General features: G+C 39.0%; 5 protein-coding genes across 32 annotated transcripts; 2 read left to right on the forward strand and 3 right to left on the reverse strand.

Moving 5' to 3' along the window:
* The first annotated feature begins 22971 nt into the window (after positions 1 to 22971).
* zgc:113279 (uncharacterized protein LOC553749 homolog) lies at positions 22972 to 38558 on the forward strand. Of its 2 annotated transcripts, none has more exons than XM_067507867.1 (12): positions 22972 to 23095; positions 23208 to 23379; positions 24345 to 24466; positions 25145 to 25169; positions 26531 to 26577; positions 26718 to 26865; positions 27002 to 27299; positions 28459 to 28564; positions 28827 to 28973; positions 33339 to 33399; positions 34135 to 34289; positions 35635 to 38558. In XM_067507867.1, the coding sequence occupies exons 2-12, from the start codon at positions 23220 to 23222 to the stop codon at positions 35665 to 35667; spliced, it is 1302 nt and encodes a 433-aa protein (XP_067363968.1). In that variant the 5' UTR covers positions 22972 to 23095; positions 23208 to 23219; the 3' UTR covers positions 35668 to 38558. The 2 variants fall into 2 exon arrangements, with proteins under 2 accessions (XP_067363968.1, XP_067363969.1); XM_067507868.1 differs by having other exon boundaries at positions 27008 to 27299.
* A 13638-nt stretch (positions 38559 to 52196) lies between these two features.
* Positions 52197 to 56759, reverse strand: atf5b (activating transcription factor 5b). Of its 2 annotated transcripts, XM_067508018.1 has the most exons (4): positions 56533 to 56759; positions 55623 to 55838; positions 54073 to 55267; positions 52197 to 53438 (listed from the first exon to the last, which is right to left on the reverse strand). In XM_067508018.1, the coding sequence occupies exons 2-4, from the start codon at positions 55762 to 55764 to the stop codon at positions 53252 to 53254; spliced, it is 1524 nt and encodes a 507-aa protein (XP_067364119.1). In that variant the 5' UTR covers positions 55765 to 55838; positions 56533 to 56759; the 3' UTR covers positions 52197 to 53251. The 2 variants fall into 2 exon arrangements, with proteins under 2 accessions (XP_067364119.1, XP_067364120.1); XM_067508019.1 differs by lacking the exons at positions 55623 to 55838; positions 56533 to 56759 and adding an exon at positions 55476 to 55575.
* A 19140-nt stretch (positions 56760 to 75899) lies between these two features.
* On the forward strand, positions 75900 to 104221 carry LOC137128412 (alpha-2-macroglobulin). Of its 3 annotated transcripts, none has more exons than XM_067506374.1 (36): positions 75900 to 76132; positions 78243 to 78423; positions 79744 to 79900; positions 82150 to 82202; positions 82965 to 82985; positions 83457 to 83625; positions 83724 to 83808; positions 83982 to 84102; positions 84184 to 84298; positions 84383 to 84492; positions 85854 to 86009; positions 86295 to 86531; positions 86635 to 86698; positions 87535 to 87680; positions 87896 to 88045; positions 88246 to 88470; positions 88803 to 88890; positions 88978 to 89101; positions 90598 to 90823; positions 90994 to 91120; positions 92129 to 92250; positions 93164 to 93215; positions 93363 to 93446; positions 93585 to 93761; positions 94701 to 94782; positions 98558 to 98714; positions 99288 to 99362; positions 99729 to 99894; positions 100112 to 100308; positions 100391 to 100606; positions 101027 to 101145; positions 101321 to 101411; positions 101516 to 101584; positions 101660 to 101765; positions 101899 to 101940; positions 103544 to 104221. In XM_067506374.1, exons 1-36 carry the CDS (start codon positions 76050 to 76052, stop codon positions 103564 to 103566), a joined length of 4416 nt encoding a protein of 1471 aa, XP_067362475.1. In that variant the 5' UTR covers positions 75900 to 76049; the 3' UTR covers positions 103567 to 104221. The 3 variants fall into 3 exon arrangements, with proteins under 3 accessions (XP_067362475.1, XP_067362476.1, XP_067362474.1); XM_067506375.1 differs by having other exon boundaries at positions 88981 to 89101; XM_067506373.1 differs by lacking the exon at positions 88978 to 89101 and adding an exon at positions 89145 to 89286 and having other exon boundaries at positions 75901 to 76132.
* phldb1b (pleckstrin homology-like domain, family B, member 1b) lies at positions 103944 to 199269 on the reverse strand. Of its 24 annotated transcripts, XM_067506346.1 has the most exons (27): positions 174409 to 174584; positions 173348 to 173446; positions 170098 to 170221; positions 168731 to 168901; positions 153671 to 153796; positions 146380 to 147887; positions 131961 to 132266; positions 130925 to 131068; positions 130435 to 130605; positions 129150 to 129278; positions 127383 to 127538; positions 125596 to 125706; positions 125418 to 125507; positions 124888 to 125022; positions 119759 to 119920; positions 119405 to 119545; positions 118216 to 118332; positions 117965 to 118067; positions 117486 to 117530; positions 116054 to 116384; positions 112840 to 112930; positions 112098 to 112244; positions 111533 to 111752; positions 108941 to 109026; positions 108776 to 108805; positions 107544 to 107705; positions 103944 to 105862 (listed from the first exon to the last, which is right to left on the reverse strand). In XM_067506346.1, the coding sequence occupies exons 1-26, from the start codon at positions 174442 to 174444 to the stop codon at positions 107565 to 107567; spliced, it is 4920 nt and encodes a 1639-aa protein (XP_067362447.1). In that variant the 5' UTR covers positions 174445 to 174584; the 3' UTR covers positions 103944 to 105862; positions 107544 to 107564. The 24 variants fall into 24 exon arrangements, with proteins under 24 accessions (XP_067362447.1, XP_067362448.1, XP_067362455.1 ...); XM_067506347.1 differs by lacking the exon at positions 174409 to 174584 and adding an exon at positions 199055 to 199269 and having other exon boundaries at positions 103944 to 107705; XM_067506354.1 differs by lacking the exon at positions 174409 to 174584 and adding an exon at positions 191795 to 191991 and having other exon boundaries at positions 103944 to 107705.
* Positions 199270 to 201871: 2602 nt separating this feature from the next.
* Positions 201872 to 213385, reverse strand: LOC137128952 (coatomer subunit delta). Its single transcript, XM_067507675.1, has 10 exons — positions 213206 to 213385; positions 211872 to 212135; positions 210133 to 210312; positions 209762 to 209967; positions 209483 to 209644; positions 209039 to 209204; positions 207666 to 207813; positions 207246 to 207354; positions 204790 to 204994; positions 201872 to 203482 (listed from the first exon to the last, which is right to left on the reverse strand). Exons 1-10 carry the CDS (start codon positions 213206 to 213208, stop codon positions 203393 to 203395), a joined length of 1533 nt encoding a protein of 510 aa, XP_067363776.1. The 5' UTR covers positions 213209 to 213385; the 3' UTR covers positions 201872 to 203392.
* Between the last annotated feature and the right edge of the window lie 5021 nt (positions 213386 to 218406).

The following is a 218406-nucleotide window of genomic DNA, read 5'->3' on the forward strand; positions in this document are numbered from 1 at the left end:
TGCCGAAAAACTGGTCCATGCATTTGTTACCTCTAGGTTGGACTACTGTAATTCCCTACTTTCAGGATGCCCCAGTAATTCCCTAAAGAGCCTGCAATTAATCCAAAATGCTGCAGCAAGAGTGCTGACTGGAACTAGCAAGAGAGATCATATTTCACCTTCACTAGCTTCTCTCCATTGGCTTCCCATTAAATGTAGAATAGAATTTAAAACCCTGCTTCTTACATATAAAGCTCTGAATGGTCAGGCTCCATCATATTTAGAAGACCTCATAGCACCATATCATCCCAGTAGACCACTTCGCTCTCAGAATGCAGGCCTACTTGTGGTTCCCAGAATTTCCAAAAGTAGAATGGGAGGTAGAGCCTTTAGCTATCAAGCTCCTCTCCTGTGGAACCAGCTCCCAGTTCAGATTCGGGAAGCAGACACCCTCTCTACTTTTAAGTCTAGGCTTAAAACCTTCCTTTTTAATAAAGCATATAGTTAGTTATAGTTATGCTGCCATAGGCTTAGACTGCTGGGGGACCCACCCCCCAATGCACTGAGCTCCTTTCCTCCTCTTGACCATCTCTCCTCTCCTCTCATCCCGCAATTGTCACCACTGTATGTCATTAACTCTGTGTGTTCTCTCCCGTAGTTGTCTTTGTCCTCCTCTGTCCCCCTCTCTCTGTCCCTTTCTGCAGGTGTCCCCCGGCTTTGAAGCTGTGTGTCTTCCAGCGTGAAGCTACTGATCCTACCAATCTGCCAGATGTTTTGTTGTTGCTTTTGTTGCTCTGTTCTTTTCTCTCTCCCCTTTCCACTCACCCCAACCGGTCGAGGCAGATGGCCGTCCACCCTGAGCCTGGTTCTGCTGGAGGTTTCTTCCGTTAAAGGGAGTTTTTCCTCTCCACTGTTGCCTATGGCTTGCTCCAGGGGGAATTGTTGGGTTCTCTTTATATATCTTTATAATCTTGACTTTATTCTGTAAAGTGCCCTGAGATGACTTTGTTGTGAATTGGCGCTATATAAATAAAGTTGAATTGAATTGAATTGAATAGAACGATCTGCCCGGTTAAATGGATCCCCTGGACGCGAACCACCTACGCTACTGGGTGCTCTACTGGGCCAGCATGACCAGCTGATGCGGCGGATCAAGGAAGTGTTGGATCAGAATACCCAGCAGCTCTCCCAGGTGACTGAAACACTTGTGCTCTTTGCTCTAACGTTACCATCTCTGGTTCCTCTCCCAAGCCTCCTCCACTGCCGCAGCCACCCGCTACCCCTGCGGTCTGCGAATCGTATGTGCCCACCCCGAGCCCTTCTTTGGCGACTTGGTTAAGTGTCTGGCTTCCTCCTCCAGTGCCATCTGGACTTCGCCCAGCAACCCCACACATATGCCTAAGGTCGCCTATGTTATAGGGCTTAGAGAATGAGCTCTCGAGTGGGCGGTGGCAAAATTAGGTAACTCTCCCACAAGCCCACAAGCTTCTCTCTGTCCCCAGGGGTTTCGAAGCGTGGCGGATTTCTCTGTGTTTCGAGTGCTCACTACGGAGGCCGCTTGGACAACGCTGCCCTGCAGGCAGTTTTTCGCTACAGTCTGTCCGACCCAGTGAAGGATGAGCTGGCACGTAGGGATTCCCCCGATTCCCTGGACGAGGTATTTAATCTAGCCAGCCGTCTGGATCCGTTGTTAGACGGATCGGTGGTCACAGAAATAACACATAAGATGGCGTTGTTAGTTTCTGTTAACCATCAAGAAAATTCATAATTTTTCCTTATGCATTCTCCTGACATCCCCATGGTTCTTGGTTACTCCTGGCTCAAGAAACACAACCCCCACATTGACTGGTCCTCCCATAAAGTAATCGGCTGGGGAAACTCCTGTCACAACTCTTGTCTACTCTCACCCCCGTTTCACGGTCGCCACCCTCCTCCCTAGAACACCTCTGGAGTACACCTCCTACACTACGGACTTATCTCTCATTCCCCCCACCTATCATGACCTTGACCCAGGCTTCAACAAGGAGCAAGCCATGTCACTCCCCCCCCCCGCCCTTTCGACTGTGCCAGTCTCTTATCAACAGTGTTCTGCGGGACTTCATCAACATGTGTGTTTTTGTTTATCTGACTGATATATTGAATTTCTCATGAAATCTCCATGAGCACCAACAGCATGTATGGCAGGTGTTGCAGAGGCTATTAGAGAACAAACTCTTTGTCAAGGCTGAGAAGTGCGAGTTCCATGTCACGGAGTGACATGGGCTTTGCCAACTTCTACCGCCGCTTCATTAGGAACTACAGCACAGTTGCCGCCCTCTTAACCAAACTAACATCCCCTGTCTACCCGTTTCACTGGACCCAGAAGGCCGAGAGCGCCTTCAACCGCCTTAAAGATCTGTTCACCTCCCCACCCGTCATGACTCAGCCTGACACCTCTCGTCAGTTTGTTGTTAAGGTGGACAACTCAGAAGTCAGCGTGGGTGCGGTCCTCTCAATCTGAAGCTGCGGCCCTGCGCCTTCCTCTCACGCCAATTATCTCCCGCAGAGAGGAACTATTCTGTAGGTGTAGCTGGCACTGGAGGAGTGGCGCCATTGGTTAGAGGGCGCGCCGCAACTGTTTATTATCTGGACCGATCATAAGAACCTTGCTTACCTAAGGACTGCCAAACGTCTCAACTCCCGCAAACAATTCCCCCTGAAGCAAGCCATAAGAAACAGTGGACAGGAAAAAACTCCCTTTAACGGAATAAACCTCCACCCTAGCAGTGCCTTTTTGTGAGTGTCAGTGTCACGGAGTTGTCCAGGCTAGTTTAGGACACGTTGAAAGATAACAGCGTTTTAGCCCTAGCACAGCAAAGGGCTCAGAAGAGCTTAGATCTCTTTTTCCTAAATGGCCACGATTGTTGTGTCGTGCTCTGAAAGCAGATACACAGTTTGCCTTATGTTTCTTGACGGGGTGGGGTGAGTGGAAAGTTAAGAGAGAAAAGAACAGAGCAACAAAAAGCAACAACAAAACATCGGGCAGGTTGGTAGGACCAGTAGCTGCACGCTGAAAGACACACAGCTTCAAAGCCGGGGACACCTACAGAAAGGGACAGAGAGAGGGGGACAAAGAAGGACAAAGACAACTAAGGGAGAAAACACCCAGAGTTAATAACATACAGTGGTGACAATTGTGGGGTGAGAGGAGATGAGAGAGGGTCAAGAGGAGGAAAGAAGCTCAGTGCATCGGGGGGTGGGGGTGGGTCCCCCATCAGTCTTAGTCTATAGCAGCATAACTATAACTAACTATAAGCTTTATTAAAGAGGAAGGTTTTAGGCCTAGACCTAAAAGTAGAGAGGGTGTCTGCTTCCCAAATCTGAACTGGGAGCTGGTTCCACAAGAGAGGAGGTTGATATCTTAAGGCTCTTTCTCCTATTCTACTTTTGGAAATTCTGGGAACCACAAGTAGACCTGCATCAAAATGGTCTACTGGGATGATATGGTGCTATGAGGTCTTGTATATATGATGGACCCTGACCATTCAGAGCTTTATATGTAAGAAGCAGGGTTTTAAATTCTATTCCAAACTTAATTTGAAGCCGATAGAGAGAAGCTAGTGAAGGTGAAATATGATCTCTCTTGCTAGTTCCAGTCAGCTCTCTTGCTGCAGCATTTTGGATTAATTGCAGGCTCTTTAGGGAGTTACTGGGGCATCCTGAAAGTAGGGAATTACAGTAGTCCAACCTAGAAGTAACAAATGCATGGAGCAGTTTTTCGGCATCACTTTGAGACAAGATGTTCCAGAGATTTGTTTTATATGTGAGGTAAAGAACAAATCCTGGTCAAAAATAACTCCAAGGTTCCTTGCAGTAGTACTGGAGGCCAGACTTATGCCATCTAGAGTAACAATATGGTTGGTCATCATATTTCTGAGATTTTTGGGCGCAAATACTATGACTTCAGTTTTGTCTGAGTTTGGAAGTAAAGAATTATGGGACATCCAGGTCTTTATCTCTTGTAGGCTTGAAGCTTGATTACCTGATTTTTTCATCTGGTTCCATAGATAAATATAGCTGGGTATCATCAGCATAGCAGTGGAAATTTATGGAGTGTTTTCTAATTATGTTGCCTACTTTTTACTTTATGTATGTCTCATACATAAAGTAAAAAGTATTGGTCCTAACACAGATCCTTGTGGAACTCCATAACTAACCTTTGGGTGCATGGATGATTCATCAGTAACATGAACAAATTGAAATCTATCAGATAGAAGATGAAGATTTAAACCAACCTAGTGCAGTTTGTTTAATCCCAATTTCCTGTTCCAGCCTCGTTGTGATCAATGGTATCAAATGCAGGACTAAGATCTAACACAAAAAGTCTAGAGATGATCCCATTATCTGAGGCCAAGAGAAGATCGAGAAGAGAAGGGTAGAGCTTCCTTGAGCAGACTAGTTGGAGTAGGGTCTAGCAGACAGGTTGTTGGTTTAGATGAGGTAATAACTGAAGTTAGCTCAGAGAGATCTATGGGTAAAAAGCAGTCAAACAGGGATTGGGGCCTTGGTGATGATTCTAGCAATGTTGTACATGAAGATTTATCTGTAATATTTGGGGGGAGGATCTGGTTAATTCTTTCTCTAATAGCTACAATTTTATTCCTAAAGAAAGTCATTAAGTCATTGCTGCTCAGAGTTAAGGGAAAACTAGGCTCAACAGAACTATGGCTCTTAGTCAGCCTGGCTACAGTGCTGAACAGAAACCGGGGGTTGTTCTTGTTTTCTTCTATTAATGATGAATAATATGCTGTTCTGGCATCACAGAGCTTTTTTGTACATTTTTAAACTATTTCTCTAGGCTAAATGAGATTCTTCTAAATTTCTGGAACGCCACTTCCTTTCTAACTTTCGTGTTGCCTGTTTTAAGTTGCATGTTCGTGAACTATACCATGGAGACCACCTCTTCTGGTTTACTGACTTCTTTTTCAGAGGGGCAACACTATCGACTATTGAACCTAGTTAGGCTGCAGAATTGTCAACAAGATAATCTACTTGTGCAGGAGTAGCATTAAGGTGGCTACTTTGTATTAACATATGCTGAAGCAAATGATGAAAGAATTATTTCTTTAAATTTGTTGACAGGTTTTTCACTTGAGCATCTGCTATAGTGGAATTATACCCTAACTGCTGTATAGTCCATTATTGTAAATTTAAATATTATTAGAAAATGGTCAGACAGAAGAGAGTTGTGAGGAAATATTGTTAAATTATCCGTTTCAATTTCATACGTAAGGACAAGGTCTAATGTGTGACTAAAACATTTTGGGAAAAACTATTAAATCTAAAAATGAATTAAACGCAGTGCTCAGGCAGATACTGTCAGCATCTACATGAATGTTAAAGTCACTCGCTATAATGACTTTATCTGTACTAAGCACTAAATTAGATAGAAAATCAGAAAATTCAATCAAAAACTAGGGACTGGAGGACGGTACACGATAACAAATAATGGTGTTTTTTGAGTTTTCCAGTTTGGGTGTGAAAGACTAAGAGTAAGGCTCTCAAATATGTTATTTCTATGTTTAGGTCTAGGGTTTATTGATAAGCTGAGGGGAAGATTGCTGCTACACCTTCAGCTCGGCCAGTGCTTCTAGGAACATGATATTTAGTATGACTTGGGGGGTTGATTCATTGAGACTGACACATTCTTCCTCCTGCAACCAAGTTTCAGTAAGACAAAATAAATCGAATTGATGATCGCTTATTAAGTCATTTACTACATGGGTGCTGGGGGCCCTCACCTGGGAGATTGAGAGAACTGTGCCCACAGCCCAGCAGCAAGAGCCCGATCCTGGCACTGGACCCTCTGGTCTCCTATTTGGCCCATCTCAGGTCCGCTCCCAGGTTCTCCAGTGGGCCCAGCTTTCCACCCGGGGAAGACCGCTCCATAAACTTCCTCCGGAGACACTTGTCCCTTCTCAAAGACACCCGAGAATTTGTGGCAGCCTGTGCCATCTGCGCCCGGGGAGCTGCGCCGTAGGCTGTGGATAGAGACACGGGCAGCCCTGCTCCGAACTACACTCAGAAAAAGAGGCTAGCCGACCATCGGAGAACCCCGGCCCCCACCTACGAACCAGGTCAGACTGTTTACCTTTCTTCCCAAAATATTCCTCTGCAGAGAATGAGCCCCCCAATATATCAGCCCCTTTCCTATTTAAAAGATAATTAACCCGTCTGCAGTAAGACTTAAACTCCCCAGGAATATGAAGGTACATCCTGTTTTCCACGTGTCCCATTTAAAACCAGTCTCTTCCAGTCCTCTGTGCCCTCCAGCCAACCCCCCACCTCCTGCTCGGCTCATTGACAACCATCCCGCTACACAATGTGTGAAAAGGATAAATGAATGTAAGTCATTACTCCACCAGCTTTTAACTCCCCAGATCTAAGCTCTCCCCAGGTCGCACAAAAGGCCCAACTGGAGTGGAGGCTCAACATTCATGCACAGGTGAATGTTGGATGTTATGGATGTTATGTTAAATGTTCATACATTTTTATAAATCAATTCACGTTCAACTCAAAAACACACAGCACCTTCTTATGAACAGAGTAAATTAGGTTAAAGACCATAGAAGACGACGGGATTTAATACAAGACCAAGTACAGCTCAAGATAAGGTAAGGGGAAAGGGGAAAGTTTGGGGGCTGACTCCCCTTAGCAACATCTAGTGTCTGTAGAGAACTGTGTGACATTGTATTTAGACCTTCAAACATTTGTAAGAATTGTAGATAGTTCACAAAACAAAGAATTTTAACCCAGGAGACGAGTTTGAGTCCTGTGACACAACTGATTTATTAACCCTAACATCTTTCCTTTAGTGCATCACCTAACTTTGACCAAACTGCTATGTGTGCAGAGTTAAACTTTTGTGTTTTAGAATGTTTAGAGCAAAAGAGAGTGTAAAACTGTTTTGGCTCCTTGGTAAGCAAAGGTATCCAATTATTTTGTTAGCGTTAGCATAGTCTATGTTGTACTAGTCAGTGTTGCTTATGTATCTTGGATAATAACTTCCTAAACCTTCTAGCATGTGGAGCATGTACCTACTGGTCCATAGCTATCCTACAGATAATGGCTTATTGAATGGCCATATAATGTCCAAGCTGAGAAGTATAGGAGCAACTGTGGCGCAGGAAGGTAGAGCGGTCGTCCACCAACCTCGCAGTTATTGCTTCAATCCCCAGCTCCTCCAGTCACATGTTGAAGTGTCCTTGACCAAGACACTGAACCCCAACTTAGCTGCTTCTGGTGAGTGTTGGCCAGCTGCATAGGAGCTCCCCCATCAGTGTGTGCAAATGAGTTAATAAGAAGCAATGCAAAGCACTTTGAGTACCAATAGGTAGAAAAGTCTAAGTAGTGTTTTTTCTTTTAGACCACAATTTAAGAGATAAATACATGTAACAAACAAATGCTTCCACGTATAAGATAATATTATATGTAATAACACACCCATCCTAATAAGCTGCCACACTTCATGCCATAGGTCTCATTTGTTTGTGGCAATTGTGTTAATTCCATTCTATTCTGTCTGGAAAAGACACAAGTGCTAACACAAAATGCCAAAAGGTGACAAAATCACCTATAGAAGTACAGCAGATTGTACCATTGTAACTTACTATTTAATGTGTATCCGTTGTGTATCAAATAGACTATTATCATCTAGTGAAATCTTTTTCAGGCAGGTGCAAGTTAAAAAAAATCTGTGTTTAGATCAGCTGTCTTTGTGATATGGTAGGCAGTTGTTTACAGTCATTTCATTGTGGGTAACTTCCTCTTTTTGAGATTTTAAAGTGGGGTTGAAAGAAAGCAACAAGATGTTACTGCTTCTCATTTCTCATTTCTTTCTCATTTTTATAATTCATTTAAAAAAATATTACTAAGATGCCACTTTAGGAACAAGAAGATCCATCAGAATAATATGATCTGTTGAAAATTCTTTAAACTACATAAACTCACAACCAAATGCAGTTAACGTGTGATATAGCAGATGGTTAATCTTTCAGTTGAAGTAGACCCAGGTAATGGCCCAAGGTCAAATGTCTCTGGCTGGGATCAAAGTTTGTCAATCAATTCCAGATAAGCAGGTTGTAATTATGCAGCTGGAACATCCTTCAGGATCGTTACCCATTTAAAGCCCACTTCCACTCAAAAATTTGTTTGTAATGAGTTCTTAATTATTTTTTCCTTTCTCAAGTCTTGTTTGACGTGGTCCACGTAATAATGTGCATTCATTTGAAGAGGTTGTGAAAGAGGAAGAGTTTTTATCTGCTGAATTGGGTTGGGAAAAATTGGGTTTTCCAGTGAAGCATGAGACACTTTAAATCCAGAGGATTTTTTTTTAGCTATTTGAACTTTTTGCGAGAAAACCTACCAATTCTTTGAATCATTATAAATTATACCTAAGGATTAAAATCAGTTGGATTTGCTTTTCTGCGTCTATTAAGAAACCAAAGGCACAACAGAAAAGCTGTAACAAACTGAGGGTTAAATTCAGTCATTGGTTAATGTTGAGTCTGAAACTGGCTTGGGTCGGTCTACATAGCTGCACAGGAGGGAAACACCTGCATGTTCTTCAAGGTTCATTAACCAGCAACGCACAAAAACCACAAGTAGAAACTCTTACAGTAGTCAGACTTGACATGTCTGTATGTTTTGGTGCCTGATAAAACTATAGGCTCTAAGTAATTTGCTGCTTTTAAAAATTATTATCATTATTATTATTTTATTTTATTTGCATTTGAAAGATTTTTTAACTGTTTTCAACTTTTTCTAGTTGTGTATTTGGTCAAATCATGTAAATTTTCCTTTAAATTTCTAGTCAGTGAGGATAACAACACCCATTGCCAATGCATTTGATGATGTAAGGCTGTTAAATCTTACAGGTTTGTCTGGGCTCTTTTAGATTCCTGGAAATGAAAACTGGCTAAACTGAGACTATACCCCTTTACCAAATCCTCAACTCTGCTCAATACCTGCTGCCCTGAGCATGAGGCTATGTTGCTACAGTGAAAGATGCAGAGAAAATTAGCTGCAACTTACATGTTCACATGTGTCAGTTTCATGGCAGTTCCAACAAGTTCATTAGTCCACGTGTGCGACTAACAGTTTTGTTGCTGCTGGATTTTGAATGTGTGCAGTGAGTGATGCAAAGTGTGGTTCAGTGAAGATAGCTGACGCAAAGAGGTTTTCATACGAGTAGAGAACTTTGGCACAATGGTGATACAATAAGTGCAGCGTGAATGTACTTCATCAGTGTGTCAGACTAATTAACCTTGAAGAGTGTGTGTGTGTGTGTGTGTGTGTGCAAAGAGGGGTGGGTGGTGAAGGTGGTACCAAGAGAAGAAGGGGTTGGAAAGAGACTGAAACTGAAGAGACTGAAACGTAAAGCGGAAAAAGTGAGCGAAACAGAGACAAATTAAGCCATCTCTGCATGAAACAAACAGTTCATTGTGACTCTCGTTTGTCAGTTTAGCCTATAGGGTGGGTTTCAGCACTGATTGTATCTGTGCTACTTTTGGTACACTTAAAGGGCCCGGGCTGCTATCTCCTATCATAATCTAAGCCAGACAAAACAAAGACAGTGCCTGCAAGACACTAAGGATTGTCAGCACAGCTAATCCAAATTAACCTGAGTTGAGGTGTGTCAACTTTTGAAGCTTGAATTCAAATTTGCCACAATGTTACTGTACAGTTTTCCACTACAGGCTGATGTTCTATTAGCAATTATGTAATGACCACAATAAAAAAAAAACGAGGCAGCGCTGCAAGCACTAAACACGTCACGTCATATAGCAGTCAAAGACAAAGTGCCTCAAGCCTTTTGGAAAAGGACACTGCAGTACACATACATTCCTCTAGAGGGCACAAGAGCTAACCCACTGTCATGTCACGTGTTTTTCTAAGAAAAGGCTTTACAACATTAGAAGTAATGTTCATACAGGTACAGATGATTATAGATAAGCTCGTTTAGGAACTGCCTAACTTTTATGGCAATGTCCCAAAACCTACATGCATTCACTTCTTTCTTTAAACTCTGATTCCTGTCAGGGTTGAAGGACTTATAAGCCATGGTAAACTATACACATGCCTAAAGTTGTGGTGGGTAAATATAAGTAAAGGAAGGTACAGTGCATTGCAAAAGTATTTATAACCCTTGAAATTTTCCAAATTTTGTCACTTTACAACCACAAATGTAAATTTATTGTATTGGCATTTTTTGTGACAGACAAACATAAAATGGTACATAATTATGAAGTAAAATGAAAAGTCATCCCAGTCTCAAGTCGAGACAGGAACTGGACCAATGGGAACTGGAACTGCAATGGCGGCACCCCACCTCGGCGCCGGAGCAGGACCAGAAGAGGCATGATCATGATTGCCATACGCTGCGTCAACTTGGCCCCCCCTGGACCGCAGACTCTATCGACCCACTCTGGAAGCTGAATCGAAGTTGCATCGTCGACCTTGGCAAACCCCTTCGGAACGCTTGCGGAGTGGCAGAGAATTGTGCTGCATTATACAGACAGCTATATTTCTGATTCCTTTTTTATAATTGATACCAAGCTGAACAGACCTCTTTGTATAAAGGAGTTCAGTACAGCTAAGTTGCTTTTATCCAAAGCAACTTACAAGTAAGTAGCAGACACAAGGGAAAACTTTGGTGCTCAACGTGACACTTTGACATCTAATCAGGAGCACCAGGAGTCAAAACACTACCCTGATTTATGGATTTCTACCAAAATTTATGGACGACTACCATTCCAACTCAGCTAAGGCTACCCCACTGAATGCTGATGTACTTTTGCTAAATGAACAACTGAAGCACTTACATGACTTTGTTAAGTCATCAACCGCCTGCACTGCTGCCTCAGTATTTAGAATTCTTGCAACTTTTTTGTGTAACTAAGAAATAAATTGCTTAAAGTAAAAAATTCTATTTAGATCAGGTGTGTTCAGTCAATCAGAAGCTGGAGGACACCATCTTAGGTGAGGATGGACAGTGGGAAGAAGAAGTGAATTGGTGTCATCCAGCTTCAGATTTACGGAACACACCTGATCTAGAACACATTGGAAATTTCCCCGCTGTGGGATGAATTACTTGTAACAGACACCTCGAGTGTAATCACTAAAGAAGCTTCCAAATCCAGGATGTCTTTAAGGGTTTTAGTTTCTTGCAAGAGATAAACGAACCAACAGAGTCTCAAGTCTACATCCAATGCAGTTCTAAAGTCTTAACATGTCTAACATGAATTTATATCCTCCTGTTGCTGGGCAGAATACTCTTTACCCCCCCAGGCTGCTCCCTCCAGCTTTCTACATTTAGAGTAACTTTTACAAGATATAACAACTCGGTGCAAGCTGGAGATGACTCCATGTGGGCACTCAACCATATAGCTGACCTAGTTTTACTCTACAAGCACTCCTCAGAACAAAACATATATATATATATATATATATATATATATATATATATAAACACAACACTTTCCATGAGTACAACTAAACTAACCATAAGCATTAAAAGTATACATCACAAAAGGTTTATCTTATCTTATATTGTATATAAAATAAGAAATTACACCTCTTCATTTAGTTATGGAGTTACACTATCATTATTAATACAGATTTTTGTCTGCTTTTAAGTTAACCTCAAAAACCCGTGTAAACAGAGCAGTAACCTGTCAAATTTCAAACATACATTGTAACAGTATAAATCTAATTAAAACATGTAAATCCACGTAGACACTAACTTATCAATCCTCTACTATGTATTTACTCATACTACATATTTTAATGGACCAGAATCTCCAATCTTTACTGCTACTATTGTGGAGTTTATACTAAATGTTGGCACTGAGCCTCCGGTCGGGTTTGTGCAGTAAAAACCTTCTGTTTATGTCAAGTTTATTTAAACATAATGGCTGTATGATTAGTGTTAACAAAGAAGCTTTGGCTTTATATATACAAAGCTCAATACTGTTTAGAACTTATGGCTGCTGCCAGAAAGCAACAGCCACGAGCGAAATCGGATTGTGGAACTGCTCACACTGCAGACAGCAGACCTGTTTGTCTGTCTCTAAAACCAGGACTACTCAGATGCAGTTTGGCCAGTTTCTAAAATCATTTATGCATGACCTGACCTGGACTGGACTTTACATAGTGTTGAGCTGACATTATGTTATGTTGCTTACAATGTGTTTAACTACAGACCAGAATAGCTCCCAGACAGCGCAGAGAAAGTAATGTTAGCCTTAGCCATATGCTACATCCCACAATAATCTGTAAAAACAAAGCACATAGTCCTTTTGCAAGATTTTGTAACATTCTGCAGGTGTCTCTGTTGCACCCTGGTGGTGTATGGGGCATAAGTGTTCTCTCTTCTGCCTGTCATTTTCGAAAGTTTGCTCCTGTGCTAGCCTGCTAATGCCCAAGCTAGCTGCTTAGCTAAGTTGGTTAGTGTTAGAATTAGCTTAGCCTTAGCTTTGCTACCTTGCACAGTTAGCTCCCATAAGGTGTGGGTTGCTTAAATGCGTATGCTTCCGATTCTTGTACTTCTTAGCCAGTGTCTTTGGTATTCTCCCAAGAGTCCTTAGTAGTCATCTCAACAACATAGTATAGGTGATTCTGACATCCACATAGTACCTGTCTCATGGTTCAGACACTGAGGCTGAGAAAAGGGGTTGTGAGGCTGTAGAACATTTGCAGTTAAAGATACCCCAAACCAAGATTTTCAGAAATGCCAGGAGGCATTATTTTCATATAGTTTCACAACAGTTACTTTCTAAATCATAAATAAATACAGTCATACCTCCAAACAACCCTGAAGGAAGGATTTTGTGTGGTGAGACACAGAGGTGAAACTGAATGTATGGAATGTTTGCAATTCTGAGCACTGAGATTATTGATTCAACTCCAGTTCAATTCAACTTTGTTTATATAGTGTCAACTCAAAACAAACTCATCTCAAGGTACTTTACAGAATAAAGTCAAGACTTTTAAAGATGTATAGAGAAAACCAAACAAATCCCCCTTAAGCAAGCCCTAGGCAACAGTGGAGAGGAAAAACTCCCTTTATTGAAAGAAATCTCCAGCAGAACCAGTTTTAGGGTGAGAGGAGGAGAAAGAGAAGGTAAAAGACAACTACAGGAGAAAACACACAGATATATGATGGAGCTTTACTGTTTAGAGCTTTATAGATAAGAAAAATTCTGTTCTAGAGTTGATGGGAAGCCAATGGAGAGAAGCTAGTGAAGGTGAAATTTGATCTCTCTTGCTAATTCCAATCAGAATTGCTGCAAGCATTTTGAATTAATTGCGGGCTTTTTAGGGAGTTGCTGGGGCATCCTGAAGATAGGGAATTGCAGTAGTCCAACCTAGAGCTTGAGAATGGATGCTCTTAATTTTTGCCAATGTTCCATAGGTTGAAGAAGGCTGTTCTAGAGATTTGTTTTATATGTGAATTAAAGGACAAATCCTGGTCAAAAATAACTCCAAGGTTCCTTGCAGTAGTACTGGAGGCCAGACTTATGCCATCTAGTGTAACAACATGGTTGGAGATCATATTTCTGAGATTTTTAGGCGCAAATACTAGGGCTTCAGTTTTGTCTGAGTTTAGAAGTAAAAATTGTAGGTCATCCAGGCCTTTATGTCTTGTAGGCATGCTTGAAGCTTGATTAACTGTTTTTTTTATTTGGTTCCATAGATAGATATAGCTGGGTAATGGAAATTTATTAATTTCCATTATCCATGTTTTCTAATATTACCTAAAGGAGAAATATATAAAGTAAAAAGTAACTGTTCCTAACACAGAGCCCTGTGGAACTTCATAGTTAACCTTCATATGTATAGAGGATTCATCATTAACATGAACAAATTGAAATCTATCAGATAGATTTAAGCCAACGTAGTGCAGTTCCTTTGTGATGTAGCTCTGAATGGTCAGGCTCCATCATATAGAGAAGACCTCATAGCCCCATATCATCCCAGTAGACCATTTCGATGCAGGCCTACTTGTGGTTCCCAGAATTTCCAAAGGTAGAATGGGAAGCAGAGCCTTTAGCTATCAAGCTCCTCTCCTGTTGAACCAGCTCCCAGTTCAGATTCGGGAAGCAGACACCCTCTCTACTTTTAAGTCTAGGCTTAAAACCTCCCTCTTTGATAAAGCTTATACTTATACTTATATTTATAGTACTTACTTAACAGCTTATACTTATAGTATGCTGCTATAGGCTTAGACTGCTGGGGGACCCAGCCCCTGATACACTGAGCTCCTTTCCTCCACTTGTTCCTCTCTCCTCTCCTCTCATCCCACAATTGTCACCACTGTATGACATTAACTCTGTGTGTTTTCTCCCGTAGTTGTCTGTCTCCTTCTCCGTCCCCCTGTCTCTGTCCCTTTCTGCAGGTGTCCCCGGGCTTTGAAACTGTATGCAGCTACTGGTCCTACCAACCTGCCCGATGTTTTGTTTTGTTGCTCTTTTTCTTTTCTCTCTTCACTTTCCACTCACCCCAACCGGTCAAGGCAGATGGCCCACTCTGAGCCTGGTTCTGCTGGAGGGTCCTTCGGTTAAAGGGAGTTTTTCCTCTCCACTGTTGCTCAAGGGGGAATTGTTGGGTTCTCTCTATACATCTTTATAGTCTTGACTTTATTCTGTAAAGTGCCCTGAGATGACTTTGTTGTGAATTGGCGCTATATAAATAAAGTTGAAATGAAAATGAAAAAAGTTCCCTACCCAAGCTGCCAGATGGTTTGCGTTCTCACCGCTACTTTCCAGCCTACATTGAGTTCATCCTACTATATACGATTTAGACCAGGATATGTTTACTGACCTGACTCCGCCTGCCCCCCTGGTTTTGGCACCATTGATTCTCCCTGTTGTAGACCACACGAATGATGTTAAGGATTATGAGAACTGTTATCTGCCCATTAAGAGTTAAGATTATCATGGATCCTCGTAACCGTAATCGTTGGAGTGTTAAAATAAAGCTCAGCTATCTCTATTGCTAGAAGTAGCTGCAGAAAGACAATAGCTGTGTAAAGTGCCTTGAGATGACTTTGTTGTGTATTGGCACTATATAAATAAAGTTGAATTGGAGTTGAATTGAATTGCTGCTCAGAGTTAAGGAAATACTAGGCTCAACAGAACTATGGCTCTTAGTCATCCTGGCTAAAGTGTTGAAACATGTAAAAATCTAGTTGCCTTGCTTAGGTATTTCTTTTTGGTTCACAATTTGCATTTACAGTTTGAATTATTATGGGTGAAACTAAATTACAGTTATTTTTTATTTCTAAGTTTATTACTATATATTTTCTTCTAATTTGAACAGCATTTTTCATTTACTTCATTGCTTTTATTTTTGTACTTTAAATAATCTGTGAAGCATGTTCTTGTTATTTTTACTTCTGTATAGAATTTAGTAGAAGTGGTACTTCTACTTGTAGTACAGTATGTTTTTATATTTTAAGTATGTGAGCTTTTGCCTGAGTTTGTGTACTCATTCCTCCTCTGCACATTTATAAGAATTAGAGCAAGTCGTAGTTAAATAGAATGGAAACTGAACAATATGGTTTCTTTGTGTGTTACTTATGTAACTTTCAATCCACAGACCTCTTAGAGTCCTGACAAGGGTGTGTGTCTGTGTGTACCAGGCTCAAGCTCTGCTTGGTTTTGACCTGTGTGTACATGCCAACCCTTTAAAGAATTGAAACACGCCTTAACCTGCAGAGCAAACAAAATCTGTTCTCTTTCACCTTTCACTTACTGAATCACTCTCACTCTCTCTTATTCTGTCCTGCACACACAATACTCATTCATGTGCATGTCATGAGTGTTAGGCCATATTGTGGACGGACACTGCTGGTTTTTCCCCTAGCTCAGACTTGAGTTCAGAAGGTCTGAAAGAAACACTTGGGGGAAGAATGCTGCAATGTGCTTGCACAGTTGCTCTTGTTAAATAAATCACCAACACAAAAATATCCAGTAGTTAGTGTATTTATGAAAAGCATTCTCTTGTTCTCATAATGTTAGTAATCCTGAGTTTATAAGAGGTGGTATGCGACTAAGTACACTGTAAATACGGTTAAGCACAGTTTTTAGGTACTTGTACTTCGCAGAAGTGTTTCCAGCATATGTTGTTTTTACTTTTAATCCAGAAAAATATGGAGAAAATGTCAATTTTATTTATACTTATTTATACTTTTTAGTAGTCATCTTTCAGTACAGTAGCATGGTTAAAAGCAGCTCCACAATTATCATCTACTGATTTTGTCTCACATGTACAAAGTCTCTATTGTAACTTAAACTTTGACTTTTTTCCACCGATTAAAATTTGCTGAATAAATCTGGACAACTCTTGTTCATTTATGTTACACAGCTAATTCTTTGTTTCTTAGTGGAGTGCTTTTTGACTTGAAGTAATGTTTAGAGCAAGTGCTTAGTACTTCAATGTGAGCAATGAATTTAAATTAGACCTTTTACTTTATTTTTGCACTCAACTACTTGCTTTAACCCACGTTTTTTAGAAAGCAGCAAATGTTTCTGCCACTTGTTAAATAGGAAAGCGTGTAGGAAAATATTTAGTGGGTACACTTCTAAATTCCAATGTGATCCTGTACAACAGCTCTTCTAGAGCTTTATAATTCACAAGCTTAAAAAAGATCTGATCCTCCTTAAACTGATGTGGTAATTCAATATTAGGGTTTTTTTTTAGTAAGATTTTAGCAAGTGGTTCTGTTGTGCTGAAAGTCTTAATCAAAATGAAACATGATTATTTTTGAATAAGTAAAGTTTATGGTAATATTTTTGTTTTGTATTTAATTCAATTATTAGGTGTAGGCGAGATCAGACAGTGTTGTAACACTTGGTTAGTTGTCCAATTGTCCACTGTCAGTTTGACCAATCAGAAAAGGGCTGATAAAATAATTTTTTATAGCAGTTCCAATTCCATTTTGAGCTGAGAGTTATATATACAATATAAAGTATTACAGTGTACTGCAGTTCTATATGTGGTCAAGAGAGGATTGTGGAGAATTTCTATTTCTTCATTATATCTAACCCCTTATCCTGTTTAGGGTCACTGTGGGCTGGAGCCTATCCCTACTGTCTTAGGGCGAGAGCCAGGGTCCACCCTGAACAAGTCTCCAGTCTATCTGAGGGCCAACACAGAGAGATATACACAGACAGACAATCATTATGTTCACACCTACACGCAATTTAAAGTCACCAATTAGCCCAACATGCATGTTTTTGGACTGAGGAAGGAAACTTGAGTACCTGGTGGAGCCCACACAAGCAAAAGGTCATAGCTGGATCGAATTGATTCTGTGAGGCATTAACATCAACCACTCCACCACAGTCCTTCCCTTAGGAGAATTTAGTATTTCAAAATCACTTAAAGTACTGTATTGAAGCTTGTTGCATATTTAGAACAAATGTCTGGTTTTAGAAGCAGCACATATACTGTACCACTGGACTGTGAAAGACCGCCTAATCTGACACTAAATCTATGCACAGTAATTATATACTGTAAGTTCAGAAGACAAACACATGAAAGTAGCCTATGGCTGATACCACATAAAGTCAGAATGGTAAATGGTCTGCACTTATATAGCACTTTTCTAAGATGGAGTTCAGTGTCTTGCTCAAGGACCCTTCAAAGTGTGACTGGAGGATCCGGGGATTGAACCTTGGCTTGGAGATTGGTGGACAACCACCCTATCTTCCTGCACCACAGTTGCCCCTAGAAGCACTAACAGAGGTACAGGTGCACAGATAGTTAGTCTTTGATACTGGGATATTAGATTTTACATGTTAAGAATTTCATTTACATTTAATCTCCACACACAGAAAACTTTAGATTTTGTTCCCTCCGAGGGAGCTTGGGTCCCTTTTTAGAGTGGGTCCCAGGTTCCACTGCATTTTAATTGCTGAAGCAGGCCAACTACAAATCAATCGACCATCACTAACCTTAGCTATCATATGTTTTATGAAAAGTTAATTATCTACATATTTAGCCATTGGCCAACAAAGGTCAACACAGTTGCAACTAGCATTAATGGCTTTATTTGTCAGAAGGTCCACATGTTGTCCTCTTTTAATACACATAAAAGTGAAAAAAAAAGCATGTGTGGGATAGTTGAATGGTTATTTGCTGATTCCTTTTATATTGTAGAATAAAATGTGAAAATTTCTTGACCTTGAGAACTTATTTCAGGCATTAATGCAAAATACTATTTAAAAAACCTATAGCCTCTCTGTATTTTTTAAATGGAGTATTTAGTTTGCACTGCAGTATTGTTGCTTTTTGTTTAAATAAAGGCTTCAATTCAATTCAACTTTATTTTTTTATATAGCACCAGTTGCAACAGGATCAGAATACTTTCTCTAATTCTGGTCTTTGGTTTGATGCTGTAAGTATGTAGTTGAGGTCACAGGTTGAGGATCAGCATCAGACAACACCTGTACTCCTTGAACTATTTTGCAATCTTTCAGAACTAGCAAAAAATATATAAACACTTTGCCCACTAAAAAACTCATAACGTACAAGCCTTTTGTAATTAAAAGAAAATATCTTTAATCCTGCAAGACATCCCTCAGGACAGCACCCATATTAAGGAAGTTATGGAACTTCCCTTTTTGTTTTCTAAGCAGGGGCACTGGTAACTGTGCCAGGTGCTTATACAGTTTATCTTGGTTAAACATCAGCTTCCCTTAGAACTGCCCTAGCTAAGTTATCACTCACATGCATGGGACAGAAAGACAAGTTGTCCTCACAATGCACGGACTTGTCTTGCAATGTTGTTAATAAAGAGAAAATTTTAACTGTGGGTTTGAAACTGAATTTTTTTATGATGCTTCAGCCTTTTATCATGTATTAAGTAGATGATTCATTCACAGGTCAGACAAGGTCAAGGGAGGTGGTCCACATCTTTGAAATTAAAAGTGAGTAAATGAAAAGTATCTGTTTTTGTGATTTTGTAAGAATGAGTCATATTTCAATAGTGGCTGATTTATTATCAGATTAGTGGGTGTGAGAGGTCTGGGCATGCACTTAATTTAGTGTAGTACTAAAGGCAATGTTTTATATATATATATATATATATATATATACTAAAAATACACTAAATACACTATTAAATACACTAATAAACTAAAAAACTTTTTATGCACAAGGAAGTCTTATAAAGGGTTTTCCCCAAAGGTTCTGCACATTCTTGCCCTTTGAACATCACTGTCTTTGCCATGTTAATTTATAATAAAACTTTAATGGTTCAAATATTTAAAGATTGGGTAGTGTGTAACAGCTTTAGCAATTAATATCTTAGTAATGAAAAATGAAAAACATCATGTGTTGTTTGTGATAAATCAATCCCTGTGTGTGTTAAGATTTAATCCAGTAAATACGAGGAAGTAGTCCTGTGGTATGTAGTATTTCTCAGGTGCAGTGAAACACCAGCTACACAGAAACTTGTTTAGTGAATACACCCTGACACAAGTGAGGGCTTGTACAGTTTCCAGAGCAGGATAGTAAACTGTGACTTAATACTGCACACACACACAGAAACACATTATGTTCGTATATCAAGACAAAATTTTGTATACGCTGTTCATTTTTACCACTGAAGCAAGTTTGTTTGACTAATATCAGACAAATGTCATAATTTTCCTTTCATTGTGTGAGTATGCAGAGGCAAAACCACTGTATAAACCATTGTTTTTGACTATGTCAACTAATGGGCACACATCTGAAACAGCTCTTTGTAGTATTTACAATGTGAAAACTGAGCAATTCAAGTGAAATGAACAAAGAAAAGAATTTCAACATAGTACACATGGGTCTCAGAAACTCTCAGAAACTCTCCAATACAAGGTGGAAAAAGGCATGAGGTGTTTCATTATTATACACTACTGCTACCCAGTGGTTATCCTTGATTACTGCAACTCAAGCTACCAAAGACATTGTAGGAGTATTTATTTAACACTACGTGGCGCCAGAGGACTACACTCACTGTTTGCCACACTTCTGAAAAACTGGAACATCATTGGAAGGAGATAAAAAAAATAAAGATGTTTATGATGTTCATCAAACGTTCATTCAAAAGTTATAAAAAGCAAATTAATTAAAAAGAAATAAAAAGCAAAGGTCAAACCTCAAAAATAAAGAACCTCTTGTTATTTATCATTTTTAGTATAAATTTTTATCTTTAGTTGCTTTTCACAGATGTACATTTAACTAATAAATGAATTAATGTATTAATTAATATTAATATTATTAAACATTAGAGGACATAAAATCGTTAAAATCAGCTCTATCCTTACCATCCAAATCAAGTAACCAGCATCTTTTTTAGCTTTATTTATGTAAATACTAGAAACTGTGGTGTTGCTTATTTCTTATCTTTAAAAGTTTGTTGAACAAATCTGAATTAGACTTGTACATTCATGTTATCATTACATTCATCACTGTTTACATGTCATGTACTTTGTCCTTTTTAAAGCACATAACTTACATTAAGTAAAGAATTTGAAGAAATATTTATGTTTTGCAATACTTTTCAAGGTTTCTACCACTAAAATGAAAAGGACTGAATGGATAATCAAAATAACAAAAAACAAGCATAGATGATTCAAAAGATTCTTTGAAGAAGACATGGTACTTTTTTGGTACTGGTACTTTTTGCCTTTAATACAACAGTTGGCCAACTGTCTGCAAGATGCAGAAGTCGAAGTAATGCAGTAGCAACAATACCTCCACATAAGTGGTCTGCTGGACACCATGGAGATGCATGCATACATTGATGTGTCTCAGCTGTCCACTTATGACCAAATTATCTAAGCGGCATTTAAAAAACAAGTTTAAAAAAGCTCTCTACGAATAACTAAAAGCAACATTAGGTATATCAATATATTAGTAACAACACTTTGAAAGAAATGTTTGTGTATGAAGGCTGCTAACACTGTGCTGATCACTTTTTAAGCAAATGCATTTTACTTGTAATGACATACTTTTAGGATGTGACATTTTTATTCTTACTTAAATTAACCATATGAACACTAAATACATAAGTTGCCATGTGGTCTCATTTAGGCATTGGGAATTGAAATGGTAAACTCAGTGCCAGCTGTATCTACATTTAATAATCTCAGAATTTGGAAATGATGTGTTGCTAAGATTGTGATCTACTTCCACTTGTAAAAAGACCAGACCACTCTTTCTGGGGCTGCTTGGTGATTCCAAAAGAGTTCTTGTATTGGTAATCTAGTTTTGTTGTTTATTTACCAGAATGAGTATGGGTAAAAGAAGACTATTTATATGTATTTTATAAGCTTCAATGTGCATGGTTTGCAAACATGTAATTGCCATCTGGAATGGCTCACAAAACATTGGTGGCGGGCCAGCTCTGGGCCAGCTTTATAAGAATGTAGATATAAGAGGCACATTTATAGACAACAAGGGGGTGGAGGGGTCTTTAAAGACTGATTTAAGATTAGTATCAGAGTGGAAAATATGCCTGTGGGACTGGACATAATTTTCAAATTTCTTTTCTAAACAGAAAAATATTGTATATTGCAGATTGGACACTCACTTTGGGCAACATTTTAAAATCTTTCTACTGCATTTTGAGTCCAGATTTATTTATACTGTATTAGCACATTGTTTTTGGTACAGCTCATCTTGATTACAACTACAAAATTGAGTTAAATAGGTATGTTGAAAATGTATTCCATGTAATAAAGTGTTCTTGTCTGTTGGTTTCCTTTAGTCATCTGTTACCAAATTGGCATTTTCCTTATCAGTATACCCGAAACTTGACTCGGATTCAAATGAGGAGTATAAGATTAATAAATTATAATGCTCTACTGTTAGCTTGAAAGTTGAGCCCTTAGCCAAAAAGAATTAGATTTTATGTATGACATGTAGTTCAAAGACATGACTGTTAACTGGTGACTCTAAATTGCCTGTAGGTTTGAATGTGAGTGTGAAAGCTTGAATGTATGTGTATGTCTCTTTGTGTTGGCCCAAAGATAAACTGGAGACCTGTCCAGGGTGGACGCTGCCTCTGAAGCAATAACCAAATAGCTACCTATCAGTTTTTTTCTTAAGACTTCTGAAATCTATCAGGAGAGTTTTGGAAGTACTTGTTTTGAGTTTGGTTTAGATGAAAAAATAACTGTGGACACAGTGCTTGTGAAATTTCTTACTAATCAGTAATCTACTCTTTGCCTTACCTGTTTTCACTTGGTTGGAAACTTGACCGAGGTGATAACAAAAAGAGAGTAGGTATCAGGTGTTATCCACTACTTTTGCTTTAAAAAAAAAAAAAAAAAAAAAAAAAGCAAAAAAAAGGTTAGTAGAATTCAGTTGAGCTGTTCTATGTGGAGGAAAAGCACATTGAGAATAAGGATCCAATTTTTTGGGGAGGGGGCTGTGGTGGGGCTGCTGCTGGCCAGATGCACCCAGACCAAAATCCACCGGAGATGAAAACAATTTTTGTGTATTAGAAGTAGCTGTTGTTGTTAGAGTAAATGGTAAATGGTCTGCATTTATACAGCGCTTTTCTACCTATTGGCACTCAAAGCGATTTACACTGCTTCTTATTCACCCATTCACACTCACAATCACACACTGATGCCAACACTCACCGGGAGCAGTTTGGGTTCAGTGTCCTGCTGAAGGACACTTCGACATCTGACTGGAGGAGCAGGGGATCGAACCAACAACTGCCAGATGGATGGACGACCACTCTACCTTCCTGCGCCACAGTAAAATTTAGAAACTGTGTATTTGCATTTATGAAACACTTATTAATTATTAATTATTCATATCATATATTATATCTTAGAAGCATCGCTTTTAATTTGAGTGTAACACCTTTTAAATTATCTTGCAAATGGTACCCACCAACTTGACACTTGCTTCCTGTTTGGCGATGATTGTGCGCGCACCTGAGCAGTGGGCGTGGTCTCCACTTCCACGTCTTCACTCTGCGTGGATCCTGGAGCAGGTGGGTGAGTTACGGAGCAGCAGCTTAGCCGTTCGCCGGGTCAAGCTTCAGCCAAATACACGAACTGCTGCGGCAACAGTATTTTACTTTAAACTTTTAATATTGGTGTTCAATATGTTAATATTAACATCTGGTACAACTTTATCGCCCATAGTTAATCTAAACATTTTTCCGCCTTCTGTCTTTTCAGACGTTGTAAAAGATGAGAGGAAGATACAAAAGAAAGGAAACGAAAGAAAGAAGCGCTGCAACAGCAGACATCTTCCCTGGGTCATCTCCCCCTCGACCGGGGGAAACCGCGGCGGGTTTGGCTGAGCAAGAGATAAAACTGCCTGTTCCCGTTTTGGGCGGCGGAAAAAAAGGTAGAAGGTTTTGTTGTTGAAACTGTTGTTGTTGCTTTACAAGTGTAGGGTAACGTTAGTGTTGTAGTGTGTTTTGGCTTGAGTAAAATATATAACCTTTTAACTTGTTTTTTGTACAAACATACCTCGTTAAGTTTACTTAGTTACTGTGATTTTAGTAATTAAACGTTTGGCGCAACGTACGCTCACCCTTGGTTAGCTAATGTTAAGCTAATTCATCCTAAACATATGCAGTTTGAAATTGTACGTAATTGCTATATTGACATTAACACTTTTATTCAATTTTTGTAAAGTACAACAAAACCTCATAAGACCTCTCAAAAACATTTACAGCATTGTTGTTAGTTATAACAACAGTCGGCTGTGAAACCTTAAGATATCATCATTAAGATGCAATAAGCAGGGCTGATGTAACATTTACTTTTTGTTCACTGTACTTATACTATCAAACTCCTAACTGACCGTGTATGAAAAATGCCCAAGTAAAGCAGCTGTCTGTAAAAAAAAAAAAGGGATTGTAGTTAATATTAATGCATAAAACACCAGAAACACCAGCAAAGTATAAGTACTTCAAATCTAATTACAAGCACTTTACTTTTCACTTATGATCAAACTTTGTGATTATCAGGCCTTTGCCTTTAATGTCATAACTTATTGATGTCCATTTACAGCTATCCAAAGAACTTTCTCTACAGATGATCAACATGGAACTGTTTTTGTGTAACCATGTTTATTTACACCTCAAGTAGATTCCAAAACGACAGAGCAGTTTGTCAGATTAATTAAATCTTTCGAACAGCAAATAACCGTTCCTGTTCCCTTACTCAACAAGACCTGATCCAACAGGCATTGGCCACTGGGAGCAAAACTTTGCATCATGAAACATGAAAAACAGATTATTCAGTCTCATGTAATTTGACTGTGTGATAAGGGATCGTCATGTTTTTTTTTTTCCCCCTTTCCAGGTATGAGATGCTCTCTTTATGGTGGTGAGAAGGTCTACCTCGGTGTACGTGTGAAAATGCCTGTAAGGGATTTACTGAAAAATATCCGCCAAGCCAAAGGCTGTGAGCCTCACAGTTTTCAGGTAATACAATTTGTAGTTTTATTTAAAAAATAAAAGGTGATAATAGTAAAGATATTTACCATGCTGAAACCTTCAATCAAACCGCATATAACAACATATAGTGAAATAAGATTAGTAGAAACAAATTCCTGATATACACCACTTAGACGTCATGGTGAGTACTGAATATTTCTACTGAGTATTGAATGAGTTGAGGCAAATTAAACATAAATAATTGCAGTGTTACTGATTCATTTTAAGGCATATTTCTATATCCTTATTTATTTTTCTCTGTTTTTGATAAATTATGGAACATTTCTGACAAAATTCCACCAAACTGTAGAATGACCCACAGTAATGAATAAGACAGTAGCATAATTTCGAGTACTTTTTTATGATTAAATGTATTCTGATACTTACAGTGTAAACCATGTTCTCCACTTGATCATTTTATTGATGCTGTCTCTTGTAAAAAAAGTAAGAATAAACACATAAATGGGACACAGATAACACTTTATGTTATCTGGCTATCAGCAAACAAGTTTTTTTGGTTACTTGCTTACTACTTGCTTTAGACATGAGTCTGTCCTGCCTAGTTATACTTTTATTTTTGTGTTTAAAATGCATATAGAAAATAGTTTACACTGATGCAACTGATATTTTGTTTTCTTTACACACCACACTGATATGTGAATTCAGGATGGATGCAGCAAATCATCTAAAGGTCAGTAAAACTGAGATCATTGGCAGTTTGGTTTTGTGTAGATTTTGTTTCCCCAATAGGCAAATGTCCTGTGAGATGATGAAATGATTGGTTTAGCAGGGTTCCAGAGTGATTGGCCACATTTATTTATTAGTAGCAGTAGTAGTATTTTTTTTTTTCAAAGATACTGAAGAGTATCTTTGAAAATAAAAGTAGAGTAGATAAAAAAATGTATTCTGTTGACACAGAGAATAGTAATAGCAATAACACCTATGTATGCTACTTGGGTCCCAAAACATGAGTAGATACATTCCAGCAATTACTGTCAAGGGAAAAAAAATGAATCATAGCTCAGTGGAAAAACATGCTAATTGAAAATAGTAACCCATCAAATAAGTGAGCATAAAGTACTGGAGCCCTAAGGTGTGTCTGAAATTATTTTTAACATAACATAGCATATGTATGGGTGTAACTATAAAGACATTTGTGTCAAATAAGCTTATGCCGGATAAGATGTGTCTAAATATTGTTGCACAAATAGATACAATGAACAATATCCAATATAAAACAGCTTAAAATTTCCATCAATGATTTGTGATATTACAACATTGCTTGTATAAGAGTGTGCCGTTATACTGGTGGTAAATGGCCACTTACTGGCTGCTACTGGTTAAATCAGAATATTGCTTAGAGTAAGAGATTTAAGTCAAACTCATGTTTTGTCTGAGGTATTTCTTACTTACTTAACATTTCTTACAATGTCTCTGTGCATGTGGAGCCCTCCCAAGTTTAAAGTGCTCCTGTACACACAATAGGGTGACGATGGATAAACCTATGTACCTGTTGCATACTATTCTAGATTTTTCTGGCATGACATTTGACTCATATACCTGGTGCAGAAGAGCACTACTGGGAAAACACTTAAAACGCTTTTGTTGATTGTGTTTCCAATGTTGTAATACTATCTTTTTAAATACATCAACAGACTTTATGCACAAATTATTTAAAGGCATGACAATTAAGGACTGTATTTCTTAGACGCCAGTAATTTAGCTCCTGTTCTCATTTTTTAGCAACAAGAAAGCACGATTGATCCCACATAATGTTAATTCTCTCTGGTTAGTTCATTTAAAATAATTAGCAAATAATGCAGATCCTTTCTTTTATGGTTCATTGTAAAACCCTAATGGTTCCATAGGAATCTGACCCTGTTGTTACTGGACTATCTGGATGACTTGAAGGCAACAGTGCTAGTGCAAATGTTAGCTTGAAGCCCTGCATTAAGCAACAAAATCTATGGGACACCAGCCTGCACTATGCCAGCTAAAGTAGTTTGAGGGCAAACATATTCTCAGGCTTAAACTTGAATTTTTCTTTCACAGGAGATAAGAAACGAGTCAAAACTCGCAGAGCATCCCATACTAACAAGGTGAGTGTTGAAAAACACAGACCTTAGTTCTTCCCAGAATCTTTCTTGTGCTTTACATAAGAGAATGCTATAAATCATATTTTAGTTTTCAAGACCACTTCACATAAACGCTTCATTCCTCTGTTTGATTTGGCTTTCAGAGAAAATGCCCTGCAAAAAGCCTGGAGGAGCTAGCAATCATTGTTGAGGTGCTGGAGGAGGATCTTAGGACCTGCAATACCTACTGCTTCCCTTCCCAAACACTGTCCTCCTCTAGTCCTCTTGTGTCTCCTAAGTGGTCTCTATCAGGTAATTTTCAGGGACAAAATCAATTTATATAAAGCAACTTTGTGTACTGACTCTTTAAAAAATGACCTTGATGAATTCTGTATGTGGACAGCAACTGCTTTCACTACTCCTCACATGTCGTACCTTTTTCACTAAGGTGCAGGGTACTACAGTGACAAGTCTGATGAAATGATCCCCAGCCCCCAGTCCTACATGACAAGCTCACCAGGCACTTTAGAGTCTCCTCCTAGCATCATGCACAACAGCCTTCAGCGCTCCACCTTTTCAGACATAGGAAGAAAGGGTGGAAGAGTGGAGGAGTGGTTTGATCCTCAGAACTACAACTGGAACGTGAACAGCTCTGCTTTTTTTTGGACTCAGCTGCAGAAAGAAGAGGACCGGCTAAGGGGCATCTCTGATGCAGAACTGCTGGACACAGATGAACTCAGTAGAACGTAAGTAAAGGACAGCCAGAAAAAACGAAGCTCCTTATAACAGCATGGAATCCCTGAATTTAATAAATTCAACTTTATTCAACTTTAAATACACAGTGGAAAGCAAATTATTCATGTGGTGTTTTTTGTTAGTTTCAGTATTCATCAAACCAGAAATGTATGTCGGATTTAAAAGGATGAAACATTACTCCTTGTAAATACAGTATCTTTAAACCAGTCAATCCCTTCTATCACTTTCCTTCTTTTTTTAGCGTTTTGTCATCCAAAGCACTCTTATAAAAAGCTGATTAAACCACAGTTACACATATACATGGCAGAGAAATTGGCACTCCCTAGTAGAAATCTACTTTGCAAAATTAAGTTCCTCTTATTCCCCACCCTGATTCAAAAAAAAAAAAAAAAAAAACAGGTTTCTTGTTTACATGACAGTTAAGAAATTGTCTTACTGGTGAAAGCCATCTTTAAATGGGTCACGCAAGTGCGTGTAAATCACTTTAGTAACAACTACTAGTAAAGCTTGCATGTATCTACTACTGTACCAAACTGTTTACAGTTGAGTTACATTATGACAAACTGTGCATACTGTCTTGTGTCAGAGTGAAAATGTGCATTTCCCTTCACCCTATGTGTAGTTTTGTTTATTTCTTATGTAATATGTAATTCTTTATATGATTTGTGCTTTAACATCATACATATTTCTTCAAAATTAAGACATGTGTGTTCAGTGTCTCAGGTCAGTTGTTAAAAGACATAATCAGTTCTAATACTAGACTTGAAGTAGTGTTATGAAAATTGTCTGATTTAGGTCCATCAGCATGTAGAGCTCCCTCAAGCCCTCAGGCTTCTCACAGTTCAGTCCTACTCGCTGTTTACTTAAAGAAACATCCATATCTACACCTACAAACCAGTTCAAACTTAAAACGCTTCATCGGGTCTAAGGAGAGGTGAAACCTTTTCCAAAACTAAAAGCAAGTCTAGTTGCTAGTGAACAGCATTTTTTAGGAACTCAAGTTTTCAGAACTATGTGCCCTATCACTACAAGGGACTTAAAGTTAGAAACACTCACTCCTCTGAGAGCATTTTAAAAATCTATTGGCTCTAACGTTTCTAGTAGCACTTGTGCATGTAACTATACATCGGAATGTGTTCTTCTCTCCAGACCTCTACATAACGTGGCATGTGTTGGGAAGAGGGCACTGGGCTATGCCATCGCTAAAAGGATGGCTGCACTCAACAGTCTGGACCTGAAAGATGCTGATGGGATGGTACAGTACAAAAATATTAAAATTTTATATTTCTTGTATTTTGTTTTTGCATTTTTGTAAACAATGTCTGTCTTTATGTTCTCTGTCATTACTACCACTAAACTACAGTAGAGGTTAAATATTTATTACTGTTACTTACAGTTACAGTTATTAGTGCCTGACCCACATAGACAATATATAAAAACATATTCTTTATGAAAGTGTGCATCAAATGTATTCTTCACATCATTGGAGTTTAATCTTAATGTTTTTCTTTTCCCAGACAGCCCTCCTCCATGCGGCAAAGCACAACCACCACCTTATGGTGGCAGATTTGATTAATTTGGGGGCGAACGTCAATGAGAAAAACAATTCAGGAAAGTCTTGTCTCCACCTCAGCGCTGAGAAAGGCTACTTCAGAGTACTGGAGGTCAGAGTTGTTTTCCCTCTACCTGACTTACTTGACTTATTACATTGCATCCAGAAAGTATTCCCAGTTTTTTTTTCACATTTTATGTCTAAAAAGGATCAAATTCATTATTTTTCTCAAAATTCTACAAACAATACCCCAAAATGAAAAATGAAAGAAGTTTGTTTGAAATCTTTTGCGAATTTATTAACAACGTAAAACAGAAAAAATCACATGTACATAAGTATTCGTGGCCTTTGCCATGACACTCAAAACTGAGTTCTGGTTCATCCTGTTTCCCCTGATCATCCTTGGGACGTTTTTACAACTTGATTGGAATCCACCTGTAGGAAATTCAGTTGATTAGACACGCTTTGAAAAAGCATAAGCCTGTCTATATATAAGGTCCCACAGTCAACAGTGCATGTTGCCATAAAAGTCCAAGGAATTGACTGTAAATGCCCAGACGAAAAGCACGCCTCAGTAAAAGGCACGTGACGGCCAACCTGAAGGTCTCTCAGACAATGATAAACAAAATTCTCTAGTCTGATGTGATAGAGATTGAACTATTTGGGCTGGATGACATTGTCATGTCTGGGGGAAACCAGGCCCCGCTCACCACCTGGCCAATACCATCCCTACAGTAAAGCGTGGTGGCAGCATGCTGTGGGGATGTTTTTCATGTCTTTCAGAAACTGGTAGACTAGTCAGGATCGAGGGAAAGATTAATACAGTAATGTACAGAGACATCTTTGGACGTCAGACTGAGGTGAAGGTTCATCTTTCAACAGGACAAAGACCCTATGCACTCAGCCATGATAACAAAGAGGTGGCTCCCGAACAACTCTGTGAATTTCCTTTAGTGGCTCCGCCACAGCCCAGACTTAAAACCGGTTGAACCTCTCTGGAGAGATCTGAAAATGGCTATGCACTGATGCTCCCCATCCCACCTGATGGATCTTGAGACATACTACTAAGAATAATGAGAGCCCAAAAATATAAGTGCCAAGTTTGTAACATCATACTCAAAAAGACTTGTGATTGGTGCTAAAGGTGCTTCAACAAAGTATTAAGTAACGGCGGTGAATACATGTGATTTGGGAGTTTTTTTATTTTTATTAAATTTGCAACGATTTCAAACGAACTTCCTTCATGTTGTCATTCTGGGGTATTGTTTGTAGAAGTTTGAGGAAAATAATGAATTCAATCCATTTTTAAATAAGGCTGTAACATAACAATATGTGGAGGAAGTTGAGCACTGGGAATACTTAATGCATTGTATGTCACAATTGTAAGATGAAATGTCAGAGTTGGATGAACCATAAACACATGATGAGCCTCATTAATGAGTCCTAGAATTTTTTTTAAATGACACTAACAGACCACAGATTACTTGTAAAAGGTTAGAAAATTACACTTTAGATTTTAGAAAGAATAACTACCAGGAGATATATGTAAAAACACGTGACCTGTCATTTTGCCAGGAGAATCATTTCATGTGGACAAACTTGTTTACTTGCTTTTCTCTTTTCCTCATTACATACATGTTTTCTTTGAGCTTGTAGTTCACAAGCATTACTCATCTATCACATAATTTTTGTTTTAACTGTTACATATTATAGGCTGTTTACATGCACTTAGTTAAAAAAAAATGTACTCATAAAAATCAGCTTTCTCTGGTAATCAGGAAATGGAGTTTACATGTACTTAAAAACGGATTTCTAGTAACCATATTTATTTGTCCGACACGTTAAACTTATTTTCGAATTATGCCTTAGGGGTTTTAACTAAGGTGAGAGAGGATAAGAGAAGAGAGGGGCACAGCTGATATTAAGTGCAAAATGTAAGAATACAAAAGAAATCTGTGATGGAAAACTACTTATTTACACCTGGGGAAATTGGGTTTCCTTAATTTCCTTTTATAAATTTGGAAACCAGCTTTCCTGTGATGGTTAAAAATCAGCTTTCTTGAGAAAGCCTACCACAACCTGGTTACTTAGGTGCATATAAAGTATGCTTCTGAGCACTGAGCTCATATTGTAAATGTGTACAAAAGCAGAGCAATTTAGGTAACACTTTATTAGGCTTCAAAGCACATTTTTACTTGTATACTATAATTCAGATCTATACAGCAAATGTGGGATTTCCTACATAATACAACATCTGAACAGTTATTGTATTATGGGTTACGGGTTGTCCTTCTTCTATTGGCTGAGTTGGTAGAATGAACCCCTACTGGCCATAGGGTCAGAGGTTTGCACCCAGCTCTCCCGACCACAAGTTAAAGTGTCCTTATGCAAGACACTGAACCCACAACTGCTCGCCCCACAGCCATGCAATGCTTGTCCCAAGCCCAGTATATTTAGGGAAGGTTGCGTCAGGAGGGCGTCCGGCTTTAAAATCAACCATAAATCAACATATAGACTAATGAGCCGCTGTGGCGACCCTTAACTTACGGGATAAGCAGAAAGACTAAGAAATCATATATCCTTCCATTAACAAAAACAAAATAATAACATAAACCCTTTCCACAAATTTCCTTCGCTCATTGCTGCATTTAAAAGCAGTATTTTATTAGGCTGTACATTAGAGCTTGCAGGGATAGTGGTGTTAACAAAAGAGAGGAAACAAGTTCAGTTTATATAATATATTTGTCAGTAAGCATTTATGAAGAAAAGGCTATTCTCTCCATAGTGTAAATGTTTTCAGAGCTGCTGTACTTAAGTGCATTTTACAGGTCTACCTACAAGTGACAAGTGAGGCAGGACAGGGCTGACAAAACCGACATAATCGATTTTTATCAAACATTTATGGTCTCTTTAAACTGGTAGAGAATTGTCCTTAAGTTTGTGTTGCAAGTCTGTGCAGTGGGCAGCACGGTGTTTTTTCAGACACAATGGCAAAAGGATTATAGAGGTTTTCTGCACTTGCACATAAAACTTTGGGGTATTTATTTCTTATGCAACACCTTTGTTTGGTAAATTACATGTAAGAGTCAAGTAAAACAAAGTGAATAATGATAAGTTAGGAAATAAATTCTCCTGTATGTCTCACTGGGGCAATATTTCTGTACATCCTGCCAGTTATGAAAGACAATGTTTATCTGTCCTATTTTCATAAATGTACTCCAACAAACTGGAACTTACCATGGGTAGTCTGATATATCAGATTCAAACCTAAACATCCAATGAATATATTCTACTCTCACTTATGTGTGGACTTTAACAGCACGCAATTATATTGGCAGATCTAATGATCTAATGCATCTAGTTTCAGGTCGTGCACTGACACACCTGCAGAGCAAAGATCTGCTCCACGCAGGAGCATGTGATAAATCTGCTTTAGTTTTGTTCATACAAAGTCCTTCCTGCAGGAAGACTGTTTGTTTGATTTCTCTGATTTATATTTGTTTTTTATTTGTTTATATGATTTATATTTGTGTTTGCTAATGCCGCTCCCTCTCTTCATTTGCTCACTATGTCACCCTACCGCTTCTCTCGCTCTCTCGGAGCTGGGGAGGAGGGGACAATTAAATAGTGCATTAAGGGACAGCAACAGACAAATCATTTAGCATTTAGGAAGTCAACAACATCTCTCTCTGCAATGGCGGTTTAAAAAAAAGGAAGTGGAAAGGACAAGCAGCAAAATTTGAGCACAACATTAACAAGAACGGAAGATCCCTTCGAACCCATTAGACATTAAAAAGAAGCGGATTGGTAATGAGGGTAACATCACTGGATATAAAAATATTTGTTAACGTGTCATGTAAGCAAGGCGGGAGGTCTCGTTGTCATGGTGGTCCAGCAAGCTTGTACCACCAAGCTTGTTTCCTCCCATTGGTGACTGTAAATTGCCCGTAGGTGTTGATGTGAGTGTCTGTGGTTTTCTATCTTTTTATTTCTGTCTGTGTTGGCCTTGAGAGAGACTGGTGACCTGTCCAGGTTGTACCAACCTCTCACCCAATGAAGGCTGTTATAGAAAAGTCGTTGGCCCTGTCCAGCCTCTCCCAGGTGGCTATCCTCAGCTTCTCAATGGGTGTTACACTGCTATCAGTCTTCATTTCTTAAGATCTTATAGTGCATTAGTTAGGCTGCTTTAAGTGGTGGGACTGTATATGAAAAATAGTTTTGCCTGAGGTAGTGTTTGGAAGCACAGATCGTTCTGCTTAAATAATTTTCCGATAAGCTTGTATGGTTTCCTCTTCCCCTGAGTTTCCATGGGTTAACTTTGGTCAAGCAAACCTTCCCACTGCCAGGTTTCATTTTTCTGTGCAGGAACTGATCTGTACTCTTTTATCACAACAAAAGCAATGTTGGATCATAGGAACTGATTGGCTAATAAATGACTGAACTTCTGTTTTTAACCAATATCTGTGTTTTCTTAAAGGTTTTAAAAAATGCAATGATGGATGGTATTTACGTTGATGTTGAAGTCACCGATAACTCTGGTATGTACTAGAACTTTTCAGATATCAAAATAAAATGTTATAATTATTTTAAGCTATATAACTCTTTCCAAAATGAAGAAAAATAAAACAATAAAAACACATATTAAAAAATCACAAAAGATTAAACTGGGTAAGGCTAATGACAGTAGTTACTTATAAGTGCAATAATTGCAATAATTAAAATTGAGGAGAAGTGGAAAATTGGTCATCTGTTTAAAATGTAAATAATAATAGAATGCAAAATTTGAAAACTATATTTGAAGCTCTGACAACTAAGGAGCTTAATTGGCAACAGTACCATGATTAGGTATTTTAAAAAAGCATCCAGAGGGTTTTTTTGGAGAATTTGGCCCTGTCAGAGATTTTCTGTAAAATTTCAAAGCATATGGAGATTTTATCCACTACAGTTTATCATTAAAATTTTCCAACAAGACACTGCAACACAGTGGACAATGAACAGAAATTAAGTTGTAAGGTCATCTTCAGTCTCTCAGGGTAGCACTGCAAGAAAACAGATGTGATTGCGTAATGGCATTACTGCAATGGCTTAAGAACACCTCTTAAATCATTGGTATATAAACAGTCGCTTCATACACAAATTAATGTCTTTTTCAGAAAAGATCTTGATAAAACGCATTCAGTATATGTATTACAGCATTTAGGTTCATAGTATACATTTGTTGCATTATGAAGTAAACGTTTCTACTTTCAGCCAAATGTCTTGTATGTTCTCAGGAATGAGTGTCCTCCAGTGTGCTTCACTGGCTCTGAAGGCCACAGTACGTGAACTGGAAAGCGGTAAATCCCGCAATCTTGGAGCACTCAAACAAGAGCAGATGATGGAGACCCTTGAGTGTCTACTGCAGATGGGCAGCTACCTTCATACCATGGTATGTCCCTCATAATTGCTGAGAGTTTTGTCTTTTTGTCATGTTGCAATACACTGTAATGAAAATTTGATGTGGATTTTGTTACTGCATTAGAATTACATTTTAAATTCCGTTTTGTGAAAAGAATATTAAATATGTTGAGACTATGCGTTCATTTGTTGGAAAGCAGCACTTCTGTTGTTTTGCTGCTTGCTTGAGGTCCACTAACAGTTGTATCCAGGTTAGATTCAAACAGATTAAACAATGCTGAAGACAGCAGGGACAGTTGTCTCTTATTAGAAGTTGTTGACAGGCAGTGCTTGACAAACATACTGTATATAATGGACAAGTAATGAGTCTATGGGAACGTGATAAAGAGTATGTACTGATACCAATCAAAAAACCTGTAGGTCGGGTAACTCCCTGTTCCCTTGTTATGTTTCATTTGTAGAGTATATGTGAACATGTTAATTATGCTGGTATGCATTGGAAGTCTAATACATATAATTAGATTTGTGGTAGCAACAGTTGCCAAGCACTGCATTTTGAAGGTAAGTTCATTACCAGACCGGTAAAGCTGCACATCTGGTCTATTTTTAGATGTACTTGCTGTGTTAGTAATTACCCTTAGAAAATGAAATGTGCCTCTTCCTGAAAAACTGGAACTCTAGAATGAAAAGTCTTGACAACGGACACAATGACAGTAGACCAGTAAACAGCAAATAAAAACCTCTGGCTTCAGGTCAACATTTGTCCAACACATTTCATGACTACTACCTTTGAAACTTTCTCCAAAGATAAGTCCCATATGCCAGGGCTTATTAACCAAGGGTCCACAGCCGCTGAGTGGTCTGTATCGTATGTGATTTGATTATATAGTTTTATTGTGTTAATCAAATTTTTTTGTTATTTCTTTAAAACACATTTTTAAGTATTTTATTTGTGAATAATCACATTCATCTAAATGTGTAAAACCAGAAAAGCCATGGTGACTATCAAAATTAAATAATTTAGTCGACCCTTGGTAGTCTGTCTCTTACCCCGCAAGAGTGGTTCCCAAGTTACTTCTTGTGGTGATCACAACCTGAAGACACCACTGTGGTTTTGTGACTTAAAATGTGTCAAAACATGTCTGTCAATGCATTCCAATTGTAGAATGAATAGAAATGTCAGTTTGTAGTGTCAGTACTTGTCCAAAGGTCACATGAAAGATATAAATTAGTCATTAGGAGAAAAACTTGCTACTAGTATTACTACTATTTCAGTATCAACATTTACATAAGCAGCATGTGAATATCCATATACTTGACAAATAACCTTTTTAATTAAATTTTTTGGTTTCTTCTTTTTTTCCTTTATCTTTCAGGGGCACCGGGGTATGCAACCTCTATTCTGCTAAACTCTTGGCACACTGGCCCAACAGGGCATCTTGAACCCCGACAGTAATGTTCTGAGTTTGTTCAGGTTTGACTTTGTCATAGAGAGACCATCATTTTAGTGTTTTTATCTCTCTCAGGATGATTCAGACCTGTTATGTAAAGCATCTTATGTTTTGTGTGGGGTAAAATGCCTGATTTGCTGTCAGGTATATATTGCAATCAGCACAAAAGCATTAGGTGAACATTAGCTGGTTTCTGTGAAACTTCCATCGTTTGTTACATTGGAGTAACAAATAGTCCTCAGTTGTGTGTGTGGGGATCCAGATATACAATCCTATGAATATACGTTAGAAATATAATAAACTGTTGCTGTTTCCTGCCCGTTCAAATGGACTAATATTATTATAGAATCCCAGTCCCTTAATAAGTGTTTTTAGTTTGTTTTTGTACTATTTAGGAAGCAGTGTTACAGTTCAGGTACTAGTAGTACTTGCTTTGTATACAGTCTTACAAAAGACCTTATTGCCATTGGCTTGGTTGTATCAGCTTGGAGTTAGAAAGTCAAGTAAGAATCAGTAACCACAAGTATCCAAAATTCCACATGAAAAATCTGTTATTTTCACTCAAGAAAACTTAAAAAATAAAAAAGAGGTCTCACTCTGTTTTGAGAGTTTTTAGGGCTATATAAATTGTGTGTATGGGAAACACTGCACAAGTTCTGAAGTAACTTACATAAAAAGTTACTTAAATTAACTTGGAGCCATTGTTAACCTGCTTTATGTATATACTCTATGTCTCACCCTCAGACCTTAGTGAAAGTGTCAGAAGTCAGATTCTTATTCTAAGCAAAGAGGGACGTTCTTAGTGTCGAACCATCCAAAGCCTCATTAGGCACCAAATGTTACTACACACCATCAGAAGAAAATGTCAACTTTAGAAACACAGAATTTGTTAAATTGTTTATTTTATTTTTAAAATAAAGAGCACATAGCAGTTATCCCTGGTGTTTGCTACATTCTTGTATGTTGCTTTGAATAAAAGTGTCTACTTAATTATAATTGTAAAGATACTACAGTCAGCAGCAGTGCTATTACATCTTTTCTTCAGTAGCAGTGATCTTAGAGGACTAGTTATCTCTCAAAGCCAATTGCGTGCGTTTGGCTTAGTTTCCCTCTTTTGAGAAGCAATTTAGACAATACTCAGAATAAAACATATTGATGCATAGCTCCAATGACAAGTTGGCCACTATTATACTTGGTGTTATAGGCATATTACTTCTGTTCACCTGTTACTTATATACTATGAGTAACATGAAGTTGATTTAACTGAACGAGCCTGTAATCAATTGATCGAACCCATCTGATTGTCAAAAGAAGGCATATTGCAATGTTTCATACGAAAAGGTTGTGCCAGAAATTTGCATACATTTTATTACTGACTGACAAAAGTCCCTAATGTTACTAATATGAGTTTTACATGAAAATAACAGATTTTTTTTATGTGGACCCCACCTGATGTAACGGATATTCTATTTACCATCTGAGCACTATTCGATCCCTTTGAGTATCAGTAATTTGTGGCCAGATATATTTATAGCAATAATTTTAATATAATGAATATACTAATGGACTTCTCAAGACATTTTAGTAAGTATTGTCTGGTGATGAGGAGTAAAATCAGTTTGCGTTTTCATGACCTTTTTACCTTTAACACACAGTACAGATGGGTCAATGTAGATGTGGACAGATGGTCCTTGTACTGAACACAGATATAAACTGTTATTGAACTTATCTAACTTGCTAAAGCAGCAAAACATGTTTTAACTTTTTCTTCTTCCACATGTAGGGAGTTGTAACACTTGATCAGTTTTCACCTCAGATCAGTTTTAAATGATCTTTGCAAGGCTACTTTTTTTTTTTTTACCTCCCCCCTCCTGTAGTTTATTTGCCAACACTGGAACCCATTTTTTTCCCTTGTTGTATTAGGTGATTTTCAAGTATACGGTTAAAGGGACTTATTTTTGTCAGAGAACAAAGCAAAATCAGAAAATGGTCTTGCAAAACGACAGCACTGTGAATCTTTTAAAAGTTTGTCTTAGCAAGGGGAAATGTTTTTTTAGGATATTTAGGATTTACTTACTTGTAAAATAAAGCATGATGGTGTTGTGTGAAAACATTAAAGCTACAATCTGTAACCTTTAGTAATCAATCTAATGCTAGTAGAAGATGGGTTAGGTTTTATTTACAGATTAAAGAAAGACAGTAATTAACTAAAGTAATCCACCAAAATGTAATCATGTACTATCTTTCATTGATTGTTTATTTACACCTGTATAGTATGTAATGTTATATTTTATCTTATAATCTAAGGTCAACAGGAATGTTTTTTTTTCTAAGAGTATGATTGAAATATGAGTGGGGAATAACTATAGAAATGTCATAAGGAGTCATTGTCTTGGTCAGTTTTTGCACTTTATTGATGTCATCAGTTTTACCTTCAGCTTGTTTTTGTATTATATTATCAACAGCATGATGTGTCAGACTGATGTTAATCTTTCAACCAGCAGTTTTACAAAAAATTATTAAAACAACATATTGACATGTTTAATCAAACAAACAAAAATTAACTTGTTTTTTATTCGTGATTGTTTAATTTCAAACATGTATGGGTTATCTCGCTAAACACAATATAAGATAATGTGTATCACCTGAATTGCTTGAGACCACTTTTAATTTGCTTTTAAGAAGATAAATTAAAATAGTGAGTGGAGTAGTTGTTCAGCAGTTTTTCGTATTTTTGGAATATGTAAGGATCCATATTGGTGGTGGTATTGGTTGTCATTATCAGAATTCATGCATCTGTAACAATGTGAGCATTTTACTCTTAAAAAAAAAAAGAATAAAGTTATTTGATCCAATAAGGTTCTCTTTCTACATACTATTATTCCAGAACATAAAGGTTGCCACAGCTGAGAGCTGTGAGACCCCCCACAACAAACACCCTCCTCCTCCTTTGTAGCCAGCTGTGTTGTTATCATATGGTAAATGGTAAATGTTCTGCACTTATACAGCACTTTTCTACCTATTGGCACTCAAAGCGCTTTACACTGCTTCTTATTCACCCATTCACACACACATTCATACACCGATGGGGGAGCTGCTATGCAGCTGGCCAACACTCACCGGGAGCAACTAAGTTGGGGTTCAGTGTCTTGCTCAAGGACACATCGACATGTGAGCGGAGGAGCCGGGGATCGAACCAATAACTGTGAGATTGGTGGACGACCGCTCTACCTTCCTGCACCACAGTCGCCCCATCATACAACTTTAAATGTCTGACTATTTTGCTGAAATATCCCAAACTTTACCAACTCCCCTCAAGCTGTCAGCCTCTTAAGTATTAGACTTGTCAGGGCTTGCTGGGCGGGTCTGCCTGGATATCAGCTGTGGCAGCTTCGTGCCAGACTTCTATGGTAAACAACTTTTACCTGGGAAAACGGTTTTCTTAAACCCATTTTCGCAACATAACATGACTTACTGTCAAAATATTTCAAGCTTAGTCACCATTTTACACAGAAAAACCTCATGAGTAGCGTTTCTCTAACAAGTTTCTGGGAAGCTTGGAGATTCGGCTTAACTAACAACATTGCATCCACAAATATTAGAGAACAAGTTCAAATTTAACAAGAGGCTTTTAGTTCTTTAATATACTTTATTCTGTGCTGTAAACACAATACTGGGGATTAAGAATTATAGTTTATTTTAAGAATATAATCTATTCAATTCTATTCAACTTTATTTATATAGCACCAATTCACAACAAAGTCATCTCAGGGCACTTTACAGAATAAAGTCAAGATTATAAAGATGTAAAAAGAGAACCCAACAATTCCCCCTGGAGTAAACCATAGGCAAAGCTGGAGAGGAAAAACTCCCTTTAACGGAAGAAACCTCCAGCAGAACCAGGCTCAGGGTGGACGGCCATCTGCCTCGACCGGTTGGGGTGAGTGGAAAGGGGAGAGAGAAAAGAACAGAGCAACAAAACATCGGGCAGGTTGGTAGGACCAGTAGCTGCACGCTGGAAAACACACAGCTTCAAAGCCGGGGACACCTGCAGAAAGGGACAGAGAAGGACAAAGACAACTACGGAAGAGAATACACAGAGTTAATCACATACAGTGGTGACAATTGCGGGGTGAAAGGAGAGGAGAGAGGGTCAAGAGGAGGAAAGGAGCTCAGTGCATCGGGGGGTGGGTCCCCTAGCAGTCTAAGCCTATGGCAGCATAACTATGACTAACTATATGCTTTATTAAAGAGGAAGGTTTTAAGCCTAGACTTAAAAGTAGAGAGGTTGTAGAGATTTGTTTTATATGTGAATTAAATGACAAATCCTGATCAAAAAAACCTCCAAGGTTCCTTGCAGTAGTACTGGAGGCCAGACTTATTCCATCTAGAGTAACAATATGGTTGGACATCATATTTCTGAGCTTTTTGGACCCAAATACTATGACTTCAGTTTTGTCTGAGTTTAGAAGTAAAATAATTGTGGGACATCCAGGCCTTTATGTCATGTAGGCTTGAAGTTTTATTAACTGATTTTTTTCATCTGGTTCCATAGATAGATATAGCTGGGTATCATCAGCATAGCAGTGGAAATTTATGGAGTGTTTTCTAATTATGTTGCCTAAAGGAGACATATATATAAAGTAAAAAGTATTGGTCCTAACACAGAGCCTTGTGGAACTCCATAGCTAACCTTTGTGTGCATAGAGGATTCATCATTAACATGAACAAATTGAAATCTATCAGATAGATAAGATTTAAACCAACCTAGTGCAGTTCCTTTAATCCCAATTTCATGTTCCAGTCTCTGTAATAAAATGTTATGATCAATGGTATCAAATGCAGCACTAAGATCTAACAGAACAAGTATAGAGATGAGTCCATTATCTGAGGCCATGAGAAGATCGTTGGTGACTTTTACCAGTGCTGTTTCTGTACTATGATGAACTCTGAATCCTGACTGAAATTCTACATACAAATTATTCTTATAAAGGTGGTCACATAATTGTTTTGCAACTACTTTTTAAATTATTTTAGAAATAAAGGGGAGATTGGATATTTGTCTGTAATTGGCTAAGACACCTGGGTGCAGACAGGGTTTTTTAAGTAGTGGTTTAATTACAGCTGCCTTATAGGTCTGTGATACATAACCTGTTTCTAAAGATAGATTGATGATATCTAATACGAACGTATCTATTAAGGGTAAAGCTTCCTTGAGCAGCTTAGTTGGAATAGGGTCTAGCAGACAGGTTGTTGGTTTAGATGAGGTAATAATTGAAGTTAGCTCAGAGAGATCTATGGGTAAAAAGCAGTCTAACAGGGATTGGGGCCTTATTGATGATTCTAGCACTGTTGTACATGAAGATCTATTTGTAATATTTTGGGGGAGGATCTGCTGAGTTCTTTCTCTAATAGCTACAATTTTATTCATAAAAAAAGTCATGAAGTCATTGCTGCTCAGAGTTAAGGGAAAACTAGGCTCAACAGAACTATGGCTCTTAGTCAGCCTGGCTACAGTGCTGAACAGAAACCGGGGGTTGTTCTTCTTTTCTTCTATTAACGATGAATAATATGCTGTTCTGGCATCACAGAGAGCTTTTTTGTACATTTTTAAATTGTTTTTCCAGGCTAAATGAGATTCTTCTAAATTTCTGGAACGCCACTTCCTTTCTAACTTTCGTGTTGCCTGTTTTAAGTTGCATGTTCGTGAACTATACCATGGAGACCACCTCTTCTGGTTTACTGACTTCTTTTTTAGAGGGGCAACACTATCGACTATTGTACGTAGTGAGGCTGCAGAATTGTCAACAAGATAATCAACTTGTGGAGGAGTAACATTAAGGAGACTACTTTCCATTGTATTAACATATGGTGAAGCAAATAATGAAAGAATAATTTCTTTAAATTTGTTGACATCTTTTTCACTTAAGCATCTGCTATAGTGGAATTATACCCTAACTGCTGTATAGTCCATTATTGTAAATTTAAATGTTGTTAGAAAATGGTCAGACAGAAGAGAGTTGAGCGGAAATATTAAATTATCCATTTCAATTCCATACGTAAGGACAAGGTCTAACGTGTGACTAAAACAGTGAGTGGGTTTATTTACATTTTGGGAAAAACCAATTGAATCTAATAATGAATTAAACGCAGTGCTCAGGCAGATACTGTCAGCATCTACATGAATGTTAAAATGACCCACTATAATGACTTTATCTGTACTAAGCACTAAATCAGATAGAAAATCAGAAAATTCAATCAAAAACTCTGAATAAGGGACTGGAGGACGGTACACGATAACAAATAATAGTGGTTTCTGAGTTTTCCAGTTTGGGTGTGAAAGGCTAAGAGTAAGAATCTCAAATGAGTTATAACTATGTTTAGGTCTGGGGTTTATTGGTAAGTCGAGTGGAAGATTGCTGCTACTCCTCCACCTCGGCCTGTGCTTCTAGGAACATGATGATTAATATGACTTTGGGGGGTTGACTCATTTAGACTGACATATTCTTCCTGCTGCAACCAAGTTTCAGTGAGACAAAATAAATCAAATTAATGAAAACGGGCATCATTAACTCCCACGTGAATAATGATATTACTGTATTTACATTTATCTTTAGCCAGGAGTTTCAAATATGATTCATAGTCGCCCGCTCTGGCCCCAGGAAGACAATCTATAACATTTCGAATTTCATCTGCAGAAGAAATAGTATAAAACATAAAAGGGATAAATATTTGTTTTAATATATTTTGAATAAGTTTTGTTCCATTGGAGGGTTTGACGCTGCATATTCACTAATAGCAATCAGTGAAAGTCAAAACAAGTGTATGGCAGCAACCTGAAGTGATTTAAGTCAAATGTTTGTGGCTATGCAAGTGAAACACACTTGACCAGTTCTTTCATTAAAGAACTGGTATTATGCCACTGGTATTTTAAACTACTTAATTTAAAGTATCTTGATAAATACTTTTTGGTTCAGTTCCTCTTGTGTGTATTTGCAGTTGTGCATTCTTCAGTGTCGAAAAAGTAAACCCTTGTAATAATTGTAAAACGAGACTGTAAGAGGTTTTCTGCTCAAAGTTTTTTGATGAGTGAAGTTAAAGCCAGGACATAAAGTGTACTGTCAATGCAAGATTCTATTAGGCAGAGCATCCATGAAATGAAATACACCTCCAAAGGTGGTTAACAATGACCAAGTTAAGATTGTGTATGACTTCCAGATACAGACCGACAAACTGGTAATGGCCAAACAACCAGACATAGTAATGGTGGACACACAGAGGAAGTAGGCTGTGGTGATAGAAGCTGCCGCAAACTGGGAGAGTGCTACTAGTGTGTTAATAGCAATACAAACTTACTGTACTATGGGGAATACTTTTTCATTTAACTTTTTATAATAACTTTTCATATAACTTTTTAGTTGTACTTTCTGTTGCACTTAATTAGAGCAAATTCATAATTTCTGAGCTTGTGTCTCCACTGTGGTTTTGTGACTTAAATTAATTCACGTGTCAAAACGTGTCTTTCAATGCATTCCAATAGTAGAATGAATAGAAATGTCAGCTTGTAGTGTCAGTGCTCGTCCAAAGGTCACATGAAGGGTATAAAGTAGTATTACTACTATTTCAGTATCAACATTCTTGCCAGATTATATTGTTTTACATAAGCAGCATGTTAAGTGAATATCCATATACTTGACAAATAACCTTTTTTGGTTTCTTCTTTTTTTCCTTTATCTTTCAGGGGCACCGGGGTATGCAACCTCTATTCTGCTAAACTCTTGGCACACTGGCCCAACAGGGCATCTTGAACCCCGACAGTAATGTTCTGAGTTTGTTCAGGTTTGACTTTGTCATAGAGAGACCATCATTTTAGTGTTTTTATCTCTCTCAGGATGATTCAGACCTGTTATGTAAAGCATCTTATGTTTTGTGTGGGGTAAAATGCCTGATTTGCTGTCAGGTATATATTGCAATCAGCACAAAAGCATTAGGTGAACATTAGCTGGTTTCTGTGAAACTTCCATTGTTTGTTACATTGGAGTAACAAATAGTCCTCAGTTGTGTGTGTGGGGATCCAGATATACAATCCTATGAATATACGTTAGAAATATAATAAACTGTTGCTGTTTCCTGCCCGTTCAAATGGACTAATATTATTATAGAATCCCAGTCCCTTAATAAGTGTTTTTAGTTTGTTTTTGTACTATTTAGGAAGCAGTGTTACAGTTCAGGTACTAGTAGTACTTGCTTTGTATACAGTCTTACAAAAGACCTTATTGCCATTGGCTTTGTTGTATCAGCTTGGAGTTAGAAAGTCAAGTATGAATCAGTAACCACAAGTATCCAAAATTCCACATGAAAAATCTGTTATTTTCACTCAAGAAAAATAAAAAAATAAAAAAGAGGTCTCACTCTGTTTTGACAGTGTTTTGGGCTACAGTCCACTTTGGATTTTACAGATTGATCCCTCTCAATGTGTATATATACAGTACAGTCTTTGGCACCAACAGTGATGTTCAAACCTGCTTCTCGACTAATGTGCAGAGAATAAACCCACTGACAAACATTTAATTTGTCCTGACATGAATTAAAATCATGGATATGACCCCATTGGCTGATCTGAACTGCTGTTTCACAATGTAGGGAGCAAATAAGTAGTCTACAGGCATGGTAGAGTGAGGGGAAGTAGTCCTCTAAATATACTCCAAATATACTTTATACACTATATATAAATTGTGTGTATGGGAAACACTGCACAAGTTCTGAAGTAACTTACATAAAAAGTTACTTAAATTAACTTGGAGCCATTGTTAACCTGCTTTATGTATATACTCTATATGTCTCACCCTCAGACCTTAGTGAAAGTGTCAGAAGTCAGATTCTTATTCTAAGCAAAGAGGGACGTTCTTAGTGTCGAACCATCCAAAGCCTCATTAGGCACCAAATGTTACTACACACCATCAGAAGAAAATGTCAACTTTAGAAACACAGAATTTGTTAAATTGTTTATTTTATTTTTAAAATAAAGAGCACATAGCAGTTATCCCTGGTGTTTGCTACATTCTTGTATGTTGCTTTGAATAAAAGTGTCTACTTAATTATAATTGTAAAGATACTACAGTCAGCAGCAGTGCTATTACATCTTTCCTTCAGTAGCAGTGATCTTAGAGGACTAGTTATCTCTCAAAGCCAATTGCGTGCGTTTGGCTTAGTTTCCCTCTTTTGAGAAGCAATTAAGACAATACTCAGAATAAAACATATTGATGCATAGCTCCAATGACAAGTTGGCCACTATTATACTTGGTGTTATAGGCATATTACTTGTGTTCACCTGTTACTTATATACTATGAGTAACATGAAGTTGATTTAGTTGAACGAGCCTGTAATCAATTGATCAAACCCATCTGATTGTCAAAAGAAGGCATATTGCAATGTTTCATACAAAAAGTTTGTGCCAGAAATTTGTTGAGTTTTATGTGGACCCCACCTGCTGTAACGAATATTCTATTTACCACCTGAGCACTATATGATCCCTTTGAGTATCAGTAATTTGTAGCCAAATATATTTAGAGCAATAATTTTAATATACTGAATATTTTAATGGACTTCTCAAGACATTTTAGTAAGTATTGTCTGGTGATGAGGAGTAAAATCAGTTTGCGTTGTCATGACCTTTTTACCTTTAACACACAGTACAGATGGGTCAGTGTAGATGTGGACAGATGGTCCTTGTACTGAACACAGATATAAACTGTTATTGAACTTATCTAACTTGCTAAAGCAGCAAAACATGTTTTAACTTTTTCTTCTTCCACATGTAGGAAGCTGTAACACTTGATCAGTTTTCACCTCAGATCAGTTTTAAATGATCTTTGCGAGGCTACTTTTTTTTTTTTACCTCCCCCCTCCTGTAGTTTATTTGCCAACACTGGAACCCATTTTTTTCCCTTGTTGTGTTAAGTGATTATCAAGTATCACAAAGTGCTCTAGCAAAACGACAGCACTGTGAATCTTTTAAAAGTTTGTCTTAGCAAGGGGAAATGTTTTTTTAGGATATTTAGGATTTACTTACTTGTAAAATAAAGCATGATGGTGTTGTGTGAAAACATTAAAGCTACAATCTGTAACCTTTAGTAATCAATCTAATGCTAGTAGAAGATGGGTTAGGTTTTATTTACAGATTAAAGAAAGACAGTAATTAACTAAAGTAATCCACCAAAATGTAATCATGTACTATCTTTCATTGATTGTTTATTTACACCTGTATAGTATGTAATATTATATCTTATCTTATAATCTAAGGTCAACAGGAATGTTTTTTTTTCTAAGAGTATGATTGAAATATGAGTGGGGAATAACTATAGAAATGTCATAAGGAGTCATTGTCTTGGTCAGTTTTTGCACTTTATTGATGTCATCAGTTTTACCTTCAGCTTGTTTTTGTATTATATTATCAACAGCATGATGTGTCAGACTGATGTTAATCTTTCAACCAGCAGTTTTACAAAAAATTATTAAAACAACATATTGACATGTTTAATCAAACAAACAAAAATTAACTTGGTTTTTATTCGTGATTGTTTAATTTCAAACATGTATGGGTTATCTCGCTAAACACAATATAAGATAATGTGTATCACCTGAATTGCTTGAGACCACTTTTAATTTGCTTTTAAGAAGATAAATTAAAATAGTGAGTGGAGTAGTTGTTCAGCAGTTTTTCGTATTTTTGGAATATGTAAGGATCCATATTGGTGGTGGTATTGGTTGTCATTATCAGAATTCATGCATCTGTAACAATGTGAGCATTTTAGTCTTAAAAAAAAAAAAGAATAAAGTTATTTGATCCAATAAGGTTCTCTTTCTACATACTATTATTCCAGAACATAAAGGTTGCCACAGCTGAGAGCTGTGAGACCCCCCACAACAAACACCCTCCTCCTCCTTTGTAGCCAGCTGTGTTGTTATCATATGGTAAATGGTAAATGTTCTGCACTTATACAGCACTTTTCTACCTATTGGCACTCAAAGCACTTTACACTGCTTCTTATTCCCCCATTCACACTCACACACACTCTCACACCGATGGGGGAGCTGATATGCAGCTGGCCAACACTCACCGGGAGCAACTAAGTTGGGGTTAAGTGTCTTGTTCAAGGACACATCGACATGTGAGCGGAGGAGCCGGGGATCGAACCAATAACTGTGAGATTGGTGGACGACCGCTCTACCTTCCTGCACCACAGTCGCCCCATCATACAACTTTAAATGTCTGACTATTTTGCTGAAATATCCCAAACTTTACCAACTCCCCTCAAGCTGTCAGCCTCTTAAGTATTAGACTTGTCAGGGCTTGCTGGGCGGGTCTGCCTGGATGTCAGCTGTGGCAGCTTCGTGCCAGACTTCTATGGTAAACAACTTTTACCTGGGAAAACGGTTTTCTTAAACCCATTTTCGCAACATAACATGACTTACTGTCAAAATATATCAAGCTTAGTCACCATTTTACACAGAAAAACCTCATGAGTAGCGTTTCTCTAACAAGTTTCTGGGAAGCTTGGAGATTCTTAAAACAACCCCCGGCTTAACTAACAACATTGCATCCACAAATATTAGAGAACAAGTTCAAATTTAACAAGAGGCTTTTAGTTCTTTAATTCCCTCTTATTTATTCTGTGCTGTAAACACAATACTGGTGATTAAGAATTATAGTTTATTTTAAGAATATAATCTACTCAGAGGAACTAGGCTGTGGTGATAGAAACTGGGAGAGTGGCTTGAGCAGATTCCAGGAATAACATCTGAGACCTCTGTCCAGAAGAGTGCAGTCCTATAGGAACAGCTATGACGCTGTACAGGACCCTCAAGCTCCCAGGCCTCTGGCATAGAGGACCAAACTTGAAGTAAATTGTATAGTTAATTTGTTTTTGCTGTTTGGGTTTAAGAGCAAAGATGATAATACCATAATATAAATTAACTATTCAGTTATGTGTCAGAAAAGACTTAAAACTATGAATCTACTTTAATGTTGCCTAACAAATCCAGCACTTACTGAATAAAGAGAGAGGATGAGGGCTGCTATTTCAACTGATGAGACCACATTTAAACTCTTTGGACAGAACTCCAACCTTTATTTGTGGTGAACACTGCTCATCACCTGCTATTACTGCCTCTTTAGTGAAGCATGGTGGAGGCAGCATCATGTTGTGGTGGTTCTTTTGATTTATTCGTGCAGCTTAACATACAGGAAATGACAATTATTGTGTAATAAAAAATTAGAGTAATGTGAGATAGGAGCAGCACTACGCTGTTTTTAGGGTAACAAATGTATTGTTAAGAACATTGGATGAATTTGGCAAAGAATGGTTGTCTTACTGTTCAATGACAAACAGTGTGAATTCCTTCTACATATATATGTTTGTATTAGCTTTTTGTTTGAAGAGATTATGGGTTATTATGACAAATTACGGTACTGTAGATAATTTGTAATTTTAACCTCTAAAATCTGTTTTGTTGCTTCAAAATAAAAGTTAGAGGAAAACAAAGCAATGTTTGTGATCAGCTTTCTAATTTCTAGTATTAGAAAATTTGAAAATCATGGTGCCCTGAGGATGAATTCTGCTCCCCCAACCTTTAATCTGTTTATGTATAAAATATCTAGACAACTGTGGCTCTTGAACCCGTCACCTCTTCCAGGCTGATGTTACTGATGCTGATTTATTGCCACATCACTTCAAACACGTTGAACCTCTCTGATAACCCGTGTGGTTTTTCAGGAAGCAAAACATGAGGGCAACTTTATACTGATTCACTTGTATGAGGTGATGCCAGCTGGAACATATGAAGAGTTCCCTGCAAGACGCTCGTACAGACACAGACATTATTACAGATTATATTTGTTTTTTAATTCTTTTAAAGTTCTGTAGTGAACATCATAAGTGCCCTTTGGTGAAGATGTACTTTTTAGTAAGATTTGAATGGAGTGATTTCACTTGTAATGCAGTATTTGTATTTGGGTATTTACTATTTTTTACAAAGGATGTGAATACTCCTAGCACTGCTGTTCTATTTTTTATCTTCATCCATCTGTTCTCATCATCCTTTCAGCTGCTGGGACACTTTGACTTTCCTCTATGGGACCAGTGCGCTTTTAGAGTGCACTTGTTATGCACAACGTCCGCAAACAACATCAAATCCACATGGAACATTGTCAATCAACTATTAATCAGAAACAAGAAAAAACCTTTCTTTTCACTTGAATGAATTTATCAGAGATTTTCAGGTAGAATTTTTAGAATGACAGTGCCCCTGTAAGGTACAGGTTGAGCCACCACAATTAGATGAAGAACGAGATATTATTAAAGAAATTTGAAATAAAAACATTTCAGATGATCATGATCAGTAGTTTATTAGTTCAATGGCTAAAAGTATCTAATTATATGGTAGAACCTCTCATTCATATCCTTGGGAGATCCAGAATATTCCTAATGATCCTATAAAGGCCACAGTTATACCTTTATTATATGTCGGTTATCCTGGTAATCGTACAAATTATTGTCTTGTGTCTACTTTATCTTGTTTCTCAAAAATATGGGAAAAATAAATAAGAATCCTTAAGCATTCAAATGAAAGAAAAAAATTTAAGAGCACCATTATGGATATCAAAAAGGATATTCTATGCATATGGCTGCTTTACAACTTGTTCATAAAATACAGTTGAATTTAATGATCCTTCAGCTCAGTTGGTCCCAGCTATATGTCGAAGTGTCTCTGGGCAAGACACTGAACCCCCAACAGCCCTCTCCCATCCCTGGCTATGCGGTGCCGGTCCAAGCCCGGTAGAAATTGGGGAGGGTCGCGTCAGGAAGAGCATCCGGCATAAAAACTGTGCCAAATCAACATGCGGACAACAGTCCACTGTTGCGACCCTGATCTCACTGGATAAGCCGAAAGGACAAAAAATAAATAAATTAAACTTAAAAAGTCCAATTTCGTAATATTGACAGAAAAGGGCAGCAAGTATAGTAATCATGCTAAGGTATGATGGATGGTGAGCAGATTACCATGTGTTTTTACACTCATTTCTGAGGAAAACTAACTGATAAAATATTACATAGGAAAAACATATTGGCTTTGTTTACATTATAAAATCATCAGGAATCCTCAGCAAACTAGGTAGTAGTTATGATTTTATGATCCTTACTTGACTTATGGTAATATTATTTAAAAAACACACCCCTCTAATTTCTGTAATAAGCATGGAGTGCAAAAGAGATTTATAAGTTAAGAGATTTTTACAAACTCCAAAATCTTTCTGCTCCACTTTTTAGAAGCTTAATATTCTCTCAGTATAAAATATAAAATATTTTCATATATATAAACACACATATATGAAAATATATGTACATGTACTTCCATGTCCATATCACAGGCTCTCCTATCTTCTTTTATGGTTGTTTTATACGTAATCCAGTATTTTCTATCAGACATTGTGGTGGACAGATATGGAAAATATTGCCAAAAGCTCATTATCCTTAGAGAGAAACTGTCAATACATTTGGTTTAGGATATAGTTTGTTTCTTATACTATTAAAATTGTTGTTGTTGTTTTTTTGGGGGGGGGGATTATAATTGATAATGAATTGTAGGTTTTTGTTTGATGTGTTGTTTTGATTAAAGTGATGAAAGTTTGTGTTGTGTGCATGTTTAAAGCCATCAGCTTCTACTGCAGGCTGCTACTATGTGCAACAAAATTAAACATACACATCCTCACACTTAACAGTCAATTCACATCACAGTGGAATATTACACATGGCATTTTTAAAGGCAGTCGTCCACAGAGCACAGGGTCAGTTGTTCGATCCCCGGTCCCGGCTATACGTCGAAGTGTCTCTGGGAAAGACACTGTACCCCTAACAGCCCATTCTTATCCCCAGCTGTGCAGTGCCGTGAAAAAAAAAAACAGCTGCCAGGCTCCACTGTCTTATTCTAAGCTTAGGACGACACCTGGTGGCAATGAAGCTGAAGGGACAGTATTTTACTGGAATCTTCTACGTGAAACAAGGCATAAATTAACTTCCCTGAAGACATTATTTTTAAAGCTTGTGAGTAGTAGTTGTTAGTAGTTAATTTGTCATCATTTGTGTATCTTGTTTATACATTTGTATTGCACATTAAAATATATCACATACGTTTAATAAACCTATCATTTCCATATAAATAATAAAATTCATATAGTTTATGCGATGTTTATGTGATTATAATGTAACGGCAAATCCATCATTTATAGTTAATATGCTGGCATATACCTTACGTCTAGTATAAATATATACTCTATAGTCGTTTATCCTTTTTTTTTAGCGTCTAGCTCATATAGCTTTATGTCATTTACAGACCTGTGTAAGTTACAAAAAATAAATGAATTACAACATATTATCTGAAATATTTCAGTGTTATAGTGAAAAATTTTCAAACCAGATAAATCACAGGGCACCCCCGGTCCCGGCTGTATGTCGAAGTGTCTCTGGGCAAGACACTGAACCCCTAACAGCCCATTCCCATCCCCAGCTGGGCAGTGCCGGTCCAAGCCCGGTAGAAATTGGGGTGGTTTTCGTCAGGAAGGGCATCCGGCATAAAAACTGTGCCAAATCAACATGCGGACAATGATCCGCTGAGGTAACCCTGAACTCACGGGATAAGCCGAAAGGGAAAAAAAATAAATAAATAAAAATAAAAATAACCAACAGAGCATTTCAGTTGCTTTTTAAGTTGTATCAAATAAATAGAAAGGAGACTCTACAGATTTAGTGGCATTCTCTATCAACCCACTACTTTTTCATTCTGATAGTTCACTTGCATCTCTCCTCCTGCTGCAAGTATTGTGTGATATTGCCTCATGCACTTGAAAGGCCTACGACTGCTAGGAGAGATACAAGGAGATTTCACTCTCACACACACACACACACATTCACAAGCTGGAAGATGAGATAGGCAACTTATTTTGTCTGTTGACTGCCGGAGCTTGATACAGCTCCACTCACCCCCAAGGATCAATCATCGTGCAGAACAGAGTGTTTAAATGTTGTCTGAAAAAACAATGAATGGTGGCCCCCATTGTTTTGCTATTTTGACAAGCTGACGCTATATCTAGCTCCTGAATCTAAAAGGACAGCAGCTTGTATTGAAACGGAACAGTCAGCTATCAATCAAAGCAAGACCTTGATGTGCTGCCAACCAGTGGTGAATCTTGGGAAATAAGTGGTGGACTGCATTGCAGCCCTGGAACAAACAGTTAAAGGGTAAGGCAGAGAGATGAGGGGAGGGGTGGTGGGTTTATTCTGCATCTTTAGCTCCTAATCCTACTGTTTTTTTATTCAGTGTGAGCGCTGTTCTTGGTGCAGGTCATGGAATTTGTGAGGTGCTTTAATGGCAGCAGAATGAACACATAAAAAACAGCATGCTGTGAAAAACAGTCCACAGGCAGAGATGAATGATACTACATAATTTCTTTTTATTTGGCTGTAATTTACCTGATGTAGAATTTCCTGACAAAGACATTGATTATGAAAAGGAACCTGAATTTCAGATACATCAAATTGATTAATTGAAAACAAAATTCTCATTAAGTCGTACCATTACCCAACAATTTATTGTTGCGTCAACAGGTGATTGTTTGATCGCAAAATACAGCTGAGAGAAGAGAAAGCAAAGAAGCCGGTGAATGTTTCCGTTTCTCCAAGCGGAAAAGCAAAACCTGAGCATGAATCACGGATGGCGAGAATTCGAGAGCAAAGTCGCCAGCTGATGAGAAGAAGAAAGTAAACTCAGTTAAACTGACGCGGTGATCTTGAAGCCATGCAGTTAACAGAATATTGCCTTCAAATAACACTCGCACATGCTTTTCCAAAATCAAACATGCATTGGGTATTTCAGTGGGGTAAAGAAGTGTAAATACTCAACATTTTAGCAATACAGATTCCTAAATGTTTCTGATGATGAATATTTGTGGAGCATTTTACACAAGTTTTCCAGCAATCCCTTTATTCAGTAGATTGTTTAAGCAAATGATAAATGAACATTATTAAGTGAAAATAAAATAGAAAATATATATTTAATAGTTATGCGTCTGCCTCGATGCTGCCAATGTGTGTCACAAAAACCACAGGAAATTTTAATCACTACTAATTCGAAGAGCATTTTGTAAACGATAAAATCGTTGCAAGCGTAAAACTCAGTCATCATCACAAGGCTGTGAGTGCAGTTCAGATCACAGTGGTCACGGACAAGTTCAGCATCTCCTTTAGAAGCCACCTCACTAAGGCTTGTTATAGTGTAGTCACCCATTTGGAAACGTCCTTTCTGTCGAAAGCTGTTTTTTTTGGCCATCCTCTAGGAACAAATTTTTTTATATGTGTGTTTTTTTTGTTAGAAAAGAACTACCAAAATCATGCAACTATCATTTCATTTTTGTGAGACAAAAACCAGTGGATTCCCCTCTTGGTGCTGGTTGGGAGGTTTGAAGGTGAGGTCAGCGTGGGAGTTTTAGGCACTGCCATCCTGTTTGAGCCGCTGACTGCGAGCCTTGTAGACCTCGATCAGCAAATCTTTGACGTACTGGATTTCTCGCTCCACAGACTCTGCTTTGTCACGAAGCTCCCGGTTTTGCCCCTCGAGGCCATGTAGCTCCTCTTCCAGAGAGTCCAGCTCCGCCCTCTTACGCAGCCTATACCTGCAACAAGAACGATTGCGTTTCATTGGTTTCGCAGGTTTTCAAGTGAAAGTGACCTTTGAGCTGTTTAGAGTGGATTAACACCCCACAGTTCAGACATCCTTCCTTTAAGACATTGATTTGGTGTTTATTTTACCTACTTCAGTGTTTATGAATGTTATATTTTTACCATAAAAACATTTTTTGTGCTTGTTATTTTACACAGAGGTGAGTTAACAAACCAGAAATGGTGGTTAGGTGGGGCTGGATTTGGCTATGAGTGAGGGACTTTCCACTCCTCTTCCACACTCTGCATGACATTTTAAGCACTTGGGTGGCTGGGTTTTGTAACACTCCAGTCATGTTAAAGTGTCCAAAACAAATTTTTAGTGTAATTTAATCGATTAATAGATAAGCTTAAATAAATAAATAAATAAATAAATAAATATCATCAATATTTATCCCACAACATTAGAAAATAGCCTTGCCTACCAATGCTTGTGAATGTTCAAATGTGTTTTATTGAACATAACTGTCCTGACAGGCTAAAAATGACAGTACCAACAAAAAACATATATATTGTTTATTGAGTTTTAAGAGAAAAAGAAGAAAAAGCAAGATGATAAAAATCAAAAAGAATGAATCAATGTTTTACCTGTGAGCAGCTGTTTTGTTCTGGTCTCTCTTCTTCTGCTTCCTCTCTCCACTGCTGCTTTCCAGAGACACGGCACTCATCACCAGAGATGGTTTCATAGAGCAGGGCTCATCCTTTAGCCTGTGGGTGGGGCGGTGGATGGGGGTGCCCATCAGCGGCCCCTCGCCCTCACCTCTGGACAGACATTCGTAGCTTTGGTCTGCAAGGCATTCTGGATAGAGGTAGTGGCCATGTTGGGGCTCTACAGCCTGTGCTTGTGATGGCTGATCTAGGTCACCTATAAAGCTATGGTAAGGCTCTGTGCTGGCCATGGATTGATGGAAGTAGCCATCACCGGCCACCATTGTCTCTTGGGGAATACTTCCAGAAAGTCCTCCATCTTTGTTGCAGTGTAAGACATCAAGCCCTGTGCTGTCGTAACTTACATTGACCTTTACATTGTGCATCAACTGTCCCTCTCGCTTATGGTGGCTATCATATGAGCCCCCAAGACAAAAACCTCGAGCAATCTCTTCGCTACAAAACATTCCTTCAGAAAAACAATAACTGTCCTCTTCCTTCAACGATAAAGCACATTCTCTCACCTTCTTAACACTACCAAGGCTGTTCTTACTCACTGTCTTCAGTGTGGAGTAGTGGTTCACAGACAACTCTGTGCTTCCTGAGTAACTTCCCCTGGAGCCCCATGTATCAAGTCCAACTTCCTCCCCAACTTTCACAGCTTCACTGATGATTCTTCGCCCGTTATTGTGGTGGTAGCGGTGATGGTAGCTGTAAGGAGCGGGTCGAGCAATTTTGGTTCTTCCGATAGGACCACCACAGAAGCTGGCCAGGTCCAGTTCCCCTGTTGCCAAGGTAACAACCACAGGGCTGGTTTCTGATTGGCTGGTCCCATATGAGCCATAGGGTAACTGATAATAAGACTGGGAGCCCATGGCTTGGGCACCCTTGTCACATTTTGAGGATTTGTCCAACTTGTTTGTTGTAGATGTGGAGGTGGACTCAGAGCGGAAGTAGTCCTCCAGCTGAGCCAGCTCCTCCTGCAATAGAGAGGTCATGACCTCCAGATCTGAGGGCACCTTGACATCTTGTTCTAGTGGCGAGGGTGGAAGTGATGAGCTTGGGGAAGACTCGGTCGTCGACACAAATGAAGACAAATCAACTTTTTCCGTCATCCAATCTGAGTGACCATCACCTATAAAAGTTAAAAATAATAACCATATAAAACACGGTAAGTAAAACAATCCATTGTTTCATTCAGGCGCTTGTTTAGAGTAACTGAAATAAAAAGTACAAGTTCAGAAAAAAATCTTTAATCACTCATGGTGTAGAGGATAAACGTTAAAAAAATCTTAAGTTAAAATCAAGCAATACATCCAAAAAAATCCAAGTGAACAACTAACCGATCATCTGAAAATGATTGAACAGCATCGTCTGCATTCGATAAATATCCACTTAGCTGTACTCACTGTACGACATTAGCCCCGTGCTGCACTGCGGCTCCAACCTCGGGATGTGGAAAAATAAAAAAGCGTCTTGGCAAAACTCACCAATTAAGTGCTGCTTCTCCGCTGGCTCCACCCCTGTCCCGGGCCGTGATTGGCTGTGGCTGCTAGCCTGTCGGAGAAGGGGAGCGCCAAGCTCGCCTGTGGAAATGGGAGGAATTTTGCTGCGAAGGATCGATGCCGCCATTATGTCGTCTGCTTCGATCAAATTTTTCAAAAGCACAAATTGTGCACTGAATGGATAAAAGAGCAGTGAAAGACCTGTGGAAGGATATTAAGAAAATATACGCATGTCACATTTATTCATTCTTTATGCCCTTATTTATGCCCCAAAATGCTCAATTTTGAATTACAAAATTTGATATTTACTCAAAATAAATTGATAAACTACTCAAAAGATTAGAAAACTTAAATATTAAATATTGGAAAATTAAAACAACAAAATTACTTTGTTTTTAAGATTTACTGAGTTCAAATTAACCCCATTCACCTGTCACCTCATGTAGTGAAGGAATTATTAAATGACGTCAGAACAGTTCATTTTCAAGCAATAATGTGAACCAACTTTAAAAAAAACAATAAGCTATGCTAAAATAATAATTTACAAATACATAATAAAAACTTTTAAGTCACTTAAAAACTTTTACACACAAAGTTATTTTACACTATGTACGTGATATAAACCTTTTAAAAACGTTTTAAAAACCTTATAAAAAAGCAGAAAACAAAGTTCAACATTTTTTCACATGAAAAATCAACTTTGATATGGCCCCTTTAAAGTAGCAATATTGTCTCAGAAAGCCATGTAAATTACAGAAATTAATACCTGAAGTCGCAAACACAATATATCGGCTAAATTGGTTCTTAAACAGTGTCTGAGCTGTTTTGTTAGCTAAAAAAAACAAATGATACTGCGATTTCCTCGGATCCCGAAGCTGGAAAACAGTTTACTTACCCCATAGTTTCTGAATATTCTTGTAAAGTGCGTTGCAGGAGCAAAGCACACGAAGCTTTACGACGAGCAGGAGGACGGTCACAGTTTACAAAGCCATGTTTTTCCCTTTTGGAAGTGACGGACTCTTCATGAAGGGCTTTTTCGACGAACAGAATAGCAGACAGAAAGTTTTTAAATCCGCTACTTCTGCAACTCCTAAAACGCCAGGACCGGATCACAGCAGACCAAATTAATCCGCAGTTTACAGAGTTCACCCGGCCGTTACGTCATCAGTGTGGGGACTTTCCCATTATTTAGAGAGCAGGGCGTGTGTGTGTGTGTCTGCTAAATACACTCCTCCTAACGGGTCCTGTCGCAGAGTGTTTTATCTGCTTTATTTAATTTTGCTTTATCTTTGTGTTGCTTTTTAATAAGAACCCTCTCGGAAAAAAATCATAGAAAAACTATCTCTCCTACTTGAAAAAACAATCTTAAAAGTCTACAAAGTCCCTCTTTGTGTCATACACTAATATATCCGAGAACAAAGCAGCATGTTAAACACGATATGAAAAGCATAAACACATCTGTAAACAAAAACCGGGCTGTGCTCAGCTTTTACGGTACAGTCGGCACTACTTCTCGGTGAGCCCTAGCGTAAGGACACCGTGTTGCAGTTCGAAGGTGTAACTTTAGTTGCAGCCCTGTTGCATCAGATCCGCAGGGGATTCGCTGAGCGTTGTAACAATGTGGCCACACCATTGGCTTGTCTGCGGGAACTTTTCTATTTCTATTGGCCTACTATCGCTCTCACACTGATTGCTAATCATTACACATTAGCACCGACCAGGGATTGGAGAAAAGTGTGTTATAACCAGTGATAGCGTGGCGAAAAAGCAAACTCGGCTTCCAGGTGGGAATATAATCAGTCAAATATACGCTTGAAATTAATTATACTTGCATATGTAACTATTTTCTGCATGGTGTAGTACAACATCACTTCCATTGGCTTGTACCATCTACTTGTGAATCTTTGTGTGTAAGTTTACCAGAAATAAACTAATTTCATACTGGTTGAACCCACCAAAAGTAATAGGTGGGGGGGGGGTAATTATCTTAATACAAATGTAAATTAAGAACTTCTGGTGGCAAAGTGCATTTTAAACAAAGTATTAAGAAGAGATGTTGTATATACACATTTCTTCATCAGATGCGTATGTAAAAAATGAACCGTACATTACATTTTAAGACTGGCTTCATGGTTGCCTGTGGGTAAATACCCTATCTCCACTCACCCACACCATAGGAGCATATTTTTACACAACATACAGTAACATTCATGTGGACCTTGGACATTTTGAATCCATGTGTGAGCACTGAGCAGATCACAGTGAATATACAAAGTCTTCACAAACACACATTTTATTTAAATGTGCAGCTCTTAAAAGTGTAGTATCCAAACAGTTACAGATTTAACTCACATTCTTTGGCTTTAAATGTACATCAACTGATATTTGCAGTCAGTGATTAGTATTTATTCAGATTATTAGACAGTAGCTTCAACAGAGAACTCATTCTAAAGACTCTGAGGCCACGAGAGCATCTCAGCATCACATAAAAAGTCTTGGTTTTATTTTGTCTGCTTTTGTGTAGAGTAGATCCTTTTTAGCCTATAATTGCAAGTATTATGTCTTGGAATCAAATCTTCGACGTTACCGTAGAAGCTGGGTGTCACCCACAGCAGCATTTCTGTACAAACAATGATGTTAGTTGCTGAACTATAAAGTCTATAAATCTAATAATTATAATAAATAAGAATTTATAACAACATAATGTAATCGTAACTGGTCATTATTATATTGGCTACACTGTAACTCCCACTGTGGGTGTCCAGAGCTAGAGTATAAACAGACAAGAAATGACAATATAGTGAAAACACAGTTACGATGCTATTTCAAATAAAGCTACATGCTAAATGTTTCCTAATTTCCATTCATGTCCACAATTACATCACATAGTGAACTCACTCAACAAAAATTAAAGTAGGTTGTCCATCCTTGCTCTTACGACTATTAAATAAGAATTGATTTGCAATGCTAATCATTAACCCAGTTTACATATTCAAAAACAAAGTGAAAACTGATATCAATCACTTAATTTGATCAGCACTTTATCACACAAAAACACTGCCTCAAAAACACTGTAGTAAACCAAGTCAGATGTAAGCAAATTAATATACGACATTTACATGTAGAAGAGCATGACCTGACATTCTAAAAACAAAAGTACTATTACAGTACACAAAAACTAAAAGAAAGACCAATGATACCAAATTTAAAGTGCAGCACAAAATGCTGATAATAAATCATGAGCTTCAAAAGGTCCTTGTAACAGGAAGAAAAAAATCTTAATGCTAAAACATAATAGTCCACATACAAGAAGACTCAATATGAGCAAACACACTGGAGGACACAGTAAAAAGACCTTTACACAAGTTGTGTCAGGACAACAGCCATGTAACCCAATCTAATCCAGCTGGACCTTGATTTTAGCCTTATTCTTTTAGGTCTGAGGGTGAAGCTTAAGGCCCTCGTACCCTACATATGATTTATAGATTTTCCAGCAAGACAAAGATCATGATTAATATAGACTGTCACACACATTGATCATACAAATAAACTGAAGACATATTTGCTTCAGTTCACACAGCGCCCCTTTCCTTTAGTCCTGCTTGAATAAATGAACCTACTCTAATAATCAGCTACAGGCTGAAACACTATGTCTCAATCAGGATTATTTCAGTTAAAATAATTTTACAAACAATGATAAACTCTCATCATTTATAACATTTTCTAAGTCAATTTGCAGACTTATTCATATTTCACCTGAAGCTGCCTTGTTTATAATTTTCTTGCTGCACGGAGCAACTGCTCCTCCATCCTGCAAGTAGACAGGTAGCAACTCTGCACTTTCTAAAGTCTTATGTGTTAATCTAAAGTGAACTACTTTGGGTGCAAAATTTGGAATTTATATACAGGAATTCACTGTGTGATCATTAGAGATGTTGCAGAATGGTGATTGCGCTATGAATTGATATATAACGAGACTTAAAATGATCACAGATTTGAGTCCCTTGGGCTGAAGTATTATCCTTTAAATTCAATTTGTAAAATAATGTTCACAACCTTGTCATGCTCACACTCTCACCTGGAAAAAAAAAAAAAAAATTCTGTAACCAAAAGAATACGAAGCAGGCCTGAGTGCTGGGAGCCTGAAACAAATGACTGCTTGAGGCCAGCTCGGCCTTGGCCTTATTAAAACCACACAATGTCACATTTTGATGATGTAGTCAAGTCTGCAGACAGTGGCAAAGATGCTGGTGGCAACAATTTCAAGCAATTGAAATGTGTGTGTGTGTGTGTGTGTGTGTGTAGAATTTGGGTTATAATGCATCTGTAAGCACTGCCTCATGCCTGAAATCCATCTGTTTTATAGCCCAGCAGATAAGAACAGTTTGTGTGTAATGTATTTATCATCTCACTCACCAGGCTTTCACTGTGTGGATTTTATACCTGACCTCCAGGCCAATATGATGGGCTGCCTCATGACAGGTAGGATGTATGGAGGTCAACAGACTGGCTGACACACAGCTGGGGTCCCGTTGCCCTCATTAGTAAAACCAGAAAAGCTCTGCCTGGTTCTTTGGCTTGAGCTCCTCCGCCAACCCCTACCTCCCCCAGAAACCAAGAGCTGATTGAAGCTGCCAGGTCTTCCTGTTGCTATAGTAATAGGCAACACTGGCTCACCCCTCTGGAAAACATGTTTTTGGCACCCATGTTGCTGTGGGTTTTTACGGCCTCCCCCTCAGAGTTCTTACTCCCCCATTGTTTACACAGCTCGTCTTCCTGTTTTTGCAGACAGGGCAATTTTTACTATGCATGATGCACCTCTTTAGTCGCACATGAATTTGTAATCATCCTGGGTCGCGGAGATCAGGAAGAGTTGGGGTTGAAATGAGCAATGCCCCTGCAAGAATATTATATTTAATCTGCTCTATACTCTCTAGCTAATCACTCATGAAGATCAATTACTGGATGCATTGACATCATACCAGTGTTTTTATTATAATTGTGACATGAAAACTTGAGATTCAAGATCAGACAAAATGAATAATTGCATACATTGAAACATACATTAACACGATCACTACAAAATACAATTACTATTTTTTTGTCAAATTGTTTTTAAATTGTTTTATTGTTTTTGAAGATTAAAAGAAAAAAATTATATTTGCCTTTGAAAATAATAAAAATTTCAGTGACCTTGGCTCCCGAATACCATATTCTGTTTGATATGAACCTCCTACTGTATATATTTACACTAGAGCCTACAGATTTCAGCGCTGTGTGCAATAGTGAATCTACAATGAAGTCCTTAACTTGCAGCTGTTTTCTGTATTGCGGCGAAACGATTGCCTGCTTTTTGTGCAGTATTGCCCTCCATCTGTCCGTTTGTACTGTACAACCATACAGGAGCCCTCTCCAGCAGAGCATCGTGGGATGGGAAGAGCCTCCTTCAAAGACGCAAGCGGCCGTGCACTTCTCTACTATGGCACATTGGTATCAGTTACACCATAATTTCATCACCAGCAGCTCCCTGTGAATCCTGCTTACATTAACTTTTTACAGGGATTGGCAACACAGAGGCAGAGATGCATGGCAGTGCTGGCACTTGAGCCCATTTAGACTCAGCCTGCCTATTCAATAGTTGGACCCAACATATTGTTATTTGTTGATGAAGTGTTGTATTTGTATGAACAAATGGTCTGAATTGTGGAGAATCCCTGTGGTTACAGTGGGATTACGTTGAGAGAAAAGGCAAGGAGGGATTAAAAAAACAAGAGGATGTGGAGACTTCAAAGTGGCAAAGTGTGCAAGGCTGTGTTTGAATGATCGCTGGCATATTGTTTTGATAAGTGTTCCCTGAGGAGAACATGTGAAGCAGCATGTCACTTTCTCCTCTCATCTCTGCAACAGGGAGCCGGGCACCGAAGGAGTGTCAGAAAAACCAGCTGCAATTACTGCGTTCAGACAATAATACTGCAGAGCTGAGCGCTCACACAGCAGCCCAAACACACAGACACACAGACACACACACACACACAGAGAGAGAGAAAGAGGGGGACAAATTATACAAATGCATATGAATTAATTAGTTTTAAACATAAAGATAAATTAACATGTTACACCCAAAGATGGTGATAATAATACTGATGCTCAGGGAGCGAGGGAGAATGTCAAATGTAGACAATTTAATTCAATTCCCAAAATACACACATCTGCTTTCATCACTGTTCACTGACATATTTTCAGTTTCTGTAGGAGGCTGTTAGGAGACAAAGCACAAAGTCAGTACACTGAATGTTTCCATATTTGTTTATTCAAAGACTTTAATTCATGTTACATGAAAACACATAAAGTAATGAACCCATTAGTTTGGCTGAAACAATTATTATTTGAGCTCTTATTAAATCTGTTTGTTGTGACATTTGGACTTATTCCATGTGTGGATTCAAACACAGACAAAAAAGGCTGGTGCCTCTACACATACATGAAAATAGAGAAAATGGAGGAAATAACATCCACCCATTTATAAACAGTAAAATTAAACAATCTTGCTGCATGTTTTTTTCCCCTATATGAAGCTGCACATAATTAAATATATATTTTTTTTACATTTTGCTTCTGATCTAATTAATGTAAAGGAAATTTCTTCACAAGAGATTTAAATATTCATTCAGAATAACTAGAGAAAGTGGTCCTGACCCATTAAAGCTAAACTTCACCTATCGTTAGTTTGCCCAATTTGCCGCAGTGGTCAGGAGCCCACACAAAGGGTCAGTGCCCCACGGGGAGTCATGGCAAAAGACACCATATCACTTTACTCATCCCAAAGGGAATTTTGTGCCAACATGCTCAGTTTGTGGAGTACACATAAAATCGTAACAGTAATAATAAAAATACAGTAAAATAGTCATTATTATGATAACTACCCAGTGTTTACTGGTAGTAGAGCGGGAGAGAAAATAAATAAAGGAAATGCTGCATGTGTTGTGAGTGTTGTTTTTCAGAATCTGCCTTTTTTTTTTTCGAATTACTGCATAGTTTTATTTCTTCAGATATCAAAAAAGTGTTCAAATGACATATTATTGAAGGGTTACAATGAAGTAAAGTCCAGTCATGTATCTGATGTCATTAGGGGAGTGAAAATAATCAGTCTTCCACAAGAAATGACAAAAGAGGACGAAAAATCAATAAAATCCACAAAACAAATTACAGCACATTTAAACATTTGAACTGGGCTTCGTGTGAATATGATTACTGAGAATGGGGGCATAAAATGGTATGGGATTTTTTTTCCTAAAAAAAAAAAAAAACTAAAATAAAAAACAAAGGGTGAAAGCTTAGCACCTCCACACTGGTCACAGGTCTTTGTTCTGTGTCAACTCCCTCCCCCTCTACCTGCATTTCTTGTCTATAGCTATGATGTCAAAACCAAGACAAAGTGCCTAGAAAATATAAAAGTGTATAAAAAAGGAAAAGTAGGTTCTGGCACGAGAGCAACACACAGTGTGCTTTATGCTATATATTAAATTACCATAAACTGATGTGAACAAATGAGGTTTATTGAGCGAGACAGGCTATCCACCAGTGTCTGTGAGCTTAGAAAAAGTAGGTGTGATGGACAAATAACATTACTTCAATACACGGCTCCTCCTTCATGGTAGGAATACTAATCATTATAAAGCCAGGTATTTATTAAATGTGGGATTTTTTTCACAAATCTCCACAGTTTTTGAGCAAGATCACATATACACCAAAGCTAAGCAGATGAGTTTACATCCAGAGAAAACCACATTACTAGATTACTGTTGTTTTTCTCAGGGTGTTCCACCGCAGCCTCTCATAACAATGTTGTGGTTGAGGGAGAGTGTACCAAGCCATCCCAGCTATTTCAAGTCATTGTGGTCTCATTACAGCAGACTGTTGGTAATCCTCTTCCTTTGATCTGGGAGCTGAGGGGAGCTGTGTTTTACTATAGTTCAAACAATGTTTCCCCTGTTTCCTCAGCACCTCCACTAGCAGCCCTGTGGTAGTCTGATGGTGAGAAACGGAGACTTGGGGGGGGGGGGGGGGGGGGGGGGGGGGGGGGGGGGGGGGGGGGGGGGGGTTAGTTGAGGATTGGAGGAGTGTGAGTCAATTTGAAGTTAACCACAAGATTTGCTCTACTGGGGTAAACCACAATGGGGTCAGGTTGGGATGCTTTACATACAAGTTTGTTGGAAATTTTTCAACCAAAGGACCTTTTTAGTTCCCCTACCCATGTTTCCATCACAAAACCAGGGCTTAAATTTAGTTCCTGACTATAATTCTGCCCCCCTAAAAAGACCTTGTCCAGGGATTAGTACTTTCTGAAGGTCCAGGAACTATCTGGGTAGGATCTGTGGTAGTGCACATCACTGATTGATCATATACTACACTGTGGTATCTAATCAATGTCCTGTATGGCCGTAATGCCACACAAGGCATTTGTTCGTAAAAACGTGACTGACTTTTGATATTTCAGTAAACATACCTGCTTGGTCCTGCTGTGGAAATACACATCACAGTTACTCTAGGGAAGGTTCCTAAACTTTGGGTCCTAGGAATGAATGATACCAGGAACCTTTTAATGGAAAGGGGAAATTGAATTTATCAATCAATATGAAATGTACTGTTTGTTTACTTTTCAAAGGAATGTGTATGACTCTTATTTGTAGAACCACATCTACACCCTTATTATCATTATTATTATTATTATCACTGCTGAGCATATTGCAGCTTTAAAATGTAAGGATGATTTTTGTTTTTAAAGGAATTCCTTAGATTTGAATTTTCACCCTTAAGCTTGCCCACTGAAAACTAACTGGAGCCACAGTAATGTTGCCTTCCCTCTTCTTTATGAGACAAAACAAATACGTGAAAAATAAAATCCCCATTTCAATATTATGCAGATAATTTATCCAGAAACAGATCACATGTTAATACTTGTAAACTTGGGCTTTCGGGTGGAGCTGTGGAGCTTTTGGATGGAATAACCTAAATACATACTAATTTTTATGAAACACCACATTTTACATCATTTTCTCAGAAAACATACAAATGACAACAAAATATTGGAAAGCATTTGCACCAATAAAGGCCATAGCATTTAAATAAACTAAAGTAAAAGTAGAAAAGGATTAAAAACACACATTGTTCATATTTTCCACTTAATGTTTTGCATGATCTTTAAAGGTGCTGGTAAGTGGTCGACCAGTCGTTTTATACGTTGTTCACAGACTCTCACAGTCTCAAACCAACTTTCGCTGCTTATTTGACAGAGATGTGCAAACAAAGATCTCGGACACCAGAAAGCTGTTCTCCACTTTCAAATCACTCATCTACCCACCTTCACCTCCGCCATCTACCTCTCTCACTGATGACGACTTTACCGACTTCTTTACCAACAAGGTGGCAGCCATCAGCTCACAGTTCTCTCCTCCAGTTCTCTAACTTCTTCCAACACTGCATTGCTCTCATCATTTGCAATTCTGACTGAGTATGACGTATCCACCCTCCTCTTCTCTAACCATCCAACCACCTTCTCTCTGGATCCAATCCTTTCCACTCTTCTTCAAGCAGCTGCTCCCGCTCTAATGCCAGCTATTACAGAAGTCATCAACGATTCTCTCAAAACAGGGACTTTTCCAACCTCTTTCAAGCAGGCCCAGATTACCCCAGCGCTCAAGAAGCCTTCTCTTGATCCCTTTGTAGCGGAGAACTACCGACCTGTCTCCCTCCTTCCTTTTCTAGCCAAGACAATGGAACGAGCAGTCTTTAACCAACTCTCAGACTTCCTTTCCAAGAACAACTTCCACGATGTCAACCAGTCTGGCTTCAAGAGGGGTCACTCCACAGAAACGGCACTCCTGACTGTGGAATATCTTCGAGCCGCAAAAGCCACAGGTCAGTCGTCTTTCTTAATTCTACTTGATCTATCATCATCCTTTGACACTGTGGAACCATCAGATCCTTTTGTCCATGCTCTCTGACTTAGGCATCTCTGGATCAGCCCTAGACTGGCTTCCTTCTTACCTATCGGGACGAACCTTCAAGGTATCATGGCGGGGGCATCTTTCTCACTCTCATAGCCTCTCTACGGGTGTGCCGCAGGGCTCAGTTCTTGGTCCTCTTCTTTTTTCTATCTATACTGCATCCCTAGGTGCCATCATTCACTCACATGGTCTTTCCTATCACTGCTACGCTGATGACACACAGCTCTTCCTGTCCTTTCCACCAGACGTCTCATCACGCATCTCTGCCTGTCTCTCAGACATCTCAGCCTGAATGAATGAGAGACATCTTCAACTCAATCTCTCCAAGACCAAAGTCCTTGTCTTCACAACAAGACCTTCGACACAACACAACATCAACATTGGATCTACAGTGATTGTCCCCACTAAATCGGCCAAAAATCTGGGGGTGGTCATTGACGACCAACTGAGCTTTAAGGACCACATCTCCTCATTCTCTAGGGCTTGCAGATTTGCTCTCTACGACATCAGGAAGATCAGACCCTACATCACGGAATATACAACCCAGCTCATTGTACAGGCGCTGGTCATATCTCGTCTCAATTACTGCAACGCTTTGTTGATGGGGTTACAGATATCCACAATCAAACCCTTGCAGATGATCCAAAAAAAAAGACCCATGTCACACCACTCTTTAGGTCTCTACACTGGCTTCTTGTAGCTGCTCGCATCAGGTTCAAAGCTCTGTGTCTTGCTCATGGGGGGGTTAACTCGACAGCTCCCGCTTACCTCAACTCACTCTTTCAAGTCTACAATCCTTCCCGCCCGCTGCGTTCTGCCAACGAATGACATCTGGTGGTCCCAGCACCGCACAGAAGACACCAAGCAAAACTTTTTAGCGCAATGATCCTACAATGGTGGAACGAGCTACCAAACTCTGCACGCTCAGCAGACTCTCTCCCAATATTCAAAAAACTGCTTAAAACAGAACTATTCAACATCTTCCTATGCACTTAAATTTCTTAAAAAAAAAAAAATTCCTTTCTGCTCTTTCTCGTACTTGCATCTCGTAAACTGTGAACACTTTTCTGATAGGACTTTGCTTTTATGTTTTCTCCTTGACTTAGATTTTTGCTGCCTTGTACCTCACTTGTAAGTCGCTTTGGATAAAAGCTAAATGACTAAATGTAAATGTAAATGTAAATCTCTCAGAAATCACCTCTCAGTTATTTTAAGTGTGACCACCATCACACACACATTAAGTATCACCATCAACTACAGATGTGCATCAAAATCCACCTTCAATCTAACAAAGATCATCATCCATCACTGAACTTCCCAGACCCAGATTTCAGCAGTAGATTAAGTTTAGCTGATTAAACACCTATAGCTTAACCACACAGCAGTTTCTCATTTAGTAAGATACATTTAGTGTCTCTGGTTTAACGGGGGGATACAGCAGTAGAAACCTTATTAATTGTGTGTAAATATATGTCTTATAGAAAATACGTTATGCAGTACAATGATGAGTTTAGTACAGATGATTCAATTGGAACAAAGTAGAAGCTAAAACAATTAAGTCATCAAAAACTAAATGGAATGACTGTATCTGACTGGGAGTTTTCTTTAAATCCTAAGTCATACCGAAGCTCAAAGGCTCTGTCTGAGTCTCTAGTCCACCCATGTGTGAACAAACTCAGAAAAAAAAGCCAGCTCTCTGCCATGTCCACCACCCAGAGCTCAACATATCCCTGCTCACGCTCTGCAGGTATACACAGAGACAAACACACACAGCATGGGCTTAGTTATAGCAGTATGGGAATTAGGGAGTCTGATATGGCCTCACGGATAAAAATTCTCAGGGACTGTACTCATCTGTGGCTCTTGTAGCTACTGCTGCTGTGGGCTCCAGTTTGTCCCTGATCTTGGTATCTTTGGTCGAAATGTGGATTCCAATAAAGGCTTGTTAAACAACAGATTTTATTTTCTGACTCAAGAGGGCCTCGCTTGGCCCAGAGGCGAAAGCTGCTCCTTTGAACATTTAAATCCCCATGCAGCATCTGACTTCCCTTTGTTATTCAGTGGTGGATGTTCCTCCACTGTTTTTTACCCAGTGTGCTGTCGCTGTGGAAAGGCTCCAGTGGAATGAGTAGAGGGAGCTTTTAGCTCAGAAAGATTATCTTGTTGAGATCATTAAGCCCCAGTTAATTGAACTGTTATATGAAATCTTTGTAGGAGCACAGGGTGAACATATTTTTTTGATAAAGAATTCATCAGCCACAGCTAGGCAGCCTGATTTAATGAGCTCCTCCCTGGGTTGGAGATGAGAGACATGGAACAAATGGTCTGCTCTCAGCCCGAATGTCTGCTGCCCTCTCCTGCCTACTGCTGTGAACACACATCAAATACCTCACAGCAGAAGCCCATGCACGGTTTTAGTATCAAATAACATGGTGTTTCTTAGTCCATGTGCATTTAATTACAAATAAAATGTAAAAACCACAGATATAATATGATACGATAGAAACAGGCATGGCAACATGTTTGTAAAATTCACTACTGGTATATGAAACATCCAAAGTGGGCACGCTGTGCACCAAATTCACACTGCACGATGTTTGGGCGAATTTATTAACTGCAGACTTATTACGGAATTTGTATAATAACCAAATACAGAATCTCAATCCAGCACAGAGCTGCTCCGCAAATGATTCTTTTCAGCTACTGGAGGGGGGGGTTCTCATGTCAGGGGGACATAGGTAACTAGGGAGTCATTCAGCATTCGAGTTTAAAAAATGTGCATTCATGTTTCATCCAAAAATACCACATTTTCTACATGTTTTCCATTTATGCAGCTTCCTGCCAGCGTACTGCCAACTCCACAGTTCATCATCAGCCCTTTGCAGTCACTGTAATATTCCCAGCCAGTTCTAGGCCAAACATGCCGGACACTGTCCGATGCAAACCGTGTCAAGTTCGATAGTCTCCAGCAGTTCTCCAGAACAAATGTGTACAGTATATACAGTAGTGCCTGCAAAATATACCTTGACAATCAAATGATGCAGGCAGATATGTTTCCATTCCGTTGAGTTGAAATGCTAAATATTTCATACAAGAGCGTTTAATCGCCCCAATTAAATTCTATTTCAATGCTTTGGCAGTTCGAGGAGACATACTGGAATAGGTGAGTATGCAATGAATAAATCTATTTGTGGCTGAAGTTAATGAATTTTAACTATGGACAAGACATATTAATATGAGTGTTTTGCAGCAATTTAAGTAAAGGCAGAGGATGCATGTTGTGAAAAGTTTTGTCATGTAAAATCCCCCCAAATTTAAAAAAACAAAAAATAGAGAAGTAAAAATAAAGTCATATCAATAAGCTGAAGTTAAAGACTGATTGATGTTTTCATTTAAGGAGCTGCTTTGTTAAAACCTGCTACTAAAACCTTAACCTGAAATCTACTCTGATGATTGTGTTAATCGAACTCATTCAAACCCATTTCAGTACAAAAGCCACAACAGCAGCAATACAATTACCCCAGAACAATTTTTACTGACCAGCCTGAATTATCTAAATTGTTATAGTTTAAACACTCCAGGGCTGCTGTGCAGCACAGCAGCCCTGGACAAGAAACGTGTGGGACACAGTCAGACACTGGAAGTTTCTCTAATATCTGTTCCATTTAGTCCTTTTATTTGATTTCTTTTATGAGCAGCAGAGATCAAAGGCAGGAGGAGACAAAAGATAAAACGAGATAAAAGACAAGCTGGAGAGAAGACAAACTGTCACCATGTCACCTTCAGTAGTGGCAAATAGGTTCCACAATGCAGCTTAAATGAATGAAAATCTTGCCCTATATGTAATATTAAGTAAGTACAGTCACTTTAAAAGTGCTGTAACCTCTGCACACTTCACTGTGATGGAAATCAAACTTAAAATTGAATAAATCTGACTCTCTTTAAACTTTGCATAGCCGAACAATGCCATTGGTACTGCCACATATTTTTTAGCTCAGTCAGATGAGCATGACGCTGCCCTTCCAATGGTTTTCACTCTAGGGAAGATTTCAACCAGGTGATAATCAGAGCCTGGTGTTTACCAGATGCAGTTGTTCCCAATCAGGTAAATTTTGGGTCATGTGAAAACATAATCCTTGTCCTCATGTTGTCAAAGTCCTGTAAATGTGTCCCCCATCCAACCATGACCGTGTCACTGAGATTGTCGTCCTTCGGCCAGTTTCTCTTGTTTCTGCAGGAGCTTGTTGTTTAAAGCTTGTTGGGTTCTTGGTCACCTACCTGAAGACCCTTCTTGTCCAGTTTGGCGAGACTAAACCTGCCCTGATGCATTCCTCAGAAATGTTCATCACCAGGGGTCTATACAACACGACTTGCTTTATGTCCTAACATGGTAAATGGTCTGCACTTATATAGCGTTTCTCTACCTATTGCCACTCAAAGGGCTTTACACTGCATCTTATTCACCCATTCGCACTCACAATCATACACACACTCATACACCGATGGGGGAGCTGCTATGCAGACGGCCAACACTTACCTAAGCTGTGGTTCATTGTCTTGCTCAAGGATGCTTTGATATGTTACCAGACAGGCCATGGATCTAACCAACAACTGTGAGATTGGTGAATGACCGCTCTACCTTCCTGCACCACTGTCCCCTATACATGCAGTGTAAGTATACACAGATTTGTATGAGATCCATGATGATGAGAGCCATAATTCACTCACTTCCTAGATTTCTAAAAATCTGTGTGTTTGATATTAAAGTTTATTGTGTAAAGATCTTTTTTCCATTACAACTTAAATTTATAAGCCAGTATCATGGGCAATTAGTGAAAGGAAAACCTCCAGAAGTGACCGTAGCTCTTTCTTTGAATGATAAGTTTACTTGTAAAAGCCAGAACACACCTTGTTTGCCTTGTGGGAAATGCTCATCTGCTTATTTGTTCATACAGTAATGAGTAGAACCTTTAATATCCTGAGAGGAACTCACCTCATGTTTGCCCTCTCCTGCTATCCCACAGGATGAGTCACACTCAGGTACACAACGACTTGTGCCAGATTCCTCTAGCTGTGTGTATAAAGCATTCACCTCCTTCTGGCTAGTGGTTAATTCTTCTTGTTGTCAACAGGATAGAAATACTTTCCTAATGCTGTGGATGAGGGTGTCACAAAAAATAGCACTCATCTTGTTGACAGTTGTATAATGTCCTCTGTGGCTCAAAGAGACATTTGACAAAAGTCTAATGTTAGTCTAATATTGAAACATATTAAGCAAGTCACACAACAATGACAACAAATTTGAACCATGGCTGTCGTTTCAGTTATAGTTATAATGTAGGTATTAATGTAACTGTTGCGTTTAAAGGAGAGTTTATTACTGTTGGCCTCAAAATTAAAATAGGTCAAGGGACACAAACTTTCAATCTAGCTTATAAAGTGTAAATTATAGTCAATGATCATGTTAAAGGATTTATTCAGCAGTTCAACATCCTCTATTCAAACTCCTTCAGTAATATTGTAACAGGGTCATTATGTTGAGAATAATAAATCATTAATATAATAATATCATGTAATCAGCAAATAATTTCCAGGTAATAGCTTAATAAAAGTAAGGGAACTATTTCGTTAATAGGAGACCAAAATCACATTGGTAATAGCTCTTCTTTCATGTGTTGTTTTAGAGTTGCTCCTGTGGCACGTCTCATCTTGCCTGTCAATTAAAATTCCATGATACACTCTTTATTGTAAAATATATTATCTTTATATTGTTAACAGGGCTCGAACTTAACCAGTTTGAGTGGATCAGCAGTGGCGAGTAACACTGTCACTCGCACTAGCCGCTTAGGTCGGTTGAATTATATATATAAATATATATCTTTTAATTATAGTCTCAAACGTCCTTTGAAATAAAGGCAGTGTGCCACTACAACACAACAACTCCCATGAGCACTATCTGTATATGGTGGTTGGTTCATAGTAAAACCTACTGCCTTGTCCTTCCATGCTAGTGACGAAGACATGACATCCCAAGAAACCAGGTTATAGCTTTTTATATTATTTTTATTATATTTTATTCTATCTCTGTGTACATACTTCAAATTTGTTGTGTGTAGCACATTTGCATTTTAACTTTATATTTTAGATCATGTGTTTGCACCTGACAACAAAACAAATTCCTAGTACTGTTAAGTGTTCTTAACTGTCTATGGCTGTAAGGGTTTTTGGTAATAGGACCCAGAAGCACAGACACAAAGGGAAGGTTTGAGAAGGTTTATTGAAAATAATGGAAATAGATGATTGGTAAACCGAAGGCTGGGGAGTCCGATTACAGGATGCAATTTACTGAGCGATAGAGGAGGGGAGATCGAGCACTGAGAACAAGAGATACAGGTGATTAAAATATATTTCTTTGGGGGCAAAATGCAGATAATCAAAAAACGGGCTTACTTGTAGCCGGAGACAGCAGGCTGGATAGAACAAGGATAGTTTTTGAACATAAGGTGCAGGTGGAGGAACAGGTGATTGAGTAGGGAAAGCAGAAACAAGCAAAGCAGAGCAGGGCAAATTCCAAATCAGAAGTCCTCAGACAGTGTCTAGACAGGGAGTTTGAGGTGGTTGAAAAAGGCCGCTGGGGCGCCTGGCCTCAGTGCAAGCAGAAACAAACTCTTTAACATCTTTGTTGAGAGATGGCCACCCGAATCTCTGTTGAACCACAAACTTGGTGCGAATTACTCCAGGGTGAGTGGGAGGAGTGACACCACTGTAAGACCCTGGACACTGGCAATAAACAGTTTTCTGATTGTTATTGTGATTCTGCAAACAAGAAGTCCCTGTGGAGAACATGGTGAGGATGTGATCTGGAGGAGATATGGTGCCACATGAAAGACGTAAACAAACCCGGAGACAGGTCTGTAGCAATAATTACATTATCAATTTTATGTAAATGAACATGACTTCAATAGTTTTTGCTGACCCCACTTATATAGTGCTTTTCTGCTTATTGGCACTCAAAGCACTGTACACTGCTTCTAATCAGATGATTAATGGGCTACTGGAACAAATCACTCATGGACTAGACAAGAGAACCTGGAATCTCAAAGTGATGCCAAAAAGCTAGTCCATGCATCTATTAATTCTAGGTTGGACTACTGTGATTCCCTACTTTCAGGATGCCCCATTAACTCCCTAAAAAGCCTACAATCAATCCAAAATGGCGCAGCAAGAGTGGTGACTGGAATTAGCAAGAGAGATCATATTTCACCTTGACTAGCTTCTCTCCAATAGCTTCCCATAAAATCTAGAATATGATCAAAAACTCTGCTTCTTACATATAAAGCTCTAAAGGATCAAGCTCCATCATATCTAAAAGACCTTAGTACCATATCATGCCATCAGACCACTTCAATCTCAGAATGCAGGCCTACTTGTGGTTCACTGAATTTCCATTGGTAGAATGGGAGGCAGAGCCTTTCGCTATCAAGCTCCTCTCCTGTGGAACCAGCTCAAAGTTCAGATTCAGGAAGCAGACATCCTCTCTGTTTTTAAGTCTAGGCTTAAAACCTTTCTCTTTGATAAAGCTTATAGGTAGTTATAGTCATGCTACCACAGGCTTAGACTGCTGGGGGACCTGCCCCCTGAGGCTCTGAGCTCCTTTCCTTCTCTTGTCCCTGTGTCCTCTCCTCTCACCCCACATTTGTCACCACTGTATGACATTAACTTTGTATCTTCTTTCTCCTATAGGAACAATAAACATCCAGGGAAAACAGCTAGGTACCCAGCACTTGTAGATGAAGACAGATGAAGCTTCTCCTACAGCTTAACCAACTACACATCACAAATAAGACGAATGAATACCTGGAAGAACAATTGACTGTGCTACCAACAACAGACCTCATCAACCACACCCATTCCACTAGTGGGGACAGCAGCTGAGAAAGAGAGTAATTGATAAACTGGCAGCAGTCAACACTTAAGAACAAATACCAACAATTGGTGGAAAAAAAACATCAAGCAGTTTCTAAGCAGTATCTATCATAAAGAAACTAAGGCTCACAGTGCTGGTAAGTAAGCTGCAGAGATACAGTACCAAAGGGGAAATATGGTAAATGCCCTGTTCTCCAAAGAACCATCCAAGGTGTACTGGCAGTACACAGCAAAAACACAGCAAGAACAGAGAAACTGACAACAGAAAGCAAACATTAAGGTCACTGTGGCACAGGAGGTAGAGCGGTCATCCACCAATCTGCCAGTTGTTGGTTTGATCCCTGCTCCTCCAGTCACATGTTAAAGTGTCCTTGAGCAAGACACTGAACCCCAACTTAGTTGCTCCCAGTGAGTGTTAGCTCCCAGCTGCATAGCATGTGGGGGGTGAACGGGTGAATGAGAAGCAGTGTTAAGTGCTTTGAGTACCAGTAGGTAGAAAAGCGTTATATAAGTGCAGAACATTTACCATTTACCATTACAGGAAGGGCATATTGGAGGAAAAAGAAACCCATAACACTAGAGCCCAGTGGCTGAGAGCAGATCACAGGCATCTCCCAGAACTACCACTGTAACAGTAGCAATAAATACAGCAAATCAAAATCATTAAGACATGATCCATACTTACTGGCTAAAAAACCAATAGTAGCATGAACAAAGCAGCACTACTAACTACAGACCAATAACAGGCCTTTCCACAACACGGAAGGTCTTAGTAGGCATTAGGGATGCCTAGCTACAGGTTTATATTAATCAGTACATATTCTCAGAAGGGCATTGGAAACAACACCAGAGGCTCAAAGCACCATTTGCTGAGAGGTCAGCAGATCAAGATCCAGAAAGAATCCCCTAAGTACATTCTTGACCACAGGAAAGCCTTCAATTCAATGCCACACACAAACATAAGTAAGTTTTGTAGACCACTAAACCGTTGACAGAACTTGAGCTAAAAATAACAGGAGCCATAACACAGAAAATACACTATACAGCTGATTTGAGTCTACAGAACAGGGCTGTGTATAAAGTCTCACACTCACAGGGGTCATAGAGCCCAACGATGCAGCAACAATAAGCCTTAGGGGGAGTGAAAATATTATGCAATGGAGCAGTTGTCTACCAATCCCACAGTTGTTGGTTCGATTCCCCCACTCCTCTGGTCGTGTCAAAGTGTCCTGAACCCCAACTCAGTTGCTCCAGGTGAGTGTAATTGTGAAGCAGTTTAAAGAGCTTTGAGTACCAACAGGTAGAAAAGGGCTATATAAGTGCAGAACATTTACCATTTACTTATATACCTCACAGTAATCAAGTGACTAAGATACAGAACACATTCCTACAGAGAGACAAAGGGGGAACAGGACTTGTGACTTAGCCTCTAAGGTTCCCCCATGAGCAAATGTGGTTAGGCTCCCTGCAAGGTAACCCAAATGCATAAGAAGCAAAAATAAATTAAAGTAAAAACTAATCGTGCTGGTAAGAGGTGCCCTTTTAAGTTTTTATTGCCCCTGCCCTCAGAGAGTCTGAGTCCACCACTGGACCCCTAACCGTGATTTTATACTGTTTCTCTGATCTGCAGAAAACACAGAGAAGGATGTTAAACAGTAACCTCTCTGGTAAAAAGTGTTTCACTTAAGAGGATACATAGCCACCGTGTTTGTTAGGCTGCAAAGACACATGCACAATATTTTGGTGTGTGTCTTTGCACTCCACAGGGTATCTGAGTGTATCTGCCCAATTTTAGGGACTAAAAGTCAGAAATGTTCAGCCTCTGTTTCATTCAACCGTTCAGACCTGCAGCTGTGCTTAAAGTCAATATAAACAATTCACCTAAAGTTCCACATTACATTTTCCCAAATGTAATAATTGAGGCCTAAGCATGAAATGATTTCGATCTGCATATAAAAAGGGTTGTAATTGTGAAAAGTGATGACACAAGCATCATTATGGCTTCTCTAATGATCACAGGGGGCCTCACTGGGACACAGGGATTTTTCTTTCTTAGGGGACATTTTTTCCTCTCAGCTGTCATCCTCCGGCCTGTTGATGCTCAGCAGTGCCCAAAAACTAAGTGGCTGAATGGCTCTTGTATTTTCACCTTTAGACCCCCTTATTTTTGTCACCCTGCACTCAGATTCTTTGGAAACAGGAGTGTTGCTGCTGGCAGCAGGCAGGACAGCGTGATTCAACTTTTGGGAAGTGAAACGCTTTGGGGAATAGGGAGGAGGCTGCAAAGGTCCAACGAACTTAGAGGGGAGTGACTGAAGGGGGAGTGGGTGGCGTTGGTTTCGGAGGTATAAACAGCAAACCACCGCCACCGGTTCGGATCGCAACGGGGGAAACGCGTCCTAATTTTGGGGTGCAGTTCGGCTGGTTAGTGTTGTCCCGCTACTTGCAGAACTTTCCTTCAGGACTATCTTCTGCAGACATGGCACCTGTCCTCCAAATATGCGCCGTCATGGTCGCATCTGCGCTACTCCACGCTGCGATATCGGCCCATCTCAATGACACGTAAGTCAAAAGTTTCTGATGGAACTGCTGCGTTTGGGTTTGTGCGTCACGCCGTCAGACGCCAAGTGCACGCGTTCGCTTGCACACGGTTAAATTATTTCTTTAAAAAAAAAAAGTTGTACAGTATGTGCATTTGTGGTGTGTTGTAGTACACAAACACCGACATCCAGCATTGTCCCACTGGGGAGAGCCAGAAAGTTTAGTGGTTGGCCTGAGGACAGTATTATGCAATCAGCAGACAACCAGTCTGCGTGTGTGTTTGTGTGTACATGCGTGCACCTCCATCTGTTACCATTTAACACCCTCTGATTACCAATCATCTTATATCGACTAAGATCATCTGGAAGACTGAAACGATTCCAGATGATGGATAAGCTTTGTTTAGTCAATCTGCTCAATCATCCAAAGTGGTTACCACATATTTGAAAAGACAAAGTGATGCAGTTTTAGACTAGTTTCTTATCAAAGTATTGATTGTGTATGCACACAGAAACTTCAGTCCCCAGGTATTGATTTCAAACTCTGTTTTTTTTTTTTTTTTGCAATCCTTTGTGTTATTTGAACTGCGCTCACCATGACTCAAATGCCTTTCATAGTTTAGTGTCTGTGTCAAATGGCTTTTCATCATCACGCAACCATCTCCAGCTAACAAGTCATCAATATTCTCAGCAGCACCACCCAAAACTCAATTAAATGTGTCCTTTATTTCTCATTGGCAGCCACAGGCCTCTGTGTGCCAGCCAGCCTGAAACGAGTATTTGAATAAAGTCGCTGTTTAGGATGTCCTTCAGTGCACGAAGCAACTTGTTGGTTTAAATGACCCCACATTCCAATTACTGATTTGCATGTGTTTTACAGTGGTGGAAGAAGTACTCTGAATATTACTGCATTTTTTTTTAATATAAAAAAATACCTGTGCTTCAACTGATTTTTGACAAATCCATTAGATTAATGTTCAATGTTGTATTAGATATGGGGTCAGCTTGAACAAAATTGAACGGGGGGCCATGATCAACAAAGTGCCACCACACACAATGCATCATAGTTTGTCCTTATGCTGACCCGTGTCCACCACAACACTAAAACCAGCAGGTTGTTTGAATTTGCCTATTTATCACGGAGAGGGAATTGTTTAGTTTCAGTTACTGTTGAGCCCTAGGAATGGCAAACCCGTAAAATGGACATGTGGACAATAGTTGGCATATCTTAGGAATTGTTGTTTTATGATATTGGAGCTTGTTTTTTCCTTTGTATTTCTGCACAAGGTGAAGAAATTGTAGTGAAAAGGGATCACAAAACAATGCAGGTTTGGAAAAGATTTCTGAAGCAGGATAAACAGCAGAGCGCAAACCGTTTTTACAGAGTATCACATGGCCATACAAAGATTGAGAAACAAACATTTCTTACCATATTAAAGATAACGTTTGCAAAGAAGCAAGTGCATAGCAGCTTCATTTTTAATAGACAAGATGCCAGTTTCTGCCAGACATGGTGTTTTAAAAGCTGTAGAAATGGATAAGTCTGATTCAACAAAATCAAAGGATAGAAACGGCAGTGGCTTTCGGCTTGTCCCTTCAGGGGTTGCCACAGTGGTACATGTTCCACACATCGATTTGGCATGAGTTTTTACAATGGATGCCCTTTCTGGCTCAGGAGTGGCACCAAGTTTGCCCTTCATGGCTGGGCAAGGCCACCATGACTTGCATGCGCAGTCATTTATTGCATTTTGGAACAATGGATCATTTAGAACCATAACAAAATGTTTGCCATACAGTATGTGGAATTCAAGCTGAATGTACATCTTGGAGTTCAAATTAAAATCTCTCCATTGATATTAAATGGATATATTGATAAACCTGAGCCGCGCAACTAACCTGCTATGGAGCAGTTCACCTTCAGAGAATCAGATCAAACCTGCCAAGTAAACAGCCAAACTTGACCGTTGAGCTCATTGGAAAAATTGAGTCATCATTCCTTATACTATCAGGACACAATGCGTTGTACTTATAGCCTCAGTCTTTTTAATAGCTCTTAGCTTTCTTGTTATATCTTTTTAAGTTCAGTAAAGTTGAACTCACTTTGTCTTGTCATGTGCTTCATCTACCTGCAGTATTTACTTAGTGACTGTGAGCTCCCGCGTGACAGCAGGCAAACAGGAGACCCTGTGTGCCCAGATCCACGGCCCCACGGAGCCAGTCTCTCTGACTGTCTCCCTCGACGTGAACTCCGGCAAGACAGTTATCCTGGAGGAGGCCGTCAACCAGGACTTTTACCGCTGCTTATTCTTCCAGGTCTGAGTACATGCAGTATAAATCAATACTTTTTGTGTTACAGTATTTGCTTCTTCTTTCCCACTGTCAGCAACAGAGCTGAACTCAGTTTGTAATGTGTTGTAGTATTTAAAAGTATCCTAGGTGCAGTGCATTCCTTTCCTTGTCCTATTAGCCTCCATTAAACTAATGGCACAATCCCTGCTGTCATTATGTACCTAATTATCCTACCGGGGGCCATGACTAAGGCTGTCAACACCCCTGGTGCTCTGTAAATGTCTGCTCTGGTTTCTGTCACACCTGTGCTCATTGTTACGCAACTTGCAGCCCTTGCTTAATATTAAAGTGAAGTGGGCCCCCGACCCCAATCAGCCACTGTGACACCAGAGCTTAGTTTCACTTCATTCCCCAATCTTGGTCCCTGCTGCAGGACTGGTCTGGAATTTTTCTATCAGCAACTAAACAAAGGCTGCTTTATGCCCAAGGCGACTTATGTATCTGCTTTCCTTCTGAAAACACCTTCTGCCCCTTTCTCCTAACACACACTTACTAAACACCACCCTAACAAACTTTTAGAAAAGTTCCAGTTTCTGTTATGTAATGGCAGCAAGTGGAACATATGTTATACAATATGTTATACAAGCGTGACCCATGAGAGACCCATAATGACTCAGAATGAGGACATAATGTCAGTTCTAGTCTCTCTGGAATTTCTTATCAGACAAATGTTAACACATCACATGGACATAAAAACCAATCCCTTCTAGACCAGTACAGCTCACAATGTTTCACAGCTAACAAACTCTAAACAAACAAGCTTTAGGATTTGGCTTTGTATTTAGGGCAACTTCACCAATTTTTCAACGTGCTTTATATGCCTTAAGTTAAGGTGTAAATGTACATTAGTTCCTTTTAACCTTCCCTATATTAAACTATTTCTCTGCTTCTAGCTGAAAAACTCCAGATGACATCAGTTTCTCAACATTAGGAGTTCAGATTATATCATCTGGGGGAGCTCTGGAAAAGCAGGTTGACTATGATTACCAACGCCATAGTATGAGCAACAAGATGACATAATCTAAATTGAGGGTTCCTCCAAGTGATGTCATCTGGAGGCATTTTTCAGCTAGAAGCAGAGAGAGATTTTAATATAGGGATGGACAGTGGACGTTTAAGGGCATTTATGTACATTTACTCCCAAAACTAGAACCAAAAAAAGCAAGTTCAAAATCAGTGAAAGTGTCCTTTAACTGTGTCCTTTTAATTATGGTTCTACATGAAACAAATTTGAAAGTGGTTCCTTCCTGAGCCCTGCCTGACTAATGGTTTCTGGTATTGCAGCCTCCTACAGTGCTCAGCAGAACTGTGGCAACCATTATTGTCACTGTTCGGGGTGAGAGAGACTCGATGAACAAGAAGACCAAAATTGTCATTGAGCCTCCTGCTTTCATCCATATCATCCACACCGATAAACCCATCTACAAACCTGGACAGACTGGTAGGTAGCTCCAAACATATTCCACCAGTAAGATGTTAGAGGATCCTGCTGTGAAGTAAATGGAATAGATACTCTGCTGCAGTTATACTGTGAATCTTCCCCACACACTGCACTACTTACGATTCAGCTGCACTTGCACAATTTTGGACTACTTATGATATCTGCATAATGCTGAACCACCACTTTAAAAAAAAAAAAGGAATTATGTAAATATTCAGGTTCAGAAGAATAGTGATTCCTTAAGAGTTATTGGCAGAGGTGGTTCGGAATCCACATAATTTTCATTAAAAAGCATTTCAAAGTGTCTTATGTACACTGAGCAATCAGTATAATCTTAAATTAAAGGACTTCAGTTATTACGATTGGTATTTCCTAAAGAGTTGCATATCGCTGGGCATCTATCAAACCAAGTTTAAAATTGGTCAAAATGGGCGCCAGGAAACAGTCTTTGTTTTAATTCTTTATAAGTTAAGTATCACAATACAGGGGTCATATTGCAACAGCCATTTAAAAATATAATATTTCATATCATATCCAAGTTAAAAGTTTACTGTTTTTATGTGATCAGAGAAACAGAATATCAGAATCTGTCCATTTATAAGGGATTTAAATCTCCCAAAATGAACTGCTGTCTGCAACATTTTGCACTTTAAACTGGTAATTGAGTTAATTTTTTGGTGATACTGCATCGATTCCCCAAAACATAAAATCACAATACTCAAGTGTATTGCTATTTTTTTCACACCATTTTTCACACCGTTTCAGTATATATAGAGGGGGTTTGAGAGATACAAGTCAGAAGACCCCAACATCCATGTGTTCTTCTCAATGCCGGCAGGTATTAAACGGAGATGGTTCATCACGCTGAGTTCTGTCTAAAATTCTTCCAAGATCTAAAAACACTTAACTAAGGAAGAGGGTAAATTTCTATCACAAGACTAAAACCAGAGTCCTGATAATCCTGATGACATCATCAAACTAATTCCTTGTGAGGAGCGAAGTCATTTTTGTGTGTACAAGAACTTCTATGTAAAGTTAAAATGTTCACTGCAGATAATTTTTCTACATGAAAATTGACATAGTTAGCTCTACGCTACCTTGTAAAACTAGTTAAATTTGTTTACATTTGCAGGATTGTAAGTCTGAGTAAAATAAATAATGTCACGGTGATGTCATTAGGGTGTCTATGCTTGGTCTTAGACATAACAGATTTTAAACGGGAAACCTACAGTACAGATTGTAGACAAAGTTTCAAGGATGTAGACATGATGAACCTGGTTATTGAGTTGCATCATGGGAAATGTTGTTTTGGAACAAGCCCCAACTGGCCTTCGGTGCATCAGTTTTTGAATGACAAATTTTGTGGAAGTCACTAAAGTGTCTCAACACATTGTTTCTAATGAACAAAACTCAGTTGTTGAAAACCTCTTGGAAAAAAGTTTTTCTGCATCGTTGTACTTACTACTACTCTCCTTTCGGCTTATCCCGTGGGTTCGGGGTCGCCACAGCGGATCATTGTCCGCATGTTGATTTGGCACAGTTTTTACGCCGGATGCCCTTCCTGACGCAACCCTCCCCAATTTCTACCGGGCTTGGACCGGCACTGCATTGCTGGGGAATATTACGGCCTTTAAAAAAAACAGCATAGCATTTTTGTCAAAATGGAAACGTTGAAATTTAACCTTGAACCTTCAAAAATGAAGTCAAACTTTTGTGGAAAGTAGTAATAAGGAAATTACGTCTCTTTAAGCACATAAAGACAGTTTGCAGTCTTAAGTAAAATTTCAATAATTTCACTATCAAGGCATTTTGTAGAAGCAAATGCGGCAAAACTTTTGTTAGAATTCTTTTCCGAAGTATGACTTGAGTCTTGAAATATTTTTCAGAATTTCCACTTTACAGTACAAGTTCACTTGGCATTTTATGAAATCATAGGGACTAAAACTATTAGTTTGATTTACTCTGAAAATTTTGGTTTTAATCTTACATTTCAGCCTTGGCAATATTTAAAAAAATATATTTTTTATTTTGATTTTTTTATTTATGTGGCCCTTACATTACACTGTATACTATTACCAAAAACTATGTACCCTTTATTTTTGTGTGTCAAATACAAATGCAGAAAGAGGCTTGTTGATTTTTATTTATTTATTTATTTATTTTTTAACTTCCCCCTTGGCTTGGCTATAAAATTAATTTTCTGTAAAGAAATTAATCATAGGCTAATAGTTTTTGTCTTTTCTTTCAAGTCCAGTTCCGAATCGTCTCTATGGATGACAATTTCATTCCTGTAAATCAGGAGGTATGTTTCCTTTATCATCTAAACCAAACCATGTTATAACGTGTGTGTGTGTGTGTGTGTGTGTGTGTGTGTGTGTGGTGATGCTGAACTCTGTGGTGTGGTGCGCTTCTACTAAGCAGTTGGTAAATCTCAAGCACAAGTCTATTTCGGTTCAGGAGAGTGGGAGGTGAAAGGAGGGCTGTTTGTTGATTTTGAAGACAGCGTGGGTGTGAAGCGCTGTGTGGAGTAGTGTGATAAACAGGCTGTCAGAGTTCATTTGGCACACACTGCTTTTGACCCAAACATCTGAATCAATATGGGCTCAAGGCCTTTTCCATTTGTGAAAAGAACCTGAAAACATGACTGTGTGCAGTGAACGTGAAATCCACTCGAATACATCACACGATTGAAGGCAGCTTGCTAGAAAGCGGTAAATTTCCTCAGTTATAAAGACAGCTTCAAATGTGATAACTCAAATCTAAACCTTCTTCCACACTTTGGCTGTGTTACTTATAATAGAGCTGCACCTTGTTCAGCCTGTCATCCAAGCTATGATTTTTAAGTTATTTAAACCAAAATGTATTATTTTTGTATTGTTTTTAAGAAAATCTAAATTTTTTGTAAACTAGTTCTAGCTAAAAATCACTAATACTCTACACTTGTACAGTCTGTCCTCTAACATCAGCTTTACAGATGTATTTTACCTGCACTTTGTTTATCCTGTGCAAATTAGTAGTTAACTAAAGAGCTTTAACATAAATATTTTGTGTCTTTCCTTTTCAGTACAATGTGATAGAGCTCCAGGTAAGAAATGGTTTGCATTGGAAATTGACTGAGATACAGTTGACACCAACTGGTGACTTTTTATAAAAAACAATTTTGACATATTTTAGCCTTTGATTAGGGTTAGAATTCAGGGGCTGCAATCAAACCAGGAATGTTGTAGGAATGCAATCTGTAATGCAAAAACTGTCTGAGTGAAACATTAAATAGTGAGCATGCAGAGAAATATTTCTTGAAGCCATTCAGAGACTTATTGGTCACTTAACAAAGTGCCCTATGAATGAGTCCTTAGCAGTTAGCGTGGTTTCACCTGTGGTTCCCTTGTCCCGGGCTGGGGAAATAACTTTTTGGTTAAATACCTTGTAATCAGTAAATACCCAACTTGCACTTTTTGAAAGTTTTTAACTTTCATTTCTGCCAAAAGGATGTGAAGCGATAACATCACAATGCACATCATCAGTGATATAAAGCACCTTTCTCTACTGTATGTAGGATCCCAGTTTCAATCGCATTGCCCAGTGGTTGGATAAGTCCACTGGTAGTGGCATCCTTGATTTTTCCCACACAATAATTCCTGAGGCAGCACAGGGATTGTATAGAATCACTGCAACAACAGAAAAAGGAGAGCAAATCTCCCATAGCTTTGACATCAAAGAGTACGGTCAGTTGTAAGACATCATTACATTTAGCAAAATCATAAGCTTGAAGTGTGAAAAGTTTCAATTGTAAGATTTTGGTTTATCTTTCCTTTTGCTTTAGTTTTGCCGAAATATGAGGTAAAGGTTCACCTCCCCAGAGTGATCACCATCCTGGACAAAGAGGCTACAGTAAAGATTTGTGGAAAGTGAGTGGTAACTTTGGCACAAGAGGATCATTAACATGTGGCAGTGTACAAACCAATTCTCAATTATTTTTATTTATTTATTGCCAGTGCTGATTGTTGGCAGAAGGTTGTTTGAGCTGTTACTCCTTAACATTAATTCTAACACCTCTGTATCTTTATGCTCTTCTTTGCAGATACACCTATGGAAAACCAGTTGCTGGTTCATTAAAGGCAGTGTTTTGTAGAAAACTCCTCAGATTTTACTGGTATGCAACACCTCAAGACACGGACATCTGCAAGACTTACAAACTGACTGTGAGTGTTTTTTTTAATATATTTTTAAGATTATATTGTTTTTAATGTTATTTTTAATTAACCCTTATAATCATCTTGTAGACTGATAAAAGTGGATGTGCTACACAAATCGTGAACTTGGCAGAGTTTTTCCACATCAAGGGCATGTACCACGACAGTTTAGAAGTGAATGCTGAAATAGAGGAGTTTGGCACAGGTACGTTAACCAAATCTCCGACATTGTTTATTGAGTGGCTAAGCATACTTCCTAATGAGCTGTAATTTGTTTCCTACCATCCAGGGGTCATTCTTCAAGGTAGTGGGAAGGTCAGCTTCACTAGTACCATTAGAACGGTCACCTTTGAGGATACACCTGAAACATACAAGCCTGGCATCCCGTTTGAAGGAAAGGTAACTTCTGGGAGCTATAGCCTGCTGTGACTACATCACGATGATGTGTTTTGTTTTTTTTTCTTTTTAATTGGATGAAGCTTGGTGCAGACAATGACCCCTTACTGTACATTTATTGAACTTGACCACATCTACAAAAAGGTAACCAGAAATTCAATAAGTTCCCATGAAAGACCCCAGAGGTTTAATGACTTAAATGGCCATCCTACGTTATAATTGTAATTGTACATGGGAACTATCAATATGTGGTTGACTTCTAACAGCCCTGATCACATTCATAGCCAAGAGAGGACCCCTGCAAAATGGAATCTAATAAAACCTAGGTCTTTGGTAACAAGTATTCACCCCCTTAGTTACTACTGTGGGCGACTGTGGCGCAGGAAGGTAGAGTGGTTGTCCACCAATCTCACAGTTGTTGGTTCAATCCCCGGCTCCTCCTCCGGTCACAAGTCGAAGTGCCCTTGAGCAAGACACTGTATCCCAACTTAGTTGCTCCCGGTGAGTGTTGGCCAGCTGCATAGCAGCTCCCCCATCGGTGTATGAGTGTGTGTAAGTGTGAAAGGGTGAATAAGAAGCAGTGTAAAGCGCTTTGAGTGCAAATAGGTAGAAAAGTGCTATATAAGTGAAGACCATTTACCATTTACATCCAGAACGGTCTGGGAATGGTTACAAGGCTAATTCTAAAGCTGTGGGTCTCCACAGAGAGAGACACTAACTACAATGGAGGACACATAAAACGGTAGTAAACCTTCCTAAAACTGGCCAACCTTCTAAAACTAGTCCAGTAGCAAAGTGACAACTTGACAAAACAGCCAAGGTACTGCAGCCTCTCTCACCTCAATAAAGGTCACTTTCATGACTCCACTGATGGAAAAACATGGGTTAGAAATGCCATCATGGTAGAGATGACAGGAGAAAAAAACTGCTAACCCTAACATTAAGAGTCATCTGAATTTTGCCACAATACATTTGGATGGTCCACAGACCTTTTAGGAGAATCTACTACTGATTCCAAGAATTTCTCAAAAATCACCACAAAGCCACATGTGGTGGTGTGGGGGGAGTCTTGCTCTGTCAGGTCCAAGGCAACTTGCCACAATTGATGGAAGCAGGAATTCTGCTTTCTGACAGATAACATCAGGTCATCTGTTATTTGAAGCTCAGTTGCCCCTGGGTTGTGCAGCAAAACAATGATACAAAACCTCAAGTTGAGCTCAGAACGGTTCTGAAGAATTCAAATAAAAGCTTTGGAGTGGCCTAGTCAAAGCTTTTTAGCCCACTGGTAATGGTGGTGAATGGCAGAATTTTTGGTATAGTGCGAAATGGTGATTATTGTTCATCTCTAAACTGTCTTGTTGCAGGTCAAAGTGACTGGTCCAAACAGCGAGGCTGTTGCCAACGAGGCAGTTTACCTGTTCGCCGATAACTCACAAGATGTGGTGCTCACTACAGACACAAAAGGCATGGCTTCATTTTCTCTGGACACCTCGCTATGGAAGGACCATCTGACTCTGAAGGCCAGTTTCTGCTCCTGTGGTTATTTGTTTTCTATACCTGTTAATTTCAGTGGAGTCAGTTAAGTTGCAGTAACAGCCAGTTCACTAATAATAACAGGTAATAATCCTTTTGGACATCTACCATCTTAAGCCTGATTAAAGAAACATTTATAATATCTATCATGTTAAAAGTGCTCCACACAGGTCTACATTCTATTTAGGGGCCTGGTTTAAAGTTTGCTCATGGTTTGGCTTTGGGAGCTCTGTGTGAAATTGAGGTTTGACTTGACACTGTTTTGTCAACAGGCGAGTTCTAAAAATACGACCGTTGATGAACTATATGTGCCTAATATCCGTAGACCAGAGTACAGGAGCGCCTATTTCCAAGTCTCAGCCTTTTACTCCAAGAGCAGTAGTTTCCTGAAGCTCATGCATGTCAGTGAAATGATCTCCTGTGACAAAGATGCAACTGTGCGTGCTCGGTACATCATCCAGGGGAAGGAGCTAAAAGAGGGACAGGAAGTCCTGGACTTCTCTTATCTGGTCTGTGTCATAAGTATTTTAACACATTTGGTATCATACAGGGGGCCTCATGTAAAAATCACACATTAATACCTTTTGTGTGCCCGTCTTTTCTTTTTTGTAGGTGATGTCCAGAGGAAGAATTGTGCAGCACGGCCAACTCCCAGTGGCTGTTAAAGCAGATACTGGTACAAAGTAATGTTTTAGGAACCCCTACATTACGGAAGCCCATTAAAACGTCAAACTATAAAATCTCAGCTGCTGTGCAGCTGAGTATTCTTTCTGTATCCAAAGCCTCTTATCTCTTATAGCCCTAAAATAGATCCTAATGTATGTATTGTAATATCATTAGGATAAAAACCTGAAGGGCTGGAAAGAGTGTGGCAGAGCAGGGAGAGGAAGGGAAGTGCAGAGTGGAGTGGACTAATTTTGAGTCTTAATCTGGTGTTGGCTTGTTTTTTTTTGTTTGTTTTTTTGAGTTGAGGTATTGTATGAGATGTAATTTTTGAGTCGATTTGTTGTTTTGATAAGTTATTTGTTGGGTATTTGTGTTGTTTGGGGGACTGGGGTTGGTTGGGAGGAATGTTTCCTGTGTTTTATTGTGGTACGAATCAGCATGGTAATCGAAAAGTTCAAGCAGGTCTACATCATTAGGCCCTCTCAACAGCAGCAGGCTGGGCACTACCAAGTTGAGGGAGGATTGGTAGTATCCACCCAAATGCATAAAATTATTATATTATTAGGGATGTAGGTCCACCCTACAGTGAGCCAGAGTGGTGTGAATATGGTTTGGTTCTCCGGCTTTCTCCTGTGCCACTTTTTTGGCCCAGATAAAAACAACAAACTTTGTTGGCTTAAAGTTCACCTAACACGATAAGAAGTAAAGAATGGTATTTAAAGCTAAAATATAAGAAGTAAAGAATGTTATTTAAAGCTAAAATATTAGAAATAAAAGAACATGATTTTACACGGAATTGTGACAATCTTTTACGTGAAAGACTTCTTTGTCTGTTTCATTCCTCAGTCAACAAAGGAGAGTTGTCAATTCCTCTCCACCAGGTGACAGACCTTGCACCCTTTGCCCAGGTGGTCATTTACACTGTGATGCCCACTGGAGAGGCTGTGGCTGACAGCCAGGACTTCCCTATTCAACGCTGCCTCAACAACAAGGTACCTCCAGAGAGAGATATTCTCTCTCTCTCTCTCTCTCTCTCTCTCTCCATATATATATATATATATATATATATATATATATATATATATATATATATATATATATATATATATATATATATATATATATATATATATGGATAGATAGATAGATACAAATAAAAATAAAGACAAATGTCCAATGATTCTCCAGCTTGCTGTCTCCTGTGCAGGTGTTTCTGAAGTTCTCGTCTCTTCAGAAACTTCCAGCAGAGAAGACCAGTTTGAGTCTCCAGGCTCACCCAGGCTCCCTGTGCTCTGTCAGGGCCATTGACCAGAGCATCCTCCTGCTGAAGCCAGAGCAGGAAGTCACTGTTGATTATGTACGGCACCAGTCCTCAGTTATTTTGAAGCATGTTAAATCTGCATGTGTCATCATCTTAACACTATGTTCAGGCTTCAACCTCAGATAGAAAAAGTGGAAATAGTTGTTCTTTATGTACAAAATATAGTTAGTGATAATTAATACATATTATTTTGACCATTTCATTATTTGGCTTGTGTACATGGGTGTTTTGTGCAGGTGTACAACCAGCTGCCATTACAGAAGCTGTCAGGATACACTTCTGATGTTGAAGACTTTGAGCCATATCCTTGCAGGCCTGTCAGAGAGACAGAGGCTGTGCTGGCAGAAGAAGCAACAGAAGAGCCAGAACAGATTGCCAATGTGACTTCAGCTGGTCGAGCTGCTCGCTCACTTTACTTTGTACCACCCGAACAGAAGAATGATGTCTACAGCATATTTAAAGTAGAAAACTGGTCATTTTGAGTAGCTGTTAAAAAAATTACTAGTTAAAATAAATCTATATTGTATATCTGCATCTGCCTTTATTACTGCCTCTGTTTCTTTTCTCTTCCCATTCTATTTCTACCTGTCAATCCTCCGTCTTATCTTATTACATTCAGTAAATCTCTATTCCATATTTTTCTACATCTATTTTTCAACTTTTCTAAAAAGTGTTCACTTGAGTATTGATAAAGCATTGTGTCATGTTTCATTCTGTGTTCAACAGTACAGATCAAATCCTGAATAACCCATGACTTTATAATATTTCGTTGGTTTCTTCTGTCTCCTTCCAGGATATTGGGATAAAAATTGTGACCAACTCAGATGTGAAAAAACCATACAACTGCGAACACTTCATGTTTCACCCATTGACAGGTTTTGGTATGTCTTAAACATTTGTTGACTTCACTGTCCATTGACACTCACCCCAGAATAAGAAACAGCCTTTATACTGTTAACCTGATTTAGTAGACTTTCCAGAGTATGATGCAAGTCTCCCGGACCGTCCTGTTGGTGATCGAGATGGAAAGACCAAGAAGACTATTAGAACATACTTCCCTGAGACCTGGATCTGGGAGCTGGTTTCTGTTGGGTAAGTTTGTGTAATTAAATCTGTTTTATTCATGTGTTCATAGATGAACTAGACTCTCCTGTTCCCATGGCCTTCAACATGATGCCACAGAGTTCAGGTGTGCTGAAAGGTAAAGAGGACGAGAAGAAGGAGACCATCAGAACATTCTTCCCTGAGACCTGGATCTGGGACCTAGTTACAGTGGGGTAATAATAATATTGTATCCTAAAAAAGATCAGATCTTTATATGATGTTCTTATGCATAGAGTAACCAAAAAGTTTGCTCACTGTGGTTCTGCCACAGTGAGCAAACTGTTCACGTAGGGCTTTGTTCATGTAGGGCCCCTTAACCTCCAAATCTAGAACCCTGAACCTGGGATTCAGCTTGATCATGCTCTGACTGAATGAACCATGTCTACTACACAGTCCCTCCAGGAATGTTGGAAAACCGTAATTTCAACCAATCCAACGTTGCAACCAAAGAAACGTTGCAAAATGTGGCAATTGCGCCACAACAAAAACAAAAGTCTTTTTGAAATTATTTTGAACACTGTAAAATGTAAGTAAATAAAAAATGATGTGCAGATAATTTAAAAGCAACATTTAATTGGAAATAGTATCAGGAAAAATGTGTGTTTTTTTTTTGGTGGTCAACAACTCAGGGCTTCCTTTGTCATTTTTATCATCTCACAACTCACCTGATGAAAGGTCTGGGCTGCAGGCAGGCCAGTTTAGCACAGAGGCACTTTACTGCTGAGCTGTGCTGTTATAATACCAGCAGAATATGGTTTGTGTTGTTGAAATAAGCAGCACGTCTGAAAAACACATCATTTAAAACCTGTACATATGGTGTAACAACAATGGAGCCTTTACAGATGTGCACTTTGCCATTGTTGTGTGCAGTAATGAACTCCCACAGCATCACAGATGCTGGATTTTGAACCATGGCCTGATCGTTCAGATGGTCCCTCTCCTCTTTAGCACAGAGAAAACAGCATCCATGCTTTCCAAAAGAATTTCAAATTTTAACTTTGCTTCAGTCCCTTAAAATTGGCTCTGTAAAAGTGTATCTGGATCTTGTTTATATATGGTTGTTTTCTTTGGTAGAGTTTTAACTTACATCTGTGGATGCAGCAACAAACTTAATTGAAACATAAAAATTGAGGCATAAAAATCTATAAATTTTTTTCAGGTTTTAAATGGTTTGGTAACCATTACATTCTCTTTAATTACACTTTACATTGCCTCACCTGCTTTGGAAACAACGTTTCACATATTGATCAGGAATAGACACATTACAATGATATTTAGTAATTGGCCTCTACAGGTTGGTGCTTCCCATTTGTTCACTGTCTGAAGCCAAAAACATGAGTAAGTTGATCAAACATTAAATCCACTGTCACAGGACATTTGTCCGCTTTCATCCACTGTTTTTTTTACATACATTACACAACTTTAAGGGGAATACTATGTTATTTGAACGTCTTAATTTGACTCTTGCTTATATGATTGTACAGAGACAGTGGGTCAGTGGTAGTGGAGAAGACTGTCCCTGACACCATCACGAAGTGGGCAGCTGGAGCTTTCTGCGTTTCCTCTCTGGGCTTTGGCGTGTCGCCTAACACTGGACTGACTGCCTTCCAGCCTTTCTTCGTCAGTCTCACCTTGCCCTACTCTGTGATCCGAGGGGAGGTCTTTACACTCAAAGCCACTGTCTTCAACTATCTCTCCAAATGCATTATGGTATTTTTTGTATATATCTCTATCTCTATCTGCACTGTATTATGAAATAGTATGATTTGTCAGATCGTCTAGATGAGATACCATTTTATATATACCTGGTCACAAAAGCACCACATATTTGAAATGTTTTTATATTTGAGGCTGAGGAGGCTTTGTTTTCTGTCCCCCAGGTGAATGTAACACTGGCTGAATCCGAGCAGTACACATTCAGAAACTGTGATGGCTGCCAGTACAGCGTGTGTCTGTGTGGAGAGGAGAGCACGACTTTCTCCTGGAATGTTTCTCCAACTACTCTTGGTACTTTCTAGACAACTGACAAGTCATATAGACAATATAATAATGAAATCAACCGATATGGATATATAAAGAGAATCTTCTTTGGCAAAAATTAAAGCAGACGCAAAATTACTGCTGGCCCTATAAAATGAGCAGGAGTAAAGTAAAACACATACACATAAATTGTTTGGGATTCCTAATTCCCTTTCAGAGGATTTTTACTCTACTATTTTTTATTTTCTTTTTTTTTTTTAAGAATTTTGATGTTTGTCAAATCATGGCTCAATCTGCATCAGTTTTAACACTGAACACTGTGTTAAACAGTGTCATCTCATCCAGTCACAGCTCAGGTTCTCCCGCCTCCTCATTACCACAGACAAATGTTCCTGTTGACTGGTCAACAATAAAATGCAATGATCTCATCAGTGAAATGTAATACTGATGTTTGTTGGGTCCAACTTTAAGCTACAAAGATAAGACAGAAGAAACTCATTCCTCCATATTAAGAGCCCTGACTGCTGTTGTTTGCACTGCTGGGAGAAAAGAATGGTGCCTGTTAGCTGATAGCTGAGGATTTCTATCAGCCTCCATCAGCAGAGAGGGAGATGAGGCTGTGATGAATGTCAAACTGAACTCCACTGACGCCCCCTTAGCGGAATGCTGACAATCACTTGTACTAACAAGTCAGGTAGTATCTCTGACGAAACACTCAGAAACCTCTCCCTTGGGGGATGATCTGTACTTGTCCTCTGTGTGAAGGATTGTGGGCTGTGAAGGAAAGAAAGGAGGAGGCGGGAGATTGAGCTGTATGGAGGAGAGGCAGTTTAATAAGGCAACAAATGGGGATTAATGAGGGCAGATAAGATGGCTAACGGGGGAGGAAGGAAAACACTGAGAGGAGGCAATGAAGGATTGGGGAGGATAATGAGTCGGGTTGTTTTGCCTCTGTATGCAGAAAGTGACAGACGAAGAGTGTTAATCGATACAGCCCTGCTTTCACAATAAAAGTATGTATTTGTGTGCACACAGGTGAGGTAAACCTGAAGGTCAGCGCTGAGGCCCTGAAGACTGATATGCTGTGTGGCAATGAGGTGGCCACCGTCCCCGACACTGGCCGAATCGACACAGTTATCCGCACCCTGCTAGTGCAGGTCAGGGAGTGTCAAAGTGATACACAAAGCAGGAGATGGGGACAACATTGTTTGTGTGGTTTATTGTTACCTGGGGGGGGGGGACAATAAACCACACAAACAATGTTGTCTGAAATAAAGTTGTCTGAAATAACTTGAGAAAAGTAGTACGAGGAAAATAATCTGATGGGGCTTTAGATTTCTGATTTAACAGAAGGTTTTTAAAAATTTAATAATTAAATTTAAATAATTTGATTTGTAAGAAAAAATTATAAATGGCTTAAAAAATTACTACAAATAAGTTGTTTCCTGTAATTAGCGTAACATTTGCTTGTATTGGAATAAAGTAGTCTGTGATTTGGTTGGGCCTTCACTGAATTAGTTGAAATATTCAGTTGGTTTAAAAAAATATTTTCCTTTTTAATAAATTTAATTTTATTAATAATTGTTTTTAGGTTTCAGAAGAATTGTATGATATTTTATTTTTAGGGAACAATATGAAAATGACTTTTTTTTTTTTTCTTTTTTTTTTTTTTCTTTGGGTCAAACAATCTCCTCCAATAATGTGATCTTTTCAATAAAAACATAATGATAGGTCTGCAATTAACAGATTACTGATACTGATGATTACTAATTTAGAAAATATCTTGTGTTTTTGTTTTGTTTCTCTTTACAAATTTTTATTTACTTTTGTCACTAATTCATAAGACACAGATCATCTTTTTGGCGTGTGTTTACTTTGATGCCAGTGAAGTGCAAAATATATTAGAACCTGATTTAAAATCAAGTTAGCCAACAACTGTTGAATCATGAACAGAAACTACTGCATTCTGTATCAGGGTTTGATACAGATACAGTACTACTAGCCCCCATCGGTCAGCCGTGTGTTTATGAAATGATAGTATTCACTAACTTCTTTGTCTCTTTCCAAAAGGCTGAGGGAACACCACAGATGGTCAGTCACAATGCTCTGCTCTGCCCTGCAGGTGAGCGTTAACAAACAGCCCAATTATCATCCTGCGAGTCAGAGACAAACTGTCAGGATGGGCTGCTTCTCATTGGCTATTTGACTAGATGCAATTTGTTTGTGTTTATTTGTTTCTGTTTTTTTTTTTTTTTTAATCTGTTCACAGAGGGACCAGTTCAGAAGAACATCTCTCTACTGATGCCTGAGATGTTTGTAGCTGGATCAGCCAGGGCCTCGGTCTCTGTTCTGGGTCAGTGATTTTGACAGCTTATGTCCATTTTCTTTTTTTTTTTTTTTTTAACCCTTGCTATCAAGACTTACTTGAGTATATTAAGTAGAAAATGTTTGCACGGCACAGTGTTGGAGTGTCTAATATTTCTCTTTGCAGGTGACCTAATGGGCCGGGCCATGAAGAACTTGGGCAAGCTGCTGGCTATGCCCTATGGTTGTGGGGAACAGAACATGGTGCTGTTTGCTCCCAACATCTTCATCCTCAACTACCTGAAAAGCACTGGTCAGCTGACCCAGGAGATTCAAGACAGGGCGACTCGCTTCCTGGAGAGCGGTGAGCCCTTAGTCCTTTCTCTGAAGATGTTGTTGTTGTTGTTGTTGCATGTTACCGCCTCATTAATTGTAGACAATAATGCAGTGTTAAGAAAAAATACTGTTAAGTTTTAAATGTGTATTTCTTAACACAAACATGGTAATAAACTTGCATTAAAGTATTCAAAATACCTTCATCTTTTTACCATTTTAATTCACATCAAAATCTAACATCTAAAGCTTTAGTTTAATGCTACTACGCACTTTGTTTTGTGGGAAAAAACCTATTAAACCTAAATAGTCAGCATGTCTAAGTTATACAAAGGAAATGCAATAAATTATATTTTATTAAATGGGAAATAAATATAAAACAGCTGAGGCTCAGTTGGTAAGGCAGTCGTCCACGGATCACAGGGTCAGTGGTTTGATTCCTGGTCGTGCCTATATGTTGAAGATACTGAACCCCTAACAGCCCATTCCCATCCCCAGCTGTGCAGTGCTGGTTGGGGAGGGTTGCGCAGGAAGGGATCCGGCATTAAAAACTGTGCCAAATAAAATGCGGACAATGATCCGCTGCGGCAACCCTGAACTCACGGGATAAGCCAAAAGGACCCAAAAAGTTCCAAATATCTGGAAGCTGCCACCCTGTCCAGTGTCCAATGTGACAATAGTACATGTACAGTACATGTAGGTTTTTTCCATCCTACCAGACTCCACATGTTGCTTTGTTGACTAATATCACCATTGAGATTTAGATTAATGACGCAGCCCTAGCTGTGATGGATAAAAGCTGAAATTAGAATAAACTTGTTTTTAGGAAAGTTGCTCAACAACAAAAAGCTCAGTCACATCATTGAGGTATTTTTTCTGTCTGAGGTAGAGGGTGGTTGTTACTAAGTAAATGTGTGTGTTTGTGTTTTTATTTAGTTTTTTTTTTGTGTGTTTGTGTGTGTGTGTGTAGGATATCAGAGGGAACTCACCTACAAGCATGATGATGGTTCCTACAGTGCCTTTGGGAAGAGTGATGCATCTGGAAACACATGGTCAGTAAAAAATCAGACACTCATAAGCCAATTTTTAAGACAGATTCCTCACTGTATTGCTGCCCTTTATTAAAATACCTCGGTCAACTGAATACCACCCACGTTGCTGTTCCTTGAGAGCAGCATGAACTTATCTAATCATGGTAACAGACTTGGTTTCCTGTAGCAACATGTGTGATGAGAAGCCTGAAGGGAAACATGAAGACTATGGGATCACTGCAGCATGCAGGTCCTCAGATAATTGTTCAGAAGTTTTTTTTTGGTGAAATAGTCCAAACACTAGTGGCTCAGTGGCTCAGTGGTGCAGTAGTTAGTACTGGTGCCTCATGGCAAGGATTAAGCCGTCCAAATGTTCTTCAATCCTTTTACAATCCTACATCCAGGTTAGGTTCCCTGGCCAGTCTCAAATACTCTGTTACTTGTCTTCACTTTGCCTACACACCTATCAAGACATAAATATTAAAATAAGTCCATTATTACATAATGGACTGGTAGCAATACAGTTGCATCAGTAGTCATACAACATTTAAACACCTTTATCTAGAAGCTGTGCTGATAAATGAAATATTTTCAGCTCAAATCTCACAGAATTTGAGAAAATAAATATGACAAGCAGACACAGTGGGAGGTAGATATACAAACGCACATGCAGTGTCCTCTCTGCTGTTTGGCAACAGCAAGCATCCTAATAATTTACTTTATTGGGAACCTGCCAGAAAATATTAATATTTTCATTTAATGGGCTCAAAGCACAGTGCCTGAAGGGATTTCACTGCCACTGCTGTGTTGAAAGGGTGTTGGGCACTTTGGCAGTATGTGAGTGTGGGTGTGTGTTTGTGGTTAGGGGAAACTAGGCCTCTCAAGTGTTTTGTTAGATTATGTTAGAATTCCATCAGGATAGTGGATGAAATTGTGGAAATGACTTTAAAATTGGGAGCAGAGAAAATAAATGAGTTGACATTAGGCGTCATTTTTAGCATGTTTAGTGTGTAAGAGGGCAAAATAATGAAAAATCATGCAGCTTTAGTGCCAATTCACAACAAAGTCATCTCAGGGTACTTTACAGAATAAAGTCAAGATTATAAAGAAGTATAGAGAGAACCCAACAATTCCCCCTGGAGCAAGCCATAGGCAGCAGTGGAGAGGAAAAACTCCCTTTAACGGAAGAAACCTCCAGCAGAACCAGGCTCAGGGTGGACGTATATCTGCCTTGACCAGTTGGGGTGAGTGGAAAGTGAAGAGAGAAAAGAAAAGGGCAACAAAAAGAAACAAAACATCGGGCAGGTTGGTAGGATCAGTAGTTGCACGCTGGAAGACACACAGCTTCAAAGCCGGGGGACACCTGCAGAAAGGGACAGAGAAAGGGGGAAAGAGAAGGACAAAGACAATTATGGGAGAAAAGGCACAGAGTTAATGACATACAGTGGTGACAATTGTGGGGGGAGAGGAGAGGAGAAAGGGTCAAGAACACGAAAGGAGCTCAGTGTATCGGGGGGTGGGTCCCCCAGCAGTCTAAGCCTATAGCAGCATAACTATAACTAACTATATGCTTTATTAAAGAAGAAGGTTTTAAGCCTAGACCTAAAAGTAGAGAGGGTGTCTGCTTCCCGAATCTGAACTGGGAGCTGGTTCCACAGAAGAGGAGCTTGATAGCTAAAGGCTCTACCTCCCATTCTACTTTTGGAAACTCAGCTAACCACAAGTAGGCCTGCATTCTGAGATCGAAGTGGTTTGATGGGAGGATATGGTACTAAGGTCTTTTATATATGATGGAGCCTGACCGTTCAGAGCTTTATATTTAAAAGCAGGGTTTTAAATTCTATTCCAAATTTTATGGGAAGCCAATGGAGAGAAGCTAGTGAAGGTGAAATATGATCTCTCTTGCTAGTTCCAATCAGCACTCTTGCTGCAGCATTTGGGATTAATTGCAGGCTCTTTAGGGAGTTACTGGGGCATCCTGAAAGTAGGGAATTACAGTAGTCCAACCTAGAGGTAAAAAATTCATGGACCAGTTTTTCGGCATCACTTTGAGACAGGATGCTCCTAATTTTGGCAATGTTCCGTAGGTGGAAGAAGGCTGTTCTAGAGATTTGTTTTATATGTGAGGTAAAAGACAAATCCTGGTCAAAAATAACTCCAAGGTTCCTTGCAGTAGTGCTGGAGGCCAGACTTATGTCATCTAGAGTAACGATATGGTTGGACATCATATCTCTGAGATTTTTGGGCCCAAATACTATGACTTCAGTTTTGTCTGAGTTTAAAAGTAAAAAATTGTGGGACATCCAGGCCTTTATGTATTGTAGGCTTGAAGCTTTATTAACTGATTATTTTCATCTGGTTCCATAGATAAATATAGCTGGGTATCATCAGCATAGCAGTGAAAATTTATGGAGTGTTTTCTAATACTGTTGCCTAAAGGAGACATATATAAAGTAAAAAGTATTGGTCCTAACACAGAGCCTTGTGGAACTCCATAGCTAACCTTTGTGTGCATGGAGACCTGCGACTGTGGTGCAGGAAGGTAGAGCGGTTGTCCACCAATCTCTCAGTTGTTGGTTCAATCCCCGGCTCCTTCGGTCACATGGCGAAGTGTCCTTGAGCAACACACTGTACCCCAACTTAGTTGCTCCCGGTGAGTGTTGGCCAGCTGCATAGCAGCTCCCCCATCGATGTATGAATGTGTGTGTGATTGTGAGTGTGAATGGGTGAATAAGAAGCAGTGTAAAGCGCTTTGAGTGCCAATAGGTAGAAAAGTTCTATATAAGTGCAGACCATTTACCATGGAGGATTCATCATTAACAACCATATATAAACAAGATTAAGCTTTTCTACTCAGTACAATCCAGTCCATGCGATAAACTGACCTCCCTACAGTCCGAACCTGTTACCCACTGAAAACATTTTTGGAGCATTGCGAAGCAGAAAAAACACAGGAGACCCTGAACTGTTGCAGCAGCTAAAATCCTATATCAAGCAAGAATGGGAAAACGTTTTGCCTTGAAAATTAAATTCAGTTGTGCTCTTCAGTTCCCAAACATTAACAGCTTGCTGTTAAAGAAGCCTCCATCCCAACATTTCTGAGATGTGTTGCTGGTATCAAATTGAAAATTACCAGGTATTTTAAAAAAACAACAAACAAAAAACCCCAATTAATTTACTATTAGATACTAAAATGTTTTTTAAATCCCGTCTGATTTTTAAATTATCCAAACTCTATTAGGTTTCTATTAGGAGAAGTATTATTTTAGGGCCACTGGGTGGTATTAATGTTGTGGCTGGTTCACTAGTTTACAAAGGAAGACAAGTCAAGTTGAAGACAAATTACTATTTACTGTACATAGAATACAGCAAGCTGAAGCTAGAACATGGTAAAATGCGGGGGAAAAAAACAGTAATATTGTGGTAGATATGAACAATATTTTGTGTATATTGTGTATTTGATTACCTACTGACTTCACTTAAAAAAACAAACAAACAATAAAAACACAATTCATTTACTATTTGCAACTAAAATGGTTTTTAAAAATTTTTTTGTGTAAGGTTTTACATAGCATCCAAACTCTTTGGTACATTTTATGTTCCAGAAGACTGCTTCTGTCTTTCATACGACTTTGGGGAGGGGGAGGTGAAGATTGTGTTCAGCCCAGTACAAACACTTTTAAAAAGTGAGACAGGAGGCTGTTATGTAAATGACCTAAGCTGTGTTCATTTTTGCGTTAACAACACAGACACACATGATTAGCTTTATATTTTGTGTGTGTGTGTAATTTTGCAGGCTGACTTCTTTTGTGATGAAGTCGTTTGGTGGGGCGAGACCCTACATCTTTGTGCATCCCAGTCACATTATGGATGCAAGGAGGTGGCTGTCCGGCCTCCAGCAACCTGACGGCTGCATCAAATCAGTTGGAAAACTCTTCCACAATGGCATGAAGGTAAAGACATCCGTTTTAAATGGGAGTAACTTGATTAAAATGTTGTATCAGTAGTAATAATAATAATAATAATATCACAAGTGGATTATTGTCAGCAATAAGTAGAGAAAAGGAGCGTTTCACTGAGCTGTGGATGTGTGCAGAGATTTTTAAATTGCACTAGGCCTGCAGACACACACACGCACACACGCACACACACACACAGCAAAGAAAGTATCCCAAACACATTTTTGCTATCCAGGCTCTATCTGCCATGACAAGTGCTTGTCTGAGGAACAGAATAATTGGATCGACACAGCTTCGCCCAGGGCAAGTAGGTTTTAATGGTGTAGGTGCTTGCACATAGCTTCCATTTAACAGTAATTGCTTCGGTTTAGTTACTGAGTGAACCAAACACACATCTAGAACTCAAAATTGAGTTTTTCACGCTGTGTCTACATGCATTGGTTCATTGTTGAGTTTAACAACTAGAATTTGCCACTTTAGTGACAGAGTGGCAACGAAAAGCTTTATGTGAAGCTCAAAGTTTGACACTGCTCTACTTCTTCAACCATGTTTCTGGGCTTCCACCAGGGAGGAGTGAGTGACGATGTGTCCCTGACAGCCTACATAACCACCGCCCTGCTCGAGCTGGACACCAACATCACGGTGAGTTTCTCACTCTCCGCTTCATTTCATTTGGAACTCTGATGATATCTGGTTGATACTGACAGGTATTCACAGATTGCATTTATTGGCCTGCCCTTATTTGAAATCTTCAGTATTTTAAAATCTAAATATATTTTCGCTTAAATGTGATCGTGTTTACCACAGATTTCCAGAACCAGTGTTTGTTAAAATAAGTGAAAGTTTTATTAGAAAATAACATTGTAGGACACACAAAGTAACAGTGTGTGTTTACTGTTTAAAGGTGAGCCCTCACACACACACACACACACAGACACACACACCTGTGAGAGCCGTGAGGATTAATCCTGAACTAACATCTCAGCACCTTTGCCGTATTTGTGACAGGATCCTATGGTACAGAAGTGTCTGAGTTGTCTGAAGGAGGCTGTGGCCGGTCAGCTGGACAACCTGTACACCACGGCCCTACTGTCCTACACCTTCACTCTGGCTGGAGATGAGGAGATGAGGAACAAACTCATCACTTACCTGCATCTAAAGTCCAACACACAAGGTGACATTGACATTTTAATGCATTTGTAGTATTGATCATTTTTGCAGGTAAAATGTGACATCATCAACAGCCTCTTTTTGACCTTACAGTAGCCACTGAATAAAAAGGAAAAAATTACCAAAAATTTAGTCTTTCTGATGAACAGTACAAGTTGTTCTGTGCCTAGTTTGTCAAATAATTTGTGACCTTCCTGATTAATGACTTTCCTGACTGGCAGGAGGCAACCGCCACTGGAACAGAGCAGGTGCTCCTGAGAAAACCCTGGATTCTCTGGAGGTGGAGATGACGTCCTATGTGCTACTGGCTCTGCTCTCCGGTCCACCCCTGCAAGACTTTGGTTTGGACTACTCCTCTGCAATAGTGCGCTGGCTCACGCAGCAACAGAACCCTTATGGCGGCTTCTCTTCCACACAGGTATAGACAGACCTTAAAAAAACCCTTAAACCCTTAATCCTGAAGATTCCCTAATAGCACATTTAATCCCCCTGCTCTTCAGGACACTGTGGTGGCCCTCCAGGCACTGGCTAAGTATGGAGCTGCCACCTACAGCGAGGAGGGCAGCACTACAGTGACGGTGACATCATTAGGAGGGCTGAGCAAAGTGTTCACAGTGGATCAAAGCAACAGGCTGCTGTACCAGGAGGAGAGGCTGCCTGAGGTTCCCGGAGAGTACACCATCAAAGCCCAGGGACCAAGCTGCGTGCTGGCACAGGTACACCAGTGCAATTTAAACTGCTTTCCAAAAGACATAGAGAACGGAGGTGGCAGAGCACCGCTTATTGATCCTGTACCCAGACACGACTAAAAGCAAAAAAGAGCAAGCAATAACGTTACTGTATTATTTTACTTTTGTTGCATTATTGCATAGATATCTGCCCTTGGGCTCCAACACAGGTGTGGCATTCAGCTACAAATGATATGTGCTGCTAACAGCATAAGCGGGATTATGTGATGGGTTCAACTAAAATGTTTCCTAAAAGTCTACTGGTGGAGTGGAGTTTTCTGTTCTGTAATTTCAGCAACAAGTGGAACATGCTGAACACTTGTCTTTGTCAGTTCTGTGACTTCACTCTGACATGCTGAGTGCATGAATGAGGTAAAAGGATGTTTGTGTTGCTCTGTCATTCCACAGATTTCTATGCACTACAACATCCCTCCTCCACCTGACTTCTCTGCCTTCGCCATCTCTTCTATCACCATGGCCAAATGCAATGTCAGCAGGCCTCAACTCATCCTCTTTGTGCACATCAGGTAGTGTGTGTGTGTTTGTGTGTGTGTTTCACATACGATTTGGTATTGATGGTATTTTAGTTACCAATGGTTCTGGGTTTCAGTGGAGACCTTCAACCATCTGTAATCCAAGAAGTAATTTAGGCTAAACATTATTGATCTTAAATGCAGAGGTGTGTGTGGGGGGTGTGTTCAGGTACCAGGGCAGGAGAGAGGAAACCAACATGGTGATCATCAATATCAAGCTCCTGTCTGGGTACATTCTGGATAAGAGCTCCCTGAACCTGGTCAGTTATTTAACAGGAGCTGAAAGAACCAGTGACCAAGTTACCATTTTTTTGTTCTGTTGTCATGTTGTCACTTCTACTGATGGTAGTCTGTGCCGTTGTAGCTCAAGAGCGACGAGTCTGTGAAACGTGTGGACGTGGAGGAAGGATTCATCAATATCTACTTAGATGGGGTAGGAAGCAAATTAATAAAGTTCTGTTTATTGGTAGTGAAATAATGTTAATACCATTTTCATGTGGTGTTGCAGCTTAAGAAGGAAGAGACAAAGATTTATAGCGTGACACTAGAGGAAGATGTGCCGGTTAGGAACCTGAAACCAGCTGTGGTCAAAGTCTACGATTACTACCAGACAAGTAAGACTCTTTTTGTTTTGTTTTTTGGTAGCCATAATTAATGAGTAAATGTTGAAAAGACTCTCTGCCTTTCTGCTCTCGCTCACTGTCAGTGACTGCTGTATGTCAAATCAAGTTTTGCTTGTATTTCCAGGTGATGAGGCAGTCACTGACTACACTTCCACCTGTGCAGAGAGTATGTAGAATTTCTTATTTGTTTTGAATTAATTTATACGTACACTAATCAAAAAGTAAGAGATATTCCACTTTCGGGTGAAATTTATGGGAAACTTAAAATTTATGCTGCAGTGATCATGAAATTAGGGCATTTAAGTAGAAGCATGCAATATTAATTTCTTTATCTCAAACAATTTATTGAAACAAAAGCTAAGTGGTGGTGAATACAAACAATGTGAATGTCTCAATAACTTGTCAATTGTTAGGTGTCATCTTGGTCTCATGATCTCAAAATGTGAGCAGCTTGATGAAAGGGACTGTTTGAAAACAAACAATCATTGAACCAGATCACTTAGTGGTGGATTCATGGATCAGACGGGATTTATGAATCACGTTGTGATTTTTGCAGTTCATCACCTTGTTAGAGAACGTGTTATGCAAGAAGTACTGAAACGCTGAACAGCTGGACGTGCATTCAAAACCATTCATAAAAGTCAAATTAAGTTCACCTGTTATAATGCATTCTGAAATTTCCCCTAAAAGTCGAATATCCCAAACTTTGTTGGAGTAGTGTTTACAGTATCTTGTGTACCATATTTGACAGTTTAAATATTTATTTTTTTAAGTATTTATAAAAAAATAATAATTTAAATTATCAAACTTGCAATGTCGTAGTAGAAAGGAGCACAGGTACAAGTAATACCATCAGCAATGGCCAATTCCTTTTAGCTGCTTCAGTTTCAGGTCCCCAGTATTGTGCAGGCTTATGCCAAGAAACTATTACAATTACTGCTTTTTGAAATTTTTTTTTTAATGTTTTGTATTTGAAAAGGCTTTATATAAAATATAAGCCATACTGTATAGACCAGCCATAAAATGAACAAATCGGTGCTAGGCAGAGGTCACCATAGGAAGAACCTAATGCTGGACACGATGGTGAGACAGAGCAATAATCAGTGAAAGAATAGCTTGGAACGTTTCAAGCTGGTTTTCATAGAAACTTGTGTACTATTTTATGTCTCCAGACATGACCCTTAGTTGCATCTGGAAGGTGAATGCACTCTGAAATGAGGCTCAGTTTACAAACCTCGTTTTGTGGAAAATCGAAAAGCTTTTTTTTTTTCTTTTTTCACAGAATATAGATAAACACAATCTGTGCTCACTGCAGTCGCTAAAGTTTCATGTCTTAAGTGAACTTTGAATTGCTTTTTTAAGACAGAATGAGGGCTCTAAACATTTGGGCCTCATTTTTTAGTTTTGTAGTTAGTTTTTAGTTTTAGTGAGTAAGATTCCCAATCAGAGGGGGAAAAAACACTTGTTTGTATTAGGAGTATTATTATTTTAGGGCCACTGGGTGTTAATGTTGTGGCTGGTTCATTGGTTTGCACAGGAAGACAAGTCAAGTTGAAGAAAAATTACAACTTACTGTACATAGAATACAGCAGGCTGAAGCTGGTAAAATGGAGGGAAAAAAACAGTAATATTGTGGTAGATATTAACAATATCTTAGGATGTATTTGATTACCTACTCACTTCACTTGACTAACTCACTCACTGGTGTTTTTGAATTTTAAATTAATGTGTGTAGTTTAAAGGTTATTAACGGTTTGTTTCCTTTGCAGGCGACAGCATTAACAAACTGTGAAAATTGACTTGGAAAAACTGTAAAAGTCCTGCTTGGACTGTTGGAAGAAAAACTGTGTGAAAAACAAACTGCTAGATTTTTATGTTTTTGTTTTTTTTGCTTGTTATTAAACTCTTTTTAAACATTTTAGCATTTTTATTGTGAGAAAATTCCACTTGTGTAATTTTAGAAACAAATGTTTATTTTCCCATTTTTATTTTTAGTTTTTTTTTTTCCATCTACTTTGATAAAGGAGTGTACCATGTAACAAAGTCTGTTGGTTAGTAAGGAACCAATCAGTAGTCTGCATGGGAATCTGTACAGTAGCTGCTGTCTGTCCCTCAGCACTGGACTTTTTCACTTTTATAACCCACTGGATTGAAGACAAGCAAACAATACTCTGTAACATTTCTTTTAATAAATTTGATTCATACATGAAAGTGACACGAGACATACAGGGTACCAATAACACAGTACAGTTTGAGTGTGTGTTTGTGTGCTACTGGAACTATGCTGTAGGGAGGAAAATGTTTTGAGTGCCAGGTAAGCTATTCTGTGTGTGTCTGTGTGTGTGTGTTTGTTGTAATAATAAAAAGAAGGTAGATTGATATATCACTACCATATAATTTGAAGTGTAACTGACAATAAAATTTCTAAAATGACAAATAAGTAAAAATTGTATTTCTTTTCTTACAATAGATTCACTTCAATAGTAGTATTTTCATTCAGGCATCCTTGCAGAATATTAGGTTTCCTTTCTTATCAAAGCAGAAAACATGTGTACACTGTACCATCTTATCAACAAACATGACTTGCTGGCCTCGCCAGTCTTGAATAGTTTGGTTTGCACACATTAAAAGGCAAGGGAGACAGAATATATTAAGGTTTTTTTTTCACTAGTCTGCTATTTAATCTTTAGACAATATGTCACTATCAGGCACCACAACCATAAATTATCCTTATTGTACTGACACATGGAACTAAACAGTTCCACATGCTCCATAAATCACAGCGTTATGTCTGTCCCCTGCTTTAACAAAACAGAAAACAAGTTCTGGGATCTGTTAACTCCGAGTGGATTCACAATGCTATTGTCACAAGCACAAGGAGATACCAGTTGAGCCCTTGTCAGTTACAGCCTGTTAAAGCTGATTAAATTTTTTCTTTATTTGTCCTGGTGCATATAGGCCTTAGCTCACATTGGAGATTCAACACAGGAAGTGAAGGTTTTGATGATGTTACAGACTTGATGGAATGTAGTGACATGGCAGCAAACTTAAATACATTTTCAATGTGACAGTGACACTAACAAAATGTTTCTCTCTTTTGAAATTGTGTTCATTTGTTACTGAACGTACAAAATATCAGGTCTATCTCATCTATATCTGCTGGTTTTGACTTCCTCTGTAATTCTCCCATTTTTCCAAATGTTTTTACGGGTAAAGAAGCATTCCAGAAATCCAGTGCTTCAAGTTGAGAGACTTGAGGGAGACACATTTCTTTTTTAAATCAAACGTTAAGCAGAGATACTGGACTTGAGTTTTTAAGATGGATCAAATAGATTTTCTTAATGCAACATAGCCAGCGTTAGTGTCTTAATTAGATGCTTCCCGATTGGTAAATTCCAACATTTTTCGAACGGCAAGCCATCCGTTTGTAGTGCAGGCTTTGTTTTACTTTCGTACCATCCATGTCCAAGCCAAGATGATGTTTACATGTTTACTATGACATCATCAGGGTTAATGTTTTTAGCCTTAATGCTCCTCTACACAAACATTAAAAAAGACCCTCTGTTTTAATGGGATCCTCATATGATTGTAAAATTAAATTGGGAACATGCTCATTTAATCAGAAAATTATGTTAACATTTTGTACATTCATAGTTTAATAAACGATGGCTTATTAGCCGATTCCCCAATGTGGCCTCTGGTATCGGATGTCTCCGTAACAAAGTAGAAAAACATGCAAATCTGTCCACATGCTGCATTACAGCTCAGAAACACAAATTAAAATGCACTGATATAATTGTAGCCTTCCAGCAAGGCTGTACTTGAGTCAAAACACAGCATCAATAACACCACAAATTCAAGGCACAGTTCTGAATTGCATTAGTCTGTATTGTTGATTATGTGTTGATGTGGTAGTTGTAGTAGTTGTTGCTTTAGGCTGGCAGTGATGATGGCTGCTTCCTAGCTGTGTACTCGCATCATCAACTTCGCTAAAGGCTACTTGGCAGACGGACAAGCTTCTTATTTTTGCATGTGTGTACACAAAGATACTATGCAGTTTGCACCCTCAGTTGTCAATATGCCAGCATCTAACAGACAGAGGGAGATATTTCCATTAAACATATGCAGAAGTATACTTACAATGTAATGTTGCAGCTATGGTCAGACCAGTACACAGGGTTTTCTGTAGTTAACCTTTGAGAATAATCTGTCAGCTGACACTAAATCATAAAGTGTTCCTTCTACTGTAAGTTGTTAACAATTTGGTTATTTAAAAGAATGTTCAGCGAAGCTCAGCAAAAATGGACAAAGATGGACGACCCTCAATCAAGGACAAATAACTCCAATGCTGACAAAATAGTACCCTAAAAAGTCTTTTTCTCAATATGTCAAACGATTCCGTTTAACGAAAAATGTATGTACCTTTGAAGAATTAGGCTTTTAAAGAATTAGTTGGCAGGCCATTAGCTTACGAAAAACGGGAAAAATATTTTAAGATCATAATATGCACGAACAAATTTTTCAAGCAATATATGTCATATGAATAAATTATTATTACATATAATATTATAACAAAGCCAGGCTAACTGTTTCTTTTAGAACTCAGTCTTTATGCTAAGCCAAGCTAAATAGTTGTTAGCATTAGCTTCATAATTAGCATAAGGATATGAGTGGTAACATTTAGCAAGTAGGCATCTATAGCAAAGAGACTGTTCGTTTGGCTCACAGCATACAGGACTACACCATCAACCAAGCCAAAAAATCACCACTTTTTCCGCTTGCTTTTCACAGAGTTAGGCTTATGATAGGCTCCAGACGTTATGCTAAATTAAGCTAATTGTCCTAGCTTAGCTCAGAATGACAACACTGCCTTTCAAAATATAACAATATAATATAACTGCTGCAGAAAAAAAATGATTAAGCTAAAAAAAAAATCAGCTAAAATACTAATATTAGTACCTTAACAACTGTATATTGGTCAGACCATAGAGGGAACTGCAGAGCGAACTCCTGAGCTGTAGTGGGTTAAAGTCTAACAAAATACCTCTGATTACTTTGGTAAACCTATGTGTAGTAATATATAAGTAGAATGTAGCACTTGATACCCATAATGTGATGTATAATGTTGTACTTGATTTAGTTTTTTGTTCCTATCTAAGAGCAGCACTGAGGTGAAGTGGAGGCTGTAGTGCTTTACACTGATTCATTGACACAAACGTGCTGGACTGTCAATCATCTCCAGTACCTGATGTCTGATTGATTTCTTATAGATTGTAAAACATTTTGTATGGACTTTCAAACAGATTTCCGAAATGATTACACCTTTTGATTAAAGATTTTGTTTATACTTGTTCTGTCTGAATTGAACATAGTCATAATGGAACACACAAAACATTGGCATTATGTCATTTGGCAATTTTCTCTGTAAAAAAAAAAAAGAAAAAAAAAGAAAAAGAAATACAAAATCTACAATAAACTGTAACTAGAAAGTCTCCATTTGGCAATATAGAAAGGTCTTTTTTAAAGTCTGACATTTTGGTTTATGTACAGAAACGTGTGTAAGTGTGTGTGTGTCTTCCAAGGGCTCCCTTTTTCTATCCAAACAGAATCACATTGAAAATGTGATGAAGACATCTACATAGTAAAATCAAATGGTGAGATTCAAATTTAAAAACTAACAAACAAGGCATTGAATCCTCTGTGGATTGGAAACAGGAAGGGCCTGTAGAATCTGTGATGGGAAGAGTCCCTGCCGTATCTACTCATCACCTGCACTCTCAACACTGTGTCTTAGTTCATGAACTGTGTGTATCCCTCTGCTCCTGTGACTATAACATCCATCCAGATCCTCATGGCCTCTGCTGAGGGGGCCACCATGTAGTAGAGCCGGTCATGGGTCTTCACGCAGAAGGTTAGGGAGGGGTTGGGGCTCTGATGGGGGGACCAAAAAGAAAACCAGAATGATAGGTTTCATGTACATCTTTAGATCCATTTCTACCACAGGAACATTTCCCAGGGACCAGGAACCTTTTGAAGAGCTTTGTAGCAGGAACATGCTTTTCTAATCCCTGCTCCATATTCACAGATTCTACTCTTTGTCGCTGTTGCCTGTTCTTACATTTGTCAGGGAAGCCCATAGGTAGTTATAATCTAAACTAATAACTATACACTTATAGTTGTTAAATTTAGCGAAACAACTGGACAACTGTACAATTAATTTCATCCTTACAAACTTTTCAAGCCTTTTCTAAACTATCATATTTCTGTCTGTGCTGAATGAGTTATTAAGAGAGAAGAGAATTTCTTTCTGTGACACTGAAAAAGGCAAAGAAAATCAAAGTTCCAGAGTTGATCAGGACCACACAGTTTTGCATTGTAGCAGGCCATAGGACGAACACTCACACACACACACACACACACACACACACACACACACACACACTTAAAATAAAACTGCTGGTTTGGCTCCTTCACAACAACAACAAAAAAAACTTGTAATAGTTTCTAGATTTCTTTTCCTTTATATTAGGAATTTGTAAATATTTGCATTTATAAGTGCACACACACAGAAGATAAAGAGGCAGGAGCTGAGCTTCATGTTAGACATTAAAAAAGGACAAAACGTGAGTCTTGAGAAATATGTCCCCCGGTACAAAAAGGGATCTTTTATATCGTTTTTACCTGGATTTTCTTAAATCAACCGTTTTTATAATTGCAGTAAGGGCATTGTTTCTGTTTGCGGTAAAGAATGAATAATGCATAAGGGAGGCTTTTAATTTAACAACTCCACTGGTTTACACTGGGATCACTGGGATAGACAGAGGGCTCGAGAAGAAATAGCATTTCAAGTTACAAACTGACATGAAACAAATCTGAGTTCTTTCTGGACACTAAATACATTCCACAACCATGCATGGTCAGGATTTGACCGCCGTTTCACTGATGGCCACAAACAAGGTTTAAGTGGGTTAGAAGGGTAAAGAAAAAGTGCTGATACATACACTGGTCATATTCAAGTTGAAAAATCCTTTCTGTGAGAGCAGACAGGCAAAGTAAAAGCACAAACAGGGAGAAAAGAAGCAAAAACCAAAGGATGTGCAAGACAAACTTTTTAAATGAAAGAACGGATAAAAGAGGGAGAGAAAATGACTCCATTTGAAGCGTACCTTTGTAGCACTGCGGAGGTGGTCATAATACACCTCTTCTATTGCCTGGAAGTATATCACACCCTTCAGCTTGGTCTCATGCTTATCTGTGGGAAGGAAAACAACGTGGGTTTCGCTCAAAGGCTCAAATATACCAACAATGACAGACTTTGCTTAGTTAAAAGAGCCAAAGCACATCACTTCCATGTCACCTTAAAAAGTGAGAAGGATAACGCATGATGTTTAAAAAAAAAAAAAAAGGGAAAGAAAGAAAGAGGAAATTAAACTTTGATCATGACCAATTTATGCTTCGTGGTGATAGATGGAAAAAGACAAGCACAGCACATTTTCTTGTTTTTAAACCAATGGTGCTCTCATTGTATTTTCAAACTTAACTGCATTCTTACGCTTCTCTGGTACATCATTGCAGTTTGTTTCATCAGCCACTGCAGAACTGCAGTAAGGAACTGGTGGGGAACTCAACACCCCTCTCTACCTTCAGGCACAAACACTCTTACAAGCCAACTTAAGAGTAGTAGGTAGAAAATGCAGCGCTTCATTTCGAGGAATAACACTTTGCTTTTAATACGCTGCCATTATCTGCTAATGACCTCTTTAGCATTCAAATAGCCCTGCATTTGCATCTCGTTTGACTTCATCTGCAAACTACCAACACTCTGGATATTGCTCTGATGTGGCTGAGGTTGATTACATTGAATTAACAGCTGCTCATGACTTATGCTCGTCCCTGCTCCTTTCTCACCTTTCAAGGTCAAACGACAAGGGCGAGCGATGCAGCTCAATCAGCCTCCTCAGAGAGCATGGTGCTGTGTGCATTTCAACTACTCCCAAAGTAATCTCAGCACACCTCCTCACTCTGGCTCACTTTCAACAAGGTATGATTTAAGCAGCTTTGAGCGGAACCTTCTGAGGACTTCAAAGGCCTGACAGCAAACAAGTGTCTCAGAGCTCACAGCAACAGGATCAATTTCCACTGCTGTGCATGGTACATGCATGTACTGCTGCTCAAGTTCTGAATGATACATGCTTTCTCCGTCTCTCCTTCACAGCAGAACATTCAGCCCCTGCACATTTTAAATATAAAAACTTATTTTACCAGTTCCCCATTTTTACGTACTGAAATACCCATACAGCTGCTTTAACACAAACACAAGGCTGCACAGCTTCTCAACACAAAGTGGATAAAACTATACTAATACTATCTGCGGTAGACTTTATAATTACATCCATTTACACTTGGACGGAAGAATGATTTATCATTTTGGCTCTGTACACCACCAATTTTGAAATAAATAATTTTGAAATAAAAACACCAAAGGTTAGACTGTTTGGACTAATTTGCAGGTTGGTCTAAAATTTTAGATGAACAATGTACAATATTTATATAATGTTCCAATTTTAAAAAGTTCACAAATATTTGGGCAAACTAATATAATCATAAATGAACCTGTATCCTTTAATACTAAATAGCAAATTCTTTTAAGTCAGTGACAGTGTGATGGTTTGTTTTTTTTGGGGGGGGGAACATTGGCCTACTGGAAAGGCAAATTTCATCAAAACAAAGACTCTTGGAAAAGGCTTTGCAACCGAGCCAGTAGCTTTACATGCAGTACAATTCCTTCCCATTCATCTGGACACATATTTTTAATATTCTAAAGTATATTCTCATACACACAATATTTGGGAAGAGCTATACTATATTAAGTTGGTGAATATAAGACAATCTCTCCAAGGAAGGTCCAATTAATTTATGAAATTCTGGCGCCCTTTTCATAACTACTTTAGGACAATTTATCAGATTTTCCAACCTAAAAACAAAATTTTAGAAAGATATTGTGTGGTTATGTGGCTTTTTGTTTGAGTCAATGTACAACAGTATTATGGATTTTAACTTCATTATCATGTGCTTATTTATTCATTTATTTAATTTGTTTTACTTTGTGCCAGCGTTCGCATCTACAAATTTATATTCAACCTTAGAAGATAAAATTATAAATGACACTGGTATCTGTCTTGGACATGAAAGTTGTATTCTTAATTTAAAAAACAATAATAATAATAATAAAATAAAAGACTTTTGAGCCTTTAAAACTTGAGCTATCTGTATAAAAATTGTAACCCAAACCCTTAAATTAAAGCCGAGTCTACAGTTTAATCGTTATTGTTTAAATTCGCTGTGGTGATGTACAAAGACAAAATTATGAAAACTCTCACTATCCAAATATATATTGACTTGACTAATTAGATTTATTCAAGTAAAGAGCTATAACAGTAATATGCTATATCCATTACAGCCTCATTATTAACAACTACAATAAAACACAGTAAACTTACTTTTAACTTTTACAGCTAAGTATTTTTTTATGTCAGTACTGCTACTAAAATGTTTAAATGCTTCCTTCAACACTAAATGCAAGAGAATAAAAAATACTGCTGGAGTCACCATGCTACATTCATATTTAGACTATAGTCACTAGCTGTAGTTTGCCTTTTATTATAAGGTGTTTTTTTCACACCATTAAACCTACACAGAGCTGCAATATGAGTTACAGAAACACCACAGTAATGAGCCTTTTGTATCAACTTCCTTACCAACATAGTAGGAGAAGGTCCTTTTGAGGCGGTCAAAGATGAACCAGCGTTTCTTCCAGGATTTGATTTTGCCTCCCATCTTGACCAGGTATCCCTTACACATCTTTTCAGTGAGGATGACTTGGTAACAGGTCTCCACACTGTGGCCTGATGACTCGATATGAGAGCGCAGATCGAACTCCTCCTTTCTAATGGGCAGGTAGCGAGTCATGGGACGAGCCTGCACCAGGACAAAGACAAGAGGGTACATAACCTGTACAGAGGATGGGGCATTATTTGTTCAAATATGTTATTGAATGAAATGGATGTGACACATTGTGATTAGCTGGATTCTTCACATGGACACACAAAACTTAACTAAAATGTTGATTTGAGACACTAATGAATACTGACAAAGCATCCAATGTATTAGCACCAGTTGGGAAAAAAAGAAGAAAAAAAATAGCTACTGTAACTACCCTGTGGCACCCACATCTGTGAAAACTGTGTCATGCTGTCAGCAGGCAGGTGAACCCATTTTACACCTTTCTACCATGCAGACTCAATTAAGTCTCATTTTATTCACCTGAGAGAAGTTCTTGGACCTCATCTTGACCTCCTTCTCTACTAGCTGCTGCCGATGGTAAGTTTCATCCTGCAGCCGTTTCTCTGCCTCCTCCCTTCTCCTCCTCTCCTCCTCAAGCATTTGGCGGCGTGTCAGGCTCTCTCTTTCCTGAAGGAAAACACGTTCAGTAATTTCTTTTCATCTGGGGATGGGGTTGACTGGGTAATGCATGCACTTGGTTTTCCAGCCAGAGCTAAAGAGCACACATTTTCCACTGCTGGGAGCTGCTCTCCAGCTTGCACTGCCGGGCACCCCACTGCTTCACTAAAGTGGTTAATTATTTAGACAGAAAGCTTTCAGTTATTTGGAAAAGTAATGATCGATTCTGTAGACACATGCATTGTGTATGCACAGCACGTCCAAAAGCAGAAGGCAACATAAAGTTTTGGCAGTCCCTTCTAAAAATACGAAATCTGTTGGGAAAGCATAAATATAGAGAAAATATGAAAAGAAGAATTGAATGGGTGGATGCTCAGCTACAAAAGAAAGGCCACAAAGGGCACCAGTGCACAAAGACTTGAAGATGATACAGATGCCAAAAAAAATGAATTAAACAATTGACTTGCTGCCATGATCCTCTATATTTCAAATGTTCACTCCGTTTTAAGCTACTGAGGCTTCAAGAACTCTCATCAATCATTACATATGGATTTGGGATAATAAGGTTCTGATGATGTAACGCTCATTCAAAGTTGGGTCTTACCCGTGATTCAATAAGTCTGGCTTTCTCCAGTTGGGCCTCCTTCAGCATTTTCTCCATCGCCTCTATCCTCAGCGCGTCCACTCCACCAGCACTGTGTCGAACGCAACAACACAGAGTTTTCACATGCTGTAAAACTCAACTTTATCAAAAAAAAACTTTCCCAAAAACTTTAGAAAGCACATTAGAGCTTATAAATTGAAGCTTTCATCAGTATATTATTACATTCTATAACACTTAACCTTCATCATTAGCTGTTCATCAGCAGTGGGTAATGAAAGATTATGATCAAAGCTCCTAAAACTTTGAAAAAAGGCAAGGAACAGAGGCTTCTTGCCCATTTATGCAAATTGATTTAACAAGGTCAACAATGCTACACACATTACATTAACTGCCCAGAACACCGATGGGAATTCTAAGCTAATGAGAATCATAAATGTTTTCACAGCAACACTTAAGTGGTTGTACATGCGAACTATGTGATCCTTTAATGGACAAATGTCCCGGATCCACTGAAGCTTCAGGGGTCCTAAATGAGAGCATAATAAAAAGTTCCCATTTCCCAATGTGTAATGTAGGAAAAATGTGATTGGATTGGACTGATGTGGGTAAATTCACATAGTGATTACAGATTAGACAACACAGTGGCCTTTCCACTGAATATCCCCTGCTACAACTAGAGAATTAGCATAAGGCAGTTCACTAAAACCTTTAATGCTTGTGTTCTTGTGGTTACTTTTGTTTTTGCCTATAAGAACAAAGCCTTTCTTTAAAAAGTGGCACTTCAGCATTTCAAATCTTCTAAAACTACAAACAACAATACATCACTTAAAGTTTTTCTTTGCGGCTGTCAGTGTCATTAGTTACATGCTTACCTAAGACTACTCCTGTTCCTTTAAGAATGTAGGAAGCTTAAAAAGTCACTTTTACATTAAACTTTGCAATAGGAGTGTTTTTATTTCGCTTAATACACTTTTATATAGGAGTGATCCTAAGATACTTGGCAAATACAGGCCTGATTTAAAAAAGAAAGTAAGTCAACATTGGTCTGATGCTTTAATTTGATTCAATGAGTCTGATTCTACTTTCAAACTTATACGAATTTGTGCAGCTGCAGTGGATAAACGTTCTAGCGGGTAAATGGTTATGAAATATGATGAAATACATGTGTCTGAGGGATTAAGTCACCAATTCTAACCAAATAGCTTTTTGATAACTTGTAAATATGTAGTATTTACAAGTTAAAAGCTAATAACATATTTACGACCTAGAATTACTAACACAGTGCTATGAAGCACACTTGGTCTAAACTTGGCTCATAAAATGTGCTTTTTTTCTCTCCTGTCCCGACTATGCATTGATCATTGCAGAAGTAATCTTATTATAGTTGTCAAAGCAAAACTGAACTAATAGTTTTGTAAAGTGACTCTAGAGAGCTGTAAAAGAGACGTGTACAATGGCTGCTACTAAGAACCTGCTGTGCTGAACGCTGATGTTTTTAGTCACTTAGTCACCTAACAGATGGTTGCCAAATGAGTCAACCTGTGGATAAAGAGATAACTGGAGTAGCCTGGAGTGTGATGATTAGCAGTCTGTGTGTCTCTTTTGATTGCATTTGTCTGTGTGTGTTTGTGTGTGTCTTTTGTGTGTGTGAACAAATTTTTTTTGTCTAGTCCTCAGAACTTCACAGAATTCTTTAAGGCCTGGTTGGAGGGTTTAGGTTAAAACTATGTTTAGATTAGGACGAGGGGCAGCACAGTGCCTTAATGTGATGGACATTATTTACATGATTTACTTTCATGTAAATTCCTTTAAATACATCGCAGTAAAGATCTGAAATGCTAAATGTAGCAACAGCACCGGATTCTTGACCCAGTTCCTACCTCCTTTAAAAAAATTATTCAATGTTTGAGTAAGTCCTAAAAATTATTAAATCAGTCTCTGCAGCTGGATCTTTTCCCTACAGCATTGTGCTGGTTAAGCACAGTCTAAAAAGGGAGTCCAGACCGATCGATGCAGACCCATCTCCTCTTATCTCTTCAATTCTAAAATAAAATGTAGAGTGCATTATTATAGTAAAATATTTCAGTCCTGGATGATTAAACATCGACTTATTAGATCTTTATCTTTAGACAAAATGTGGCTGCAACAATTTTAATTACTTGCAAAGAGCTCAAATGTGTTTGAGCAATAGTGCTTTTTTTCTTTCGATCTGCTGAAAACGTCTGTCTGGGGATATGAGAGCATCAAAATGTTTTATTCCCTCTTACCTGTTTGATCTAGTTTTGTTTAACCTTAATGTATTACTTATTTTTATTTTATTGTATTACATTACCTTGAATATATTCCTTTCTCTCTTTTTGAAATGTTGTCTTGTACATTAACCTCAGTGTTTTTCCTGTTTATATCTCTTTTGTCTCATTGCCAGTTGTTTGTAAACCTTGAAATGCATGAACCCGCATACAAGATGCTATAACTGAGTCATCAAAAAAGCTCTTTTCAGACTAAACATTGCTGCTTTCATGCCCTTATGAATCTGTTAAAGTGACAGCTATTGTGTCATTCACACAATAGACACTTTTAAGTTAATTTTCCTCAGGAATTCATTCAAACATGCCAATGACTGAAAACAAGATGTTTACCATATGAGCTGCCTTATTTTAGTTTTATAAATCTGAATTGAGAATAAAATTTGACCAAGGACCAGAGTGGTGTGAAAAATTAGCTAGTGGAACTAACCATATATTTCACTATAGTTTATATGTTAAAAAAATCATCGTTAAATCCAAAGATCCATAGCTAAAATTTTTAAATGTAAACTCTACCTAAAGTTATTCATTTCAGTGACATTGAGAGCTTTCCCCTAATTTATGGTTTCCACACAAATTCTGACATTTGCTACACAAAACAGAACAACAGTACAATGAGTAGAAAATTGATTCGACTACGGAAACAGATCCTCATTTAGGATGACTTTGTCATCCTCATATCCCTGAGTAACAATACCAAATGAGACAGAATTCCTTAGTAAAGGAATGTAAACTTTAAGAGACAGCATGGTGATTTTCTTCAGAGGCAGATCACCAAGATAATGTTGACATGAGCAGATTTGATGCAGATGCTGTCAGGTTTATATGAGCCTAGCCATAGCCATGAAGTATACCTAAAAATAGCAAACTCTGGCTATGACGCTACGAGTGTCTTTCCCTAGTCGTACCTGAACGTGTTATCTGGCGAGCAGGCTGAGTTGTTCCCGGTGGACACGCTGGTGTCCATGCTGTCAGAGCTCTCCAGGCTCAGTGTGTCATAGGGCTGCTCTCCAGCTGGCGGGGGCTGGTGATGCAGGATGGAGTGGTGGACCATAGGAGGGGGCCCCAGAGCACTATGGCTCAGTGTGGAGCTGTAGGTCATGACGGGGGAGTAGGAGGGCGAACTTACGAGGTGGGGCTGAGAGCCGTGGAGTGCCTCCCACTGGCACTGAGCCTCTGCTGCCGCTCGCTGCTTGAGCTCAGCCAGACGACGACGCTGCTCTTCGATTACCTGATGACCTGGAGGGAGGAAGGTGGGAACTGATTAGTGGGTTTGTTCTGATTTTGGTCCATGGTGGGAAAAGAACCTACAGGTAACACTATTAACAAATCAGCGGAGGTCTTTTTGTTTCCTACACAAATCAGCGAAATAGCTGCAGAGCAGGTCATCCCAAGCATCTAAAAGTGAAAGCAAACTAACTTTACAATCAGCACCAGCTGAAAAACAACCAATGTTTAAACCATGCCTCACACATACAGAACAAGTATGTGCTCTCACAGAATCACAAACTCTGAGATAATTATGAAAAAAAAAAAACTAAGCATCTAAATTCTCAAATTTCAAATCCATGCTGCTGGGCACCTGATAACGGGCAGATAAATGTGGAAAGAGCTGTCCGGGTCGGTAAATCCAAAAGGGTAGCGTATTGAACTGAGCATGCAAGATTTATTCTTCACTAGCAGGAACATTCATAGAAGATTGATGCTACAGACAAAAGGAAAGATGAAAAGAAATCTTTTGGGGAGAGGAATTAATGACACAGCAGAGATAGAAAAAACATCAGGATGAAGAGAGGAGGGTTAGGTGAAGACAGCATCTAAAATTAACAGCTGCCAAGTGTCAACCTCTGGTGAATGTTAACTTTGATGGATAAATCAATAGAAGTAACCTGTCAAACTGGCTTTACTTTTGGATAAGACTTTACATTTTTTTTTAAGTCCATACCGTCTTTGGTCTATACCAAAAGTCTAAAGGCAGCCTCTTGATGGGCTGGCCTTTGTCCTTTATCTGCAAAGTGATGAAATCTAAACCTCAATTTCTGTGCTGTTTGGATAATTAATCTGGTGCATGACATCTTGAGCTTTTTTTTTTTTTTTTTTGAATAATTAATTAATTCACTCTTCAAGTGAATTGACATGTCTTTTCTCTGTAGGAAACATCTGAACAAGTGATTATTGTTGGCCATTTAGTCTGGGGACCCCTTGGCAGAAGATTTAAAAAAAGTTAATTTCAGACACTGCATGTGAATGTACAAGCAGAGAAGAGATGAAAATCTGGATGAATCCCACTGAAAAATTATGAAGAAAAAGAAAAACACTTCTGGAAACTGATCCATTCACCTGCTGAACTTTCCTCTATGGGGTTCTGTCTGGAGTTCTGGGGCTCTATGGTGCAAATGTGCAGAAAGAGACAAAGCCACAGACAAAGACAAAAAAGACATGAGGAAAACCTGCGCAGCAGATGCCAAAAAATATGACCAGCTCCAGATTCCATCCCAGCACCCCTGGGCAGCAGCCAGCTGAGCTAAAACCCGTGCTCTGATCCTTTAAATCAAATTCCAATGTCAAATAGCACATTTTTTTTCACTGATGTCAGCTACATATAAACAGCTCAGTGAAGCACAGCAGTTATAATAACCAACAAGGTAACAATTTATGATGTAATAAGTTATTCATCATTATAAAATTATTCATGCTTTATTTACTTGTCAAAAATAACATACCATTAATGAATATATGAATGAATACACAGCGTGGGTTGTTTTGTTTAGGTGCTCAGCAGTGTTGTTTTGGTTCGCTTTATTTTTCCGGTCAGTTACCTTTCTGTTGCAGAGCAAGCTGTCTCTTTGTCTCGATGTCCTGCAGAGTTGTAGCCAAGTTCCTGGGCAGGCTGCCTGTACGGCTGGTCACCAGCAGGGGGCTCTGCTGGGTCAGAGGGAAGCAAAGGGTATGAGAATAACATGTCAACAAGTTGTATTTAGGGTTTAAGTAACAACACTGGATTTATTTATAGAATTGTGTCTACATAAAGATTGAAGGCTAGCTGCTGAAGATAAATGACAAGTCCCACCTTGCTGGTGTTGTTGCGTCCCAGGGTTGCTGCTCCATGCTGTAGAGGGAATGCAGAGCCCGATTTAGGTTGATAGAGAGGCAGGCCTGGATCACTGTCTAGCTTGGAGCGAAATACCTAAGAGAATACAGCAAGTGTTGAAAATACATGTTAAAACAAACCCATGTGATTGTGGGTGTAAATTATATCAAAAATCCAACTGTGATTCTCCATGGATAAGTTGTAATTACTTGCTGAAAGAGGTGAACAATGGTTAAAAGGATGATTAGCATTATTGTGCATCAAACAGTAGTACTGCATATTAATTTTCGAATGTATATGTGTCAATATGAATAAATAGGAAAAGCTACAGTCCACATCTTTGTTTTGTTTTGTTTTTTTGTATCAAAGACTTTGTGAAAAATAGCTAGCAGACAACACACAAGTTAGAAACAACAGCCAAGTCCATTTTACTGAACAGGTCTTTGATCAGGCCACTTAAGTTAATGTTGCATTCAGTGCTGTGAGATCTGTGTGGAATGACTTGCTCTTCAAAGTCAGGACTTGAAGATGTTTCACACATTCTAACTTATTTAAAGCAAGGATTGAAGTTGTTCTGTGAACATCTGCTACTGGCAATTACTCTGAGCTTTATTCCAACCCTGAGCACTTACAGTGACTTTATGTTTTACACAAGAGCAAAAACTGAATTTAACAATAAAAAGTTCTATCATGCAGCTCTCAGCTGCAGCATCTCTTTAAAAACGTGGGATAACAAAAATAGGTTTGGTCTTTCATTTGTTAACACTTATTTTGGCACCTTTTTATTATAAAATACCTTTCAAAAGTATTGAAATGGCAAGACCAATTCATTTGTTTTTGCTGTACACTGAAGTAATTTGGGTACATTATAGCACTTTTGGAGAGTACTTCACATGAGCATTTGATATCAGAACTGTTCACAGTTTAAAAGCAGAGATTTAGTATTTAGTAGTTTTCAAAAGTGTCATTGCCATCTTGTGGATACAAAGTGAATACAGCACTATTAAAGCCATGACATGATATACGGTACCTTTTTCCACTTTATTTGGCTCAAATATATATAGTCAGTAAGAGCAGGTTGAAGGTTGGCAGAGGAATTACAGACTCCCGAAATAGCAGAAGTGTAAGTAGCGGAAAAATTAGACAAAGGACGAAGAAGGTGCTCTACCTGCAGCACAGGCTTGCGGCCAGAGACACACTTGGCTCGTGAAGGAGGAGGACAGAGCTGGCTGGAGCCAACCATCAGCTCCTGGTACCAATGTTCTAAATCTAGCTTGGGAACTTGAGGCCTACTACCCTCAGCCTGGTACTGGAGAACATAGAGGAGCAACAGAGTAAAACAAAACAGCAGAAACAGTGGCGAAAGAACAAAAAAGAAGAGAAGAAATTATTAGAAAGCATCAAAAGACAGTAGGTAGATGGTAGAAAAAAACGCCGTAGCACAAGAAAACTACTGACAACTCTCTAACAAGTGCACCAACAGGCATTTAGAAGGAGAAAAAGAGGAAAGGACAGGACACACCTCCACAGGGAGAGACAAGGAGGAACCATAAGGAGTGGGGAGACAGGAGAAGGCAGGATCCACTGCTCCAGACTGCAGCGGCTGGCAAAGCGGGGAGGTAGGGGACGATTCCACCTTGGGCATTCCATAAATCTGATTTAACTGGCCCACCGTCACATATTCCTATGCAGAGGCAACATATGCAGGAAGGGAACAGCAAAATATAAAGCAGTGAAGACTGTCAGCAAGACAGGCAGCAGGAGGAAAAACAAATTAAGTACACTTGGTCTTCTGCATCATAAAGGTGGGAAGGAAGGAGGGTTTGAAAGGAAATACTGACTGGGTTATACACACAAAACAGAGACACAGATACACACACACACAAACGGTAGATGTATACCCACTCATCATTCAAGTAAAAGTGAAAGTGTTTAGGATAAAAAAGATTTAAAAAAATACTCCACTACAAGCATTAGAAATTATCTACTAAAAATGTAAAATGCAAAATTGAATGTACTAATGTACTATAGTACTAGACTACATTATAGTACAGTGTACTATACTATGTCCTTCCCGCCACAACCCTTCCATTTTATCAACCGTGAGACCGTCACATCAAGGTGGCCCTTGATGGGCTGAAGGGGCCACGGGCCTGGTGGGGTGGGATTCGATCTGTACATATATAGTATAGTAATATTGTACAGTAGACTGTACTACACTGTACAGGCTATACTTTACTACAGTGTACTGTACTACACTACAGTACACTGTAGTATAGTAGAACAGTATACTGTACTACAGTACACTGTGTGTGTATATAGTGTATATATAGGATGCAGAGATCCCGTCCTACACATCTCTCTGCAGTATCCTTACAACCGTCGACCCCCCACAACTCCCACGTACCTATAGAGACTGTGTCTGTTCCCCGACCAACTAAATTACATGAACTAAAAATGACCACAAGAGGAGTTATTCAAGATAACCTAATAAAAGTTAAGACTACTCCTCTTAGAGAACAAAACCCCAAAACTATTAAATGTGGATTATTAAATACCAGATCTCTCTCCTCTAAATCTCTGTTAGTAAATGACTTAATAATCATGATTTCGAATTATTTTGTCTTACTGATACTTGGTTACAGCAGGAAGAATATGTCAGTCTAAATGAGTCAACCCCCCAAAGTCATATTAATCATCATGTTCCTAGAAGCACAGGCTGAGGTGGAGGAGTAGCAGCTATCTTCCACTCAAGCTTACCAATAAACCCCAGACCTAAACATAGTTATAACTCATTTGAGAGCATTAATCTCACACCCAAACTTAAAAACCACAATTTGTTATTGTGTCCCATCCTCTAGTCCCTTAGTTTTTGATTGAATTTTCAGATTTTCTATCTAATTTAGTCCTTAGTACAGATAAAGTCATTATAGTGGGTGACTAACATTCATGTAGATGCTGACAGTAACTGCCTCAGCACCTCGTTTAATTTATTATTAGATTCAATTGTTTTTTCACAAAATGTAAATGAACCCACTCACTGTTTTAGTCACACGTTAGACCTTGTCCTTACGTATGGAATTGAAGCAGATAATTTAACAATATTTCCACACAACTCTCTTTTGTTTGACCATTTTCTAATAACATTTAAATTTACAATAACGGACTATACAGCAGTTAGGGTATAATTCCACTATAGCAGATGCTCAAGTGAAAACCTGTCAACAAATTTAAAGAAATAATTCTTTCATCATTTGCTTCAGCATATGTTAATACAATGTAGCCACCTTAATGTTACTCCTGCACAAGTTGATTATCTTGTTGACAATTCTGCAGCCTCACTAGGTTCAATAGTCGATAGTGTTGCCCCTCTGAAAAAGAAGGCAGTAAACCAGAAGAGGTGGTCTCCATGGTATAGTTCGCAGACACGCAACTTAAAACAGGCAACACGAAAGTTAGAAAGGAAGTGGCGTTCAAGAAATTTAGAAGAATCTCATTTAGCCTGGAAAAACAATTTAAAAATGTACAAAAAAGCTCTCAGTGATGCCAGAACAGCATATTATTCATCGTTAATAGAAGAAAAGAAGAACAACCCCCGGTTTCTGTTCAGCACTGTAGCCAGGCTGACTAAGAGCCATAGTTTTGTTGAGCTTACTATTCCCTTAACTCTGAGCAGCAATGACTTCATGACTTTTTTTATGAATAAAATTGTAGCTATTAGAGAAAGAATTCACCAGATCCTCCCCCCAAATATTACAGATAGATCTTCATGTACAGCAGCGCTACAGTCATTGATAAGACCCCAATCCCTTGTTAGACTGCTTTTTACCCATAGATCTCGCTGAGCTAACTTCAATTATTACCTCATCTAAACCAACAACCTGTCTGCTAGACCCTATTCCAACTAAGCTGCTCAAGGAAACTTTACCCTTAATAGATACGTTCATATTAGATATCATCAATCTATCTGTAGAAACAGGATATGTACCACAGGCCTATAAGGCAGCTGTAATTAAAAAACTACTTAAAAAACCCTGTCTGCACTTAGGTGTTTTAGCCAATTACAGACCAATATCTAATCTTTCCTTTGTTTCTAAGATCATTGAAAAAGTAGTCGCAAAACAATTATGTGACCACCTTTACAGGCACCTTTACAGGCACTGGTAAAAGTCACCAACGATCTTCTCATGGCCTCAGATAATGGACTCATCTCTATACTTGTTCTGTTAGATCTTAGTGCTGCATTTGATACCACTGATCACAACATTTTATTACAGAGACTGGAACATAAAATTGGGATTAAATGAACTGCACTAGGTTGGTTTAAATCTATCTGATAGATTTCAATTTGTTCATGTTAATGATGAATCCTCCATGCACACAAAGGTTAGCTATGGAGTTCCACAAGGCTCTGTGTTAGGACCAATACTTTTTACTTTATATACGTCTCCTTTAGGCAACATTATTAGAAAACACTCCATAAATTTCCATTGCAATGCTGCTGATACCCAGCTATATCTATCTATGGAACCAGAGGAAAAAATTCCCCCCACCAGGTGTGGCCCCTTCCAGCCATCAAGAGCCACCTTTTTGATGGTCCCAAGGTTGATCTAATGGAAGGGTTGTTGTGGGTAGGGCATCTGGCATAAAACACACGTCATATTAACGTACAGAACACGTTCGGCTGTGGTGAACCCTGAAGGGATAAGCAGAAAGCTGTTGATTTGACTATACTATAGTACAATAAGTACAATACTGTGCTAAGCAAAAGATTACTCTGGGAATCAAATTAAACTGATTGAGAAATGTAAAAAAACACATTTATATTTGTATGTTTTAGTAATGAATAAAACTGTAAATATAGAGACTTTGTGTAAAACAAGACTAGCATCAGGTAGAGGTGGAGCAGATTTTAACTTATTTATGTACTGACAGCTGCTTCACCTAAATTATTAATACATCATTAGTTATTTTTTTTATATCAAGTACAAGGTAGTTTGATCCCTGATCCCAGCTATATGTTGAAGTGTCTCTGGGCCAGACAGTGAACCCCCAACAGCCCTTTCCCATGCCCAGCTGTGCAGTGCCGGTCCCAAGTCCGGTAGAAATTTGGGAGGGTTGCGTCAGGAAGGGCATCCGGCATAAAAACTGTGCCAAATCAACATGTGGACAATGTTCCGCTGTGGCGACCCTGAACTCACAGGATAAGCCAAGAGGACAAAAAAAACTATATGGTACTTATGTGTAATAATGAAAGTTTTCAGGAACGTATTATGTAGTGTGATGATCTATGGTGTTTAAAGTACTAACAATTACCCTTACCTGTCTCTGTTTACATTCATATCCTGTCACCTCGGTGATTTCAGCAATCAAATAAAGACATTAAATGTTATAAGCATGTTTGTAAAATACCCTATTTTGGTAGCAGTGCCAAAACTCAGCTACCTGTACAAAACTGAAAAGAAAATATTATAACTGGTGCTACATGTTACACATGACATGGATTTTTAAGAATTTAATGTGAACGTGAATTATTTTTGGCATGAAATCTTACAGTTTACCACCTGTAGTGTACCTGAATTAAAGTACCCTTGTTTTGTTAAACCTAAACATATCAGTCCAATCTTAATTAAAGTCTTTGCGTTGCTAATTGGATTCAGTGACACCAACCTCTGTGTCTACTAAAAAATTAACACTGCCTCAAAACTACCAAAAGGGTGAGTGCAAGCTGCTTCCACCAGAAGCTTGAGTAGCATAGAGCAAAGCTAATAGTACAGTCAGTCTGATTATATAAAAGCCAGCAGAGGGAGCAGCATGACACGAAAATGGAAAGCTGGAGGGGCAGAGATCAGAGAACACAGACAGAACAAATAAGGTGAAAGACAAGACATGAAGTGATGGTACCAGCTAGTCCAGCATCTACAGCAAACAAGCGGCTGAGTAAGGGGGCTAACTGCCATTGAAGTGGCCACAGCTACCGTACATCTTATAGATGTCTGACAGTGTAAGTACTCCTAAGTACCAGGCAACAGCTGATAACAGACAGGATGAAAAACAATGAGGATGGCACCGTACTCCACTGCACTACCAATGCATGGCACATTTAACACAGACACACACACACAAAAGTGCATCACTGAGCCACGGTACTTTGAACTTTTTAGTTTGGAAATTACAACTTGATACATCTTCACAAGATGTCCATAATTTAGCTAGTGCTTAAAAGGTGGTTAATAAATGTGAGAACAGTCAAACAAAAATGCACTCGGCAACACAACGTATCTTTAGCATTGCAAGTGGCTGACACACAATCAAGTCACAGACATTGGTTTTCTGTCACCTGTGGTTGATCCCAACACACCAAATGCGTGTGAAAGGATTGTGGCAACTCCACTGAACACAATGGGTGAGCAAAGGGACATTTTAGGTGGATTAACTGGACAAAGCCCACCTTTATTAGAAAGCTACTGAGCTGGCTCCCCTTGCTTAAAGGAATACAGCACCTGGGCCACCACAATAGAGCACTATTAGAGCTATTAGAGCCACAGTGCAACAAGGACACTGACAGTGCAATGTGTGACCTTTAGGACTGTCACAGGACAACAGAGAAGAAGCAGTGGGCTTCATGCAGTGGTCGTTAGTCGGGGTTACCTCCGTAGGCCTGCTGGAGTAGAACTGATAGGGAGGGGAGGGAGATAAGTAGGAGTCAGAGGCTCGACGGAGAGAATGCTGGGAGGAGTAGACATCCTCCAACAGCAGATCAGCCACGCTGATATGGAGCATTTCCTGTTTTAACAGTCCCCAGGTTAGTGTTTCATGCCTACAGAAACTTACAATACACTATTCACACCATTTGTAAATTGGTCTTCATACAACATTAGCAGAGTTGCAACCCTCTGTGGTCCTACAACATGTTGTTTGCTCTACACATTACCTATCAAGGCCTTAACATTAAAAAAACATCACTTAAATTATGGTAAATATTTGTAACTATTAACACCACACACATTGAACAGTATGCACACCAATAAATTACAGCCAGTTACAGGAGGTAAATATTTTGAGGATTCAGCTGTGAGTCACCAACACTCAGGAGCACCGAGTGTGAACACACACACACACACACACACACACACACACACACACACACACACACACACACGGTATAGTAGTTGTCTCACCTCTCTCACTGCAGTGCAGGATTTGGGGAAACTCTTTCCTCCAGTCAGATTGTGATACCTCTTCTCTAGAGCTAATAGTCGCTCCTTCTCCTGGAACATAAAGTCGTTTAACAAAATTTGCTTTCAATAAAAACCTGATTTATCATACATTTAACAAAGAATAGGTAAATGTTTAAACCTTTTGGAGCATTTGCAGTGTGAGAGTTCTGTCTTTAGCAAGCCGCTCGACCTCCTGAGATGCCTGCAGGCCCAGTTGGTTGTCCTGGTTCTCCAGAGCAGACACCTTCTCCTAACGAAGACAACATGGAAATGACGAAATCTTCAATGCAAACTGTAACAACTGTACAATAAATGTTGAAATACCAGTGTTGATGTAGGCTTAAAACCCCCGTCTATGCTGGCATTTTGTTGGTGTAAATAGCAGAATGTGTAGTGAGGTTACATCTACAGTGTATAAAGTCGAAGCTTCTTTGGTTGCCATCTCACATGCCTTTGTCTGGAGTGTCCAAGCGATATCTTAAAGCAGGGGTCTCAAACTCACGGCCCAGGGGGCAAATTGCGTCCCGTGAGACAATATTTTGTGGCCCGCAGGACAATATAAACGTTTTTTTTTTAGTGCAGCCCACAAGTTTTATATGAATGGGACTCAACCGCGTTGTGTGTGGAAGGCTCCTGTTTTGTGCAAGCTGGAGCTGAACAAACCCAATCACAGCGGCGTATATGGCTCCCGGGGACGGGCCATCGGCCGGGCTTGATGCAAACAGAGAAGCTTTGCAGAACTATGGAGGCACCCGTGTAACATCACATAACCGTCATAGAATATAGAATTACTACTTCCTACTGTGTTTGAAATGAGCATGTTTGACTTCGAGCTGGATGAAGTCAATGTTACCGGCGTTAACGGCCAACACCGATGTTCCATTGACGATGTCACCAAGGGGAGTGGACCTCCGATGGGGCCACTCAGCCAGCTCCCGCCCGCCATCCTGCTTTGGAGTCAGGGCCTTACCCGCCTCGGTTATATATTCAACGGAACATCGGTGTTGGCTAGGACGTACCACTGAATCCACAGGGTTATTATAGAATAAAAAGACAGTAAATAACTCCTCCATGGCTGCATCCATTTGTTTTTATATAATAAATAAATAATGGTGTCCCACTGTCCCAGCTGATAATGAACAGCATGGTAGCAGTCGCCTTTTTTTGAGCTCGTGATCCTGGTACTTTCTACCATCTACAAATGTTATGATGTTCATGTCATCATGAAAGACATGACCTCTTCTTATTTAATGTGGAAGATGCCCTTCCTGTGCTTCAAATTGAGCTCATTGACCTGCAGTGCAACTCTGACCTCAAAGCCAAGTTCAGGGAGGATTGAAGAGAATTGACCCCCGGCTACCGTGAGCTTTCCCGAATGTTCAAGCGGACCATGTGACTTTTTGGGAGCACATATTTGTGAAAAAAGTTTTTCTCCAACTTGAACTTCAATAAGTCCAAGTACAGGTCCAGACTTACTGATGATCATCTTCAAGCCATACTGAGGGTCTCAGGGGCTTCCTCCCTCAAGCCAAATGAGGCTCAACTATGTGAGAGGAAGTGCTGCCAGTTCTCTGGCAGCAAGAAGTAGGCAAGAGAAACCATGTTCAAAAGAACCGTTCATGTTCATATTGAGAAGAACCCACTAAAGTTAAATAACCCTTAGTAGTGATGTTTGAGAAGATTAAATTTTTTTAACAAAGCTTTTCCTGCCTCCTGGTAGCCTCCTGCGGCACCCAGGTAATCTGAGTTTGAGACCCCTGTCTTAAAGGATAAAAGCTACTTTTTATTGATCAAACTAATCAGATACTAAATACAGTAACTACACAGAAGATTTGCCATTGGCAGATTTATTTTCTACAAAAAAACAAACAAACAAAAAAAAAAACATTGCTTAAATTTTGATGAGGATCTTCTTGTGTTCTTTACCTTCCTCTTGGCCACACTGCTCTGGTACTGTGCTCTCTCCTGCAGCAGCTCCTGACTGATTGTTTCCCTATCTTCCTCTAAGCTACTTTCTCTCTCCAGTTGCTGGAACTCTAGGTCCTCAAATCTTTTGGTTCCTGCTTCCAATGCCTCTCCGTCCTATCAGAAAAAACACACATTATCAGTTACAGAAAAACAGCCTATATGCGTGGTTAATTTGAAGGCCATGTACTATTCTGAGGTTAGCGTAACTGCTAAAAACAAAGCAAACCTTGATGTTTCCATTTTAAACTGCTTTACATATTTTTCCAGCAACTGAAGCAAATTTTTGTAGTGAAAACAGGCCGTGCTCAGTCAAGCAGCCAGAAACCAGTCAGGAAAAGTATGTCTCTTCTGTAAAACAGTTTCGGGGTTGTTGTGAAATGTACTTTATTATACACAATAGGAAAGGTACAATCATTTTCTGTAAAAACATAAAGTATGTCACAGTAGTAGTTTATGGTCAAAATATGGTTACTTTTACTAAAAGAAATCCATGAACCTGTATTGACTTAAAAATATACTTTGGCTGTGTATTAAAGGCATCTATCAAATTTTTGCTATGAATCATTATTTATTTGCTGACAGTGGTAGGTTTTACGGCAATTATTTTAGCAGCATGGATAAGATGCTCTCGAGAGCCTGTTCAGTGCTTTTAAAGGGCCTCAACAGATAACCACTCTTTTTGTCAAAATCAGAAATCTCAGGAGCCACTTTTGATCTTTGTGTTGCTTCACAACAGACTAAAATCCCCAACATATAAAACTGTATAACCAGATGTCAGAACTTTGTTACCTGCTGTTTACTGTGCCTTCAGAATGTGAGCAAAAAAAGGGCTATGGTTCAAGATGTAGATTCACCTTAAAGCTTGACATAGTTTTACAGGCAACTGATGAGATATTTCAACCAATAAACATATCATTCAATTATTATTCAAGCTATTCAAAACTTTGTTTCAAGAACATTTGTTTAAAAAAGGGATGAGAATGATAGGAGCAAGAAAGACTAGCGAAGGCAATGATCTAGTCAGGGCCTGAGTTAATTGATTAGTGAGCAGTTATACAGCACAAATCGATGCAAGCCATGACAAGTCACAAAAAAGATGCAGATCGTATTCACACATGCAGTGCAGCAAATTTTATCGAATTGGATCACAAGCAGCTAGAGACATTTGTGCGCTCTTGAAGGCTACTCTAGCATGTAGGTGTAGTGTGGACAAGATTTTTTGCTGCTTGTGGCAAACGCATCTGTGTGAGGAAAGCTTACAGGACACATCATAAATACACTAAGTATGTGTGTGTTTGTCAATACACCAAATGTAGTAGGCCCCTGTTAAAGGGTTAAAGGTCCCAGTGTTACTATGCGCCGTGGTATTTGCTGAGTGCAGGCACATACAGAGCAATATATCTTGGTTTTATAAAATCCTCAATTAATTTTTACAATTAATTTAAGACCCGTAATGTAATAAAGAGGTTTCAACACTGTTAAACATCAGATACAAATTAAATGTAAAACAATAATGAAAAGTATAGAATCCTTCTATTAGTCAGGCCTATGCGCCTCAGTTGTTTATTAAAGTAACTCATGTTACTATTTAATAGCTCTTCAGTGGGATCTACGGTAACTGTGTGTTCAGAGAAGGAGAGTGTTGGGCGATAGGTTTTTCGTCAGGTTTAGTACTTTTTGAAAATGAAGGGTGGTCTAAATGCTTCTGCTGGACTGATGACCCACCCTTTTGAGCTGTTCTTGCAGCTGTTCCCGCAGGGACTCGGGACAGTTATGAAGTTGGTTCTTCAGATCAGCATAGTCCTCCTGCAGGTTCTGCAGGGCCTTGCGTTCAGCTTCAACATTAGCCCTCTCCTAGAAAGACACCATGCGCCCACATACCCACACACCAACACACAGAGTGGATGGGCGAGTGGAAACACAGACAGACAGAAAAAGACACTGCTCAAAATCCATACCATGCAAATAAAAACTACATGGTGTCAGTAGCAGGCTGACTGAATTCAGAGTATGGCAGTACAGGCAGAGTACAGGAAGTAGACTCTAATCTTATGAGATTCTACAACTTGGATTCTGTGCTGAGAACTACTGTGTGAGCCACTTAACAGACACAGACCAAAAAACAAGCTCAGTAAAGCGTACAGCAATTAAGAAACATCGATTATATTCTTTTTTTTTTTTTTTTTTAAATAAAGTACTAGAAATCTGTGTGTTTGTAAGAACGGGTCTTCTAATTTGCTATGCCAAGAATGCCAATGAGCTGATCTAATTTAATGAGAAGGATTTACACATAAAATTTGTGTTCTTTGGTCATAAGCAGGCTCAAAATTCCAAGACCGGTTGATATTGTAAGAGGGCGCGAACCCCTGAGACATGTGATCAAGACTAGGAAATCTCATAAAGGCACCATAAACAACAATTGTATTTTCATTAAGAGCCCTCTGAACACTCAACAAGACACTTGGACAATGCATAAACAAACTATTGACTTTTACAAAAGCTGATATTAACAAAAAAATGGGAAATGTGCTTTTTTCTCCATGCATCCTTTCTTTCCATTGCTAATTTACAACTGCAGAGACCAGATAAAAGCTAGCAGTTTTTTACCTATCAGCTAAAAGAATAAAAAAAAAAAAGTGCACTACAGAACTAATGGCTACAGAGCCCAAACGGCCATCAATAGATAAGTGTCCTGGCATGCAGGTTATGTTATGCAGACAGTGAATTAAAGGCGAGAAAAGTAAATTAGAGATACTGTAACTGTGAGTGCTGAAGAGCCTAAAGTAGTATTAGAAGTTAAAGGATGTTGTTTAGATAGCAGAAGTTGAGACGAAAACAGATGAGAAGCGACAAACTACTCCATTTAAAATATGCAAGAGAGAATTCTCTAAACATCTTTGTAAACAATTTGAATCACGAAGTCAGGGAATTTTGCTACAGCAAATGCTGGCATAAAAGTGTCATTGGGGGATTCATCTAGAGCATTTCCCACATCCTTTATCCTCTGTACCTTATCTTTTTCCCTCTGGATGGCAGTCTCAAGGTCATCTAGCTTTTGCTGCAGTTGAGTGATGACGTCCGTTTCAGCAGCTATCTGCTCAAGTTCTGCCTGCCTCTCACCCTGCAGCAAAGCACGCTCCATCTCTACCTGGAAGATAGGACCAAGCCAAGTCAAACCTCCCTGAAAAAAGTTGGGACACTCAAATCATTTGAAACCTATTTTGGATTGTAAAAAGACAACAAATCAAAGGCTAAAACTAAGAAATGCAATTGTTTTTAGAATTTGATGCAAATTGAAACAATTGAAACAAATTCAATAGATAGATAATATTGAAAGTCTTTGTAAAGTTTTGTGTTTGTCAAATAACAGAACAAGGTTTTTAATCACCTAATGAAATTTGAATGATTAAAAAAAGTCTATATTCCAAAATTCAGTTGGTGTTGAATCTAATCCAGGGACTAAATTAAAGTGAAATAATATTCCATTAACTACTCATTACCTCTTGTTTGGACTCCCGAATCTGTTGGTCCAGCTCGGTCAGCCGGGCTTTGAGCTCATCGATGTGTGCAAGAACACCAACCCGCTCGTCCTCCAGGTAACCCATCTCCAGACAACCTGCACTGCCTGAACTCGAGTCCTCATGCTGCATGGAGAGAGAACAGAGGAGGCTTTTAAAAAGGAAAATAAAGCCAGTGGAAAGGAAAAGGTAAGAATACAACGACACAGACTACATGGCAGATACAGTATTTGCTCAGTCTGTCATACAGTACTGTACATAAAAATCTGTCACATTTGTACTTATTTAATCATAAACATTTATTTTATGATTTCTGTTTAGAACTTTGTCATTTACATGGTAATCATTAAGGTCTTTGGTCTAAATGCAGTTTTGGTGGATTTTTCAGTCAACTAAAAACCAAACTCCCTTTTGGTACAAAAATGATCTGTTTAAAATATTTTCAATGGTTTGATAGTGACAAAATTCAAATCAATTGACAGTTTAAATGCACAAATACTGCCATTAAGAAGCCTCTAATGTTTCACAGATAACAGAGTGAAAAGATGGGAACGAACACAGAAAGAAAGTGAATAATAAATAAAGTCAATACACTGTAAAAATACTGTAAACTCTGGAGACTTTTCCTCACAAATAAAAAAACAGCCTTTCTTGTTCTTTATTGATAAGACATCTAAATAAAACATAGACTTGGCCTTCCTACATTTGGTTATTTAGCCTTTTTAGGATAATACTCTGCATAAGTCTGGGCTTAAACACCCAACTACTGGCCTACACTGTGTAGTTAAACCAAATATGAGCAGACACCCATGCACTGACTAATATGGACAGTGACTAGTGGCAAGTTTTTCTTTTCCTCGGGATCGTTACTGAATTGTCTCATAGAAATTCTGTGGTTGCTGAACCTCATTTTAAAACCCACTGATTAAGCAAAGCCAGGCACATTACTTGCACATACTGTTTCAACAGCGGCATGCAGAGAGAGCAGCTTTGACAGGAAAAAAGCATTTCCTCTGACCTGTCTGTCTCCATTGTGCAGTGCTGATGCTGTGCTGGGACGGGGAGATGTCCTCACCTCCTGATGAGTGCTCTCTGTACTACTACATTCCTCCAGTAGATTCTCCTCATCGTTGTCCCTCTGCCTCTGTGCCAGGCGCAGTGCAGCTGGGGAAGCTGTTACTCCCAGGACATTCTCTATGGACGGTCTTTGCCCAGCGTCATCTGCCAGACCCATCCTCCCCAAGCCCAGAGGGTCCAGACTGGAGCTTTCTCCTTTGTTGTATTCAGCACAGAGGTTTAGGATTGTCTCTAGTCGCTGTCTCTCCTGTGGAAAAACATAAAAAGATAAACGCATTTGAGGAAAGAAATTCGATTTGGGTTGGACAGGTGGGGGCATCAAAAAACAGAAGCACTGCACTGTTTTCTCACTTCTCTTTTAATAGTTTTTTTTTAATGTGGAAATACAACGTGCATCTTAAAACATCAGATTTTTACACATACTGTTAGCTGTAGCAGAATAAATCCTGAACCTGCAATTGAACATATGTAAAGAAACTGCTGCAGTTAAAGATACTATGATAAAAAAATAGTATAAATTTGATAGATTATAGGTATCAATGCAGAAAACAGATTCATATTTTATGACAGTCATTGAACTGACTATAAAATAACTAGGTATCACAACCAGCTGTGGTTAAAAAAAAAAAAATGTACTGCTGCATTTTAAATACGGTGGCCAAAACATTAGAACATTTACCTTTATCTAGTTTTAGATAGGTGGCAGATCCATTTCCACAATGGTTCTGCCACAAAGTCTTGGTTTGACTAAGACCAGATATAATGTGTTTCAAGGCTCTACACACCCCTGAAACACCACAGCAGTCCGCACAATGTCTGCTCCCAGCGACATTCTGGTAGTCAGACTCTATGACTGGTTGTCCAGCTGTCACTATAAGGGGGCAGTATACCCGGCAGACTGGGCCAACAGAGTAACCTTTGAACCTTAAATGTCAGCTGCTGTCTGTTGCTGAACCGCTCTGCTACAGACACAGTGTCTCTAAAGCCTGCTGAGCCACACAGGCTGCAGCTTCACGGCACTGTAGCCTGTAAAGATGCTCACCAAATATTTAAAAAGTAGTCTCACTGTCAGCCTATACTGTAGGTCTACTGTTAAAAAAGGAAGGCATCACATTCGCAAATTAACTGGCTGCTGTATTCTCTTTCCGTGCTCAGACTAAATGTTGATGTCACAGGCTTACACCAATATTTTACAAGGTCAGACACTCCAGTTGACTCCACTAGTTTCAGATGGTTTACCAATTATCTTATACAGTTAAAACTCCTGACAATTTTTCTCATATAAAAAAAACTGAAAACCAAAAGTGTTCACACAACTGGCAACCCAAATCAAAAGTATCAGAATGTCAGAATGAGCTTTCATAAAGTAAAACTCATTAGAAACACACCTGCACAAAAATTAATATCACTTATTCTAACAATGAATAGCGTTTTGAAACCAAAGGAGCACTTTGTTATTTTATACTATGGGATTTATCTCAGACCCAATCTGCTTCTTTTCATGCAGGAACACTTGACAAACCAAACTGTTCTCAAACATAAATAAAGTGCATTTTTCCCACAGACTGCAGTAAGCAAAGCTTTTTCACTGAGGGAGCATCTGCATAATTAGACACCACAGCCACATCATTAGCTTTAACCTGTAATCTGGGACCGGTTAGCTTTAAAGTGAGTGGGTGGGAGTAAAAGACCCCTTCGGGCTGCAGCACAGTGCTGTGTATTCACTAGAAAAGCCAAACTTCAAATATTTACTGGCAAGTCCACAACTACTCAAGAGTCTTCCCCCTCAACACCTGCTCGAACATACACACAGATTAGACCAATCAGCATTTAGATGCCTGTCTTTGTTTTGTTTTTTGACAAAAACCAAACTAGCCAGCACTATTATTGTCTCATTTGATTCGCAGACAGCGTTCAGCATACCAAAGCTGGGTGACTAATGAGCAGCAGCATCTCAGACATATTTTTCACCATCAAATGTGTTTGATCTCAGCCTTAATCAGCTTGACACAACATCAAATGTGATGCCTGATATGCAAACTGTGCTCAAATTATTCTTCTAATCAATTGCTTGCTGTCAGATTTACACCAGTCCCATATTTTATGCCTTTCACGGCTCAAATTGGTCTTTTAAATTGCAGAAGAGTTTTTGTTCAGAGGTGGCTGCTACCACAAGCCCTGAAACACTTTAGTTAATACCTCTTTAGGTGTCTCTGTGGACATCATTAGCAGGTCCATTAGCTGGCTGGGATGGAACAAGGTGGTACAACAGGTCTCTATGTTAATCCATCTTTTTACTAGATGCCAAGCTCCCATGACCCATTTGGAAAGACTGGTTTGGTTTTGGCTTGAACAACAAGATATTTCAACAAGTGTTCAATGAGTCTATGTTAGTGCAGGTCTTTTAATTTTGTAGTGGTAAATGACAAATGAGAAGTGTCCCAATATGAAAAAATTAATTTACTGTTTAAATTACTTGATGAGCCTTGCTTTCAAATCATTAACCAAAAAGATAATTTCACAAAAAAATTTCTGGATTTCATGATGGGCAGCGTCTGAAGTAACGACTCAAACCTTGAAATGAACAACACATTCAAGCTAAGCCAGCTTGGCCAAAAGACAGATGAACAAATACTGGGCTGAAAGCTAGTAACACCCACAATCCCTGACACCACCATAACAACAAATCCCTCACCTCCACCCATCCTCTGGGCAGTTTGACAGAGCTCCCAGGCAACAGTCTACAATGTTGGCATATGGCAGGTGTGCAAAAGAAGGAACTGCTCGACCTGTGCTGAACCAACTGAATTCATATGCACTGCACTTTTGGCAAAAATCCGCTGCATAAACATTTGTTACAAAACTATATATATATACAAATTGAGCATATTGCTTATAAACAGTAAATGCAGCTAATGGACACTGGAAAGTTAGGAGACAGTAAAGAGACACAAACTTAGTATAATCCATTGACTGAGCAAAAATTAGGAAAATGAAACTGTAAAAATATAAACATTATTTGAAAAAAATGACTAGACTTGCCATACAATGTAAAGTTGGACAAGTATAATGCAAATAGTTACATTTTTGTTTGTATTTAGCCATAAGTGTCCTGGTGTCATGTTAGCCCCCAGAAAAACCTTAAAAAAACTCTCTCTCTCTCTTTCTCTCATATCCTGTGAGTTCAAGGTCACCTGATCATGATTATAATTGTAATAGTAATCAGATTTTAGATTCAACAGAATATTTTAATCAATACAACAAAGGCCTAACCAAACTACAGAGTGACTACTTTTCTGCAATGGCAATAGGCTAAATATCTGAAAACACACGTGATGCTGATTAAAGGAAAATGTTTGAAATATTACTGTAATACAATTGTTGATGACCTTATCTAATACTTTTGTTGGGGTGATATTTATTTCTTGGATTCATCTATTTAAATATTCTATTCAATCAAAAATGAAAAGCAAAGCCAGATTTTATTTATTTTATTTAATATTTCTTTCTTTAATAATTTTACGTAAGTTATTTCAAAGAAAATGTTGTCTGTAGTGATAATACATATTACTGAATGTTTTAGCGACTTGAATAAGGTAACTAAATAATGTGTAATGTGACTGTGAAAGCCATATTACTGCATACACTAAATTGTAATAGAGAAATACAGTATTTCCATCAACACTACTGTCTTAGCATAAATACTATCTAGATCAGCTCTTTGTAAAATAGGAGGGCAATGGTTCACCAAACATTAAAATTAATCATTAGTCGACATAATAGCTAGGTCTTCTCATATGGGGAAAATATAGTGTATTCCTGTATGAACACAAGCACAAACTTCCCTTTAATGTATCATCACTAAGTCTGATTTCATTGTAATAGCATTATCTTACTCTTAACAGTTTACAATTAACAAATGCTACACAATAGAAGCTAGACTTGTCTTTTCGGATTCCTAAATTCTCAAAATAACTACTACTACGTCTACTACTAAAGACGTAGAAATAGCAATCTTACATTAGGTTGTCAGATGCACTAAATTTGACTATTAAATGCTGCTAATATAACTAACATGCGTGATTTACATGCTCAGTTTATAAACAAGGTGAATGTTCTCTGGACTTCGTGCCTATTGAAAGCAAGAGCGTGATACTTCCAAAATAACATTTTGGATTGCCTGGGTCCCAGTGTGGTCCTATCTCCAAACTGCATTGAACACCAAGAACCAGTCCACACATGTCCTTATAATGACTGGGTTTGATGAGGAGTTGCTGAGGCTACAGATGTATCAGTGATGGAACCTTCAGGACATGCATAAAATAGTACTACTGCAAAACAATGCATATTAAACCTCACAAATGTTTCCTCATTAGCCACCACATGCCTTTGATCACATCAGTCTAAGCAAGATTGTGATAGAAAAAACCGTGATATAGTGTTGATTTCAAAAACAATATGCAGTACGTTAACAGTTGGCTCTTTTAGGTATTTTAATTATTGCAATTAATGCAGTCTTGTTTTGTTCAAGAGGAACATAATTTCAGTTTTAAATGTAGAGCAATTAGAAATTAATTTTCCTATGTGTTGTAGACACCCAACAGGTATCAGTATGTTCCCTTCAGTCTAATTGTCTTCCTCCCAGCAGTCAGCATTTTCTTCTAATATTCCCCTCCTTTAAAGTTTTTCTTTTTTCTTGCCCCCCACCTACTCCCCAAGTGCCTGAGGTGGTTTTCCATGAGTGCACCTTTGATCAGAGCAGTTACTGCAATAACTGTATAGTGGTATTCTTATTTGCCATCTTCATCTACATCAGAGGCGTAAACACAAATCTCACACGGACGGTATTTCAAGAGTAAGCCGAAAGAGATTAACAAAGCCTTATTCTCAACATATATCTGAGCGGAGGGGAAGATTCACACTCAGTGTCTCCTTCATAGTCTTCAAAACAAAGCCCATTCATGATCAGATTCTGATCCTTAGAGGGTTTATTGTGGTCTCAGAGGACAAACAAATGATCTTAGCAAGAAATACAATATTTCTGTTTTATGTTTTGTTGCTGCTCTTTGTCTCCCCTGTGTACCCCAGATAAACACCAAAGCCAGGCATTGTGAACTGGAAAATCAGCATCTCCAGCAGCAATCTCTCTTGTAAAAAGCTGGTAGTCCCCCACAATGTTTGGCTGGCATTGATTTTAAGATATGACTGCAGAGTTCGTACTCCCAGCGAGGTTATCTGGCAGTTAAAATGGTGAGGCCTCCTCTTTAAATGCGAAGACTAGATAATAGATGGGAGATAATAAGCAGGCTTATGGCTTGATAATTGTTATAGGATAAAGATACAGCTAAGCCTGCAACATGTGCAGCCAGTTGCATCAGCTTTGTTAGGTTAAATCATTTGCACAAGAAAATTGAGAATAAATAGCAATATCCTCTAAAACTATAATTCAGTATCAGGTGGTTAGTACAGCAGTGCACTTCTGTACTAAATATGTAAGGGTGTTTAGCCAGAAGAGATTTATTGAACAATTATCAAGCAAGGTAAACAGCAAACAAGTGCCCAGCTGAAAGATGCATAATAAAGCAGCCTGGAGCTCAACAGCCAGGTTTCCATTCAAAACATTCACATGGCACATGATAGCACATTTTAATATCTATGTGACCATGAAACCAAACAGCAACAACAAAAAAACAAAAAAAAACAAATCAAGGTTACATTTAAAGTGAATCAAATTGTAGCCACCTATGGCCTATCATACCATTATTTTTAATAACCACATGTAAAAATTAGTTTCAATCTAGACTGATAACTCAATCAAGTGAATCCAAACATTTTAAATAACCCATGGTAAACTAACTATACTACTGTGTTTTGAGAAAATAACAAAAGACATATGTTAGTGAAGGTTCTCAGTCTTTAGTCAGTTTTCTAGTCAGACTGAAGAAGTTACGGAGATAAGTAGCAAAACGTTTGTAACCAAAAACAATAAAGTCCAGTTAACAAGGCTAAACCTCCAGCAAAAGAAGCCCCTTTTCCCGCCCCTTTCAAACATGCAGTGGAATTCTGACATTATCCTGAGTCTTTTAGGAGGGAGTATATGTATATGTGTGAACACAAATGTCTTGAGTGAAACACTGCCGACATTATCTGGATTATATCTTTCAAGCCCCCCTAGTGCAATGCTGGTATTACTGTACATACACACACAGTCATAGCTGACAAATTTTAGTGACTTTCCACAAATCGATTCCAAAAGTCGCTACATTTGTCACTAGCTGCTGTTTTCTCTTTTTATGTGTACAGATAATACGCAATTTTAGCAAGTGCAATTTTAGCAATTACATTTATATTATATTAACAACACATGCGTATTTACCCCTCTGGTGTCCATCACCTTTAGTAAAACATACCACTTCTACTTTATGGCCATCTACTTCATTGGTGAAGACAGCTTCACAGCATGACTTGGTGACTTTTTGACCCCTCTCTGCCAGAACCACAGCCTTTTTGAGTCATTTAAATAAAATCCCACCAATGCAGGCCTGTACATTCTTTTATCTTTGGCAAATGTCTGTCTTAACATGGTCTCAGCCTTTAGATTGTGTAGTTATCCAGTCACTTATCGGTTATACTAGTATTGACTTTATTGGTGAGGTTTACTTTAGAGTAGTAAATCAATACCATTCTCATATACTACATTTACAGAATGTGAAATAGGAAATAGAAAGAGGCTAGCGGCCTCTCAGTTACTTTTTGCCAAGAGTGGTGTTCATTCATTCCCTCTGATTATTATCATGACAGTAAACAACAGTATCCTAAAAGAATATCTAAAAACTTTTCCAAAGAAAGCTTATGACTGGAAGGTCAGCTAGTTCAATACTCAGAATTAAAGCAGAATTAAAACTAGACAGAACAAGTACCTCCCTCAGAAGTACAGTGGTGCCCCTGAGCAAGACATTAACCTCAAAGGCTCAAGTGGAGCTGCCCAGTGTCCGCAGGTCAGAGGCTGTGGTTGTAATTCTGTGTAACTGTTTGAATTTAATCCTGGCTTTAAGATTAAAAAGAAAAAAAAGGAAAAAAAAAATACAAAAACTAAAAAAGTTACAGTAACTTTAGACGTCTGCTTATGGCATATTTCAGAACTCCCTCTGTACCGTACTTCTACAGTAGTTACACTACAGAACTTAAATGTTCACACACTACAGTCTATGTCATGTCACTTGTCAAAATGTGAGCACATGTTCAGCATTTCTCTCGTTAAAGACTGAAAGCCTTGTGTTAATGACTCAAAAAGCTAAAAGCTGGAATCACATGGCATCACATGGATTCAGCAGGCGCTGGATAGCACATTTCTTAGCTAAATAAAAAGCAGACCACCACCACTTCAACATCCAGAATCTATAAAGAATCCAGTCAGAGAACAACAGCTGGCAGAGCCTACCTTCATGAGGGCAGCAACGCTACTGAGAAAGACCGGCTTCTCTTTAGCAAGAGTGGGCAGATACACCTGGGCCTGCTCCCTGCTCTGACACCATCTCAGCACAGGAACAGTCCTGCTTCCCCCCAGCACATGATACTGCTCCATGTCTCTCTTTCTGTCTCTCTCTCTGACACACACACACACACACACCTCTAGAGTTCTAACAGGACTGGAGAGGACGACAACATCCTCTGTGCCTCCACAGAGCTGCCCCTCTGCTGTAAAGTCATTTTAAAACTGGCTGTACTACTTTAGGAGCTACTTTAAGCTGTGCTACAGATGGAGATCAGACCCAGCACCCAACCCCACCCCCATCTTATCCCCCATGTGCCCAGGTCTTGTAAGAAGTGTTACTCCACCCCTGAGAAGCGTCAGGGGTGGAGTTAGAGATCAGCATGTATAGGAGCAGCTGTAGCGCAGTTGGTAAAGGCAGTCGTCCATTAACCACAGGGTCAGTGGTTGGATCCCAGGTATATATGTCGATATACATGTCTCAGGGCAAGACACTGAACACCCAACAGCCCTTTCTCATCCCGGTCCAAACCCAGTATAAAATTGGGGAGGGTTGTGTCAGGAAGGTCATCAAATCAACATGCGGACAATGATCCCCTGTGGCTACCCTGAACTCAAGGGATAAGCCAAAAAGCAAATGGGCTAACTTTATATACCAAGCAGAACTTTATACTATGTGAACCATAGGGATTTCATGATATCAGAAAAATTGTATCAGTTCTCAATGACAATTTTGATACGTCACAAATAAATAATCCAGTCATTGAATTTCAATTTTAAATGTTTTGGGTTTTTTTGCAGGCAAACCTCCAGGTAGATAACAGGCTATTTACGTGTTATTAACCTAGAATACAAGTGGTTTGTGATGCATTAAGCATCAAGCAGAAGCATAAAAAAATAAAAACATTAGTGCGTTCGCAAGAGTCAGTGAGACTATGGTGTTGCATGAAGGAGGAAGGCAACAGACCAAGATGTTACTTTGTTGTGTTGCTTCCTGTTTTCTGTTTAAATACAATGAATTGGTGAGAGCTTAAGATATTGATGGGTAAATAGTCGCTAATATGGTTTAGTTAGCAGGAGGCTAGAGGAGTTTTAATTGGTTTACGGATTGTGAAGAAATTCATTTGCAGTGCACTCTTCAACAGTTAGATGACCCCCTCTAGTGGAGAAGTCACAAAACATCAAACAAATGATTAAAGAATGATTATATAAATATGCCACATTTGCAAAAAGAGAAAAATAAACTCTCCAGTCAAAGCCCACAACAACTGAGAGACTCACCCTCCACAATGAACTATCTAGTAACAATAGAGAAAGAATAACAAGACTACTGCATCAAGTGAAATGAGGAATTCTAATCTGGCTGTTTTCAGTAGAGAAAATCCACACGAGACATATTTGTTTCTGGTATCTCAAGACTGGATTACTGCAGCTTTCCTTTGGATGGCCAAGCAGAAGAACAGATTTATTGCTGTCCCAGATAAAGAGCCACAAAATTGACTCAACCAGACAAGGCACAAAAAGAACAAAGAGAGGCTGGTTCAGGTAGTCAGTGGCCTTATGAACATACTTTTCAAGTGCCACTAAATCAAATCTTTGCCTGAGGAAAAATTCAGAACTGGAGGCCTGACATTTCCCAATGTATGAATCTAGACAAAGAGTTGTGCTTCTAAGGAAATGACTTTATTAAAAGATGCATTAAGCAATTTATGACCTTTATCAACTATAAGCAGGAACTCTAAACAACAGGCTTTCTCCAAAGGAATCTGTTTAAAGCAACATCCTCTCACCCATCACATAACAGAGTAAGGTTGGTTAATTAGAGTGTAAATGAAATAGCAGTTCAGCAGCTCTCAGAGTGAGAACTACTTAATGCGCCTTTCTAAGTAACAAGCCAACATATGCCAATCCATGCTACCAAAAGTGACCACTCATTTAAAATGAAGGTATAATCTTAATGTCACAGGAAAAATTGGGTCATCTTTATTGGACAGAAGAATGGTGTCTGTGTGTGCTGCAGACGAAGCATGCTGCGGCTTCCTTTTTTTGCCAAGTGTGTTTGGCAAGTCAGATGGCCATGTGGAGAGATCAGAGCCAGGCCGGACAGCTTGGATCAAATGGACAATGGAAACCCCGTCTTTCCTGGCAGACTGTCCATGAGAGAGGGCTTACCTCCAATCCCAAAGGTGAACATACATATATTAAGCCAGAATATATCCATTTTTCCCTATAGTATGTATCACACTCAATTATGGTTGTTTAACAATTATGCCCACATTTCCTAACTCAGACTAGGACACATTTTTAAATAGACCATTTTCTGTTCTTACGAGTAGAAAGCTCGTTTAGGAAAATGTTCAGGTTAACGAGGACTTCTAGCAGTGAAGTACTGCACTTCCATAAAAAAGGAGGACTAAAAAGATGTTGCTTTTTGAGCCCTCATATAAGAAGTTATAAATAAAAATCACAAGTATATTTTTATATTCTTTGGCAGTGATAACTGGCGTACTTTGTTTAAAAAAATCTATTTAAAGATGCATTGGTAGTTAGGGAAGAGAAGTTAAAACCTGAGATTGAGTGGTTGGCAACAGCACTGTGGAAACACAGACAATACAATTTCAGTTCTGAAACCTTCGGTCACTCTGATGTAGTTTCTGTCACAGAACATTAATGCTTTGTTTTGTGCCAATCTGCTTGTGATTATCAATATGAAGTCATGTCACCACAAGTGTGAGAGGATGACAGCACGGCTCATGGCTGAATCTGACAGGATGTGAGACCTCAAAGCAGCAATAGTTTTGCAAGCCAGAGTTCTTGTGCTACGACTGCATGAATGTTGAAAATAAAAATAAAAAACTGGGCTACATACAAATATATACATATGTGCAGGATATATATGTTGCCCAACAAGGAAAAATAGTTTGCTATTCAAATATTACATCATATGCAGCTGTCTTTGATGGATTTATAAATGCTCAAAAATATGTTCACACTACTTGTATTTTATTACATTAATGTGTTTAAAATTCTAAAATTATTAAAATTATCATTGATGAAGTCATGTCAGTAAAATTTTTGATTACTAGATAGTCTATATGAAAACAAAAGAAATGAACAGTCAAATCTTTGTAAATTAAAGCCAAATCTATGACCAGGTACAGCCATAGATAAGGTTTTAGAAACTTGCTAATTTTTTCAAAAATCTTGTTTACAAAAATATTGGGATTCTTTGCTGCAGCATTTAAGTTTAGGTCTTAATTTGTAGCCATTTAAACCACAATAAAGCGCACAAAAAAAGAATGCCAAGTGCATATATTGTCACCATTAACCCCATCTTCAGTAGAGACAGCAATATTAGCACCATTAAAAAGGGTCCTGGATTAAAACTTAATTTAACTAGTCAAAAAAAAAACTAGCCAACCATATAAAGAGTCTTCATATAAAAGTGCCCTTGCAACCTGAAAAACACCATTATCACATTATTAAAAAAGCAAATGTCAAGGATCTCTAACGGCTCTTTAATGTGCTCCTTATTATAAGGTAGCAAAAAACAACCAATTAAACTTGGCTCAAGGACCTTAAAGTACTCACAGTCCCTTGAAATACATTTTGTCTCGGCAGCTGAGAACCCATTGAGATGTTGGAGCTTTTTGCCTTTTGCCATTAAAAATCCAGTATCAAGCTAATACATTAGCTACTGTATGTAGCTAAAGCTGTATTGTCCCTGCAGCCACCTGTTAATTTCACAACATGAATCTTTTTCCTGACTAAACATCTTTGGGACTTGCTGCTCATATAACTTTGTTTTTTGGTAATCAGTTGTGTGAATGAATAGCAGGCTGTGTGTGAAATGCTTTAAATGCAAATGCTCTGGGGCAAGAAAAATCTGTGATGACAGTGAGTAAACTGTGACTAATTACAGGCCCTGCAGCTCCACGCCCTGCCTCTTTAGAGAGCTGAGAGTTTCTGGGCTGGAAAAATATAAAAACTCAACAGGCAGCTGAGGAGTAATGCCTCTGAGTCTCAGGCAGCTTGTTGCCCCTGTTAGGTTTACCTACTTCAAACAAATGTGTGCTTGACCTTGTAGGACATGAGCAATTTGCAGGTATCTAGTGTAAATTTTCTTTTGTGTGCCTGTCGTTGTACTAGTCCAAAGGTTGTTGTGTCTAATGACCTTTGACTGGAAAAAAAGATTTAGATTTGACTGACTGGAGTTATGTGAGGTCCAACATGACTTTCCCTACAAATCTTATCCATTAAGCAGTTGGGGTAATATAACAAGTTAATACCTTGAACTAACAAAATGGCAAGGAACAACTGAGTTCAGAGCTTACATTATATCCAAGGCTAGCTTCTGTTTTAGCAGTTTCTGCAACCCAGCTCAGGTTTATTAAAGGCCCACTCATAGTATCCTCTTGCTTATTGATGGATCCAGACCAACATTTAGGTCATGCACCTGTTTCTGTTCATATTACAATTGAGGATATAGGTACACAGGTGTTCCACACAAGCTCGCTACAAAACCTGCCAATCTACAGAGATGCTATCAACAGCCAGAAGAAGTGCTCCTTTGTGTCAAGGATGTTGAAGTAACACGAAGTAACGTTACATATAATTTATGTTTATACAGTGTCGGAAAAATTAGTGGCTTATTTAAGTCAATGAAGTGGGGCTGCAGACAGTCCACGCAGGCACAAATTTTTGCCCTGCATGCAGTTGTCTATAGAACATCCATCAGGACTCTACTGGGCATGCAAACATAGAGTATGGCTGGACCTTAAGTGCTTTTATTTTGAAAAAAGTGAAATGTGTTTTAAGTGTTTACTACAAACATTTTGAAGATAAGTAGCTATTACAGTGCTTGTGCTGAACAGGCCTCTCAACTCATCTCAGTCATTCCATATTGTGATGTTCGACTAGTTAGTTATAGTCATGGGTTTGTTGCAAATGATTTATTACTTCTCTAAAATCCAAGTTAAGTTTCAAATGTAGGGCATTACCTTGTTAGAGTATCCCTCTATACTGTTATGATACTTTTAAGTACTTCTATCCAACTGTCTGTTACCTCTGCAATCCCAACATTAATCCACAACTGGGTCATTGCCAACATAAACCTTAGATGAAAAGTCCAAACTTTTTTTTTTAAAATTAGTTATACATCATCAGGTTGTTTCTTCCCAGTTCTTCAAAAAAATAACATGTTATACTGAGGTGAAAAACAGGGATTTTACTCTTATTTCAAGGTTTGCGCATGGATGTGTGAATAAAACTGGGGTGTCTCCTCAGCCCTAATACTGCTACAATACAATAAGAAACGGTACAGAAAGAATAAGGAAAAGCCATTTGAAGGGGGAAAAAAAAAGACTTCGATCAAATCAGCCATACTTGCTACAATTACCAAAATTTTAATAAAGCCAACAGCTACTAATGGTATGAGAAAACATTGACACAGAAAGATAATAGGTAGTAGAAGTAACTTTAGTTCTTGCCATGTAGCTTTTAGAAAGGATCCCTTCACTGCTGGTTATACATGCATGAGTGTATGAATGTGGAGATGCTGACACAATGTTTTAATGCCATGTCTCTATAGGAATATGACCTGGCACACACAGAATGGAGACAGGCACGCTTTCTCATGCTATCTAACAGAGTTGGCTTCACTCTGTCCCATAATGTAAAAATACACACAGAGTGGAAAAAATAAATAAATTAATAAATAATACAAATATAAATAAAAATAAACACGGCGGAAAAACATCTTCCTACACAGGCACAAAGATGTATAATAAGCTTTTTTTAAATTACTTTGTTTCAGCAGTTTCATTCTGACAGGCGGACAAGTTCAAGATGTCTACTACCGCTCCCCCTGCCCCCTCCGTTAAGTTTAGGGAAAAACAAACAGTGAGGCTGCTATGGGCTCATGTGGGAGCACTGAGACGGCATGGCAGCAGCAGCTTAGACACCCAGACAGTCAAGTTGCAGACAGTTCAATGACATGGTTTACAGGCTCGGCGACTCCTCCTTTTTCCAACAACATAAAGATACTGAAATCATTACATTCCGTTTCTTCAGGAGGTCAGACAGATTAGAGTCAGACAAAGCCACTGCAAAAATATGTGTAAACAAGGACTTTTCCAGTGATAATCCTGGTGATGAAGTTCCTTTAGATTGAGAAAGCTTTTTCATCTCCAACACTCAATAAAACCTTCAAACATAGCATTCATTTGCTATGCTTGCTTTTGATAAAAACTTTGCATTAAACCTATTTGAGATATTGAGCCTCATTTTAACAAGATCAAAAAAGTTAGCACAAATGTACATGTGCGGTAAAACCCAAGGCATATCAGTAAAACACGATAGTCACTGTAACTGTACATACCAGCAACCCTTCATTTGCTAAATGCACGTAGGAATACCTGTCAGGATAGAGCCACAAACTCTGAAATTACTGTTCAGCCTTAATTCGGACTCAACCAGGCTTAACATGTTTGTTCAGCACTTCAGGCTATAGAAGAAAACTTTTTCACTAGTCATTTAAATTATTCACCAAGAAAAATATCTAAATCATTCTGTAGTTACAGCTGGTGGTGGTTTTATCTGTGTTTTTACTATCATTTGGACAGAGCCAGGCCCCGGAATATTTCACATTAAGCTCTTTAAAAGTTTTTAGATTAAACAAGTAATTTAATCCAAAACTCTGGATTAAAAAAAAAAAACAAATGTGGTAGGTTACAAAATAAAAAAAACAGACTACATCAAGGTTGCATGTTAATCTAGCCCTAAATATACTGATAGTTTTTGGTTTACGATAAATTAAATTTTTATATGAATAACACAAGTGTTCTTTTGAAGTGTTTTACTGACTCACCAGTCTCTCCATTTCCTGCTCTCGGAGCCTCTCCTCCCTCTGTCTCCGGTGGTACTCCAGCAGCTCGTCTTCATTGTCACTGATCTCTGTGATACTGTTCTTCCTTTCCCTCATCCCAGGATGGGGTCTTCCTGCGGACATCTTTCTTTGAGTCCGGGGGCTGGCTGCAGGAGATGAGCCGGGCAGGGAACTCAGACTGTAAGAAGGAGACAGGGAATTCCCGAAGCTTGCCTTACGTACCCCTGCACTACCACCACTACTACTGCCCTCCAACATCACAGAAGTAGGTGAAGGACTGCGGGCTCTGATCCCCTTGCTGCCCATTGTCTCCTCAGATGTGGATCCACTTTTGCGTCGAAGCCTCGGACTCTCTGGAACAAGCTTGTGGAGACCTGAGGGGCTATCTGGAGTCCTCAAGCTGGGGACTGTCCCTGGTAGTGCCCCAGGGAGTACCGGGACCCCCCTCCGAGTTAAGGAGGGGCTAAGAGGGGGAAGCTCTCTCATACTGCTGCTTGTTCCACTGCTCCCGTTCAGCTCCAGGTTCCTCCTGGCCAAACGAGGGCTTTCAGGGGGCTGCAGCGATCGTGGGTCCTGCTGAAGCGGTGATCCCTGAATTATGTGTACAATAGGGTCTAAGGGAGGCTGAAAGGCTCTGATGGGTTGGGAGAGATGCCTGGAGGGGCTTGAGGTAAGTGAGCGATCGGATAGACTGTTCTGCTCTCTGAAAGGGCTGGCAGGCCTTTCCTGGAGCACTGCGGCTGTCTTGATCCTGGGGCTGGAAGGTGAAGGGGATGGACAGGTAGAAAATTTGGGCCTCAGTTTAGGGCTACTTGGTACAATGTTTCTACTACTGAGAGATTCGTTAGAGGACAGAAGAGGAGTCTGTCGAGGGCTATCAGAGCCATCTTGGCCTAATCCTCTGCGACTTGGCTTGGGGCTCGGAGGAGGATCTGACGACAGCTTCCTTGGTAGCCGGGGGCTTTCCTGAACCTTGTGGCCTGCCCCACCGCTGCTGAAGTTAGGCAGTATGGTCCGAGGCTGGGGTATAGGTGGCTGGGAGGTAAAGTTGTAGCTAGAGGATCGTACAGGCACTGGCGGCAGAGTAGAACTCTGGTCCTGGGGTCCTCCACTAGGAGATGGGCTGGTAAAGCTCCCACTGCTGGCTGCTGAGGGTGACGAGAGGGGGGAAAAGGGAGGGGACATGTTCTCATAGCTGGAACCTACGGACATGGCCCCTGGGCTTGTAGGAGGAGACAGCAGATACCTGCCCCCTCCATTAACCATGGGTGTTAGAGGAGAGTGGGAAGGAAGCTGTCCTCCAGGAGGCTTTTTGGTCTCTGAGGAAGAAGACTGAAGGTCATCCATAACTAAGGAGTCCATGATGTCCTGCAGGTCCTTCTCAATAGAGCTGACAATTGCACTGTGCTCAGACTGGACTCTCTCTCCAGGAGCTGGGGAAGACTGTGCTGTGTTGGCCTGATGATTCCCATTGAACAAGTTCTCCGGGTCTAATGGAAGAGAAAACAGAATATTAGACTTTCGCTTTAAGCAAAAAGGTACAATGGGCATGAAATGGAATTTGTTTACAATGTGTTTAGTTTTTTTTTTACTAACAAACTGGTCTCCAGCACAAGTACCTTTTTATCTTTTTATCATTATGTGGGTCATTCTGTAGCAACCTGGCACAAGGTTTCTACTACTAAGAGATTTGTAAGAGGACAGACAAGGAATATGTTAAGGTGTGTTGGATTGGGTTGTTTTCTGTGCAGGAGATACATAAGGTAAGTCTTGATTCATCTCTGAATTAGACATTGCATTGTCTTTTTGCAAAATTGTAATCTCTAATAATATTTCAGAAACTCTGTGGCAACTTGTAACAATGCCCCTTCTATTCAAGCTGTTGAAAATCATCATCAAATGCATGTTTTTCAGCTCTTTGTAGAAACCTGGCAAAATAAGCATGCATGAGGGCAAAGGACAGTGGTAAGGAAAGAAGTGGATAAACGGAAAGGCTTGTGCACTGGAGAGAGATCAGGAGAAAATGTGCCTATATAACCCAATTACTGAGTGGCTGAAAGCAACGTAGGACAAAGGCTGAGTAATCTAATATCTACAGTCTCAATTTAATGTCAGAATAGTGGATTATTACAACATACATGTACGGCCATGTGGCAGGTTCACCCGAGTAGCCTTGAGGCAGAAATTCTAACTGAGATCTGTTTAAAGTGACTTTAAAGTCTGAGTATAGCTGCAAAGTTAAAACAAGACAACAGCAGTGATACAGTAGAGTTGCAATGTTCAGTAGTCTTGTAATAAAATCTGAAATCATAAAACATGAATACAAACATTTTAACCAAATAGAGTTAAACACAAAATGTCAGTGAAAGATGTCACAATAGCTCTAAAATAATAGAAGCTTCACAAATAATGCATTTGCTTGTTCCCTGCCTGCTCCACTATAATGATTCTGCCACACAACGAAGCTCACCCTGACCACAATATATTTTCATAGAAATTATGCAGCAGTTGGGTGTCACAGTAATACACTGTATGTTAGGCTCCAGATCGATGTACGTGTTACATAGTTTCTCTTAGACAACAAACAGGATTTATTCCTTTATACAAACGAGGGGGGGGGGGGGATGGGTTGAAAAAATATAAATCCAACCGTTTGCTGAGGGGAAGCCCAGAGATGATGTCATGGGGTACAAACTCGAACTATCGCATCCAGTACAAAATCCCATCATTTGAAAATGTGACAATGACTAATAAAGTATGAATTGAAATATGTTGAGACCATCTGGCATCAATGTCATCATCAATAAATGCTCCATAAGAGCAGCATATATTAGGATCGTCTGTCATTCACTACATTTCACCTCATGAGAGCACACTATGCTATTATGACCCAGCAAAGCTAACTCTCGATAGGAGACCATATTTATTGACCATTTATATACCGAATAAATCCCGAGCTGTCAATGAATCGCAATACGTGCCTATGTGGTATTATCCGTTGTCGTTTTCTTATCATATAAGCGAATGAACACTAAAGCTTGCAGATTCTAAATGGAGTCTGGCGAATGACCGCCTCGTATCTCTCCTCTCGCCCTAAGCTCAGGCATTAGGCAATAAGGTTACTCACATGAAGCAATATAACAGCGACCCGGTTAGTATAAATGCTGATCACCTGCTACATGACACACACTTAGGCCCCCATCATCTGGACGGCGCTACAGACCGGGTGTGACGGAGCCCTGCCGTGCCTGGTTTCACCGGGCTCCACACACACACACCAAGGAAGGTTCATCACCGAGGTGATGTCTCTGCCGAGGGTTGGGGGTGCTAGGCTGTGCCACTGCATACGGGCTTTCTGCCGTCAAGTGTAGTAGTAAGTTACATTGCATTTCCGGTCAGACCCACCAAACTAAGACTTAAACCGGATTACGCCCGAGTCTACCATTGTGATATCCGTCTCCGTGTGAAAGTTTATCAGACTTTACTGAGTATGGCAAATACAACAATATTCCCAGGGTTCTAGTTGTTTTTTTTTTTGCATTGTACATTTAAACAACACGAATATTTAAATGCGCAGAAGCCCATCACGATGAAACGATTACATGAGATGATTTATTTTGAAGGTTAATCGCTTTACATCCGGTGTCATGGCTACCTTGACGTAGATGTTCCTATACAGGGTGCAGTGAACTACTGCGAGATTTATAGCCCAGTTTCAAAGAGTCAAAGCAGTGGACTTCGTGACCTGTCACAATTATCTCTATCACTCTAAAGCTGAACGCGACAGTTTTACTTGAGACACAGGAGAAAGCATCTACAAGGTGTCCTACTGTGCTAGAATTTCAATTTTAAATTTAATGATAATTTTCAGGCATCTGGATCAATTGGGCAGTTTTGGACCATCAATAAAATTGACACATTACTGGGATCGTTTGTCAATAGAAAGTCGCAGTTGACCAGATTAACAAATTTGCTTAAAAACCAAAAACTTCCAAACTAGAGTCTTTGCGTGCTTTGCAAAGACTCTAGTCTTTAGTACTTGTCGGTGCCAGTCATTATCACAAAGATCTTCCTAACATGTTTAGTATTCATGACTGACATTGGCAACAGTTGAAGGCACAACTGAGAGAGATGGAAATATTAACGAGAGTTTTAGAGGAATTTAGCTTTGCTTTACAAAGTAATGTGGCTTCAACTTTCTCTGTAGCTCTGTGGACTGTGTTGGCCACACCTACCCATCATGGAGCTGACCCACCAAGTTATAAAGCTACTCAGCTATCAAACTCCCCAGAGACTAGAGATCTGTGCCAGTTGGTGAAATCAGTGTTTAAACTGAAGTGTGTCTGATTTTTCGGTTTTGGCTAGTCTTCAGGTTTGTCCCCAGCTTAAGTCAAAAAGTACTAAAAATGTATCCCTATAAAAAGATAAATTCATTAATTTCAAGTCTCATTTTACCCAATCTGAACCTCCCCATGTAACATTCAGAATGAAATCAAAGTTAAAAAAAATGTATGCAATAAAAATAAAGAACTTATTGATCCTGCATTGTGAAATGTTATAGCAAAGATAGTTTAAAAATGGAAAATTGGAATTTGAAAAGTTTTTTTATTACCCAAAGGAAAATTGTTTTCATCTTGCTTTGTTAACCATAACCCTATGGTTTTCAATCAGAGTATATGATCTCAGAAGGAGCCTTGACAGAAGATAGCGGTGGCTCTGGCCCTTCTTTTAGAGGGGTCCAGTGTTCTTAGCCCATTCCAATTTATCGTCAATAAAACACTCCCAGCTATTTATTATCCTTGACAACTTCCACACTGTAACCCTGAAAAGAAACTGCAGCCTTGGCTATCCTTATATCCAAAACCTGTTCCTTTGTCTTTGCCACATTCTCCTACAGATGGTTCTGCTCATACCATGTGATACCATCACAGCCCTGTATTTAGACTCGTCACCCTTACTGATACATCCAACTATGGCAATGTCGTCAGAAAACTTCTTAAGGTGGCAAAATTCTGTCTGGTAGCTGAAGACCATGGTACAAAGGGTGAAGAGGAAGGGAGAGAGGAGTGTTCCTTGTGGGCCCCACTGTTACTCACCCCTCTGACACACAGTGCTGCAAACATACATACTGTGGCCTGCCAGTCAGTTAGGCAACAATCCAGGAAACAATGGGAGGGTCTAGCTTCATGGGTATCAATTTAATCAAAAAGTAGTAAAAATAGGAAATATCGGCAAGAGCAACTGAAACAGGCTGCATACATTTCAGCACATGCTCACAATATAAGGGGAATAAGAGCTGTATATGTCTTTAAATTGAAAAAGACTTGTTCAAAGTTGCGGAGTCTTGTTTTACTGATACACATTTTAATAGCATAATTAAAAAAGGTGAATATCTGCAATTCAACAGGTCCTGGTGCCATACTGCATAATCTGTTACATCAAAAACCTTCAATTCTTTTTACCTTTGTTTTTTTAAAAAGACTGTCAAAGAGCCAGGGCCTGATAAGCTAAAACACAAGAAGATAAAGGCTGTTTATTGAAAAGCAAAGCTAACAAACCGACGGCCAGTGAATGGGTGCAATAACAGCCCGAAGGGGAAACCTAGGAAGGGAGGGTGGGTAATTAGCACACAGTAGAAAGAAGCTACAGGTTTATAGTCTTGGTAACCGAAGTCATCTGCATCTTTAAGTAATCAGCTCAGGAACACAAAGCTGTCTAGTAGCCTGGCAGAGACACACAGGAAACGTCCAATCAGTGAAGAGGTGATAGTTGAAAGAAAGGTGGCTAATAAAAACAGGTGGTCAGTGGACTATCAGCGACCTGGCGAAGCTTGCCTGAACGAAACGAGAGACAGGTGAATGTACCGTATCTCTGAAACATCACAGAGATACAGGAGCACTGTAGAGCTGTGTTTGACATGCTGAAAAACAGAAACAGTTACAGCTCAAGTGTACCGTAAGGATACATAATGTCATAATGTCTGTTCAAAAGTCATTAATGATACAGGTCCAGCTTGTCTATAGAAACTTTAACTTTGCTTGATACAGACTATCTTGGCTACAATATAATTGCCCAAATAATTATAACCTGATAACTGATTATACTTAAACATGCAGTTTTTCTATAGTGTTCTATAGCATCGGATCTCACTAATTAATTACAGTCCATGGCATTTTCTGTGTGATGCACACTTGTTTAAACTGATAAATTATAAGCTTAATATAAAAAAAATATTAGATGTTAATGCTTTAATTCACCCAAGCCATTTAGCCAACGAGTCATTTAGGTTCAGCTAGGTTTTTCCTCTTTTCTAGACTTGATACAGATAACAGCGTAATGTTAAAGTATTTCCAAGAAGATATGACAGATATGCGGACTTAATCACAGGAGTGGTCTAAGCAGCCTTCATCTGAATTTTACTCAGCAATGCATAATTGAAGAAAATGGTATGTTTCTAAACAACGGAAGGCTTTCATTACTGGATCAGGAAGTCCACAGCAGCCAGGATGCCTGTATTCTAAACGTAACCCTTGGTGACAGGGAACATCAACATTAAAAGATGGGAAATAACAAGATGCTATGACAGATTCCTGGTAGTAGAGCCGGCCAAGAAGATGCAAGCTTACATTTGAGAGTCTGCCAGAAGGTGCATTTAGAACACATACAAACACAAGCTAAAAAAAACTGCCTAGAGACACGACGAAGGAGATGCCCAGCTGGGCACCATTCAGGCTGCAGGGTTCAACGGGTGCTGCTAAAATTGACAGTGTTGTAACACAACTGCAAACACAATTAAGGGGACCTTTGTGCCTTTATTGAAGGCAGTTATGTTTATGTACTTTTCTTTTGTCAAAGAGGGAAAAATCACTCCACCTAACTCAGATCTTTAGGCTGGTTTACAGTTTTTATAGCAGTGACTTGTTTAAAGTCACTGCTAAAAAGCTACGAATGAGCTAGTTAAAAAGAAACATTTTAGCCCATACAGACTACTGCATGATAATACACTTCCTCCTTCCAACCCAGGCAAAAGAAAATGAAATATGCCTGAGGTTAACTGTACTAACAGCAGCACCTGTAAAACACACTGCTCCATCTATTCACCTGCCCACCAGCCTCCTGTCCATTTATCTGTACAGGCTTAGTTGTAATTGGAAACTTTCAGGAGGGAAAGGCTCTTTTAGGCTTTATTATTCATCTGACAAAAGGTCACCTTGTTTAATTCACACTGGCCTGGTGTTTCTTTAAAATACATTAAAGTGAGACCATACTGTACCTGCACAAAGTCTGTAGTCTGTGCTAGAGAGATTTCCTCCCTGGGGCATCATGCTCTTCATCTTGAAAGCTTCTTCAGGGTGGTTGAAGCGGAAGAAGGCTGACTGGCCAAAACACAGCATACAGCCTGGAAAATAATAGACAACAATTTTATTCATTGTTCACCAAAAGAAAGGAGTTCTTAAAAGAATCCACCTAGTTAATGATGCCGAAAAACTAGTCCATGCATTTGTTATTTCTAGGTTGGACTACTGTAATTCCCTACTTTCAGGATGCCCCAGTAACTCCCTAAAGAGCCTGCAATTAATCCAAAATGCTGCAGCAAGAGGTGCTGACTGGAACTAGCAAGAGAGATCATATTTCACCTTCACTAGCTTTTCTCCATTGGCTTCCCATTAAATTTAGAATAGAATTTAAAATCATGCTTTTTACATAGAAAGCTCTAAACGGTCAAGCTCCATCATATATAGACGACCTCATAGCACCATATCATCCCAGTAGACCACTTTGATCTCACAATGCAGACCTACATTTGTTTCCCAGAATTTCCAAAGTTAGAATGGGAGGCAGAGCCTTTAGCTATCAAACTTCTCTCCTGTCGAACCAGCTCCCAGTTCAGATTCGGGGAGCAGAACCCTCTTTACTTTTAAGTCTAGGCTTAAAACCTTCCTTTTAAAAAGGTTTGAGTTAGTTTTAGTCATGCGGGTATAGGCTTAGACTGCTGGGGGACCCACCCCCGATGCATTGAACTACTTTCCTCCTCTTGTTTCTCTGTCCTCTCCTCTCACCCCACAATTGTCACCACTGTATGACATTAACTCTGTGTTTTTTCTCCCATAGTTCACTTTCTCCCTCTGTCTCCCTCTCTCTGTCCCTTTCTGCAGGTGTCCCTGGTTTTGAAGCTGTGCATCTTCCAGTGTGCAGCTACCAACCTGCCCAATGTTTTGTTGTTGCTTTTGATGCTCTTTTCTTTTCTCTCTCCACTTTCCAATAACCCCAACCAGTCAAGGCAGATGGCCGTCCACCCTGAGCCTGGTTCTGCTGGAGGTTTCCTCCGTTAAAGGGAGTTTTTTCTCTCTACTTTTGACTAGGGGTTCCTCAAGGGGGAATTGTTGGGTTCTCTTTATACATCTTTATAGTCTTGACTTTATACATCTTTATAGTCTTGACTTTTTTTTTTACTTTAAATATGTTTTCTTACATTAGATTAGAAGACTCATAGGTCTACAACTCTCATTCCAGTATGCTAAATATAAAATTAAAGCCAGTTAGTTTTACATTTAGTAGAAAAACAGGAAAGAGTGAGAGGCAGCCAGCCTGGCTCAGAACATATTTACTTACCAGAACCTCTTAATATCACAATAATAACACTATGTAAGGCTTTATTGAACCGCAACTTGGGGGTTTAACATTTTTATTTCTGTACCAACAAAATGTTATACAATGTGTTAATTGGGGCTTTAGAGAGTGGCCATGTCCCTGTGCTTCTGTTTTATGCTATGCTGAGCAAATATGTAAATTTCCCAAAATGTAAAATTATTCATTCATCTTTCCAGTGGAACCCAAAAGAAAACTTTGTATGTGACTCTTAACAGCATTAGAGATGGACAGAGACACAAAGAAAGGTAAGTAAGGTGAATGTCAAGGATCAGAGCTGTTTTGACACCACGAGAGGTTAAGGAAGTGCAAACAGCAGCATATAAGGCTATGCTGATTAAGATGGCAGTGTGTTCTCTGTCAACATAGACACACGAAAAAGCAAAGCATTAGGAAAATAAGAAGAAAAGAGTAAATTATCCAGCAAAGCCAAACAGTACAGAAAGCTGATCACAGTTCACTCATTTGGCAGCTGGAAGATACAGCCTTGCTTTGTCTTGCCCCACACCACTCTGATCTAAAACAGTACCCTCCAGCTTCTGATGGCCTGAACACACCTAATCCTGGTAATCAGCAGAGGGCAATGCAGAAACAGTTGGAAAGAAGCAGACAATGGTCCTTAAGGTCCAGGATTGAGAACTACTGATATAGAAGATTTAGTGTATTTCTATTGTCATCACAAAGATGTTTAGTTTATTATAAAATTGTGTTTTCCATTGTCTTTGTGTTTCTTTAAAAGGAAGAGGAGAAGGGTTTTTCTAGAAGGTAGACACAGAAAAGCCAGAACCAGCAGGTGGCTTCAAAACAGGGCCTTTAACTGTAAGACAGCCAAATCCATGTCATTCCTAACTGTAGACTGTCTGCACAATGAAGTAGGAAATAATAATGAAGTAGGCAAAAATTAAATTCATAGCCTTCTATGACAATGTAGAAACTCAGAAAAAACCCCAAAGAAATATGAAGGAAAAGTAAACACCGCAACTCCGTCCGCTTCAGAAAAACACTCCCATAGGGAGATAAAGCCACGCAGAAGATGGAACAAACGTGATAATTATTTATGGAACAACAATGGATTAATTTGATACTTGAATTGAGGACCCCAAAGAATATTATCACCTAATTCTGCAGTTCCTTGTGGCTCTGTAGAGTACTTTTGGTGTCTTTCAGCCCATTGTTTTACATCTTGCAGCTTCATTATTTTGCCCCACTGTCAATGCCACGATAAGCTTTTTTTTTTTTTTTTTACAGCCACAACAGGCATCTGTTTTTAAGTGAAAAGGCTCTGATAATCCCGCTGGATGCTAACTGCCCAGCAACACACAGACAAAGTCAGCTGATGAACATAGTGGAGCATTTAGCAGGTTATAAACCAGATATTCCTCTCACGAGTTGCACCAAAATGTGAGTGTAAATAATGGCTTCCATTTGTCTGTTTGAATGCTTGAATTGCTCCATAGCTGCTGGATGTGCAAATGTTTGCTAACAAGTGTGCCACTTGTAAATCAGGCAGTACATTTCAAACATGTTTTATAACAAAATGTACAATAGGCATAATATATTGCCGTTACTGGCAACAAACACATAAAACACACAACAGAAACGTATGAAGACCTAATAAAACCTATAATTCTGAATGAAATATTATGTACATGCATGATAAATACGCTCTGATCATGACACAGACCATTTATTTTGCATTATTCTATATGAAATATCTAATCATTTCCACATGGTGTGCACACTGTAGTCGGTCTTGCTCATAAATTAAGATATCACTTCTAAAGAATTGCTGACTAGTAAAGTGGTGATGATAAATACCACTTCATTTGATACTTGATATTGGTAAAATAAATGCCACATGCTGCATGGCCCATCCAAATGCAGACTTGTTTTGCAGACTTTCTTTTTTGCATTAGCATTTATTTTTCACCAAAAGTATCTGGATGGAATGGTACAGAGGAAGTTTCCATCAGCGATCTGTTCAGTGGTGTCCACAGCATAATTTTGGTTGGTATTTTCCAAAGCTTAAATAGTTTCTCCTGATATCTGGGAGTCTCATCAGTAGGAAAATGAACACACCATCAGTTTAGTCACAAAGTGGAAAAAAATACATATGAGAGAAGTCATTAGCTCAGCCTTGTTCTTCATGCTCTCTGCCAACCCTAAGACCAAACTCCTGTTTCCTCTGAATTCTGCCAGCAGTGTTCTCCTCCCTCCACCTCCCTGACTCACAGAACCCACTCCTACGTATGACTTGCACTAAAATGATTTCCTTAGTGAAGATCAATTAAAGCAGTTCCAGAAAACTGGTAGTTAAAAGTAGATAGTTTGGAGCAGTGAGTATATGAAAGTTGTGACAAACTCATTGCTCACTTTGAGAGCTCATCTGTCACCAGAGCAAACAAGAAGGGGCTCAGAGCTGATCCTTGATGCAGACCCACCTACACCTTGAACTCCTCTGTCACACCTACAGCACACTTCACCACGGTCTTACAGCTCTCATACATGTCCTGCGACACTAACATACTTCTCTGCCAAATCTTATTATTTTTCACACTAAGCCACTGCCAATCTTTCACTGTGGGTGTTTTGTCTTGTTTACTACCAACAAGTTCATTCCACTGAAATAATTATCATAGTTACTGTTGAATCTACTATAGAAAGTTATATTTTGGCTATAGATTAGCGTATTATTTAGCTTAGCAAAGTAAGTGCTTTCTGCTGGTTTACATTAAAAGCATTCAACAAATCTACAAGGACTGATTTTTTTTAAAAAGGAAATTTTAAGTTGATCTGAGATTTTAAAGCAAAGGAAAAAAAAACATCTATAGCTCAACATTGACCGTGACTGAAAAAAGTCAGACAAAGTCAGTGTCATTAGCACCAATATATAGGCCGTATTATCCGCTTTATCCAGTGCCAGAGAAGGCCATTACTGTGAAGTCCATTGATACCAATTAGCGCACACATCAAATCAGCCTTTACAACATTGCACAACTACTTATCGTGATGGATCCCCCCCACAGTTTAGATACGTACTTCAAAGCGCATCACACAATAGATCTCGATCAAATCACTGGAGATTTATGGTCCTGTGGGACTTGTGGTATTTATCTTGGTCCCTGGGATGGTTCAAGATATGTAGATGCTGTAAATGGGCCATGTATCATACTCAGTGGGGAGAAGGTGGAGAGGACTGGCTCATAAATCATGCAGTTATTCATTACAGAGCACCGACGCTGTGTTGACAATGAGAAACTGCAGCTCTTCGTGTTTACAATTCCAGCAATGAAAGGTAATTTAATGGAAGCACATGGTGCAAAGTCAATAAAACAGATATGATAAATATATGAAGTGAGGTCTGCTGGGACATTTTCAAATTAAATAACATTTGAACAAGTAGTTCACCAAGAAAATCCTCTAGAAGGAGCAAACAACAGGAGTTTGCGGATAACGTCTATAACCTAGAACTTATCTTTTATGGTTCATGGAAAGAGCATCTGTTTCTGGTATCAAACACGTCTCCACCCAAACTATGGGGGTTTTCCCACCTTATCTTCAACACTAAACAGATCTGCTGTAAACATCCCATTCTCATATTAAACAGATGCTGTTTTAAGAAGTTTTAGACTGGGAGGGCTTTAAATGAAATACACTTGGGATGAGTCTATTTTCTGGCACATCTGCATGTTGCTTAAGATATTTGTGACTCCATGTGATCTACATGCGAACTATACCTCACATTCAGTTGCTCTACCCTAGCATGCCTCTGCTAAGGTGGCAAGGGTTTGAACGTTTGAGGCCTCATCACCGCTCGCACTCTCTGTGGTCTAGAGTCATCATAGGAGCTACTTTGACTTTTAGTAATTACACTTTAAAGATTACAAAAGTACGGTAGCCATATCTGTCTATTCCTATGAGGAATAGTAACATTACATTTATCTGGGACACAAAAAAAAAAGCTGTAAGCTTAGATATAGCTACCTGATGTTTCTAACACAATTTAGAACTGAATTCAAATACAACTTAAAACCTTATTCCATCTATTACCCCATCACCAACTCTTTCAAAGTAGTGATTTTGGATCATCTCTGTTACAATGAAATATAAGTTTCATATCCGTCATGACCGTAGTTGTATAGGTACCCAGTATCTCTTACTTCTCCTTGACACCCCACCTTTTATAAGAAGCAGGAACTCAAAACTTTTTTCAAGAACCAATGGTTTACAAACATCTCAGAATTAGTTTTATGAAAGACTGAGCTCAGCAAAATGAGCTGCAGTACACATTGTCATTTGTTTTATCAACAGCTATGCATCACACTCTGTCTAGCAGGGCAATATGACACATTGCTATTTTCATAATTACAATTAAAATTAAGTCATATAGGGGAAAAAATGCAAGGTTGGTAAGAGTGATTGCATTCAGAGAGGAGGATTGTGTGTGTGTGTGTGTGTGTGTGTGTGTGTGTGTGTGTGTGTGTGTGTGTGTGTGTGTGTGTGTGTGTGTGTGTGTGTGTGTGTGTGTGTGTCTCTCTCTCTCAAGTTAAATTAGTTAGATTGATTCCCTGACGTGTGTGTGAGAACAATTTCTTCCTCAATGCTCCAGGGACAAAATGTCTAATCAGTGCCTTCATCATAGACAGTGAGTATTACTGCTAGCACAGCACTTTCAGCTGTGCTCTGTGCTAGAGGCTCCACTCTCACCAAGAAAGAACTGCCGACTAACCATGCATTTGAGGTAAAAGTACACCATGGAAATTATGGGTTATCCTCAAATGCTGTCAAAACCGAATATTTACACAGGGGATGAAAAATGAAGTCATTTCTTATCACTACCTTTCCACATGGACACTATAACCCCAATCTCTAATTAAAGTGTATTATAAAATAGGTGGATTTTAAAGTAAGTGTATATACACTGTAAAAGGACATCCAGATTGAGTCAAAGTGACAATTTAAGTATTGTACTTTTCAATTAGCAAAATAAAAAAACCACAATGTTTCACATCTACAAAGAATTTTAAAGGTTTAAATCACAAAGCCGGCTCAACGTCAGGATTTCTGACATTAACCAGCAATGGTGCAAAAAGCCTTTTATAATACTCTTATTAAACCTTTAATAAGAAATCAGGGAACCTCTATGAAAAGACTTACTGAATATCAGCACTGACAAAAATAATAATTTTAAACCTTTGTAAGAATTACTTTGGGACCATTCAGGCCGGTCATTGTTAATGTCGCATTCTGCCTCAGGGGTACTGTGGCATTAAAGGGAGAACTGTTTAGGAGACCTGGACTGTATCTGAAGTGTGTCTATGGGCCAAATCTTCCATCATTTCTCTAATAACATAATAATGTTGGCTTAGCCTTGGGGTATTTCCCAGAAGATTCGATCAGAGGAACCAGAGGTGGTTAGAAAGAGAATACTTCACATTCTAGAGGAATGACCTTATGCAGAGTTAAAGTGGCAGTTACATGGATCATGACAAATAAAAACTAATACATGCTAGTAGAAGTGGCCCTGTTAGGTGGCACATAATATGTGGCCTCCAATGCAGCTCATGAATCCTGTCCCTCTTTACCATCGTGGCTTTAAGAAGCTGGAAAACCATATTCTTGCTGGCACCAATGCATCAACCAGATAGCAAATATATATAAATATCACTTACAAATATAAAGGGTACTGCCAGTTGTCAAATTCAGAACTGTGTACTAGAAGATATTTCTTCCCAGGAAAAAAACAAACAGGATTCTGATGGTTCTTACCTGCAAATGGCTACCAATTTGTATCAGCGTTGTTGATCTTCAACTATGTTGAAGCTTTAAACTAAGGCCAGTGCAGCCACCAGTGGCCTTTAAACATTGCTGTCAGATTGCAGTGCCACTATTCATCTAATTCTGTCAAAAGTTACCTAGGCTGGTTTTAAAAAGTCTTTAACTTTAACATTATGTGGCACTTTAATACTTTTTCGATATGCTGTTCTAAACGATTTATTGCCCAGAGTAACCTACAGCAGATAGCCTTACTCTTCTACATCCGTTTGTGGAAAATCTAAAAGGTTTGCAGAGGAGCTGCAGACAAAAGGATGCCCACAACTCTAGCTAATGGTTGCTATGGAAAGCTGATGGTTTACAACCTCAGAAAAAGGCCAGGGAGTCAAACCTACCAGTTAATCAATGACTGGCTTTCACCCGAGCAGAGGGCCATCAAACACAGAAGCACATACCAGAGGAAGATATGAAACTTGTTTTAAAGGAGTGCACGGAAAAAAGAAGGAGGAGGAGCAAGGGAAGGTCTAACCCTGCATTCCCAACTTTAGAGGGAAAAAGTCGGAGTAAATAAAAGGTTGGAAGAAGTGATCATATGTTTGAACTACTGACACCAGAGGGATGTCATGATAGAACATATCTGGAGACAGTAGTTGTGCTTGGGCTGCTTCCCACACAAGCTTTTAAGTTTTGTTGTACAACAAATTCAATTACAAAGAACGTCAGTTACATACAAAATTAACAAGTAAGCTGTGAGGAATGGCATCATTAACTTTTTGGGGTGGTTTGACAAGAATCTCTAATTCCTGACCATTTGGTCAGTGAATTTGTAAAAATTAAATAACGTCTATTTCTAAACCCCTTGGTACCAAAAAACATTTACCAAATAAATGTTAAGAAAGTTCAATGGAATTTTTTTAACCAAGAGACTCTTAGACATTTACATTTCCAGAGATATGAAATATGATGTAACTGTTTCAAAGAACTGTTCTTAGGTCTATAAAGAGACACGCATGTAATTACCATGGTAAGACTAAAAATTTAAATGTGTGATGACAGTACTGCAACTCTACTCAATCTTAACTTTAAAGGATTTTGTTCATCAAAATCTACTTAAAATCTACATTAAAAGCAGTAAGTCAGTAGTTTTAGTATTGTACCCATTTTAAGTTGGAGTACTGAAAGGACACAGATTACACAGACAAATGTCTAAATCTAATCAGCAGAAGCCAAAAAATGCCAATTTTAAGCATTTAAAAACACTAAAACCATCTCTACATTCGACCACAATGGAACTAGTTACCATCTTTTACTAAGCTCCTTCAGAACCATGAAACACATTACACAATTGTTTTCACCTCTTGAAGAGTCAACTTAATTTCACATGTAATATTAGTGAGCGCCACTTTAAAATATTTAATAATAATAATAATAGAAAAACCTGCTACTGTTCAGAGGATCTACATTGCAGCCCAGATGCAGCAAACAGCAGGTTGTCAGCTGCTGTCTGCAACAATAACCATCGCAATAACATGTCGGAGGCCAGTTATCGCTTGTCCAAACAGATGCTGCCCCTCCACTCTCCTTCCCTCCCTCTCCTCCTTTTGTCAGTATAACTACAACCAATCCCCCTGCTATTAAACATGCTCCCTGAGGCAGATGTCTGCAGGATCAAGCAGTACCAAGCCAAACGATGTCATCAACAAGTGGCTAGAGATGTGACATTATAATTGAAGTGTTTTCTTATTGCTGGATGGATACGTACAGGGTGTTTCTCCCTTTTTGTACCAATTGTGTCCGATTCTGGTGACAATTCACATAAAAAGAGTAAAAGCACACACCAAAACTTGTCAGTTAGTGGCTTTGAGCATGTTCAGGTTGACTACAACAACAAATTGCCAACATAGTTGCACCATATTAATATCATTGCTTCCTTAATTAATCAAACTCAATCAGCCCTGATCTTGATGCTTTGCATTTGAATTACCTGCTGTATTACTTCAAATCGAAGTGCTCTTATATTCTCGACACACTCTTCAATAAAATGTGTATTTGCTTAAGACAGTCAGACAGATTCAGTTGTATTGGGATTGATATAATGCAAACGTGTTCAATCTTTACGCCCTATATATCAATAAGGTCACCAGTAAAGTGAGATTTTAGATACTTATCATTTTGTGTCATCACTGACAACTGTAAAATTGCCTAACAGTGATCTTTCCATCTATTAAATGCAAGACATAGGACAGTAGGATTGTAGCCTACATACCCTGGACACTATATTACCTAGTGCACCTATTTTAAATTTGGTCTACTCAAGGTACTGGTGTATTTGTAGTATTTACCAGCGTGTCATTTAGACACACTGCCCTGACCTTGGTGTAGTAAGAGGATGTACATTTAAAGACTGTGTCAGCAACACCAAGCAGGAACACCCACACACTGACCCAGCGTGTGCTCACCAGCTGCTACCAACCTCTTTCCTCTCTCCGCTGTGATTCCCCCATCATCCCTTACACATTTCTGACCTATGCTCAGGCCCACAGGGACTCCAATCACATTCACCAAAGCCCAGTAAATGTTTGCAAAGGGTCTTTTCTCTGATTCCTCACATCCCTTCCTTGCACTGGGGTCACAATGAAAGACCGAAGTGATAGATGTTGAGGAGGTGCAGCAGTGAAGAGAAAATGATGACCTTGCCGTAATGTGTGCAGCACAATGGCTCACAAAAGTGTTGGGAGGGAATTGTCTTATATAGTTAGAACTCGTGGACCAGGTGTCCTCTGAATAAGCAGAAAGCATGAAAGCTCTTTTCTTTTCCAGTTGCCAGCTCTTGGTTAGATCACATTGGCAACCAGGAATAGCAGTGTAACAGTAGACAGACACAGTGAGGTCTGGTCATGCCAAGCTAGAGGGGGGGGGGGGGGGGTTTCTGCAGACCTGGCAGACTTGTATATGTTTGTAGTCTATAAACAGAACTCGCATGGAGGTGTGTGTGTGTGTTGAGGAGGAGGGGTAGTTAAGGACTACTTGGGAGAACTGGGGACTCAGTGGCTGGAGACAGGAACTATATAGCAGGTTTGCATATTGAATTTCTGAAGTGACTGGACCAAACTATGTTAAACAATATCTGTCAGTTTTCACTTTTCTATCATTTAGGCCAAACCTGCTTATGTTGAACTGATGTATACAGTTCCCTAATGTTAAAAGAATAATTAGAAAAATAATAGTAATAGTTTTATTCAAATAAGCTAAATTTACTAGCTAGCACAAATAGATTTGTTAACAAGGCCATGATTTTAAAAAAAGTGTTTAAATGCTAAGTTAATATAGGAAGAAAAAATGTAATGGGTTCATCTAATTGTATAATAAGCCTGTTCTGTTACGTGTCCTTTAGGAATTAAAGACGTAACTTTACGTTATTTCCAATTGACGCGTCCTCGTCGTGCCAAACACATTTATTAGCTTATCGTTAAAGAAGCGTTTTGGTTCTGTTGCTTATCTCCACACGGTCCGTAGCTTTCAGTGACATACACCGGCTAAAACCCAAACCACAACCACAACGACAAACACAAACATTAAACCAGTGAAAACCTACACGCTTGCTCGGTAAAACAGACCAACTTACTTTATCTTCAATGAATGAAAATCCTCTCCCTCTCCGTTGTTCTCATTGCCTCTGCTCCTTTAAATTAAGCCACGTGTTTGTCTTCCGTGTCTTCCTGTTGTTCCAAAACAGCAGCGTTTATGTGGTTTTGTCCGGCCGATCTTTTGTTATGCTAATCCTAACCTCTAATATATTCTGCACGTACTAAAAGTTCACAAAAGCAGCTGTCTGCTTGGCCACTTGTTCCAACACGGGTTCATTCACTGACGCTGTTGGTGTATCCCAGTTCATTCAAACCAGTGCGGGACTTTACAGGCATTGTAATCCATGTCCATTATCTCCGTCCCTGCTATTCACGTAGTGAAGACGCTATCTCATCCTCACTCTCTCTCTCTCCCTCTCTCTCTCTCTCATCTCTCTCAGCCCGCAGAGAGAGAGAGAGAGAGCCGAGGCTGTCACAGAGTAAAAACACGGAGAAATCAGAGAGGAGGAGCAGAAGGAAGGAAAGAAGGTGGAGATCCTGAGTCAGAGCTGTGTAATGATAGAGAGAGATGCAGAGAGAGAGAGAGAGAGAGAGAGAGAGAGAGAGAGCGATAAAGTGCAGGGAGAAGCGGTGCACAGACAGGCCACAGTTTCCACTGAATTCAGTCTGTTGTTGTGAAACCATTCACTAGGCTTTAATCTGACATAACAATAAGTCGATTTTATCTGACATAGAGACAGAGAGAGTGAACATAGCAAGGTGTGGTTCTATTAGTCTATCAGGCTCCAATAGTTCACACTGTACTGGAAGAATGAAGTTGAGGCCCTTAATATTACCAAGTCATGAGAAATGGCCTACACATCATGTGGAGCATTCAGGATAAGAGGTTCACTGAAGCACATCAGCCTCTGCAATAAAAAAGAGTTCTATCAGGTTCTTTGCTCAATGCTCATTGGTCTGCCCCACTGACTTCATATAAAGTCAATGCGCTTTATGATTTCATTATTCCTACAAATGATCTGGACATTGTGCCTTAGGTGAGACATTTTAAAGGTGTTCCTGGGACAAAGATCTTTCGGTTATATTATGGGTGTCCTCTCCATTTTTTACAACCCCAAATTAATTACTAATCTATATTTTTCCTTTTATTCCCAAGCCCAGTAGAAATCAGGGAAGGTTGCACTACGAAGGGCATCCAGCATAAAAAATACTGTGTCAAATCAACATGCAAAACTATGAACTCACAGGATAAGCCAAAGGACAAAAATATAATAATTGTTTCTTATATTAATAAAAAGAAGATGTGGACATTTATTGGCCTCAGATTTAACAGCAGCAGGGGTTGTCTGAAAAGATTGATGCAAAACAATGCTCTGCTCAATGACTCTAACTGCAGTCTCAGTGTCATTCCATCACAGGGCCTTCAGTGTTTAACTGAACACAGTGGGGCGATTGTGACAGCAGTCATTCCAGAAGCAAACATCTGTATCTATTCTGGTTTTAGAGCTAAACGTCAGCTCCCAGCAGCATTTCCTTTTACTGTTACTTGACACTGCACACTCAGCAGCTTTACACCCGACATTAGAAAAAAAAACTACTGAAGACAGAAAAGCTTCCTTAAAAAAAAAGGAAGCTTTCCTATAAGTCACTTATTTTTTGCCAAATGAAAACATTTTCATCTCATGGCTCTCTGACTTTCCTTTGTAAGTCACTTACTGTGTCTAAAGGACTTAATATCTGAAGGCTTTTAAAGTTTATTTATTTAAATTTACAGGACAATACAAAGAAACACTGTTATAACTAGGCAACCAATGCCATAGGACATACAGCAAATCTAATCTGCAGTCCCTGTCTGATCAAATTAATTGTCATCTCTGAGCAATACCACAAAACTAACATACAGTGTTAAGTCTGGCCAAAGACTTTTAAAGCCCTGAGGACCAGCCTACCTGTACCAACCTGTAGTTTTGTTCCTGCTGCTATTGCTCTTTTAAACAAGTCTTCAGATAAGTTTCAGTACAATTTTACCTGTTTATGTACCTCTCAAGCCATTTCTTTGTATCTGTTTTGTGTTCCAAATGTCGGTGTGTAATGTGGATGCTCCTGTTTTTGCAAAACAAATCTACCTACAGGTATGAATAAAGTTACCTTACATTACTAACATATATGCATATACTGCAGTTAATAAAAGCAGCAATTGAACTTTAAATATTTTAGAATTAGAATGTTAGTTCAGTAAAACTTAAAAAAAAAATTACTTAAAAATGGAGGAACAACAGTGTTATTTTAGGATATATGTATTAATAGGCAATAGGTTGCTGTGGTGGAGCTGTGTACTTTTTAAACCTTTTTAAACTTTTTAATAAGAATCACTTCATTGTGAAATACAGTAAACGGTAGTTTAGTAGACATTAGCATTAAATGGGAATAAGCAAAGTAAAAAGTACTTAGGTGAAGTACTTAATTAAAGATTATGAACCCAGTCGAAGCAGTATTGCTGAAAAATACCAGCCAGTGAATGTATGATTACGTTACTCTAATATCTTCATATTGAATATTGTATATTCGGGGACTTACATGAGACAGAGTAAAAACATATTTATAGCAACAGATGCATAATTAATTGTGTCAAAAATGATCAAGTCTTTTTTCCTCACATCCTTTTTGCATCTTTCACACTCCAAAAATACAGTTTGTACTGCTGCCTGTGAAAAGATGTGCTGTCTCTGGGCTCAAATAATATACTGTAATCTTGATGTTATTAATACGGCACCATTATGGTTGTTTGAAAAAGTTCCTCCAAAGCCACAGAAGACATGGAAAAATGTTTTGATGTGACATGATAGAAGTCTTTGAATGGGCTAAAAAGCCTCCTTGTGACACATAAGCTGAACTTGTCATTTACATTTTGGCAAAGACAGTTACATTTCCCTCCATGTTGACTAAACTGTTTTTACAGTATTAATAATATCTTATCAGATGGTTTTAGATGTTGAGCCTGAAAGCGGCCAGACTTATTGTCTTCCACTGCTGATATGGAGATTTTGATCTGAGCCTTTTATTGTATCTTCAGCCTTCATCCATTTAAAACATCGACTCATCCCATGTTGAAGAAACTGGCTTAGTTTTTACATGCCATATTATCGCTGGCATTTCCCTCCACCGGCTCTTCTTGATTTATGTCGTAAATCCAGTAGGATTACCACCAAACATCAGTTGGGCACATTTTCATTGTGGAACAAAACTGACTTGTTGCTGCATGATTTTCTACCAACTGTACTGCTGACAAATCAAACTCATTCGATGTGTAGACTGTTATCTGTAGAAACGCAGACATTGTTAAGTCACCCGTGACTCATATCATTAAAGGAGGCGGTCATACCTTACTATGTATGCACACTACAATACTTGACTTGTCTCAGAGGGAGCCTTTACAACCTTTAAAGTATTACTCACTACATTTACAAATCATGGGAGTGGTAAGTAACTTATAAAGTCTCATCTACTTCCGCACACTTGAGACAACACTAAAGGAAGCCACTTGTAAACACTCGAAAACTCTTTCTTTTAGAACCACTTCAGTTTTCCCCATGTGCAGGAAGCTGACAGTGAATTCAGGTTTACCTTCACCAACATTCTTAAACCTGAAACCCCCTGTGAGACTAATGTTGGATCTGTTCCTGGCATAGGGAGCAGTATAAATAGCCCAGTGTACCCACTCAGGTTACGCAGCCAGAGTCCAGGTTGAAATAGCAAAAGACAGAGGCGCACATACAATCATCACAGAGTCATGCAGGACACAGTGTGCAGGGAGCTTTAGGAAAGGCATGAGAACAGTGCATGTAGTATGTGCTGTTTGGGCTATTAGCGTTTTTGAGAAGCTGTTTGAGGATGAGAAATAACACAACAGTTTGTGATTACGCAGCAGTGCAGTGGGAAGTTCATATGCTGCTAACACTTTGAGTCATGAGTGAGTACTATCCCTGTAACTCATTCTTATAACACACTGCACTTCCTCCTTGGTTCTGGTGTAAACATCTATGAATCTCTGTGACTGAATTGTAACAGTTACAAAGTTTAAAATTTTACTTCCACTCTGATTTATTAAAGCAGCAATAGAAGAATGTAGAAATGACTTCATCAGACAGCTTTCCTACTCGCGCAGCTCGTACATGAAGTATTGCTGGTATTAGGTCACTGGATTTCTGTAGTGTTTGTTCTACAGTACAGACAGTGAACTTCAGGTAACCCCAAGTGCAACAATGGAAAGCATCTCAATCAGCAGAGTGCATTATGGGAAAGATGTTGGAGTTGAGTCCTACCTTGTGACAGGCGGATGGGCTTTGTGACTTGGAGCCCATCAACAGTGCAAAGGTTCCCACAGGGGTGCAGCGTAATGACTCCAGACCTGTTCTCAATGTAGCAGTGCTGAGCAGCCACCCCAGGGCCCTGGATACTGATGTCCATGGGACCATAACCCACTGTGGTCCGACCTGCCGGAAGGAAGACAAGTTAGACGACAATCTAATGTGTATGATCCCCCATAGTTATAACATTTACATTGATTTTTTACACACAACATATACAATTTAATTAATTTTACTATACTGCACAGTTATGGAGACCTCCTTAAATTCCATTCATGTATTTGTTTTTGTTAGTTCAGTCGTGTTCATGTTTGAAAAAGAGAATTGCCGGTTTTGACACTATTTTGGAGGAAAAAAGTATGACAAGAAAAACACTTGAACTGTAAGCAGCTTCAAGACGAGATGCCAAGATCCATTAGAATGTCACAGGCAAGTGTAACAAGCACACAAACACTCACATACACTCTCTCCTTGACTGAACATAGCCCTTGGTAGGAGAATCTTTCCACATGCCAGCCTGCAGAGAAGGAGGCAGAGACAGGAAGGGCAGCAGACACACAGATAGTGACACCCAGACAGAGGGGAAGTTATACAAACAGGCAGACTAAAAGCTGAAAGATCGGCAGACAGATTTATAAGGTGAAACCTTCATTATTGTTGCTCTGCAATACAGATGCACAAGGGTAAAGACAGCTACGGAAGTTATAACATGGTTACATTACAACATTACAGTAAATATAGTGTGTCTGTTTTTGTGCTCCCTTGTAAACCCTGTAACAGTGATTCAATAATAATAATAATAATAACGTGAGTCGTCGAGCTGAGAAGATGCACCTGCATTTTAGAGCTTTACTTCGAAAATTCAACCCACTAAATGGCTTATATTAATACTTAATAACATTAACAAGCTGATTTATATCCAGTTAATCCGCTCTGCACAACAGGTCGTTGAGATTTGTGTGAGGTCCACGACAACCTCTGCGTAGGTCTGTTTAGTCATTTTAAAGTATCCGCAAAGTAGGTATGATTTCACCTTGAGCTCGTTTAACCAGATGTGGGCGGTTATCATTTTTTAACTCCACCATCATTCAATGTGTCAGTTTAAATTTCTGTTACTAACTAGTGCTTTTATTTTGAAAACCTGGCATATTTTAGAGCGTCCTGGTGACTGTCAGTTCCTGCCAGTGATGCCATAACTTACTGAATGCTCAGTAAGTTTCTGGATGAATTATGCAACAGTGATCAATAATATAAAATCCACATCATCCTAGTTAATACACCAACATTGTTTATTGCATCTAGTTGCATTTTTCAGCTCTCACCCTCAGGCAGGGGCAGCAGGGTGATTGCGGTGCTCAGACGTCCACTTCCTAGGCTGACCAGGTGTGGGCGCTCTGCCTGGAACTTAAGGCCTTTTCCCGTTTCAATTAGGTCCAGTGGGGTACCCTGCAGAGGAGGTCAAAGGTCACAACACATAATTGTACATTACATTTATCAGTTAAAGTTTTTTTGTCACATGTCAGTGAAAAATACAACCTGTCCAAGGTGTGGTTGGATCTGTCATTCTTTACTAAATAAAGGTAATTTTAATCAGATACCATAATAGATATCGTTTTAGTGGGGACAATCGCATCTGTCACACTCATTTTTCTGCACAACAGCAATGGAGAATTAGTGTTCAATAATGCATTAGATCAGAACTGCAGAAAGAGGCTCATAGCAAAGGAGTCTCATGTTTTCATTATATGTGAGGTCATTTCCATAGCTGGCTGTTTAGATAATTCTCTATACTGAAGGAAGTGTGTGTTTGTGTGCCTGCCTGTCTGTGTGTGTGTGTGTGTGTGTGTGTGTGTGTGTGTGTGTGTGTGTGTGTGTGTGTGTGTGTGTGTGTGTGTGTGTGTGTGTGTGTGTGTGTGTGTGTGTGTGTGTGTGTGTGTGTGTGTGTGTGTGTGTGTGTGTGTGTGTGTGTCTTATCTCCCTCCTTTCTCCTTCATAGCTCCACCATGTGCTCATGGTTCAGCAAGGGGGAAGGGGTGTCACCATAGCAACTGCACTCTGCAATTATGAAACACAAAGCTCCGGGAGGGTGTTCAGTGACTTAACTTGTGATGAGCTCTTTTCAGCACAGGGACACCTGAACATAAAGTCTAGTCTACTTTTTATGTTAAATGCCTCCCAGCAACAAAATGTGCTCTTGTGCCTCTGTATTTTACCCTGGGGTTCAATATAATAAAATGGAGGAGGACGTTCATTATTCTAAACACAGAATACCAAGACAGAAATGACCTAATGGATTTGAGCTTTATTTTGATATTTTACCCGAGCTTCTTTCTGTGACATATCTAAATGTCTCCCTGGAAAATGGCCAGGGATATAGATGTTATAGCAGTCGTTTGAGCCTGCGACCGCTTTAATGTGTATTATTTAGACTGTTAATACGTGGGGATGTAAATCTGCAATAAAAAGCAAGGTTTAATGTGTATTTTCACAATATTACCTCTTTACTGCTTCACTGATTAAAGTACACCTAAATATAGATATATATATATCTGTCTCACAGAGTTCTCAAATGACCCCATATAGGGTAATCTCACCAACATTAGGAATCTTTATATAAATTAATAATTAAACACTCTGAGCAATATTATTGGTTATTAAAACCAAAACTGAAAATTCAACAAACATGCCTGTAGGCCTCCATAGGCTCGATGATTCACTAAACAGCCGTTTACTTAAACACAAACATGTTTACTTAAACATAAACATAAACTCTCTGGGATGTATTTGCATCTATTTGTAATATTTTTGAGCCTTTACATTACTTTTACAGCACCAATCACTAACTCAGTCTCTCAGCGGGTTAGTTAGCCCTGTGTGTGTCCTAATACGATTATCTGATTGTAGTGTGGTGGGGTCAAGACTAAGAAGATTGAAGCTCCCTGGGAGACACTAGGAAGCTTACTTGGAATGATGGGAGGAAAGAGGTGCCAGTGTAGGGCCATGATGCAGGATTCAGAGCCTCATCTGTTGTGTGCTGCTGCTCCCATGTGGCTCAAATAGCTACAGCTTGTTTGTCTCTGTACAGTATCTCTGCACACATACTTCACGTACACTGCACACTATCACTGCAAACTGTTTAAATCTGTAAATTAATACTTTTTGTGTAGTTACATTTTTAACTTTCTGTGAATATGTGAATTTAATCAAAGCTTTGTCATGTTTATTTGGCATGTTTTACTTTTCTGGCTAGAGCATGTTTGTGTGAATCCTTCCTTGCTTAATTGTCTTGCTGTAATCTAACACGCCTTTATTGTTTAAGGAAGATTTGACACAAAAATACAATCAGCAACATTTGTTAAACAAGACTTATAGGGCATAGGGCAAGTCTTTTCTACATCACTTTAAAAAGTGATGTAGAAAAGAAAGGAATAATAATAATAATAATAATAATAATAATAATAATAATAATAATAATAATAATAATAATAATAATAATAATAATAATAATAATAATAATAATTATAATTATAATAATAATAATAATAATAATAATATAAACACACAAAACCTCCTGAATTCACTGCTGGACAAAAAGCCACAGCAGATTAACTTCCTGTATTAAATTTTCAAAGGAGAATTAGTGTATTCTCCTCTACTACTTCACAGATTCTTGACATTTGATAATGAAACAATTTAATATACATAAAAAATGTAATTCACAAATTCTGATCTTACACAACATTGCTGAAACTACTATAAACAGTATATACTTGTGATATACAGTATATGCAAATGGTTGCAAGTACACACCGTGTTAAACATTAGTCCGGCTCTTCAAAAACTCTTCCATTTTCATTCTTAATTCTCTTCACATCACATTTACATTTGCTTAAGTGTGTCCTGATTTTAGCTGGTAGATATTTAGCCAAGAATGACAAATATATCCTTCAAATGAATAATTAAATATTTTATTTCACAAAGGTTTAGCATACTTCTGTTGGTCACGCTATGTTCCACTTTTGCAATGTGTTTGCTGTAATTTTATTTCAGTTCCTGTTTTCCTTTTAATATTTGCAGCACTGTCCCAGTTTCTCCACAGAAGGCATTAAAGTTTAATGCAGTTTTATCTTCCATTTCTTCCTCGTCCAAGCGTACGCACGAGAACAGCTCAACACCGACATACACACATACAGGCCTCCTCTTAATGCCCAATAGGATTGTCTGACCCAGCGGGCGTGCTTGTGTGTGGGAGGGATTGCATCCATCCAGTCTCCAGGTTGTCTAATTGCTGAGGATACTTTACACTCTGTGACATCCCAACACATCACCACCATGTTGCCTGACCTGACCTTCTGCCTAAGTTGGCTCTACAACTCTGTATTTATCATTCACTGAGCTTTTTTCAAGCCAGAAATCTGTCAGAGCAACCGAATACAATTACATTCAACATTGGTGGAAACGGAAATCAGAAGAAGAGAGTGCAAACTGTGTGTGAGGGGAAAAACACTGGAAACAAGCAGCAGAACTGGCACACTGTGGTGTCTGGGTTTTTTTCTGTGAACACACACTCACCTGTAGCACCTGGTGGGTTTGGCCACACACAGGCATGTTTCTGTTAAGGCGGTCCATTTCCACAGCGCTGTCCTCGGCTTCGTGTGACACATGAAGATCCTAAGGGAGGAAATGACATGTAAGCCAAAAAAACAAGCAACAAAAGCCATCATGGCTAAATCGAAAGAATGGTTGGACGTCAAAATGCAGTGTGTTACGTCATATAAAAACAGTATAATACTTCAAAAAGTCACAAAGTCAAAGTTGTTCCACAGTAAATCAAGAAAGTTGGGCCCTATTCCCTTTACTTTACTTATACACTAATGTGTCAAGGTGTGATTCATAGTGTCAGCTGCACACACACACACACACACACACACACACACTCACACACACATGCACGCACATGCACACATTTAAATTTCTTACTTGTTGACTCTGAACATATGCGGTTATGGCTGTTTACTTGTCGCTCAGTATGAAAATACACACTGCACCTAAATTCCTCTATTGTTACTCAGTCATTTTAAGATTCCTCCATCAAGTCAGCACAGAGCAAATTGCTATAAATACTATGCATGCTTAGCTGATGCTTAAGGGTGAATATGTATGAGAAAACACTTCTCTGTGTGAGATGTGAGAGAGCCGTGTGTTTACAGGGAAGTACTGAAAACCACACACAAAGGTTAAAAAACACATAATTATAACAGTCACACAGAATTACAGTGTACCCGCAGTCGTTTGCATGCCTAAAATGTTGTGCAGCTGGGATAGAAAATATGGTTCTGATGTACTGTGCCCTCAGGATATAACAAACAACTGCTGCAGAATCATCATATTTGCTCTTCTGACAGTCCTGTGAAATGATATTTATCCGCCTCAGGCAAGCCTCAAACAGTAAATCACAACTCAGCCAGAAAATAAAAATAAATGTTTAAACATTTCATCTGCAAAACTCTTTCATACATTAGGAAGGGGAAAGAAATAGTTTGCCCCCTCAGGTTTTGTGTATTCTATTACAATTTCATCCAACTCTTTATGCAATAAGCAGCCTTTTATCTTGTTGTTAATGTGAAAATTACCTTTCCACAGGTATCCAGCAAACGCATCGCCTCCATGACAAAGAGCTGCTTCTGGTTGCTGAATCAATCCTATAAGTGTGAACCTAATTGATCAGGACAACTCCAGCACAGTACAATACATTTTACACAGGTTCTGCTACTTCTTTTCTTTTGTCCTGAGCCGTATACTCCACAAACTCTCTTTCAGGAGGTGGACCTGTTGCTGCTTGCTTCACTAAACTAAGACCTACATTCCTGACTGGCAGCACCAGAGTCCTACATATCAGAGAGACATATGGGCATGTGTGTGTGTGTGAGAGAGAGAGAGAGAGAGAGAGAGAGAAAGGGCTGTGATCAAAGAAGAACAGAAGAAGAGTAATGAGAGAATCACATGATAAAAAATATGGGTCAGAAATAAAGTAGTGAACATGTTAAAACAGGAAGAAAGTACTTCAATTGTGCACAATATAAAAATAGCACATCTAACTCGCCATAAATAGACTCGCATAATGCTGATACACAGTAGCGGATCTTCTTTGCAGACAGACAGGCAAGACAGGTGACGAGATAAAAAGCTTACTGTTTTATCAATCATATATAGGAAAAAACTTCAGAAGCTTAACATGACAGCTTTTAAAAGTAAACACAGGGTTTATACAGTAAATTACATCCGTCATGTAAGACTTAGATGGGATCATTACACTCTCCATGTTGACTGGCCACAGTACAAAAAAATGCCAATTGGGAGCACGTGGGGCAACATTTGTATGACCACACGTTAGGAATGAAGAAACATTTCATCCAGTGGAGCAGTGTCTGGCTGATGTGTTTTAAAAGAGTTTTTGGAGAACAATAGAGGTCTATGGCACAGACAAACAATCCAATCCAGGCTGCAGGCCAAAAATTAACCAAAGGAAGAAAATTCAAGTAAGCAAATTATGTAAGGCAGTCGTCCAAAGAGCACAGGGTCAGTGTTTAAATCCCCGGTCCCGGCTACATTTCGAAGGGTCTCTGGGCAAGACACTGAATCCCCAACAGCCCATTCCCATCCCTAGCTGTGCAGTGACGGTCCAAGCCCGGTAGAAATCAGGAAGGGCATCGATGTAAAAACTGTGCCAAATCAACGTGGTCCGCTGTGGCGAGCCTGAACTCAAGGAAATGTTGTTTTGTTTTTTTTGGCATTTCGGCTTATAATGCCAAAAAAAACTAAACAACATTTCTTAAATAAAACTATATAGGATTCATTTAGAAAATGACTGAATTTATCCCTTGAATGTCTTTTGATCTCTGAGATTGAGTTTGTAATCAGGTGGGTTCTGAAATACTATTAATATTTCCAGCCATGCATGTTGCATTGGCTCAATATGAGCTACAGTGCTCATGTTCTTGATAATTCAATGACATCACCCACTAAGATAGTGGCATGAGTAACCCATGAACATTTCAGTAAGCTAACACAGAGACCCTAACTCTGATAAAGGGTTCTTATTATTAGCTGGTAGAAATAAATTCTTTGGAAACATAAATCCTATTATGATCTGATATCTAACTAAAAAAAATCATGGGATGTTATGTAGAATGTAAATATAATAAGAATCCAATTATCTGCAAATAACTTAAAACCTAGTTTTTGGCATATTTCAAAAATATGCATTCATTTTGATTTTATTACCAGCAACATGTCTCAAAAACTACAAACAGAGGCAACAAAACACGAGAAAATGTATGTAAGGCTAAATAAAACCACCTGGTAGAACATGTAATAGCTCAGGTTGAATGGCAGGTCAGCACCATGACTTTGAGTTTTTCAGAAGTAAGGATGGATGGACGTGTAGCACTCTGTGACAAAAAATGTGTTCACCACCTCGATATTAAATTTCTCAACATAACATTGCAGAGAATTTGGGTTTACATCATGTACTGGTTATATCATTGAAGTATTCAGAGAATGAGGAGAATTCTCTGTACATAAGGGACCAAAAACCAGGGGCTGTGATCTTCAGACCTCAGCAGCTTTTCTGTCTCTCACATGCACAGACTTTCACTGGGACACACAAAGAAAGACCTTTCAATCTCTTCATTTTTTTTCTCTCTCACCCACCCTCTCTATTCTCTCAGGCCTGGGCAGAAAGGCTGGCATTGTTTTCTGTTGAGCAGGCATGGATCCCTGCTCACACACAAGGGAATTTGTTTTTTTATTTTTGTTTGGGTTTTTGGGGGGGGGGGTGAGGATGTGAATGCAAATGAGGGAGGCTCACTATTTAGTTTGGAATGCAAAAGATACAGTGAGTGAAGCTGGACAGCCAGCCAACAAGCTGGATAGTAAAAATGTATAAAAAATGATACACTGTTCTGTTGCTTTGATTATTTCTCTGAAAATGTACAATATTCTGATTTACTGTGTATTAATATGTGCATCACATAGAGATGTTTGATGATGAGAGCCTTGCTAAACAGCAAATTCTCAACATGTTGAGATTTGAAGCAAGGTTTGCCCCATCAGTGAACCTGAAATGATTAAAATTTAACTGTAGTATTTTCTTGGGAGGAATAACATGCACAGCAAATAATACTGATGAAAAATATGAGATATAGGCAAATGGTGCAGGATAGACAAAATGTATGAAGAGGCACCTGGGAATGAGGTGTCTCTATGGGCCTGTATAAAGGACATGCTGTCATACCTCTGGGACAAATAAACTGGGCATTTAAACTGGCTGGGGCCCATCTCCAAGAATGTGGAAAAAATCAGGAATGTCAAGACAAAGGGGGCATCATTTCATACTCATATTTGGAACGTTCACACCACTTCTCTTCTACCTTTGTCATATGTTAAAAACTATTTGCAATTGTTCTATTCCTAATTTATGCCACACATTCATTGATGGAACACAGTTTGCCAAAATTACCGTGTTCTAAAATCCTACATAGAGTTATAGCCAATCTTTTATTTGATAGAATGACACACTTGTATCTGATGTTTATCTTCTACTAAGAAGCAAATACTAGAATTAATGTGAGCTTTCAACGGGTAATTTACAAGACGTGTTGGAATCAGTCATACACACACGCGCACACACACACACAACACGCACACACTCCTTCTATCAACATCCTCAAGCCAATACCTTGCTAAATTCACCATGGAACAGATTCTTCTTCTGCTTTTTCTCGTCTCCCTTCTGTCAACTTCTTCATGTCCTGACCAGCCTGTTACATACACAGGTTTGGTAGTGAAATTATTTGGCCTGAGAATAGAAGCTGATTGTACCCACAGGCAAGACACTGTGCCAGACACTTTATGATAATGGCATTAAAATGCTGGAAGTGCTGGAAACAACACTGAGGATGTAATTCAAAGGTAAGGAAGGAGGCAATGAGGCTGTGCAGGTGTGTCTTCTTTATGAACACACCTGGCTGCTCTATGGCAAGGTGCCAGACAAGGGGGCTGTATGCAAAAAATGTAAACCCACTTGTAAAGACAGAGATGCTTAGAAAATTTGAAATACTCTTTATTCCTTTAAAAGCTTTGTTCAAAAGCACGAAGGTCTGACTGAAACATAGAGTCTGATGGGGCCTCTTTATAGGTGGACATCATGAATCCATCATTTTTAATCTAAAATCTGTCAAATATTTAGTTTGTGGCTGTGGAAGTTAACAATCTGCAGCTCACAGAGTATCAGTAATATACAATCAACATATACATTCAGCAAACAGTAGCATTAGCGCCCAGCAGTGTCTTTTTCAATATAGCCATGACAAAGTATGTAGTTTTACTTTGCTAGTTATAACATGTTCCTTCCTGTTGGTGTTGTTCTTCAGATCCTTTGCTTTGTTGGTGGTTAAATGGCTCTTGTTATATGCATACACATAGGTTTAAAACTAGACTTAAAACCTTCCTCTTTAATAAAGCATATAGTAAGTTATAGTTATGCTGCTATAGGCTTAGACTGATGGGGGACCCACCCACCTATGCACTAAGCTCCTTTCCTCCTCTTGACCCTCTCTCCTCTCCTCTCACCCCGCAATTGTCACCACTGTATGACATTAACTCTGTGTGTTTTCTCCCATAGTTGTCTTTGTCCTTCTCTGTCCCCCTCTCTCTGTCCCTTTCTGCAGGTGTCCCCCGGCTTTGAAGCTGTGTGTCTTCCAGCATGCAGCTACTGGTCCTACCAACCTGCCCGATGTTTTGTTGTTGCTTTTTGTTGCTCTGTTCTTGTCCACCCTGAGTCTGGTTCTGCTGGAGGTTTCTTCCGTTAAAGGGAGTTTTTCCTCTCCACTGCTGCCTCTTTCTTGCTCCAGGGGGAATTGTTGGGTTCTCTCTATACATCTTTATAATCTTGACTTTATTCTGTGCCCTAAGTGCCCTGAGATGACTTTGTTGTGAATTGGCACTATATAAATAAAGTTGAATTCAATTAAAAGTTGAACATACCCTGATCAGGCATAGCATTACAATCACCCTATTAAAAATGAATGAAGTGGCCCAAAACTTTAGAACCACCTCTTCTTATAATGCACTCTCGTACGACTCCACTACCCATTCTGACCTCAATAGTAAACACATAGTTAAATCATTACCTTTCTGACAGTTTCAAACTAAACAGAGCCATAGTATTGGTTTACATAAATTAAGTCTATAGTTATATGACTATATGGTCCATGGGAAAGTAAACAGTAATGCACTGATAACTTTATGCAAGCCATGGCCAGTTTGCAGGAGTATGCAAATCTCACTGGTGCATGGAAAACAAAACCGGAGTGATTGAAAACCTATGACGAGATCATTATTTTGTTCCTTATCTGCACGAATCACTAGTAATGCATTGTAATTTTTATTGATCAGCTCCAAGGCCATTCAAATGATAACTTAACAAATCCAAACTCCCATGTGAAACCTTTTGAATTGAACACATTTGGAAATAAAAAATAAGCCACACTTTGAAGGAATTTACTGACCATCCAGCCCCTGGCTTAATCTTGGTCAGTGCACACAGATCTCCAAAGTTCTCTATCTCCAAAAACATTTAAAATGTATAGTAAGGTAGTAAACCATTTAATCCCTGAATGTTAAAGAAATAGAGGTATTCAGATCAGGAATTACATAAGTGCATCGTCTGGTCCGAGCTGACACAATTGAACTCATCGCATTATAGAAAGCTATAGAAAGAAATGTAAAAAAATGAAGTTGAGTCTTACTATGATCAATTCTTAAGCTACAGTGTTTAGCCAGGAGATAAAGGCCTCCAACATGGCTGGCAGACTTGAAATGAGACAGATGACAGCCAGTTACGGAGGAAGGCAAAGGGGAGATAACAGGATGATGGAGGAGGAATATTAGGGTAGACATAGAAGAAGAGCTGATACGTCCTCTCTTGGTTCTATCTTGTGCAGCAGCTGCCACCACGCAGCTCTGCTGTGGTCTCCTGAGCTTTGATAGTGAAGCCTGCTGGAAAATCCTCCTTCTGCAGAAATAGTTTTTCCATCCCTCCTACATTTTTCTCTGTCTGTTTATCTTTTTCATTTGTCTCTCACTTCATAATGTTCATTCTTATCATTTTAATGCCTGCTATTTGTCTGTCTCTGGTCTTGGGATATACACACATAAATTGGCAGTGTAAGAGTTATTTGGTCCAGATTGTTGGACAATTGCACAAGTTCAATATCTTAGATAACAGTATGTGTGAGTTTGACTGCACTAAATTTTTCAGCAATTTAGATAAAACAGAAAGTTGCAGAAAGGCTCTTAGAAACAAGTGTCTGTTTGTCTCGTAGCCATGGTTGACATCACAATTACAATGAATTCTTAGAGTCTTCTGCGTGTATTATGCCGTGTTACTTAATTTTTCCATTGGGGAGTCAAAGCCAAATGGAATTTGTGCTTTTAGAAAGAAACCACAGAAATGCAGTAAACATTATCTGTGTAAGAATGGTCGGATACACTGAAGTATCGTCTTCAGACAATTTGACATGTGACATAAATACTGTATACAACATACGAATTAGATAGTAAATGTTGCAGTTGATGGCGAAACATTCAAAACTGCCAAATTCTCAGGCACAAGTGATTCTTTCCGTTGTATTTACATGAGAAACTAATGGGATGTGATGAGGTAAGTGATTTGGATACAACATCATAACAAAAATGACAATATGTTAAAACAGCTAAAAGCCACATAACATAAATTATACAGAAATACACCAGCTGATATTCAGCTCTGAGTGCATTTATGTCAGTGAGGAGGTGTCAGAACAGCTCACACACAGCATATAGGTAACCACAGTCTGTCACCGCCCAGGAGACAGCCTTCATCTAGAAAACCACAGACCCTTATGGTTTGGTCATACTTAGGCATTCAAAACCCTTTTCCACCCAATGAGTTTTTTTTTCATTTGCAAATAAAGCTGAGTATAAATAGCAACATATAGCAGTTACAAAACTTTTTAACAAAGAGGTTTCTGCAAGAAAAAACAAATTGAAACTTATGTTTTACTGCACTTACAGGGGCAATTAGAGTCTTTAAAAACCCAAAACCTAATGATAAAATACAAGTAAAGCAGCCTTTTGTCTCTTGCCACATTTTTATCAAGTCAGTCAAAACTGCAAAATTGTAATTGAAACTTGAGCAGTGCTTCGAAAAAAATCTACCATAATTGAGAAAGTGAACAGCTAGGGGGGCGCGCCCGCCTAATGGGATGTGAAAAATAAAATTCCCCGAGCAGCGGCGGAGAGGGCCGAACGTTGGCTAGCTGCCACAATAGCAGACGAACACTGAATACATGTTCCTGTTGTCGGATGGTTACCATCAGTGGAGGCAGCTGTGTGTTTTGGACAAATGGATGGACAAAATACGGAAGGGTTATTCTCTCCAGTTTGCCACACCCCGCCGAGCTTCGTGGGGATCCTGGAAACCAGGCTTTCATCCCCAGCCACATCTACAACTCAACCTCTCTAAGTCGAAGCCAGACCTTCGAAGCAACACAACATCAGCATCAACATTGGATCTAGTGATTGTCCCCAATAAGTTGGCCAAAAATCTGGGGGTCATCATCGACGACCAACTGAGCTTTAAGGACCACATCTCCTCAGTCTTTAGGGCGTGGAGATTTGCCATCTATGACATCAGGAAGATCAGACCCTACATCACGGAATATACAACCCAACTCATTGTACAGGCGCTGGTCACATCTCGTCTCGATTACTGCAACACTTTGTTGATGGGGTTACCGATATCCACAATCAAACCCTTACAGATGATCCAAAAGGCAGCAGCTCGCCTCATTTTCAATCAGCCAAAAGAGACCCATGTCACACCACTCTTTAGATCTCTACACTGGCTTCCTGTAGCTGCTCGCATCCGGTTCAAAGCTCTGACTCTTGGTTACACGGTGGTTAACTCAAAAGCTTCTGCTTAACCATATTGTTACCCTAGATGGCATAAGTCTGGCCTCCAGTACTACTGCAAGGAACCTTGGAGTTATTTTTGATCAGGATCTGTCCTTTAAGTCACATATAAAACAAATCTCTAGAACAGCCTTCTTCCACCTACGGAACATTGCCAAAATTAGGAGCATACTGTCTCAAAGTGATGCCGAAAAACTGGTCCATGCATTTGTTACTTCTAGGTTGGACTACTGTAATTCCCTACTTTCAGGATGCCCCAGTAACTCCCTAAAGAGCCTGCAATTAACCCAAAATGCTGCAGCAAGAGTGCTGACTGGAACTAGCAAGAGAGATCATATTTCACCTTCACTAGCTTCTCTCCATTGGCTTCCCATTAAATGTAGAATAGAATTTAAAACCCTGCTTCTTACATATAAAGCTCTGAATGGTCAGGCTCCATCATATATAGAAGACCTCATAGCACCATATCATCCCAGTAGACCACTTCGCTCTCAGAATGCAGGCCTACTTGTGGTTCCCAGAATTTCCAAAAGTAGAATGGGAGGTAGAGCCTTTAGCTATCAAGCTCCTCTCTTGTGGAACCAGCTCCCAGTTCAGATTCGGGAAGCAGACACCCTCTCTACTTTTAAGTCTAAGCTTAAAACCTTCCTCTTTAATAAAGCATATAGTTAGTTATAGTTATGCTGCCATAGGCTTAGACTGCTGGGGGACCCACCCCCCAATGCACTGAGCTCCTTTCCTCCTCTTGACCATCTCTCCTCTCCTCTCACCCCGCAATTCTCACCACTGTATGTCATTAACTCTGTGTGTTCTCTCCCGTAGTTGTCTTTGTCCTCCTCTGTCCCCCTCTCTCTGTCCCTTTCTGCAGGTGTCCCCCGGCTTTGAAGCTGTGTGTCTTCCAGCGTGCAGCTACTGGTCCTACCAATCTGCCCGATGTTTTGTTATTGCTTTTTGTTGCTCTGTTCTTTTCTCTCTCCCCTTTCCACTCACCCCAACCGGTCGAGGCAGATGGCCGTCCACCCTGAGCCTGGTTCTGCTGGAGGTTTCTTCCGTTAAAGGGAGTTTTTCCTCTCCACTGTTGCCTATGGCTTGCTCCAGGGGGAATTGTTGGGTTCTCTTTATATATCTTTATAATCTTGACTTTATTCTGTAAAGTGCCCTGAGATGACTTTGTTGTGAATTGGCGCTATATAAATAAAGTTGAATTGAATTGAAAATTACCTCAACTCACTCATTTAAGTAAATGGTAAATGGTCTGCACTTATTTAGCCCTTTTCTACCTATTGGCACTCAAAGCGCTTTACACTGCTTCTTATTTACCCATTCACACTCACAATCACACACACATTCATACACCGATGGGGGAGCTGCTATGCAGCTGGCCAACACTCACCGGGAGCAACTAAGTTGGGGTTCAGTGTCTTGCTCAAGGACACTTTGACATGTGACCAGAAGAGCCGGGGATTGAACCAACAACTGTGAGATTGGTGGACAACCGCTCTACCTTCCTGCGCTACAGTCGCCCCAGTCTACAATTCTTCCCGTCCACTGCGGTCTGCCAACGAATGAGGTCTGGTGGTCCCAGCACCAAGAAAAACTTTTTAGCGCAATGATCCCACGATGGTGGAAGGAGTATCAAACTCTGCACGCTTAGCTGACTCTCTCCCAATATTCAAAAAACTGCTGAAAAAAGAACTCTTCCGCATCTTCCTATGCACTTAAATCTATATTAAAACAAACAAACAAACAAAAAAAACAGTTGCTGTTTGATATGCTTTTATGAACAATTTCAGTTGACTCAACCTTAATCTGACTAGAAAAGCTCCTTTAGTTTTAATTGCTAGGAATCTGGCTCGGAAGCAAATGGACAAACTAGCATTTTCTTGTCCCAATCAACGAATTATATTACTAACATCATACTGTATCAAACATGAAAATGCTCCTGGATTTAGAAAAAAAAGTGTTGAATTTTTTTAAAGCCACGTTGTGACCTTTTCCCCCCAGAAATATCATTCATATTAACTGGTTTAAATGATGTATCACATTTCGTACTGAATGCTAACATCCACTCAGATAAGACTAAGCCTAACCACCACACATTTAAATGCTAATGTGTGCATGCTGAGATACCAGCCTATCCCTCATAGCCTGATAGAGTAAAAACTGATGAATTACTCTGCCATGAAATGCTGCATGTTGGAGAGAGGCCATTAACAGCAGGCAGCTAAACACACCAGCTGCCCTGTCTCTGAGGTATGAAAGTGGTATAAACACAAACATGCATAATTGACACAAATAGTGTACTGAATAGACTAGAGTGGCACGACATAATTCCTGTTAAATCCCATGACTCATTATGGAAAACAGGTGAGTAAAGTAAATGAATATAATATACTGTATCTCAAAACTTCTTTATTTACTACTATTGAGGTGACAACTGTTCCATTATCTAAGGTGTGTAATTTTGTGATTGTGCAGGATTGAAAATTTACATCAGGCTCAACTTTCCAAAGATGAATACAGGTTACAGTCTAAAAACATGCACACGGCTGACTTTCTGTTGGTTGTCATTAAAATTATGAAATCACTGCAAGCAGACACGTGCGAGTTTGCAGTTCAGCAGGTCTGAGGATCAGAGGTCCTGTCATTACCTGATTATTGTGTCTAGTGACAGCAGAAATTACACCTCAAAACCTTCCAGGAAGAAATACTTGTTGTCATTATCCAAACCACTGTTATCCAACACTGACTCTGAGCCACTGGCAGAAGAGAGCGTGTTTTTCTGAGTGCTTTGTTATGCAAGAGTGGGTTTTTTAACTAGTACACACCTCTGGTTGTTGCAACAAATGAATGATTTAATTTATTGCAACTCAGGCTGCAGCTTTAACTTTAACAATGTTTACTTGCTGCTTTGCTACTAAATCCATCTCTTACTCATCCCAGTACTGAAAACAAGCTCTGTGAGGGGGAAAGCTATAACTTAACTGAACTAGTTACATATCGTTACAAATGATGTCAGTTTGATTCCTCTTTGCACTAATGACATACAGCTCCAGTCTAAGACTAATAGTGATGGTGAGTCTAGTCCTGTTCCAACATATGCAAAGAGCAGACGATTAAGCGAAACAGGACTGTCTTCAAAAGAGGGTTAACCACAGCATGTATATATATCATCTGCAAAGATCAGCTGGTATATGAACACTTACATGAATACTTTCTCAGTCCTAAAACCTGTATTGTGAAGCCGGGCTTTGCCAGGAACTTTTGAGTCTCCTCCTGTTAATGACACCACTACTGGCAAATTCAGTCACAGCAGATTGAATTTTAAGGCCAACACTAACATGTTTTAGGCAGCTATTGCTCTAATTGAAATAAAAGCAAATGCTAAAGAAAAGTCTCCTCTCTCACCTCTGAACTTATCAAGCTTTCTAACAAGTGTTTTAGCATCTTTCAGCTCTTATTTTTAATGTTATGACCCACACCTTTACTGATTTGGTTTACTCTGGTTTACTCTCTTTACTCTTGCTCTTTCACCTCATTGTCAGCCACAGCAGTTAAAAAAAATCTCTGATACCTGTCTCACACCAAACTGCTGACGGAGTTAATAGGAAACTGGAAACTGTTGGAGACTTTGTAGCTATGAGGCACTTATTTGCTGACATCTTAAGGTTCCTGCACATGCAATCACCTGGGATAAGATAGCAAGACTACAGTAAATGGCAGATGTTGCTTCTACAGCACCTCTTAGAATGGGGGATATTAAAGGGACTAGAACTGTGGTATTTCCTTGCTCAGTGGTTCCGCTGACTTTTGGCTCACTCAAATATGTGGAGCTGGACAGGCAGTCCAGCCTTTCTAGGACAAAGAGACTCTTTCAATGAGAGTAACTCTCTGAAGGAGTACTGGGAATGCTACTCGTCTGCTGCTGCAAACAGGACTTCAGGATCCATACAAAGGTTCACACACACTGAATGACCACAACACACTAGATGGGACTTGTGTTTCTGGTATGAAGATTAAAGCAGTGTTACTGTAATGGCCTTTTACTAAATGGTACATAGAACTTTATTAGCAGAGATAGATAAAGTAGTTTTGTAATTATAACCCAGCTTCAATTCAATTCTGGAAGAAACTATATTTAATCTAAACAAATGAAAAAAATAAAATAAAATATATTTTAAAACGTGCGATGTGTCACAGCATTGTTGTGTCATGAGAATTTGTCAACAGAGTATTTAGTCGCATAAAAGATCTACAAATGATTTCTGTTACTCTATTACACAATGCTCCTGTCATTTGTGGAAATTTCTCAGCACGCCATCGTTTTTTTTTTATTTGGGGGGACTTTCGTTGTATTGGCTATGTCCAATGCTTGAGCAATCCCTCTAAATGATTTCTTTCTTACACTTCAAAAGCTCTCTGGTGTTGATCTGATGTTGATCTATTCTCCTTAACAACAAATACAGTCTTTACAGGTAAAACCCAGGGTTAAAAGCAAGGTATTTATTTTGGAACTATTTATAAAATCAGTCTCACAGGTCAAAGCTGGTCAAGAATATATGCCTGTTACTTATACAGTACGAATAAAATATTGTTCAATAGACAATCAAATAAGAATGTATGCAGAAAAAGTTAATGACTTGGTCTTTTGCAGGAAATTGTATGATTGGTATTAAACATTCCTCAGCATTTCTTCTATTTATTAATCCTCTTTCTTGACCAGAAACGCTATCATCTGGAGGGTTCTGTTGATCACTAAAAACTTCATCTGGAAGAAGGTTTAACAAGAAGTAGGGAGATGTTTATTATAGAGAAGGTTTATTTAATATTATTTGTATAGATGTACTCACCAACTTAGAACCACAGAAAGTATGTTTCAAATCAGTTACGTTTCCCTTTAAGAAGGTATAGTTAAGTGGCACTTAATGACAAACCACGTATTTTTAATTTTTCTAATTTGGACAGATGTGCCCACACATTTATATTTTTTTGAAAAATATTCAATATTTCAAAATTGGAATGATACTGTCTAGTGTAGGTGATACACTAAATGCGTTCACTCCATCCCTGGATATAAAAGCAAAGCACATTTGTATAACAAACAAATAATGGAAAATCAACCAAATGTAACAATTAATAACTAAATTGAATTATGTCCACCACATGGGTCTTAAATGGAACTGACTCGACCAACAATAATAAAAGGCTAATAAACTTAATGCATTAATTAACTAATGAAAGTGTTTAGTGCATATTTTGGTTTAACAGAGACACTGTTTTATGAAAACTGACAGGGCAAGTTTACTGATGAGCAGCCCTCACACTGTTCATCCCCACACAAACACAGCAGCATGTTTCTCTACCAGACTGGTGCAGCACCTCAAATTTTAAATGTCATACAGTCAATCATTCATACACATGCACTCACACTGACATTCACAGTCTCACTCACCCTCCAGTTGCTTTCAGCTTAGTAAGTCGTTAGCTTTAAAACCCATCTCGTATCCATATTTGAACACTCCCCAAATTCACCCCCCCTGATTCCCAGAACATTGTTGGTTTGTAAATGAAAGAAGGGAGTGACGGAGACGGGGGTGGAGGGAAGGGAAAGGAAGGGGAAGGCAGGAGGCAGCGTGGGGATATCCCTTTGAGTCATGGAAAGCGATCCAAAGAACAGGCCTATTAGGCTGACAGACAGCCAAACAGCTTTCTGTGTCTCTTTGTATTGTCCCGGCATTTGACCTCGTTACACTGTGAGGACATTCAACTGCCACTGGAAACACTTACTGCACTTCCTTATGGGTCCCTGTTTGGAAAACATGCATAATATCCCTACTGAATGCACACATTCTGTCAACCTAACGTGATGCTCAAGGGTCTATTTATTATTTCCTACAAATTACTTATTGTAAATTCTGTGTTTATATATTTAATGTAATATTATATTATCTTTATATCTCCTGCAATTGTACTTTATATGCACTAATACGTTTTTTGTTTTATTATTCATAAGACATTTGTCATAGTTACCATATCATGGGGTAGTACAGCTACACCCTTTGTTAGCTCACTAAGGAGGAAGCTCAATTCTTCAAATAAAAGTGTTGGCAACTGTTACTGCAAAGCATTGTGCTCTTCCTCCTTTATTTTCGGACAAATGATGTTGCTGCACAAATAAAATTACACTTTTCTTGATGCTTTAGACAAAGGGCGCAGGAAGGTAGAGCGGTTGGTTGTCCACCAATCTCACAGTTGTTGGCTCAATCCCCACCTCCTCCAATCACATGTCAAAGTGTCCTTGAGCAAGACACTGAACCCCAACTTAGTTGCTCCCGGTGAGTGTTGGCCAGCTGCATAGCAGCTCCTCCATCGGTGTATGAGTGTGTGTGATTGTGATTGTGAGTGTGAATGGGTAAATAAGAAGCAGTGTAAAGTGCTTTGAGTGCCAATAGGTAGAAAAGCGCCATATAAGTGCAGACTATTTATTTTTATATGCCTAAAACACACTCCTTATCTTTTTATATTAATATTTTGTTGGTTGCATAACACTTTTTTGTGCAGTATATGAATAGTTTGTCTTTTGTTTATGACACATCCAGTATAATTTATGCACCAGGATTCTTACAGATTTTCCAGCCAAGCAGCCAGACAGAGAGAGCTATTGTGTCTGTGTGTGTGTTAGTGTGTGTGTGTAGGTGTGTGTGTGTGTGTGTGTGTGTGTGTGTGTGTGCGCGTGCGTGCGTGTGTGTGTGTGTGCATCCAAATAGGCCAGGTGATCAAGAGTAGCAGCCAAACACCATGAGCTCATTTTTTACCAGACTGGTCCTTTGCCAAATCCTTTGTTACCATGGCACCCTCTCGGGAGGGGGGACGTCAGTGATGCGTGTCTACAACTGTGACACAATGCTTTGGCACAATTTGTCACAAAATGTCTAAAAAATAGTTTTATACACTAACAATATCTCAGATTGTCTTTTTCTCTGAGTGTGGGAGTACCAGAGGATGAAAGAGAAAAAGACTTTCAGACGACGTGGTGAAATGTGAGGTGAGGTTAACAGTCTGAGAATGATTATGTCTTTGTATTGGGATGAATCGCTGGCCTGAAGGCATGCTGAAGATGAAAGAGCAAAACAATAAAGGGAGGAAATGATGGGGGAGTTAAAAAAGAAAGGAAGAGAAATCTGCAGAGGTCATTTCCCAGTCTGCAGATGACATGTCTTCTGATTGTCTGTCTGCTTGTGTCTGTGTGTGTGTGTATGAGCTGCAGCTGTTAGAGAAGCAGCAGCTCAGAAGTGAGTAAAGCCCTAATGTGACATACATCAACCTCTGCTGTCTCATCCTCACCAATGGCTGCCATGCAAGGTGCTCACCAGCACCACCTTGGGGTTCAGTGTCTTGCCAAAGGACAGATTGATACATTGAATCCTGTGGTCCATGGACAACTGTCTTACCAACTGAGCTACAGCCGCCCCATTGTATGTCAACCTTTAGTTGGACAAATATCTCAATCTGTTAGATCCTATATTGGACTTTATTGTCCACTATATTACCAACTAGTTGCTAACTTTGTGTGTTTGCCTTTTGGTGCTGATCAGGTTTGGGACAGTGGATTTATACGAGCTGCTGCTGTTAACAATTAGAAATGTGAAACTAAACCAATTATTAAAGCTGTGGCCTGCAAAACCAAAACAATAAGCTAAAAGGTCCAAAAAGGTGAGAAACACAGTATCAGGGGACAATTCTCTGTGGATTATCATGAACACTGTGTAAGGTGTTGCTGATATAAACATATCGATTAGTGCACCGTCCATTTCAATTGCTTTTAAGATTTGTCACAAACTATTAGGATTTTGGGAATTAACTTAATGAGTAAATTGCACTCAGGATTTCAGTGCTTCTGTTCAAAAATACATTTCTGGTAATGGATATGTCACATTTTTATTGTTTTTCTTTTCTATACATTTCTATTTGCACCGCTCTCACTCCAGCTATTTTTTAATGTACAGCCCAGAGCAACATGTACCCGTCATTATGCCTTGAGATCTTTCCAATCGCAGTCAGCTAGCGTCATGTATAATGAATGAATACAGCCCTAATCTGTAGTGCACAGCCACTGTAGTTTATACTGAGAGAGTCATTATTGTTCAAACTGCTTCTCATCACTGATAAAAAAAAACCTGCACCTACACTGTGATGTTGTAATGGAGTAGTTCTGATACAAATTGAATACATGTAATGATGTTCTCAGTATCTAAATGACTCCATATGTCAGACCAACACCTGCCAGCATTTGCTAATTTTGCCACTATAAATTCATTCATTCTCCACAGATCTTAGACTAAGCAGCTATGCTACATTGAAATTATAAGCTTATTACAGTCCTGTGCTTGTGAATATCCAACAAGGCTGCCTCTCTGTCTCTCTCTCTCTCTCTCTCTCTCTCTTGTTTTCTATGAAAACATGTGACATCATGAACATATTCAAGGTCAACAGCGTAACTGACACTCGAAGTGGAGTGTCCAGATGAGGCATGAAGACGCAACACAGGGATGGGTGGATGCTGAATGTGGGTGATCGGGTGATCGGGGGGGGGGTAATTATTCTCTCAACAGACTATGCTCACATAACAAAGGATTTATTATCAGTAGCTACAGGGTTGTTGCAGACTGGGAAGGCCCAGGCGTCTTCTTTTCTCTGCCAGGCGTCCACAAAATGTGGGTCCAGCTCTACTTTAGTTGGGAGGTTCAAACAGCAACAAACCCTGTATGGGTCTCTCTCTCTCTCTCTCTCTCTCTCTCTCTCTCTCTCTCTCTTTCTTTCCCTCAATGCAACCAGTGTCTGAGGAAGGAGGGAAGACCAAGAAACTAACGTGGCAAAAAAAAAGAGAGAGAGAGAGAGAGAGAGAGAGAGAGAGAGAGAGAGAGAGCACTGCCTCTCATACACCCAGAGCTTTTGCTGTTTTCCTTTCTATCTATGAATCCTTTTAATCCAGGTATAGCAACAGTATTTGTAATTTTTTTTTTTTTATTATGTGTGACAATGGAACACGTAAGAACCTGGGCAAAGAAGCTCATCGAAGACCCCCAGTGCAACTCATTGATCATAGGGAACCCTGAACTAACTACTTTCCTCTTCACCTCCTTTCAACATGCACTGATGATTAGATAACCAGTAAACCTCAGCACATAGCATTTTATTAAAATTTCCATATCAAAACTGTCACATTTGGATTCACAAGCATAACATTTATTGTTGCCTGATTTCTTCTTCCTCAGCAGTCTCCTGTGCTCTGCTGTACACTGGTTCACAGACCCGACTGCAATGGGACTACAGAGAGCAGGTCGTGCGACATTATTCATAGGAAGCCTTTTCTGGCCCTTAAGGGGTTGTGCGTGCAGCGGCGGTGCACTGTATAGTTCCTTAATGGGAGGGTTAAGGGGATTTATTGCCGTCTTTGCAAAATATGCCCCCTTTTCCCAGATGTGTTGGAGTGGGAGTTGCAAACATTGGCCTGGTTTGCCTCTCCCGATGGTAGGCCTCTGATACGGGAGGGGGTTTACACTGATTTTACAGTATACAGTAGAGCTTGTTTTGTAAAAACAGGTCAATGAGAACTGTGGAATGAACCAAAACCTTAAAGATGCATGCAATGAAACCAGGACCATACAAAACCAGGCTTGCACAACTGTTCTGTGCTTCCTAGTGAGTAGACTCCACCTGACAAACTTAGCCTGTTGTGTCTGTGCTGCTGATAGACCAAGGACACACTCTGAGTCTAGAGAAGAGAACATCCTCAAGACCTCAAACAGGAAGAGCAGTAATGAACAGTAAATATCCCGTTGCCTGATTTATGATGAAGTCAGTGCAGGTTTATAATTAAGTGTGTTGATGTTGGTTCTTTCTTACATTTTCAGTAACTTCTATATTCTCATCATAATGTCTGCATGTTATAAGAAATATATTTGTTAACCACAAAAGAAGAAAGATGAGAAGATGCTTTACCTGACTGAGCGTGTGTTTGTGCGCGTACTGGGACAATCCAGTAACACTAAACAAACACAGCTGCTGCACGTGTCCCCAAAATTCAAACACGCAAAGAAGAAGACAAACCCCAAACCAAACAGGCGTCCAGTGATGAAGCTTTCTCTGCGGTATCTTATCTCTCTTAGGTCATCAGGCTCTGCCACTGTCTTCAACACAGACACACACCTCGATGTCTGTGTCTGTCATAACACACAGTGGGCTAAAGCCATGTGGCCGAACCTCCTGCTGCTGGACTCCTCCTTCTCACTCTCTCTTGACTCATATTATTGCTCATTCTCTCTCTCTCTCTCTCTTTGCATTACTCACAAACACACTTACACACACACACACACACACACACACACACACACACACTCATAAACTCATAGGCCTACTCTCTCTCAGCTTTCCTCTAATGTCAGCCTCGCCCCAACACAGGCACACAAGGCGCTCATTCTTCTGCATAAAGAAATCCTGTGTTGTTCATGAAGACCTGCAGAAATGTCAACCTTACCCTGGACCCGTAGGCAAACAAGGTGCTGAACATGGGTGGGACACAGCCATGGGGAGACTTTTTCACAGAGCACAGTGATTTATTCTGAGCCCCATTTCCCCTCATGTTCACTTCTAAGTACTGAGTCTATTCTAGTCTGTTTTCATAGTAAATATGTTAACATTTATTGTTATTTATGTTTTAAAGACATTTTAGCAATTTAGATTTTGTTTAGTTGTAAGAAAATTCTAAGAATTTAGTGTAAAGTAAAAGAATTTAAAACCTTCACCTCAAGCTGAGCTACTGTATTGTTCTCAATTTATCATCTTCTACATGGCTTTTAATACATTTGTCCCATAACTGTGATCTAAAAATGTGTGGCTCTATGTCTGTAGCTCCAGGTTTTTGCTGCCCCGAGCTCAGGCTTACAGGTGTAACACTTTGCTTCAGTGTTTCCCAGCTGTAAAGTCTTTCTATCAGCAGGCAGAAGCAGCTGTTTATCTCAATGTCAATATTTCTAGGCTCTGATGGAATTTTTGCTTAGCCCTTGAAGCTAATCGATTTTCTCATTATTTGTTTTTTACACCAAATGTGGGGAAACCATGCTCCTTGAGTGCTGCAGCCTTTATTTTTTTCCAACTATCCACTGCTCGTCCAGCTTCTGATTGGCTGAACACACCTGATGCAGGTAATCAGCAGAGCATGGGTTTTCCCCCTTTATTCTTTATATATTGGATCACAATTAGCTTCCGTTGTAGCTGTTGCTACTCTTCCTGGGGCTCACTTACCCACAACCAAAGAGAAATCCTATCAGTAACAACACACATCTATCAGTTTCATACATGGTTCAAATATAATACATCCAGCTATAATATACAGTGCAGTTATTTGCATATTTATTTTGGTTTTTCGTCTGCCAACCCTGAGAAGGTTTGGATTACAAGTCTAATCAAATGATGAAATAACCTTGTGGTGCTGTGTAACTTCACCTTTCTTCTTTTTTGTTATCACTTTGTATATTACTTAAATTGGAGAGACACTGCAGCATGTGGTATTTGTGGCCTTCATCTATATGCATGCATTTTGTTCCCAATACAACTAAGGAAGAAGAAACATACCAAAAAAATACAATTCTGGGTTAAGCTTCTACATGTTGCAGTCAAAAAAAGTTCATACATTTAGCACATGGAGGTCTCCAGGCCATATGGACCACTTTTACTGGCTGTATTTTGAAGAGAATCAACATAAATAAATGTCCACACAGACCCAAAAACAAGGCTGAGGTCACACAAACATGCCCATTTACAGCCACAATGTGCTGTGGAAATTACACTGGTGTCTCAACAACTACTTTTGTTGATGTGAAGAGTTATGAAGACACAGAAGGTGAAATAACATGTTTTGTACAATACTGTGAGAGTGATTTACACAGCTTAAAGAGTAAAAGGGTTTCTGTTTTTCTGTTGTTCTAAGTCGTTGGTTGTATGTATATAGCCATGAACAATAACTGCTGCAGACTGTCATCAGCAGTGTATAGTTGGTGGTTTCTCTCTAAACAAACTGGTTATTTGGATCTTACTATACTCTCCATGATGATTTCACTAAGCCCTTGTATGTGTGTGTGTGTGTGTGTGTGTGTGTGTGTATTTGTGTTTACAGCAAATTTTCAGCAAATTCGTGTGTGTTCTGATCTTGTAAAACCTAATTTTTAATTATGTGACAAGCTGCAGGGCTGGGTGGGCTTCATCAGGATATATAAGGTGTACACTTATATGTCATCCCACATTTCCCACAAGTCCCACATTTGGGCTCTTATAGGAAAAACATCTAACCACACTGAGACACAACATATTTAACCTGTTTATCCAATGGAATTCTGATGTGGTTATGGCAGCTGGTGGAAAATGATCTCTGCAGACACACACAGTATGTAACTGCTATAATACATCTATGTGGGAGTGTTAATCACTTCCAAAAATGTCTGTCTTTTTTAAACTCCATTTCTTGCTTATTCTCCATTTGCAAAAAGACTCCCATCATGAATGTTATACAAGTCGAGCAATGCTACAATAATTGGTGACTCTCTAGCCTGTTACTGCTCTTTCCTTCATATCAAAATCTTTACTTTTCTATTTTTCTACCTCTGCTTCTTTACCAGAAATATTGACTGTCATTAACTTGCTCAAACATACATGTTTTCGCTGTGTTACACCCTCATTAAACTGTGCCTCAAAACCCACTTTTACGTGGAATTTTTAAGAGCACTGGAGAAATTTGTGCTCCCTCCCGTTGCTCCGATGCAGCTCTGCTTTGCCCTTCGTGCTCCTCTATGCTCTGCACAGCCATTTAACTATTATTAAATACTGAGTTAAAATAAAGAAGAATGACACATTTACTAATCAAGCAGTAAAGTTTTAGCATCGCTCAGAAACGTTCTCCACCAAAAGATAAGCTGTGGAGCAGATTTCTACTAAATTAGCTCTGCAAAATATTGCACACTGTAGCTTTTTGTCTCCTTCGCTGCCTTTCTTGCTCAAGGTGAGTTGTTGCCACCAGCTGTTAATTAGTGATATGATAGGTCATGTACATCCTCATATATGTGCACAATACAACGAAATGGGGACCCACAAATTCTCGCATCAAACAAATGCCAAACTGCTCAGCAGGTCTCCGGGTTACTGGGATTGTTCTGTGGCGTTACACGTGTCATCTTTCACATTTGATCCATCGACATAAGATTTTGTATGCAGTGCAGAAGGGCCGGATGAGGATCTATCTGTAAACATCATCTGTAATAGCATTTAAGTGTTCAGAAGAAACAATGCCATTTTGTCCCTGATTTTTTGGAATATTGCTGTGATCAGCTTTAATGCGCTTGCAGTGAATTTACAAAGTAGAGTCACAGTAGAGCCATTAAATTTTTGTAACATCCCTTTAGTGGCCAATATCACCATGGCCCCGGGCATCATAACCTGTTGTTACTGCATTAAAAAGGCACCAGACAAGCGGTGCAGACCATCCCTCAGGTATCCACAGGTCACAAGGGGTCAAAGGTAAATTTTTCCTTTATGTCTACACACACACACACACACACACATACATACACTTAGCATAAACAGGCCTCTGAGACAGTAAAAGCACCATCTCTCCTTTCATCTTTAATGAAAAGCATATTTGGTTGTGCTCCCCTCCTCCCCCCGCACCACACAAGCACCCACACACCCATTCAAATCCTAACGCCTTTATAGAAACATACAGTGAGTGCTGCAGGGCTGAGCTGAGGGAAGCGCTCATTATGAACATCAAAGGACTAGATGGGCGCTGACTTGATCCTTTGAGATGATTGGAGCATCTCACTTAGTGAACAAAAGGTTAGGACGTCTCTGTATGCCTCTGATATTGTCAGCCAGGGTGGAAATTCAATTACCAAGAGATTCACGGCTGGCGAAGGGGGAGGAATGTAAAGATTTGAAGGAAATGGGTCATCATTTTTTGCCAGGATGTGTTTGCAGTTGATGGGTGGTGGATCAAACTCCCACATGTTGCCCCTGCAGCCTAGGGCCATAATGAAGGAAGCTGCAGTTCTGTTGTGGGCCTACAATATGCCACCAGAGAAATGTTTTATTGAACAACACTATTGCTGAGTGACTGACAATTCCTGCAATAATTTCCACGTCAATCTTCGTGTCATCGTGACATCTTCGTCGTCTTTAAGTACAAAAATGTTGTTTCCATTTTTGACAATGGCCAGCAGAGGGTTAATTTAGACAAATGTCTGGGAGTGCTGCTGTTCTGAGGGATTACTGAGAGTTTAGCTTCAGGCATCCTTTCTTTAGATTCATCCTGCTCGCAGAGACTGAGAGCAGGAGACAAGCAGAACACGAGTGCCATCTAGTGCTTCTGAAGCAAACTGCTTCAGGAGGTGCTGCTATTGATAATAAACAATGTTTGGAAGCCACCAGTGCATCAAGCTGTGAGAGTTACCAGGAAAGATGGAATCATGGAAACATGGGAACTGAATTCATGCTCTTATTTTGTTTGATCCATAAAATTCAAATGAACAGAGCAGGCAAAATAAAGACAATGAGCCCATATAATGTTGTCTTAACGGGGCCTGTCCAACGCCAGCTTTTGAAGGAATAGCAACAAATACAGATACTGCTTTGTACAATACTTCACATTTTTAATTGGCTTTTATATTTTTTTATTCAATAAGAGTATAAAACCATGCAGCTTTAATTATTCTTTTTTTTTTACCTTAATCTTAATGTTACCATGCTCATAATAACATACAGATGTTGAGCAGATAAAGACAAGTGAGCAGCAGAAGAAGAAGTTTATGCTTCAACACAAATTACGTGTTACAATAATATTTAACACCCGTTCCAACTGTAGCCTACATACAGTCTTTACAGTCATCAGATCTTAACCTAACTCAACAGCTATTGGAGATTTTGGACCAACATGTTATACAGGAGGGTTGTGTCAGGAAGGGCATCCGGCATAAAAACTGTGCCAAATCAACATGCGGACAATGATCTTCTGTGGTGACCCTGAACTCACGGAATAAAGCCGAAAGGACAAAAATAAATAAAAGTCACTGGCGTGGCTAGAAATGACTGTATGTGCAATCTGATTGGTCCATTTTTTAAATGTTCATTAATGTATTTATGGCTTGCACACTTGTATTTTCAAGTACACACTGAAAACAAATGAAAAATCTAAAAGCATAAAAAATATAAATCTAAAAGCTCTCACAGACAAAGAGAAGAATTATTATTCTATTTTTTTAAATAAACAAGTAAATAGAAATACATTTTATTTTAAACGAAACAACCTCAGTCTAGATGTTTGAGTGGTCATGGGTGGTGGACAGAATGTAGCAGAGCAGTGTGAAGAAGGACTAAACTATAAGCTGCTGAGGACAGTTTGCTGATCAGGGTGGCTGATCATCAAACTGCAGTTTGAACTGTCACACAGAGGAAATTTCACATACAGATACAGAATTCATTCAATATCCTCTCTGAAAATGTTTTTTTTTCACATTTTCACATTGATCTTTATACTAAAATGTTATCATCAGAGAACTAGAACAAAGTGGAATCTTATCTTTTTGATTCTGTACCAAAATCTTTACAGAAAATCACTATCAAAATATACAGTATGTGATCACTGATTCACCATTTTACTTTTCTTTCTGTTGTGCACTGTTTTTGTTACTTGGTTCCTCTCACTCTCACTTTAGGGGTCCTTCCTCACACTGCCTGGGAAAAGTCGTACCTCTCAGTGAATGGACAAAACAGCTGGCAACAACAGGTGAGCCTGTAAAGGACTCACAGTAAGAGACATTGCCCCATAAACTCTGTCCTTTACCATTTAAAAAAGGGTAAAGCTCAATCTGTTAATAAATTGTAATATGAACATACAAATTGATTAATAAAACCCTAAAAAATAGAATATGAGAATATGCTAAAAAAAAACTGGTTACATACATGATGCTTAAATGTTTCACATCTAAAGTTAGTGAGAACCAGTAGCTCCCGATCTCTTGTTACTGTCACTGTGCTGTAATTATCGGCTCGGTGTCACTACACAACCTGAACAGCAGGCAGCACATTTTCCCTTTGAACTGTAGGCAGGGCTGCTAATGAAGAGCCAGCAGAGGCCCAACACAGCTATGTTTACTCACATTGAGTTTTGTAAAAGAGATGAGAGATAAAGTTTGTGGACTGAGACAGATTCTACAAGGTTGGATTGAATATATACCCTCACTGGCCACTTTACTAGCTACACCTGTAAAATCTAATGTAATCCAGTACAGTAGCTCTGCCATGAATTGTACTTTTACAATGTTATACATTTTGATTTGAATTTCTGAACTTTAAAATGTCAGAATCATGATAATTCTACTCTCTGTCATTGAGGTCATAGTGGATAATGGAGTTGTATTGGAGTACGTTATAAGAAGAGAGCAGATGTGCTGTATTAGATTACATTAGATTGTACAGAGGGACCTAATAAAGTGGCCAATGAGAGTAGATGGTTATGTTGGTTATGTATACTGCACAGTAAATCCTTATTCTAGACTTCTGTGGAATGAACTATTGTTTTCCACTGGAATAAGTTTAATGTTTCAAGTTGATTCAACTTAAATTAAAATTTTTTGTTGGTCGAACTTATAAAGATGAGTTTAAGTCGTTTAACTTGAAATAATGAGTAGAATGAATACAATTCTGAGTTCGCTCAAATCATTCTATTTAATCAAAGAAAAGTAGTGTATTAAGAGCCCAAGGGTAAAGTGTTCACAGGTTAGAGCTTTCTACAATCTGTAGGAGACAAACACAGTGGAGGCATGGAGACAGGTACTAATGAAAGACAAGTTTCACATGATCATTCAAGTTCATCATGTGAAATTAATAATTTGGTTCCTTTTGATGGATGCTTACGTTTAAAGAAGTACAAAAAATGTTCAATAGATTTACACATTTAAATCAAAAACACACGCAACATGCCACATTTAAAGTACTTGTCAGTCTCTTCTAAACTTTCTAAAAAATCAATTGTAAAAGTAAAGCATCACTTCCTGCCAGACAGAGGATTTCCCCAGGAAAGAGCTACAAGCCATAAAGAGTCTAGAATAAACCCTGGAAAAGACTCCAAAAACTGATATTGGTTGGAGGAACAATGCTGGTATGTTTCTTCATGTTAGTGCACAGTACTGTGATATACAACATACGTGTTCCTACCTTGAATCGCACTTTTTTGAGCATCATCCTTGAATCCAGGTGAGCAGACGGTGATGGAGACAAGATGTTACCGAACTTTACCAAACTCCACTCTCCATCAGGAAAAACGGCTTACAACTGAAACTGAAATCAATGGATCCTTCGCCTCCAAATCCAGTCAGAACATCCAAAGTGACCGTTTGCTTGACTGTAGAAGTGTTCTGCCTGCTGGCTGTGTGTTTAACACACCAAAGACAACAGTGTCTGCTTCAGTGTCGCCTGGTCCTCTCCCCTCTCCCTCCTCTGAGACCCTTCACAAAGCTTATCAGCCTGCTCATTCATTCGGAAACAGACACACCCTCTTTTTATGACTGGAGGGCTGCTATTAGCACTTACCCCCTCCCCCAACAACCCACAGTCCAAATATGGGAGCTGGTAAGCTCTCTTGAACTCACCCTCTGTGACCCTTTAAATACCCACTCCCTTGCTCCCAAACTCCCCCACGCCCTCACGCTCTTTACCTCTCCGCATTTACCCATCTGCTGACTTCCAGCATCTCCACTAAACATCTTGATCACCTTATCTTAATGGCTGTTAAGCTTCATCTGTCACATAATCCATCAATATAAAATGTTTACAGTCCACTTATGAAAAAAGACAATTTATTCTCCAGTACATTCACACTGCCACTTGGGAACATTGCTCTGACCTTTTTACTACCTATGAAGTAAACACAATGAGATGTAATGTGACTGCAGAGAGGGGCTTTTTGACATTTGAAGAGTTCCTTGTTTGACCTTTGACCTACATGGTTTTGCAAATACAAAAAAAGTGCCTGGTTAACAGCAACAGTCACCTTAATCAGCTTTAATTGTCACTGTCATTTTCCTCCATTTGTTTTTTTGCAAAAAGGTTCGAGCTCTGTCCAGTTGCACAGGGATCATGAGTGGACAGACCTTTCCAAGACCAGCCACAAATTCTCGTTTGGATTCAGTCTAAGCCTGGATTCGGCCACTCCAGACCTCCCATGCCATCTTTAAACTATTTGTTTCTAGCTCTGGCTGTATGCTTGGGTTTATCGTCTTGCTGACAAGTTGCACCTCTCTTGCAGACTGCATCAGGTTTCTCTGCTGCAGAGAAGCATCACCACAGCATGATGCTGCCACCACGTTTTATACTGGGGATGGTGTGTTACAATGATGTGCAGTGTGTGTGTTTCTTTTTAAACAAACATAGCATCAAGTCTGATGATTCATAAACCCAATCAATTTTGGGGTCATCAGACCAGAAAAAATGTCTTCCATTTCAGAGTCCCCCACATGCCTTCTGGCAAACTCTGGCTCAGATTAATTTGACCTTTGCTGATTTGGTCACACTTGCTTTAAGTTTTAACTGTTGACAAACCAAAGCAACATAAAGTCTGTCAGTGTGAAATCTCTCCCTTTTCAGCTGCTGTTGTAACTCCAGACGACTCATAAGTGTCTTTGTGGCCTCCCTCATTAGTCTTCCGTGCATGCTCACCCAGATTTTGAGGACAGCCTGCTCTTCCTTCCCTTTCGTAATGATGACTTTAACAGCAGTCCAAGAGATATTCAATGACTTTAAAATTTTGTTATATCTATTCCCTATGTCTGCTTCTCAATAACTAATTGTTTGAAGTTTTCTTTTAATTCAGTAGTGACTGGACATTCCAGATACAGGTATATGTTTATATGTTTATATATATATATATATATATATATATATATATATATATATATATATATATATATATATATATATATATATATATATATATATATATATATCACACTCCATGAAATTTAGCATATTTTATATTTTATTTAGTACTGAAACATGGTTGATATAATTTCACTTTTGTTGACAAAAACTAAAAAAAGACTAATTTTAATGTGAAAACAGGCTCCTTCAAAATAATCTCAATTAATCACAGAAAATAGAAAATTTAAATTCAGTGACTGAAGTAACTCATATGGACTCACATGGACTAGTCTTTTTTGACTAACTCTTTTGTTATTTTGTCAAAACTGGCTGCATATGTGAATATTTATCAAAATCAGGTGACTATTTATGCAAGGAGTTAAATTTGAAATTAACTTGACACAGACATGTTTGTGACATGAGTCTTTTTTGTAAATGTAAAAACAAAAAGTCCAATCAATCTTGAATCAATATGTACAAAAAAACAACTAAAAAAACTGATTTTTATAAGCACTGTAGTACATTCACATGCAGCCTTCAACCATTGTGTTTGTTTTATCCAGTCCGTCCACTCACTTGGTGCTTATAAAACTGTGATGCATTTACAGTTATTTGAGATGAGTCCAAATTAGCAAATGTTGAGAACAGGTTCAACTAAGATGAACATGTTAATATTACACCTGGTTAAAAACATTATCATGTTGGCACCGCAACATTAGGATTCAGCTCATAGCTCAACTATCCTGAGTAGCTGCTATGGCTGTTGCCTTTAATTTTGTCAACTTTGATAATCTATTCAGTTTTCTAAAAGACAATAAAAAAAAAAAAGAAAACATGGTTAATGGTAATGGATTATGTCTTGCATGACTGGAAAAAATAAATCATTTTAAATGGTGAAATATGACTGGCTAGTCCGACTCAACAAAATGAAATACTTCAAATTTCAATGCAGGGACTCTTGGAAACTCATGCTTTATATTGTAAAAATTAGGACTGATAATGTCGCCCCTGTAGGTTTACATAAGCTTCAACAGTGGTTTACCCAGAGGGACATTTTCTGGCACTAATTAAGACAAGTGTATTTAGTGTAGTAGAATGAAAAAAAAAAATTCAGGCTTACATGTTTAATAATACATTTTATTCCATTAAAGATTTTCTTCTAATTGTACACTGGAATGTTAAGATTCCCCTTCAGTAATTTAGTTAAAAATGCTCAATCTAGCCATTTTCAACCCCACATCCACACAAAACCATTGCTAAATTGAAATTTGGGTAGAACATATGAAAAAAATATGAAAAGACAAATGTTATTTTGTTGAATAATGCTGATGTACTCTGAGAATGTAAGTAAAGGATGACTGGGTGGATGAACAGTGGTGTGCAGTAGGTTTATGGCTACGGGTCCAATAGTTGCTCTGCTCACCCTGGGATGGGAAGGGAGTGGGTTGAATATCAGACTGGCAGTCTCTGATCCCTGGTGTGGATTTTTTAAATCGTGCCAACACACATCCACACCCTTCTCAGATCTTTCAGATAAAGGCTGTGGATGTTGTTTCTGTCGCATTCAAAGTACTTCTTACTGGGTCGTATCTGAGGCCGGATCACCAGACCTAAATGGAGCAGGGTGAAACATGTCCTTTCTTTTTGACAAATTGAGGAGTGGCTGTTATGGTGTTACAACAAAGATCATATAAAAAGTTCGATAGATGCAATAGTCAAATGTATTTACTGGTAGTCAACTTTTCCCTGCAGCTAAGAATCCTTTACAAGGATCCGCTCTTCACTGTCAAATGTCAACATCCACATTAATCGTAAACAATGACAAATTATACAGCAAACAGTAAAAAACATCCAAGTTAAAAATAAAAGGACACCATATTTGCTGATAACCGCAAATAGTTGAGTACAGAGCCACATTTTGCTTTTCAGTAAAGAACCAATACGTTGCCTCTCTACAAAACTAAGAAAAATCCAAGTGTTTTCACAATAAACAACAATCATTTGAAGTGTATTATCAATAGAGCAAATCACAATAGGTTAACAATTAAAGAGTAACAAGCTTATAATGATTGAGGCAGCTACACTTCTGCAATTACAATTGATAAGAAAATCTGAAAAGAAGGCAAAACAAAAGCAATCAAGAACTGATGAATCCCTGCAATGACAGTGCGAAGGGAGTTTGTGGGGGGATGCATGATTTTCAAGGGATGCTAAACTACCAGCGCTCATTTTAGTGGCCTCAGGTCCCCATTTTCCCTCTCTACCTGCTGACTGACAATGAGACGACCACCGTCCTCTCCTGCACCCCGTAGTCATCCTTTACTTAGTCTCTTTCAAGTTCTGTTTGGCGAATACAACAGCATCACTGTAGTTTTCTTTTTGTGTTTGTTGTTTCAATTAACCCTATATATAGATGATCCTCTCTCATACAAAGATAAATACACCACTGCTGCTCTGCTCCACCTCTGGAATAGGCTCTGGCAGAAGGCTGACATAGTCCTGTCGATGAAACAGTCTCTGAAATAGTATACAAGGTGGGCGGGCAAGAAATCTTCAATCGTTGTCTGTAGCATAGATTTGGACTTTTTTTTTGTAGTTGGTGTTTTTGAATATATTTCTTTTTTTCATTTTGTATTTTTACAGGATTTCATATTTGTCAACAAGAAAAGAGGTTTCTGAAGAGAATCTAATGGAGCTGTCACCATCTACGTGGGTCACTTTGGTAACCTAAGAAAAACAAAAACAATCATGAGTAAGTGCAACTTTGTTACATTTATGTGGTGATTTTACTATATACACACACACAATCTCTGTTCATAACTTTTTTCACAAATGCAACCCCCAACCCTAACACTGCCAGCCTTCTCCTGTCTAAGACCTTTTTTGTACATAGCATTTGGCAGATTTTGACTCATTTGTAGTGGATCTAGAAAATAATTACCCCCTTTTAAAAACATTGTTGTTTCACAGCCTGAACTGAAGACAGAATAGGCTCTAGAATATCCCCCCCCCCCCCCCCCCCAGTCCCTGCAGAAGAGAAACATCCCCACAACAGGATGATCTTACCACCATGCTTTACTGTAGCTATAGTCTTTTTTGAATCTCCTCCCCTACAAGCCAGACTTGTGGAGACTAGTAATGTTGTCATCACATGCACAATTACCACTCTTTACCATGAAGTCCAATAACTCACTGGCCTCTTGGTAGCTTCTCTGACCAGTTCTTTCTGGTCCTTCCTTTAAATTTGGAGGGGTGATCTGACTTACAGTTTTTTTTTTGCTAGATGTGTGTGTGTGTGTTAATCATTTTAAGAGCTGTTTTTTTGGGTAAGTTTGGGGAAAAATATTTTCATTTTAGGAAATATTTTTATATTTTAGGCTGTGAAACAACAAAATGTTTTGAAAGTGAGCGATTCTTTTCTATACCCACTGTAAATGTTCAGTATTTAGTGCATGATAGACATCAGACAGCCAAAACTTTGATAATCCGGAAATCTACAAGGAAACCTGGTTGCAGACAAAGATGGCAAACTACCAAGCTCAGCCAGAAGTTTTCTATATTAACCTATAAATCTCTGTAAAACATCAGCCTTAATTAAGACAAAAGTTAGGATTAGGGCAGTAAGATGAAGCAGTCAGGGTTAAAGAAAGCCATTGGTCAAACCAATCTCTGACCACTAGTAAGCATTAAAAGCAAAAAAGCAACAGGGCTGCAACTAACAATTACTCCATGCTCAATGCATAGCAGCTCTGCCATCGGTTTGAGTGTGTGTACGATCGTGAGTGCAAATGGGTGAATAAGAAGCAGTTTGAGTGCCAACAGGTAGAAAACCACTATAAGTGCAGACCATTTACCATTTATATCTGCTCTTTTTGCATTATGTTAGAAGATGTAAAAAAGAAAATGTTCACCACATTTGATTCACACAAATTTAGGTTCAGAAATAAGTGGCTTCACAATTCTCCACTGGCTTCATCACCACTGCTAAGATTACACCAAAGCTCATAATGACAGTGCTATAAAGTTAAACCCACCTGGATGTCGCAGTAGTTGCGCTTGGACACAAAGGACACATTGATGGGGAAGAAATCATTGGGCTGTCCGGCAATGCTGAACTCTAGGCTGCCAGTCTTGTTGTTGGCGTCGATGACAGGTAGGCACCACTCCAGGACATTTCGCCTGCTGTCGTGTTTGTACTCACCATCCAAGTCACCAATCACAGGAGCTCCCACACCAGACCTGCAGAAACACATCAATTCAAAACATGATATAAGGTGCTAATATAACACCTATTTGTAGATCATTGTTGGACTGTAAAAAAGCTTAACTTCCTAAAACAGCAAAAAGCAAGTTTCAATATGTCATCTTTATTTATGCAGGAAACTGTAGCTTAGTTAGCGTGTAGAGCACCAATACTAAAGCCTTAATATTTTTACATTAAAGTTTTTTGCAGATTCAAAAAGGTAACGAATAAAAAGATCGAGGCTGATTTTAAAGATGGCAACAACCATCTAAGAGTCCTGGTGCTTGATGTTATCTTCACCAGTCTGACAACGATTTCTGTATTTTTTTAATAGTACACTAACTTGTCTAACTAGGCAAATAGTTTCCCTGCCTTTGTCCACTACATGCTCAGAGGGCAAATTACTGGATTATAACGTTATGGAGTCGTACCCCAGTCTTTTTGGCACTGTGCGAGAACATGCCAGCTCGGTGTTCATCTGAAACATCCATGGGTACATGGCACAAAATGGCAGATGATGCAGAAAGGCAATAAACAACAATGGTTGTGTAAAAGTGAATCCCACTCAGCAACAGTAGGGGGAGACATATTGCACAAATACAAAATCCTGGGTGTTTCGGTTTTCATGTGCAAGAATTATTCCAATTGATGCCCCAAGAATTCTGTGTGGCCTTGCAATTTAAAGGGTGACTTCAACAATTTTCAATTTGCTTTCTACGGCTTTAGTTTAGAGTGTAAATGCACATTAATGCTTTTAAACTTCCCTCTGACTTCCCTATATTAAAATTGTCAACAGGGTCAGTGGTTCGATTCCCGGTTCCTCCTGGCTGTGTCCTTGGGCAAGACACTGAACCCCAAGTTGCTCCTGGGGAGTCAGGGGTCCACCTTGCTTGATAGTTGCCAACATCAGTGATTTTGTGTGTGTGAATGGGTTAATGAGAAACAACATTGTAAAGCAATTTGGATAAAAGTGCTATGTAAGCAGCCATATACCATTTAGACTGAGAAGTTACTGTAAATAACATATTAATGATGCCATTATGTCTCAAAAGCTCTTTTTCTCTCATCTGTCCATAATACAGTCTCCCAGAAGGATTGCAGTTTTGTCAAACTCCAATCTTGTTTTTTTTATGCCTTTGTGTCAGCAGTGGTTTACCTATTGAGTCTCCTACCATAGCGTCCTTTTTCATCCAGATGGCAACAGACAGTGCGAGCTTAAACTGTTGTACCCCCTGTCTGCATATCAGCTTGGGGAGGTTACCTACAGTGCAATGGGGCTGTAAACCTCTTGATGATATTGCGCACAGTGGACACAGGAACATTAACATCTCTGGAGATGAACTTATAGCCTTGAGTTTAAACAATTAAATTCTCTCAAATCCACTGACAGCTCTTTACACTTCTTTCTTTTCTCCATGCTCAGTGTGACACACAACACAAAGGTTGAGTCAACATTTCTCCATTTTAACTGGTTGCAAGTGTAATTACTATATATCCCACACCTGTTACTTGCCACAGGTGTGTCTAAATACCAATTACAGGAGCATCACATGCTTGAAAAGCAATTATTTCTTTCAGTTTTGACAAGGTTTCAATAATTTTGTCCATTCCATTTTTTGAATTCTCTGTGAATTTTTAAATCATGTTTTTTGTGTTGGTCCAGTGCAAAAATAAAACAATAGTTACATAAATACCAAAACATTTGCAATTGGAACAATTTTCTGAGAGAAAGGTTGCATTTTCTGACAAAATTTCAAGGGTGCCGATATTTTTGCCCAAGACTGCATATGGACATTTTTCCACCTTTCTGGCACCTGAACTGGCTATAAATGAATCTCATTGGACAGTAACTGTAACAATATTTATAGATGCAATGCACAAGGTAGGTAGACAAAGCTTAACATAGAGCACAGTTGAAACCTAAAAGAAAGATTTTGTACACCACTTTGGGTTTTTTCGTGCAAAAAAAAAAAAAAAAAAAAGCTACAGTTTCCATCCGAACCTGTATGCTCCTCTGTTGTCTGTCTCTTAATGCAGAGCAAGCAGAGAGCCTTAGATGCACTCTTTAATCAGTGTTAAACGCTTAAAATTAATATGAACACTAAAAATTGAGTTAATTGTTGTTGTGTCACTTTAAATCCATCCAAAGTCAGTTATCCATCTTTTGATGGTTAACATTTTCTAATAATTACTTTTGTGAGTTTTACAAAACTTTGCTGGTACAAATGACCGAAATGCATTACTCACGGTACAGGGATGCTGATCACCACATCGTTGAGCTCGAGGCTCTCCTCCTGTAGCTCATATTCAATGTTGACATCACAGCCAGTACCACTCTCTGAAGGCCAGCAGTTTACTGCGACACAAGTGAAAGGAGTGAAACTACAGCAGGAACGACTTTAATACTAAATGTATTACTCCACAATCAAGTCTACTACGCTGGATTGCAGGCTATTAGGATGTTGGCCACAATGACTCCACTGTGTAAAGGTGTCAAATCAACACAATACATATAACAAATATGAAAATATGCTTCAGACCACAAAATAAAATAAACTCAGAGCAGGAGACTTGCTTCAAACTGGATTTTCTCCATGAGTATGCAGAAAAAAAACACTTGTTTTAACATAAAGCAAATGTGTGGGTGAATACATCCTTAGTACTTACTGGTTAGAGGTATGAGGGACTCATCTGTGGTCTGTAGTCTCCACTTCAACACACCAACATCACTGTTGAGAGGGAATGACTTCTCTGTGTTTTTTAGGCCGATCACTGACTCTGATGTGAACAACTTCTTGTCCACATTGGGATGTGTCTGATTACAGGAGACAAACAAACATTACACTCACTGTGGTATCATTTGTTACACTCAGAAATTACACCTCCTGGCAACATGTCAAGAGTCCTCGGCAGAGACAATGACATGGTTTCCAAAATTAGCAACTCTAATTAAATGCTTCAATGCCGTTTTAATGCCATTTCTAACATTTAATGCCATCAACCCCCCCAAAAACACAAGTGTAAAAAAAACTATGGTACAGGACATGTTACAGCAAAGGGTTGATTTTTTTTTAAAGAGGATTAATGTATGTGTCTTAGTTCACTAGCTTTTGATTCCAATTTTGACTCAACACTTTTCAGTTTATTACATTTGTCCCAAAATAATTTTCTTAGAAATTAGATTTTGTTATCATTTCAGCCATGCGTGTGCTGGATTTGTTTTCAGCCTGCTCAGCATCACTCTAAAGGCTGTCACACACCACCACCAACACCTCCTTTTTCTTTTTCAGTTCTTCCAGCTCATCTTCCATAGCTTTTCTTAAGTCCATGCGTTGCACTCTCTCCATCAAGGTGGATTCTGTATCTGGTCCTGGCTGAGGCTACAGAAGCCTTACTTACTTTAAAATAGTGCAGCAGATCCTCAGTCTTTCAATGTCCCATGATCAAAGATAACGTGACTGGACACCATCAGCTTCGCAAAATCGAACATGGACATCTAGTTGTTTATTCCTTGTTGATGTCTTGAAACTTTCATCAAATGTCAGTACAAATGGCCCTGCACTGCTCTGCTGGAAGGTCTAGCCAGCGTGCCTGCTACTTTCCAAACATTGGTTTTCCGATAATTCTGCTCCGACTGGCTGGATGCAATGGTGCCACTTTTTGAGTTCAGAAGCTTTACGCTAATGTACAGATCAAATCACGAGCGAATCAGAGATTAAAATTATATATTAGGTATTTTTCTCCTTTGGATAAGTGGTTGAATGCAAGTATTTTTGTTGAAAAACTACAGATAGAATTTTTAATGCTACTGAGAATCAAATGTAATGCTTTTTATTGCCATTTATGGCCTTAATTTTCACAAAATCCATTTAATGATTTTTTATTGTCCCGCTGAAATGGTGCAGTTATTAGGTTGCTTCCTGTGGATCAGGCCAGTCCTTGCATGGCAGAGGCTGGCATTGGCATGTGGGTGTGTGTATAAAGTGCTGAATGAGAAACAAATTGTAAAGTGCATCAAATCCATTTTCCTGTTGTCCTACCTGCAGCTGCAATCCTTTGTTGTCGTTATTGTTGATTACAAGGCGAATACGTCCATTCTTCTCATCTGTGACCCGGAGCAACACCATGCCCAGCACCTCCATGTTCTGTAGACCACCGTCACGGCCGCAAGTGAGTGAGATCTTCTCCTCCACGCGCATATGAACACTGTTTACACAAATTAAAACTACATCATTAGTAATTTGGTTGAAAATGCTTTAAGAAGCACATCAGTGCAAGTAGTGAAATTGATAAAGAAAAACCAATAACAGAGGACATGTCAAACATCTTTCCGAAAAGGCTGGACCCAAGTCCATTTATTCTTGGTTTAGTTTGATCTTGGTGGCATTATAATAATAATAAGCTTATCATGTCATGTTAGAACCTCTGAAAATAACATTGGAATGATAATTAGTTAATCATAAAGACCATGATATGTCTGGTACCTCTCCATATTGACTGGTGGAGGCAGAACCTTTGATACATCCGAGCCTCTTTTTCCTGTGGTGGGCATGATGGTTTCTCCCTCAGACTTGAGTTTGTCAACAAAGTTGTCGACCTCTTTCCCTTTAGCCCCTAGTTTCAGAGCCTTACTGGGTCCGCTTGGTCTGAAAAGAAAACTAAACTGTAAAGTTTGTTCAAAAGTACAATGTGTGGAAATTCAAATAAAAAGTAAGTATAAGCAGGGAAAAAGCTACTGATTTGAGTTTTTCTCTGGGGTGTACCTGACTGGAGCAGGTGTGATCTTGGGCTTCTCGGGTTCAACGATGGTGTCTGTGATGATGGACGCTGGAGAGACGCTGGTCATTCCAGCGCTTCCAAAGCCGCCAAAAGCTGGGACCTTTTTTCCAGAGCGTTCAGCATCCCTCCTAGCCTGCTGGAGCTCCTTGGCCTTCCTCCTCATCTCTGCCTTGGCCTCTCTTTCCTGGGTCTGTGTTAAAAAAATAAATACATCTTATGTTAATATTACACAGCACTACACAACGAATTTTTAAGTTTACACTATACTCCTAGCTAATACATACCTTAAACTATGATATTAAAGCTTGTAAATTCACATCCTCTATTTGTTTCTTGTCATATTCTGTGATCTTACCTCTCTGACAGCTCGGAAAACCTTTTCCTCGTGTGAGTCCATCTCTGTGAAGGTGCGGATCTGAGCCAGGTTTACATTCTCTCTGTAGCCTAATGCCACAATTTCATCAAAAGCAAAGATCAGGTCAAAGCAGTGCTCCGATATTTCGCTCTCCTCTAGCACTCGACAGTATTCTGGGATCTGAACAGATAGGGGTGAAGAAAATGAATAAAAGCCGACTCAATCAGAGCTTGTTAATTTCTCATACCTGCTGTGAGAAATAGATGTCAATTTTTAGTAAAGTCACGGTCACAAGTATTTCAACATGACAGTCTAGAATAAAAGACTGAAGACAACTGCGCTATCATTATAGAGCTGATCCTCAATAAAAATACTACCAGAAAGAGTTTATTTTCAGTTGGGTTCTTTTGAACTTAACACTGCTTGTTTTGTGATTATTTTTAAGACATTAATGCACTCTCTTTGCACCACTTTAAAAATAAAGAAATTGAGTTGCTGTACAGTATTTACAGCAAAGCTCTGAAGCTCTTAGTATTAAAATGTATGTCAGACTGAGGAACTATAACGAAAATCCTTTCATTCACATCACATGCATTAAATAATAAGGTTAAACATGTTAAATGTTGCATTGTTATTTAAGTTTTTCTAATGAAAAGAAAAAGTGATAGTCAATTAATATCAAACCATAAGCCATTACAATTGCATTTTCCAAATCAATTAAAAAATATTTTAATGTAGGGGTTTGGTGACCAAAACAACCAACCAACCAAACAAACACAATTAAGAAATCTCTAAATAGTGAGCAAACACCAATCAAATAAACTGAAATAGTGAAATGGTAAATGGTCTGCACTTATATAACTTTTCTACCTATTGGCACTCAAAGCGCTTTACACTGCTTCTTATTCATCCACACATACTCACAATCACACACACACACACACTCATACCTTCCTGTGCCACAGTCGCCCCTAGTCTAAAGCATCATGTGTCATTTTATTTGTGCAGCAATATCATTTGTCAGACAATAAAGGAGGAAGACAGTGCACAAGTTACAGTTGCCAGCACTTTTATTTGAAGAACTGAGCTGCCGTCTTAGTGAGCTAACAAAGGGTGTAGCTGTACAACTATCTCACGGCATGTAGATATGTACCATTGTGTTACGTTTTTAATAATCAATAATCTAATATAAAAATGAGAGAGCTTTACTTTGCTTCAATTGTGTATACTTTCCTTTGTTCTCGCTTCAATTTTTTGATTTTATTGCACTACAGGGCAGCATGTGTGCCAGGACAAAAAAATACAAGTATGGATTTTACTCATCTTTAAATTAAAAATTACTATGTTTATTTATTAGTAAGCCACATTGTTCCTCCACGTTGATTTGGCATGAGTTTTTGTGCCAGATGCCCTTCCTGCTGCAACCCTGCCATTTTATCTGGGCTTGGGATTGACACCAGGGTCCCGTTGGTGGGTGAGTGAGGCCACACTTGGTAGTGTGGGATTCTAACCCGCGGCCTTCTGCATCCCAACCCAATGCTCAACCACTGATAACCACCAGACCCCGCTAGCATTATACACTAATAAAACATAAATGCTACTATTTTATGTATTGTACGAACATTAGCTTAAAAGCTAGTCTTCATCTGGAATTTGCATCATCAGATGAAACACTACAGCAATTTTCCACTATGTTAACTTAATATCAGAAACGAAATGTTGAGTCCATAAGTTCTTACCACACGGGAGAAAAGTCTGAGTGTCTCTAGGTCTTCCAGGATGTTGCTGTTCTTGGTGGTGATGAGGACCATGTAGAGTTTCTCCAGTGGCTGGTACACGTAGCGAACACTGTCCGTTTCCACAAAGGTGTGCTGCTTCCCCGTGTTCATCAATTTAGGGAATGCAGCCAGGAGACCCTCAACACGCGTTCGGGTCATTTCTACAAATTGCCGTGATACAATGGCCTTACCGGCCTTGGTGCATACTGCCGCTGCCAACAGCACCTAAATGTGTGGAGGAAACATGAATTATTTTGTTTACAGACCATTTTCGAAAAGCCATTCAACACAGTTTATACGTACAAATGATAAAGAACAAATTATAATCCAGTATTCTGCTTCATTTCAAATAATTAAAGGCCTGACAGGAGAAGGTGATAGTTCCCCTGTTACTGTAACTTCTGATCACCATCTGTCCCATCAATATTTGGTGGAGCAAACTTTCCTAAGTCAAATATCAAAACTGGAGAGTGCGCCAGTATGTTCAGCGTACATTTCACTTACTCAGTACTCGGTTTGCTGAAGACTATGAATATTGCTACGTACAACTTCTATACCGAAGATATTAATTCTTACGACGTGATTGCCTGATCAGTAGTATACTTTAAGAGAATAAAAAAGTTGAATGGTGTTTGCTGAGATGTCCCCACGGTGGCAGATACGTGTCCGTAACAATAACCTAACACACCATCCATGCGGTTTAATTTTAGGTCAGGAGTTACAACACTTTCTTCCCTCTGATAAATGCAACCGCTTCCAACCCTCAATGGCTGAAGCTGAGAATGAAATTCCCCGACGGCAAAGAGTCTGACCTGACATACACAAGAAAATGTGCTTAACGCGGCGCGCAGACTAAACCCAAGTTGTCGCATATGTTTCACTATAACCACTGTGTTTGTCAAAACGTGTCCAGCGTTGTCTGGCTGATTTGAATCCAATCTGACAGCAGCTAAGGTTAGTCGCTCGGATCCGACTAATGACAGAAGCTAACCTTAGCGCTAGCTTGTGAAGCTAGTTAACGTCAGCAACGTCTGCAGATTCAGAGCCGCCTGTCCGCCTGAAAACAGGATCTGCATAATTAAACGACAGCTCATTTACTTATTTTTAGCAACTCAATATAACGTTAGGGCTGTTAATACACAGTAACAAATATTTATATTGCTGCTCATTTCGCTTTTGAAGAAACTGGCTATCTGAAACCTAGCTTTAGCGAATTGCTGTGGTAGCCAATGTTATGATAATTGCTAGGCCCGATACCAGACAGGAAAATATGCAGATTTTCGACGCCCACTCACCATTTTGGTCTCTTTCTATGGTAGCGCGATGTTCAGTGTCTCGTGTTTCTTGCCTTGAAGATTTCTAGACACTTCGGAATAGTAAGTTGCGAATGTACAGCTGACTTCAAGTTGTGTGATTGTTAGCTAGCGTCAATATGGCAGCAGAGCAGAGCCACGTCTCCACCGGAAGAGCAGTGCTGGATCAGCCCACTGTACAAACCAGTGACGTGTGCTCCAACGTGTTGGCCCAGTGGCAGAAGTACGTTACCAATAACCCACCAGTTTCTTATTTACACTATTCTTTTTTTCCTCCGTTTGAGGCGAATAGCCGATGTCTATGTGACAGATACTATAACACAAATTATTTAAACTTCCAAACCTTTCACTTAAGTGTTACTATGTAACGAAAACATGTTTTTAACTTTAAAAAAATCATATACTTTATTTAACCAAGTAAGAAATTTAGGTTTTAAATCTTATTTTCAAGAGAGACCTGGCCAACACAGCAGCATTAACAACATAGCCACAAAACAATAGAAAACACACAAACATTCACTTGATTTTAGGTAAACCAGTTGTTTTCCAATATATTAAAAAACATCAATGCAAAGTTATTTGTAATAATACTGACCCATAGAGTTAAGTTCACTCATATCCAAAATTCCTTTAAATTAAATTTAAATTTGAACAGAATTCAAAATGACCCCAAAATATGACAGCACATCTCTGTACAGCAAGCGATGGCCGAGCAGCAAAAGAGTATAACTTACAATGGTGAGTTCTAAAGCAATATCCAGTGATAAATCTGAAGGCATGGTGATAAACTGTGTCTGTGGCTTCTAGAGATTCAGTTGAGGTTTGCATATACATAATATGACGGTATAGTATCTATGGAGGAAATGTAGCAGATACCAACTTTTTTCTTTCTTCAAAGGAGCTTGAAGGAGCTAAAGTAAAATCCAAGTTTCAGTCTCAGGTTTTGATGACTAATCTAGGCTCCAATTTCACGAATATTACTCTGTACTGTTCTTAATATTAATAATATACAATATGAGTTGGATTACTCACATGACATTAGACAAAATGATACATTTATTTATGGCATCATATTACAATTAGTAGTAATATCTAAATTTAATACTCAAGTAACAGTACTTGCCTAAACTCAAAATAGAGATAGACTACAACTTTAAATACTTTACTTAAGTTGAGGTTATTAAGTACATATTCTGAAAATTAAGCACTTTTACAAATGCAAATATTTGACTCAAAACAAAGTATTTTTAATGCAATATAAATTTGACGCTGTTCATAAAATGACTTTACAAATCTAGGCTTTTGTGGTAAATGTGGCTGAGAAGAATTTAATGTAGGGCAAATTTATTAGCCAAACATCTGTGAACAAAAGCTGCAGTTCATAAAGCTGATTCAACCACTTAATGTACTGACAGGTAATTAATAATTCATTCATTGTATCTTCAATATAACTAGTAACGGCTGTAGCTCAGTACGTAAGGCAGTTGTGGTCAACAAAAGGAACATTTAAAGCTTTCCTAGAGTGTTTTTTATTCAGATTTGACTTAATGATATGATAAATACTACAGGTATTTCAATTTAGCACTTGTATATCAATTGCCACATCTTTGGTTCCTGAGAAAATAAAAAGCAATGGTTCCTGTAGTGTTCAGGGAAAGAAGGAAAACAATGACCTCTGGTGAGCAAAATATTTTATTGCAACACTGTGACTATTTCACACTTTAACTGTTAAACTCAGTATCACAGACAGTTCTGCTTGTGTCCTGAAAGCAATGACATTAATTCTTGTCTATGCATTCAGTAATATAATATAATCTAGTTATACTTTTTACACCAATCTACACATATGCAGTAAAGATGGAGGAGGTCTTAGGACTTGATTTAGTTAAATTTACAGAGACTGTGCCTATCAGGTAGAAAACGAAACACCCACGCAAAGGCCCTCATGATATGGTACTTACTTGTATGTTTTTACTACATTATATTTTTTATTAAGAATCAATCAATCACGGACCAGGGGCGGCTGTAGCTCAGATGGTAAAGGCAGTTGTCCACAGGGTCAGTGGTTCATTCCCCGGCCCTGGCTATATGTCCCTGGGCAAGACACTGAACCCCTTAACAGACCATTCCCCTCCCCAGCTGTGCAGTGAGCCCGGCAAAAATTGGGGAGGGTTGTGTCAGGAAGGGCATCCGGCGTAAAAACTGTGCCAAATCAACATGCAGACAATGATCTGCTGTGGCGACCCTGAACTCACGGGATAAGCCGAAAGGACACACAAAAAAAAAAAAAAATCAATCACAGACCAAAGGGTCAGTGGTTCAATCCCCGCTCCCGGCTACTTGTCGAACCGTCCTTAGGCAAGACGCTGAGCCCCAAGTTGCTCCCAGTGGGTCAGGTGAGCACCTTGCATGGCAGGCATCAGTATGTGAGTGTGTGTGAATGGGAATCAACATTACCATTTAGTAACTAAAGCTGTGAAACAAATGTACTTGATTAAAAAGTTCATTTCCCTCTGAAAATGTAGTAAAAATTAAAAAGTAATACAAGTAAGTATAAGTAAAATGCACCACCATGCCACCACAAAAAGGCCCTCATGGCCTTTGCGTGGGTGTTTTATTTTCTACCTGATCTGCACTGTCTCTACTAGATTATATTATATCACTGAATGCATAGACAAGAATTAATGTCATGGCTTTCAGGACACAAGCAGAACTGTCTGTGATACTGAGTTTAACAGTTAAAGTGTGAAATAGTCACAGTGTTGCAATAAAATATTTTGCTCACCAGAGGTCATTGTTTTCCTTCTTTCCCTGAACACTACAGGAACCATTGCTTTTTATTTTCTCAGGAACCAAAGATGTGGCAATTGATATACAAGTGCTAAACTGAAATACCTGTAGTCTTTATCATATCATTAAGTCAAATCTGAATAAAAAACACTCTAGGGAAGCTTTAAATGTTCCTTCTGTTGACCACAAAAGCATATCTGATAATAGCAATGCACAATAAATTGTTGCACTTTCACACACAGAAGGCTTTTGTGAGAAAAATGTATTTAATTAAATCTTTCCTTTTCTAGGTAATAAGTAAAACATGATCCCGGTTGGTGTCGGCCTTCATCAGGGCTGACCGATCCTGTTTGTTATTTTCATAAAAATATAGATATTGCATAGAGAGTGTCTGGTTTTGGGACCAATTAATTTTTATAGAAAAGAATTTCATGGAAAATATTAGCTCATTTTGTATTTGATGGCAGCAACACATCTCAAAATAGTTGGAAGAGGGGCAACAAAAAGGTGGAAAAGTAATTTCTGCAAATCAAAAAACAATGGAGGAGCATTTGACAAGTATTTAAGTTAATGGCAACACGTCATTGGCAACATGACTGGGTATGAAAGTAACATTTCAGAGAGGCAGAGGTTCAAAGGTTCACCAATCTGCGACAAACTGCCCCCAAAAATTGCAAAACTTTTAGATCGAACCATCTAATTCCATCAAAAGATTCAGGCAATCAGGAGGAATCTCTATGTGCAAAATGGATGCGTGCGATCTTCAGGCCCTCAGGTGGCACTACATTAAAAACAGGCAGGATTCTCTGCTGGACATCACTGCATGGGTACAGGAACACTTCCAGAAATCACGGTCTGTGAACACAGTTCACTGTACAATCCACAAATGTAAGTTAAAACTGTATTATACAAATAAGAAGCCATATATGAACACAATGAAGAAACACAGCTGTGTTATCCACAAATCTCATTTAAAATGGTTTGGGGCAAAACGCAAAACTGTTCTATGATCAGATGAATCAAAATTTGAAATCCTTTTTGGAAACGGTTTATAAACTTTAATTGAATTAAAAATCTTAAGTGTTTAAACATTATCACCTTGTTCCACCTTGTGTTGTTTGTAACCAGTTTCTTCCTGTTTTGTAGCAGTGCTGAAAAAGCCTAAATATATTTTTATTTTCAATGAAAACTCAAACATAATGTTTAAGAAAAATTTCTTCCACAGAAACAGTTGAACTTTGATTCAGTGGTAATTTGAATGTTGGGTATGTTACACATCAATGTACAAATTATTCCAAATGTACTACTGTCATTGTAACCATTAAACCTTTTTAACTATAAAAGATTAATCATATTTACTCCTTTATTTTTTTATTTATTTTTTGCAGGAGTTTATAACTGAACATTTTTCTTGTTGAAGGGCTGCCGACAGGACACATGGTCAAGAATGATTGGTGATTCATTTTTAACCACATGTCCTAAGAGCCAAATGTAACAACTTTGGAATTAGTCTCTGTGACTGGCTCCACATATACAGATGGTACAAATTTTTTTCCACTCTCTGTTGAAGAACTGACGTACTGTTTTACTAAAGGTCTTCCTTTGAGATTCATCACCATTTGTGTCACTGAGTGGTTGTTCTTGTCCCAAGTGAATGGACATTTTCTCTACATCACTTTTATCAATGAGTTTTAGCAGGGTTGGCTGACAGGACAGATGTTCTTCGTTAGTGCAAGGCTGGGATTCATAACCAGACGTAGTTTCTGGATCTGACTGTTTGTCACAGGATGTTTCATTAGCATCAGCTGCGTAGCAGGACTGTGGCCTGTTTGAATTCTCCCCACTGGGTCCGTTAGGTATTAAATCCTGTCTGTAGAAAGGTGCAGGAGACAGCCCCAGCTGTGGATCCACATTAGAATGGGTAGCACCATTACGGTGAGATGTGTACTCACTTTTACTTTGTACGTGACTCATTGTAATGAAGCTTTGATCCAAGGCTTGCAATGGAGTGATCCTACTGCAAGCATCCACATTCAGGCAGCATTTTAGGAGGCATAAAAATGCTATTTGATCTTTTATTTCAGCAACACTGGATTTTCTTGAGCCTTTCAGTACTGCCTCCTCCAAACTCTTCCCAGTGTGGAAAAACTTTTTTGAAACTTGTGGCATTTCACCAGTTTGTTTCTTGTACTCCTCTGGTGTGTTGAATCGCATACCTCGGTTATTCTGTCCCGCCTCCCAGGTGAAAAAGACCCGTGTGTATCCTCCTGCAGCCAACAGGCGTGGATCTGGCTGCCCCAACAGGCTAAGCATCACTTTCATCCAGTTGTATTCACAATTGTGGGGAAAGAGGGGTCTTCCAAAATACATGTGTGCCAAATTGCAGCCCAAAC

Source organism: Channa argus, chromosome 6 (assembly GCF_033026475.1).
Source record: "Channa argus isolate prfri chromosome 6, Channa argus male v1.0, whole genome shotgun sequence".
In the NCBI taxonomy this organism is placed as follows: Eukaryota; Metazoa; Chordata; class Actinopteri; order Anabantiformes; family Channidae; genus Channa; species Channa argus.

Bases quoted from the DNA above. Each gene is read 5' to 3' on its own strand.
- zgc:113279 (XM_067507867.1), top strand. From the start codon at position 23,220: ATGAGAGGAAGATACAAAAGAAAGGAAACGAAAGAAAGAAGCGCTGCA. The intron at 28,974-33,338 runs GTCAGAGTTGTT...GTTTTCTTAAAG, and splicing joins GCTACTTCAGAGTACTGGAG to GTTTTAAAAAATGCAATGAT. The intron at 34,290-35,634 runs GTATGTCCCTCA...TTTATCTTTCAG, and splicing joins GCAGCTACCTTCATACCATG to GGGCACCGGGGTATGCAACC.
- atf5b (XM_067508018.1), bottom strand. From the start codon at position 55,764: ATGGCGGCATCGATCCTTCGCAGCAAAATTCCTCCCATTTCCACAGGC. The intron at 55,268-55,622 runs GTGAGTTTTGCC...TAACTTTTATAG, and splicing joins GGAGAAGCAGCACTTAATTG to GTGATGGTCACTCAGATTGG. The intron at 53,439-54,072 runs GTAAAACATTGA...TTCTTGTTGCAG, and splicing joins AACAAAACAGCTGCTCACAG to GTATAGGCTGCGTAAGAGGG.
- LOC137128412 (XM_067506373.1), top strand. From the start codon at position 76,050: ATGGCACCTGTCCTCCAAATATGCGCCGTCATGGTCGCATCTGCGCTA. The intron at 89,287-90,597 runs GTAATAATAATA...ATGATTGTACAG, and splicing joins TGGGACCTAGTTACAGTGGG to AGACAGTGGGTCAGTGGTAG. The intron at 93,216-93,362 runs GTGAGCGTTAAC...ATCTGTTCACAG, and splicing joins TGCTCTGCTCTGCCCTGCAG to AGGGACCAGTTCAGAAGAAC.
- phldb1b (XM_067506346.1), bottom strand. From the start codon at position 174,444: ATGGAGGCGATGCGTTTGCTGGATACCTGTGGAAAG. The intron at 112,245-112,839 runs GTAAGACCCAAC...GTTTTCCTTCAG, and splicing joins CCAGACTTATTGAATCACGG to GAAAGAGAGAGCCTGACACG. The intron at 107,706-108,775 runs GTATGTATCAGC...TCCCCCCATCAG, and splicing joins TCAACTTGAATATGACCAGT to AGCCCCAACCCCTCCCTAAC.
- LOC137128952 (XM_067507675.1), bottom strand. The intron at 210,313-211,871 runs GTAAGAACTTAT...CTATCTGTTCAG, and splicing joins TCAGACTTTTCTCCCGTGTG to ATCCCAGAATACTGTCGAGT. The intron at 209,968-210,132 runs GTAAGATCACAG...TTTTTAACACAG, and splicing joins TTTTCCGAGCTGTCAGAGAG to ACCCAGGAAAGAGAGGCCAA.